The sequence below is a fragment of the Phocoena sinus genome, chromosome 18 (genome assembly GCF_008692025.1).
Source record: "Phocoena sinus isolate mPhoSin1 chromosome 18, mPhoSin1.pri, whole genome shotgun sequence".
Taxonomy (NCBI): Eukaryota; Metazoa; Chordata; class Mammalia; order Artiodactyla; family Phocoenidae; genus Phocoena; species Phocoena sinus.
This window is the reverse complement of record NC_045780.1, coordinates 18476140-18764497: the sequence shown is the minus strand read 5'-3', so window position 1 is coordinate 18764497 and position 288358 is coordinate 18476140. Positions and strand designations below refer to the sequence as shown.

At 38.5% G+C, this 288358-nt stretch overlaps 1 protein-coding gene and 1 pseudogene across 5 annotated transcripts; both read left to right on the top strand.

Moving 5' to 3' along the window:
- Positions 1-9717: 9717 nt before the first annotated feature.
- LOC116742930 lies at positions 9718-10660 on the top strand (annotated as a pseudogene).
- Positions 10661-105024: 94364 nt separating this feature from the next.
- On the top strand, positions 105025-272012 carry FNDC3A (fibronectin type III domain containing 3A). 5 transcript variants are annotated; one of them, XM_032610872.1, is made up of 26 exons: positions 105025-105110; positions 128980-129117; positions 167119-167194; positions 204559-204635; positions 215956-216193; positions 221965-222234; positions 223379-223437; positions 228202-228359; positions 230303-230362; positions 231483-231621; positions 233603-233656; positions 235700-235824; positions 236192-236366; positions 238146-238232; positions 245950-246088; positions 246549-246617; positions 247427-247545; positions 249374-249479; positions 249567-249742; positions 251196-251309; positions 252032-252181; positions 252281-252564; positions 252671-252883; positions 255273-255439; positions 256830-256957; positions 269503-272012. In XM_032610872.1, the coding sequence occupies exons 2-26, from the start codon at positions 129019-129021 to the stop codon at positions 269815-269817; spliced, it is 3597 nt and encodes a 1198-aa protein (XP_032466763.1). In that variant the 5' UTR covers positions 105025-105110; positions 128980-129018; the 3' UTR covers positions 269818-272012. The 5 variants fall into 5 exon arrangements, with proteins under 5 accessions (XP_032466763.1, XP_032466759.1, XP_032466761.1 ...); XM_032610868.1 differs by lacking the exon at positions 105025-105110 and adding an exon at positions 105684-105953; XM_032610870.1 differs by lacking the exon at positions 105025-105110 and adding an exon at positions 105696-105983.
- Positions 272013-288358: the final 16346 nt, after the last annotated feature.

Here is a 288358-nt window from a genome sequence, read left to right as displayed (position 1 = left end):
AGGAAGTAAGGAGGAAATGTAGGAACAACAGCTAAAGTAAAATGAGTTTGGTCTTTTATTTATTTTTTTAAATCAATTTATTTATTTTTAGCTGCGTTGGGTCTTTGTTGCTGCGCGCAGGCTTTCTCTAGTTGCGGCGAGCGGGGGCTACTCTTCATTGCGGTGTGCAGGCTTCTCACTGCGGTGGCTTCTCTTGTTGCGGAGCACGGGCTCTAGGCGCACAGGCTTCAGCAGTTGTAGCTCGCAGGCTCCAGAGTGCAGGCTCAATAGTTGCGGCGCACGGGCTTAGCTGCTCCGCAGCATGTGGGATCTTCCCGGACCAGTGCTCGAACCCGTGTCCCCTGCATTGGCAGGCAGATTCTTAACCACCAGGGAAGCCCCAAGTTTGGTCTTTTAAAAGGTAAATTCCAGTTAGATCCATCTCTTAGGGAGGGCAATGGATCCAGCTGTCCTCAGCCCCATGGTGGTGCTGCACCTCACTCTTCTATTTTGGAACATTGTTAAAACTCAATTTACATTTTTCTGTCTTGAATAAAGATAACCCAAGGGGCCTATGAAAGATGCTGGCAGAGTGCCTCCTTTCCAGTGCGATTGATTATCTTAGGAACTTAACACTGACGGGGTTGCCCAAGGCCCTTCACCCTTGGGGAAGGTCCTGACCTTATTTGCAAAACCCATCTCATTCTCTGAAAATGCCAAATAAATGAAATTTTCAGTAGATATGCCTATTAATTTTGTATTTGTGCAAATTCCCTGATCTCTAGGAATCCTGTTTGACCAACGCTTGATTCACCTACTATGTACCAAGTGCTGGCACCTAAGAGAGGTTTTGCTCCAGGGCAGCAATAAGCAAACACTAAATAAAACAAAACAAGAGACTTGAAAGCCACGTTCCCAGGCTAATCTAGGAAGCAGGCCACATTCATCATTAGCGCTAGTCCTTATGGATAGACCTTTATCCTGCCCCATGGCTGTCTCTTCAATCACTAAATTGTAGCCTTTCTAAACAGCGCCTAATGCTCCAGATCAGTGGTTCTCCAACTGTGGGCCCCAAACCAGCAGCATCAACGTCACCTGGAAACTGGCTGGAAATGAAAGTTCTTGGGCCTCATCCCAACCAGAAGTTCTGAGGGTGGGACCCAGTAACCTGTGCTTTACCAAGTCCTCCAGGTGATTCTGTTGCACACGCTAAAGTTTGAGAATCACTGTTCCATACCACCCACTCTCTCTTCTCTTCCTTGGAATGTACTCTCTTTCCTCCAATCCATCTGGACTCTTCTCTCTGCTTAGACAACTAACCCAATGCTTATGTTCACCAACGACAACAGTTAAAACATTGGGCCTCTCTCAGTTAATAGGTGTTTTGAAGGCCAGACTTTTAACACATAGGTGAGAATTTCTGGCTGGCCTGGTGTTGGAGATTCACTCTGAAGAGGGACTATCGAGACCATCATTCTCGTCTGTTGGCTCACTTCCAACCCCAGACAAGACCTGCGCTTTTACTCCAGCCCCCTTTGCATGGGAAGGTAGAACTGTAGCCTGATGCTTCCCCACAGTTGCAGAGGGAATCACCCGGACTTCAGGGGGGTAGCAGGTCTGTGTCCAAATGAGCCTGCTTCTCATCTGTCAAACAAGACACACTTTTTAATACAATAACCACTGTTACCTAATGATCAGAAATGTTCCACTTTGAACTAAGATGATGATATTAATGACAGTAAAAATATCTAAAATATCTAGTAAAAATATCTGAACATTTGTTGAGAGCTTTCTATGCACCAAACACTGTGCTAAATGCGCTAAGTTACTCACTTTAATCCTCCCAACAAGCTTATGAAAGATGTACTTTCATACTGTCCCATTTTACAAAAGAGAAACTGAGGATCTCACAGAACCATTACTTGGAATCCTCCCTCCCACTCTGATATATGAAGCTTCCTTTCTGGCATGGCATTCAGCGTGGGTAAGTCTGGCTGCCACAAGTAAATAGAGTAGTAGATGGGAAATAGTCACAGAGCGAAGCTTAGTGCAAACTTTTCAGACCCATGTTCTGGGGTACACCAGCCCAGGCTCTCTCCTAATTTTTGCAAGGCTTGAAGTTACATAACAGTATAAATAGAAGCCCACTTACCATATGTCTAAATATTTTAAAGTTATAAATTAGACTAGCAAACCGCTAAATAAAATAGCCTCTTACCTTTGCAAAAGTACATTCATAACAGCTTGGAAGGCCAGGTTCAGATTCTGGGCTCCTAGACTCCACAGCGTTTTGCATTGGAACTTGATCATGGGGAGTGAAGTTGTTCCCTGCCATTCCTTTCTCTTCTCGTGCTTGTCTCCAGAGCCCACCAAGAAAGGCCTCATGTGTTCACAGGTGGATACAGTAGTTGACATGAGACCGGCTGGGACCTGGGACCCTTTGCTGCAGTGCTGCAGTGCTTGCACCTGGACACACCTCTCCTCAAGCAACAAAATACAAAGATACTTTATGGGACTAAAAATAACTGCATGCATGCGCGGTTGGGGCATATTCTGGACCCAAAAGATACAAAGATACCAAAAAACCCAACTGCCACTTTTGAAGAGCTGGGAGCAAAAAGAGGGTGTGGGAGCAAAAGCAGGGCACTACGCATGCCCCTGCACACTACACCACCTCAGGGGTGGGCAGAACACCTAAGCCACCCCTCTGGCCCGACCCCGGGACACATCTCTACCCTCACCCCATATAAGGAGCAAGCTTGCCCCCCCTCAGGGAGCGAGCAAGCAGGGGGAACTTGTTTGTTCTCACTCCCGCTGCTGCAGCAGAGGCCCCAGTAAAGCCTTGCCTGAATTTCTTGTCTGGCCTCTAGTCAATTTCTATTGATTGGGGAAGGCCAAGAACTCTGGTCAGTAACATACACATCCAAACTTTGTCCCCAGACCCCTGCAAACAGCAGGGCCCCTTGGCCAAGGCTGGGCTGTGAGGGGAGTCCACCCTCAGAAGGACAAGCTGTACTATGGATAGAAAGGCATGCAGGCCCAGAGCATGGTGTAGAGGGGTGAACCGTGATTCTGGGTGGGGCTATCTCCATGGCCCTGGGGAAGGGGCACAGGCAGAGGAGGGCCAACTCAGGGCCTCTATATCACAGATCCCAGGGTAGCGGCCTTTCTTGCCTCATCTAAGGGCAATTCTGCCCACACTGTCCTCCAGAATCTCTGAGAAAGAGGATTACTATTCAAATAAGATTGAGAAACACTGGATATTGCACACTCTTCTTGGAAATTTATAGTACAGGCGTATCTCACTTTACTGTGCTTCACTTTTCTGCCCTTCACAGATACTGTGATTTTTTTATAGATTAAAGGTTTCCTTTGTCAAGCAAGTCTAATGGTGCCATTTTTCCAACTGCATTTGCTCACTTCATATCTCTGTATCACATTTTGGTAATTCTAGAAATATTTCAAACGTTTTCATTATTATATTTGTATGGTGACCTGGGATCAGTGATCTTTGACATTTTATTATAATTGTTTGGGGTGTCATGAACTGCACCCATATAAAATGGTGAACTTAAACAATAAGCGTTGTTCATGTTCTGACTGTTCCCCCATCTCTCGCTCTCCCCTCAGGCCTCCCTATTCCCGGAAACACAACAATACGGTAAGTCCCCTACATACGAACCTTCAAGTTGCGAACTTTCAACGATGCGAACATGTGTTCGCATGTCCAGTCACGTAAGTTAGTTCATGTGTCTGGCAGACATTGTCACGTGCGTGCATCCTCTACAAGTGGTTGTGCTTTGTGTACTTTACTGTACAGTACTGTATAGAGTACAGTAGTACAGTATCTTTATGTCAAGCCCAGGATGTCAGAAGCAAGCGTAAAAGCAGTAGGGATGTAGCTGGTACTCCTGTGTATTCCAAGGTACTGTCCTGTAAGATTAAAAATCTTTAATTTTGTGTTTGTTTTTTGTGTTTGTTTTTTATGTATTATTTGTGTGAAAAGTATTATAAACCTATTACAATACAGTACTATCAATATATAGCCGATTGTGTTAGTTGAGTTAGTTGGGTTAGTTTGATATATGTATACATATATCAAAATATCACATTGCACACCTAAAATATATGCAGTTTTTATTTGCCAATATTACCTCAACAAAGCTGGGGGAAAAAACAAAGTTATTTTCTATTTTCTAGATCCCAATCATAATTATGTTTAGAGCTGCATAAAATAACATAACTCCCAACATAATATATTTTTCAGTGACAATTTTACTTCATATGTATTTCCAAACACTAATCTACTGAAAAAATATTTCTTATTATTATATAATTCTGCAGTCACCACTCTCAGGCCACTTCACATACCTTTCTTATTTATCTTCCCTTTTTTTCCCAATAATAGGCTATTATGGAAAATTTTGAGTACATGTCTGAATTGTGTGATAAAGCTTTCCTGATTTTTTTTAAATTTATTTATTTTTGGCTGCGTTGGGTCTTCGTTGCTGCACGCGGGCTTTCTCTAGTTGCAGTGAGCAGGGGCTGCTCTTCATTGCGGTGCATGGGCTTCTTCTTGCAGTGGCTCCTCTTGTTGTGGAGCATGGGCTCTAGGCAGGTGGGCTTCAGTGTTGTGGCACACGGGCTCAGTAGTTGTGGCACACGGGCCCTAGAGCGCAGGCTCAGTAGTTGTGGCACACAGGCTTAGTTGCTCCACTGCATGTGGGATCTTTCCAGACCAGGGATTGAACCTGTGTCCCCTGCATTGGCAGGCAGATTCTTAACCACTGCACCACCGGAAAATCCCTTTCCTGATTTTTTTTCCCCAGTCTTTGGTTCCTGATGTGAATTTAAGCTTTATCAATTTGATTTTAGCATTGGTATGTCCATAGTGTGAAAAAAACTTTTTTAAAAGACTCTGGGGCTTCCCTGGTGGAGTAGTGGTTAAGAATCCACCTGCCAATGCAGGGGACACAGGTTCGAGCCCTGGTCCGGGAAGATCCCACATGCCGCGGAGCAACTAAACCTATGTGCCACAACTACTGAGTCTGTGCTCTAGAGCCAAAACTACTGAAGCCCGCGCACCTAGAGCCCGTGCTCCGCAACAAGAGAAGCCACTGCAATGAGAAGTCCACGCACCGCAACAAAGAGTAGCCTCTGCTCGCTGCAACTAGAGAAAGCCGCACGCAGCAACTAAGACCCAATGCAGCCAAAAATAAATAATAAATAAATAAATACATTAAAATAAAAAGACTCTGACTTCATAGAATAGATTCTAAACAACTCTTCAAGTTCACTATTCTACTCCCCTTAGCGTCTTATTTTGTCTTTCTTTCAAAATGGAAATAAGTGCAGCCTGGTAGGTAGATAACAAAGGAAAAATTCAGGAATGCAGAGTTGAAAATGAGATAAAACCTATGTTTTTCTGTAGCCTAAAACAAATTCTTCACTTTTCTCCCATCCTTTAAATTGGAGCCTATTATGAGGATTTACTTAGCATTTATAAAATCCAGAAAAAGAAAAGGAGTAGTAGTACTGAGTGAAAGTCAAGAGAAGTGTTTCATGTTGAAGAACAATCACAGTGTGTATTTATGTTTACTAGAAAAAACATAAAGGATTCCCAGGAGGCTAATCTTAAAAGTTAGTCACTGTTAATTCCAGGTGAAGCCATCCTCACAACTGCCCTTATTCCTCAGTTGAAAATTCCAGCCGCACCGTTGCTGTGGTGACTGCTGCAACCACTTGCTTGTTTCAGCTGAAAAACATATTCAGGTTGTCAGACTGTGCCACTGGATGATTTTGGCTCAGAACATTAAGGTCACTGACATTGCCTTCTCAAACCATGTTATCAATCCAATATGTGGCAGTAAAAGAAAGTTGAGACAGAGCTCTTGTCTAGGCTGGGAGCCAGTCAGGGTCTCAGGGGATGACAGTGTCCTTGGTCATCTCATTTAGAGTCTAGTCCTTAACTTTATGGCTGGAGGGTCACTTCTATCGGTGTACCTAGAGACAGACTCTAGGGTGCCAATTAACATTAATCAAATTCACAAAAAAATGATATATAAACTGGAACATCTATTATTTTCATTGAGAAATATAATCATTAAGAACACTGGGGGGCTTCCCTGGTGGCGCAGTGGTTGGGCGTCTGCCTGCCGATGCAGAGGACACGGGTTCGTGCCCCGGTCCGGGAAGATCCCACATGCCGCAGAGCGGCTGGGTCCATGAGCCATGGCCGATGAGCCTGTGCGTCCGGAGCCTGTGCTCCGCAACGGGAGAGTCCATAACAGTGAGAGGCCCGCGTACCGCAAAAAAAAAACAAACAAAAATCCACTGGAATCCCCATGCCCATTGGTCTCTGTGTGGTACCTACAAAGCCAAATTTAAGTGGGAAGATTGCTCTGTTATTTGGGAACCAAAGCCAGGGGAATAAGTGAGATGATTTTGGTGGCTGTTATTATCAAACTCAACAACTCCCTTTCAACCATTTTCTGAGTTCCTTTGCAATGCATTTCCTTGTGTAAACCATCTTCCTTTACGCAGTGCAAATACCAACTAACTTGCCAATATCTTTAAACAGGCTAATATGGGCATACTCTACTGAGGTTTTTTTTTTGTTTTTTGGGGTTGTTTTTTGGTACCGGGCCTCTCACTGCTGTGGCCCCGCCCGCTGCAGAGCACAGGCTCCGGACGCGCAGGCTCAGCGGCCTTGGCTCACGGGCCCAGCTGCCCCGCGGCACGCGGGATCTTCCCAGACCGGGGCACGAACCCGCGTTCGCCGCATCAGCAGGCAGACTCTCAACCACTGCGCCACCAGGGAAGCCCTCTGCTGAGTTTGAATGACTTAATTTAGCATTGGGTATTTCCCAAAGTTTTCATGTTCACATTTACAAATCATTGCTTAGCATGTGTTAGCTCTACAGATGGTTAATGTGAGGCTGACTTTTCAGAATCTAATCTTATGTACAGTTTTCTGGAAGCCTTTACCAAATACTGAAAACAGGTCAATGTTTCCAATTGTAGAAGGAGAAACAGGAAGACACTATAGAATAAAGACAAGGTACCAGATTAATATTTGATTCCTGGCATGAGACTTTTTTTTAAATTCCCATATCAGACAGTCACTGCTTGTGGTAGGATCTCAGAAATGTAAAGCCTTAAAAATCATGAGATACAAATGGCTCATACAACTCAACAACAAAAAAACAAACAACCCAATTGAAAAATGGACAGAAGACCTAAATAGACATTTCTTCAAAGAAGACATACAAACCCACGCACATATGGTTACCTCATTTTTGATAGAGGAAGCAAGTATATACAATGGAGAAAAGACAGGCTCTTCAATAAGTGTTGCTGGGAAAACTGGACAGCTACATGTAAAGGAATGAAATTAGAACACTCCCTAACACCATACACAAAAATAAACTCAAAATGGATTAAAGACCTAAATGTAAGGCCAGACACTATAAAACTCTTAGAGGAAAACATAGGCAGAACACACTATGACATAAATCACAGCAAGATCCTGTTTGACCCACCTCCTAGAGAAATGGAAATAAAAACAAAAATAAACAAATGGGACCTAATGAAACTTAAAAGCTTTTGTACAGCAAAGGAAACCATAAACAAGACGAAAAGACAACCCTCAGAATGGGAGAAAATATTTGCAAATGAATCAACTGACAAAGGATTAATCTCCAAAATTTACAAGCAGCTCATGCAGCTCAGTATCAAAAAAAACAAACAACCCAATCCAAAAATGGGTAGAAGACCTAAACAGACATTTCTCCAAGGAAGATATACAGATTGCCAACAAACACATGAAAAGATGTTCAACATCACTAATCATTAGAAAAATGCAAATCAAAACTACAAGATATCATCTCACACCAGTCAGAATGGCCATCATCAAAAAGTCTAGAAACAATAAATGCTGGAGAGGGTGTGGGGAAAAGGGAACCCTCTTGCACTGTTAGTGGGAATGTAAATTGATACAGCCACTATGGGGAACAGCATGGAGGTTCCTTAAAAAACTAAAAATAGAACTACCATACAACCCAGCAATCCCACTACTGGGCATATACCCTGAGAAAACCATAATTCAAAAAGAGTCAAAAAGAGTACCACAATATTCATTGCAGCCAGGACATGGAAGCAACCTAAGTGTCCATCGACAGATGAATGGATAAAGAAGATGTGGCACATATATACAATGGAATATTACTCAGCCATAAAAAGAAACAAATTTGAGTTATCTGTAGTGAGGTGGATGGACCTAGAGTCTGTCATACAGAGTGAAGTAAGTCAGAAAGAGAAAAACAAATACCGTGTGCTAACACATATATATGGAATCTAAAAAAAAAAAATGGTTCTGAAGAACCTAGGGGCAGGACAGGAGTAAAGACGCAGACATAGAGAGTGGACTTGAAGACACAGGGAGGGGGAAGGGTAAGCTGGGACGAAGTGAGAGAGTGGCATGGACATATATACACTACCAAATGTAAAATAGATAGCTGGTGGGAAGCAGCCACATAGTACAGGGAGATCAGCTTGGTGCTTTGTGACCACCTAGAGGGGTGGGATAGGAAGGGTGGGAGGGAGATGCGAGAGGGAGGAGATATGGGGATATATGTATATGTGTAGCTGATTCACTTTGTTATAAAGCAGAAACTAACACACCATTGTAAAGCAATTATACTCCAATAAAGATGTTAAAAACATTTTTAAAAGATATACAGACGGCCAATAGGCACATTAAAAGATGCTCAACATCACTGATTATTAGAGAAATGCAAATCAAAACCACAATAAGGTACCACTTCACACTGGTCAGAATGGCTGTCATTTAAAAGTCTGCAAATAACAAATGCTGGAGAGGGTGTGGAGAAAAGGGAACCCTCCTACACTGCTGGTGGGAATGTAAGTTGGTGCAGCCACTATGGAAAACAGTATGGAGGTTCCTCAAAAAACCAAAAATAGAATTACCATATGATCCAGCAATCCCACTCCTGGGCATATATCCAGACAAAACTATAATTGAAAAAGATACATGCACTATTGTGAATAGTGCTCCATGTTCACAGCAGCACTATTCACAATAGGCAAGACATGGAAACAACCTAAATGTCCATCGACAAATAAATGGATAAAGAAGATGTGGTACATAGATACAATGGAATAATACTCACCATAAAAAGGGATGAAATAATGCCATTTACAGCAACATGGATAGACCTAGAGATTATCATACTAGCTGAAGTAAGTCAGAAAGAGAAAGACAAATACCATATGATATCACTTATATGTGGAATCTAAAATATGGCACAAATAAACCTATCTATGAAACAGAAACAGACTCACAGACATAGAAGACAAATTTACTGTTACCAAAAGGGGAGGGGGGGGATGGCGGGAGGGGTGGATTGGGAGTTTGGGGTTAGCAGATGCAAACTATGATATATAGAATTGATAAACAAGGTCCTACTGTATAGCACAGGGAACTGTATTCAATATCCTGAGATAAACCATAATGGAAAAGAACATAAAAAAGAATGTATATATATGTATAACTGAATTACTGTGCCGTTCAGCAGAAATTAATACAACATTGTAAGTCTACTATATTTCAGTAAAAAAAATCATGAGAGATATTACAAGGGTGCTGAGACATCCCTCAAAGTAAGAAAGGCTTTCGCATCGTTTTAATTTAAAAAGTATAATGGGGCACCCGCCACCATGTCGGTGGCCTTCGCATTTGCCCGGCAAAGAGGCAAAGGAGAAGTCATGCAGCAAACCACGCAGAAGATGTTAGATGAGAACCACCACCTGATCCAGTTCATCCTGGACTACCAGAGCAAGGGCAAGACGGTGAGTGCACCCAGTACCAGCAGGCCCTGCACCGGAACGTGGCCTACGAGGCCACGATCTCGAACTCCAACCAGAATATGCAGTCCCTGCTGTACGGCCGCCCACGCTGAGCAGGACGCGGGGCCCTGCCCGCCGGAGGGCTGTTCCGGAGCCCAGGCCCGCACTTCCGGGGCAGCCTCATTGATGCGACAGCCGCCTGCCTGCCGCCGTCCTCCCTCACGCAGGCGCAGACCGACATCGGTCCGAACCACGTGTTCACGCGGCAGACGGCACAGAGCGCGCTGCCCAGTGCCTCCACAAGCGCGTCAGGCAGCAGCCAGGGCTCGGGGCCCGGCTACAGCCACTCGGGACCGGCCTCGCAGAGCGTACCGCTTGCAGGGCCAAGGCGCCATTAGCAACGACATGCCTTGGGCAAACATCAACATGCAGCCCAACCCAGGCGGCTTCGGCCCGCTACAGCTGGGTGCGGGGCGAGAGCCCGCACCACGCAGGCCAGTCCATGGCCATGATGGCCGGAGCGGGCAGGGGAGCAGCGCGGTGGGGCGGCGGCCCACAGGGCGCTACTGGTCCTCCCGGCAAGGCTCCTTCCAGAGTAGCTGTGCCGGGGGGAGAACAACTGTGGCGAGCTGTACGGCCACCGCCAGGCCACCTCGGAGCCCATGAGCCGGACAGAGCCCCCGGACCACACGGCGATTACAACGACCAGCTGGCCTCCTACGCCCAGCAGAGCTACTACCGGTCGTTTGAGGAGTCCACACAGCACTACCACAACGGCGGTAAGGCCGGCCGGGCTGCGTGCTGCAGGGCCTGATGTGTTCGGGCTTTATGGCAGTGGAGGCCGGGCCCTGTGTCCCCACTTGCCTGTGTGTTAATGAAGGAGGAGAAGGGTCTCTCGGGGTAGACCCACCATGTGGCCCAGCTGACCATCTTGGGGCCTGTGAGCTGCTCTCGGAGCCTCCTCAGTCAAGACTGTCCTTTGTTCCAAAGGCGGGAGGGCGAGCGGCGGGGACCTGGGCACCCCATCTCCCTCCTGAGCCAGGCGGGCGGCACACGTGGGGTGTGTTGGGCATGGTCTGGGCATTCCTTCCTGCTGGCAAATAAGGCGCACCTCTGGCAGAGGGACCTGTCAGACCGAGGGTGAGGCGGCGACGCGCTGGAAGCAGCTCCCCGGACAGAAAGCCCTGGTCTGTGGCGTTCGCCCATTTCCCTGGTGTGAACACTCCCACTCCCAATGACTTAAAACTGCCAAGGTGACATCACCAAAAACGGATTTGGGAAGAAGCAGGCACATTCTGTTCTCTAGCGGGTGCCAGCTGGCCCTGGGCCTGTCGGGTGAAGGGACTTCCCACCGACCCCTGGAAGCCTGGAGAGGAGAGGAAACGATAAGCCCCACAGGGTGACGTGGTCCAGGCTCTCTTGTTTGGATGTCAGGCAGTGGGGAAAATGTAAGGGCTGCCAGGCCCCAGAGAGGAAAAGACAAACGGTACATACGGAACGGGTGACTTGACGATGTGACTTTTGGGGTGACCGTTTCTTAAATTGTAAAAACACAACAAAATTTACCATTTTAACCATTTTAAGTGCACAGTTCAGTGGCATTAAGTACATTCAAGTTGTCGGGCTGCCACCACCATCACCACCATCTCCAGAACCTCTCAACATTCCGAACTGAAACTCTGTCCCCTATCTCCTAACTCCCTATCCCCCACCCCGGCCTTTGGCAGCCACTTTGTGTCTCTGATTTTGGCTACTCTGGGTACCTCATCTAAGTGGAATGATACAATAGTTGTCTTTTTGTGACTGGCTTATTTCACTCAGCATAATGTCCTCAAGGTTCATCCATGTTGTAGCAGGTGTCAGAATTGCCTTCCTATTTAGGGCTGAGTGATATTCCGTTGTATGTTTACACCACATTTTGCTTGTCCATTTATCTGTCAATGGACACTTGGGTTGCTTCCACCTTTTAGCTATTGTGAATAGTGCTTCTGTGAACATGGGTTTAAAAATATCTCTTCGAGACCCTGCTTTCAATTCTTTTAGGTATAGGCAGACAGACCTCTGAGATATTGTGGGTTCAGTTCCAGACCATAATAAAGTGAATGTTGCAATTAAAAATTATAATGGAACAAATTAGCCAATAACACTGAAAGACTTGGGATACCCCAGACAGTTGACATTTGCTCAAAGGACCCACTGTGTGATGCTGCAGCTGTCTCTCCACCTCCCTAATCTCAGCACCTGTGGCAGCTTTTTCCCTGCAGGAGCAACACGCACAATGGCAAGAGAAGGAGCATTTCAAATTTCCTACGGTAGGAAGAACCACTGCTTTGTAAGATGTGATCTATAAACAAAATCTTGGTGCAAGACCAGTGATGCCACTACACTGCTTATACACCACTACTGGTTGTGCCCTTGACCGCAGAAGAACAGGAGCAGCTTGTGTAGTCAGAATCCATTGTTCAATTGCTTCAGCCCCATCATCCAAGTGGGACATGAGCAGATTGGTAAAAAGCCCTTCTGGGGGCAGTGGAGAGGAGGAGCCACTGACTTTGACCCCAAAATCCATGCAAGATATGTTAAAACTCCACACTCTCATCTCAGGTAACAAGCAATGCCCGTGTGATTCCGTTGCTTCCATCTGAGCTGGGGCAGTCAAGCCCTGTTTAACAAGGCCTGTTTTAACAATACCCCGTACAACATCAGACTCCTCTCCCATAAGTCTCCCACAATTGTATTTCTTGAGAGTGATCCTACATGATCCCATAAAAATAAAAAATAAAAAACCCTCAGACCCAGATAATAAAATAATAGAACCTCTCTCTGAATCATCTCAAACATGCACACAGCATCCTCAACAGTAAACTTCATAAGGGCAGAAATTTTGGGTATGTCTGTTTCACCATTATCTCCCAGGATCTAGCTCAGTGACTGGCAAATAGCATGCCCTCAATGACTGCATCTCTTTACTGTCCCTAAAGGTCAGGATTCACTTGTGTGGTCCCAGGCGTCTGGCTGCCTCCGTCTCCCTGAAGACTTCCAGGACAAGAGGCTACATCACCTCCCTACGCGTCTGAGTCATCTTCCTATCAGGAAATTGTTTCTGCCTTGGCTAAATAGGTAAGCAATTTCTGTCTATTTTAGACAGAAAACCTAAGTTCAAAAAAGATTAAGTGAATAGCTCAAGGTTATACACCAACTCTGACCCAGTTGGAAATAGAACCCAAGTGGTTCCTAACATTCAATCCTATAGTTTCAATACTGCTTATTTTGCAGAGGAACCTATCTTTATAATTTGCAGATATTGTTCCCAAATTGCTTGCTAGAAATTCTGCCTAAATATTGGAGGTAGAACAGCTTCATGTATCCAATAGAGAGAGAATATATATAAAAAGAAATTTTTCCCACATGAGTAATGAATCACTGTAAAAAACATTTGTTAGGTTGTTTCATTATAAAATAAAAGCATTCCTCCCGGCTGCCACCCAATCCAAATGCTCCATTTTTGTTACTAAACAATCCTTTTAACAAAAATAAGTCACAATGTTAATGCAAACATCTTGCAAGCCAAATAAAAGGACTTGTGCCAAATTTATCAGAGTTAGAGGGAGATTGTGTCAGATCTGTCTGTCTCTGAGAAACTTTCTATTAGATCACCAGTCAATAGGGTACCAGCATCTGCTGATGCTCACTGAAAGACATGAGTAATAAGAGACAGCTTTAGAAAATACATTCTTCTTCCGTAGTTAGCAATGCATGACTCACTAGAAATCTCCATACACTATACTGCATGAATGACTCAAAATTCTACCAAGGATAGAGCACAATCACTTCTCTCTTCCTGCACCAGGATTTCTCATTTCAATTATCTCTGATCTGTTAGCTTACCTCAAGGGAGAAAATCTTGGTCCATTCTCCTTCCTCTTTTAAAAACAGTGGTACATGTTTTGATATAAAAGTAAATATTGAAGTGCTACAGGAAAACAGAGACTAAACATTATAGTGAATGCTGAGAACAATCTTCAGCCGGCCCAACTCCCACCATTTGGGAGGTCATGTTGGACAATGACCATGGTTAATTTCTTTCTGGAATATTGACCAATGAGTAGAAATTATTGCAATATGAGAAATAATTTATTGTTAAAGACCAATGACCTGCCCATTCAAATCTTCAATCGCCAATAATAGTAATCAAAGATACTTTGAGAAATAGTTTAGAAGTTACTCTCCATGACAGAGGTCTTGATTTCCCTCAAATAACTATTCTGTTCAATAAGCACAGTAGCCTCCCAGTCAAGGACCACACTTCCATGCTCTTTCCTTTCCATTCCATCTAGCATTCTGACTTCAGATTAATTTTACTGAAAGATTCTTGTGATTATGATGTTAGCTTAGCATGATAATGAAGAGCGCAGGTCTTGACGTTAGATTGCCTGATGTCAAATCTTGGATTGCCGATTAATTTTTAAATCTCTGTGAGCCTCAGCTTTTTCCTCTGTGACATGGAGTTTGTAAGATACTTGCATAACTTTTATTTTGTTTTTCATTTGTGTTAAAAATGAGTGTGTAAGAAAATAGAGCATTCATGGTTAAGAGCATAGTCTCTGGAGTCAGACCTGGGATAAAATCCTGGTTCTGCCATTGAACTGTCTACAAGACTACACCATCTACCTACGGCTGTGTAACAAATCATCCCCAAACTGTCTGGCTTACAACAGTAATAATCATTTTTTATCTTCTACAGTTTCTGTAGTTCAAAAATTTGGGAGCGGTTTGGCTAAGTGATTCTGGCACAAGGTCTCCCATGGGGTTGCAGTCAGCTGAAGACTTCTCTGGGGTTGGGAAATCTGCTTCTGAGGTAGCTCACTCATGTGGCAAGATGCTGCAGGCTATTGGCAGGGAGATCAGTTTTATTCCATATGGGCTCCACAGGCCGCTTGAGTGTTCTGATGACATGGCAACTGGCTCACCCCAGAGTGAGTGATCCAAGGGAACAAGGCAGAGGGCACAGTGCCTTTATGATCTTGCCTTGGAAATTACATACCATCATCACCTCTGCCACTTTCTACTGGTCACACTGGTCAGCCCTGATTCAGTGTAAGAGGGGACTTCACAAGGGTACTAGCACCAGGAGGTAGAAGCATTGGCAGCTATCTTGGAAAATGACTACCGTGAAGGCCTTGGACAAGGTTTTTATTTTTAGTTCTTTAAACCTTGTTCTCTTATTTGCCTAATACAGACAATAATAATATATCTATTTCATAGGATTGTTATAAGAATTAGATGAGATGATACATGTAAAGTACTTAGTATGTAGTAAGTATTCAGAAAATATTGCTTAGTATTATTATAATCCATAAATAGTCAAAATATCCCAGGGGCTATCATGAGGAAGAAGGTGTTATTCTGGGAAGCAGGCAGAGCTATAAACTCTCTTCTTCCTCCCCACCGTTCTTTTTTTTTTTTTAATTTTTATTTTTATTTCTTTGTGGTACGCGGGCCTCTCGCTGCTGTGGCCTCTCCCATAGCGGAGCACAGGCTCCGGACGCGCAGGCTCAGCGGCCATGGCTCACAGGCCCAGCCGGTCCGCGGCATGTGGGATCTTCCTGGACCAGGGCACAAACCCATGTCCCCTGCGTCGGCAGGCGGACTCTCAACCACTGCACCACCAGGGAAGCCCCTCCCCCCCAGTCTTTCTTCTTCCAGTGGACTTCATTGTATCTCATATATATTAGGCTTCCCTATAAGATTTTCACTTGAAGAAAGGATTTCTCAGCTTAAAAAAAGTAAACCACTGCTCTAAGTCATTATTTAAAATATTAGAAATTTTAGGGTAGACAAATAGGTATTGATATCTATATGTATATAGGATATATAAATATATAAATATATGATAGATATATGGATATAATTTGCATATAGATAGCATTACCTAGCTAAAAGATATATAATGTGACTAGAAAGCAAAGAATATCAGATTGAAAAGTCCATAAGAGACCACCTAGTCTGATGTTAAAAACCTTAAAATTGTTAATCCACTCATTTTCCACAGTAATTCCATGGAGGTGCTGACATTTATTGGCTGCTAGGTGAATGGACTGAGTAAACCCCACCACATCCCAAAGGTTCATCCATTCACCATGGTATTTATTCAAGCATCTATTTTGTGAATGCACTGTCCTCACTGCTGGGTATACAGCACTGAACAAGATGGATAGAGTCCCATCTTCCATAAAACCTACATTTTAGTGAATGAGAAAACATGGAATAAGCAAATAAATAAGCACTATAATTTCAGGCCATGATAAATGCTGTGGGGATAATGAAACAGCAATGTGGTGAAGTAACTGCGGAGTGGGAGGACTGATGTAACCAAGGTGTCAAGGGAATTTTCTACGAGGAGATGATATTTGAGCTGAGACACGAACAGTGAGAAGGAACGAGCCATATCAAGAACTGAGAGAGGAGTTCATAGACATGAACTAACATGGCACCTTGGGAAGACTGAGCCATCAGGCAGCCTCATTCCAAGGGAAGTCTCACTATTCATTAAAGTCTTTGAAGTGTGGTTTGAAAGATACCCAGGACAGACCTGTATGTCTTTGATTATTCATCTGTGAAAGGACATTTGGCCTAAATTGCTGACCAGAGCCAACCTTTCTGGCAAAAAAAAAAAAAAAATCGATGGAAATGCCAGTAGATGGTGTGGCTGAAACTAATGTCTCCAAGTTAAAAATTTGGTCTGAATCTGAGCCACTCTGAAAACATCCTAGACTACCTGGAAGATCAGATAAAGCCTATGCAAACAGAAGACAGTCGAACAAAGACCAAAGTGTAGAACGGGTAACATATATACTCTTGTCTACTTTCCCCCAAATCTTTCAACCTTTATTTTTTACCACTAATAAACCTAGGTGAGAAGGGGGAAAGAAGGAAAAATAAATAAATGGGATCCAAAAGTCTTAAGGAAGAAAGGAGTGGGTTACAAGTTAAAATTAAACCACGTTGGAGTTGGAATAGACCCTTGAGGTGATCTCGTCCAGTCCCCTCATGTTATATATAAGCAAACCAAAGCTCAAAGAAATTAAGCAACTTCCTGAAAGTACATTGTCAATGGCTGTAGGTAGCCCCCTCACACACCAATGGAGGTATGGGGAGGGGGAAACCTTACTTCCCATATATCCTCAGCTTCATAGGGTGAGCAAGGACGTCTCCATTCTGAATTCAGGGAATGCTTTACCCCCAGATCCCCTTCCAAGCAGGTGACATGCCTTAATATACAAGAATTGCCTTCTGAAACTTCTTTTCCCTGGAATAGCAATAGTGATAGATTCCTTTTACCAAGCAAGCTTTCTTATATCATTTTTAATCAGTTCTTCTCTTGGTTATTTCTTTCCTATCTTCGTTCCTTCCTTCTTTCCACACGTATGTATTGAGGGCTGAGGATATATTAGTAAACAAGATGCATACAATTCCTGTTTTAAGGAGCTAAGGGTTTAGGAAGAAAATAAACAGATGAGTCTCCAAAATACACTTTGATAAGTACTCTAGTAGGGGCGGTAACAGGTATTATGGAACTGCTGAGCAGGGACACCTAGCCTGGTCCAGAGGGTGAGAATGAGGGGAGACTCCCAAAAGAAATGGCATTTAAGCAGAAGACAGAAAAGGATGCGATATGACCAGGGCATTACAGGCAAAGAGAACCACCATTTCAAAGGCCAGGTGGAAAGTAAGTCCATGGCACATCTCAAGGACTAAAAGCAGCTCAGTGTGGTTGCAGTATAAGATACAGGAGGGCAAGTGCCAGGAGATGAGGGGTCCAGACAGGAAAAAAATCACTATTATGGTGAAAGTAGGGTTGGAGAAATAGTTAGAGGATAACATTGATAGGACATGGTGACGAACTGGAAATGGAGTAAGGCAGAAGATGAAGTCAAGGGTGCCGCCCAAGTTTCCAGCCTGTGGAACTGGTTGGAAATCTAGGAAACCTTCAGGAAGAGCAGTGTTTTGTTTTATTGGGGGTGGGGGTAGAGATGAGTTTGGTTTTGGACAAATGAATTTGAGTTGCCCATGAAACACCTACACAGTGTCCAAGAGGCAGTTGAACATAAGGGTAGGGAGCTTAGGAGAGAGATCTGGGCTGAAGTGTAGATTTGGGAGTCAGCACCATATTACTTCTTGCTTTTAAAAGATGATGAATCTGAGACACAGAAATGTGAAGTAACCTGCCCAGGGTCATACAGTAGGTACAGAGCAGAGACTTAAACCGCAGTCTTCCCAAATCCCACGTCTTTGCCCTGTCCTTGGAGGCTCACAGCTGTAATGATTTGCTTTTGATCAGGAGTGGCAGGAGGATGTTGCAGCAGGTCCCTTAATTTCCACTGCATATTTCCATTTCTAGACTATATAGAGAAATGTAAATATGTCTTATTGTGTGGCTGCATAGGTTCTGCAGCTTGTGCAGCCACCAAACTGCCTACTGACAAGCAACCAGCTACCCACCCGTGTCCTTTGGATGCATTTCCAATAAGAAATCTCTGGTAAACTGGGAGAAATCTTGTAACATGTGAAAGTTCCCTTCCTTGCTCTGTAATCTACCCCAAAGAGTGCAAGCTGTCAGATGTGCCCTCCTTTTACAGGTACCTTAGGCCCCCTGACTGTTTCCTGTGATACCCAAGGATCCTGTGTGGGAGGAAGCAGCAGACATCATTATGTCAATTACATCAAGACTGGGTCCCCCACCAGTCATTTGTGCAGCCAAAAAATGGAAGCTGCAACTTCTGAGGTCGCTGAGCAAGTTGATTAAATATAACTTTTAAAGTAACTTTACATTTAATATCAAACAATGACCAGAAAAGACCTAGGGGTGAATAATCATTCCGGCTGCATTATTTTATGTTCTTCAGAACACAATGGAATTTGCACAACTGTAAATTAAAACTCTAGAGGTACCACCAAGAGCTTTCCCTGGAACAGGGAGGTCAGCTCACTTTTCAGCCTTCTTTTATTTTTTAAAATTATTTATTTATTTATTTATTTATTGGCTGTGTTGGGTCTTTGTTGCTGCATGCGGGCTTTCTCTAGTTGTGGCAAACAGGGGCTACTCTTTGTTGCGGTGCACGGGCTTCTCATTACGGTGGCTTCTCTTGTTGCGGAGCACAGGCTCTAGGCGCATGGGCTTCAGTAGTTGTGGCACTCAGGCTCAGCAGTTGTGGCTTGCGGGCTCTAGAGCGCAGGCTCAGTAGCTGTGGCGCATGGGCTTATTTGCTCCACAGCATGTGGAATCTTCCCGGACCAGGGCTCGAACCCGTGTCCCCCGCATTGGCAGGCAGATTCCTAACCACTGCACCACCAGAGAAGTCCCATTCAACCTTCTTTTGTTCAACAAGCATTTCCTGAGCCAGCCTGTCCTTCCCTACAGTTTTTTTTGGTCCTGTCTTTTCTGTTTCTCTGCCTCAAGCCTAATGAGCTTTCCCCCAGATCTCTCAATAGTAACTTATGGCTTGAAGCGTAAGCAGTTTAACACTATTAACCCTGTCCCTCCTGCAAAGCTGATCACCTGCTGTCCCTGATGTCACACTCCTCCCACTCATTTCCTGCCTCTCTGTTGGCTTCTTCTCTGCCCCTGTCATGGACAACCCTTCTTCTTTATGGAACTTCAAGTAATACATTTCCTAAGGTTCTCACTTTGGGTCTATCTTCTGAAATCCTTACTCTTAAGTCCTTGGTGATCTCATCAACTTTCCCCTTTCCCCATCCCAGCTTTAACTATTTGGAGGTGACTTCCAAATCCACATCTCCACTCCTGAACTTCAAGTCATGTATTTTCAAACGCCTGGTAAATACTTCTCCTTGGCAGTCCTCTCAGCCACTCTAACTCATGTGTTTTTGTTGGTTTCTCTCTTCTTGATAATAGGACACCAGCCTCCTACCCACCCAGGCTTGAAAACGTGGAGCCATGGCTCCATTCACTTTAATCTTCTTAATCTCCTGAGCCTACTGTCTAGAATATGGTGTTTCCTCCGGCATGCACCCACCTGTGAGAGACCAGTTGTCCTTGACGTCCAGATGCCTTCTCTCTCACTCTCCATGTTTAATCCACCACCAACCCCAGAAGGTCTACTCTCTCAATATCTCTTGAATCCACCCATTTTTCTTTAACTCCACTACAAAACCTTTGTCCAAGTCAGCACCATTTTTCACTTGGGCTACCAATGTGGTCTTCTAGCTGACCTCCTAGACCCTCTGTTGCCTGTCTCCAGCTTGTGCCTCATGGTACATGCAGGATGGTTTTTCTGGATACAAATGCAGTCAGACTCCCTCCCCTCCTTCAGTGCCTTCCCATGGTGCCCAAGCCTGCAGGCCCTTGGGCTCTGGATTTTGCCTGTGTCTACAGCTGCTCTGGCTCTTTTCAGTCTATACCATGCCCTCTCGTGTTCTGGGGCCCTTCCACCTTCTATTCCCTCTGCCTAAAATTCTCTTCCTTTTTGACCCTGCTCCCTCACAAATATAACTCACCTCACACGTTCCTTCTTCAAAATCCAAGGAACAGGGGATATATGTATACGTGGCCGATTCACTTTGCTGTACAGCAGAAACTAACACAACATTGTAAAGTAACTATACTCCAATTAAAAAAAAAAGTTCCTCCTGCAGAAAAGCCTTCCCTGCCTGCCTTCCCCTGGTTATCAATGGTACTGTGTGTGGACTTTACCTTCATGGTGTTTCCCAGTTCATAATTTTACCATGTATTTTTGTTATTTAGTTCGTGCCTCCCTCCTTCACTAGATGCTCACCATTTTATCTGTTTTTCTTCCAAATTTCCAACAATACCTGCATATAGTAGGAGGTGCTTGATAGAAGTTTGTTCACTGAATGAGCGAATTGTTACTCTCTGCTCTCAGATTTCCTAATTAAAAGGGAATCCTTACTTTATACCTATTCCTCTCAGTTAATATTAACTATGGTTTTCTGAAAATGAAGGTGAGAAATTTTAATCCGCTTGGTTTAACAGGCCCTGTGTGTGTAATAACGGCCATAATTCCGTGTTCCAGCTTCTGTTTTTCAATGATTAATGGGTGCAAAAACTGGCAACGAGAGGGAAAATACAGGTGGGTCTGATTGAGGTTAAGGGAGGTGCCTGTTTTGGCTACACAGTAGACAAAAGTAATTGATATGTCTCTTCTTCAGCCCACACACCACCAGCTTTCAGAAACTGGAACCGAAGTAGGCCCTAATAAATGTAATGTTCACAGGTCATAGTGAGCATTTTTGAAAGTGCTTTTCCCCCCTAGTCAACTAATTTATTTTAAAGCTTTTATTGCAAGTGACTTACACTGGTTTTAAAACTAAAAACTTTCCAACTCTTTTTATCTCTGATGTTTCTGTGTAAGCCCAAGATGAGAGTGACAGTGACATTGACTCAGGAAAAATATTCAAAGCAAATACAAATGCATTATCTGTCCTCACATCTGGCTTTAATGAGACACGTACTCAAAAATCTGCTTGTAAACATTCCTGCTGAGCTGTCTTGAATTCCACTGATAAGGACTGAGAGGACAAGGCGTGGTGAAGAGGTACAGAGAAATGGAAAGAACATTAGACTAGGCGACAGAAAACCGGGATTCTAGTTTTCACCTCCACAGCTTACTAGTCATTTGACAAAGCATGTAATTCCTATGTGCCCAAGTTTCGAGAACTAGAAAATGGCAGTGACCAAGCTCTGGTTCGGGAGGGCAGGCGACACACATGAGCTGACCTCACTCTCCTCCCAGCCATTCCTTAGATCAACAATAAAGATGTATGAGAGGGGACACATCCATAACAGTACTGAGAACTGAAGCCTTTGAAATGATTCATGTTGAGAGAGGAAGTCACAGCCCAGGACCCGTGCAGGAGACTGCAGCAGAGACAGCGGTTGAAGTTGTTTCTGCCTATAAGACCAGGAGAGGCTCTAAGCCCAGAGTTAGCAGGTATGAGAGCAAAAGTGAGCTGCGGATGACAATAAGCATGATTCACTAAACATGCACTGTTGAAACAGACTAAATAGCCCCCGGTCGCTGCAACTAGAGAAAGCCCGCACACAGCAATGAAGACCCAATGCTGCCAAAAATAAATACATAAGTTTATTTAAAAGAAAAGAAACAGACTAATTTTGTCCCTCTCCATGAACCCCACACACCCAGAGGAAAGTCATACTAGATCTTCACGATAATAATCTAGTACTTTATTCATAAATATAGATGGAAAGCCAAGCATTCCTCATAACTGAAAAAAAAAAAAAACAGCCCCAAAATGAGGAACCAAGATGAAGGTAAAATTGTAGAAACCTCCCAGACAGTAGAGCATAATTTTAAAAATGGGGGGGAGGGGGACTAAGAGAAATACAGACAATAAATCCACAAATAAAGCCATCGTGCATCTAAGAGGAATTCCAGAAAGAGAGTAGAAAAAACAAAGGAGCTTTAACAATTAAAAAAATAACTCAGGGAAATTTCCTAGAGCTGAAGAAAGACTGGAGTTGTCAGATTGTAAAAACCCATTGAGTGTCCAAATAGATGAAATTTCAGAAAACCCAAAGGAAAAACATATGCTAAAAACTTCAGGGACAAATAATAGATTTCCTACCCACCGCCCACATACCCCCCACCCCCCAAAGAATCAGACTGACATTGGCTTTTTCATCAGCAACCTTAGAAACTAGAATACAATGCAGAATTGCCTTTAAAAGGATGAAGGGAAATTATTTTGAAACCGGAATTATATGTTCTGCCAAATTGTCAATCATAAAGTTAGTGAAAACAGATTTTCAGACTTGTTGTGACTCACAAAATTAACCCCCTGTCCAACTTTTGTGACAATTGCTTTAAATTTTATTGCATGTTTTTAACACAAAAGAGAAACCAAGAAAGAGAAAGATATATGATACAAATATTAGGGGATCTAACCCAGAAGTGAGGTAATCAAAGAAATTTCAATATTTTAGATGCATAGTATACTTAGAGAGCAACTGATCCAAACTTTATCAGGAAGTCAGAGGATTCTAAGAAAAATATATTCAAGAAGAAAGACGGTTCTATAAAAAAAAAAATAGTAAGGTAAAAAACTGTATAATCCGTAGTGATTTGGTGAAGACTTATGATCTTCTATCAACAATTGTTTTAGGTTGGGTTTCCTAGCTGTCTTCATCAGCTCGGGCTGCTATCACAGAATATCATAGACCGGGTGACTTTAGCAACAGACATTTATTCCTCAGAGTCCTGGAGGCTGGGAAGTTTAAGATTGAGGTGCCGGTAGATTTGGTGTCTGGTGAGAGCCCTCTTCCTGGCTTGCAGACAGAAGACTTCTTGCTGTGTGCTCCTGTGGCCTTTTCTTGGTGTGTTTGCATGGAGAGAGAGGAAGGGCTCTGGTCTCTTTTCCTCTTCTTAAAAGGACACTAATCCCATTATGAGGGCTCCAACCTGATGACCTCATCTGAACTTAATTACCTCCCAAAGGCCCCACTGCCTAATACCATCACAATGGGGATTAGGACTTCAAAATATAAAATTTGGGGAGGAAAAACATTTAGCTGGTACTGCTAGCAAAGCCTAAGTTGAGGATTCTTTTACAAGTGATTTATTGAGGACATGCTGTTTGGAAAAGGGGAATGAGGGAAATAATAAAGGGCAAGAGAAAAGCTAAGCAAGAACGTGGCTCTGCTGAATATGAGCTGTACAGTGACTCCACAGGGAAATAGGGATCACAAACTGCACCAGAGAATGGGTCCCATCTTGAAGCAAGCTGGTCTGTTGCCCCTGTGTCAGTCATTCAGGCAGTAAGCCAGCTGCAGGCTTGTATGAGAAGGGGTAACTTCCCTGAAAAGGCAGTTTCCATTAGGCCCAGGGCAATTCTCTGGAAAAGTGGGCAGCTATGAGCTATTAGAAGCCAACACCAATTGCAACTGAGGCATGGCTGTAAAGTGAACCAACAGCATAGGGGAAAAGTTAAGTAATTTAAAATTCCAGGAAAAACAAAAGCTGAATTAAAAAGCCATAGATCCAAATGTGATGCAAGTTGCAGCATTGTAGTCTAATTTTGGACAATCAATATTACCTAAGTCTCATTTGATTCTGACGCTTGAAACATTCTCCTTTGAATTCCATAGGTTTAGTTACAAGACTACATTTTCTCTCTTGTGGAACTAATCACTAATTAGACCTGTAGTGTACAGTATTTTCATAATCATATTAACATAAGTATCATGTTTTAATTTTTTTAAACAAGCTGTAAACAAAGCATGTAAGACTGAATCATAGTTATAGGACACAAGGTTAAAATTTAAAACCTTAACAGTATAAAAGTAGTGGTAATGCTAATAGAAGTTAGGAATAAAAGGGAGAGAGATGAGGTGAAGGGAAGTATAGAGTAAAAATTCTTCATCTGCCATAAATGGAGTTAATATATATTTTTTCTAAAGTTGAGATATGAAGAAATCCAGATTTAAGCACTATATTATTTAATATTATAAAGATACGTAATGAAAGAACTAAAAATAAATATATAACTAGCAAAAATTTGAATGGAAGAGGAAGGTAATATGAATAAGCTAAATTTCTCACTTTCACGAAAGGAATCAATTTAGATTCTTAGATTCTACCTAAGGCCGATAAACCAAGAAATGACCAGGTACTATAATTTGGAGTTATGGAGAGAAATGTGAGAAGAAGTGAAAAGAGAAACAGTTGAAAATGGTTACATGTGAGGAGTGATCTGAAAAGAGATAAAGAAGCAGTAATTTTCTTTTTAATTTTGTAACTGTCTGTATTGTTGGGGGGTTTTCTGTCCTCTACATGTATTGTTTTTGTAGCACTAATAAAAATGGCAGTAAGAATACTTTCCAGCCTATCCCATCAAGTAATTAAGAGGGTTAAATTAAGATAATGTATAGGAAAGCACTTTGAAAACTCTTAAGTGCTAAGATAAATGTGAAGTATTATTAAGAGGGCAGTCCTTGGCAGTTCAAGATTGGGGAAGGAACTGCAGTTCTTTCCTTGATCAAGCCCTATTTTTAAGGTGCCAAGATCCAAATTAAAAAGGAAGCTGTCTCTAAAATGCTTACCGTAAAATATCTGAAAGAGTAAATGTGCTGAGAGAAAGTATTTGGAAGAACAACAAAAAGAAAATTTAAATAGTAAGTGTTGCAATAGAACAATTGGGTTTCCATTAAGTACCTTTTATAAGCCAAAAACACTGTGAGGAACTAAACATCAACAGTGGTACTACTGTATCATCTTAGAAAACGACATCACACAAAAAATTTGTTGTTAAAATAGAGACTTATCTCCTTACATCTGAAACCATTTTCAGGTACTTTTGTAAATAGTCTCATAATTAGCATCACAAATGTTTTAGAAAACTGTGGTTTCATAACTTCTTAATTAGGCAGATAGTCCTTCTCAATAATCCTGTTAAGGGCTTTGAAATAAAATTGTTGGTTCATGTGTCTATCTCCTTTGCATGAAAAGGAATTTCTCAAAACAAGGAACTATGTCTTAGAACACATTTTTCTGTCTCTGTCTCCTGTCTTGGGGCCTCCTAGCACATAGTAGGTGCTCAGTGAGAGTTTGCTAAATAAATAAATAGATGAAAGAATGTAGAAAACAATGCTTTTTTTTTTAATTATCCAAAGCATACCCTTGGTTTTTCTGTGATGAAAGGACATACTATTCAGGTACTCTGTTTGGTGCCTGGTCTCTCAGAGACTCATCTGAAAAGTGAAAATAATACTGTCTACCTCAGAGGAGTTGTCATAATGATTTGCTGAAAATAATGCATGAAAAGTTCTGGGCACATAGTGAATTTTCATTAGATGGTTATTATTATTATTAGCAGCTGCTAATAATTGCTGAGAGACCACTATTTGAAGTCACTGCCCACAGAGCTAGACCAATAAAGATAAGCAAGACTAGGCTCTCATAGTCCAGTAGGGAAAATGAATAAGGCCACCCTAACTGTGCCTCTCTCTTCATGTGCTCCACGGATAAGATTCTCAAAGAGAGTATCCCCATTGCGCCAGTAAGAGAGCACACATAGGGACTTCCCTGGTGGTCCAGTGGTAAAGAATCCACCTTCCAGTGCGGGGGACATGGGTTCGATCCCTGGTCAGGGAACTAAGATCCCACATGCCGTGGGACAGCTAAGCCCGTGCGCCACAACTAGAGACAGAAAACCCGCATGCCGCAACTAGAGATAAGCCCACGCACTGCAACAAAGACCCAACGCAGGCAGAAAAATAAAGAAAATAAATAAATACTAAAAAAAAAAGAGAGAAAGAGAGCATACATAGTCTAAGAGGCTTAGTACTTGTACTGAATTCTCTGTGATCACCCTTCTCCTCCCCCAACCCCAAATCTACTGAGGGGCAAAAAAAAGCCTTATTCGTCTTTGCTTCCCACTAGGTCCTAGTATGTGTGTCCCATAGCATGCTAAATGAACATTGGCTGCGTGGCCCTAAGTTAGTCAAGGCAAGAGACTGGGCAATGGGAACAATCCAGAAAGTGGTGGTTGGTAAAGGAGGCTCTGGTGTCAGTAATTCACAATGAAAACAGCAGGAAATCCCATGAACCTGAAGGAGTCATAGTCTGACCATGGGCACAGAGGCTCTGACTCTACCAGCCCCCAAACTAGCCCTAAATAAAGAGGCCAGAAGAAGGTCCTTATTTAAACCATCAGGCTTGTGGCCTTTCCATCCTGACTCCGATGTACTGAGCTTGGAAACTGGTGACCAAGCCCTCGGTTAGGGCCTCCACTAAAGGCACCACTGTCAGGATCTCCAGGAAAAGATGAAAAAAGGACCCATTTCCACCCCACAGCTCTTGAATTCCCTTCTTTCTGGTGCCTTAGTCTTACAGTCTTTGGCAAGTATGACACAGCAAGAACAACGACGTCTTTCTACTGGTGTCTCCTCAGTTCTTCGCCTTTTCTGATTGCCTGGTGAATGTTTTCTCTCTGCTCTCTCATTGTTTTCTTGAAGTCGGACTTTATTTTTTAAAGTAAGGAGGATAGCGCACCAAAAAGAAAAAGTTGGTAACAGATTGACATTTCAGTTTCTTATTGTCACACGTTTCACCTTTAGAATGTTCTTTTTATTTGAGGAAGAACGATTTAAAAGACTGAGAAATTGAACATGCAAAAATTTTGTGATTCTGTGAATCACAGAGAGTGCATCAGAACACCCTTTCCTTTGGGTTCATTTTAGAGCCAGGCTTGAGAGTGAATGGGATCACATCCTCCACGTCTCTGGTTGGCATACTTCATTCAGACCCTTATCTCACGGTGCAGTATCAACGTCTCCTGATTTTCCAGCGCCCCCGCTGATTAAACAGCAAGGATCATTTTTCTCGGCCCTGTGATGTTTGCGGTAAAGGGCAGAATTGATTTCAGAGCTATGACTCAGGGCCTGGTAAAATATTGGCCAAGGAGTGGGTGTAGGCAGCCGCTGGCACTCTGGAGACTTTTGTACCTTGAACAGAAATATAAAAATACTCATGTAATCAATTTGCTAATTTAGAGAAAACATCCAGGTTATTTGACTACTGAGAGCTTTCTTCTTAGGAATCTTTAAAGGATTAAGTAGTTTGCTGTATTAATACTCTTTATTCAGCCATTTTGTGGGGAATAAAGTGGGCTGGTACACTTAATGAGGCCTTTTCCTTGCAAGCCTACTGCATCTGTCATTGAATAGGGGTAAACAAAAGAAGCATAAGAAGTGACTCGTGCCTTCCAGAAATTTTTAGTTCAGGGGGCTGAAAACAGTTCATTCATGAAGCAAAAGACCCTAACGGAGGGGTCAAGGAGGCCAGTGTCACTGGGCCTCCTTGAATGAAGGAGAATGAAGAATGAAGGTGACTGTGTTACGGGAGGAGACATCATCGTGGAGCAGGGGCTTCATACCAGCTGAGCATAAGGCCATGCTGGCTCACCCAGACCACTGGAGCTTCAGCCACGGGCTCCTGTCACTGTGACCTCGAGCGGAGGAAGGGAGGCTTGAGAGAGCTTCTTGCTCAGAGCCTGTAGCTCCCAGCTCCTCCTTTCTCCAATTATGTGGAAGGAGCAGATGCTTTTCCACCTTGGGCTGCAACACTGGATAAAGATCAGGAGCAACAGACTTCCTCCCCCACACCTCACTGCCCACACGCAAAGCCCTAAACACAGCAGTGAAGAGCCTCAGGGCCTGGCCCCAGCCTACTTGTCCACTGTTCTTGCCAACAACATCCCTCTCCATCCTTATGCACTTCAAAACCGGCTTCTTGAAGCCTGCCCTGTACTTTCTTAACCCCATGCTTTCATATGCACTGTCCCCTCTGTCACCCAGAGAAGGCTTCCTTGTCATCTTTCCCTGTTTAAATCATAAAATCAAGCTTCAATATTCATCCTTCACAAAATCTTCCCTGACTCAACCCCTAAGCCACTGACTGCCTGGCTGAAAATAATCTCACTCCACCAATGCTTGCAATAGCATTTTGTTTGTAGCTTTTATCATACCCTTTACATTATACCTTGACCTAAATTCTCTGTGAACATTCTCTTCTCCCCACCAAACTCTTGGAGGAGCAAGAAAAATGCCTCTTTCATCTCTGCGCTGACCCCAATTTCCTTGCCCGTTTCTCCCGTAGAGTACTAAATAAATATGGGTTGCATGGCCCTAAGTAAGTCAAGGCAAAAGACTGAGCAATGAAGAACAGTCCAGAAAGAGGTGGTAAAGGAGGCTCTGGTCTTTGGCAGCATGTTCAGAAGTGGCCATGCCAAAGCTTCAGTGATTCGTTCTAATTTAAGATGCTGCTTACCAGTGATTCTTTTTTATAAACAAATGGTAGTTAAGTGTAAACAGGGCTTTGAAAATGCCTTAACTTTTCATTTGAGATTAAATGTAGAACTATCTGGTTTAATGTGATCCTTCCCCTAGAACGTTACCCCGCTCCTAGGCAGCATGCTCCAGCTCATCTCCGTGCTCACCACAGCCCCAAGCTTGGAGATGGCTCCGGCGGAGCCATGCAGAAACCAACAACAAGGCTGAGGTGCTTGTATCTTTCCCTGACCCTGCCAGCTAACTGCAGCTAACTCTTAGCATTCTAGCCGTTACTTCTTACTACTCCTAGTAAGCCTGCTGGAAATAGCCCTTTAAATCTCAAACCTTTCCCTACTTCCATCCCGTGTGACTGCCTCTGATTTGCTCTGTTAGAGCGATGTTCATAATATCCAGAAAGAGGCTCTGACTGAGTGGTTCTTCCATAAGCAGAGACACTTTGCTAGGAAACTCTTGGCCACTCAGAGACCTTTGTTCACTTAATACTTGGTGTTCAGCTGTGTTCTCAAGTGATAGGAATTCTAGGTAACTGGGTTCTGGATAGGAAAAGCTTACTTTGACATCGTTAGTCAGGGTAACATATCTCAGAATAGATAAGGAAGGAAATATTTTCTTCTCATTAATTCTTGATGATATTCATTTAGTGCTGGGAAATCTCTTTTTAAGGAAAAAAAAAAAGTTTATATGCTGTTCCCTCTGCCTGAAAGGGTCTTCCCTTCTTCTCTACCTGGCAAAATCTTAATTATCTTTTAAGACCCAAGCTCAAGTGTCCCCTTCTTTACGAGGGAGAATCAGGGAAGATTCTGCCTGGTAAAACTATCTCTTCTGCCCTTCATACTCCCAAAGAGTGGAAGTATCTGACCAAATAGACAATGAGCTATCTGAGGTCAGGGAGTGCATCTTGTTCATATTTGGATTCCAGGACCTAATACAGGCGCTGACATTTAGAGCTTAAAATTATTTGTGAATAAATGCATGTATTTTAGATTATTCCATTCCATTTTGTGGCCACCTTAAGGTGTGAGAAAGAGGTATAAAGAGTTGAGGATGGTACCAGAATAAACAGGTGTGAAAGAGGAACAGGCAAGAACGTCAGGGAATGGAGGAGGAGAGAGAGAAAGAGGATTTGTGAATGATGGAGAGGGATATGTTGAGAAGGAGGAGGACAAGATTTGATAGGTTCTTGAGTGTTGGATTACCCACTCTTACCAGTTTTCTATTTGTTTAAGCCATACGTTTCAGATTCTGGTTCCTTTCTTAACTGTCCTCTGAGATGTGAATTAGCTTTCAAAACATTGTTTATAGTCTTTCATTTTTCCTAACCTTAACTCTTAAAGCTTCAAGGCTATTCATCCATCACCCCTACTCTTCTGACTCAGAATTTCATGTCTCTTAACTGCTTCCTCTGTTTTAATATCAGAGTAACAGGATGAGAATGCAGAAACCATTTCTGTCATCAGAATATTTCAGATGGGGTGAGAGGAAGAAATTGCTTAAGGACTCATGAGTGATCCTTGATCAGAAGAAATGTATTGTGAACATCACTCAAGGAAATAAGTCTCACTTGATTCTCTGGACTATATTCAGTATTTAATAAGCTACCCCTTTTCCTGAGGAGAGGATAGAAAGGAAGAGGGTGGAGATGAGGATGCAAAGAGCTTATCTCATACAATCTATAAAATCAAAAGACAAACAGCAGGGAGTCACAGAGAGAAATCTGGGAGTTAAAAAAAGAAAATATCGAACTTCTGAATTCCATGGTTTCAAAACTAATTTATTCACCATGAACCAATCTTGCAATTCATTAGCTTCACCCCAGAGACAAGACTGAATGTCAACTATTTTCCTGACCTATAAATAGTAGGTGCCACTTGCTTCGAAATGAAACTGAGTTAGAGCGTAATACCAAAGTGAATCAATATGACTGTTACAAAGCTAAAAAGTAACAGGCTAAGTCCTGAATCTTTGGGGAGAGAAAATTTTTATTTTTATTTTTTATTGAAAAAAAGAATATGACAGGAAAATTGATAAATTATCTTTTAGTAGCACTAAATTTGAACCAAAAAATAATCTAAGAATCAAAAGTCATACTGTTCAATCATTTGTTGAACCTGAATGGATAGCTGGGAACAATGATATTACCTCATAGGCTAATGACAATGGCGTGCAGTTGGATGTGGCAAGACTGAGTTCTTGACAGTGGAAAGTGAGTAGAATGGGTGCCTGGCCCTAAGAAACCTGCCATGCACATTTCTCTGTGCTCTTTCTTCATCCCTGCTGGTGGGAATGAAGATGGCTATTGTGACTTGGAAGCCATTTGTTCAACATGGCGGAGCCTCTGTCAGCCTGAGCCCCTGAATGACTGCAAGGAGTAGAGCCACCGCAGCCAACTTGGAACCTGCACTCTGCTCCATTACATGAGCAAGAACTGAACCTCTAGTTCTCTAAGCCACCACATTTTGGAGTTTTATTTGTTAGAGCACCTATATTTCACATATATTACATATATATATATAATATATATTCCACCTTTATTCCTTTAAAATTTTTAAATAAAAAATAATACAATCTTATTGAAGAAAAAATACTGTAATACAGATAAGTCAAAAAAGAAGAAATAAAAATCTGCAATTACTCAACATAATGAGACCTACTATTATAAAACAGGGGTCACACTTTACCTACCATTTTGGAAGGCACTTTTTTCACTTAAAAAATATCATGAACATTTTCCCTTTTGTGTCATTAAATAGTATTCTGCCTCATAATTTTCAATGGATGCATGATAAAAGATACACAGGTCATCGGGAAATCAGTCAAATGAATAGCAATATTTCTGTTCACAAACTAATGAATCTAGACTGTCACGAGGCAGCAGTTCTCAGAATGTTTAGATCCTGAATTCATAGGTGACTACTTGGAATATTATATTTGGTTCTGGTACATGACTATTGAACCATTTGATGTTATGTAGAAGTTGAGTTCCTATAAGAAAACAAGACAAAACAAATCTTTGTCAGGACTTCCCTAATGGCTCAGTGGTTAAGAATCCACCGCCGGGCTTCCCTAGTGGTGCAGTGGCTGAGAGTCCGCCTGCCGATGCAGGGGACACGGGTTCGTGCCCCGGTCCGGGAAGATCCCACAGGCCGCAGAGCAGCTGGGCCCGTGAGCCATGGCCGCTGAGCCTGTGCGTCCGGAGCCTGTGGTCCGTGACGGGAGAGGCCACAGCAGGGAACACGGGTTCGATCCCTGGTCCGGGAAGATCCCACATGCTGCGACTAAGCCCAGGCACCACAACTACTGAGCCCGTGAGCCACAACTACCGAGCCCATGTGCCACAACTACCGAAGCCTGCGCACCTAGAGCCTGTACTCCGCAACAAGAGAAGCCCGCACACAGCAACAAAGACCCAACGCAGCCAAAAAAAAAAAGTCTCTGTCAGAATGCAGGAAACATTTGTCATTCGAATACTTCAGATGGGGTGCGAGAGAGTAGCCGTTTAAAGGCTGTGACTTATCCTCAATCAGAAGAAATTTGGTATCACAGTCCAGCAGGTCCAGGCCGGCTTGGCAGCTCTGCTTTCCCCCACAGGAAAAAGAGAAGTCCAGGTTAAGCAGTTTTTTCATAGAAATTGCAGACTTTCCTCTGCTTACATTCCATTGGTTAGAGCCTAGGTGCATGGCCAAATCTAGCTTCAAGGACATCTGGTCAACAGAGTCCATGCAACGTGGCCTTGTGTTCACCCAAAACTCCACGGTATGGAAGAAGGGGAGAACAGATTGGAGGGTGGAGAAGAGCAACCTGCCACATCCTCCAAAGTTAGCACAGAGCAGTGTTTAAGAATAGGAGCCCCACCTCAGTAGCTCTCTAATACCTTCGCTAATTAATTGCTAGGGACCGAAGACTTTTACTTAACCTCAGTTTGCAAAGTGAAGACATTGAAATTCACACACCAGTTATGGGAATTAAATGATGTAATTTTTATAAAGTGCTTATAAAATGTTGTCTGTACTTACTATATATCCAGAACCAACAGAAAATTGATAGCATATGGCCAGAAGAGAGGAGTGAACATAATATACCAAGGAAGCAAAACCCTAAACTACACCAAATATGGTGTAGTGGTTAAAAGCATAACTCTAGAGCCAGACTGCCCAGATTTGCCCACTTGGCAAGGTAAGTTATTGCTGTGCCTCGGTTTCCTCATCTGTAAAATGGAGCTTAGCATCAGTATCCTGTAGGGTTGTTGTGATGATTACATGAGTTAACGCGGGAAGTGTGTGGTACAGAGCCTAGCAGATAGCAAGCACTATATAAAGGTTAGCTTCTACTCATTGTTAGTGTTGCCAAAGAAAATTAACTGGTATTTTTACAAAATCCACAAATTCACCGGAGTCTTTGCAGGTGACTTACACCTCCACACACACTGACTACCACACGAACACTCACACCATTTCCGTTCCTATTCCCCAGTACTAAGGCCTCTGTGCTTGACAAAATCAATTGATTGGTATTCTACAGCATAGAGGTGGGAATACATTCATCACCCAAATCAGACAGGAATCACATCTGCACCCAATTTCATTTCCTTCTGGAGAGTCACGCATGATCTCATACATCTTCTTTGGTTCTTGTAATACAGGCTTCTGAATGAACAAAAGTGTTCTTTCAGGTAATGAATCTGCCCAAAGAATGTCCCTGTTGATTCTGAGATTTTCAGATGAAAAATTATTCTCAGAAGCCAGAACTGAATTAGGCCTTGTCTTTCTTTTCTATTATTTTTAATCAATGCATTCTTGAATAATGATACATGCCACAGAGCCCTTCAGTATGATGGCCACATTTTAGCTGCAATTTAATTTATCCATTGAAATCAATAATGATTTGTAATCAGGAAAAAAAAAAGAAATCAAGATGGTAAGAATACCTCCCTGAAAGTCAGATTCTATCAATCTACTTAGTCTCTGAAAAATGTGATTAGTTTGCGGACCATTCCCAGTTTTGCAGAGGATTGCTTTTCTGGAAATGGTGCCATAAGTCAAAATTATGTAAGTTGAAAATTATTTTTCCACAGACTTAAAGTCATATTAGGGCATTAAATTCCTAATTAAATGTTCAATATCCAACTTTTTATTAAAAAGAAACTAAACACTGTGTTCAGTTAATTATGAATTATATACCTGATGTATGCTACAAAATATTTAATGTCATATACCAAATTTTTATCTTCTGCATAATTTCTGCCTTACTTCATTGCATAAATCTAAAGGTGAAGGAATACCTTCATAGAATTCAGAAAGGCTCTTTCTTTTCTAACTTTTTATTTTAAAATGATTTTAGATTTACAAGAAAATTGCAAAAATAGTACATGGAGTTCCATATCCCGTTCACTCAATTTTCCTTAATTTTATCATTTTACATAACCATAGTAAGATTGTTAAAACCAGAACATTAACACTAATACAATAAAACTAACTAATCTATGGATCTTATCTGAATTTCACCAGTTGTTCTACTATGTCCTTTTTCTGGTCCAGGAGCCAATCCAGGGTCCCATGTTACAGTTAGTTGTCATGTCTCCTGGTCTCCTCGATTTGGAACAGTTACTCAGACTTTTATCAAGAGTGTAGGTCAGTTACTTTGTAGAATGTCTCTCAGTTTGAATTTGTCTCATCTTTTCTCATGATTAGTTGCGTTTATGCATTTCTGGCAAGAATACAGAAGTTCAACCGTCTTAGTGCATCAGGCCAGGAGGTACATATCTGTATGTCTTATCATGGTGATGTTAACTTTGATCACTTGGTTAAAGGGATGTCTGCCAGGTTTCTACTTTTAAAAGTTACTATTTTCCCTTTACATTAAGAATATCTTGAGAGAGATATATGTTGAAATTGTACAAATACCTGTTTCTCATGATGTCTTCACCCAGTGATTTTGCCATCCATTGATGGTTCCTAAAACAACTATTACAGTGGTGTTTGCAAAAGAGTGGTTTTTCTATTTCAGTCATTCCTTCTACATTCCTTAATTGGTAGTCTGTAAGGAAGAACAGTTCTTTCTCATTATTTATTCAGTTATTTATTTACATCAATATGGACCCTTGGATATCTGTTTTATTTTGTGGATTACAGTCAGTTACTATCATTACTTATTTTGTTCCTCATATTGTCCCCAATTTGGCCATGAGAAGCTCCAGAAAGGCTTAAGGGTTTCAGTTACCTCTGAGGAGACCTACAGGGGAGATCTAAGTCTACTTGAGCGCTTTTGAGAAAACTGATCAAGAGATGTGTTTGTCATTCTCTTATTCATTGAAAAAAATTCTGTAGCAAGCATAGGTATTAGAGATGAAGTTTTTGGACTCTGTTCAAAGTTGTCTGGGGAGCAGACATTCATTTATGTTCACTGCCATAAATCCAGGAAGTATTAACATGTGTTAATATCCTTTGGAGTTTCTCTGTTCAAACATACAAAATCACTTTCATCCCTTTTGGGAAGTCAAATTCTCCTATAGATAAAGGAATGTCCAATAACATTTCTTATTCCTTTCTCCAGCTTATTACAGGCTCCTCCCCAAAGGGAAGGAGGATTGCCAATCTGATTAGAGACTAAATGCTAATTGGGCTGTGTTTTACTACTGGGCCAGCTTACTGTGAGTTATAAAAGACATATAGTCATGCCCTGCTTTTTCCCTTGCTGAACCTGTGAGGTAAGCTAGCCTGTAAGGTTTGCCCAGCCGAGGCCTCTCTCAGCCCCATTCTTTTCTATTCCAAAGGAACAGAGACACTGTCTTTCTATTTTCAAGCAGAAATGAATCAAAACCCTTGTTGGAGCCTCCCAGCTTAAGCCACATTTGAAAATACAGCTTTCGACTGGAGAACCCTGCTTTGCAGCGTATTGGGTGTTTACCCTCTGTTAATAAGCAGTACTCCGTCTTTCTTTGATCAATTGCCTGGGAAATGCACACTCCTGGAGAAGAAGTGTGATGAGTGAGAAAAATCAAGCTCCAAATCCCAACATCCTAGAATAGACCGGTGGTCACCCCTGTGCCGCCCCATTTCTCTTCCCTCCACAGTCACTTGCTCATCATAGATGATCCCCCTGACAAGCCTTACCTGCGGTTCAGATGCATCAGCCAATCCTAGCAGAGAAGGAAACCTCGTTATGTGATCTGTGGTTCAGCCACATCGGAATCATCTGGTGAAAGTGCAGATTTCTGGGCCTCACCTCAAATGGACTTACCAGGACGGTAAGGTTCCCAAAATCTACATTTTTTAAAGCAGATTATGCATATTAACATTGAGAATCGAGTTCTGTTGGTAGGGCTTAAATTTAAATCATCTTCTCAAGAAGGGGTGGTCCAGTTGGGGCTGCAGAGCACCTCAGGTCTCTACAGTCTGTCTTTCTTCTTGATAACTAGTCTGGAATATTCCATGTTCATTATGTGGCTTCTCATCTTGTAGTATTCCCTACCACCAGTATAAGTTTATCTAAAAAAACTAGACTTCCCAACCAAACTCCTCCCCTCCAAAGCACGCCTTCTTGCCCTGCATCCTGCTCCACCCCATTCCAGGAAGGGGGCATGACATGGAACCCCAAGGCTTTTGAGGACCAGATCCTACTCCCTGCCTGGCATGTTAGAGCCTAGAAACAAGTCTTCCGGAATCATAGCACAGTCTTCCTGGCTTCAAGCATTTCATGAATCTCTCCTGTGCTGACACATACTCACCACTCGATATTCCAGGACACTGCCTGTAGCCCTGGGACCAAATCCCCCAAACCTTCCTCAATGTACCTGGACAACCCAGGTGCTCCCCTCATCAAGGAAACCTCCTGTCACTTCACTTGCCCCATCCTTTCCTGTCCTTGCTTCAGCCTGCTTCCCACCAGCTTCATTTGGCTGAGATCTCAATTCACTGTTGGCCCTCCCCCAACACATATTCTTCACAGCAAAGAAAAGACCAAACTCTGACATGTGGGGATTACCCTGACCTCTTACTTTCCACCAAGCTTTTTCAAGGCAGGGACCAAGTCATACTACTCTTTAATAACTCCATAAATACTTAGCATCTTGCCTAAAAATTAACAATACTAAACTGTATTGAGAGGTTCCAGTTTCAGGTAAGATGGAGTAAGCATACTCCACCTGTCTCTCCCGCTGAATACAGCTACAGAATGCATGGGGCAGCTATTTGAGGAGTCTGTAAAGTATATATTAGTAGGCAGATTAGGGAAGAAAATAGATTTCAAAGTACCATCAAACCCACAGTGAGTTTATCGTATTTTCCTCCTACTGTTTCCCCTGGCCTAGACTCAAGGCAGCCCAAAACCTGGAAGTGGGCATTGGTGTGGACAGAGAGAGCTCCAGGAGAAGCCCTGTAGTTCAGGCTCAAGGAGAAGCCGGGGGTCTCCTGGCAGTGACAGCAGGGGTAGTTGGGGCCACAATGCCTGCTGTAGAGTTGGTGCTGAACTGACCAATAATAATGATGGCAATAATAAATTACATAATGATGATATTAAAAACAACAGCTAGTGTTTATTAAGGACTGTGTGTCAAGAACTCTTCTTGTGTTCTTTGCTAGCTTTATCTCATAAAAATGCCATGACGTAGATAATGTTACTGTTCTATTTCAGGGGTCTGCAAACTTCTTCTATAACGGGTGAGATAGTAAATATTTTAGGCGCTGTGAACCATATGGTCTCTGTCATAACTACTCAACTCTACTGTTATGGTGTGAAAGCAGCCGTAGACAGTATGTAAACAAATTGCATGGCTGTGTTCCAGTTAAACTGTATTTGTAAAAACAGACAGGAGGATGGGTTTCGCCCAAAGGCCATAATTTTCTGATCCCTTTCCTATTTTGAAGATGGGAAAATTGAAACCCAGGTGGTTAAGTAACTTGCCCAATATCACAGAGCTGATAAATGGCAGCATAAAGGTTCAAACCTGGTTCTTGAGTCTGATTCTTAATCAACTATGCTGATATTTTTGAGTTAATGAATGAAATGATGACATAGAGATGGACCCAGGCAATATCTTTGGTGTGAAAAATTTCAGAGCCCGTGAGTAAATGCAAAATGTCAGAAAGTGCCGGAGAAGATAAAATCGTAAGCCTGAATAAGGCTGTGTTAGTTTCCCATTGCTGTTATGACACATCACCACAAAAGTAGTGGCTCAAAACAGCAGATTTATTATCTTAAAGTTCTGGAGGTCAGAGGTCAAGAAGCACCCTCACTAAGGTGAAATCAAGGTATTGACAGGGCTGCATTCCTTCTGGAGGCTCTAGAGGAGAAGTCACCTTCTCACCTTTTTCCCGCTTCTAGAGGCCACCTGCATCCCTTGGTTGTGGACCCTTCCTCCATCTTCAAAACCAGCAGCATAACACCTTCAACTCTCTCTCTGATTGGCCCTTCTGTCTCTCTCTAATACAACCCTGGTGATTTCATTGGCCCACCTGGATAGTCCAGGATAATCTCATCTCAGGTTCCCTGATTTAATCACATCTGCAAAGTTCCTTTTACCGTGTAGGTAACATTCACAGGTGTCAGGGATTAGGACGTGGGCATCTTTGAGGGTCTGTTTCTTCTGCCTACCGCAGAGAACTTCAGGACACATAGCACTGACCCGGCTGTCTTTCTCCTCTGATGTTTCTGCTCATAACGCCTTTGGCAGTTTGAGTGAAAGCAGAACTCACAGACGCTGCGCTGTGCCCTCATGTCTTCATGCATAAGTGTGCACAGCACAGACCACCGTCAGAGGAAAAATTAAACACTTTAGGACCTGAGGTAAACCAAAAATAAAAAGTGGGACACCTTATCCAGGTATTTTTGGTCTAACCACCAAAATAAATGAAACCATAAGCCTTTCTTTTAACAAAATGGTGAGATTAAAGTTTTGGTTTTCCCAGCAAAAATGTCAGCCCTGACATTTTGCTGGTCTCTGAAGATGTCAGTTTGGGTTTTCTGGGAAGCAGAGGTTGAGATGGAATTAGGGTTGCAAATATTTATTGGAGGAGATGCTTATAAAGAATTAAGGGACAAGAGAGCAGGAGGAGGCTAGGAGATATCTGTGAAAGGAGAGGAGAAAGAAGACACTGTCAAGATGAAGAAGGGAGAGACAGCCTTGCTCCTCCTTCCACCTGCTCTTCTATCTCCCACCACTGCCTCCCATTGGCCAAATCCATCCAGACACCAACTGACAAGAAAGCCTGGGAGACGCAGCCTTCAGGGGTCAGCCCCTGCGATACAGAGCAGGACAGAGAAAGGGCAGGGCAACCTAGTCTAGGACACACTCAAGCTGTGTGACCTGGCCAGCTCCCAAGAACCTCCTAACTAGCTTATAAGGAAAGAGATTGTCCTGTAGACAGACAAGGACATGCAGGTTAGAGGCTTCTTTCCCATGTGATGTAGCTGCATTTTCAATAAACTGGCTTCAGATGGAGTTATGTAGCCTATAAGAAGAACTTTTACAGTTTATCTTCTCCAAATGAACAGATTGTCTTTACAGTGCCTCTTTGAAAGTCGGTTGCTCATGACTTCATGATCATTCTCCCAAAGAAACAACATTATGCAATGGTTAGTTTGCCAAATAAACATCTTCAAGTATCCTTTTAAACTATAATTGTAGTAACCACTGAGTTACTACACCAGGTCTTTCAAAGGAATTTCATGCCTCTTCAGGATTTAAAATCATCTGGGATATTCAAAATATTAGAATTCTCAAGGATAATGGGACAAAATATTTGAGTTATACAGTTCTTGAAATTTTTAAAGTTAAGATCCTTCCACTAATATTACATTTGCTTCCAACTTCTAAGCAGAACATGTGTCTATAGGAAAGTGCATTGCAGTCCGGCTCAAACTACCAAAACACATTTCTATCCCCTATGAAATTTGAAGTGGGATTGTTTTATCAGGTGTATGGATTCCTTTTGGAACAGAGGATCCAGGCAGATAAGGGAACATTTACCTTAAACAAATACTATCTTCATCTATGTACCAGAAAATGGGTTAACAGTAACCCAGTCATGTGAATAACCCTGCCTTTGTAGGGTAATGCATAGTCCTTAGGAGGCTACTGAAAAACAAGGCGAGAGGACTAGCAACACCTGTCTTTAAGTCAAGTTGTAGCTTGGGGCACTGTTGGGAGAATCCACTTTTGTGTCAGCAACTGCAGGTCGCCATTCTTGGATTTCTTTATCTGAATTTCACTCTCCTCCTTTTCCCTTGGGCCTGGGTTCAACTCTGAACCTCCAGACTCCCGGTCGCCATGGGAAGTTTTGAACTTCTTTTTGGCTCTCCTTCACAGATTCCTTTTTTAATTTGCTCCCCCTGGTTTGTCCCCTGATCATGGCTTAGTACTCTTTTTTTTTTTAATTGAAGTATATTGATTTACAATATTGTTTTAGTTTCAGGTGTACAGCAAAGTGATTCAGTTATATATATATTTTTCAGATTATTTTCCATTATAGGTTACTACAAGATATTGAATATAGTTCCCTGTGTTATACAGTAAATCCTTGTTTATCTCTTTTGTGTGTAGTAGCTTGTACCTGTTACTCTCATACTCCTAATTAATCCTCTCCCCCACTTCTCCTTTGGTAACCCTAAGTTTGTTTTCTATCACCCCCACTTCTCCTTTGGTAACCCTAAGTTTATTTTCTATGTCTGTGATTCTGTTTCTGTTTTATAAATAGATTCATTTATATTATTTTTTAAATTCCACATAAAAGTGATATCATATAATATTTGTCTTTCTCTGTCTGACTTACTTCACTTAGTATTCTCTAGGTCTATCCATGTTGCTGCAAATGGCATTATTTCATTTTTTATGGCTGAGTAGTATTCCATTATTTACATACATATATATGTATATTTACATATATATATATGTAAATATATATATATATATATATATACCACATCTTCTTAAACCAGTCATCTTTTGATGGGCATTTGTGTTGTTTCCATGTCTTGGCTGTTGTAAATAGCACTGCTATGAACATTGGGATACATGTATCTTTTTGAATTAGAGCTTTCATCTTTTCTGAATATATGCCCAGGAGTGGGATTGCTGGAGCACATGGTAGCTCTGTTTTTAGTTTTTTAAGGATGTGGCTTCATACTCTTGATTCATAGTACTGAGTCCATCTCCTCCCTCTTGTTCCAACAGACCTTCTTGCCCCTGAGTGAGCTCCTAGCCCCAGCCCCTCCTGGCTTGGCCCATCCTATCCCACTGTCCCCACAATAGGATACCTTATATTTATACAACTTTGTAAATATAACTTTGTAAATAATTTTGATAACTTTCCAAGCCAAGGATGGCCAGGCCAACCACTTAGTAGTGACTACTTAAAATTCACTTTTGCAAAGTATTCTGAAGCTAAGCTGCAGTGCACACTATGATTGATTAGCAAGATCTGCCATGGGCAACGTACTTTTAGTATTAACTGTGATGCCAGTGACAGATTCTAAAGTTTGAATGCTTGCTGTGCATCAGGCCCTGGGCTTAATGAAGCACTGGCATGCATTCTTATTTAATCCCCATATTGAAGAAAATAAGGCTCCAGTAGTTAGCAACTTCCCAGGATCACACAGTTAGTAAGGGGCAAACCTGAGACTTGAACTCAGGTTCGTCTCATCAGGAACTGTGGCTCTTAGGTCAAACACTTCTTAATATCCTGAAAAGACACTCAAGGGAACAGGTGCCTGTTCCTGTGGATTGTACACTCAGGAGGTATACAATCATTGTTAAGCCATGAGCTTGTCCATTGAGATCTACAGGGAAACTGGAAAAAAGCACAAGCTATATAAGACTGAACCAATGTGATGGGGCATCACATGGAGGAGATTTTTTTTTTTTTTTTTTTTACATGGAGAAGTTTAATGGGAAGATTCGGCAGCAAAGATCAAGAGGAGATAGTAGCTGACATCCTACTTTAAACACAGTGTTGAGAACAACATCTTCCTCCCTCACTGTACCATGTATTGGACACACTAAGCCTCTGAAACATGAAGTCTCCCCACTTCAGTTTTCTCTCAGAGAGAAATGCAGCAAAAGTGCTTCAACTTGCAGCTATCTGCTCCCCGTTCAAGGATTTCTCTAGTTCCACTCAAACTTTTCCAGCACTGAAATCAAGCAGGACCCTGGTGGCGGGGAGCTCCCACTAAAAAAGCTTTTCTGTGTCCCCCATTTCCTGTCTGTAGGAAAAAGGCTTCAGCCTCCTAGACTTTCCCTGAGTTCCAAAGGGCAGATTCAAACAGTTACTAATAGGGAAATGAGGGGATGCAGAAACAAAGGAAAAGCAGTCAAACAATAGTGCAGCAATAAAGCAGAGTCCTAGTTCCTCCTCAAAGGATACACATAAAAATATAACTTCGAGTTTTTCTACAGGAACTAAGGGCCCCACCCAGTTGGAGGATGGTAACTTCAGGCTGAGCACAAGACTCCTGGAACACCATCCCATTATCTCACCACCAACCAATCAGAAGAAAGTCACACACCCTGTAGCCCTCACCCCAAATTTTGCCTTGAAAAACTCTTCCCCAAAAACCATCGTGGAGTTCAGATCTTTTGAGCCTGAGCTGCCCATACTCCTTTTTTGGCCCTGCAGTAAACACTGTACTTTCCTTCGCCACAACCCAGTGTCAGTAAATTGGCTTTGCCACTCGAGCAAGCAGACTCAAGTTCAGTTTAGTAACAGCACCGTGTGACTGCACCCAGCCAAGGGGATCTCAAGGGAGGCCAGAAAGGGTAGAAGGGTTGCAAAATACAGGTCTGACTCCACTCAGCAAGCTGTGTGTGCTCGAGGCACAGCTCTGTCAGCCTTGGAGGAAGAGCACCCAGTTTCTAATTCTCACCCGGAGGGCACACATTTTTTGAATTCAGGTGATAGCGACTGCCGTGCTTATAAGTTTTTTCTTGGCCTCACCAGACCAGATTTTGTCTATTCTGTAGTTCCCTAGTGGAACTACTGCTCATACAGTGGAATGAGCTAGAGATGTGATTTGTTTATGTTGTTACTTTATTTATCAACATCCTCAGGAAAGAACTTGATAGACTCTCTGGAAACCTTATTGATATCCCTGAAAAATACATTAAATGGTTATCAGTAGATCAAAAAGATATGTTGGTAGCTCTCTAAAAGAATTACAGGGAAACAGAAGAAAACTTTGAGTAATGGTTTACTTGCTCAAGATTATAAAATTCCAGAGAGACAACCATTCTCCACTGCCGAGATTTGCTTCAGTGTCTGGGGGACTGGAAAACAATTTCGCAAATAATTCTACTGTATTCAAGACTCTGTGCATGAGGAATGCAGAAAGTCAGCAGACAGTCTCACAGAGGTCTCCACGGTGGAAACCCGACAATTGCATGAATCAATGACCCAGGTCCTATTTCTGTCTCTTTTTTTTTTGCAGTACGCGGGCCTCTCACTGTTGTGGCCTCTACCGTTGCGGAGCACAGGCTCCGGACGCGCAGGCTCAGCGGCCATGGCTCACGGGCCCAGCCGCCCTGCGGCACGTGGGATCTTCCCAGACCGGGGCAGTAACCTGCATCCCCTGTATCGGCAGGCGGACTCTCAACCACTGTGCCACCAGGGAAGCCCCTATTTCTGTCTTTTAAAACACTTCCCATGTTGCCTTGTTCAAGATGATGTTTATTGATTTTGATTGATTCAATTCCTACTCCCATAATATCCAGTTGAAAGCTAATTGCTCAATAAATATTAATTGCCTTAAACTGTCAAATTCCAGTAGCATTTCATCATTTTAAAAGGCACCCAGATACAGTGCTGAAATGTGTAAAACAGAGACAGAGGGATCAGCATATTTATTTGATAAGAAGGAACTGCAAGGGACTTCCCTGGTGGTCCAGTTGCTAAGACTCCACGCTCCCAATGCAGGGGGCCCGGGTTCAATCCCTGATCAGGCAACTAGATCCCACATGCCACAGCTGAAGATTCCGCATGCCACAACTAGGATCCCACATGCTGCAACTAAGACCCAGCACAGCCAAATAAATGAATAAATAAATATTTTTAAAAATACACAAGGAACTACCTTTTTTCACTCTCCTTGCTGGTTCCTTTATCTCATCACTATAGGAACATGGAAGAGCCTATATTTGGGACCAACTCAACTCCATCCCACCATGCCCATGTCCCAAGTCCTACACAAAATGGTACTGGCAATCAAACGTCCCTAGGTCACAGCAGGAGCAACACTGGTTCTGCAGGGAGGAATCTCAGAAGTCACACTCAACACACACAGGAAACAAGCTGGCATGAGCTCATCAGATTTCCACTGGGTTAGTTTAGTTTTAGCTATTTTACTAACACTTGGCCAGCCCACCTCTTTGGGGGCTCATGCTCTTAGTTCATTTTGCTGGATTCCAAATCCTTGGCCATGGCTGGAAAACTTTGCACCATGGATGTTGCCCTGGATACTGCATCTGGAAGGACTTCAAGGGTCTTTGCGGGACTTCCCTGGTGGCACAGTAGTTAAGAATCCGCCTGCCAATGCAGGGGACACAGGTTCAAGCCCTGGTCTGGGAAGATCCCACATGCCACAGAGAAACTAAGCCCGTGGGCCACAACTACTGAGCCCGCATGCCACAACAACTGAAGTCTGCATGCCTTGAGCCCGTGCTTCACAACAAGAGAAGCCACCACAGTGCGAAGCCCGCGCACTACAACGAAGAGTAGCCCCTGCTCGCTGCAACTAGAGAAAGGCCGCGTGCAGCAACGAAGACCCAACGCAGCCAAAAGTTAATTAAGTTTTAAAAAATAAAAGGGGGGAGGGTGCTTTGCAATGTTGTTTTCCTCTCTGAAGGGAATCATTTGTTCATTCAACAAATACTTTTAAAGCATCCAATATGTACCTCAAACTATTCTAGGCTTTGGAGATATAGCAGTGAACAAGAAAGACAAAGTCACAGTAGAAGGGGGAGTCAGATAACGTACAAATATAATGTGGTGATGTTACGAACAAGAATGGAGCAATGAAAGAGAGTGAAGGGAGGAGGTGCTATTTTAGAAAGGGTTAAGAAGCAAAACTTCTTTGACAATGTGACATTTGAGCAGAGAGCTGAAGGAGTGAGAGAGTAAGCTGTAAGGCTATTGGAGGGCAGAAAGCATTCCTGGCAGAGAACAGCAGATGCAAAGGCCCTGAGACAAAAGTGGGTTTGGTATGGTCAAAGAACAATCAGGAGACCAGTATGATCAGAGGGACCAGAGATAATTTGTAGGAGGTAGGATCAAAGAGGCAATGGGAGCCAGGAGGCAGAGTCTTTTATTCGGGAGTTGATGGGAAGCCAGTGGAGGATGTTGAAAAGAGAAAAGACATTTTTTCAAAGAATTTAGAAGAATCTTCAGGTCTTAAAGGTTGCTGTGTTGAGAATAGACTGAGACAAGGGGCTGGGAGGAGGTGGCAAGACTAGTATCAGGAAGATCAGTTAGGGGACACTTGCAGTAACCCAGGAAAGAGATCGTGGTGGCTGGAATCAGGGCGACCTCAGCTGAGGTGATGAAGTGGTCAAATTCTGAATTTGTTTGGAAGATGGTACCAATTGGATTTGGCTAGTGGCTTTGATGTGAGATATGAGGTGAAGAAAGACTCAAAGATGACTTTATGTTGGGGACCTGAGCAACTGAAAGGATGGAGAAAGATCGAGTTTGAAAGTGAAAATCAGAAGTTAAGTATCGTACACATCAAGTTTGAAACACCCATTAGTCATTCAAGGGGAGGTGTTGAATAGAGGAACCAAGAAAGTGGTCTGTTGGAAGGCATTGTTTCAAGGAGGACAGAGTATTGTTTTCAAATGTTGCTGAGAGAGTAAGTAAAATAAGGACTGAGAATTGACCTTCATATTTGCCAATTTGTGGGTCACTAGTGGCATTTACAAGAACTGTTCCAGTGGAGTAATGGGGCAAAAGCCTGACTGAGATGGATTCAAAAGAGAATGGGAAGAGAGGAAAGTAGAAACAGTGAGTGGAGACAATTCTGCCAAACAGCTTTGCTGAAAATGAGAACAAAGAAATGTAGTGGTAGTTGGAGGGGGATGGGGAAGTTATGGGGGGATTACTTTGACGAAAGACACTACAATTTCTCTGCATGTTGATGAGAATGATCCAGTGGTGAGGAGAAAGTTGATGATACATGAGAGAAGCAGGGAGATTTCTGAAGAAATATCCCTGAGTAGGATGGAGAGGATGAGACCTGTGTGCAGGTAGTAGGTTGGCCTAGATAGGATTTCCAGCTGGGCTTTTATCTTCCCACTCTAAAGATAGACATCTCTTACTGAAATTCTTTTCCTTCACCCACCCACACCCAAGTGGTTTTTTTCCTATCTGCCCACAGCAACTCAGACATGTAACCTACTTTCCCCCTATTTTCTACCTAACTGACATTGCTGATTTTCCTTGATTTCAATATGTTTTTCTGTATCACATTTCCCTTGCTTCACTAATTTATTCACTCAACAAACAGAGTGTGTCAGGCATTGAGCTGGTTCCTAAGGATACAGGGACCACCTTCAAGATTCCCACTACCTAGTTAAGGAAGGAAAGCAGTAAAACAAGAATTATGATAGAGTGGGGTGTGTATTAACATAGATCTTAGAGCACAGTATGATGGGAGGAGCATGGAACAGACCAGAGGAAGCAGTGATGAATTCCATCTTCACAGAGGACTCAAGCAAGACCTGACAGAGGAGATGACATTTGGTGTTTAGGGGTGGGGAGTGGGTGGGGCTGATTATTGGACCTCAGGGACAAGGAGACTAATTGATTCAGTTTATTCCCTTCAGTTTATGACTCCTCCCCTGTTTTGCTCTTTCCCCTTTATCCCCATTCATTACTCCCATATTCCTCTCTCGTGCAAGCTTTCACTTCGTGGTGTTCGATATTTGTCCTCCAATATATATGCATCCTTGTTAAATCTGCAGTGTTACTTTGTGTTTATACATTTTCTAACTTATACAAATGGTATTATGCTGTCAATCTATTTCTGTTTTGTTCTCTTTTTCTCTCAACTCTGTTTTTAAGACCCATCAGTAATTCTGTACACGACATCTAGTTCATTGCTTCTAATTGTTGCATAGTATTCAGTCATTTACCTGTCATTTCCCTATAGGACACTGAGCTTGCTTCCAGATCCTCACGACCTCAAACAACAACAGTGCCGTAAATAGCCCCAAATCTGTCTTTCATCCACTCCTGCACAGATCCTCTGGACTTTATACCAAGAAGTGAACTGCAGTGTCATAAGATAAATGCACACTTAATTTCACTAAAAGCTGTCAAGCTACTCTGCAGAACAGCTGCAGCAGTTCACCTCACCAATAATGCTTAATGGTTCCCCTTTCTCCACTTCTCTCTCAACACTTGCTATTATCCGTGTTTTTAATTTTTGCCAAAATATTAAGTGAGAAGTGGTATTTCATGGTTGTTTTCACTTGCCTTTTTGTGGTTATGAATGAGATTAAGCCCATCTTCGTGTGCTTGTCATTTATTTACATTTCCACTTTTGTTCATATCTTTTGTCCGTTTTTCAGTTGTCTTTCTTACTGATTAGCAAATAATAATACAATGATGATTTTTGACATTGCAGTTGGCTTCTCTTGGTTTGGTGTCTGTGTGTTAAATCTATCAAAGTGTCCTGTGTTAAATAGAAATCTTTACTTTTTACATTGTCATATCTATCAGAATTTTGCCTCATAGTTTAGGTGTGTTTGAGTCACAAAAGTATTCCCTCACCTTCCTGCTTCAATCACAATCTCCTATTAAGTTTATCTTTCACATCTTTAATCCATCTGGAGGGCACCTTTTTCTGTTAAGTAAACTAGGGGTTCAAGAAGGTGACAAATGAGCTTGGAGAATATTTACTCATTCACATTTCGGAGCTCTCCAGTTCTCACCATCCTTAAGTCACTGAAAAATAACTACTGTCCTAGAATTCTACATCCAGTGAAATTATCTATCAATAATGAAGTCAAAGTGAAGACATCATACAAACAAAAACAGAGAGAGTCTGCCACCAGCCAGACCTCATGGAAGGAAATTCTAAAGGATGTACTTCGGGCCAAAAGAAAGTGATTGCAAATGGAAGAAATGAAGTGCATTGAAAATGGTATATATGTGCATAATAAATGTAAATTAAGATCATATAAAACAATAGCAATATTGTCACATAATGTTTAAACAAAGCAAGAGTGAAAATATTTAACATTTATATCGTATTGGTGAGGAGCGTGAACAAATGCAGTTTAAGAATCTAAAGTCTTTGTATTATTTGGAAAGAAGGTAAAGCTATTAAATTTAGAATTATGTAATTTAGGGTTCATGGTGTGATTTCTGGAGTAAAAAAAAACTGTCTAAAAAAAAAGGAAGGTGTGACTGTCAAGCTATTGTGTTACTTCAAGCTCACTGAGAAGCAGATGCCACAACAGGATTAGAAATGCAAGAGTTTGTTGGGGAAAACGTCTGTGAAAGAGAAAAGGGCAGAAGTCAGAGGAAGCATCAGTAGAAAGATCCTCAGACTCAGAGGCAGATCTGACATCCGCGAAGGACAGCGGGAAAGAAGAAGGATTGGGTAGGATCCAAGCTACTATTGGGGGAGAATGTTCTATGAAGAGGGGGAACAAATACAAAGCCAGAAAGGAGAGAGAGTTCGTGAAGCATTCTGTGACCTGCAAAAGGTTCAGTATAACAGGAATATTATGCAGGGAACTCCAAACAGCAAGGCAGGATGAGACTGAACAGCCCAGGAAGGGCACAGTCCCAAAGGGCCTTACATGCCATCCCAGGAAGAAGTTTGGATTTTAACCTGAAAGCAATAGGAAGTCACTGGATGACATTTTCTACGAAAAATGGCTTCTATTCAACAGGTATCGGAGCACCTACTACACACCAGGCACTCTGGCCATCTCGGAACAAGGCAGACTCAGATCTCACCTTTCTGCTTCAATCAGGATTGGCAAGAGAGGTCATAGGCTTTTAGGGAGGGCCAATCAGTAGATAGCAATGGGAGAATTGGGGTTACGAAAATGAATCAGTGGAAGTAAATGAAGTGTAAGACTCCGATGAAGTATAAGACCAGGCCAGTGGCAGAGTTCCATGGTGTATCTGCAGGGCCTGGACTAGGGTGAGGCAAGCAAGGTACCCAGGGCAAATTTAATGAGGCATTTACTCTTAGGCTCATGCAAGTGTGGGGTTCACACCTGAAAGGAATGCCCCCTTATATTTTTCTTTTAAATAATAGCTTATGAAGATATAATTCACTACCATGAAGTTCATCCCCTTAAACTGTGAACTTTAATTCTTACTATATTCACAGAGTTGTGGCTCTACTACCATTAACTCCGGAACATTTTCATTACCCCCAAAAGGAACCTCATACCCATTAGCAGTCACTCTTCTTTCACCCACCCACCCCCCAAATCCCTGGCAACCACTGGTCTATTTTCTGTCTCCATGGATTTGCCAATCTGGACGTTTCATATAAATGGAATCAGACAATGTGTCTGGCTTCTTTCACTTTGCATACTGTTTTCAGGGTTCATCCATGTTGTAGCATATATCAGCGCTTCTTCCCTCTTTATTGCTGAATAATGTTCCATTGTATGCCTCTACATTTTCTTTATCCATTCATCCATTAATAAACATTTCAGTTGTCTCTACTTTGGGGCTCTTCTAAATACTACTGCTGTAAACATTCATGCACAGGTTTTTGTGTGTACATTTATTTTCAGTTCTCTTGGGTACGTACCTAGGATCATATAGTAACTCTATGTTTAACCTTTTAAGAAGCTGCTAAAGTGATTTCCAAAGCAGCTGTATCACTTTACATTCCCACCAGCAATATATGAGAGTTCCAAGAAGCCATATTGACAGAGGATGCTGCTGTGGCACAGGACTGAAATATGACTGAAAGATATCAAGAAACACCATCTGTGTTATGATTTATGACAATGCTAAAAAAAAAAAGGCTGTTAGACTGCTTTGGAAATACTAAACACATTAAGGGCTAAATGCCGCATTTGGTACTGCATTTTATGATTTGAATGCATTTTAAGTATATCTGCCTTTGAAATGCATTGCAGTTTCAGAGGAAAAAATATTTTTCTTAACTCTGATTTGTTTTGAATACAGACAATCATGGGAAAGTTAGACATCAGCTTATTAAAACTTTAGCCAACATTCAGAACAGTTTAATTACAGAGAATCCTTGCAATTAGGCCCAGTAGGAAACTTATCCCTGACTAAAATATTTTCTTATTTTTAAGGCCAGCTTCATCAACCATGAGTCTATTATGAATCACTGAATCGGAACAAATGTATCTTAAGTTAAAAAGAATGAGAGCCTCTTTTTATTAGTGTGGTATCAAATTTTAATTTTGCCTTTTAAAAGAGTTTTCTCACAATAAGGGTCAAGATTTTATAAGGAATCAGTAGAATGTCAAATGTCTGCGAAGTACAGAATAAGGACACAAATCTGTGTTTAAATTCCAAGTTGCATTTTTCTTTACTATTTTCTCTTCTAAATAAACCATTCAATCCTACCTTTTTCCAGCTTTCAGTACTTCTGTCATTGGGATATAAATTCCAATTCTTATAAGCAATAGGCAGTCCTTTCTCTTTTTTTATTGGAATATAATTGCTTTACAATGTTGTGTTAGCTTCTGCTCTGCAACAAAGTGAATCAGCAATATGTATACATATATCCCTTCCCTCTTGGACTTCCCTCCCACCTCACCCCCATCCTACCCATCTAGGTCATCACAGAGCCAAGCTGAGCTCCCTGTGCTGTACAGGAGGTTCCCACTAGCTATTTTACACATGGTAATGTATGTATGTCAATCCCAATCTCCCAGTTCATCCCACCCTCCCCTCCCACTCCGTGTCCACACATCTGTTCTCTGCCTCTGCGTCTCCATACTTTAAAGGCTTTTGTTTTTTTAATATTGGATTTCTGAGCAAATAGCTACCTTTACCAAAGTAATAATTATTTCTAATGGTTTGTAAATAAATGTTTCTTTAATTCTCTCATTGCTTTGCTTTCTCATACACTCAGAATAATAAGAAAATTGGAAGAAAGAGAGTCAAACAGGGGTCTGTACAGTTGTCCCATAACTCCAAAACCCCCTTCCAGTCTCTGCTTTGTGGTGTCCACACCAGGAGCCTGCAAACCACATTTCTACTTTGCCAGCTTGCTTCCTGTCAGACTTTGCCATAGGGCTGCACTAGAGGGAGACTGCAAGGCGAGAGGATAAAGAAAGGACTTGCACTTCCTGTTTGCTTCCTCTTTGCTTCTTGTCTGCTTCTGGTTCCTGTGAGTATCACCCTTTACCTTGGCAACTACAGTCCCTTCCTGTATCAGTAGTTGGATGAATTTGCAATTCTTCCAACACTTGCAGGATGAACCTCATTGCACTCCCTCAGAGACACTAGCACCAACTGGCTAGTGTCCCCACCTCAAGGGTCTGGGCCCCACCTCCACAGTGCTTCTCCTTCAAGTTCAGAGATGTCAGAGACGGTCAAGCTGTGCCCCTTCCCAGAGGTCTGAGTTCCAGCTCAGGGTGAGGGGGTGGGGGGAGGAGTCTCCTCCAAATTTTTAAGTTTTAATAATGCCAACTTCTTCCCTTTGACTGCCCAGCCTTAAAGATGGTAGCTGTTCCCATAGTTGCTATCTTCATGATGTATTAGTGTTCTCTTTCTGCCTCTTCCTTACCTAATTATCAATTTAATACCTAGTTAATAATTCTTTATATTGAATTATCTATGTTAAAATAACTTGTATAATTTGTCTCCTGAGACACCAACTACACGTGAATTAATACCAGAAATTTCTAAGCGAAATGTTGAAAAATATCATCTAGAGTATTGATTTGGTTGTGTCCTTGGGCTTGAATGTAGTGCCTCGATAATGGAATATGGGATACTGGTGATTCATGTGTTGGTATTAACAATTAATCAAATTATACCTGTGGTTGGTTATGATGAAGTTCTTAATGGATTAAGTACTTTGGAGAAACAAGTGATTGTTTCACTTGATTGTTAATGAAATAATGTTGACTACAAGGAATGTGACACTGAATGAATTCTTCTAGTGCAATGGAGCATTTACAGAAAGAAAATTACGAGCCCAGGTCTTTACACACTGAACTTAAGTCACAGATTATCAGAGAATTTCTATCCTATCCCTAAAAGAATCTCTTATTTCTGGTAGCCACAGGGCAAATATTGTTGAAAACTAAACACAAAATTTAACAATACAGGTTGCAGAATTACAATGTAAATTGAATTCGTAGCCTCCCTAAGTCACTCATGTAAAAGTGAAGGCACTGACCTTCAAGATGGCAGAGGAGTAAGACGTGGAGATCACCTTCCTCCCCACAAATACATCAAAACTACAACTACATGTGGAACGACTCCTACAGAACACCTACTGAACGGTGGCAGAAGACCTCAGACTTCCCGAAAGTCAAGAAAATACCCACGTACCTGGGTAGGGCAAAAAAAAAAAAAAAAGGAAAAGCAGAGACAAAAGAATAGGGACAGGACCTTCCCCTCTGGGAGGGAGCTGTGAAGGAGGAAAAGTTTCCAGACACTAGGAAGCCCCTTCACTGGCAGAGACAGGGATGGATGGCGGGGGAAGCTTCGGAGCCACGGAGCAGGGCGCAGCAACAGGGGTGCGGAGGGCAAAGCAGAGAGATTCCCGCACAGAGGATCGGTGCTGACCAGCGCTCACCAGCCTGAGAGCCTTGTCTGCTCACCCGCTGGGGCGGGCAGGGGCTGGGAGCTGAGGCTCAGGCTTCGGTCGGATCGCAGGGAGAGGACTGGGGTTGGCGGCGAACACAGCCTGAAGAGGGCTGGTGCGCCACAGCTAGCCGGGAGGGAGTCCGGGGAAAAGTCTGGACCTGCCTAAGAAACAAGAGACTATTGTTTCGGGGTGCACGAGGAGAGGAGATTCAGAGCACCGCCTAAATGAGCTCCAGAGACGGGCGTGAGCTGCGGCTAACAGCTCAGACCCCAGAGACGGGCATGAAACGCTAACGCTGCTGCTGCAGCCACCAAGAATCCTGTGTGCAAGCACAGGCCACCATCCACACCTCCCCACCAGAGAGCCTGAGCAGCCCGCCACTGCCAGGGTCCCGTGATCCAGGAACAGCTTCCCCAGGAGAACATATGGCACACCCCAGGCTGTTACAACGACACACTGGCCTCTGCCACCGCAGGCTCACCCCGCATTACAATTATAACTACCGTACCCCTCCCTCCCCGCGGGCTGAATGAGCAAGAGGCCCCTAATCAGCTGCTGCTTAACCCCCTCCTGTCTGGGTGAGGAACAGATGCCTGAGGGCAACCTACACACAGAGGCGGGGCCAAAACCAAAGCTGAACCTCGGGAGCTGTGCGAACAAAGAAGAGAAAGGGAAATTCCTCTGTGTAGCCTCAGTAGCAGTGGATTAAATCCCCACAATCAACTTGAGGTACCCTGCATCTGTGGAATACCTGAATAGACAACTAATCGTCCAAAAATTGAGGCTGTGGACTTTGGGAGCAACTGTAGACTTGGGGTTTGCTGTCTGCAAGATTTGTTTCTGATTTTTATGTTTATCTTAGTTTAGTGTTTAGCACTTGTTATCATTGGTTGATTTGTTTATTGGTTTGGTTGCTCTCTTTTATTTTTTTTTAATAATCTTTTTAGTTTTTTTATTATTAAAAAATTTTTTTTTCCTTTCTTTTTTTCTCCCCTTTCTTCTGAGCCATGCAGCTCACAGGGTCATGATGCTCTGGCCTGGTGTCTGGCCTGAGCCTGTGAGGTGGGAGAGCCGAGATCAGGACATTGGCCCACCAGAGACCTCCCAGCCCCATGTAATATCACTTGGTGAGAGCTCTCCCAGAGATCTCCGTCTCAACCCTAAGACCCAGCTCCACCCAATGGCCAGCAAACTCCAGTGCTGGACACCCTATGCCAAACAACTAGCAAAACAGGAACATCACCCCACCCATTAGCAGAGAGGCGGCCTAAAATCATACTAAGTTCACAGACACCCCAAAACACACCACCGGACATGGCCCTGCCCACCAGAAAGACAAGATCCAGCCCCACCCCCAAGAGCACAGGCACCAGACCCCTCCACCAGAAAGCCTACAAAAGCCACTGAACCAACCTTACCCACTGGGGGCAGACACCAAAAACAACGGGAACTACGAACCCGCAGCCTGCGAGAAAGAGACCCCAAACACAGTAAGTTAAGCAAAATGAGAAGACAGAGAAACACACAGCAGATGAAGGAGCAAGGTAAAAACCAGACCAACAATCTTGGAAATAAAATGGAGAAAACACAAGAAACGTTTAACAAAGACCTAGGAGAACTAAAGAGCAAACAAAGAATGATGAACAACACAATAAATTAAATTTAAAAATTTCTAGAAGGAATCAGTAGCAGAATAACTGAGGCAGAAGAACGGATAAGTGACCTAGAAGGTACAATAGTGGAAATAACTACCACAGAGCAGAATAAAGAAAAAAGGATAAAAAGAATTGAGGACAGTCTGAGACCTCTGGGACACCATTAAACACACCAACATTCGAATTATAGGGGTCCCAGAAGACGAAGAGAAAAAGAAAGGGTCTGAGAAAATATTTGAAGAGATTATAGTTGAAAACTTCCCTAACATGGTAAAGGAAATAGTCAAGTCTAGGAAGCACAGAGAGTCCAATATAGGAAAAATCCAAAGAGAAACAGGCCAAGATGCATATTAATCAAGCTATCAACAATTAAATGCAAAGAAAAAATATTAAAAGCAGCAAGGGAAAAACAACAAATAACATATGGAATCCCCATATGGTTAACAGGTGATCTTTCAGCAGAAACTCTGCAAGCCAGAAGGGAGTGACAGGGCATATTTAAAGTGATGAAAGGGAAAAACCTACAACCAAGATTACTCTACCCAGCAAGGATCTCATTCAGATTCGTTGGAGAAATTAAAACCTTTACAAACAAGAAAAAGTTAAGAGAATTCAGCACCACCAAACCAGCTTTACAACAAATGCTAAAGGAACTTCTCTAGGCAAGAAACACAAGAGAAGGAAAAGACCTACAATAAGGAACCCAAAACAATTAAGAAAATGGTAATAGGAACATACATATCGAACACTACCTTAAATGTAAATGGATTAAATGTTCCAACCAAAAGACATAGAATGGCTGAATGGATACAAAAACAAGACCCGTATATATGCTGTCTACAAGAGACCCACTTCAGACCTAGGGACACATACAGACTGAAAGTGAGGGAATGGAAAAAGATATTCCATGCAAATGGAAATCAAAAGAAAGCTGGAGTAGCAATTCTCATATCAGAGAAAATAGACTTTAAAATAAAGACTATTACAAGAGACAAAGAAGGACACTACATATGATCAAGGGATCAATACAAGAAGAAAATATAACAATTGTAAATATTTATGCACCCAACATAGGTGCACTTCAATACATAAGGCAAATGCTAACAGCCATAAAAGGGGAAATCGACAGTAACACAATCATAGTAGGGGACTTTAACACCCCACTTTCACCAATGGACAGATCATCCAAAATGAAAATAAATAAGGAAACACAAGCTTTAAATGACACATTAAACAAGATGGACTTAATTGATATTTATAGGGCATTTCATCCCAAAACAAGAGAATACACATTCTTCTCAAGTGCTCATGGAATATTCTCCAGGATAGATCATATCTTGGGGTCACAAATCAAGCTTTGGTAAATTTAAGAAAACTGAAATTGTATCAAGTGTCTTTTCCTACCATGACACTATGAGACTAGATATCAATTACAGGGAAAAAAACTGTTAAAAAATGCAAACACATGGAGGCTAAGCAATACGCTACTAAATAACCAAGAGATCACTGAAGAAATCAAAGAGGAATTCAAAGGATATCTAGAAGCAAATGACAATGAAAACATGACGACCCAAAACCTATGGGATGCAGCAAAACCTGTTCTAAGTGGGAAGTTTATAGCAATACAATCCTACCTCAAGAAACAAGAAACATCTCAAATAAACAACCTAACCTTACATCTAAAGCAATTAGAGAAAGAAGAATAAAAAACCCCCCAAAATTAGCAGAAGGAAAGAAATGATAAAGATTATATCAGAAATAAATGAAAAAGAAATGAAGGAAACAATAGCAAAGATCAATAAAACTAAAAGCTGGTTCCTTGAGAAGATAAACAAAATTGATAAACCATTAGCCAGACTCTTTAAGAAAAAAAGGGAGAAGACTCAAATCAAAAGAATTGGAAATGAAAAAGGAGAAGTAACAACTGACACTACAGAAATACAAAGGATCATGAGAGATTACTACAAGTAACCATACGCCAATAAAATGGACAACCTGGAAGAAAGGGACAATTTCTTAGAAAAGCACAACCTTCCGAGACTGAACCAGGAAGAAGTAGAAAATATAAACAGACCAATAACAAACACTGAAATTGAAACTGTGATTAAAAATCTTCCAACAAACAAAAGCCGAGGACCAGATGGCTTCACAGGCGGATTCTATCAAACATTTAAAGGGGAGCTAACACCTATCCTTCTCAAACTCTTCCAAAATATAGCAGAGGGAGGAACACTCCCGAACTCATTTTACAAGGCTACCATCACCCTGATACCAAAACCAAAGATGCCACAAAAAAAGAAAATTGCAGGCCGATATCACTGCTGAACATAGATGCAAAAATCCTCAACAATATACTAGCAAACAGAATCCAACAGCACATTAAAAGGATCATACACCATGATCAAGTGGGGTTTATCCCAGGAATGCAAGGATTCTTCAATATACACACATCAATCAATGTGATACACCATATTAACAAATTGAAGGATAAAAACCATATGATCATCTCAATAGATGCAGAAAAAGCTTTTGACAAAATTCAACACCCATTTATGATAAAGACTCTCCAGAAAGGGGGCATAGAGGGAACCTACCTCAACATAATTAAGGCCATATATGACAGATCCACAGCCAACATCGTTCTCAATGGTGGAAAACTGAAACCATTTCCTCTAAGATCAGGAACAAGACAAGGATGTCCACTCTCACCACTATTATTCAACATAGTTTTGGAAGTTTTAGCCACAGCAACCAGAGAAGAAAAAGAAAGAAAAGGAATCCAAATCGGAAAAGAAGTAAAACTGTCACTGTTTGCAGATGACATGATACTATACATAGAGTATCCTAAAGATGCTACCAGAAAGCTACTAGAGCTAATCAGTGAATTTTGTAGAGTAGCAGGATACAAAATTAATGCACAGAGATCTCTTGCATTCCTATACACTGATGATGAAAAATCTGAAAGAGAAATTAAGGAAACACTCCCATTTACCACTGCAACAAAAAGAATAAAATACCTAGGAATAAACCTACCTAAGGAGACAAAAGACCTGTATGCAGAAAATTATAAGACACTGATGAAAGAAATTAAAGATGATACAAACAGATGGAAAGATATATCATGTTCTTGGATTGGAAGAATCAACATTGTGAAAATGACTATACTACCCAAAGCAGTCTACAGATTCAATGCAATCCCTATCAAATTACCAATGGCACTTTTTACAGAACTTGAACAAAAAATCTTAAAATTTGTATGGAGACACAAAAGCCCCTGAATACCCAAAACAGTCTTGAGGGAAAAAAACGGAGCTGGAGGAATCAGGCTCCCAGACTTCAGACTATACTACAAAGCTACAGTAATTAAGACAGTATGGTACTGGCAAAAACAGAAATATAGATCAATGGAACAGGATAGAAAGCCCAGAGATAAACCCATGCACGTTGGTCACCTATACTTTGATAAAGGAGGCAAGAATGTACAATGGAGGAAAGACAGCCTTTTCAATAAGTGGTGCGGGGAAAACTGGATAGCTACATGTAAAAGAATGAAATTAGAACACTCCCTCACACCATACACAAAAATAAATTCAAAATGGATTAAAGACCTAAGTGTAAGGCCAGACACTATAAAACTCTTAAGAGGAAAACATAGGCAGAACACTCTATGACATAAATCACAGCAAGATCCTTTTTGACCCACCTCCTAGAGAAAAGGAAATAAAAACAAAAATAAACAAATGGGACCTAATGAAACTTAAAAGCACAGCAAATGAAACCATAAATAAGACGAAAAGACAACCCTCAGAATGGGAGAAAATATTTGCAAATGAAACAACTGACAAAGGATTAATCTCTAAATATATACAAGCAGCTCATGCAGCTCGATATTAAAAAAACAAACAACCCCATCCAAAAATGGGCAGAAGACCTAAATAGACATTTCTCCAAAGAAGATATACAGATTGCCAACAAACACATGTGAGGATGGTCAACATCATTAATCATTAGAGAAATGCAAATCAAAACTACTATGAGGTATCACCTCACACCAATCAGAATGGCCATCATCAAAAGATCTACAAACAATAAATGCTGGAGAGGGTGTGGAGAAAAGGAAACCCGCTTGCACTGTTGGTGGGAATGTAAATTGATACAGCCACTATGGAGAACAGTACGAAGGTTCCTTAAAAAACTAAAAATAGAACTACCATGTGACCCAGCAATCCCACTAGTGGGCATATACCCTGAGAAAACCATAATTCAAAAAGAGTCATGTACCACAATGTTCATTGCAGCACTATTTACAATAGCCAGGACATGGAAGCAACCTAAGTATCCATTGACAGATGAATGGATAAAGAAGATGTGGCACGTACATACAATGGAATGTTACTCAGCCATAAAGAAAAATGAAATTGAGTTATTTATAGTGAGGTGGATGGACCTAGAGTCTGTCATACAGAGTGAAGTAAGTCAGAAAGAGAAAAACAAATACCATATTCTAACACATATATATGGTATCTAAAATCAAATGCTTCTGATGGACTTGGGGGCAGGACAGGAACAAAGACTCAGACATAGAGAATGGACTTGAAGACACATGGAGGGGGAAGGGTAAGCTGGGACAAAGTGAGAGAGTGACATTGACATATATACACTACCAAATGTAAAATAGATAGCTAGTGGGAAGCAGCCGCATAGCACAGGGAGATCAGTTCAGTGCTTTGTGACCACCTAGAGGGGTGGGATAGGGAGGGTGGGAGGCAGACACAAGAGGGAGGGGATATGGGGATGTATGTATACATATAGCTGATTCACTTTGTTATAGAGCAGAAACTAATACAACATTGTAAAGCAATTATACTCCAATAAAGATGTTGGGGCTTCCCTGGTGGCGCAGTGGTTGAGAGTCCGCCTGCCGATGCAGGGGGTGCGGGTTCGTACCCCAGTCTGGGAGGATCCCACATGCCGCGGAGCGGCTGGGCCTGTGAGCCATGGCCGCTGAGCCTGTGCGTCCGGAGCCTGTGCTCTGCATCAGGAGAGACCACAGCAGTGAGAGGCCTGCATACTGCAAAAAAAAAAAAAGATGTTAAGAAAAACCCCACTACAATTAGATACCTCACACTCATTAGGAAGGCACCTACCAAAAAAAAAAAAAAAAAAAAAAAAAACCCAGAATATAACAAGTGTTGGCCAGGATGTGTAGAAATTGGAATCCTTATGCACAACTGGTGGTAATGTAAAATGGTACAGATGCTCTGGAAAACGGTGTAGCAGTTCCACAAACACTTAAAAATGAAATTACCATATGATGAAGCTATTCTGCTTCTGGGTGTATACTCAGAAGCAGGATCTCAAAGAGATATTTGTAGATCCATGTTTGTAGAAGCATTATTCACTAAAGTGTTGAATGGATAAGTAACATGTGGTGTATCCATACAAAGAAATATTATTCATTCTTAGAAAGGGAGGAAGTTCTGACATAGGCTGCAACATAGATGAAGCTTGAGGACATTATGCTAAGTGAAAGAAGCCAGTCACAAAAAGACAAATACTGTATCATTCCACTATATGGGATACTTAGGGTAGTCAACATCATAAATACAGAAAGTAGAAGGTGGTTGGCCTGGGTTAGGGAAGCGGGAAATTGGAGTTTTTGTTTAATGGGTGAGAGTTTCAGTTTTACAAGATGAAAAGAGTTATGGACGTAGATGGTAGCAATGGTTGTGAATGTATTTAATGCCACTAATCTGTACACTTAAAATGATTAATATGGTAAGTTTTATGTTATGTGTATTTCACCACAATAAAAAAGTGAAGAAAAAAGGAAAAAAAAAGCGAAGGCATTGATTGGGTAAGAGTGAGACTTAAGAATTGGAATGGAGGGGCTTCCCTGGTGGCGCAGTGGTTGAGAATCTGCCTGCCAATGCAGGGGACACAGGTTCGAGCTCTGGTCTGGGAGGATCCCACATGCCGTGGAGCCACCGGACCCGTGAGCCACAACTACTGAGCCTGCGCATCTGGAGCCTGTGCTCCGCAACAAGAGAGGCCGCGACAGTGCGAGGCCCGCGCACCGCTATGAAGAGTGGCCCCCGCTCGCCGCAACTAGAGAAAGTCCTCGCACAGAAACGAAGACCCAACACAGCCAAAAATAATAAATAAATAAAATTAAATAAATAAATAAATAAATACAGGCTGTTGTTAACTGACAAGAGACTTGTGCTTATTTAAAAAAAAAAAAAAAGAATAAAAGAATCAGAGTGGAGACATCTGCTTGGGTTCAGAAGACACTGAGAATCTTAACCAGCAGCCCACCCCTATCGCCACCACTGAGTCACTCAGAGATTCTCTTGCCAGTAGAAGGAGCCTGCCCTGCATGTGTAAGGAGACTATCTATTCCTTGCTTGAATACCCCGTAATAACCTCATCTGAAGCAGTTGCCTTACAAGGTGGCACTCATTCTCCTGAAGAATTAGCCTGAATGTTCCTTGTTGTCACCAGGTTCATACAAGATCATATCTCGTCATGTTCAAAGGGGGAAAGTACATAGTCTGCTTTGGGAGACAGCGGCTTAAAGAAGTGCAAGGGTTGCTAATTGTGCTGACGTAGGCCTGGAGAAAATGTGTGAGAATGCAAACCAGAAGGTAAGAGGTAAACTCCATGAAAATTCAGGAACCCATCGCCTCCGTAAAGTGCCCGGATTCCTGTGGTCCAGAACAAGCTGAGATATCCGTCCCCTCTGAGGAGAAAAACAAGTTGCTGCGTCTTCCACCACCGACTGCTAAAAAGAAGTGGCACAACACTTGTGGGGCCTTATTTTGGATTTTGGAGGCAGTTTATAACACTTTTGAGTGTGCTACTTCAATTCATTTACAAAATACATGTAAGACTGTCAGTTTTGAATGCAGAACCTAAATCAAACCCGGGCCGACCTTCCAGTTGGGCTTTATGACCCAGCCTGTAGAATAGTTTTCAAATACGTGGACAAGACAAATACAAGAAAGTGCAATTACAGGTCAATTTCATTCAAGAGCATAGATGCAGAAATTATAAACAAAGTTTAGCCAAGTCAATCCAGCTGTGTATAAAACACTAGTATGTAAGTTCCATGAAGGTAGCAATTTCTAGTTCTTTTTTCCCCATTACTGTATCCCAACACCTTAACACCACATGGAACATAAATGGGCATCAATATTATTTTTGAATGACTGAATCACCAAAATAGGTGTATCCCAGGAACACAAGGGTTGTTTAACAACGATAAATACGTAAATGTATTTCACCACATTAACTGATCAGAAAACACACATATGATGACTTTAATAGATGCAGTAAAAGCATGTGATAAAATCCATTACCCAATCAGTAAAAAACAACAACAACAAAAAACTTCTCAGCAAATCAGAAAACATAATTTAGAAATAGAAGCAAGCTAGAAACTTAGGAATAAATATAACACAATAACTCTAGGAGTAGGTAATATTATGCTCTTCATTTTATAGAGGCAGAAATGAAAATATAGAGGGTTAGTTAACCCCAAATTCACACAGCCAGTATATTGGTTTCTCAGGGCTTTCATAACAAATTATCACAAACTTTGTGGCTCAAGACAACACAAATTTATTCTTTTACAGTTCTGGAGGCTAGAAGTCCAAAAATCAAGATGTTGGCAGAAAATAAAAAGATGTTGGCAGAGGCAGTTCCCTCTGGAGGCTCTGAGGGGGAATCCCTTCCATGCCTCTATCCTAGCTTCTCTGAAGCCCTTGATGTTCTTTGCCTTTTGGGGATGCAGAACTCCAGTCTCTGCCTCCATCTTCATGTAGCCTTCTTATGTAGCTCTGTGTCTTCTCCTTTTCTGTCTCTTATAAGGACACTCCTCATTAGATTTAGGGCCCACCCTAATCCAGGATGATCTCACCTTAAGAGACTCACTTTACTTACATCTGTAAAGATTTATTCCAAATAAGGTCACTTTCTGAAGTTTTTGGTTGACATCTGTTTTGGGACAATGATTCAACCCACTACAAGTAGTAAACAGTAGAACCAGTGACTTATACACAGTTCTGTTTGATTTTAAGATCTCCGTCTCTTATCCATTATTTTATACTTCTATTTTTACCAAGTCTTGCATATAGTAGATGCTCAATAAAAGCTTAATGGCTGAACAAGAATTAAAGAATAGATAAGATACTTAGAGTTTGTTGTACTGGAACTTATCCTCTAGTCACTTCTCTGAAGACTGATTCTGAATAATCACACTGTGTATAGTTACTATTCCTTCTACAAAGATGTCACTAACTTGCCATTTCCTCCTTGTCATTATCCAGTTCCTCTTTGATCCTTCACAATCTGTTCTTTTAAAAGCAGAAACCAAAGGCAAATTACAAATTCACTCAGGACAGAATTAAAGAGAGAGGTGTGGTCAGTGAGCCCCACTAATGAGGTAAAATGGTCAGTACCAAGCTTTATTCCCACTGATCAAAAGGCAAAGTGAGCCTCTCTCAGCATCTCTGTTTTCAACTCTCAAGTAAACCTTGGACTGTAACACTAATCCACTTCTCATATTTTCCAAGAACTAGAAAGCAGAATTCCTGGAACAAAAAGGTAGCAGCGTCATGGGATTTTCGTGGTCATTTACTGTGATTTGAGCCCCAGGATGCCTCTGAGGTGCTTAATCTTTCATGTCTACGTCCCAAAAGTATACGGGCATGGAAGAGGAAGAGAAAGGAAAAGCAAGAATTCCATCCAAAGTATCTTTTTAATTGAAAAATGTGGTCATGTGAATGATGAATAAAATGTTTGAGATGAGATTTCCAGTGAATGCTATCAGCTCTTTCTTTTCGAAATGATTTCTAAAATTTATGAAAAGAAAGACATATTCAGAACCATTAATCATGTGAGGTTATGTCAGTCTTTGTACATTGAGGATGAATGGTGTATTTCCATGGTCAAAAAAGCAAAAACATTTAAAAGTAAATTCAGTGGATATATGTTATCGTAATCTGTCTTTCTAATTATGATATGTCAAGTGCAATCATGTTCTTAGATGGTGACAACAGAAAAGGATTTTTTAGATGTATTTCATGGAATAAAATTCTTCTCAGATTGTCTGACTGCCCTCCTTACCCCCACAAAAGCAGGGCTGGGGAAGGAAATTGAGGGGCGCAATTAGGGGTTCAGGGGTTGCTTGCTTGCTTGCTTTTATCCATGATGTCAAGCTTTCCAGAAACTTTCTACTTCCAGTTTCCCCACCAGGAAGTAGACAGTGTTATCTTACTGAGAAGTGAGGTCTTACAGTGATAACCTAAAAGTCTATGTCTATGTTTTCTCAGGACATGTATCCACATTTTGGGATTAAAAAGTAAAGCCATATAGTTCACAATTCCACCACTCCAAAGCTCAGATTTGCTATCCAGAACTGATATTTCGTGCATCCTGAACAAGCTCTGGATCTTAGATACCCTGAGAAGTTCACTTATTTCTCCTTCTAACCCCGATCTTCCTTGAATGGTCTGGGTCCCAGGGTTGGACTTCAGCCTGCGTTATCCCAGTTCCGGATTTCTGTTCACTTTTGTCACAAAGTGCTGTGGTCTCAGGATGGCCTATGCCTAAGTTCACCCACATTCAACACATCCTACTTCATCTCTCTGTAAGCATTTGTTAGTGATGCAGGTACGCTATTATTAATACTTTGACTTGTAAGAGACACCTGTATCCTAATTTTCTCCCTGCCTCTTTGACTACTCTTCCTCATTCTCCTTCACTGAATTCCTTTCCCAAGCCAAGTACTTTAACACTGATGTTCCTCTGGATTCTTTCCAGAGCCTCTGGCCTTAGCCTACTGTCATAGGCAGTCTCTTCCAATGCTATGGTTTAAATAAGGCATTAGGAAACTATAGCTCCCAGGCCAAATCTGACCCACTGCCTGTTCTTCGAACGTATCATTGAAACATAGCCACATTCATTTATTTATGCATTGTCTATGTCTGTTTTTGAGGAAGGGGATATAAGTGGAGGAACAATTTTAACAGGAATGAAAGGTAGCAAGAGAACATGTTTGACTTTGCAATCTTTTCAGTTGCGTACCAGTGAGACAGCCAGTTTATGTCCAGAAAAAGAGTCAGATATTCAAGACTGAAACTTAAGGGAGAAGTGTGAGGATACAGATTTGGGAGTCATCATGTTTACATGAGACTTGAGTCCTGAACAAGAATGGGATCGACTGGCAGACACGTGGAAAGTGTATTTTAGCAACTGCAGGTAAAGGAGGCCAAGGGAAATGAATATCTTCTTCGGTGTAACCCTAACTCACTAATTTGGTAAATGCTGATACTGCTTAAGAAAAGAGATAAGTTAATCCACAGAAGAAGACAACAGAACCGTGCCCTAAGTGCTCAGTGCTGGGGATCAAATGCTAAAAATCTTTGTTGCTGCAGTAGCTGCTGTTGCTTTAGCCAGCCAACCTTGTAACTTTAGATAGTTTGATAGAAAGATAAGCAAGTCCCTGGTAAATTTAACCCATGCAAACCACCAGTTTAGATCAATCTCAATATTCATTCTCAGTGACAAATTCTTTTATCTGAATTTCCTAGCTAATCATTCCTATACTCACTAGATTTTCTCATTAAATAATTTTTGTGTTTTGGCGCATATAGTTATATTTCAATTAAAATGTATTATTTATGTTTACATGTAATGGATTTATTTTTCAAGTAAACTTTTTATTTTGGAGTGATTTTACGTTTACAGCAAAGTTACAAAGGTGGTATATGGTTCCTATATAACCCTCACTCAGTTTTGCCCTGCTGTTAACATGTGACATTACAGCAGTACATGTGCCAAAACTAAGAAGCCAACACTGGTACATTACTACATTCCGGACTTTATTTGGATGTCACCAGTTTCCCCACTCATGTCCTTTACCTGTTCCAGAATCCCAAGCAGGATACCATGTTGCATTCAGTTGTTATGTCTCCTTAGTTTTTTCTGCTCTGGGACAGTTTTCCAGTCTTTCCTTATCTTTCATAACCTTGACAGTTTTGTAGAGTATTGATCAGGCATTTTGCAGAATGTTCCTCCGTTTGCATTTATATGATGTTTTCTCATGATTAAATTTAGAGTTATGGATCTTGGAGAAGAACACCTCATGGGTGAAGTGCCCTTCTCATCACATCATATCACCAGGCACACGATCTCAACAGGACTTATTGCTGGCGATGTTAACCTGGATCATTTGGTTAAGGTAGGGTTGCCAGATTTCTCTATAAAGTTACTATTTTTTTCCTTTCCATACTTTATTCTTTGGCAGTGAGTTACTAAGTCCAGTCCACACTCAAGCTTCACCTCCTGGAGTAGGGAATATCTACTTATATTATTTGGAATTCTTCACTGAGGAAAACTTGTCTCTTCTATTTATTTGTTTATTCAATCATTTATTTTATATCAGTGTGGGCTAATACATATTTATTTTATATTTGGATTGTGATCTAATACCATACTCTTTCCCTTGCTGTTCACATTGTTCCAGGTTTTGTTGTTGGTAGCTCCTTTAGGTTGGCTCCTGGGTCCCTTTGATATGTCCTCATCTTTTATATTTTTAGCACGTCCTTGCTTTCTCGCAGTACAGATGGTCCAAGCTCATCTTGTATTTTCCCTGCTAGAATCACCCACTTCTTAGCTATTTAGAATAAAGAAAACAGTTTGGCAGTAGCTTAAAGCATTAAACGTACAGCTATCATACGACCCAGAAATTTCCTTCATAAGAGAATGGAAACATATGTCTACGTAAAAACTTGTACACAAACGTTCATAGCAGTAGGACTTCTCTGGTGGCACAGTGGTTAAGAATCCGCCTGCCAGTGCAGGGGACATGGGTTCGAGCCCTGGTCCAGGAAGATCCCATATGCTGTGGAGCAACTAAGCCCCTGGGTCACAACTGCTGAGCCCACATGCCACAACTACTGAAGCCTGCACGCCTAGAGCCCATGCTCTGCAACCAGAAGCCACTGCAATGAGAATCCCACACACCACAACGCAGAGTAGCCCCTGCTTTCCACAACTAGAGAAAGCCCGCGTGCAGCAACGAAGACCCAGCACAGCCAAAAATAAAATAAATAAAATAAATAAATTTATAAAAATGTTCACAGCAGCATTGTTCACAATAGCCCCAAAGCAGGAACAATTCAAATGTCCATCAGCTGATGAATGGTTAGACCAAATGTAGTATACCTATGCAATGGAATAGTATTCAGGCATAAAAAGGAATGAAATACTGATACATGCAATAACATGTATAAACCTTGAAAAAATTATGCTAAGTGAAAGAAATTAATCACAAAAGGCCACATATTGTGTGATTCTATTTATATGAAATGTCCAGAATAGGCCAATCCACAGACACAGAAAGTAGGTTAGCTGCCAAGAGCTAAGGGGAGGGAGAACAAGGAGTGACTGCTAGGAGTTACGGGGTTTCTTCGGGGCTGATACAAATTTCTAAAATTAGATAGTGGTGAGCGTGGCATAATTCTGTGTATATGCTAAGAACTACTGAATTGTATACTTTAAAAGGATCAATTTTATGAAACACAAATTACATCTCAATAAAGCTATTGTTAAAAAAAAAGAATAAAGTACTTTATATGATTGTCCTTTGGACACCTAAAGGCCTTCATCAGTATATGTGTTCTAATATTTTCAAGTAAATCTTTAAGATACTGAAAGAGCGTGGCAATAAAAATGGCTGCTTTTAACTGAGTGCCCACTGTATACCAAGCTGTACCACATAAAACTGCTGCTTCTGACTGCCTGTGAGGTACACAATGGCCATTTCATATGGTCCCATCTAAGTCAAGACTAGCCCCTTGAATGCATATCATCTCCAACACCAGAAATGCTCCCACCAGCTAGGAAATAGGCCCAGCATGATTGATTAATTGAGTTGCCTAAGGTCAATGAGTACCTGGAAAAGCCAGAATTCAAACCCACATCTGCCTACCGCAAATGCTGAGCTCATTCTGCTGGTCCACATGGGCTCCCAGAGTAAATGGGGCTCTTGAATTTTACATGTAATGATTCTAACCATTATTTTCCTGAAAATTAGTCATCTCACATTGCTAATAGTCCTGACATCTCTAGGTAAGCAGGACTTCCTGTTTTTAATGCTTCGACTGTTTTCTAGGACAAGAGAGTAAAAGAGGGAACTCAGGAACTTTATGCAAAACAGAAACAGTCAGTACACAGGTTGGATAAGACTGTTAACTCTGACCTAAACTGCTTTTAATCTTACTTGATTTGTTTCTAACTTTATCTCAGGATTTCTCTATCCTATAATCTGGTCTTGCCCCAGATTCTCAGAGTTTGATAACATGAGTGCAAGTTTTTAATGACTAGAACTTTATCTCTTCTTTTTCAAGCCAGTTTCCTCTTTTATTTGATGCTTTATTTTTCTATGTCTATTTCCTCCAGTTTTCTCCATTTAAGAGTTTACATCAAGCCTCTTATTTGTGTTAGTTGTATTAAATGTCATATGAATGCTATGAAAAAATTAAGTTCAGACTCTATCGCTAAATATATATTTATGAGTTGAGTTTTTTGGGGAGAGAGGGGTGGAGGGAGTTGGCATTTTTCAGGGGGAAGAATACATGGTCTTACAGAGTACAGAATAAGAGTTACGTGTGTGGCTGGAAGAAAATAGAAAGGAAATAATAACTTCCCCACCCAACCCCATGTTCCCAACCCTTCCCCTGTTTTATTTGTCTCAGCAGCAATTTTCCTCAGGTGTTGTCTTTATAGACCTCAACACCATCTGACATAATATTTGTTTGTTTATTTTCTCTCTCCCCAAATTCAGATGAAAACCCCAGGAGGGCAGGGTGGTTTGTTCCCTGCTATATCCCCAGTGCCTAAAATGGAGCTTAGGCTAGTGAAGCCTCTCAATAATTACTTGTCATATAAACAAATGAATTAATGACAAACACAAAGGAAACAATTATGCTAAGGAGAATTACAGGCCTTTTTTTCCTCTAAAATTTTCTTTACAGTTAAGATATCATATTTAACAACCAATTAAAAAATGAAAGAAAAAAATGCTTCTTATTCAACCTGAAAAATGCTAAGTTCAAATGCTGACAGGCTTTGTGAGACTAGCTGACTGGTCTGAAACATGAGAGGAGGGTGGAGATTAAATGATTTATCTCAGTGAGAGGAGTAAGCATGGGGGCCCCTAAGCAGGATGACTGGTAAAGGAGAGAGAAGGAAAGAGAAGCTCATCTGACAAGAGCATGGAATACATTTTTCCTTCTTTTTTTCCCTCTTTCTCTTCCTTTGATGCATAGCTGATTTCTTTGTCTTAAAATTAATTGCAGTAGTTAGAAAAGACCCTAATTAAGAGCAAATTCTGTTTAAGCAGTATGAGTAGATTACAACCCTGTTTGAAGGCACATGTGGCCTTTGGCTGGAGGAAGAAGTGATTCTGAATGGCTGAGGAAGTCAGGCCACATACTCAGAGCCAATTAAATTTGCCAAATGTCCAAAATATAGCGATCGCTAGTTAAAAATGAGCTTTTTTTCACTAAACAGCCTTACTGCCATTTAAAGACAAACTCCGTATTATTATGAGGGTTTTTTTTTTTTTTTAGTAACTATAACCTGTCATTCACCAAAATGACACCTTAAAAAGTCAATTTCAAGAATCACCTTGGCTATCATTCAATCTCATAAATCTTTCCAAATCCCTTTAGAGCCAGCCTGACAGCACAGCCTCACGCAATTTAGGATATAAGTCAGCTATACCTGTTGCCTATAAAATGTGGTTTATTACAACAAATACAGCTGTAAACCTATATGCCCCAATGCTGCTTTTATGGCGAAAAGCAAGCACTCTCGACTCTTGCATTGTTTTTTTTTGTGGTACACGGGCCTCTCACTGTTGTGGCCTCTCCCTTTGTGGAGCACAGGCTCTGGACGCGCAGGCTCAGCGGCCATGGCTCACGGGCTCAGCCGCTCCGCGGCATGTGGGATCTTCCCGGACAGGTGCACGAACCCCTGTCCCCTGCATCGGCAGGCGGACTCTCAACCACTGCGCCACCAGGGAAGCCCTTGACTCTTGCATTTGATCCTTAATGGTTGTCTTGAACAACACACAACATTTAATAACTCTCAACATGGCCGTTCTTGATTCTCATGGATCATAAACTGGACTTTTATGAATCGTGGCTTCCCTAAGATAAACCATATTGCCTATGAAATGATTAAAAAGTAAACAAGTCTGTCACATGATGTCTTAAAAAGCCTTGCATTTTTCTCAAATAAGAATACAGTATCTCTCTGACATAAGTTTCCTGACCAGATTACAAATCTAGTAATTATATCCTGACTCTCTGAATCTACCCCCTTTCATTTCAGATGAATGAATTATATTCATCTCATCTTAAATGCTATGGAGATTTGCTCTGCACAGTTAAATTGCTGGCATCATTCTCCCTAGATAGTAATAATAATTTACATTTGTATACCTCATCACAATTTGCAAATTCCTTGCACATAATTTTTTTTCCTTTAATTCATGATTGAATACCTCTGGGCCCAGGTATTATTAGTTCGAATTTTACAGACTAGGGAATTGAAGCTGAGAAGAGGTAAGTAAGTTGCAAAAAGTCAGACAATGATCATTCTCATCCATTTTAGACTCAGGCAGTGCTATCTTTTACCAGTAACCTCAGCCCTGTCTGGTTTCCGACAAAGGTAGAGAGTATATATGCATTAGGAACCCCAGGCACTACCTAGCAGGGCCTTGGAGTTGGTCTTGCTGCAGACCAGAGTCAGCTATTCCTGGGCATTCTGATACCCTGGGATCTGCCGCTCTTCCCTGCCTCTGCCTCAGCTCCGTCCCAATAACTGGTTCACATCTCAGTTCTCCCACTGGCACTGGAGCTACAGTGAGAGCCCACTCCCGCTTACCTTGGCTTAAGACCTGACAATATGCCAAACCTGTGCCAGCTTCATCTCTTTGGGAATTGGACCCAGTACCCTTAGCTGCTGCTGGAAACTTGCTCTAAACCATAGAATTCCCCTAAAACTATAATACGATAAGGCTAACACTGACCTGCAAAGAACAAACCACTCCAAATTTGGAGAATCCCACCAAAGAGCTCCAGATACCAGATAAGACCTGGTCCCCATGAAGCCTATGGAAAGAGACCAATCACAAACATATCTCCTAGAAAGAAAACTCCTACTGTACAAAATTGAACACATTTATCTTATTTAAGAATTGATTATCAAAACCCAAACTTCCTCTCCATTGTTTCTTGGCAAATAATAGAACACCATGCTCTCGAGAGATCACCACCTCTTCTTGGGATCCTTCAGACATATACGTATAGAGCAGGAAAATCCTCTGAGTCAGTTAGGATTAAGTTCAGCTGTAGTATTAGAAAACTCAAATTAATAGTAGCCAAAACATAAAATATTTTATTCTATTAAAAGTTCTGAATTTATAGTACAGAGTTGGTATGAAATCCATAAAGTTCTAAGGAACCTAAGTTCCTTCCAGCTTTCTGCTCTACCGTCCATAACATATGGCCTTTATCCACCTGGATCAAAATGGCTACTTGAGCTCCAGCCAACGCTTCCATATTCCAGCCACTAGCTAGAAGGAAAGGGTCATGAAGAGAACACCTCAACCCTCTGAAGATTTCCCAGGAGTCACATATGACAATTCCGCTTAAATGCCATTGGCTAAATTTTAGCTACGTGACCACATCTAACTGTAAGAGAGGCCAAGATTTAGTCTTTATTCCAGGTAACTATATGCCTCTCTATTAGGATTCTGTTACTAAATAATAAAAGATAAATGAATACTGAGAATCAAATGGAGGGTTGTTTTTTTTTTTTGCCATAGTTCCTTACTCAAAGAACTGTTGGAACTCTTCCCAAAGCAGGGGGATTCCTTACTCTTCCTTTCTCCAGGGCTCCATGTCCTACCCTAATATCTCTCTCTGCCCAATTCATGCACCTAGGAATCCAGACAGTGGTTCACAAATGTGACCCAGTGCCCAGCTGCCTTCAAAAGAATCTCCTCAGGAATTTATTTAAAGTACAGATTCTTGGGCCTCAATATTTGAAATTCTGATTCAGTGGGTCTGGAAAAAGTTCCTGAAATCTACACCTTAAAAACAAAATCGGGACTTCCCTTGTGGTCCAGTGGATAAGACTCCGTGCTCCCAGTGCAGGGGGCCTGGGTTCAATCCCTGGTTGGGGAACTAGATACCACATGCATGCCGCAACTAAGAGTTTGCAGGCCACGCAACTAAGAGTTCGCATGCTACAGCTAAAAGATCCCGCGTGCCACAACTAAGGCCTGTTGAAGCCAAAATTAATTAAGGAATTAATTTAAAAAGAACAAAACCCCAAAAATTCTCCAAATGATGCTGGGTAATGAGTGTGTTCAGTTTGTGAAAATTCATCATTTATACTTACAATATATGCATTTAAAATGTATATTATGCTTCAATAAAAAGTGTTTCTCTTCATGTTTAGAAATATTTCCAGATGATTCTGTTACATGTCAAGCTGTGGAAGCACAGAAAAGAGGCTTAACCAGAGCTTGACTATAACCAGTTCCTAGAGTCAGAACCTTTGTCTATTTCTCCTGGCTAGACTGCCATTATTTTTCATACCAGTTTTACTGAAGGAAGCAAGCACTCATTTATTCACCTGTTGACAACTGAATTTAGGTTTGAGACAGATGATAGGAGAATGTGAGTTGGAATATTCTCCTGTAATTTTTTTGGAAAATCTGAATTCAGGCTACCACTTTTCAGCCTCTCAGAAGCACTCTAGGGTATGTTTGTTTATATTTTTATTGATTTCCATTCATTTTCTCCTTTCTCTACTGGCTTCTCCTCTCTGTCTGTGTGGTCTACTTCTCACTAGGAGAAAGACTGGCAGTTGTCACAAAAAGTAGTAGAAGTAAAGGAGAGGTCAGATGGACAGAAAAGTGAGTTGTAGAAAAGGAGACCCCATCTACCTAAGCCAGTCTGGCTCTCGGCTCTGCACATGTGAGAGGTCAACGCAGGCCTTCTTGCCCCGTGAAATGACAGGAAAATCACCAGGGCGGGGCCTGCCATCAGGAATTCTGGTCCCCATTCCTACTTGAAGTGTCAAGGCACTGTACAAAGACTCAATCCAACACAGGCCTGTCTTGAAGTAAAAAATATTAGAAAATCCCCTATAACAGCCAGTATACTGGCTGTTAAAATTATCTCACATTCCACCAAGCATTGCTTTTCCCACTAAAAATTATGGGTGGAGATGTTTTGAAATACTTGCCTATCTTATCAACCCCAAATAAAACATTCACTGTAGTCATAACAATTTTTACCTTAGATCCATTATGAAATGTTTGCTGATGGTGCAAACATTCCTCTTGGAAATGTGCTTGCTTTTAAGACAATGCCAAATGAAACAATTTTCTGTGCATATAGAACATTTTATTTTGAAAATCCTTGCTGATGTATGCAGGGTCTGTGCAATGTCAAGAAACATATTTAATCAAACATCCCTGGGAGAACAGCGTAGCACCATTAGCCTCATTATACAGATAAGAACACTGAGATCTAAATAGGTTAACTAGGGGTTGCAGAATGCTTCATAACAGCAGAGTGCTCTAAAAATACTGTGTGTACAGAAAGAAAAATGTGATCTCTTGTAGGAAAGAGACCAGGGAAAACAGCTCAGAGGCGAGGATAATTTATATTTTTGTTTTGAAAGCTTTCAGGGCTAATGTCAAAGAATACATTGTTCTCCTGAGCCATGTACAATTTTCTTATCCAATATTTTGGGGTATTATGCTACTTCATCTCCAGAATTCAAGCAAATTAGATGCATATCCATGGCTTTCCTCTGTGGAGCACAAAGTATAGTAATAGGGCTTCCCTGGTGGCGCAGTGGTTGGGAGTCCACCTGCCGATGCAAGGGACGCGGGTTCGTGCCCCGGTCTGGGAAGATCCCACATGCCGCGGAGCGGCTGGGCCCGTGAGCCATGGCCGCTGAGCCTGTGCATCCGGAGCCTGTGCTCCGCAACGGGAGGGGCCGCGGCGGTGAGAGGCCCGCGTACCGCAAGAAAACAAACAAACAAACAAACAAAGTATAGTAATAAAATGCTGGTTATGTTATTGCTATCAATATCATGCATGATCAGCACATTGCTGATGGTCCCATATACCATACAAACCTAATAAATAAATGGCAGGAACGTATCGACTCTTGTTTCTTCATTCATCAAACATATATTGAGTGGCACCTCTAGATCAGTCAATGTGCTAAGTAAGCCTGGAGATACAGCAATAAATAAGGTAGCCCCTACTCTTTAGTAGCTTAGTACGTAGAAGAGAAAAACAAAACATAATCAAATAATTGGAAGGCAGAATGATTAGTTAAATTAGAAATACATACAAAGTAACCTGCAAGCACAGAGAAAAGTACAACCTGCTCTGCTTAGAGAAAACAGCAAAAGAACTAGAGGATGTCATATTGGAAGAGCATCTTAAAACAGGGCAAACAAGGTGAAAGGCGTGGCAGACAGATAGAAGGGTACCTGGAAGGGCAGAGAAGTACAAAGGGCATAGTATGGGAAGAGGTGGGAAATGAAGATAGAAGATCAAATGAAGGGCTACATCATCAGTGAGGAGCCAACGAACGTTCTAAAAGAGGGAAGGGACACAATCATATTTGCGTCTTGAAAAGACAAATCTGAGTAGAGGACAGATGAACTGAAGAGGGATGCATTGGAGGTAAATGGGGCCAGTTAGGAAATCTTGAGTCTGTGCAGTGGTCCAGGACAGAGAGGATGAAGGCTCGAACCTTCTCAATGGCAGTGAGGGTAGAAAACAGCGAATGGATTCAAAAGATGCTTTGATGGTAGAATCAACACAACTCGGGGACCAATACTAGAGGCGATGACTTGGGTACTATGGGATGCTGCTGCCATTATCTGAGTTAGGATTATGGGAAAAAGAGCAGGTTTGGGAGAAGATAAAGCTTGGGACTTTAGGTATGTGTGATTTTCTTCCTGAGTAAACAGAATACAGGAAATGTAATTGAATCCTTTATTGATGGTTTTGCAGTACCGTACACACATTGTCTTGAAATGAAGAGCTCTCCGGTTCCATCAGAAATTTGTAAGTATATGAGTTCAGTGGCTCTTGTTTTGAAGTTTCCTTTTGCTTGCCTTGAGAGAGATGCTTCCCTCTTTGTCCTCAAACATAAGCCTTGCAGACCTATTTCTTCATTTATAATGCCTGTTGGAAGTCAAGATAGCAAAGGTGCATGCAAAATGGGAATTGAAAGAGACAATTGAAGCTCCCAGCTTCCAGTACAGGTTACAGCTCATGGACCATGATAATGAGGTTTGAATCTCATTATCGTCTGCTAAGATCTGTAATAAGTCAGTGTGGGAGGTCCTGGTTCTGGCCATTAGAAGCAATTAATGACACAGATTTGGAGATATTGTTATTCAGGGGATGGCTTCAAAAAGAAAGATTCGTAACACACCGACCCTGTGAGTGACACTGGCCATGGAAGAGTTTAAGCATAAACGTCCTTGGGTAACCACCATTGTGTTTAATAATCTGACCCAGAAGTCATTGTGGCACCCTTGTTTCTGCCTAATGGAAAAACTGGTTTCAGTTCAGACCTCAATTATTCTTTCCATCCCCACGACGCAACAGATCACAGCAGCTGGCCAGCACAATTAGATTAAAGAAAGAAGAGGTAGAGAGCCACACAGAGAAGAAAATTATTCCCAGGTAATGACTCATAAGTAGTGGAAGGCATTTTATATATCATAATGAAGGGAAGTAACTTCATCTACTTGTCATTAAAATAACATACACTCTGAGCAATCACATAAGTAAGAACTGAGATTTTTTTGGCAAATAATGAGTTTGATTTTAGAATAGAGCCATTTAATTGCTTATTTGATTAAAATTTTAAAATTACATGGTACACATAGCTAAAGACTTTTGTCTCTCAGAACCATTCAAAGCCTGCTCTAATTAATGAACTGTAGTACTTACTTACCTGTTTACCTCAGTTACCTTCACAGGTATGATCCATATAGAAGGATGCAAATGTGGTCTTTCTGTTCTTCAAAGGGGAAATTCTCTATTCTCCCCCAGATTCAAATGGATCAGTTTGTTGAACATTCTGTCAAAAACTTAGACCAGCTTCCCTTCTCAAACTACAGATCTGGGTTTCTCAGTTCAATATTTTGTTCTTGTTCAAGGAGCAAAAGAATTCAGGTACAATTAGACATTTACTGATTATTGTCATATTACTTACCTTGTGGAGAAATCTGTCAAGAATCACATAAATCTATAAACCTTTTGTTACCTTCACTTTGTGTTGGTTTGAGAAATAATGCTGGTTACGGACAATGTAACATGAACACAATTTCAGTTATTGAGCCTCATATACGGCCTGAATTTTAGTATTTCTGGTCAAATGGAAAATGCCCTTGCAGTTTAGACAAAATAATTCAACTTATAGTACAATTATTTGAATGCATTGTCTCCACTCTCCTCCAGTAACGCTAATGATATTTTCATTTTGTTTTACTTCATTCTACTTGTTTACTTGTTTATTTTACTTAAACGTTTCTGGTGCCTGATTATCTTCAGAAAAAAAAAAAAAAAAGACTTCGTATAAGTCCTTGAAACTAAAACTGTCTTTAAAATTTGTCCTCCAAAGGGTAATTGACTCATATTTCCTAATTCCAGGCAAAACATTAATCCGTGGAGTGACTTGAATTACATGGTGAGTTCATCAGAAAGCTATTTTGTTTTAAAAAAGAAATATTTCATGGGAGGCTTATTGAGATTTTTCTTGGCCAAAATTATTTGTCATGCTCAATGGGTTAAAACTTTGGGGAATTCAATCATATATTTTTCATGGGCCAAAGAGGGCTCACTCTTTCCTGAAGAAAAACATTTTCTCTGGAAGTTGCTTTTGATATTAAGTCACTATCGTCACCAGCGTTTTCTGTAAGTTGTCTGTCTTACCCAACTACAGAGTGTAACAAATGCATTTCGGGTTAACTGATGTTTCTAGATAATTAAGCTCTTACTGTTATAAATGATTCATAATTTTTCAACATAGATTCCATGTATTGAATGTGATTTTAAATATGCCTTTTAAAAATAGCTTGTCCCATTTCAAATGAATAATGTCCTTGCAGACCACCTGAAGGGTTGTGACTACAAACTCAAGGAGTCACTTCAAACATAAATGCTTTAACCTTTTAAAGAGACCATTATTTGGTTCACTTTTACACTCATTCACATTTCTATCTGTTTTAAATAATTCTATGCTACAGGGTTTAGCCCACAGGTTTTTACTTTATGAATACATGAAACTGATTTTAATATTTTTATTTCGATATTTGATCTGGAGGGAGAAGTAACTGTGGAGTGTTCTTAATAAGCATCAATTACAGAAATTATCTTTCCTGGAAAAGTGGAGTGTGGTAAAAGGAAGTGGTTATTATCCTCATTTCAAACTATTCCTAGAAATGTTTTCACCTGAATATTATGGTCAGTGGGATTAAGGGGAAGAAAGGAATGTATCAAGACTTTGTCCAAGAGAAATAGGAGCCTAGTCATGTTGTCTAGAGATGGAGTCATTTTACAGCCAGGTCAGACTCCAGACACAGAAGTGCTCTGCAGTCCACACCTTTGTTCTCTTATAAGGCAGAACCTTGTGTTCATTGGGAGGAGGGGGCGTCTGGAGCTACCTGAACAAAAGGAAGTCATTTACGGCTCAGAGTTTACATAAAGCATGTAACCTTTCAGTAGATCTCTTTGCTCTCACTGAGCTGTGGCATGTACTGAAATTGCAGGAATCTATTATCTCCTATGACAAGATATTTATATTATTAGCAATTTGCGATTAAAATTGCCAACTCAAAAATATTGTTTGGATTCAGTCAGCATAAAACTATGTCTATCCATTGCTTCCTATCGAAAATCATTGTGTTAAATCCCACATTTTAAAAGTTTCTGAAACCATAGATTTAGGACCTTTGGATCACAAGTCTTTGTTTGTTTCTAACTTGATAATCTTTCTGTCTTACATTTATCTAGTCATTCATTTATTCAACAGGTACTTATTAAACCCCTATTATGTGCCTAGTTCTGTGTTGGTACCATAAGGTGTTCAAAACAAGTTTGAGGAGGACTTCCCAGGTGGTCCAGTGGTTAAGACTCCCAGTTTCCAATGCAGAAGGCACGGGTTTCCAGAGGGGAAATTTCACATGCCGTGTGGCACGGCCGAAAAAAAAAAGAAAAAAAGTATGAGGAAATGCACACTCCCATTAAATATTTAAGTGACATAAGATAAAAGATTTAGCACTAAAATGAGTGGGAAAAGGAGGTGTGGGCAGTAGTGGTCTAGAGTAGCTTCATTTTAGAGTCATCTTAAAGCCAAAATTATGAAGTTGCTCCCTTCCACTGCTTTCCTTTCAGTGCCTCTGACTCCAGGTATCCACTGTCCTCCTGTGATGTTCCTCAGTCCTCCCTCAGGCACAAATACAGCACCAGTTGACACAGGGAACCCCACTATGAACTTCTTCTCCCAAGCAGACTGCATAAGATCTTTTCTACCTCTCCTTTTCCTGTAGCTCATCCAATCTTACCTATACATTAGACTGTCTTCCACTTAGGGTCTTGTTTTCTTCTATGAAACTTTCCTACACATCGTATGCTTTCAGGACTAATTCACAGAAATGGTTTGACCATGGTAGTATTGAACCCCAGACTGAACAGCTTGGTCGTAGTAATATTTTTGTCCAGAAGGTCAATCTAAGTAGCCACATGTTCTGCCAACACAACTGGTCAGCCCATGTTGACGATCTGTGTGTTAAATTGGCTTCCCTGAAAAGAGGGATAGATGAGGTGTTGATTGCAAAAACTTCACTTGGAGAGCGCTCTCAGGAGATATACCTATAAGGGAGTGAAGACCGAAGTTGAAAGCAGAGGAGTTGACCTGCAACGTTGTTGCAGTTGAGGCCTCAGTCAATCCTTTAAGGGGCTTTGGGGCCACGTGTTGTCCCATATTGAGGCATGGGAGCTGGTCCTTTTATCCCCATATCATCCAGTCACTGGCCACAAGCTGCCGCTTAGCGGGAGTAGTTCCTTGGTAAAGGCAGTTCGCTGTGGCAGTTCCAGTGAGAAACAGTGTGGGCTGACAGCACCCAATATGCCCAGCAACTGGGGGATGGGAAGGTTATTCCTGAAGAGAGAATTGGAGGGAGGACCAAAGTATGAGGGCAAGACTGAGGGAGCATATATTAGGTCACCCTTAACTCCCAAGTTATTTTTAAAGCTAGGCTTCCCACACTAACAGAGTGGATGCTGATACTATTTCCTTATACATTTATAGTCTGTGATCAAAAAACTAAGTTTCATGACTCATGATGACTGTCTCCATCACCTTAATAGAGCTCCCTGGTGACAGTAACATGGTGCAAGGGACCCCCTAGATAACCTAAATGATGCCATCAGGTTCTTGATGATCCTTCTTGAGGGATGCAGTGAACTCTTCATTTGAGGCTGCTGTTACAGCTGCCAGACTACTAGCATACAATGAGTTTAGGCTTTTAAATTCGTACATTCAGAGAGAAATTATATTTTTTAACTGAAACTATTTACCCTTGTAATGGGGCAAGGAGTTTGGTCTTTATGGAGTCGATACATTTACCGGAAGCAAAACAGCCCTCTGAGGAACCATGATTTTGCAAACCTTGATTTCTCAAGTAATTAAAGATGGGATTTCATACTTTCCGTTTGGTACACAGTCTAAATTTTAATTTATCACACTGTACTTCTAAAAGAGAATCTCATGAAGAGAACAAAGGTCCTCATTTTAGAACAGGTAATTTAACATGGTGCCCTTTCATTTGAAATATTCAGACTCAACCTTCTACCAAAAATAACTGGTGTTGAATTCAAAACACATCCCAGTGGGCTAAAAATTATATCCTCTAATTATCTGGTCTAAATTTATGATGTTCTCTATTGAGTCTCTAATCTGTTTAGACATACCCCTTTTTGAATCATTGTACTTGTGACAGATATGCAAGTTGTTATTTGGGATTCCTTAACATCATTTTGAAATTCAATTTGGACCCCTCAAAATATCATTTATATCAAATCCTGAGCTCTTTGGCCAGTTTAAAGCTGGGTGACTTTGGAGTTATAACTCAGGAGGTTGAAAGCTATGAGGGATGGCTGGGTAAGCATCAAGCATACAAGTCAAAAAAATTGACTTCGTGCAAAGGGTCTGATCATTCAATTAATTTAACTAGCAATTGTATTAAGACTATTGTTAATTCCCTGCAAAAGGGTAAAAACTTCCCAGTAACTAATCTCTAGAAGTATATTTGATGGCTCTTTAGGAATGATTATTATACCCAGACAAATTTACACCTCCATATCACTGTTAAAGGACTTGGCAGAATGCTTTATGAGAGCCCAAACTAAACAGCCACATGTTCCTGTATTACCCACTCGACTGGGGCGGGGGAAGGGGGGAGCAAGTAGTACTGCTCATGAGAGTATTGTTAAACCTCGTTAGCAGAAGCAAACGGACTCCTCTAAGACTGTGCGTACAAACAAACATGCAGGGAAACCCTATAATAAATGTGTTTATTAGAGCTAAGAGTAAAATTAAAGGTTGGATTCATGTCTCTCCCCATCTGTAGATTTGACTGAAATGTAGAGGCGGAGGTGGTGGGGACATGTAGGAAAGATTAGATGGTTTGGAAATAATTTATCCTTCCCAGTTTAATTGGAAATACTAATAAGGACAGGTCCTTTTGTCTTTCCCTTTGAGCTTTTAAAAGGCAGGATGTTCATAATAATGCTTAATACTCAAATAATACCTTTCTTCTTCAAAGAGTTTTAAATACAGGAACTACCTGCTGGAATCTGTTCCAAGCAGGCCAAGAGAGCCTCTTACCTCCAACCTAGCTAAACTGCTGAATGACACATGTTAAAGTGCTGTGAGAGTGGAAAATACGAAGAAAATAATTGATCTACAATCACCCCATACCATAAAATCATAGTGACTGGTTAAAATCCTGAACCCTTTTATATCCTTTCAAACCTACTATATTTTTCAATGAAGTTTAGTATTCTTTTTTCCTTATTACAAAAGGAACCTATGCTTATTGCAAAAAACACTTAGAAAATGCGAGCAAGGAAAAAAAACAGCTCAGTGAATTGCTAATTCACTTTATATGTTGTGATGGGTGGCCTCAGGACCTTTGTCATTTCTTTGTTTTTAAAGCATGCAGTGAGTCACAATGAAATATTGGAAGTTTAAGCCTGAAAATGGTTCTAGCATAACTAGAGAATACAATGAATCTATAATGAGAAAGAGCAATGTACATTTAAATCTAGCAACTTGATATTTTTGTGTGTAATTCTGAGTCATCTATTCTTTTTTTTTTTTTTTTTTTTTGAGGTACGCGGGCCTCTCACTGTTGTGGCCTCTCCCGCTGCGGAGCAAAGGCTCCAGACACGCAGGCCCAGCGGCCATGGCTCACGGGCGCAGCCGCTCCGCGGCATGTGGGATCGTCCCGGACCGGGGCACAAACCCATGTCCCCTGCACCGGCAGGCGGACTCTCAACCACTGCGCCACCAGGGAAGCCCCTGAGTCATCTATTCTTAAACAAGATGGTTTGGTTTCAATTTCAGCAGCCAAAATATTTACTAGAATGTGATAACCAGGTTTTGCTAATTTTTTCCCCTCTGAATCTTCCTTATTCATGTAGTTATTCATTCAGCAATTAAGTACTGAGAATATGATGTACTCATGTAAACAGCTTTGGGCTAGGAGCTGAAGAAGGTATTTAAGCCAAGAAAAGCCTGAGAAGCTGGCTTCTTGTTCCCTGAGTTGGACTCATCTAATTTTTAACATTTTAAGTATAATAAATAATACTAATATATGAAAGAAGGATTTGAATAAGTACTTAGAAAATAAGAACCTTTAAAGATCTCAGATTTCTCTTTTTTTGTTTATAAATATGATATTTTACAACAGATTCTAGATCAAGTGAATTTAAGGATTTATTTTTCATACTATATACTTAAGCCTTATCTAAACTATATAGACCGGCTTTCTCCATTGAGAAGCTAACTACAGTACTTCATGTATAATACTTCATATAATGTGAATTTCACTGCTAAGAGAAACACAATATAAATTATGGTGTAGGAAAAAAATTTTAAGGGTAAAAAATTTTTACTTAAGTTTTATTAAGTAAAGAATTTCTAGTTCAATGAACTCCTTTGGAACAGGGAAGGCATTTTTTCCCCCTATAGTGTGCCTGTAAGACTTCCTGCCTACCTTCACGGGCCAACAGGATAACACCCTTTCCAGGCGCTTTCTAGGTCATGCTGGCCTACAGTGCTGGTCTCCCATCTCTGAAATCCTATGGCACTTATTATACATATGTTGTATGTAAGACATGCATATAAGACAGAAATCTTATTGGTTACCTTACTGTCTGAATATATTTGCCCTCTTCAGCTAGGTTATAAATGCTTTGAGGGAAGGTTGTTGTGATGCCTAATGTTACAAAAATAAAAAATGGTTTCTGGGTGTGTCTGTGAAGGTGTTTCTGGAAGAGATTATCATTTGATTCAGCAGACCGAGTAAGGAAGATCACTCTCTCCCATGTGGGTAGGCATCATCCAGTCCATGGAGGGCCTGAAAAGAACAAAAATGGAGAGGAAGGGCAAATTTTTTCTCTCTTTGCGAGAGCTGGCACACCTATTTTCTCCTGCCATCACACATCTGGTGCTCCTTGTTCAGAAGCCTTCTGCTTCAGAGAAAGACTTGCGCCCTCAGTTCCCCGGGTTCTCAGGCCTTCAGACTAGACCTGAATTACACGCAGGCTTTCCTGGTTCTCCAGCTTGCAGACACAGATCATGGGACTTCTGGACCTGCTTAACCATGGGAGCCAATTCCTATAATAAATCTCCTCCTGTATCTACACATCCACATATATCCTGTCGGTTCTGTTTCTCTGGAGAACCCTGCCTAATACGGCTGTATCCCTTACGTTTCATTATATTTTCCCAGAGTGCCTCCCAAACCACTGCTGCTGTGTAACTGCAGGGGGTTCTGTTAACATAAAATCCTAAGAAGCTGCAATGCAGTAGCCCTGGTGATTTTCATGGTGTTGACTGTATATTTTAGCACATGTTCTCTTTAGAACTACTCTAAATCCTGTCTACTTTAGTCAATGTCCCCATTCTTCTTCTCAAACACACTGATCATTTTGTAGCTTCCTGTGTTTAACAATAGAAAGATTTTAAGATGGCTGCTTGTAAAATAGGTGGGACAGGACAAAGAGTAACCCTGGCACAATCCCCTCAGTCCCAAGGAGGCCCCAGACACCATGTAGGAGAGCCACCCTTAGACAGTAAGGCTCTAGCCTTAGAAGTGGATACCATGGGACTTCCCTGGTGGCACAGCGGTTAAGAATCCGTCCGCCAATACAGCGGACGTGGGTTCAATCCCTGGTCCGGGAAGATCCCACATGCTGCCGAGCAACTAAGCCTGTGCACCACAACTACTGAGCCTGTGCTCTGGAGCCCACAAGCCACAACTACTGAGTCTATGTGCCACAACTACTGAAGCCCACATGCCTAGAGCCCATGCCCTGCAACAACGAGAAAGCCTGCACACCGCAACAAAGAGTACCCCCCGCTCACTGCAACGAGAGAAAGCCAGTGAGCAGCAACGAAGACCCAGCACAGCCAAAAATAAAAATTAATTAATTAATTAAATTTTTTTTTAAAAAGTGGATACCAGGGTAGGTAGGACCACTATCCAAAGAAAAGAGAAAGAGATTCAAGATCTTTTTTGTCTAACAAAAATCATTTTATTATATATCATGATGTTGTAGGCCAGAGATAAGCTGGGTGATTCTTCTGTTCCATGTGGAGTTGACAGGGTCCAAGATGGCTGCAATTACTGCCTGGTGCCTTCGTGGCAATGGCTGGAAGGCTGGGCTCAAGTAGGACATGCACCTGAAGTGGCCTTTCCATCATAGTGGTCCAGTCAGACTTTTTTAAGTGGCAGCTCAGGGCTCCCAGAGAGTACAAGAGCCCAAATCCTTTCTGTTGACTTAAAAGCTTGTCCTTTGCTTCACCACCCCCCCAAAATTGTTGTTTAAATAATATTCTTAGGAAAAATGTTTTCTTTTTAATAATAAGAATGTTGTTACTATTATACTTCACTTTTTTTTTGAAGTTGTGTTATTGTTTTTGGTATTATAAAGATCACACATTCACAGTCATGTAAGATTTTAAATATAAAATTATAAGAGGGCTTCCTGGTGGTGCAGTGGTTGAGAGTCCGCCTGCCGATGCAGGGGACATGGGTTCATGCCCCGGTCCGGGAAGATCCCACATGCCGCGGAGAGGCTGGGCCCGTGAGCCATGGCCGCTGAGCCTGCGCATCCAGAGCCTATGCTCTGCAATGGGAGAAGCCACAACAGTGAGAGGCCCACATACCGCAAAAAAAAAAAAATATATATATATATATATATATATATATATATATATATATAAGAAATGAAGTAAAAATAATCTAAAATTCCACCATTATCAATTATTGGGGGCCATGGTAAACATGTTTATAAGTAGCTGTGTGTATGTATCAGTATATATATTTTTTATATATACACAGACATATATGACTTTTATAAACACAACATTGATTTTATAAATGCCACTTTATAACTTAGTCATGGAGAGGGCAGATAGAATATATGTTTGATCTCTATAGTGGTCAAATAAACAACCAAGCAATAACAAGTTTTTTTAGTTAGTTTTCTGCTGCACTACCATAGGTTAATAGGAATGTAACCTTACTCATTGATGAGGCTAGGTAATCATCAGTCAAATATTTGCATTCTACTGCAGAAACCCAAAAAAGAGAGGGTGGGGAAAGTAAAGAAGGAAGGAAGGGAGGGAGGGGGGGAGGGAAGAAGGAAAGAAGGAAGGGAGAGAAGAAGGGAGGAAGGAAGGAAGAAAGGAGGGAGGGAAGGAAGGAAGGGAGGGAGGAAAAAAAGTGAGAAAGGGAAGAGTAGCTTGAATAAATTAGGCGTTTCTCTACCTGCAAGAAATCTAGAAGTAGAAAATTGAGGGCTGGTCCGCAGCTCCATGATGCAATCGGTATCCAAAGCTCCTATATCCTTCCATTCAGCCATCCTACTCTGCTCATCACTTTGGGTTCCAAGATAGCCACTTAACTTCCCAACTGTGTGTCCATGTTCCTGCTGGAAGAAAGTGAAGATTGAAGGGAAAAGGGCAAAAATGTTCAAAACAGCTAAATCTGTCCTCCTTTTAAGGGTTTTCCTGGAGGTCCTACTCAATAATTTCTATTCCCATCTCAGAATTGAAAAGATGATTGCCCTTTTCTGCAAGGAAGACTGAGAAATATGAGTTTTTGTTTTGTTTTGATGGCTTACGTGTAAGAAGAGGAATTCTCATGTTAGGAAGGCAACTATCCCTGCCACAATAACTAATACGTGATATTTTTAACGTACGTAGGTGAATGTATATGTACATATTCCCAGGAAACTTGATCTAAGAGAGAAAAAGATAAAATGAATAAAACTTTTATATAGATAGAGAAGTCCAAATATATGAGATTGATTTTAGAATAAACTTCTATGAGAATTCTCAATGAAAAGAGAATTTCTTCATTTTTCAATTCAAGTTAACAAATATCTAAGATGCCAGAGGGAAAAAACCCATGATGGACAGAAATATTTTCCTGCCCTCAAGGATTTTAGCCCAGTGACATGGATGTTCAAATAAATAATTTGATATAAAAAATCCCTATTGCCCTGAGAAATACATAAAGGCATATAGGAGCTGTGGGAGAGCTTTGGAAAGGAATAAATGTAGAGTCTACCTGCACTCTACGCTTAACAGATAAGTAAAAGTATACCAGGGGGATGAAAAAGGGGAAGGACTTTTCAGGGCAATGGAGTGGTGAAATGCAATGTAAATCAGATGCCGACTAGCCCCCTTTAAAATATTGTACAAGAGCCCGGTCGCTCAGAGTTTGGTCTATGAATCACATGCATCACAAGTATGATACTCCAACCCCAGTAATTCTGATTCAACTAAATCAGGAGGGCAGGAGGGCCGGGGTGCTGGATGGCCAGCAGTGTGCTGAGAAAGTCCCATATAACAAAACGCTGTGTTGTCCTTAATGACTCTTTAATGTCCTACCATATAGACATGTAGGTGGAAATCCTCTCTATAATCGTCTGAACCTAAAATTTATCTCCATTTTACATAGGAACACAAAAATAGTGCATGCCATATTGTCCAGGAAAACAACTATGATGCAGATTGAGAGAGAGACAATTGTACTTTGTTTTGTTTAAAACTTTACTAAGGATTTTTCACCATTTTGGAAAATTATGTCATCAATAGCAAGGCCATTGAAGGAATCTGAGTCTCAATAACAATACATCTATACCTTGTAGCTATTATAATCATACGATTCTATGCATGGATGTGCATGTGTGGGTGTGTATATATATTTAGCCTCTTTATTTAAAGTCAAACATAAAATAAGCAGTAAATAAGATAAATGATAAAATCTAAAATTAAAATACTGATAACATTGAGTTAAATATTGCTTTCCTTCTCTTAAATCCAAACTTAAACACTATAAGTATATGTAAGCATGTGACTACTCCATAGTGTTTTCTTTTTCTTTTTTTTTTTTTTTTTGAGCAAGGGTGTTTCTCAGGTGTCTCTCAAGGACATTATCTTTGCATGGAGGGTAGGAAAAGGAGAGTCAGAGGATGAGTAACAGTTGGTGTGTCTCCAGCAGTGTCCAGACAAGGGGGCTGCTCTGGCCCTAGAAGTTTTTTTTTTAATTTAAATTTTGAATTTTATTTTATTAATTTTTTTATACAGCAGGTTCTAATTAGGCATCAATTTTATACACATCAGTGTATACATGTCAATTCCAATCGCCCAATTCAACACACCACAATCCCCACCCACACGTGGCTTTCTCCCCTTGGTGTCCATACGTTTGTTCTCTACATCTGTGTCTCAACTTCTGCCCTGCAAACTGGTTCATCTGTACCATTTTTCTAGGTTCCACATACATGCTTTAATATATGATATTTGTTTTTCTCTTTCTGACTTACTTCACTCTGTATGACAGTCTCTAGATCCATCCATGTCTCAACAAATGACTCAATTTCGTTCCTTTTTATGGCGGAGTTATATTCCATTGAATATATGTACCACAACTTCTTTATCCATTTATCTGTCGATGGGCATATAGGTTGCTTCCATGACATGGCTATTGTAAATAGTGCTGCAATGAACATTGGGGTGCATGTGTCTTTTTGAATTATGGTTTTCTCTGGGTATATGCCCAGTAGTGGGATTGCTGAGTCATATGGTAATTCTATTTTTAGTTTTTTAAGGAACCTCCATACTGTTCTCCATAGTGGCTGTATCAATTTACATTCCCACCAGCAATGCAAGAGGGTTCCCTTTTCTCCACACCCTCTCCAGAATTTGTTGTTTGTAGATTTTCTGATGATGCCCATTCTAACTGGTGTTGTACTTTTGATTTGCACTTCTCTAATAATTGGTGATGTTGCACAGCTTTTCATGTGCTCCTTGGCAGCTTTTCATGTGCTTCTTCTTTGGAAAAATGTCTATTTAGGTCTTCTGCCCATTTTTGGATTGGGTTTTTTGTTTCTTTAATATTGAGCTGCATGAGCTGTTTATATATTTTGGAGATTAATCCTTTGTCCATTGATTCGTTTGCAAATATTTTCTCCCATTCTGAGGGTTGTCTTTTAGTCTTGTTTATGGTTTCCTTTGCTGTGCAAAAGCTTTGAAGTTTCATTAGGTCCCACTTGTTTATTTTTGTTTTTATTTCCATTACTCTAGGAGGTGAATTAAAAAAGATCTTGCTGTGATTTATGTCAAAGAGTGTTCTTCCTATGTTTTCCTCTAAGAGTTTTATAGTGTCTGGTCTTACATTTAGGTCTCGAATCCATTTTCAGTTAATTTTTGTGTATGGTGTTAGGGAGTGTTCTAATTTCATTCTTTTACATGTAGCTGTCCAGTTTTCCCAGCACAACTTATTGAAGAGACTTTTTTTCTCCATTGTATATCCTGGGCTCCTTTGTCATAGACTAGTTCACCATAGGTGCGTGGGTTTATCTCTGGGCTTTCTATCTTGTTGCATTGATCTATGTTTCTGTTTTTGTACCAGTACCATATTGTCTTGATTACTGTAGTTTTGTACTATAGTCTGAAGTCAGGGAGTCTGATTCCTGCAGCTCCGTTTTTTTCCCTCAAGACTGCTTTGGCTATTCAGGGTCTTTTGTGTCTCCATACAAATTTTAAGATTTTTTGTTCAAGTTCAGTAAAAACTGCCATTGGTAATTTGATAGGGATTGCATTGAATCTGTAGATTGCTTTGGGTAGTATAGTCATTTTCACAATATTGATTCTTCCAATCCAAGCACATGGTATATCTCTACATCTGGTATCATCTTTAATTTCTTTCATCAGTGTCTTATAGTTTTCTGCATACAGGTCTTTTGTCTCCCTAGATAGGTTTATTCCTTGGTATTTTATTCTTTTTGTTGCAGTGGTAAATGGGAGTGTTTCCTTAATTTATCTTTCAGATTTTTCATCATTAGTGTATAGGAATGCAAGAGATTTCTGTGCATTAATTTTGTATCCTGCAACTTTACCAAATTCATTGATTAGCTCTAATAGTTTTCTGGTGGCATTTTTAGGATTCTCTATGTATAATATCATGTCATTTGCAAACAGTGACAGTTTTACTTCTTCTCTGATTGCTGAGGCTAGGACCTCCAAAACTATGTTGCAAAATAGTGGTGAGAGTGGATATCCTTGTCTTGTTCCTGATCTTAGAGGAAATGCTTTCAGTTTTTCACCATTGAGAATGATGTTTGCTGTGGGTTTGTCATATATGGCCTTTATTATGTTGAGGTAGGTTCCCTCTATGCTCACTTTCTGGAGAGTTTTTATCATAAATGTGTGTTGTATTTTGTTAAAACCTTTTTCTGCATCTATTGAGATGATCATATGGTTTTTATTCTTCAGTTTGTTAATATGGTGTATCACATTGATTGATTTGCATATATTAAAGTATCCTTGCATCCCTGGGATAAATGCCACTTGATCATGTTGTATGATCCTTTTAATATGTTGTTGGATTCTATTTGCTAGCATTTTGTTGAGGAGTTTTGCATCTATATTCATCAGTGATATTGCTCTGTAATTTTCTTTTTTTGTAGTATCTTTGTCTGGTTTTGGTATCAGGGTAATGGTGGCCTCATAGAATGAGTTTGGGAGTGTTCCTCGCTCTGCAATTTTTTGGAAGAGTTTGAGAAGGGTGGGTGTTATCTCTTCTCTAACTGTTTGATACAATTCACCTGTGAAGCCATCTGGTCCTGGACTTTTGTTTGATGGAAGATTTTTTTTTTTTTTTTTTTTTGCGGTACGTGGGCCTCTCACCGCTGTGGCCTCTCCCGTTGCGGAGCACAGGCTCCAGACATGCAGGCTCAGTGGGTATGGCTCACGGACCCAGCCTCTCCGCAGCATGTGGGATCTTCCCGGACTGGGGTACGAACCCATGTTGGCTGGAACTCTCAACCACTGTGCCACCAGGGAAGCCCCATGTTGGAAGATTTTTAATCACAGTTTCAATTTCATTACTTGTGATTGGTCTGTTCATATTTTCTGTTTCTTCCTGGTTCAGTCTTTGAAGGTTATACCTTTCTAACGATTTGTCCATTTGTTCCAGGTTGTCAATTTTACTGGCATAAAGTTGCTTGTAGTAGTCTCTTAGGATGCTTTGTATTTCTGCAGTGTCTTTTGTAACTTCTCTTTTTCCATTTCTAATTTTATTGATTTGAGTTCTCTCCCTCTTTTTCTTGATGAGTCTGGCTAATGGTTTATCAATTTTGTTTATCTTCTCAAAGAACCAGCTTTTAGTTTTATTGATCTTTGCTATTGTTTTGTTTCTATTTCATTTATTTTCTGCTCTGATGATTTCCTTCCTTCTGCTAACTTTGGGTTTTGTTTGTTCTTCTTTCTCTAGTTGCTTTAGGTGTAAGGTTAGATTGTTTATTTGAGATTTTTCTTGTTTCTTGAGGTAGGCTTGTATAGCTATAAACGTCCCTCTTAGAACGGCTTTTGCTGCATCCCATAGGTTTTGGATCGTCGTGTTTCCATTGTCATTTGTCTCTAGGTGTTTTGTTTGTTTGTTTGTTTGTTTGTTTTGCGGTACGCAGGCCTCTCACTGTTGTGGCCTCTCCCATTGCGGAGCACAGGCTGCGGACCCAGCCACTCTACGGCATGTGGGATCCTCCAGGACCAGGGCACGAACCCGTGTCCCCTGTATCGGCAGGCGGATTCTCAACCACTGTGCCACCAGGGAAGCCCTCTAGGTGTTTTTTGATTTCCTCTTTGATTTCTTCAGTGATCTCTTGGTTATTTAGTAACGTATTGTTTAGCCTCCATGTGTTTGTGTTTTTTATGTTGTTTTCCCTGTAATTCATTTCTAATATCATAGCATTGTGGTTCAGAAAAGATGCTTGATATGCTTTCAATTTTCTTAAATTTACTGAGGCTTGATTTGTGACAGAAGATGTGATCTATCTTGGAGAATGTTCCATGCACATTTGAGAAGAAAGTGTAACCTGCAGTTTCTGGTTGGAATGTCCTATAAATATCAATTAAACCTATCTGGTCTATTGTGTCATTAAAAGCTTCTGTTTCCCTATTTATTTTTATTTTGGATGATCTGTCCATTGGTGTAAGTGAGGTGTTAAAGTCCCCCACTATTATTGTGTTACTGTCGATTTCCTCTTTTATAGCTGTTAGTAGTTGCCTTATGTATTGAGGTGCTCCTATGTTGGCTGCATATATATTTTTAATTGTTATATTTTCTTCTTGGATTGATCCCTTGATCATTATGTAGTGTCCTTCCTTGTCTCTTGTAACATTCTTTATTTTAAGGTCGATTTTGTCTGATATGAGAATTGCTACTCCAGCTTTCTTTTGATTTCCATTTGCATGGAATATCTTTTTCCATCCCCTTTCAGTCAGTATGTGTCCCTAGGTCTGAAGTGGGTCTCTTGTAGACAGCATATAGATGGGTCTTGTTTTTGTATCCATTCAGCAAGCCTGTGTTTTTCGGTTGGAGCATTTAATCCATTCACGTTTAAGGTAATTATCGATATGTATGTTCCTATGACCATTTTCTTAATTGTTTTGGGTTTGTTTTTGTAGGTCCTTTTCTCCTCTTGTGTTTCCCACTTAGAGAAGTTCCTTTACCATTTGTTGTAGAGGTAGTTTGGTGGTGCTGAATTCTCTTAGTGTTTGCTTGTCTGTAAAGCTTTTGATTTCTCCATCAAATCTGAATGAGATCCTTGCTGGGTAGAGTAATCTTGGTTGTAGGTTCTTGCCTTTCCTCACTTTAGGTATATCATGCCACTCCCTTCTGGCTTGTAGAGTTTTTGCTGAGAAATCAGCTGTTAACCTTATGGGAGTTCCCTTGTATGTTATTTGTCATTTTTCCCTTGCTGCTTTCAATAATTTTTCTTTGTCTTTAATTTTTGCCAGTTTGATTACTATGTGTCTCAGTGTGTTTCTCCTTGGGTTTATCCTGTATGGGACTTGCTGTGCTTCCTGGACTTGGGTGTCTATTTCCTTTCCCATGTTAGGGAAGTTTTCAACCTTAATCTCTTCAAATATTTTCTCTGGTCCTTTCTCTCTCTCTTCTCCTTCTGGGACCCATATAATGCGAATGTTATTGCATTTAATGTTGTCCCAGAGGTCTCTTCGGCTGTCTTCATTTCTTTCCATTCTTTTTTCTTTATTCTGTTGCACAGCACTGAATTCCACCATTCTTCCAGGTCACTTATCAGTTCTTCTGCCTTAGTTATTCTGCTATTGATTCCTTCTAGTGTAGTTTTCCTTTCAGTTTTTGTATTGTTCATCTCTGTTTGTTTGTTCTTTAATTCTTCTAAGTCTTTTTTAAGCATTTCTTGCATCTTCTCGATATTTGCCTCCATTCTTTTTCCGAGGTCCTGGATCATCTTCACTATCATTATTCTGAATTCTTTTTCTGGAAGGTTGCCTATCTTCACTTCATTTAGTTGTTTTTCTGAGGTTTTATTTTGTTCCTTCATCTGGTACATAGCCCTCTGCCTTTTCATCTTGTCTATCTTTCTGTGAATGTGGTTTTTGTTCTACAGGCTGCAGGATTGTAGTTCTTCTTGCTTCTGCTGTCTGCCCTTTCTATCATGTTTTCTAGTGTGGTCATATTCAAACATTTATTTACGTGTGAAAAAGTACTTTATTTTTGATAACTTACTTTCCTTTTACTAATGCATTATATAGCAGTTATGATGTACTGATTGCTTAAAAATTGTATGTATTGTTGTTATATTATCTATGTATTTTATTTCATGAAGTAAAGAAGGCATTACAAAATATTAATTACAAAAAGATGTATCTGGTTCAGATATGGTTAGGAACCACTTGATCCAGTACAAAATTTTCACAGACCTTCACTAAAAGAGCTATTAAAGTACATGCTTCATTCCACACAAAGAAAAGTGAACCTAGAGGGAAAGTGTAGGATACGAGAAACAACAAGGAGAATAGAAATAGCTAAAAATATGTTAGTAAATATGAATAACTGAATATAAATTAATATATAAATTTATTTTTATGTTCAATTAAGAAATATATTAAAACTTTAGAAGTAACGAAAACAGTAACAAAATGAGAGCATTGAGAAAGCAGGGGAGTTGTATATACTAAAGAGTAAAGTATGCCAAAATTGGAATTGTGCTCAGCGAGAGGATAGAAATAGAAATAAGTAAATAAGCCCATTGAAAGAACAGAAAAATAATCTGTAATTTCCAAGCCAGCAGAGCAAATTATGGGGCACATGGAAAACTTTGTTTAACCCATTAGAGAGCAGAAAGGAGGGAGAAAGCAAAGAAAAATATGATAAAAAGAAAATACAACTAAGAGTGTAGAAATATGTGTAAATAGATAAGTAATCACAATAAATATAAATAGATTATACTCACCTATAAAATGGTAGAGATAATCAGAATGTATAGAAAATACAGCCTCTGGATTCTTATACGAGACACATGTGAAATATAACTTCACAGAAAGACAAAAGATAAAGGGACAGAAAAATGATATATGCTAAATCAGAGAAATAGAAAAACATTTGATAGCAAAAATAAAATGAGCCAAAATAGAATTTAAGGGAAAAGGTATTAATAATATAAAGAGAGATATTGAATAATAAGAAGAAAGAATGATCCACCAAGAAAATATAGCAATCTTCAACATATGTGTCCGTAAAAGCATAGCCCCAAAATATATAAAGCAATTTCTTACTAAATTACTAGGAGACGTGGACAAACTGACAATCTCCATGGGAGATTTTTAACTGAGAGCTGAAACTCAAAATGACTAATAAGAATATTCAAGAGTTGAACAACGAAACTAACAAGTTTGAGCCAGTTGATATGAATAGACTTTTGCATCAAATAGAAAATATACATTCTTTTCAAGTGCACTTTTTTTTTTTTTAATGACCACATATTACATCACCAAAGAGAGTTCAACAACTTCAAAGAACAGCTAATGTATAAAACATGTTCTCTGCCCAGGGTAAAAAAGATTAGAATTCCAGAATAAAATGTTTGGAAAGAACTAAAAAGTACTCCTGAATAACTCTGTGGATCATAGAGAAAATCATAATAGAAATTAAAACACTTGTAGAACTGAATGGCTATGAATGCACTACACAAAAGGTCCTCAGGAAGTACTTGTTGAAAGAGTAAACTAGCATCCAAAGTTTTTGACTCCCAGGCTGCTGGCTTTCAGGTGTCATTATGAAAAATACAAAATGAAGTATTTGAAAAACAATAGGTAAAAATAAAGGACCAGGTAAACTCTAAATAAAGATAACAATTTTCAAACTGTCAGGCTAAGACTTCAAAACATACTAGGGTATCTTATAGAAAAAAATGTTTCTAGGATCTCACTATAAATGGTATGATCCCTACCACCTATGTAATAAATAGACCAGGAAGAAGTCTGGTTTATAAAAGAAGCAAACAAACAAAAATTCCAAGGGTAAAATAACAAGTGAGCCATCATTAAGAATGCCAGCATCCACTAGCTTACCTAACTGATGGAAAACCAGAACTTTGTGTCATATATAGAGTCCCAAACCTATCAGCTATGAATTTAATAAGCTTAAACAAGTCTTCAATAAAGCACAAGTTGATAGAAGAGAGAAATATTTCTTATTTTGCTGTATCTATTTCAATTATTCTCTTTCTAAAGAGGAAAAAAGAAATTACTTGAAAGAGCAAAATTAACTGGAAATCCAATCAAATGTTTTATATATGAACAACAAATATTTCATCCTCTTGAAAAGAAACAATTTTTAACACCAAGTTTCATTTATAGGTCTTTGTCTACGTCTTTTTGCATACTGTTCGATGGAAAATTACTGCAATAATCCTTACAAATCTAGTCTAGAAAATTTTCACCTACAGCATACAAAGGTCATAATTAAGAATAGTTTAAGCAGGCATTTAAAGGTTAATGGAAGCAGTTCTTTTCTTTGAGTTACCTTTGCATTGTAGAGACAAAGTGTATGAAAAAAGATAACAAATACTGTCTTCCATTATATAAATACTCAGGTTTTTTAAAAAAATTCTTTACTCTTCTTATAGACAAAATGTTTGCTTCCATATAATCAGGCCATTAATGGAAAAAAGTCATTGGATTTGCCTTTCTTCACACCAGGTGGGTTGCTTTTTTAAATCCCCTTTTCCCAAATAAGGTACTGGATTTTGAAAGAAAGATACAAATTTGAAATCCTCTGATATTCCATAGACTTAAAGCCCGGTTATAATAGACAATCTACATTCAAAGCACAGGCAGTCCCTAAGTTGCAAGTGGGTTATATTCCAAAAGTTAATTTGAAAGTCTGCTGTTTAGAACTTGCAAAGGCATTTTGCCATGGAAACCAAGTTATAAATGACAGTTGAATTTTCAGGCTAGCCCACAAAACTCTATCTAACCTATAATGTGTCTGAATCCAATTGCTTCAAGAAGAGGTTTGTAACAGAACATAATAGTCCACTGACAGGCTGATAGGTGGCCCACTTTATTGGTATCTCTCAATTTAGGGTTGTTGACCTGTCATTTTAATATTTTTTCATTTTATCCTCTAAAAATGTATTAGTCAAATAATAATACCTTTCTATAAAAAGTACTTAACATTTCTCATAGCCATGTAGATTAATTTAGGACTTTGATTTATCTTACAGCAAAGGATAAATAAGTATCAATACTCTTTTATTTTCCCTCTGATAAAAACCGCGGTTTCTTTCTCTAAAAGCTTTTTTTTTTTTTTGCTTGATGTTTGTTTTCTGCTAACCCTGAAATTTATGCAAAGTTAAAACTCCTTTTCTCAAAACTACAATGAGATATCATCTCACACCAGTCAGAATGGCCATCATCAAAAAATCTAGAAACAATAAATGCTGGAGAGGGTGTGGAGAAAAGGGGACACTCTTGCACTGCTGGTGGGAATGTGAATTGGTTCAGCCACTGTGGAGAACAGTATGGAGGTTCCTTAAAAAACTACAAATAGAACTACCATATGACCCAGCAATCCCACTACTGGGCATATACCCTGAGAAAACCAAAATTCAAAAAGAGTCATGTACCAAAATGTTCATTGCAGCTCTATTTACAATAGCCAGGACATGGAAACAACCTAAGCGCCCATCATCGGATGAATGGATAAAGAAGATGTGGCACATATACACAATGGAATATTACTCAGCCTTAAAAAGAAATGAAATTGAGCTATTTGTAATGAGATGGATAGACCTAGAGTCTGTCATACAGAGTGAAGTAAGTCAGAAAGAAAAAGACAAATACCGTATGCTAACACATATATATGGAATTTAAGGGAAAAAAATGTCATGAAGAACCTAGGGGTAAGATAGGAATAAAGACGCAGACCTACTGGAGAACGGACTTGGGGGTATGGGGAGGGGGAGGGGTGAGTTTTGATAGGGCGAGAGAGAGTCATGGACATATACACACTAACAAACGTAGTAAGGTAGATAGCTGGGGGGAAGCAGCCGCAAGGCACAGGGATATTAGCTCGGTGCTTTGTGACAGCCTGGAAGGGTGGGATGGGGAGAGTGGGAGGGAGGGAGACGCAAGAGGGAAGACATATGGGAACATATGTATATGTATAGCTGATTCACTTTGTTATAAAGCAGAAACTAACACACCATTGTAAAGCAATTATACCCCAATAAAGATGTTTAAAAAAAAAAAAAAAAAAAAAAACTCCTTTTCTAATCACTTGTTTTGATGGTTAATCCATAAAGGTTTTTCTCTTGTTTTGTTTTTATTTGTTGGTTATTTTAAAAGCCTTTGATAATAACAGTGGCTTGACAGATATCAGTGATGAAGTCCATTAATCAACAATACCACATAGCTTTTCACTTTTGCCATTTCACTTCTCTGACCCCTGATTAAAAATATGTGGTTTCTAAATTCCTCATGTGCCACCCAAGGTCCTTCTTAATCTGGCCCCAACCCACTTTCACTGCTCAGTGTGATAGCTTCCATCACAAACTTTTACACAGGTTTATTTTTTACCCCCAGGCACACTTGGATTTTTCCAATCTCATGCTTTTGTTAGCTATAAGTCCCATTAAAGTCCCCTCTTCTGACCATTCTATTTGAAGCGTATTCTTCAAGATTCACTTCAAATTTCACCCCTTCTGAGCTAACATGGAATAATGGAAAGGATGCATTAGAGTTACACAGACCTACGTATGAATTCCAGCTCTGTTACCTTCTTAGCTGTATGTGTGTGAACATATGTTTAGCTTCTCGGAACCAATGTTTCTCATCTATAGAATGAGAACTAATAGTACTTTGATCACGATGTTGAAGATTAAATCCAAAAATTTAATTTAAAAACACGATGCCTGTGTTTGATCAACCGATAGTAAGTGATTGGTTGCCTTTTTGAACCCCAGGAGCAAATTTTATCAGAGCTGTTCATTTCAAATGTTATATTTCTGAATTTTTTCTGCACGAGTAAGTACTATCTCCTTAACCAGATATTTTAAATCTACCTGGTTGAAATCTACCAGTCAAAGTCCAGGCAGGAAATCAGAAACCATGCTAGGTATTTCAGACAGAGGGATTGAATTCAAGGAATTAGTCACCTGGATATTGAAAAACTGAAAAGGCAACAGGGATGCTGAAGGAAATAGCTAACACCTGCTGGGCTGGGCTGGGGCAGGGCAGAGAACTAAATGATAAAACTTCATTGCTTAGAGGAAGAGTCCTCATATAATTAATGCCTAGATCTCTGAGGGAGGTGTTGTATGGCTGGTTTTTTTGCTAATAAGGGAGTACCCATTGACTAGTCCTGGTAGCATTGGAGGGATGTGGCACAGCTGGTGCTAAATATGCCAAAAGACATTGAAGCTATTTTGGAGTTGTTATCTTTTGACAGGAATTGCAAATAGAAAGCAAGTCCAGTCTCTCCTTCACCAGCCTTCCAATTTCTCTTTAATTACCACAGCCTCCATTGGCCGATCCTAAGAGGAAGGCATCTAGTAAATGAGTCTGGGAAATGTAGTTTCCAGACCTAGCCCCAGCATCCCAGAGCAGGACATAAAAGGGTGGGCTTGGAGATGAGAGCAAAATATAATCAGTACAAAAAGTAAATTTGTTAAGGTCAAGGCATTTGTTCTTTGTACAGAGCCTTCAATATAAAAGGTATTCTTTTTTTTTCCGAATATTTATTTATTTATCTATTTGGTTGTACCAGGTCTTAGTTGCTAAAAGATATTCTTCTTGATTGGTTCTCTCCTTTGTGATGGACCTCTGTCTGAAGCATATTTGGATTATCAATTTAAATTAGATTCTTACAAGAAAGGAGTTGCTCTTATTCAATGTTGAGTAAGATGCCTAGTGTAATATCAATGTTCAATAGAGACGGTTTTTAAGAAAACTAATATAGTAAATCATTTCATTAACATCAAAGTCTCTCATCAGAAGTACTTAATTGTTTTTGCAGCTGAGGTCACAGCTTGAGTTAAACTGTTTTTTGGTCTAGGATTTGAGCATGTTTGGGCACATTTACAGAGCAGTAGAGCAGTCTATTTACGGAAGAAGGGGAAAAAAACCTCATCCTAACTGAAGAGAAGTACGAAAAGTTCGCTTCAAGGTCAATTGCCCAGTGTTAAGGAAAAGGCTTAGTAGAACATGTTGTCTATTCCATGCACTCATGCCTGAGTCCTAGAGCTACAAATAAATTATATAATTATATGCTTTGCTATGATGTACATGGGGGTTTTGGAGCTGAAGATGAGAGCAGCAGGAGATGGTGCCCATGGAAAACTGTATCTTGGTATGGACATGAGTGCCCTTCAAGTGAGGCGTTGGTAGTTTTGGCACAGAGAGAAGTGCAGAGGGAGAGTTTTGTTGGCTTTGGAAACAACAGGAGAAAATACCTCAGTACACCAGGGGAGGGGAGGAGGAAGATGGTAAATGTCATCGAGTTTCTCAGAGGACTAATTCTTGGAGTGTACCTGTGCAAACCCCTGGGGATTCTTAGAATCATCTGAAAGAATTTGAGTGTGGATGGGGGAAGAGTGTGAGACTACTCTGTGAGTTCTACCACAACCCTATTTTTACTCTTAGTCTGATGTAACTTGGGAAAATGGGCTACATTTGAATTCCAATGTTTTAAGTCAGTAGTTTCTCTAATTTTAAGTTGAGTATTTATTTGGTAAAGTCATCTTCCATTATTTTTAAAATGAGTCTCTATTTTAGTAATGGTAATTACTACTAATAATTAATTTTAGCTTTTGTCTTTTCAATAGGATGGTACTGGGTTTCTATCTTATAAGTACAGTGTAAAGGGAAAATAAGATCAAAGTTCAGTTGTGCCTTGATTTTTAAAAATTTTATACATAAATATTGGAAATTAGAAATAAAATTAGTATTTTATTTACCTCATTAAAAGTATTCAATTTAGGGCTTCCCTGGTGGCACAGTGGTTGAGAGTCCGCCTGCTGATGCAGGGGACATGGGTTCATGCCCCGGTCCGGGAAGATCCCACAAGCCGCGGAGCGGCTGGGCCTGTGAGCCATGGCCGCTGAGCCTGCGCGTCCGGAGCCTGTGCTCCGCAACGGGAGAGGCCACAACAGTGAGAGGCCCACATACCGCCAAAAAAAAAAAAAGTATTCAATTTATAAACAATTTCCCTAGTTTTTCTCATTACTATACCTCATTGTCCTTATTTAAAAGATGCCTGTTTCTTTGGATGTGTAAAAATTAAAGGCAACTTATTGTATGAAGATATTTGCTCTACTTGCCATGAATAGTCGATTTGCCTGGTAGTTTTAAAATGCAGTTTGGTTTAAATATTCTGAAATTTGTGGAAGAACTTTAAGTTTGGTGACAATTGCATTTAGATTATCTGAATTTTCATTTCCTAACTCATTTAAATTTTGTTTTTATTTTTTTCTAGATTAAAATCCCATTGTTATCTTGATAAAGTATTGCTCTGGTTTTGAAGTTTGATTTTTTGGAAAAAAAAAAAAGGCAGGTAGTTTGGAGATAGTTTTTTCAAATCCCAAGTCATCTTTGGCCTCATTGTCATTATAGATGCCTATCTCCTTCTTCTATCTTTAAAATGGACTCATATGTCATCTGGTTATGCTGGATAATGATCGTGGTGTGTTCAACCCCAGGGCTGCTATCAGTGCCTCCTAAAGCTGTGCAAAACATCAAAGAGCTGTTGACAGTCTAAAAGACAGATATAGAAACCTTATTTTTTCAACCTAGAGAAAATCCTTGTAATCTATTATTGTATAGCCCCTTCAGGTCAGGACCTATTTAATAAGTCCTGGCCAGTAACCAGATAAGACTTTCCCCTCTTTGGAAGTAAGACTGTCTCCAGTAGCACTGCTTTGAAACCGTATCATTAACACTGACAAATTTGGGCTATTAGGATATCATTTTGTGATTAAGGAATTCCTTAGTCTTTCCTAATTGGTTTCTCTATAAAGAAGAAACAACATAAAAGACTTGAACCATGGATGAGCAGTTTTCTTGAACAATTGAGTCAATCCTAGTTTAACTCCATGTCACAGAGAGAAAAACTATCTTATTTGTGAAAGTTGACCACTGTTTGAGCTGTTCTAAGATGTTCAAAGTATGGCCTATGGACTACCTTCATCAGAAACTCTTGGAGTGCTTATAAAATGCAGATTCCTGAATCCAAACCTTGGTGCAGAGGACACATGGTAGAACCACTATATCTTAAACAAGCACTCCAGGTGTTAAGATTTTTATTCATGCTGAAGTTTAAGAACTACTTTTCTAGGACAGAATTAACTCTTTATCAAAAATCACTGAATCACTGAATGGATCTTCTTGATTTTTGAAAAGGAAGTAAGGCTTCCAAGGCTATTCTGGATAAAAATGAGGACAGAAAATAAAAAGCAAAATTGCTCTGAGTAATAAATTAACAAGAATTTGGGAATTGTCCCAAGACAGATTTTGGGGGGGTGTCCCAGAAATTTAGAAAAATGTGGGGAAGGTTCTTAGTAGAGTGAGGGTCCAAAGCAACATAGTGGCAGGGTGGGGTCTGAGGAGAATGATGGCCAGTGACAAATTTCCTGTGGTGGGAATGGCCAACGTTCAATGTCAAGTTGCTTTTTTTTTTTTTTTTGCGGTACGCAGGCCTCTCACCGTTGTGGCCTCTCCCGTTGCGGAGCACAGGCTCCGGACGCACAGGCTCAGCGGCCATGGCTCACGGGCCCAGCCGCTCCGCGGCATGTGGGATCCTCCCGGACTGGGGCACGAACCCACGTCCCCTGCACCGGCAGGCAGACTCTCAACCACTGCGCCACCAGGGAAGCCCCAAGTTGCTTTTTATTTTATTCCTTGTTTGCTTTTAGGGAAGCAGCTGTTTCATCCATGGAGCAAAGCGTGGCTGGGAAAGCATGATGAGGGATGGAGATTGCAACAGGATAAAGAATTTGGAGCAAAAGTTAACTCTGGCCAAGTCCCCGACTGAGTATCTTTGGAAATATTGAGGAAGGTTCTGAACTTTCCCAACCTCACCGGGTCACATTATCCAGGACATCCTAATTATATAGTTATTATTTATTTACTGAGCATCAGGCATGTACCAGGCATTTTCAAGCATTATGCCATTTAATCCTGCAAAGTAGGTATTTTATCTTTAGGAATTGAGGCTCAGGAGGATAACATGCCCAAGATCAATCAGTCAGTCAGTAGTAGAGCTGAGATTGGAGCCCAGACTTACCTGACTCCAAAGCCTTTCTCTCCTCCCCCACATTATACCACACCCCTCAGAGACAAACAAAAAGCTTCTGGCTGCTTTAACCGGTGTACCTCCAGATCAACTGCTTTCCCCTCCTGTCCTCTTCCAGACTTGCACCAGTTCCCCATCCAAAGAGACGAGCAATGGCAGTTAGTGTTCTCTCTGGTTCTGAGTTACGACCCCCCAGGGTTGCTCAGAGGATTCGGCCAGCACAGCCCTCCCACCTCAATCTTCTGTCCCAGCTCTCTTCCTCACCAGACTTTTCCCCCAAACTTCCTAAAAGACAAGTCTCCATTGCCCTTTGACTTTTTCATCTCTTTCTTTCTCTTCAACCTATCGTATCTTGTTAAGAGACGTGAAGGGTCTGAGATTTTATGCTCCTTGCAAGCTAATAACTTAGCCTGCTACAGTTTCTTGGATGCTAGCAGAAGACCTGAGTCTGAACTTCCGTGGTGGTGCAATGGTTAAGAATCCGCCTCCCAATGCGGGGGACACGGGCTCTAGTCCTGGTCCAGGAAGATCCCACATACCACGGAGCAACTAAGCCCGTGCACCACAACTACTGAGCCCGTGTGCCACAATTACTGAAGGTCGCGTGCCTGGAGTCCATGCTCTGCAACAAGAGAAGCCACCACAATGAGAAGCCCGTGCACCGCAACGAAGAGCAGACCCCGCTCACGGCAACTAGAGAAAGTGCAGCAACGAAGACCCAACGCAGCCAAAAATAAATAAATTTATTTTTTTAAAAAAAAGAGGAACTTTCCTCCAAAAAAAAAAAAAAGGAGACCTGAGTTTTCTGGGTCAAAGGACTGTATTACACATGGCACAGCAAGCAGCACCAGCTTCCTGCTCACAGCAGTTCCTTTGCCTCGCGATCTCACCCAGGGCAACATGTAGTAACCCAGGTGATGCTGTGGGTTTGCATCAGAGCTGAGGAACCCCAAGCTTAGGAAACCTCCAATCTTTCACAATGGGCTATAAGCAAACCTGCTTAACCTTCGCTACAGAAGGAGACGTTATCATAATGCATGGTAAACAAGTGTGCCTTCTACTCCAATAGGAAACACTATCTCTGTAATCTGTCTGCTATACAAACATTTGGAAAAGAGTCTAGAGCAAAAGCTGCTGGTGCCTCTGCTTACTATATGTACTGAAATATGTCGGCTCCGTGAAGAATTGTCTCCCAATGTATTCCTGTATTTCTTCCCACTAACCATACAAAAGATTCCTCTCTCAAAAGTGATCAGTAATCTCCTAATTGTATGATTCAACAACTTTCTAGAATGCTGAAAGGGACCTCAAAGAACAACAGTCAATCATTTAAGAAATATTTATTGGGCAGCTACTAAATGCCAGGCACTGTGTAAGCAAAAATAGGCTCAGTCCTTCTCCTCATGAAGGGAGCAATAGACACATACCTAGTATTTACACATACCAAATGTTACAAGCTGTGATAAGTCATAGAGGGAAAGGTCCATGGTGGTAGGAGGGCTGACATCAACAAATGGTCTTGAACTTGTCTGGGAAGTCAGAAATGTTTTTTCCTTACTCAAGTTAAAAGGGAAAAGAAGGTCACGTGCAGAGAGCCTATGGCTGTTGGGATTACAGCACGTTTGAGAAAATAAAAGGCAGCCAGGAAGCCTTCCACACAGGAAGCCCGGGGAGAGTGGTGTCAGATCAGACCAGAAAAGGCAAGACCTCACATGTTCTGGTAAGCCACCTTAAGAATGCTAGTCTTATCTTAGAGCAATGAGACCCTGTTTAAGGGTTTTATATGAAAAGTGGCATAATCTTATTTGCTTTTAGAAAAACTGTTTTGGCTGCAAAGTGGAGAATAAAGGCTCAGATTGTATGCAGTGAGACCAGATTAGATTGGTGGCAATCGGAAAGAAGTAGGCCAATTTTAAGATTTTGGAGGTGAAATTGCTAGGACTTGGTGCTGCAACAAATACGGTGAATGAGAGGGTGGGAGATATCAGGGGAGACTACTGCTTGTTTGATTTGAACAACTGGATAGATGAGGGGAAAGGAAAACAAGAAGAGTTTGTGAACTAAGTCGGACTAAACTTTGTAACTTTGAGACTTTAAGTGAACATGTCAGGGAAGCAGTTGGTATCAGATTTGGAATTTAGGGTAAGGGACTGGGACACTAGAGACACATACGTGGAAATCATCAGCATATAGATGATAACTAAAGCCATTGGGGTGGATGATGACGTTTAGGCCAAGAGATTATAATGAAAACAGAAAAGAACCTAGACTGAATTGTGAGGTACTTTTATATTTAATAGCTAGGGAGAGGAGAAGGAATCTGCAAGGGAATTAGAGAAGTGGTACCCAGAAATGTAGGGAAAAAGCCAAGAGAGTATAGTGCCAGAGGAAGAACTATTCAAGGAAATAAGTGGTCAAAGTGTTGGGTATTATTCAGAGCTTGAAAAAGATGAGGATTTTAAATAACCCTTATTTTATTGATAAGAAAAATGAAGCACTGAGAAGTGACTTGTTCAAAGTCAATGTAAACGCTTGTCCCTCTCTGGATTCCCAGAGAATTCATACTGGTGCCCATGCTAGGATTATTTATGTGTGTGATTCATTCTCTCCACAGAACATAAATTCCCCAGTCCTCGCTTGACTCAACCTTACAGCGTTGTACACTGTTGACTAATCTATGTCTGCTTCAGTGACATTCTTGAATTGTCTTAGTCTCCTTCAAAATAACTGTTCTTTCTTGTTGTGCCTATACAGGTAGGGATGCCCAAAATATAATTTTTTTAAAATTCCATTTCTCCCACCTCCACACCCAACCCCAAAGGAATCAAAATCTTGAGGGATGGATTACAAGATTCTGTCTTTTTAAAAAGTTTCGAAGTAGGGGGCTTCCCTGGTGGCACAATGGTTGAGAATCTGCCTGCTAATGCAGAGAACACAGGTTCGAACCCTGGTCTGGGAGGATCCCACATGCCGCGGAGCAATTAGGCCCGTGAGCCACAACTACTGAGCCTGCGCACGTCTTGGAGCCTGTGCTCCGCAACAAGAGAGGCTGTGATAGTGAGAGGCCCGTGTACCGCGATGAAGAGTGGCCCCCGCTTGCCACAACTAGAGAAAGCCCTCGCACAGAAACAAAGACCCAACACAGCAAAAATTAATTAATTAATAAACTCCTACCCTCAACATCTTCTTTAAAAAAAAAAAAGTTTCCAAGTAGGAAGCTTTGGAAATTACTAGCGTAGAGTCAGGTTTGGAAACCACTCCCTTAGTCTCAGACCAAACAGAGCTAGGGCAGCAATACAGAAAAGCCACCCAACTCACCCACGCTCTAATAAACCCTCTTTTTTTTTTTTTTTTTTTGCGGTACGCAGGCCTCTCACTGTTTTGGCCTCTCCCATTGCGGAGCACAGGCTTCGGACGCGCAGGCTCAGTGGCCATGGCTCACGGGCCCAGCCGCTCCGTGGCATGTGGGATCTTCCCGGACCGGGGCACGAACCCGCATCCCCTGCATCGGCAGGCGGACTCTCTCAACCACTATGCCACCAAGGAAGCTCCAAATTCTCATATTTAAAAACGAAATACAGTTGTGCCTCAGTTATCCAGAGACCAGCTTTCCAGTAATTTTGTCTGAAAGAGGGCCAAATCTGCAAGTTAAGAAAAGGAAACCCCTCTGGCAGAAGAAGAAGTTTTTGAGAGTGAACAACAATGAAAATATCTCAGGATACCACTTGACATACAGTCACTGTCCTATTTACTGATGGGAAGAAGAGGAAGAAAAGAAATCTCTCATTGGCTGACTGTGGATATAAACATCTGATCAATCATCACCTGGAGCCACAGAGAAAAGCAGTCAAGAAAGGAGAAAAGAGTAAAAAATAAACAGTAAAGTAGAAAGGATGAGAGGAAGGATCTGAGTGGATCAAGAGGCAGATGAGGAGATGAGAAGCAGTGACAGATATTAGAAAAGGTGATGAGAACATTCCAAAGAGGAAAACAGATATCACCTGAGTAGAGATCCTATATACCTCAGCAATCCCCTGGGACTAGCATATGGCCAAGTATGGCGTTTGATGGCTAGTCATCAACAAAGGATTTCATTAACCATTGTATTCCTTAAGAATGTAGGGAATAAGTATATTTTAAAAGGATTTCTGTAAAAAGGTGGGGAAAAAAGCACTGCTATTTTTTAAAGGCAGCCCAATTCATAAGCTGAAATAAAGCCAGAACAAGGAGGCTGGGTACGTCGTCATTGTTTCTGAGGGCACAGTTCCTGGGGTTAGACTCCCCATCCCAAGGACAACCCCCATCCCAAGTCCTCCCGTGGAAACCGCAAAAGGAAGCAGCCCTGACCGGCCCTCAGGCATTATTGCAGCGCCCCCAGTTGCTGGAGGTTCAAGGAAATCTCGGCCGCGTTCCCTTGTTAAGTCTTCGGGCTGTTGCACAAATTAAGGTAATGGGTTTCCACGCGTTTTGACTGGGGAAGAGACCAAGAAACTAACCCTCACGTTTCCAACTAAAGTAAATATTTTTGTTTGCTTAAGAGCTCCTGGGGTGTAAGCGTTTGGGGTTGAAACCATCCAAGCCCACTTCGGTTGGCTCCCTATTCCTTGGGGGAGTGTCTTTAAAAGCACCTGCCGGCATTAAGTTTTGTGCTTCCTGAAAAAGGCCGACCCGGTGCGCCTCAGAGGGAGCCTTTTACAATCTGGACTGAGAAGTGTGTGAGCGGCCCCAGGAAAGTCAGCTGGCTCCTCATTTCCCTAGGTCGGCGGCGGCTGCGACGACCCAGGCGTAGCCGGGCCTCAGGAGAGAGCCCGGAGCCCCGGGAGGGCGGTGGGCGCCCCGGGAGCGGCGACGGGGACTCTGACGCCCCGCACCGGCGGCTCCGCGGGCGCCTCGCGCTCCCGGTAAAGACCAGCGGGGCAGCCGCCCAAGGCGCGGGGCGGGGACGCGGGGTCCGGGCCGGCCGGGGGCGCCGTCGGCTGGGCTCGCGCAGCCGCACTCGGCGCGCCGACTCCCGGCTCCTCCTCCCGGCTCCGTAGTAAGCATGGCGGCGGCGGCGTTCGTGGTCCCTCGGGTGAAACAGAAAGCGGGAGCTACGCGGAGAGGGAGCGAAGAGCGGGGCTGAGGCGGCACCGTCACTGCCGGGAAACCACCCCAACAGTCAGTGCGCCGGCGGCCGCTGCGGCCCCGAGAGCTGGCTCTGCCGCTGAAGTGGAGCGAGAACGATCAGGAACCCGAAGAAGAGGCGCCGGGGTAGCCGCCTTCCTCCGCCTCAGAGCGGCGTGACTCGGAGGTGAGAGCGCGGGCGCTCCCTTCGGGAAAGGTGGGGAAGACCGAGGCGTCCGGGTCCCGTTCCACCCCCCCAGGCCCCGCCCCGGGGCAGGCGCCGCGGAAACCGTTAGGCTAGGTGTGAGGGGCCGGGGCGCTAAGCGGGGCTCGGGCCCGTCGAGGGGCCTGGCCCACCCGGTCTTGTGAGCGCGCGCTGGGCGGAGGGGAGTGGGCCGCGGGCGGGACCCGTCCACTCACGGGGCACCTGCTGGGCCCTAGTCTCGCCGGGAGGCGCTCGGCGGGGCGCGGCCGCGACCCCGCCACCAGCCCGCGGAGGCGGCGCGGCGGCGCGGGCGGCCCTCCCTCCGCCCCCCTGGCCCGCGGCCCGCGGTGAGCCGCGCCGCTGACGGCGGCACTGGGGGGTGGGTTGCGGAGCCCTCCGGAGCGGATCGTCGAGCGGCCGCGGCGCCTTCTGTGTTGGCCGCCGGGCAGCCGCCAAACTTGAATGCTCCTCTGAAGAGAGTTTCCCCCGCTCCTGTTGGGGTTAAAACCTCGAAAACCCGCCCTTGTGTATTTGATCCTGTTTGGCTGGTGCCAGTACCTGGCCGTTCCTCCAGCCGGCGGAGTTAACCACCTGTTCAGTCGCGGGGTGGACTCCGGGCTGCAGTCCTCGCCCTGTTTAACAGCCTGGATCTTTGAACTTCTGACACGGCTGTGAAAGAACGTCATGCGTTAGGTAAAGAAAATGAACACGTAATTTAGCCATAAAATCGGGGACAGGACGGCGGCGGCTTTAATGAATGTAGTCGTTCTTTTATTAAACTGTTAACGTTAAAAGCCTTGGGATAGTTTTCTCTCAGGGGAAGGGGGGTAATGGATAGTGAGGTGCTAGGAATCATAAATACGGGATTTTCTTTTGTGAAATTTCATGTAAGTTCCTTTGGACACCTTCGTGTCTGACCATCTATTAACAAAGAATACCAGGCTGACAAGATTTTTTTTTTTTAACTGTATAATCCTCATGTATGTGTAGACTGTAGGCTCTTAAAACTGAGCGGCATAATTATTTTGCTTTTTCCCGTGGTCTGTGTTTTTAGCTCTTGGAAGCAAAATTGGTGTGTGTTTTTCTGTATTACAAGAATGAAATAACAAAAGTTGAACTGTTACTATAATGTTTTATCACAATGATAGTACCAGCACCAGTGCTAAACATATGCCACCCGGGAGTTGGAGCCATATGTTAGGTAGAAACTAATTGAGTTTTGTGGCCATGATCTTGTATTTGGGTAAATATTTAGTTTTTGTGTATTTGCTAAATCTGTAGTTCTTGCCATCGTGTAAGTTTTTAAATCACCTATAAATAGTCCAGAGAAATGAGTCCCCTGCCTGTTTGATATTTTCTTGGTTGGTTTGACTTTTCTCAAGTAATGAGATAAAGTGCCCACTGAGACAGATGGTGGACTTAAAACAGTGATAAAAAGGATTTTACACATCTTTGATAACATAGAACCTAAAATTTTGCTTTCAGCTTCTTAGCCCGCTGATAATTGTTGCTATCACCACTTATACCAGTTATTGGGAAGAAGGGATGATGACTTGACAGGAAAAAGATTTTGTTAAGATTTTTATAAATAGTTTTATGTTTAAGAATTTTAGCACTATCACAAATTTTATGAAATTTTCTTCTTTCCCTTCATAGAACACCTCTCAGTTTTCTTGTGTAGGTTAACTGAAAATTTTTTATCTCAAGCTGGCTGCTTTTAACCACCTGTATGCTTCTGAATGAACTCCCCCTCTTTCCGTTTTGTCTGAACCCTCAAAACTCATTGTTCAGGAAAAATAAACTTCTGGTTAACATTGGCTTCAATCAAACATAATTATAAGGGTAATTTGCTTCTCCCAAATTAATCATATGATTCAAAAAAACAGATTTGGTGTCATCTATGTCATCACTTTCCCCCTTTGTATGAGTAACTGAAAGCTGATTTATCATGCATTTAGTGATTACGTTTTAATTTTTAAAGTTCTACAGTATAATTTTGAGCATGTTTTATTACTAATTATGAAAAAATTTCTCCCTCTTCTCTGACCAGCCAGGCAGAGGTCAGGATTGAGAGGTTATAAAACCCAGAAAAAAAGAGAAGCGATGCATGATTAATAATTTTCATCTTTTGTAGCTTTACTTAGGTAAAGAGCATTTAATTTATAATTTGTTTTAGACTTATGGGTAATAATTATGCCTGTTGAAAAATATTTGTATTTTTTTAATGTGCATACATCCAAGGCTTGTGCATCTTCTATTTTGCCTGTATTTTTAAGATACAATTTGATGAAGTAACCTAAAGGTTTTGTTTTCTTTTTCTTGTTCTTGGTACATTTTTCTATGAAAATGAGTCTAGGTGATATCTCTGAGCATGATGTAGAGATATGCATGTGATTTCTAATTTTATTAGCCAGGTAATCAAAAGATAAATAATTGATTTTTTCCCCTAGCAGTCTCTAGGAGACTTCAAATAAATTCACAGTATTGTAAATCCAAAGGTTTAGAATACTGTGCATGCACTTCCTTTGAGTCTTTTAGTGCTTCTTTTTATCACATTGCAAAAAGAAAAAGAAAAATGGCCCATATGGATATCAGTGTCGAGCTGCTTGCTAAAAAGAAATTAATGACCAGTAGTGTTGAAAGGCAACATTTTTTTTTACCTGTATTGGGGGCTTTTATAATTTTCTTAATATTTTGGTCTCATTTTATTTCAGAGTGTTATGCTGTGGTCTCTTTAACCCTTGATCTTTATCTCTATCCTCCCACTATTGTAGTTTTGCTTATCTTTCACATATACTTTCTAAGTTTGTGTTGTTGCCTATGGTCTTCCATCAAGTTCCTTTGTAGGTGTCTTCCTTTGATATTGCCAATCACTTATCACCCATTACCATTCCTCAGGCTGTTTTTTCTCCAAGGTAAAGAGATGTGCTTGGGAGATGACATGTGCTCAGAGGACGATGAGCTACTATTAGAGCGGGGATACAAAAGCAATAGGATGTGTTTCTTTCCTTCAAGTAGTTTACAGACTAGTTGGGGATACTAGACTAACACACAAGAAATCGTTAGCAAAAATATGAGATGGCATTATTAAATTGTGTGGCAAGGACTGTAATTTGAAGGAAAGTGAGGCCATTGAGGGCTAGAATGATCCTGGAAGGCATTTAAAGGAAGTCAGACTTGAAGCTTAGGAAGGATTTAGATATCTAGCAAAAGCAAAGACTTTCCAAAAAAGATTGACAGCCAGAGCTGGAAGTAATAGCAAGGAGACCAGTCTGAGAGTGTATAAGGATAAGTAATCAGGAGGAAGAAGGAAAGAAGGTTAAAGTCAAGATTTTGGCTAAGCCCTACAGCATGGTCAAGAGAGTAATAGGCAGGGCTGGACAAGTTTGGCTGTATCATAATGAACCCATCACTGAAAGAATGCTACATTTACTAAGTTATTTATATTAATAACTTAAGCTTTATGTATGAGGAATAGCTTATATGTTTTATATGTGTGTGTTTATTACAGTTTAGATCAGGGATCAGCAGACTTTTTCTTTAGAGTGCCAGATAATATTTTAGGCCTTGTGGGCCACTTACTGTCTCTGTTGAATATCCTTTTTTGTTTGTTTTTTTACAATCGCAGGATTTGGCCAGCGAGCCTGGTTTGCTGACTCTTGGCTAATAATTGGCTAGGTAATTGTCCATATAGCACATAATGTGAGCTGCCGTACATCATTTGTTTACATGGTTGTTTTGTGTTTTGTTATGACTATCATTTATGTTTTTTTCCCTATATTATAGTAAGAATTAAGAGAACATGCAGAAATTAGTATTGTAATTGTTCTTTTGTGGCCAGACTTCTAGCAACTGCCTAGACTGAGTCTCAGAACTCGGACATAAAAGAAGAAAAGCCTTTGAGCTAGGCCTTAGAGCAGTGAAAATAGCTACACCATGGAATTTATAATCTTGTATAAGGTTAAGTATATCAATTGCCTATTCAGGTTGTACGTATTTTAAACTTCAACTGGCATTTTAGAAGCCTTGGCTAGGATGCTGGTGGCCTATAAGTGACAACTGGGGAGCAGGCAGTAGGAAACCTTGTTTTTAAAAGTAGTCTAGGTTGAGTTAGTGAAGAGACAAACAGTTGGACATCCCTCAATAACTCCAAGAGTCACTGTGTTATAGAATAGTCTAATACTTGATATTTACATTGATGAGTTTGAGTCATCAAGAAAAGATTGGATCATGTTTAGATTAAGGCAGAGAAAAAAGACCTAGAAATCTCTTTGAAAATATCTTCATTATGATTATTTAAAGATAAGTTACAGTGATTTAAAGGATAAGTATCAGTTATTTTGAAAATTCATTTACATGAAATATCTCTTTGAAGTTGCTAAATTTATAGGTGTGTATTTCTAAAGCAATTCTATTTCCTTCACATTGTGTTTCATGTACCATTACCAGGTAAATAGTGGTGCCTTAGGTTATGGTTGCATGAATAAATTCGCTAGGGTTACTCTATATTTCGTATTATCAAGAAAGTAAGAATATAGCATAAGAGCATTCTTTGATTCAACAGGCATTAGTAAATACATTCTGTATATCAGAGATAGTATTAGGTGCTGGGAAAAGTAAAGATGTATATGATGGAGAACTGTCTGGATAAAATCAGTGGTGTTTCTTTTTTTCCTCTTAAAAACATTAAAAGCAAACAAACCAACAAAACCCCAAAACTTGTTAACTTTTGTCCTTTTGCCTATATTAGCATTTTCCATACTTTTTAAATGTATGTACTGTCTTAAGTTTTAAGGCAGTACAGACCTTTTGAACTAAATTTCAGCCTTCATGGATTGCTACCCAATAAAAGTTTGGCTTTTTAAATTTTGCTTTAAGAAGAAATTAACAATTCACTCTCCCACCCCCCCTTTTGTCAGTACTTGAAACAGCTTCATTATTCCAGCTGTTTCCGTTTCCTAGATAGGAGATAAAGTACCTTGGATCTTAGTTCCAACTTCACCCTTGTTAGCCGTATGATCTCAGATTCGTTTCTTTCAATCTTAGGTTCCCAATTCTTAAAATGGAGAATAATGTCTATCCTGATTTCCCCACAGAAATATTGTGAGCAACCAAAGAGATGTTGGAAACCATGACAATATTAAAGTACCATATGTGTTTACATTAATGCTACTACATTGGAAGCAGTGCAGCCGTTTTTTAGTAAGACCAGAAATCATGAGTTCAAGTTTTACCCTCCAAACTTCTGTAAATATAGTATTCCAATAAACATTTAGTTTACTCAAAAGTTTTAACTGCCTTCTTGGCAAAGAGAATGCACATTTTAAAAGCTTTCTTTCCATTCTTATTAATCTTTCAGTGTGGTCGGTATCCAGTGCCTCTGTTCTTCTTTGCAAGAGAATACTGATCTTCATTCCAAGGAAATTCAGCTAGTCTTTCCACAGTGGGATAAAAATATGCAGAAGTGAATTCCTTATAGTTTTCTTTTTTTCAAGTAGAAGACTGTTTATCTATAGTAATAAGATCCACTTGAACTCTCATTGGAAACTTGATTGTTTTTTTTTAAATCCCATATAGACTTGCCAGATATGTGGTGGTACTCTCATTTTACAGATGAAACTATTACTTCTGATTGACTTCCATCTCTCTTCCTCCCTCACTTCTTGAGATTGCTTATGTGCTAATTGTTAGAAAGACAGAGTAAGTATGATGTGTACTTTGACATAAACCTTAGTGTAAAGGTTATCTAAATTTGATAAATTAGGTTGTGTTAATCAGCCTCTATCAGAAGTGTCTGAAAGTTACTGTTTTCTGTTTTCCTTCTTCAGAATCCACATTTTAATATATTTTTGAACAATAATTTAAACAATTTAAGTGATTTCTTAGTGAAATCCAGTTCCCCAGTAAGGAGAAAAAAAATCTTCCTACTTCTCTGGGGGTTCTAAACAGATGTTTAAGTACATTTTAAAGCACAGTTAAGACTTTTCTTTAAAAAGTAATTATATGCTTTCTTTTGCAGAAATAGATGTCATATACAACAACTATGTACTTATGTTGAGATCTAGCTTGAAGGAGTAGTCATTTCATTTACTTCAAAATCAGTTTCTCTTAAGATTGGCTTAAATAAAAATAAAAGTGAAAACATAATTTATAATTTCTGATTTCATTATGTTTACATTTTCTAGATTTTTTTGGTTTGCTTGTAACAGCCATTCTTTTTTGTTTTCCAAAGACGTTTTATTTTTTTTAACTTTTATTTTATATTGGAGTATAGTTGATTAACAATGTTGTATTAATTTCAGGTGTACAGCAGAGTGATTCAGTTATACATATACATGTATCTACTCTTTTTCAAATTCTTTTCCCATTTGGGTTATTACAGAGTATTGAGCAGAGTTCCCTGTGCTATACATTGGTCCTTGTTGGTTATCTATTTTAAATATAGCAGTGTGTACATGTCAATCCCAAACTCCCAGTCTATCCCTCCCCCCCACCCTTCCCCTCGTGGTAACCCTAAGTTCATTCTCTAAGACTGTGAGTCTTTTTCCTGACAGCCATTCTCAGCTACAGTTTCATTCTTAAGACTTGATTTTTTTCTATGTAGTATTTTCATTTGCAGTATATACTTTTTCCTTACATTTTAGTTAATGAAATATACTTTTGTTTCTTCCATGTTAGGACTAGCTATTTCCAATACTTCAGATTAGTAGATAAATCATTATTCCTCAAATGCCATAGTATGCTAGCAATTTTATTTTTTTGTCGATTGCTTGAACCTGACCAAAACTGATGTAATGTGTGTGATAGAGGAGACTTTGGATAAAATGTACAGGCAACTGTTCCTCTAGTTCATCTTCAGGCTGCTTCCAGACTAATATTTTAAAAATATGAATTTATTCAAATCATCGCTCAGTTTTAGAAGTTAAAACCACACTACAGTTCCTGCTGCATCAATTATAATATCTTCTATCTCTATTTTAGAGTTTATACTCTGTTGGTATCCTGTGACTGTATCTATTTCCCACCACTTCCCAACTTTGTCGTATAAAGAGCATGTTTTACATGAGGCAGATAAAGGTTTGTTTGTTGGCTTCTTCCCTTACTGGCTGTATATAAACTTGAGCACATTGCTTTTACCTCAAGGAGCCTTACTTTCTTCACTTTAAAGAGGGGTAATATAGGATCTATCTCCTAGAATTAGCTGCTATAGGGATTAAAAGAAAGAGCCCATTTAACATGGCAAGTAAAATACTTGCCATAGGATATTTATATGTAGAATTTTAAAAGACATTTCTAATCATTGTTACCCAGGTATCTAAATTCTTCCTTTCACCATTCATTTATTTATTCATCTGTCATTTGTTAAAAACCTTAAATGTCGTAGATACTTAGAATATGAATGTCACAAAAATGAATGTCATATTCCTTTTCCTCTAGCAATTCACACAGTACGATGAGAGATAAAGACATGTAAACAAATACATATTTTAAAATAATTAAAAGTAAATAAAATACCTCTTGTCTTTCATCCCTTGTGTGAATCCTTCCTATAGTTTAGTACTGAACTGCCATAGGTTTCCATAATATGCTCATAATATGACTGTGTATATAACATACTGTAGCATATATATGTTTTTACTTGCCTGTCTCATCTATTAGACTATGAACTCCTCGATTTTGAGCAATACTTCTCGGGTCAGCAGGGGGTTTTTTTTGTTTTTTTTCTGTTTGTTTTTTTTTTTTCTGTAAAGGAGCAGATAGCAAATATTTTAAGCTTTGTGGCCATATGGACTCTGTTGCAACTACTTAACTGTGGTGTAGGAGCATAAAAATAACCATAGATAATTATAAACATTGGGTATAACTGTGTTCCCATAAAACTTTATTTATAAAAGCAGGCAGGAGGCCAGATTCAGTGCACGGGTCTTAGTTTGCTGACTCCTGCAATGCCGCATACCTTACGGCTGGCAGATATGAGGCACTCAGTAAATGATAATAATTAACATATATTAAATGCTTTCTATGTTCTGTGTACTATTCTAAACAACTTTTCACGTATGAGTTTACTTAATCCTTAAAACAACTCTCTGAGGTAGCTATTATTGTCATCATTTTAAAGATTAGGAAACTGGAGCACAGAGAAGTTAAATAACACACCTAAAATCATACAACTAGTTAGTGAAAGATTTGGGATTTGAACCCAGGCTTTCTGACTCCAGAGCCTGGCTTTGAATTATTAAATCATACCAGTTCTGATACGTTGAATTCCAGGAGTATAATATTGATTCAGCATTAGGAAGCATATTAATGTAATTCACTATACTAATAGGTTAAAGGGGGAAAACTGTATGTTTATATCTCTTTGGTGCTAAAAACAAAAATAATTTTCTAAAATTCAGTTATCCCTGACAACTCTTCATCAACAAGAAATAATCTTATAAAGGGTCTCTACCAGAAACCTGTATTAAATGTCATAATGAAATGTTAGAAGTACTTTCATTAAAAGATAGGAACGTTGGTCAAAGTCTTAGCCAGTGTGTTAAGAAACAAGAAAAATAATTAATCTCGAAATAATGGGGATTGGGAATGAGGTGGAATATATCACTGTTACTAGTTGCAGTTGATATGATTATCTACTTAGACAAGACAGGCAACAGAAAATGATTTGAGTCAAAAAGAGATTTCAGTAAACCCACTGGCTATGAGATAAATTTAGAAGATTCATTAGCTTTCTTACACACTAGCAATAACCAACTATGAAAAACAGTAAGAAAAGTAGAAGCCTAAATTATAAAATACTTGAGAAATTTTAAAAATATGCAGCACCATCTGAAGAAAACTACAAGAAATCTGAATGAATGGAGGAATAGTATATTCCTGAATGTGAGAACTTAATACTATAAAATTGGCAGTTCTCACCAAATTAATACAGTCAGTGTAATCCTAATTAGAAATCCAACAGGATTTTTAAAATGAAATTTGACAAACTGATGTTTCAAGTTTTGAGAAGGAAAAATGCACAAGAATGGCCAGATAAATTTCAGAAAGAAGCATAACAAAGGGGAACTTACCCATCAAAGATTAAAACATACTGTACAGTTATAATTATTAAACTAATAAGAATTTGGAGTAGGAATGAGCATGTTGATCAAAGGAACAGAATAAGGAATTCAGGAGGAGCTCCATGGTTACAGAAGAATTTATTGTATGATTAACAAGTGAGTAATGGAAGAGCTAGTCTATAAGTGATGGGGGACAATTGGCTGTCCAGTTGAGGTAAGGATAATTAGGTACTCACTTTGTGGCACTCTCAAAACTAAGTTCCAGTTGGACTAAATATAAGTAAAAAAATAAAATGGCAAAAATTTTGGAAGAAGTGAATGTAAAAAAAGTGTCAGTGTAGTGATAGCCTTTTCAAATAAGGCGTCAAACTTAGATGCCATTTTTAAAAAGGCAAGCAATAGATTGGGATAAAATATTTGACATATAGTAGACAAAGTTAATATTCAGAGTATATAAGGTGTGCCTACAAATTAACCAAGTCAACCTGGTAGAAAATGAGAAAGAATGTACAGAAATTCATAGAAGTAGAAATATAGCCTATAAAGTTTTGAAGAGATGCTCAAACACACCAGTAGTAAGAGATTGAAAACATCGAGATATGATTTTTTTTTAATCTTTGCTAATAAAATTGGCAAAAATTGGAAAACCTTAGTAGGTGTCAAATTGGAAAGTAGGCACTCATAAACTATTGAACAGAGTATAAACAGCTTCATATTTTTAGGGTAAAAGTTTAGCTGTATCTGTCAAAAATTTTTTTAATTAATTAATTTATTTTTGGCTGTGTTGGGTCTTTGCGGCTGCGCGCGGGCTTTCTCTAGTTGCTGAGAGCGGGGGCTACTCTTGGTTGCAGTGCGTGGGCTTCTCATTCCAGTGGCTTCTCTTGTTGCAGAGCACCTCTAGGCGCGTGGGCTTCAGTAGCTGTGGCTCGCGGGCTCTAGAGCACAGGCTCAGTAGTTGTGGCACATGGCCTTAGTTGCTCCGCGGCATGTAGGATCTTCCTGGACCAGGGATCGAACCCATGTCCCCTGCATTGGCAGGCGGATTCTTAACCACTGTGCCACCAGGGAAGTCCCTGTTTCTGTCAATTTTGAAAATGCATACTTCTAAGCCAGAAGTTTCATTTCTGTGTATCTGTAATACAGAAATACTATCATAGGGTCGTAGAGAATATTACATGATTGTTCCTTGTGGAGGGAGAAATATATGAAGAAAAATGAAAGCATTTTGTGTTCATCATTAGAATAAATTATAGTATGCCCTCATAGAATATTAGACAGCCATGAAAAAGAATGAAGTAACTACAGATGTACTTCTTTAGGAAACTCTTAAGATATTTTACATGAGAAAACAAGACACTGACCAGTACATGCAATTTTATTTAAACCACTCCCCTAAACCTCAAACATACATAAGTGCAGAGCAAACATCTGAAAGGGTACATTCTACAGTGGTTGCTCTGGAAATGGGAGTTGGAATGGGGCAGGAGTTAAAGATAATGTCTGTACATATGTTTTTAAGTGTAAAACATGCAACTTTCGTGATGTAACAAACAATAAAAGAAAAGATGGTTTGGATTTGGTGATTGTGACTAGTCCTTGTTAGAACCATACCTTCTAGTTGGCCGGCCTTGATTTATGTCTGTTTCCCTGTGTGATTTTTAACAGCACATCCTTTCACTCAAAACCTTCCCAATTAGTGTCTGAAATCATTGGTGCTTTTAAAGAGAGCAATTTCAGTTTAGTGTTGGGTCTGAAGCTGTGTTACAGCATGTTAAAGAAGTGAGAATTGTAGACTAGTGATTCTCAACCTTTATATAACCATATCTGCCAACCAGGACAATTTTAGTATACTTTATTTTATGAATTTCTATTATAAAAGCAATTTTCTTTTCCAAATATAAAATTGTAATTTTGATTATAGTTGTTTTCAAGTCTCATATGCCTGGATATTTTGATCTCCCCTTTTAATATTAGAACCTAATATTTTAGGAAAATTGGTAGTAAATTTCAGGAGGGATGTTAGCTTAAACTGAAGACAAAGAAAAGGAAGATTTTTTTAAAGATAAGATGAGGAAAGATTAGCATATTTAGGCAATAATTTTTAGCTCAGCCATAGTTGTAGATTTATAAACAAAGAATATGGTTATCTCAGAAAGGACAACATTAAAATACTGGGTTCTACAGACAGATCTTACTTCTCATGGAAAATACAGAAATATTTCTTGATTTTCTTATTATATCTTATGATAAAATTCTCTATTGGGGAGAAACTAATGAAGGAAACATGTTAAATATGGTGAAGTTAGTAATACAGCTTTTACAGAGGAATTCAAACCTTTTGGTTGTAAACCTAGATGCTAAGGTGTTACTTTGTTCAGAAAATATTCAGAGGCTGCTGTTTTTTGGTCTTAAACCCAAAGTGATTCTGATAGACATAACCAAGAATCTGAAACTCTGAAAAAGCAAAGTGAATAATCTAAATATATAAGCTAGTATTTTACAAAAGGGCAACAAAATATTTGTAGATGAAAATAGAATTGTCCCAGATGTAATTACGTTGTGCTCTAAAGGTAACCCAAGTGCTCTGAAAATAGCACTAGACAGCTAGGAGCTGTAAGATGGGATTTAAGAAGTACAGTTGTCACTGAACATCTGCAGAGGATTGGTTCCAGGACCCCCGCAGATGCTCAGGTCTCTTATATTAAATGATGTAATACAATAGAGTCGAATATCCACACGATCTGCACCTACAGATATGGAGGGCTGACTGTACTTAAAAAAAAAAAAAATGTATTGGTCTTATTTATGTGCACATTATCTGTCTTTTAACAGATTGGGGTTGATTTCTTGGAAGAATTCCTGCTCTCTTTTCCCATAGTTTCCTGAGTGGAAATATCTTTGTGATGTCTTTTTCATCAAGATTGTGTTTGAAGTCTTATTTTAATCAGGTTTCCATGTTAGTATTAAGGTGTGATTTCTTAGTGGGGGGGCTGGAGCTGTATCTCCTGACTGCTTATTAAATTAAGGTATATTTAGTATATCTGACTAAGGAGAATAATGGCAATGGCCCTCAAACTCCCAACCCTTATTTTACACCTCTGTTCAATTAAGAGGGTTAAAAGACTGAGGCCCACCCATCCTACCCACTTTCACCTTTCCTTTTCAGTGAACAAGGAATTGGAGAAGAGCAAGATAAATAAGTTATAGTGAATACGTTGCTGACAATCTATATAAATTGCCATTTACAGTTTAAGAAAATGAGTATATATATTTGATTTTATTAGATTAAACCATATGAAATTGTTATTTTAATGTTTCTGACCTTAAGTGGCAATTTCATGTGGTTCAACCTATTATATTACAGAACCATGCCCTATAATCCTGCTCTCTATATAAAAATATGTTGTTGCACTTAGAAAATATGTTGTGGCTTCCCTGGTGGCGCAGTGGTTGAGAGTCCGCCTGCCGATGCAGGGGACACAGGTTCATGCCCCAGTCCGGGAAGATCCCACATGCCGCGGAGCGGCTGGGCCCGTGAGCCATGGCCGCTGAGCCTGCACGTCCGGAGCCTGTGCTCCGCAAAGGGAGAGGCCACAACAGTGAGAGGGCCGCGTACAGCAAAAAAAAAAAAAAAAAAAGAGAGAGAAAATATGTTGTAAGTTATTTAATATAAATTCATAAGCAGCACATTGCTTATGAAATGTCACCATATAAGCCAAATAGGCAAGTTTATGAATATACCTACTTTAGCAACAAGGATAGAGTGATAAGCCAAAAATATTGTTAACATATGCACCATTGGACTATAGGGTTAATCAATCAGCCATCTCCGAAAACTAAATTAAATATGAGAATGATAAGATAAACATGTAGTAATTGCTAAATAAAAGCTATTAGATTTAAAACCATGACCAGTTGAAGACACTGCAAAAGCCAGAACTAATTGAAGAGAGCACTGATAATAGATAAACGGATAACAAAGTATCCTTCCCCTAAATTGTAATTCTGTCTGTTGCATGGCAGCCAAATGTCTTAGTAGAATCCTGAATCAGAGGCCCAACTAATCTCCAGAAACATATTAATTTTAGTTTATAGATAACACATTTTTTTAGTAAATAAGAACTCACTCTGTAAGTTGCTGGTAAGTAATACTTAGTCTTATGCAGAAATCTAAGAAAGTGCGTGTCATTTTCTCAAAATATTTGTAAAGAGAATATTGATTTTTTTTTTTTTTTTTGATTTTTCTTTCAGTTAAGGGTATATCAAGAGCACGTTGGCTTCCATTGGTGAACCCAGACCATACTTTTTTAAAAAATCTTGCTTTTAAAGCATTGCCATTTGTGTTCTACTTGTGATAAATTCATTTACCTTTCTACTGCCTATTGCATACATTAAAAATTAAGAGTAGTGAATTCAGTTCCCTGTCAAGATGGAGTAAAAGGGACTAAACTTACTCTTCTATCTGAAACAACTAAAAAAAAAAACCTAGAAAAAAAAACACATGAAACAGTAGCACTCAAGATGTTAGATATCATGCAGCGGAAGAGGGAAAACATGAGCCCTAAGATTGGCTCTGCTTATTGCCTGGAGAAAGTTCCCAGGGCACAGGGAGGTGTGTCCCAAGTAGGTCCCATCTCCCTGAGTTGAGATGAAGCTGGCAGTCCAAAGAGAATAATAGAGTGTACAGATCCAAGTACCAGAGAAGAGAGCACTAAACATAAAAAGGACCTCAATGATCTGAAGAAGGTCCCCCTTGAGTATTTAGCACAGTACTGATAAGTGCATACCTGTGAGGAAACTACCCAGGGCTAGAGAGTCACCTAAAAGGATTATATATTAAATAAAACAGTGTCCAAGCTTATACAAGGCCAGAAATAGTGCCTGTTCCCACCAGCCAGAGTAGAAAGCCTCATAATTCTCAGGGCATTTGGTAGAGTACTCTGGAGGGTCTTGGCTCAGTGGTGGGGAAAAATTAACCCTAGACTAAATGTAGCTGTGTTCCTGCCTAACGCCAGAATATAACTTTGTTCTTGCCTAAAGCAAGACCCCAAAGGATCAAACTGTTTCCAAGTCACTTAGCCACATCTCATAGCAAAGCTCAAGAATAGTTATAGGAATACAGAAATATCCAGCAGCCAAGAAGGGAAAATTTACAGTGACTGACATTCAGTCAAAACTAGTAAGCTTGCAAAGAAGCAGAATAATACAAACCACAGTGAGGAGAAAAATCAGCCACTTGAAACTGGCCGCAAAGTGACATTGATGATGAATTAATAGGAACATTAAAACAGTTACGTTTGTATTCAGTATGTTGGAGAAGCTAGAGGAAAGATTGAACATGTTATGTAGAAGTATCCTCTAGATTATAATTACAGTGTCAGAGACAAGATACATTGGATGGGCTTAATGGCATGTTAGACATTGCCAAAGAAAAGATTATTGGATGTGAAGACATAGCAATAGAAACTGTCGAAAATGATACATACAGAGAAAAGAGAATTGTTTAAAAAGGTGAACTGAAAAAATATTTGAAGAAATAGTGGCCAAAATTTTTCTGAATTTGATAAAGACTATAAACTAAGAAGCATGATAAGCACAAGAAAGATAAATGTCTCCAAGGAACATCATAATTAAATCACTTAAAACAATGATAAAGAGGAAAAAATCTAAAGCAGCTAACATTAATACAGGACAAAGGTAAAAGTAATAGATTGCTCGTCAGGAGCAATGTAAATTAGAAGGTAATGTAGCAATATCTTTAAAACACTAAAAGAAAAACGTGTCAACGTAGGATTCTTTACCCAACAAAAATATCTTTCAGAAGCAAAGTAATGACTTTTCAGACATGCAACAGCTGAAATAGTTTTACCTTCAGTCCTGTACTAAATGACATGTTAAATGGAGTCCTTCAAGCAGAGGAAAATTAAACCATATGGATACCTGGGCCTGAGGAAATGATAACTACATGGGTAAATGTATAAGATTTTAAAACTATTATTATTTAGGTAATTTCAAAGGACAGTTGACTGTTTAACATGATAATGACTGTGGAGTTTGTAACATATGTAAAAGTAAAATATATGATAATAATAGCACAAGGAAGGGGAGAAAGGGCAGATATATTGTTGTTAAGGTTCTGATACTTATACCTGAAATAGTAAGTTAAACTGTGATAAGTTAGACTGTGAAACATTAGACTGTGATAAGTTAAAGTGCATATTATAAACCCTAAAGCAACCACTAAAGTAATAAAGGATTATAGTCTATAAAGCCAATGGGGATATAAAACGATATAATAAGAAATAATCGAAGACAAAGCAGATAAAGAGGAAAAGAGGAATGAAGAACACATGGGACAAATAGAAAACAAATAGCAAGATGGTAGATTTAAACCCAACTATATCAATACTCACTCATAAACGATCTAAACACTATAATTAAAAGACAGAGATCATTGGATTCAATTTTTTAAAAGTCAATACCCAAGTATATGACACCCACAAGAAACCCACTTTAAATATAAAGACACACGTAAGTTAAAAATAAAAGGTTTGAACATATACCATGCTAACACTATCCAAAAGAAAGCTGGAATAACTGTATTAGATCAGAAGTTAGATTTCAGAGCAAAGATTACCAGGGACAGAAGGGTCATTTTGTAATAATAAAGGGATTAATTCATGAAGAAGACGCAATCCTAAATTTTTATACATGATAAAACTGCAAAGAGAAATATACAAATAAGAAATTTAGCAGAGGTTCTAATACCCCTCTCTCAACAATTGATAGAGCAGATAGAATGTAAAACCTAAAGCTTTAAAATTTCTTGAAGAAAACTTAAGAGAAAATCTTTGTGACCTTTGATTCGACAAGGATCTCATAGATAGAACTCCAAAAGCACCATCCATAAAATAACAAATTAATCTCTTGGATTTGTCATAATTAAAACTTCTCCTCAAAAGACATTGGTAGGAGAATGCAGAGACAAGCCATAGACTGGGAGAAAATATTTGCCAATCACTTAACTTGATAAAGGACTAGTAACCCAAGTATATTAAAGCGCTATCAAAACTGAGTAATAAGAAAAAACAATCCAGTCACAAAATGAGCAAAAGTATTGACCAGATGCTTAGCCAGAAAGCTATACAGAGGGCAGATAAGCACATGAAAACGTGTTGAACATCATTAGTCATTATGGAAATGCAAAGCCTGGGATTTTAAATAGATAGTAGGAAAATTTGGGAGGTGATGGGTAGGTTAATTATCTTGATCATAGTAGTGGTTTCATCAGTGTATTCATGTGTCAGAATTCATTAAGTTGTATGCTTTAAATGTGTTATCTAATATGTGTCAGTTGGGCTTCCCTGGTGGCGCAGTGGTTGAGAGTCCGCCTGCCAATGTAGGGGACACGGGTTCGTGCCCTGGTCTGGGAAGATCCCACATGCTGCGGAGCGGCTAGGCTCGTGAGCCATGGCCGCTGAGCCTGCGTGTCCGGAGCCTGTGCTCTGCAACGGGAGAGGCCACAACAGTGAGAGGCCCGCATACAGAAAAAAAAAAAAGTGTCGGTTATACCAAAATAAAGCTATTTTTTAAATCTATAGTAGTTAGCGCATTATATGTGCTTGATGCCATTTCCTAGGAACATTTGAACGTGTGTGTGTGTGTGTGTGTGTGTGTGTGTGTGTGTGTGTTTTAACCTGTAGGAAATAGCAGTTTCAGTCTAAGAGAAAAATTGATTTGGCTCATAGGCTATTGATTTGGCTGAAATATCCAAAGGCAACTTCAAAGGCCTCATTAAACTTGATTACTTACAAATACTTTCTTCTCCTTAAGGAAACTATTTTTATCTATTTCTAGTTGAAGAACAAGAATGTATTCACATCTGGGCTGGGCCCTTCAAGGATGAAGTATTCTTTACATTGTTATCACCCTGACTCCTTCATTGTCAGTTAATACTTAGTGAAAATTAGTTTTACATCTGTAATCTCTATGGTCATGGGACTAGCAGCATCAGCTTAACCTGGGAACTTATTAGAAACGTGAATTGTTGGGCCCTATCCCACACCTATTGAAACAGACTAGGTGTAGAGCCCAACAGTCTGTTTTAATAAACCCTGCAGGTGATTCTGATACATGCCAAAGTTTGAAAGCTATGGTCTTAGAGCAGCAGTGGGACTTCAGATACTTAGGTACTCACAGTAGTAGAATTCATTTCAAGAAATCTCACAGGATGGCATACTTTAGATTTGTGTATTTCATCATATGTAAATTTTGCCTTCAAAAAAGAGTTAAATACTGAATAGTAGTTACTGAAACATGCCTGAGGTGTTTAGGGGTAAAGTATACTGATGTCTGCAACTTTGAAATGCATTTTTATTTTTTTATTTTTATTTTTTTAAATTAATTTATTTATTTTTGACTGCATTGGGTCTTTGTTGCTGTGCGTGGGCTTTCTCTAGTTGTGAGTGGGGGCTACTCTTCGTTGTGCACGGGCTTCTCGTGGTGGCTTCTCTTGTTGTGGAGCACGGGCTCTAAGCGTGAGGGCTTCAGTAGTTGTGGCACATGGGCTCAGTAGTTGTGGCTCACAGGCTCTAGAGCACAGGCTCAGTAGTTGCGGCATGCAGGCTTAGTTGCTCTGTGGCATGTGGGATCTTCCTGGATCAGGTCTCGAACCTGTGACCCCTGCGTTGGCAGACAGATTCTTAACCACTGCGCCACCAGGGAAGTCCTATTTCATTTTATTTTTAATATTTATTTTATTCTTTTAATATTTTTTTGGCTGTGTGGGGTCTTCATTGCAGCACTCGGGGTCTTTGTTGTGGTGCCGGGCTTCTCCCTAGTTGTGGCTCGCGGGGTCCAGAGCACATGGGCTCTGTAGTTTGCGGCACTCGGGGTCTCTCGTTGAGGCGCGAGAGCTCAGTAGTTGTGGCACGCAGGCTTAATTGCCCCGCGGCATGTGGGATCTTAGTTACCCGACCAGGGATCGAACCCGTGTCCCCTGCATTGGAAGGCAGATTCTTTACCACTGGACCACCAGGGAAGTCCCAGATTGTATATGAATTTTAGAATGAATTTTTCTATTTCTAAAAAAAATGCTATTGAGATTTTGATAGGGATTGTATTCAATCTGTAGATTGCTTTGGGTATCATAGAATCATAACAATATTAAGTCTTCCAACTATGAACACAGGATGTCTTTCCATTTATTTGTGTCCTCTTTAATTTCTTTTAGCAATATTTCATGGATTTCAGTATACAAATCTTTGTTTTCTTTGGTTAGATTTATTCCTAAGTATTTTATTCTTTTTAATGCTATTGTAAATGGAACAGATTTCAGATCATTTCAGTTGGTGTATAGAAATGCAACTGATTTTTGTGCATTGATTTTGTATCATGCATTTTTAGTGAATTTGTTTATTAGTTCTAATAGTTTTTTAAAAACCTTTAGGGTTTTCTACATGTAAGATCCTGTCATCTGTGAACAAAGATAGTTTTACTTATTTATTCCCAGTTTGTATGCCTTTTATTTCTTTTTCATGCTTAATTGCTCTGCCTATGTCTAATGTCTAATACTGTGTCTATTACTATGTCTAATACTGTGAATAGATGTGGTGAGAGTGGGCATTCTAGCCTTGTTCCCGATTAGAGGAAAAGCTTTCAGTCTTTCACCACTGAGTATGGTGTTAGCTGTGGGCTTTTCATATGTGGCATTTATTATGTTGAAGTAGTTTCCTTCTATTTCTAGTTTGTTAAGTGTTTTTATCATGAAAGGATGTTGAATCTTGTCAGATGCTTTTTCTGCATCAGTTGGGATGATCGTATGTTCATTTTACCTTTAAAAAATTTTATTGAAGTATATGCAGAGAAGTACATACTTAGTGTACAGTTCAGTTTATAATACACTAGTAGTTACCATACAACAGCCTCCCAGGTCAAGATGTAGAACAGTGCCAGCACCCAAAAAATTACCTTCACGCCCCTCCCAGTCCCCATCCTTTCTTCCTTTCCAAAGGCAATCACTACATGATTTTTAATACCACAGACAAATTTTATTGGTTTTTAAACTTTCTATAAATAAAATGGTGCAGTTTGTACTCTTCTGTGTGTTTTTCACTCACATTGTATTTGTGAAATTTATTTGTATTGTTCTCTATATTACTACTTCATTAATTTTCATTGCTGTATAGTAGTCCATTGGGTGAATCAGATACAGTTTACCATTTACTGTTGAGGGACATTTAGCTTATTTACAATTTGGGGCTATTAAAGAATAATGCTGCTATACATCCCTTCTTGTACTTATCTTTTGGTGTGCATGTGCATGCATTTCTTTTTGGTATATACCAGGAGTCTAATAGCTGGATCATGACGGGGTCATAGAATATTTATATGTTCAATTTTGGTAGGTAGTATCAAACTGGTTTCCAAAGTGATTTTATGAGTTTTCACATTCCATATGAGTGTGCTAGTTGCTCTGTAGCCTCACTAATACTTGATATTGTCAGTCTTTTCCATTTTTACTATCCTAGTATATGGTGGTATTTCATTATGATTTTAATTAGCTTTTTCCTAATAAATAATGAACTTGAGAATCTTCTCATATGTTTATTGGTCTCTTGAATTTCTGCTTTTGTGAAGAGCACATTCAAGTCTCATCTCATTTTTCTATTTTTTAAAAACTCAATTTGTAGGAGGCCTGTATATATACGAAATATGTCCTCTTTTCCAGTTATATGTGTTGTAAATATTTTTCAGTCTGTGGCTTGCATTTTCATTCTCTTAAAGATTTTTTAAATGAATCATAGTTCTTAATTTTCATGAAGTTCAATATGTCATTCTTTTCCTTTATGATTTAAGAAACATAATTTATACCCTGTGTAAAAAATCTTTCTCTGTGTCACAGTTATGAAGATATTCTTTTGTGTTATCTCTAGAAGCTTTTTTGTCTTACTTTTTGCATTCAGATATGCATACAGTCTACTTGGCATCAATTTTTTAAACATTGTTTAATTTGACATTAGTTAGAATTCTGACTAATAGAAAATTTGCAAGAATAGTACAAAGATATCCAGCTATTCTTCACACGGACTCCCCAAATGTTAATATTTTATTGTATTATTACCACATAGATGGTCAAATATTGATATATAGATATAGATATAAACAGATATGCTGGAGCCATCTTGTACTTGTATACAAAAGTTGATTGCTAAAAACTCAGGCATTTTCAGATCGATTTTTAAACCATGATGGCTTGAAATGGGGCATGGAGGAATATGTATTCCATGGAAATTAGCAAATGGAACAAATCACTTCTCCCCTTTTTTGCACATATCAAATATTATATTATTAAAAAAACAAGCAAAAATAGATGCATAAAAACAAGTGGGTATTTGTGGTCACAAGATAAGATGAGAACATAGGAACTTAGTAGTAACAAAATTAGAAGAAATTGATTGAAAGAAGAAGCTGACAGTGTTCTCTATGCAGGAATGAAAGGAATTTTTAGGTTTCTAAATGCAACATTTTAGTTGCATGACTGAAGTTTCCAATTTGCAAGCTGAAATAAAACCAGCTACTTTGCATGTAGTGTGATGAATATGGCCATAAAAGAAGGCAGTTCATAAATGAAACGATGTTATAGCTTTGAAGAGAGTAAAATCAGAGATAACACCTTAAATGGAATGATAATATTAAAACACAGCATATGGCTTCAGATTCGTTGTATAATACCACTGGAATTAATGGGAGATTCAGAAGAAATTTCTATTTTTATTTGTAAAGCTTCCAGTCCACCTCTTGAAACCAAATTATGGTTGTATCTTCAGCATTACATTCTAAAATTTTTGTAATAATGGTGGCTTGCAGTTTTAACTAAGCATATTAAATAAAATATTAGGATACAATGACAAAAGAAAAATTCTCAGTGGTTATTTTTTTAATTTATTAATTTTAAAAGGTAAATTACTTATAAACTTTCTCTGGTTAATCCTGAGTTAGCTTCCTAAAATGTTTCTTCTTGAACTAAATCTTATGACATGCAAGAGGGAAAATACATTGACTCTTTCCCATCTTATATATAATCCTTTGTGTGTTCCACAGAGTCAAATTATTTGACATGATTTAAGGTACTCAATGATTTTGTTGGACTTTAAGAAATATAGCAATACAGATTAAGCCAGAATTTAGATTTGCTCCTTCATTTATATATGTCTATAAAAATGTTTATATACTATATATATAGAACATACATGTGTTTATATCATATGTATTTATTATATAAATATTTATATATATGTTATGTTTAAATGGCATGCATTTTTATGAGATAGCTAAATAATATAAAATGTTCCATACTATAGTTTTAAGTATAAAATCTTGAAGTAGATACCTGTATTGAATATTTTTTTTAATCTTAAAATAGCGTTGGGCTTCCCTGGTGGCACAGTGGTTGAGAGTCCACCTGCTGATGCAGGGGACACGGGTTCGTGCCCCAGTCCGGGAAGATCCCACATGCCGCGGAGCGGCTGGGCCCGTGAGCCATGGCCGCTGAGCCTGCAGGTCTGGAGCCTGTGCTCCGCAACAGAAGAGGCCACAACAGTGAGAGGCCCGCATATCGCAAAACAAAACAAAACAAAACAAAACAGTGTTTATATATCTAAATAGAAAACTGTTTTTAGGTTAAATCAACTTATATGAAAGTTTTCTGCAAAGATTCAGGATTTTTAAATAAATAGCATGAATTTAATGTCTTATAAAAGTTAAACATTTTGACACTGCTGAATTGTAGAATGCGGCAAGCATCCAAAAATGATTGTTATTTTGTCTTTCAGTATAGATTTGATAAAATTTATGATTGAGCTCAGTTGTACTCATTTTGACTTGTAATTTACTGATGTTTTAATGGTTGATGTTATATATGGTAGACTAATATTGCTTATATCAAATCTTTTACTTTTTATATAAGTGATAATGTATATACAGTTAAAGAGTTCTAAGTGTATGTGCTTGTATCACTGAAATGATTTGGCTTATTGTAAAGTATTTAGAAAAAAATAATAAAACCAGAATGACAGAAGACCAAAGCCAGAGCTTAACGCTTAAAACTTGAAGATTCTTTTTCTTATCCTGAGCAAATTTTTCAAATTTTGCTGTTTGAGGAATCAGTGAAAAATTATAATTCTTGTGAGTTCCTAGAGACTGGTAGGGTGATGAGGGGAAACTGGGCCTTCACAAACACCTTCTCAGCTCAGATTAAAACATCAGTGATAGAGTTGCCTCATTCAATCATTGCATTTTAGTTCCTATCCCACTGTTTAGCTAAAGTAGTGGTGGTTAAATTAAATAAATATTATACAGAGGTGGAAGGGATAGAGAGACAGACAGACATGGAATTTATTCATTTTTATTTTTGGCTGTGTTGGGTCTTCATGGCTGCGTACAGGCTTTCTCTAGTTGTGGCGAGCGGGGGCTACTCTTCGTTGTGGTGGGCGGGCTTCTCATTGCGGTGACTTCTCTTGTTGCGGAGCACAGACTCTAGGTATGCGGGCTTCAGTAGTTGTGGCTCGAGCTCTAGAGCGCAGGCTCAGTAGTTGTGGCGCACGAGCTCAGTTGCTCTGCAGCACGTGGGATCTTCCTGGACCACAGCTTGAACCTGTGTCCCCTGCATTGGCAGGCGGATTCTTAACCACTTGCCACCAGGTAAGTCCCCAGACATGGAATTTAAATAGAAGCTCCTGATGTGTATCTTGGTTTGCTGTCTGCATTGACAGACAGCTGGTAAATAAGAAATATATTTCCTTAAATGATCCATTGACAGAAAAAAGCTGTCAACAGAGTATTGTAAAATTTCCTTTGACAAGAATATATCTTTATCTTGAATGTATTATATTTTAATGTATTTTTAACAATGTACACACAAATGGCTATGTATTTTTGTTTTTCAGAGTTGGAGGGTTATCCGGTATATTAATGTCTTATTGATAATGGCAGAACATCCACCACTACTGGATACCACTCAGATTTTAAGTAGTGATATTTCTCTCCTATCTGCCCCTATTGTAAGTGCAGATGGAACACAACAGGTAAGGAAACTGAAATGTTTATTTTCTTATGTCTAGTACACATGTATTTCTTTCAGAAGAATGCAAAATTTAGAACAGAATGAGGCATCACAACAGTAGGTTCCTGTTAATTCATATTTTAAACTCCAGTTCAAAATGTTGTTTTGGTTTTATAGGACGATGAAATAATGAGACTGTTTGTGAAGTTGCTTCTAAAATGTCTCACTAATTAATGATTAAATTTCTTGTGTTTATATTTAGTTCCCACTGAAATTTTTTGTTTTACTTTAGACAATGTACTAGTCCCTGAGTGTTTTTTAACTAAGTTTAACCTTGTACCTTAATGATTATTATAAATCATTATTTCAAATCATTATGAAATCATGACTTCGTTATGTGATTAAATGACGGCCTGCATTATATTATAATAAAATGTTATCTCTTTTTCTTGTTTTCTCCTCACCGGAATGCCCCCTCCCAAAAGCAAACACACAATTCGTGGTGTGTTTTTCTCCCAACCCAGGGCTTTATAAATAAAGTTATCTTATTTTGTTGAATTTTGCCTCATTCCCCCAATAATCCTAAAGGGATGGGAATGAGGGACTTTCATAAGTACCTGTTATGTGCCAAGCAATGTACTTAATTCTCACAACTACCCTGTATGGTAGTGATTTTAATGTTGTAAGTGAAGACACAAAGATTAAGGACATAATAAATAATAAGAAGATAGAACAATTTGAGTTCTCACTATATAAAAAACATGTGCTAAGAACTTTATGATCTTATTTAATTCTTTCAGCAATCCTGTCCCTATTGCAGATGAAACAAAATGAGTTTCAGAAAGGCTCAAGATCACACAAAGCTTTTTTGCTCCATTACTCATACTGCTTCCTTGGGACACTAAAATAATGCAGTCTTATTTTGTTACTTTACAAACTTCGTGTCTATAGTGGACAATTATTATTTGCTTACAAGATAAGGGGCTACTTTGTTAACTTGGCTATTGAAAAATCAAGTGATTAGCTTGTGTTCTAAAGTATATATTGGTTTTGATTTTCACATGTGCTCTGATAGCTTTTAGCAGCAACCTCTTTTCACTAAAGTTGCTTTTTATAGTCAAATTTAAGTCCGTTAAGATTTTTTTCTCCCTTAAAAATAATAGATGTGGCAGATATTCATTTACTTCGAGGCTCTGGGAGTGCTTTCAGTTATCATTGTTGCTTCAGGCAGATCACTGGCTTCAAGTTGTTTATAGTGTAATACAAGAAAGAATCTATTAAGCAGCCAATTACAGTACACTGATATAGTTGCTACAGTGTATAGTCTGTTAAAGGGAAGACAGTAGGCTGAAACAAGACCACAGTGCCCTCTCAAGACTTATTTCTCTCTTTTCCCCCAAAAGGAGATTCTATTGGCAGAATTTTTCTTGAAATCTTGAGGGCACCATGGCTAGCATATAGTAGTAGTTGTGTAGATGGATATGGAGAAAGGAGCTGGGAATAGAAGAGCACACTAGAGCAAGATTTGAAGGATCAGGGAGAGTCATTAGGTCTAGAGGACCTAATTTTTTTTAGTTAGGGTTTGAAAAATCAGGTGTCAAGAGGTGGAATAAAGCCTTAAATTCTAACTAGCAAAGACAGTGCCTTGTAGTTTGATAGGGAGAGAGAAAAATGAGTGGAAAGAGCATAGGATTTGGTTGATAGACTTAGATTTGATTTGGGTGACTTAAGACAAAGTATTTAACTTCTCTGTGTATGTTTGCTTCTCTATAAGATAGAGGTAGTAATAGCTGCTTAGAGTAGCTGTAGCTATGAGGGTGAAATGAGCTTGAAGGAGCTCAGTAAATCTTTGCTAAATTTGAATTGAAGCACTTAATAAATGTTTAAAAGACTGAAGAAACTATATAGGTATGTCAGTCAGGACTTAAGTCAACAGAGATAGTTATAGTAAGATAATAGATAATTATGATGGATCCAGACTAAAGTATAAGTGTAAGAGAGTGGACCAATAGCTATGGTAGAATGTAAGGAACTGAAGAAAAGTAGATAACAGTAAGTAGATAACAACTGACAACATGCATCTCTTTGTCTTAACTCAGGAACTTACTGGTATGCCAAGCATGGCCAAGTTAGAGCTTGCCTCTGGTGATATGACACTACCTGGTTGGTGCCCAGAGTAAAGAAGCAAGCTAAAGACAGTTCCTGACAGGAGGAACTCTCGGGTTCATGCATGTTGTTAAAAATTTAGGAAAACAGATAGGTTGTCCCTTGTCTTTACTCTCTTGGAAATATTATTCTATTTCTTGGGAATATGAGATTTCTGTTCCATCCCTTGATATCAAATTAATTTTCTTATGGCTGGCCATCCAGATTATCTATCTCCTCCTTAATATTTTCTGATTTTTTATAGCAAACATTTTATACAATGTCACATTATACATAGTGGATCTTTTGGCTTATGAATTATACTAGAGGGAATCTCTCCTGATATCATTACTGCTAGTGTTGCTTTTAGCGAAGCTATAATAGACATTTATCATTCATTTTGATTGGCAGCACCTGAACTATTTTTTGTGTTTGAAGAATTTCATTTCCCTTTTTCCTATTAATAAACTTTATTTTTAAAGAGTTTTAGGTTTACAGAAAAATTGAGCAGAGTGGTTTTCTCATATGCCTCTTCCACAGTTTCCCCTATTATTAACATCTTAATAGGTACATTTGTTACAATTAATAAACCATTATTGATACATTATTATTATGTTCCATGGTTTACATCAGGGTTCATTCTTGGTATTGTACAGTTCTATGGGTTTTGACAAATGTGTAATGCTGTATATCACTATTGCAGTATTATACAGAACTGTTTAACTGCCTTAAAACTCCACTGTGCTCTATTATCCCTCCCTCACTCCCCACCCCTGAAACTTTGGCAACCACTGATATTTTTACTGTCCCTATAATTTTTGTCTTTTTCCAGAATATCTTATAATCTGATTCATACAGTATGTACCTTTTTTAGACCAACTTCTTTCACTTAGCAATATGGTCTGGAAAATTTCTTCTTGTGGCTATTTCAATAGCTCCTTTTTGCTATTGTATAATACTTCATTGTTTGAATGTCCTGGTTTATTCATTCACCTGTTAAAGGACAGCTTGATTGTTTCTAGTTTTTGGTGATTATAAATAAAGCTGCTCTAAACATTTATGTGTAGGTTTTTGGATAGACGTAAGTTTTCAACTCAATTGGAGAAATATTTAGGAACATCAGTGCTAGATTGTTTGGTAAGACTCCGTTTAGCTTTATAAGAAACTAACAAACTGTTTTCCAGAGTGGCTATACCATTTCGCATTCTCAAGCATGTCCTCGATTTGAGATTGTATCCTTTCCTGATAGAGCAGGTAAAGCGTTTATGAGTGCTTGTGCTGCCCTGTTAGAACCCACAGATATGCTTTAGGGAATTTGAACTTTAAGCACAAGTGGAATGCTCCCAGCTGTATTCACTATTGCTACCATCAAAAGAAAAGTTCAGGTATTTTGGTTTCTTGTGTGGTTCAGTACTTTCCTAATTTAACTTTACCTTCTCTAATTTTTACTCATTTACCTTCCAAAAATATTGAATGCATTTAAACTTTTGGCTAAGATCTTTCAAAATTCAGTGCCTATCTAGCTTCTTTATCAGAATCTTCTCCATTTCATTAATTTTTTAATTATTATTTTGTAACTCTATAATTATTTTCTCACTTGTACCTGCTTGATTTTGATTTATGGAGGTGACTGAGTAATGACATAGACTAATGCCATTGAAGGCAAAAGTAATGACATAGAGAGACTAATGCCATTGAAGGCAAATTACTTACATTTCCTGAAAGAAGGGAGCACACCATGCCATGCTGGGCCACAAGGGAAACATCAGGTTTTGGTCAGGAGGCAGAAGCAGGAACAAGAGGAAAGCCTAGGCCAAAGCCATTAAATTGGTGTTTTCTCAGGAAAGGCACAACAGTGTAGAGTAAGTAGCTTAGGATTGGCTATTTAATAATTGTGGCAGGCAAGAAATAACAAGTATTGACTAGGATATGGAGAACAGGGAACCCTTGTATACTGTTGGTAGGAAGGTATGGAGAAAAGGGAACTCTTGTATACTGTTGGAAGGTATGGATAAATTGGTGCAGGCACTATGGAAAACAGTATGGAGATTCCTCAAAAAATTAAAAATAGAACTACTATACGATCCTGCAATTTTATTTCTTGGTATTTATCTGAAGGAAGTGAAATCACTGTCTGGAAAAAATGTATCTACATTTTTGTGTTGCAGCATTATTGTGTTGTGTATGTTGCAGCATTATTTACAGTAGTGAAGACATGGAAACAACCTATGTATCCATCAGTGGATGAAAAGATAATGGTGTGTGTGTATATGTATATGTATGTGTATATGTATGTGTATATGTGTATGCATACACATGATGGAATATTATTCAGTCATGAAAAAGAAGAAAATCTTACCATTTGCCACAACGTGGATGTACCTTGAGGGCATTATGCTGAGTGAAATGTCAGACAGAGAAAGACAATTACTGTGTGGTCTCACTTATGTATGGAATATTTTTTAAAATGAACTTATAGATACAGAGAACAAATTGGTAGTTGCCAGAGGTGGGTGGTTATGGGAGGGTGGGCAAAATGGGTGAAGATGGCCAAAAGGTACAAACATCCAGTTATAAGATAAATAAGTCTTAGGAATGTAATACACAGCAAGGTGACTATAGTTAACAACACTGTATTGTATTTGAAAGTTGCTGAGAGAGTGGATCTTAAAAGTTGTCATCACAAGAAAAAACTTGTAACTATGTGTGGTGGTAGGTGTTGACTAAACTTACTGTGGTAATTATTTTGTGATATATTCATATATCAAATCATTACGTTGTACACTTAAAACTAATATAATGTTCTATCAGTTATATCTCAATTTTAATAGTAATCTTTTTATTTATTTATTTATTTTTATATTTATTTTTGGCTTCATTTCTGTGCGAGGGCTTTCTCTAGTTGCGGCAAGCGGGGGCCACTCTTCATCGTGGTGCACGGGCCTCTTCACTATCGCGGCCTCTTGTTGCAGAGCACAGGCTCAGTAGTTGTGGCTCACGGGCCTAGCTGCTCCGCGGCATGTGGGATCTTCCCAGACCAGGGCTTGAACCCATGTTCCCTGCATTAGCAGGCAGATTCTCAACCACTGCGCCACCAGGGAAGCCCAATTATATCTCAATTTTAAGAAAATAAAAAAAAATAATTCTGGCAGATTTGGGGCTATACAGGTGGTCTTTAGTTTCCTGTTACTTGGCCGTGGGATGGTTTAGGGCAGTGGAAATATTGGCTTGGTGTGTAAGAGTTCAGTAAGGGGGTCAGTTGGAGCTGTAGACTTGAAATTGGTTGGTTTGCATATGAGAGGTGTGCTCCTGGCTGAGCTCTTTACTACCTCTAAGAATTGGTTAGCCCTGGGACAGGCAGTCTCTCCCCAGCCAGCTCAGCCATCAATGCCAAAGCATCATGAACACAGAAAATATGGTTAAAATAATTGGCCCTGTGTTGAAAAGATGCCAAATAGACAAATACAGAATTTAAGAAAACATGAAACATCTCCTCAGCTTACTGTTTTCAAAACCTGTTTAAATTGTAAGCTATAACCTGTATATATAGAAAAGTACATAAAACAAATATATAATATAGCACATGATTAAAGAGCATAAATCTTATAACTGCCAGCCAGACTAAGAGGTAGAATACTGCCAACACCCTAGAAATCCCCTGTGTGTTCCTTCTACATCACAATACCCTCTCTAGTTGGAGGTTACCACTATCCTTACTTCTATGGGAATTACTTCCAGACTTTTCTTTATAGTTTTATCTATGCATACATCACTAAGCAATAATTGTTTAGATTTGCCTATTCTTGATCTTTAACTAAAGTAATCTTTACTGTAACTGTTCTTTTGTGTCTTGCTGGGTTTGTACAACATTGTTTTTAAGATTCATTCTTATTGGATGTTGCTGAAATTTGTTCTTTTCATTGTTGTATAGGATTCCATGTATGGATATACAACAGTATATTCATTTATCTATTCTTGGTGGACATTTGGACAGTTTCTAGTTTGATACTGTTTTTTCTTTTTGATTTGTCAAAACTCTTGATATATATTCTGGATATAAACCTTTTGTTAGTCACCAGTGTGTGAATGCTTTCTCTTATCCTTGTAACCACACTCTTTAGTGTCTTTTGATGAACAATTCTTAATTGTAATGTGGTCAAATTTATCAGTTCTTTTTATCTAGAGTTAGTGTATTGTTTTTTGTTCAATTCTTTCCTACACTGAGGCAATGAAAATATTTTCCTATATTATCTTCTAAAAAGTATAGTTTTGCTTTGAACATTTTATTGAGAAATCCACTGGATTTCTGTGACTTGTGTCAAGCATGGGTTCAATTTGATTATTTTTCCACACATATATTGAATTATCTCACACCATTTATTGAAGTGACTATCATTTTCCTATCACTTTACAGTGATCTTTATGCCATAAGTTAAGTGACCATATATTTGTGGAATTGTTTCTGGATTATTAATTCTATTCCATTGATCTGTTTGATTATTCCTGTGCCAGGAATACACCAATACTTTAAGTGGAGTCTTGGTATCTAGTAGGGCAAACCATCTCACTTTGTTGTTCTTTGAGAGTGTCTTGATATTCTTGGCCTTTGCATTTACATATAAATTTTAGAATTAGCTTATCAATATACACATACACAGCCTGCTGAGATTTGGGTTTGGAGTACTTTGCATCTATAGATCAAGTTAGGAGAGAATTGACATCTTTATAATATTGAGTCTTTCAGTCCTTGAAGTTGAAGTTGGTATATCTAAGCTATTAGAAATTGTGTGCGTGTGTGTGAAATTTCATATCCTGTTGTTGGTAAATAGAAACACAGTTTATATTTCTTTAATATCTAGCAACCTTGCAGGATAATAATCTCTTATATTTCTATTACTAGAGAGTGGTACCCCCTCCCATTTCCACCCCTTGATTCTTCAACCTGGACTCGCGAGTCCTGGCTATGAGAGAAACAGCACCATATACTGGATACCAATTTAGGGCATATGCCACCTCCTGGAAAACCTTTCTGCAGCCTCGCAAGGTATTGCCACCTAGCTGTTTCTATAACTTAAAACATTAAATATTTTACAGTATTATGATGAAATACATATAAGTGTATATATATACATACACACTTAAACCTGTTGTGAAAGACAGAATCACCAAACTCTAAAGGGAACAACATCTTAAGGAAATGAAACATAATGGTCATGAAATTTTGATGGATCCTGGTCTAAAAATAATTGATTTTCTATTAAATTAACTTCTAGATATTCTACAGTTAGAATAATTCCTAATTCTCTAGTTAAGTGACTTTGTAGTTTGTCAAATCCTGTGCCCCAGAATCCTGTAGAAATTGTTGACTTATAAGAAATGTAATTTGGGCTGAAGTGAGGAGGAAATAAAGAATAACTTCTAAGCAGCACTGAATAAATAAGGAAATGCATTCAACTGAAAATTATCCATGGAATACTGAAAATTCTTTAAAGTGAATCTGATTATAAACTTCTGAACAGGAGTTACTAAATGAAAAGGAGGCTTCTTACAAAAATGATTTTTCCTGTGATCTTTTCTATGTTCTTACATTAGCTTAATACAAAGCAAGATTTTTTTTTGTCAAAAATTATGCAGATGTTTATAGAAATAGAAGTTGAATTCTGCTTTTTCAACTCTCGTAACATTTCCCTTTCAGTAATAAACCATGGTCATTATATATTCAAAGTACTGTTATATATCTTCTTACCACCAGATAGAATGCCCAGGATTCAAAGTCCTGAAATGCATTTGTGTGATTTTTTCAGAAAAGAACATTTTGAAAATCAGACAAATATGCACATACATGTAAACACATGACAGAAAGTTATACAAGAAATTACAAGCAGGGACTGACCCCAGAAAAAGTTTACATTTTACTATACAACCTTTTGTACCGTATGAAGATTTTTTAATCTTGTGGATTTATTACTTTTTCAATTTAAAAACTAACAGTTGAAAAAAGAAAAAAAACCACGCAGTTCCAAGTATACATATACACATATATCACAGGAAGAAAAGCTCTGGACACATACATACGCATTTATTAACAGTGGTTCTTCTTTTCAGGAAAGAGAGATCTGTTGACAAGAGGTGGAAATTTTGCTTTATCCAAACTGTTTTAAGATTTTAGAATGTCTTTATTTAAACGAACATATGTCAGAAAAGTGCGTAAATCATTTCTGTGCAGCCCAATTAAAAAAATAAAGTGAACATAGCCCCTGTAACCACCCTCAGGTCAAGAAATAGAACTTTACCAGCACCTCCAAGGCACTTCTTGGGAAGGATTACCCTTGCAACCCTTCCCAAGAAGTAACCCCTCTCTCCCAGAGAGTATCCCTTTTTTCCTCCCCAAACCAAGGATAAGTTTTGCCTGATTTGAATTTTACATAAATCGAATTATACTGTATATATTATTTTGCTCAATATTATATGCATAAGATTTATCTATGTTACCACCTGTAACATAGTATTTGCTGCATAATATTCCATTCTATGAATATACATTAATCGCTTCAATTTACTTTTTTTTTTTTTTAACATCTTTATTGGGGTATAATTGCTTTACAGTGGTGTGTTAGTTTCTGCTTTATAACAAAGTGAATCAGTTATACATATACATATGTTCCCATATCTCTTCCTTCTTGCGTCTCCCTCCCTCGCACCCTCCCTATCCCACCCCACCAGGCGGTCACAAAGCACTGAGCTGATCTCCCTGTGCTATGCGGCTGCTTCCCACTAGCTATCTACCTTACGTTTGGTAGTGTATATATGTCCATGCCTCTCTCTCGCTTTGTCACAGCTCACCCTTCCCCCTCCCCATATCCTCAAGTCCGTTCTCTAGTAGGTCTGTGTCTTTATTCCTGTCTTACCCCTAGGTTCTTCATGACATTTTTTTTCTTAAATTCCATATATATGTGTTAGCATACAGTATTTGTCTTTCTCTTTCTGACTTACTTCACTATGTATGACAGACTCTAGGTCTATCCACCTCATTACAAATAGCTCAATTTCGTTTCTTTTTATGGCTGAGTAATATTCCATTGTATGTATGTGCCACATCTTCTTTATCCATTCATCCGATGATAGGCACTTAGGTTGTTTCCATCTCCAGGCTATTGTAAATAGAGCTGCAATGAACATTTTGGTACATGACTCTTTTTGAATTATGGTTTTCTCAGGGTATATGCCCAGTAGTGGGATTGCTGGGTCATAGGGTAGTTCTATTTGTAGGTTTTTAAGGAACCTCCATACTGTCCTCCATAGTGGCTGTACCAATTCACATTCCCACCAGCAGTGCAAGAGTGTTCCCTTTTCTCCGGCATTTGTTGTTTCTAGATTTTTTGATGATGGCCATTCTGACTGGTGTGAGATGATATCTCATTGTAGTTTTGATTTGCATTTCTCTAATGATTAATGATGTTGAGCATTCTTTCATGTGTTTGTTGGCAGTCTATATCTTCTTTGGAGAAAAGTCTATTTAGGTCTTCTGCCCATTTTTGGATTGGGTTGTTTGTTTTCTTGTTATTGAGCTGCATGAGCTGCTTGTAAAGTTTGGAAATTAATCCTTTGTCAGTTGCTTCATTTGCAAATATTTTCTCCCATTCTGAGGGTTGTCATTTGGTCTTCTTTATGGTTTCCTTTGCTGTGCAAAAGCTTTGAAGTTTCATTAGGTCCCATTGGTTTATTTTTGTTTTTATTTCCATTTCTCTAGGAGGTGGGTCAAAAAGGATCTTGCTGTGATTTATGTCCTAGAGTGTTCTGCCTATGTCTTCCTCTAAGAGTTTGATAGTTTTTGGCCTTACATTTAGGTCTTTAATCCATTTTGAGTTTATTTTTGTGTATGGTGTTAGGGAGTGATCTAATCTCATACTTTTACATGTACCTGTCCAGTTTTCCCAGCACCACTTATTGAAGAGGCTGTCCTTTCTCCACTGTACATTCCTGCCTCCTTTATCAAAGATAATGTGACCATATGTGTGTGGGTTTATCTCTGGGCTTTCTATCCTGTTCCATTGATCTTTCTGTTTTTGTGCCAGTACCATACTGTCTTGATTACTGTAGCTTTGTAGTATAGTCTGAAGTCAGGGAGCCTGATTCCTCCAGCTCCGTTTTTCGTTCTCAAGATTGCTTTGGCTATTCGGGGTCTTTTGTGTTTCCATACAAATTGTGAAATTTTTTGTTCTAGTTCTGTGAAAAATGCCATTGGTAGTTTGATAGGGATTGCACTGAATCTGTAGATTACTTTGGGTAGTATAGTCATTTTCACAATGTTGATTCTTCCAATCCAAGAACATGGTATATCTCTCCATCTATTTGTATCATCTTTAATTTCTTTCATCAGTGTCTTATAGTTTTCTGCATACAGGTCTTTTGTCTCCTTAGGTAGGTTCAATTTACTATTGATGGAAACTTGGGTTGTTTCCAGTTTTTGATTATCACAAGTAGTTCTTCAAAACATTCTTGTACACTACTTTTATACATGTGCATGCTTTTCTTTTGGGTATATACCTAATAGTGGAGTGCATGGATCATAGGGAATATATATGTTCAAATAGTAACTATTACTTTTTGTTGTTGTTTATCTCTACTTATACATCTCAGAATACCTCAAGTACAATTGAACTCTCCTCATATTCCCTCAAACACCAAACTTTTACTACTACTTCTGTCTTTCCTTATTGTGGAGGGCTATTATTTTCCCCAAATAGCTGCTGCCTCCCTCTAGGGTAAGATTATTTTTTCCCGCCCCACTGATGGCAAAGAAAAAGGTTTCCAAAGAGGCTGTACCAGTTTACACTTCCACAGGCAGTGTATTGTTGGCAGTTGCTCTACAGTCAAATCGTTTGGAATTGTCTGTTTCATTTTATCTAATATCATGATAGGTATGTATACTAGTTGAATTTTAGAGGAAATATCCACATACCTCCTGTGTGAACAAAAATAAATATACTTTCCTCTTGGGGAATATCTGAATAAAATGCCTATTATTTAATTAGTAAACATCAATTCCAGTGTCTTATATGTGTCTATAAACATAATTGACCACCTAATGGTCTGTATACCTATGTAATATAGAAATTGGCATTTTAAAACGAAAACAGTTGGTAAACTTAACTGGCACATTAGTAAGTGCTTTTTTTTAAACATCTTTATTGTAGTATAGTTGCTTTACAGTGGTGTGTTAGTTTCTGCTTTATAACAAAATGAGTCAGCTATACCTATACATATATCCCCATATCTCCTCCCTCTTGCATCTCCCTCCCACCCTCCCTATCCCACCCCTCTAGGTGGTCACAAAGCACCGAGCTGATCTCCTTGTGCTATGCGGCTGCTTCCCATTAGCTATTTTACATTTGGTAGTATATATAAGTCCATGCCACTCTCTCACTTTAGCATTTGTTGTAAAGCTGGTTTGGTGGTGCTGAATTCTCTTAACTTTTGCTTGTGTATAAAGGTTTTAATTTCTCCGTCAAATCTGAATGAGATCCTTGCTGTGTAAAGTAATCTTGGTTTTAGGTTTTGCCCTTTCATCACTTTAAATATGTCCTGCCACTCCCTTCTGGCTTGCAAAGTTTCTGCTGAAAGATCAGCTGTTAACCTTATGGGGATTCCTTTGTATGTTATTTGTTGTTTTTCTCTTGCTGCTTTTAATATTTTTTCTTTGTATTTAATTGTTGATAGTTTTATTAATATGTGTCTTGGTGTGTTTCTCCTTGGATTTATCCTGTATGGGACTCTCTGTACCTGCTGGACTTGATTAACTATTTCCTTTCCCATATTAGAGAACTTTTCAACTATAATCTCTTCAAATATTTTCTCAGTCCCTTTCTTTTTCTCTTCTTCTGGGACCTCCTGTAATTCGAATGTTGGTGTGTTTTATGTTGTCCCAGAGGTCTCTGAGACTGTCCTCAATTCTTTTCATTCTTCTTTCTTTATTCTGCTCTGTGGTAGTTATTTCCACTATTGTATCCTCCAGGTCTCTTATCCATTCTTCTGCCTCAGTTATTGTGCGGTTGAATCCTTCCAGAGAATTTTTAATTTCATTTATTGTGGTGTTCATCATTGCTTGTTTGCGCTTTAGTTCTTCTAGGTCCTTGTGAAACGTTTCTTGTATTTCTCCATTCTGTTTCCAAGATTTTGGATCATCTTTACTTTGGATCAAAATTTACTTTGGTGATGGTTGTACAAATCTGTGTGTATACTAGAAACCACTGGACTGTACTGTTTAAAGGGTAAATTTTATAGTGTATGGATTATATCTCGTTAAAAAATATCTTAAAACCCATCTCCATATTTTAGATGTGTTTATATAAATGTGATTGCTGGTAATCTAGAAATAAATTATTGTTATAAGACTTGTCAGTCTTTGATAAATTGGCTAAATTTATAGAATCAATTTCAGAATTAAAACATTTCTAAATATATGATGATAAATTGTTTGCATAGTGACACTGTCTACTTCCTTGCATATTTATCTGCATATAGTATTTATAAGCTATACATATACTGACATACTCGAAGATGAGAGAGCTAAAATAAATAAAATTACTAAAACTGTGGCTTTAAAATGAAATGTATTTGGAAGCAGCATACTATTAAAATTCCAACTTATTGACTGACATTGTATCATCCGGAAGCAGTTGCTACCATAGCTCTTTGTTGATTTAGTTGTTACAGTGACCTGATAAATTCCTTTCAACAGGAAGCTTATTATTATACATTGGCTAATTTGATTGGAAACAAGGTTTGAGGTAGGTATTGATGAATATACTGATAATCGATAGTACCTTTAACATCCCACCTCTATCTGTGTTTTCACCCAAGATAGCTATAAAATGCTCTATGATTCTACTTTGAATGGAGTTTTAAAGGTTGACTTATTAAGCGAAGGACAGTCTGAGGGCCAATTTGACAATAAAGATTCCCTCAGTATTTGGTGAATGCAACACATTGGAATACTTGGAGAAGAAACTGTTGACTCTTACAGCAGCCTTTGGTAGCTGTAGTAGCAGTAATTGAATGAGGAAATTAAAGAGGTTTCGAGAAAGAATAAGTGCTAAGATTTTGGAAGTGGCTTTACTGATAAGCATGTTTATGACTGAACATATCACTTATATGTGGAATCTAAAATACAACACAAACGAACATATCTACAAAACAGAAAAAGACAGATACAGAGAACAGACTTGTGCTTGCCAAGGGGGAAGAAGGGTGGGGGAGGGAAGGATTGGGATTAGCTGATGCAAACTAGTATGTATAGGATGGAAAAACAACAAGGTCCTATAGTATAGCACAGGGAACTATATTTAATATCTTATGATAAACCATAATGGAAAAGAATATGAAAAAATATATATGTATAACTGAGTCATTTTGCTATACAGCAGAAATTAACACAACATTGTAAATCAACTATACTTCAATAAAATTTAAAAAACAAAAATACTATTAGAACATCAATATTTTAAGTGGGTAAATTATATATAAATGAAGCTATTTTAGCTTATTGCTTACATTTATTGCTAAGATGTGTATTTTAACATTTTACCAGAAAGTTAAAATTTATGGAGTTATTTTTTTATTTTTATTTATTTATTTTGCTATTTTATTTTTATTTATTTATTTATTTATTTTATTTTTTTTTTTTTTTATGCGTTTCGCGGGCCTCTCACTGCTGTGGCCCCTCCCGTTGCGGAGGACAGGCTCCGGACGCGCAGGCCCAGCGGCCATGGCTCACGGGCCCAGCCGCTCCGCGGCATGTGGGATCCTCCCAGACCGGGGCACGAACCCGTGTCCCCTGCATCGGCAGGCAGACTCTCAACCACTGCGCCACCAGGGAAGCCCTATTTATTTATTTTTGTAACATCTTTATTGGAGTATAATTGCTTTACAATGGTGTGTTAGTTTCTGCTTTATAACAAAGTGAAACAGCTATAGATATATATATATATATATCCCCATATCTCTTCCCTCTTGCATCTCCCTCCCTCCCACCCTCCCTATCCCACCCCTCTAGGTAGTCACAAACCACTGAGCTGATCTCCCTGTGCTATGTGGCTGCTTCCCACTAGCTTTCGATTTTACATTTGGTAGTGTATATATGTCCATGCCACTCTCTCACTTTGTCCCGGTTTAGCCTTCCCCCAACCGTGTCCTCAAGTCCATTCTCTAGTAGGTCTGCGTCTTTATTCCTGTCCTGCCCCTAAGTTCTTCATGACCTTCTTTTTTTTTTAGATTCCATATATATGTGTTAGCATACGGTATTTGTTTTTCTCTTTCTGACTTATTTCACTCTGTATGACAGACACTAGCTCCATCCACCTCACTAAAAATAACTCAATTTTGTTTCTTTTTATGGCTGAGTAATATTCCATTGTATACATGTGCCACATCTTCTTTATCCATTCATCTGTTGATGGACACTTAGGTTGTTTCCATGTCCTGGCTATTGTAAATAGAGCTGCAGTGAACATTGCGGTACATGACTCATTTTGAATTATGGTTTTCTCAGGGTATATGCCCAGTAGTGGGATTGCTGGGTCATATGGTAGTTCTGTTTTTAGTTTTTTAAGGAACCTCCATACTGTTCTCCATAGTGGCTGTATCAATTTATGTTCCCACCAACAGTGCAAGAAGGTTCCCTTTTCTCCACACCCTCTCCAGCATTTATTGTTTCTAGATTTTTTGATGATGGCCATTCTGACTGGTGTGAGATGATACCTCATTGTAGTTTTGATTTGCATTTCTCTCATAATTAATGATGTTGAGCATTTTTTCACGTGTTTGTTGGCAATCTGTATATCTTCTTTGGAGAAATGTCTGTTTAGGTCTTCTGCCCATTCTTGAATTGGGTTGTTTGTTTTTTGATGTTGAGCTGCATGAGCTGCTTGTGTATTTTGGAGATTAACCGTTTGACAGTGGCTTCGTTTGCAAATATTTTCTCCCATTCTGAGGGTTGTCTTTTCATCTTGTTTATGGTTTCCTTTGCTGTGCAAAAGCTTTGAAGTTTCATTAGGTCCCATTGGTTTATTTTTGTTTTTATTTCCATTTCTCTAGGACGTGAGTCAAAAAGGTTCTTGCTGTGATTTATGTCATAGAGTGTTCTGCCTATGTTTTCCTCTAAGAGTTTTACAGTGTCTGGCCTTATGTTTAGGTCTTTAATCCATTTTAAGTTTATTTTTATGTATGGTTTTAGGGAGTGTTCTAATTTCATTCTTTTACATGTAGCTGTCCAGTTTTCCCAGCACCACTTATTGAAGAGGCTGTCTTTTCTACATTGTGTATTCTTGCCTCCTTTATCAAAAATAAGGTAACTATATGTGTGTGGGTTTATCTCTGGGCTTTCTATCCTGTTCTATTGATCTATCTTTCTGTTTTTGTGCCAGTACCATACTGTCTTCATTACTATAGCATTGTAATATAGTCTGAAGTCAGGGAGCCTGATTCCTCCATCTCTGTTTTTCTTTCTCAAGATTGCTTTGGCTATTCGGGGTCTTCTGTGTTTCCATACATATTGTGAAATTTTTTGTTCTAGTTCTGTGAAAAATGCCATTGGTAGTTTGATAGGGATTGCATTGAATCTGTAGATTGCTTTGGGTAGTATAGTCATTTTCACAATGTTGATTCTTCCAGTCCCAGCACATGGTATATCTCTCCATCTGTTTGTATCATCTTTAATTTCTTTCATCAGTGTCTTATAGTTTTCTGCATACAGGTCTTTTGTCTCCTTAAGTAGGTTTATTCTTAGGTATTTTATTGTTTTTGTTGCAATGGAAAATGGAAGTGTTTCCGTAATTTCCTTTAAGGTTTTTCATCATTAGTGTATAGGAATGCAAGAGATTTCTGTGCACTAATTTTGTATCCTGCTACTTTACCGAATTCATTGATTAGGTCTAGTAGTTTTCTGGTAGCATCTTTAGGATTCTCTATGTATAGTATCATGTCATCTGCAAACAGTGACAGCTTTATTTCTTCTTTTCCGATTTGGATTCCTTTTATTTCTCTTTCTTCTCTGATTGCTGTGGCTAAAACGTCTAAAACTATGTTGAATAATAGTGGTGAGAGTGGGCAACCTTGTCTTGTTCCTGATCTTAGTGGAAATGCTTTCAGTTTTTCACCATTGAGGACAATGTTGGCTGTGGGTTTGTGATACGTGGCCATTATTATGTTGAGGTAAGTTCCCTGTATGCCTACTTTCTGCAGGGTTTTTATCATAAATGGGTGTTGAATTTTGTCAAAAGCTTTTTCTGTATCTGTTGAGATGATCATATGGTTTTTCTCCTTCAGTTTGTTAATATGGTGTATCACACTGATTGATGTGCGTATTTTGAAGAATCCTTGCGTTCCTGGGATAAACCCCACTTGGTCACGGTGTATGATTCTTTTAATGTGCTGTTGGATTCTGTTTGCTAGTATTTTGTTGAGGATTTTTGCATCTATGTTCATCAGTGATTTTGGCCTGTAGTTTTCTTTGTGACATCTTTGTCTGGTCTTGGTATCGGGTGATGGTGGCCTCGTAGAATGAGTTTGGAGTGTTCCTCCCTCTGCTATATTTTGGAAGAGTTTGAGAAGGATAGGCGTTAGCTCCTCTCTAAATGTTTGATAAAATTCGCCTGTGTAGCCATCTGGTCCTGGGCTTTTGTTTGTTGGAAGATTTTTAATCACAGTCTCAATTTCAGTGCTTGTGATTGGCCTGTTTATATTTTCCATTTCTTCCTGGTTCAGTCTAGGAAAGTTGTGCTTTTCTAAGAATTTGTCCATTTCTTCCAGGTTATCCGTTTTATTGGCATAGTAGTTGCTTGTAGTAATCTCTCATGATCCTTTGTATTTCTGCAGTGTCCGTTGTTACTTCTCCTTTTTCATTTCTAATTTTGTTGATTTGCGTCTCCTCCCTTTTTTTCTTGATGAGTCTGGCTAATTATGGAGATTGTATAACTTCTTTTTTTTACTAGTCTAAAGTCTTTATAATTTGACTGTAGAATTTCAGAGATTATTTAAGAATGATCAGTCCTTTCTACCATTGTCAATAAATATAAATGTGGAAATTTTAGAAGGTACATTAGGAAAAAGGAAAGCTATGACAGGCTATTGTAAAACACTGGAAAGAAAATAAGTCTTTTCAGGCACTAATTAACCTTCTTTTCTTTTTTTAAAAAAAATTATTATTTATTTTTGGCTGCATTGGGTCTTTGTTGCTGCACTTGGGCTTTCTCTAGTTGTGGCGGAGGTGGGGTGCTACTCTTCATTGCGGTGTGCGGGTTTCTCACTGCGGTGGCTTCTCTAGTTGCAGAGCATGGGCTCTAGGCGCACGGGCTTCAGTAGTTGGGGCACGTGGGCTCAGTTGCTCTGCAGCTTGTGGGACCTTCCCAGAACAGGGCTTGAACCTGTGTCCCCTGCGTTGGCAGGAGGATTCTTTTTTTTTTTTTTTTTTTTTTTGGCGGTACGTGGGCCTCTCACCGCTGTGGCCCCTCCCGTTGCGGAGCGCAGGCTCAGCGGCCATGGCTCACGGGCCCAGCCACTCCGCGGCACGTGGGATCCTCCCGGACCGGGGCACGAACCTGCGTCCCCTGCATCGGCAGGCAGACTCCCAGCCACTGCGCCACCAGGGAAGCCCGGCAGGAGGATTCTTAACGACTGCACACAAGGGAAGCCCCTAGCATTCATTTTTAAACAGTGTTCTCAGTATACATTTTAGTTAATTTGTTAATATGTTTGAAATGATACTATTTCATACATAAACACTTATTATTAGAATAATTTATTGCAAAGTTTAAAGTAACCTAATAGTATTTGTCATCCATATAACTTTTTCGTCATAATACTTTTGAAACTTAGAATTATTTAAGCAACTCTTTTTTACTTGATCCTATCAGGTTGTAAGACATCTAGTCTGAGTATTTCTCATGACTTTAATTCTAAATCTCAATATAAAAACTTGTGTGTTTGAGTTTTAATGAGCATAATGAATTGATTTCAAAATACTGATGCAGTTTATGTAAGAAAACTTACTCTTCTGTGAGGAGACTGTCAGCATATAAACTTTTTGTTTTGCTTTTTAAAAAAGCAGTGGGGCTTCCCTGGTGGCGCAGTGGTTGAGAGTCCTCCTGCCTATGTAGGGGACGCGGGTTTGTGCACTGGTCCGGAGGATCCCACATGCCGCGGAGCGGCTAGGCCCGTGAGCCATGGCCACTGAGCCTGCGGGTCCGGAGCCTCTGCTCCACAACGGGAGAGGCCACAACAGTGAGAGGCCCGCGTACCGCAAAAAACAACAACAAAAAACATAAAGCAGTAATTTTTATTAAAAAGATAAATTAGTTCATTTTCATACTGGGAGTGTTCATGTTCAGGTGGTATATGATGTCATTTGAGTATAATCTATATGAACAGTGAATTCACATTTTTAACTCAATCCTAAGATCAACAAAATAAATAAGTGTGCAAATGCTTTGTTAACAGTAAAGTAAAAAAACACAGCTTTTAGCTGGTGATGTTGTAATCATCCCCTTGACACCCTGAATTTATTTTGAATGTCAGTTTTTAAAGAACAATAGAATGATTAAAAATATATGGACATGCAAACCCAAAAGAATAGAAATTTGAAGTGACAGTGATATGTTAATTATTGCGAAGTCTATATAATTTTCTTTAAACATAATTTCATTTTATTTAAAATAGAAAAATGTAAATATGACCTTTTAGCAGAACTGGCTTTAGAAACTAAAGATTTAATTGTTGCCAACCCTCACATAAATCTTCAATGGAATACAGGGTGCACTTGTGCAGGTATAACCCTTTTTAGTAGGATTAGTAAGAGAATGAAGGACAGATCTTTTCATAAGCCAGTAGGTGAAGATGCAAATCCTTAGTCACATATATACACACAAAGGCATGGCGTGATGTGCACACAAACAACTGAATGTCACATGTGTACGTACATTGTCTATATATATTTTTGGTGGGGGGGGATATTACATCACTTTTCTACCATTGTCAGTAAATGAAGTATTCCACAGTCTACATTATTAATTAGGATTCCCTTTGTACTGGATTTAAAGGAAATATTATTTTTGAGGGTCTACTGTATGTCAGGCACTGTGCTGGCATTTTACATATAGTGTTTCCCTTAATCCTTCAAAAACACTGTATTTTAGAAAAGACACTAAAGCTCATGGAGGTAAATTTGTCTAAAAATCACACATTTATTAAGCAATAGAGTTTCAATATAGAATTGCCTGATTACAAATTCATATTTTTTCTGTTACAGTACTTTTATTTCTAAAAAGAAATTGTGAAGGCAAATGAGCCTAAAAGAAAAAAAATTTTTTTAAGTATTTTCTAGTTATCACAAATTATACCTTGTATTCTAACTTAGCATTGTAATTGGCTGTAACTATCTCCCTTACTGATTCATCCTTACATCCTCAACTCTGCAAAAAGTGCCTAATATATAGTATTTGCTTATTAATTATTTGTCAAATAAATAAATGAGTAGATGGTTGACAGATCTCAATTGTTTGTATGCTGGTATCAAGCATGTATTCTTAGCTGAGTTTGAAAGTGATTTTCTTTCATAGGACTAAAAACTAAACTCAAATTCATTAGTTTGATAGTTGTCCTTTTATTTACAATTATTAATCTCTATTTAGACTTCAGCTGAAATATATTACATCAGCCAGTTCATCTACAGATTAACAGGATCTAGTGAAGTATGAAGCATGATTGAAAATTCTTATAGTGAAGTCAGTTTAATATCACGTTGATGTTTAAATAATTCAGACTTGTTTATGAAATGAATTTCCCAGCTTAATTTCTTAGGAAAATCAGATAATGAGTTCAAATTTATACATAATAAGGTTGGGTGCCTGAAGTTTATCAAGGTAAATAAATTCAGAAATTAGTTGGAAATATAATTATGGAGCTTGGGGAATCTAGAGATATACCCTAATATGGTAGCCATTAACTACATGTGGCTATTTAAACTAATTAAAATTAAATAAGATCAAAGAAGATTAGTTCTTCATTCTTACTAGTCACATTCCAAATGCTCAGTAGCACTTGTGTACATATACAGACCATATATAGCCAAATATAGCTAGAGGCTCTTACCAGCACCAAGATAGAACACTTCCATCATCACAGAAAGTTCTGTCGGCTAGCCCTGTTCTCAGAGCCAGAGGAAAAGATTTAGGAGCTATTCAGAGACTGGACAGTAGTTAATTCAGCAAACATTTGTTTAACTTCTGTAGTCTCTGTAACTGCATATTAAAATAAATAGACTGAAGTCAAGAAGGGCTCATGTAGTGGAGCTGACAACATGCAAACAAGTGAATACAATCATGTGCTAAATGTTATTATAGAACGATGTACAAAGTGCTGTGGGCTCTAATACAGGAATAATCTAACTCTGCTTTAGGGTGTCAGCATCTTGAAGGATGGGTAGTATTTCTTGAAGAAGGAAATTGTTCCTCATAGGAAAATGTCAGCAAAGTCAAGTGTGAATCAAATATCGTGCTAGAGAATAGTAAATAAATCACAGACCAGGAAATGAAGATGAAAGTATTGACTATGCAACACTAGATTGAAAGGAATAAAGCAGATGGATAGCTGGAAAGCTATAGGGTGGGCAGTACAGGAAAATATGGGAAGTAAGAGGCAGGCAGGTGTCCAGCACCAGTTCAGGAGAAATTTCATAAATATTGTGTCCTGTGTGTGTTCTCTCTGTTTTGTGTAAATTAGTCCATTTCTCCTAAGCTAGAGGGCAAATTCTTACAGCAGCAGATCTGCACTGATAAAAATAGTAATACTAAGAGCTACACATACAGTGCTTACAGTAACAACAGCTAATATACATAAATAGTGCTCAGAACATGCCAGTTGCTGTCCTAAGCACTTGACATATGTTAACTCATTTAGTCATCACAGCAACCCCATGAGTATTGAGTTAATTTGAAGGCTTTCAACCACAGATTGAGAAACTACATTGCTAAAGGTATGTTAACTATTATTTAAGGGTACAAGGCCCATAGGATTTTCCCTTTTATTATTACTCTAAACCTCTTTAAGTTGGTGCCCTAGACCAAGCATGAAGAAGCAGTTGGATAAGGAAGAGGGAAAAGGATTAGGCATTCCAGACAGTTTTGTTCAGGTGTTCTTATAATAAGAGGATTTTAGGACACAGACACACATAGAGGGAAGGGCCATGTGAAAACAGGAAAAATACAGCCATTTACACGCTTAGGAGAGGGGCCTCAGAAGGAAGCAATTTTGAACTTTTAACCTCCAGAACTATGAGAAAACAAATTTTTGTTCAAGTTCCCCAGACTTGGTACTGTGTTATGGCAACCCTAGCAAACTAATACGATAGCCAAGATAATACATCTGTAAATACTGGAAAGCATGTATATATGTTTTTGATTTCTGGGTTGATTTCTTGTTCTGTCTGCTAAACCCTCTACTGAGTTTCATAAATAGAGCTGTGAGGTACTTGCTTTGTTCTCCTCAGACCTAACTTAGTGTCAGTCTTAATGTACAGTGAGGAATGCAAGTTGTGTGTCCTTTGACGTACAGAGGAAAAAATTAAATTATATACACAAATTGATGCTGTCCGTAAACATTTTCCTCTTTATTGTTTTCAATGATTATATTTGGTTTTGTAGGTTATTTTTATAAAAATGTAGGTGAACATTTTTAGAAATTAATATATCCTTAATGTTTCATAGGTATATATCCCTCAGAATAAACAATTCAAACTGTTAGAGTTTAACAGTAGAAACAAACTTTAAAATGATTTCCTAAATTCAAAAGTTAAATTTTTGTTACCTCCACAGAACAAATTACTTATAATAATTCGGCTTTTTTTTTCTGTTGTTTCCTTTAGAGATTATATATAGAATATTAACACTAACCTTTTATCTTTTACTAAATCCTTTAGGATTTAAAGTAGTGGTACTTTCTGGAACAATAAATAATAGCACGGTTTTTCTGATGGCCATCTTAGGAATTTATGAGTAATTACATTAGAAAACTGATTATTTCCATGGGATTCAGGTTGGGGGAAAATACCAAACTCCTTACCCCCTGGAAATAGACCTAAATATGTACATATTGTTTTGAAAATTTCAGAGTGATTCTAAGAAGTATTCCTTTTCATCTAGTGCACATTTTCTCATCTAATACACTTTATTGGTGCCATGGGTCATGTGAAAGATTGCTCTTTTTCCTATTCTCGTTTTACATATAAAGAACTTTAACAACAATTCAGTAAAATTGAAGTACATGGCCAAGGAATTTTGTATTTCTGAAATGCAAAAGAATATTTTCAAAGTTATATTTAGCAATGATTAGTAGCGATTGAAAATTAAATGACAAGGTACAATTTATACCTAGGTGTTTATGTTTTTTAAAAATTGTTCACTCATTGTGTTTCCTTTATAATATATGCAAATATTATTAATAAACGATTATGCCCTGACATTTGAATAAAGTCAATTTTTTGTATAATGAAGTATAAATAAATTAATTTTGGCACTTTTATGTAGTACAGATTCCAAGGTGGTACCTAAGTCCTATATTTTTTATTGTAAATGCTCATTTGAATTTGCCTCATTTAAGTGGTTAGCTGATATAAATTAAGTTTTAAGTCCACTACACTGGGAGTTTTCCATAAGAGAACAGTTGTTTGAATGGTTTTGTAAAATGAAGTAACTTTTTCAGTAACACCAATAATCTCTTATTTTACTTTTTAAAACACAAATCTACATTGGACTAAATGATAGCTGAGGTTTCCTTAGCTCTAACTTTTCCCAGGCTGTATGCCCTGTTTGTTTAGAGGTGTTTATGTCAGGCTTGCTGATTTCTGATATCTGTCTGTGCACCTTGGTCCTTCTCTTTCTTTCCTCACTCCAGAGACGTCTTTTTCTGCTATCTTGCTTTTTTTGAAAATTCTTTCTTTCTCTAAGGAAATAATTTTATATTTGAGCCTCTTAAATGTTGTCTGTCTTCTTCCATAACTTCTCCAAGCCACTGTATATTTTTAATTATTTATTAGGGAATACAGGGAGTATTAAATTTTAATTACATTTTTCTAGATTTTTCTAGTCTTCATTAATGTATATACTAGGCATGGTTATAGCTTTAATCAGTGACATTTTCATTATAGTACTTTTCTGTGTTACTGTTTAATGTAACATTTTGTGTAAATATTTCCACGTATCATCATAGCCTACTTGTAAGAATAATTTAAAAATCTACATGGTATGGCATTATTTAGAGTCATTGTCAACTTTAATCTGCCGTTTGGTGGTAGCCATCTTATCCAGGGCTTCCCTGGTGGCGCAGTGGTAGCCATCTTATCCAAAACATATGTTTCAAGCATATGTTTCTCTGTTATTCAAGAAGTAATGTAAATATTAGTAGTACTGAATATTTAAGTTCAGAATACATTTAAAATGTTCAGTAGCTCTACATATCTCTGTTCAGAATGCTAGAAGTTGAACAATTGGCACATATTCAGGCAATTGCTTTTATCAATTGTCTACGCACCCCCTGGTGACACTGTTAACTGAAGCCAGGCATTAAAAGCATTTTCACTAAAGAATGACAAAAGAAAACTGCCTGGCTAATCTATCCTGCGAGCTGAGTGAGGTCTTGAGCATGGCACTGTGGATATGGGGATGTAAGAAATGAAAGAAACTGAGTGGAGAAGAGAACATAGTTAGTGATTTTATGGAGTGTAATGAAACTGTCAGGTCTGAACTCTGAATTTTTAAAGAGGTTAGGAAATGGAAGATCAGCAGTGCATTTGAGATACATACAAGTATGATCATTTGTTTTTGTGAAATTTGAAGATGTTGAAGAATCTCATTTTCAAAAGTCCAATCAAGTACTTCATAATCATTTTATGATACTGTATTTGTGGAATGTGCTGTGTAGTATTTCCCTATGCTAATAGAGACATCAATGATAAGAAACACAAAATGATGGATAATTTGCCAGGGTTCCTCACCTGTCACAATTCTGAGAGTTACTTTGTTTACAAGATTTCTGTGTTCACCAAATTAGATTATATATGTCAAGAAGCTGCACTAATTCATTTATGGCAGTGCTGGAAACAGTTTGGGGGCATATTTTATCTCAGGTAAAATAACTATCATATGTAGTTGTTGTCTTTCTCCTTATCGCATTGTACTATTGTTTATGATGAGACTATGGAAAATTCTACTGCATTTGTGCAGATGAATGTAAAATGGCATAGGAATCCAGATAATTTGAAGATATGTGAATTCTGCATTTTGAAGCTAGACAAAAATCTCTGTTGATTATTTGCCAGAAACCTATGAGTAGGCTTAGAATTCAGTCAGGCATCTTTATTACAAAGTAGCCCCAGTTTGATCTGTGATGTTGGCAACAATTGAATGATTCTTAACCACACTTACATACATACACACATACATACATACATACATACATACACACATACATACATATGTATGTTAATTTCTTCTAATCAGTCTACATTTTCTTTAGACCTTTAAAAATAATTTATCTCAGTTGGTATTACTCAGTGGCATAACTTGAATCCTATAACTTTCTTTTTCTGCCGTAACATGAAAGCAGATATTTTTTTTCTGTTTTGTTTACTACTCTAGCTCCATTACCTAGAACAGAGCCTTACATTGTAATAAGACCTCAAGAAATGTTTGTTGAATGAATTTCACATACTTCCCAGTCCTCACTGTTCAGCTGTTTATTCATTGAATAAAAGTTTCTTGAAAACCTATTATGAGCCAGGCTTTAGCATATGTTTATAAGAAAAGTCAAGGTATTTTCTTTCAGGGAGCTTTTGTTCTAGTGGAGTGGAAATGGCTCAGTAAACAACTAACCAAATAACTGCACAAAATAATTTCAGATAGTGATAAGTGCTAGCACTTAAAAAATAAAACAGATTGATTTGTTAGAAAATGTGTGAGGGTATATATACCCTAGAATTTGGTGGGCAAGGAAGATCTCTGAGAAGATGACATTTGAGGTACCTGAGTAATAATGAGCCAGCCTTGGAAAGATCTTGGGAGAAGAGCCATAATTTTACTATTCCCCTAAATAAAACCTGTGTAGAGAGGTAAGTTCCTAGAATTTATAAAATGCATTTTATAGTCATCTACTTGCATAAAATCTCCCAAGGTTTGAGAATCTCCTTGGGGGAAGAAAACATCCCCAAGGTGGAAAAGGTGACTATTTTTTCCTCTTGTAATTTTTGTCTTGGTTCACTCTGATTCCTGTTAGAGCTGTTTTCTCATCCTCCAGCATTTCTTTGTTTTCATTGTTTCTGCTCTTTCCTTCCTTTTATTTTCTTTGAATTAGCTCTACCTTTTCTCACTCAGTAGGACAGTTAATATATTAATTTTCAATCTTTTATAAGTTTTTACAGTTTTTTCTAAGTTTTCTAAGTTTTTCTAATTTTCAATCTTTTATAAGTTTTTCTTTGATTTTTTTGAGATATTAATTTTTATTTAAACGTCTGGTTAGTGAAAATTACTCTGGTGAAGGTTAAAGACTACCAATGCAGAATTTAAAATACCCATTTCTATCAGTATACATTAATTTGAATTTATAACTGCTTTCCTCCACACCTTCCAGAAACCCATATGATAATTTTAATGAAAGTCCCTAATGAAAGTGATGCCATTATATTTTACCTTGAAATTTATACCAAACAAATATTTCAGATTATATTTAAGTAGAAACATAATACTTTATGATACATTTCCTATAAAAAGAAAAAATAAGTACTGGTTCTACTGAGGTCAGAAAGTAAATTTTTTAAAATTAATTTATGTATTTATTTTTGGCTGCATTGGGTCTTCGTTGCTGCACACAGGCTTTTTCTAGTTGCGGTGAGCAGGAACTACTCTTTGTTGTGCGCAGTCTTCTCATTGTGGTGACTTCTCTTGTTGCAGAGCATGGGCTCTAGGTGCGCGGCCTTCAGTAGTTGTGGCTCACAGGCTCCCAAGCGCAGGCACGGGCTTTGTGGTGCACGGGCTTAGTGGCTCCACCGCATGTTGGATCTTCCTGGAGCAGGGATGGAACCCGTGTCCCCTGCATTGGCAGGCAGATTCTTAACCACTGCGCCACCACGGAAGTCCCAGAAAGTAAACTTTAATTCAAGGATTTTTCTTAACAATGAATGGAATTCTTTTTCCTTTTTTTTTTAATATTTATTTATTTTGTCCACTATGGGTCTTAGTTACAGCATGCGGGATCTTCATTGCCGCCTGTAGGATCTGTGTGTGTGTGTGTGTGTGTGTGTGTGTGTGTGTATTTGTGTATGTATAACACAACTTCTTTATCCATTCTCATTCGTCAGTGGACACTTAGGCTGTTTCCATGTCTTGGCTATTGTACATAATGCTGCAGTGAAAATGGTATGCAGATTTCTCTTTGACATAGTGTTTTCATTTCCTTCGGATATATACCCCCAAGTGGAATTACTGGATTATATGGTAGTTCTATTTAATTTTTTGAGGAATTTCCATACTGTTTCCCATAGTGGCTGCACTAATTTTTATTTCCATCTATAGTGCACAAGGGTTCTCTACATCCTTCCCTGCATTTGTTGTCTCTTGTCTTTTCAATGATGGCCATGCTGAGAGGTGTGAGATAATATCATTATGGTTTTGATTTGCATTTCCCTAATGATAAATGATGTTGAGCACCTTTTCATGTACCTGTTGACCATTTGTATATCTTTGGGAAAACGTCTGTTCTGGTCCTTGGCCCATTTTTAATTGCATTATTTGTTTTTTGTCTTTTTTTATAAATTTATTTACTTTTGGCTGCATTGGGTCTTCATTGCTACACATGGGCTTTCTTTAGTTGCAGTGAGTGGGGACTACCCTTCGTTGCGGTGCACAGCCTTCTCATTGCTGTGGCTTCTCTTGTTGCAGAGCTCGGGCTCTAGGCGCACGGGCTTCGATAGTTGTGGCACACGGGCTCAGTAGTTGTAGCTCGCAGGCTCTATAGCACAGGCTCAGTAGTTGTAGTGCACGGGCATAGTTGCTCTGTGGCATGTGGGATCTTCCCGGACCAGGGCTCGAACCCGTGTTCCCTGCATTGGCAGGCACTCGAGTTCTTAACCACTGCGCCACCAGGGAAGTCCCATTATTTGGTTTTTTGCTATTGAGCTGTAGGAGTTATTTATATATTTTGGATATTAACCCCTTATCAGATATATGATTTGCAAATATTTTTTTTCATTCTATCGGGTGTCTTAATTTTGTGGATCATTTCTGTTGCCATGTAGAAGCTTTGTAGTTTGATGTACTCCCACTTGTTGTTTTTTTGGTTTTTTGGTTTTTTTTGGGTTTTTTGCGGTATGCGGGCCTCTCACTGTTGTGGCCTCTCCCGCTGCGGAGCGCAGGCTCAGCGGCCATGGCTCACGGGCCCAACCACTCCGCGGCATGTGGGATCTTCCCGGACCGGAGCACGAACCCGTGTCCCCTGCATTGGCAGGTGGATTCTCAACCACCGCGCCACCAGGGAAGCCCCACTTGTTTATTTTTGATTTTGTTGTTTGTGCTTTAGATGTCATATCCAAAAACTCATTGCTAAGACCCATGTCAAGGAGCTTTTTTCCTATGTATTCATCTAGGATTTTGATGGTTTCAGGTGTTACATTTAAGTCCTTAATCCATTTCGAGTTAATATTTGTGAGTGGTGTAAGATAGAGGTCTTAGTTTCATTCTTTTACATGTGACTATCCAATTTTCCTAGCACCACTCATTGAAGAGACTGTGGGTTCTACATTGGGTATATGTGGCTCCCTTGTCAAATGTTAGTTGTCCATATATGCATGGGTTTGTTTCTGGGCTCTTGATTCTGTTCCATTGGTCTGTGTTTCTGTTTTTATGCCAGTACCATACTGTTTGTTACTATATCTTTACACTACAGCTTGAAATCAGGAAGTGTGATGGATCCCACTTTATTCCTCTTTCTCAGAATTGCTTTGGCTATTTGGGGTCTTTTGTGGTTCCATATAAATCTTAGGATTATTTTTTTCTACTATAAAAAATGCTATCAGAATCTTCATGGGGATTACAGTGAATCTATTGATAGCCTTGGGTAGTGTGTGCATTTTAACAATATTAATTCTTCTAATCCATGAACACAGGTTACCTTTACATTTATTTGTGTCTTCTTTGATTTCTTTCATAAATGTTTTGTAGTTTTCAGCGTAGAGATCCTTCACCTCCCTGGTTAAGTTTATTCCTAAGTATTTTATCGTTTTTGATGCTATCGTAAATGGGATAGTTTTTTAAATTTTTTCAGATAGTTCACTGTTACTGTATAGAAATGATACTGTTTTTGCATGAGAATTTTGTATCCTGCAACTTCAGTGAGTTTGTTGATTAGACCTAACAGTTTTTTTGGTGGAGTCTTTTAAGATTTTCTGTGTATAAAATTATGTCATCTGTCAAAAGAGAAAGTTTTACTTCTTCCTTTCCAATTTTGATGCCTTTTATTTCCTTTTCTTTCCTGATTGCTCTGGCTTGGACTTCTAGTACTGTGTTGAAAAGGAGTGGTAAACGTGGGCACCCTTGTTTTGTTCCTTATTTTAGAGAAAAAGCTTTCAACTTTTCACCATTGATTGCATGGGCTTATCATATATGGCTTTTATTATGTTGAGATACTTTCCTTCTATACCTAATTTGTTCAGAGCTTTTATGATGAACAGATGTTGAATTTTGTCAAATGCTTTTTCCTCATCTATTGAGATGATCTTTTTAATTTCATTCTATCAAGGCGATGTATCATGTGTATTGATTTGTGTATGGTGAACCATCCTTGTGCCCAGCGATAAATCTCACTTGATCATGATGAATAGTCCTTTTAATGTGCTGCTGACTTTGATTTGTGGTTACCCTGTTTTTCAAGTATGTTAACCCCTTCCTCCATCTGCTTGCTTTAGACTGATAATCATATAGTCTCAAACGCATTCTAAAAAAGAAGAATCTACATTTTCTTACTCTCCTCCTCTATATTTTATGATTTTGATGTCCTCTTTTACATCTTCACGTTTATCCTTTTGCTGTTCCTTGTGTTTATCATTACTTTCACAAATAGATTTTTTTTTTCTTTTTGATTTGTGTACTGGCTTATTTAAGTGATTTACTTTCCAATTGTGATTTCCTCTTTTCTGTATCTTCTTGCTTCTTTTATACTTAGAGAAGACCTTTCAATATTTATTTTAGGGTAGGTTTAGTATTACTGTATTCTTTTAGTTTTTGCTTGTCTGAGAAATTCTTTCTCTCTCCTTCTATTCTAAATGATAATTCTGCTGGGTCGAGTATTCTAGGTTGCAGATTTTTCCCTTTCAAGACTTTGAATATATTTCACCACTCCCTTCTGGCCTGCAGCATTTCTGTAGAGGAATCACCTGATAGCCTTATGGGGGGTTCCCTTTTAATTAACTCTTTGTTTTTCTCTTGTTGCCTTTAGATTCCTCTTTTTTTTAACTTTTGCCATTTTTATTATATGTCTTGGTATAGGTCTGTTTGGGTTCATCTTGTTTGGGACCCTCTGTGCTTCCTGTGTCTGAATATTTGTTTCTTTAAGTTTGGGAAGTTTTCAGCCATAATTTCTTCAAATATATTTTCAATATCCTTTTCTCTGTCTTCTCCTTCTGGAATTCCTATTAATGCATAGATTGGCATGCTTTATATTATCCCATAGGTCTCTTATATTGCTTTTATTTTTTTTCTAATTTGGCTTTCTGTCTGCTGTTCTGATTGGATGATTTCCATTATTCTATCTTCCAGATCACTTATTCGTTTTTCTGCAATTATTCATTGCCTTTAGCTCAGCTTTCGTCTCGCAAATGAATTTTCCAATGTGCTGCTGAATTTGGTTTGCTAGTATCTTGTGGAGAATTTTTACATCTATATTCATCAGGAATAATGGCCTGTAGTGTCCTTTTCTTGTAGTATCCTTTTCTGGCTTTGGTATCAGGGTAAAGCTGGTCTCATAAAATGAGTTTAGGAGTATTCCCTCCTCTTCAATGTTTTGGAAGAGGTTGAAAAGGATTATCATTAGTTCTTCTTAAAATGTTTGGTAAAATTCACCAGTGAAGCCATCTGCTCCTGGGCTTTTCTTCATTGAGATATTTTTGATTAGTGATTTAATCTCCTTACTGGTAACTGGTCTGCTCAGATTTTCTGTTTCTTCCTGACTCAGTCTTGGTAAGGTGTATGTTTCTAGGAATTTTTCTGTTTCTTCTTAGTTGTCCAGTTTGTTGGCATATAGTTGTTCATAGCCTCTTATGATCCTTTGTAATTCTGTGGTATCAGTTGAGTTGTAATGTTTCTTCTTTCATTTATAATTTTGATTTGGGTCCTATTCTTTCCTTGGTTAGTCTAACGAAAGGTCTGTCTGTTTGCAGATGGCATGATCCTTTATGTAGAAAATCCCAGGGGACTTCCCTGGTGGTCCAGCGGTTGAAACTTCACCTTCCAATGCAGGGGGTGCAGTTTCGATCCCTGGTCAGGGAGCTAAGATCCCACATGCCTTGCTGCCAAAAAAAACAAAACAGAAGCAATATTGTAACAAATTCAATAAGGACTTTAAAAATGGTCCACTTCAAAAAAGAAAATTTTTTTTTTTGAAAAGAAAATCCCAAAGAATCCTTACAAAAATGACTAGAGCTAATAAACACATTCAGCAAAGTTGCAGGGTATAGGATCAACAAAAAAAATGCAGCTATGTTTCTGCACATCAGCGGTGAAGAATCTGAAAACGAAGTTAAGAAAATAATTCCATTTACAGTAGCATCCAAGAGAATAAAATACATAGAAATAAATATTCCCAAGTTGGTGAAAGACTTGTATGTGGAAAGCTACAGAAATGTGCCGAAAGAAATTAAAGATGACTTAACTAATTAAAAAGACATCCCATGTTCATGGACTGGAAAACTTAATATTGTAAAGGTGGTAACACTGACCAAAGGAAGGTACGGAGTCAATACAATCTTTATTAAAATTCCAGCGGCCTTTTTTGCAGAAATGAAGAAACTGATCCTTAAACTCATATGGAATTGCAAGGGGCCCCAATAGCCAAAACAGTCTTGAAAAAGAATAACAAAGTTGTTGTTCAACAACTAACATTTCTTGATTTTAAACCTACTATAAAGCTACAGTAGTCAAAATAGTATGGTACTGGCATAAGAATAGATATATATAGGCCAATGGAATAGAATTGAGAGTCCACAAATAAACCCATATCTCTATGGCCAGTTTGTTTCAGACAAGGGTGCCAAAACTGTTCAGTGGGGAACGAATAGTCTCTTCACAAAACGGTGCTGAGACAACTGGATATCTACATGCAAAAGAATGAAATTACACCACTACTTCACACCATATAGAAAAGGGAACTGAAGTGAAGCAACAACCTAAATAAGCTAAAACTATAAAACTCTTAGAAGAAAGGAAGAGTTCATCTTCATGACCTTGGACTCTAAGTGGAGTCTTAGATATGACACCAAACTTACAAGCAACAACAATAGCAAAATAAAATTAGATAAATTGTACTTCATCAAAATTAAAAATGTTTGTACATAAAAGAACATTATGGGGCTTCCCTGGTGGCTCAGTGGTTGAGAATCCGCCTGCTGATGCAGGGGACACAGGTTCGTGCCCTGGTACGGGAAGATCCCACATGCGCTGGGCCCGTGAGCCATGGCCGCTGAGCCTGCACATCCGGAGCCTGTGCTCCGCAACGGAAGAGGGCACAATGGTGAGAGGTCCGCGTACCACCCCAAAAAAAGAAAAGAACATTATGAAGGAAGTGAAAAGACAACTTCCAGAATGGGATAAAATATTTTCAAATCTTGTATCTGATAAGTGTCTAGTATCCACAGTATATGAAGAGCTTTTACAACTCAACAAAAACAGACAACACAATTTAAACTGGGCAAATGACTTGAATACACATTTCTCCCAAGAAGATATACAGATAGCCAAGAAATACATGACACAGTGCTCGACATCATTTGTCAGGGATGTTAGGGAAATGCAAATCAGAACCACAATGAGATATTACTTTATATCCACTGGATATCTATAATCAAAATAACAAGCATTGGCAAGAGTCTAGAGAAATTGGAATCCTTGTATATTGTTACTGGGCATGTGAAATGATGCAGCTGCATAAGGAGCATGTGGTGGTTCCTCAAACAGTTAAATGTAGCGTTACTATATTACCCAGCAGTTCTACTCCTGGGTACATACCCCCAAAATTGAAAAGAGGAACTCAAATATTTGTACATAAATGTTTACCATAGCACGATTCTCAATAACCAGAAGGTTGAAAACAGTCCAGTTGTTTATCAGTGTCTGAATGGAGACATAAATTGTAGTATATCCATACAGTAGAATGTTATTTAACCATAAAATGAAGTACTGATACATGCTACAGCCTGGATGAACCTTAAAAACGTTATGCTAAGTGAAAGAAACCAGTCATAAAAGATCACATACTGTATGATTCTATTTATATGATACATAGAAATGGGTAAATCCATAGAGACAGAAGGCAAATTGGCGGTTATCAGGGTCTTAAAGAGGGAAAAAGTAGAGTGATTCCTTAATGGAAGTGGTTTAGTAAAATGTTTTGGAACTAGAAGAGGTGGTGGTTGCACAACATTTTGAATGTACTAAATGCCTAGAATTGTACACTTTAATATTGATTTATAATTAATATGTGAATTTCACCTCACTGAAAATATTAATAGTGACATTAATGGATTATAATAACATCGATTTTTAAAAGAATCCATGAGCCCATACTCATACTAAGAAACATGTAAAGTTGGGGTGTAGGATAAGGGAAAGAATTCAGAAAAGAAGTCTCTTTTTTTGTTTGTTTGTTTGTTTTTTTGCGGTACGCGGGCCTCTCACTGTTGTGGCCTCTCCCGTTGCGGAGCACAGGCTTCGGACGCGCAGGCTCAGTGGCCATGGCTCACGGGCCCAGCCGCTCCGCGGCATGTGGGATCTTCCCAGACCGCGGCACGAACCCGCGTCCCCTGCATCGGCAGGCGGACTCTCAACCACTGCGCCACCAGGGAAGCCCAAGAAGTCTCTTCTTAGTAGAAGAATGCTAACTAGTAACTACAGAAAGAATGGGTTTTTTTTAATTGCCATTTTACAGCTACCACAATAATGTTTGGTAGTAATTGTTGAAACCATTGGGTGAAAGGCTGTTAGGGAATAGAATATTCAGAGAGTCTCAAAGTATCACCATATTGATTGTTTATTACTTTCAAAGGGAAATGGTATCTTTATAATAGAGACATCTAAGAGATAATCACCTAAAACCAAGTGATCAAACTTAACACCACTCAGGTATTCTAAAATGGTATATCAAAAAAAGAGTGAGTGTAAGAGTGAGCAAATATGGCAACCCATTAACAATTGGTGAATCTAGGTGAGGGGTATATGGGCATTCATTGAATCAGTCCTGCAGTTTTTCTGTACATTTGTAATATTACAGAATAAAAGTTGGGGTAAAGATGAAATTTGAATATGACCCTTCCCTGTTTAATAGCCTTGCCTAAAGGTTTAACTCCTTAGCTTTATATTTAAGGATCTTCATGATCTAGCCCCTGCTTATCCTCCCAATTTTATCTCTTTCCATTGCATTTCTCAAACTAGTTTAGACTTTAGCTATGCCATACTTCTTCCCATTTTCAAATTGTCCGTGATCAATTTACAGACCTTCTAGAGAATGGACTTGAGGATACGGGGAGGGGGAAGGGTAAGCTGGGACAAAGTGAGAGAGTGGCATGGACATATATACAACTACCAAACGTAAAATAGATAGCTAGTGGGAAGCAGCCGCATAGCACAGGGAGATCAGCTTGGTGCTGTGTGACCACCTAGAGGGGTGGGATAGGGAGGGTGGGAGGGAGGGAGACGCAAGAGGGAAGAGATATGGGGACATATGTATATGTATAACTGATTCACTTTGTTATAAAGCAGAAACTAACACACCATTGTGAAGCAATTATACTCCAATAAAGATGTTTAAAAAAATATATATATCCATGATCTCTTTCACCTCCATGACTTCATACATGCTGTGTGTGCTCTCTTCTGGAATGTTCTCTCCCCATCTTTAGCTTGTTAATTCTTGGTTGTCCCTCTGAACATTATGTAGCTATCATCTCCCCCAGGAATCTTCCCTCATCATTGTGGGCTGAGTGGAACCTATAGTACATTGTTCATATCTCTGTTACACCTCTTATTACACTGTACAGTTAATTGACTGAGTACTTGCCTGTTTCCCTCACAAGACTGTGTATTCCTTGAGTCCTTGGACTGTGATTTATTTTTCTTCTTGATATCCATAGTGCATATAAGAGTAGGTGCCACACAGTGGGTGTTTAATAAATGATTTTTAGATAAATGAATAAATTTAACCTCCTACCATTTTCCTGAACGTCTTATTATAATTTAAAAGAGTTTATCCTTTTTTACTTAATATCAGGATATATCGGTTGTATGTGTACCATGTTTGGTTTTCTTAGTTTTATTTCTTTTTCCCAACTTTGTAGTGAATGAATTCATCACAGGAATTATTAGTATTTTATAGAATTCCATAGTACAACCAGTACTGACAGAGGATCATAATTGAAAGAGGTAACACACATGTAAAGCAGACAGCATAGTGTGACACAGTAAGCACTACTTTGGGTCTTGAACCGCATTAAGAATTTAGTGAAATCTAATGAAAATAGTGAACCCTTCCGTAGAAAATTGTAATATCTACAGAGAATTTCATATATAATTCTGTGTGGTTCACAAACCCTTTGAATAGATATCTATGGCCCCCAGGTTAAGAACTCCTGTGCTTTAACCCAGTGCTGGCCTCAGGTATCATCCTTTAGTAATTCACTACCTCTACTAAGTTCTAACACTAATAAGGAAAGGAGTGAAAGAAACATAATGGGTTAAAAAAAATTTTAAAGAACGATGGATTTGTTTGAGATTGATAAAAAAAATGTATTGGAAATAAAAACAAACTGAAAATCCTCCAGCCCACTTTCAAAATTGTAAGTTTTCTTTAAAACAACTGTTGGATCACAGAGGGAATGAAGAAGTAAATGGCAGAAAATCTAAAAAACAATAGTGAAAATATTCTCTATGGTTAAACTGAGTAAAGTTCATGGTTTTAAGTGCATATATTACTAAAGAAAGAATAAAATAGAGTATTCAAATGAAAAAGTTAGAAAAACAACATGGTAAGCCTAAGGAAAACAGAAGAAAGGAAATAATAAAAGTTGAAAATAGAAATTAATGCATTAAAAGAAGCCTACTTAGATGACTGTTGTAACCTCCTGATGAAGAGTTCTTCCTATATCTGGTTGCTACACTGCAGCCACGGCGATCCACCATAGCATTACCTGCTTACGTAACTCTTCCTTGCCCTTAGAATGGCTCACAAGACCCTTCTTAACCCAACTCCTGTCTACCTTTCCCCATATTTCTAACCTTTTTCCTCCATCATTTCCCCAACCCTTATCTCCGCCTGCCCCATTCTCCAACCGTATAGAACTACAGAACTTCTTTTGGTTCATTGAATTTGATAAACTATTGATGACGTTTCCTTTCCTGGAGCTTTGCATTTGCTCTTCTCTATACCTTAAAGGCCTTCCCACTCTTCTTGCCTAGCTAGTTCCTTCTCAGTCTTCAGGACTCAGCTTAACTTTTACATTCTCTAGAAAGCCATTAAATACACAAACACACACACACGTGCATATACATGTATACACACACATGCTCAGGTAACAGACTAAGTACTTGGTCCTGTGTGCTCTGATAGTGCTTAACTTCTCCTATCGTAGCACTTATCACCAGTCAATGTCAAAGAAATGTTTGAAGAAGAGTAGTAATCGAGGTACACCATCAGAAAACATATTTCTAAGGTTACAGTGTTTAAAATGATTAAAATAAAAACATTTCCTAAGCTACTTTTGCCAAAGTAGACAGTGTTATGGATGAGACAGGCCAGAGGAGTATATTGTGTGCTAAAGGAGCTATCTTAAATTTAGCAGATTGTATTGGTTAGCTCTCTAAGGAAAAAAAATATTTTTGGATCTTCTCCAGATAAATTTGAGGTGCATTAAAGAACTAAATATAAGCAATTAAATTATATAAAACTAGAAGAAAAGAACAACTAGCATTTTTAATCAAACCTATAGGTCAGCGTTGTCCAATGGAAATATAATGCCAATCACATAAGTAATTTAAAAAATTTTAGTAGCCACATTAAAAAGTAAAAAAGGAAAAATTAATTGTAATAATTTTGATTAACCCAATATGTCCAGAATATTATTTCAATATATAATCAATATAAAAATTAACAACAAGATATTTTACATGGTTGGGTTCTTTTGTACTAAATCTTTGAAATCCAGTGTGTATTTTACACCTATGGCACATCTCCATATAGACAAAGACAAGCCACATTTCAAGTGCTTGATAGCCAGCCACAAGTTAAATTTAGAAGCAATAGAAGGTGTCACAAAGGAAAAAATAGGTAACATTGGCTACAGGAAAATAAACAATTAAAAAATTTGAGAAGACAAAATGGGAAAATATTTGCAGCATAATATAGTATATTATTATTATTACTACCATTATTATTCAGAGAATTCATCTGAATTGCTAAGAACATTTAAGACCCCCAAAAATAAAGAAAGATGACAGCAGCCAGTTTACAAAAGAGCCAGTAGCAAATGTAAAGACAGAATTTAACGTCGTTAATAATCCAAAAAATGCAAATTAAACGATAGTAATATACTGTTTTCATCTATCAAGGTAGCAAAAATTTTAAAACTATAATTTTTAGGGGTGCAGAGAATGTGGTTAAATGGTGTTCTCATAGACTGAGGAGGAATGTGAATTTGTAAAACCCTTTTAAAAACTAGTTTAGCAACAGATAAGGGAATTCTATTTCTGGGAATATATCATAAGGAAACAATACTAATTATAGAGATGGGAAAACTACATACCAAAATGCTCACTACCTAAATTCTTTAATTAAGAGAATGGTTAAGTAGTTTATGGTATAAACATTCGATGACATACTTTGAATAATAACATTGGAAAAGTCTTTTTTTAATATTAAACCAAAAAAAGACACAGAATTGGAGGTCTTATTTTCCCCCCTTATATTTAAGGGGGGAAATTAAGCCTATGCATAGAGAACAAGACTAAAAAATTTATGAGAATGCTAACAATGTTTATTAGGATGGAGGGACTTCAGTTTCTTTCCAGTTTTTTTGTTTTTCTGTTTTTCAGATGTCATAAGATTAGTGTGTATTACCTATAAAATAAAAAGAAAACTACTCAAAATTATGGGATTAATTTAACATATTTTTAAATATATTGCTAATTTGAGATGTCATACTAATTCAGGGGTGCCATCTTATTCTCTATCAATTTATACTTTATTTTTAGAAAAACACAATACTTTACAATTGGTGAAGTAGGCATAGATGATCCAAATATTCAGTAGTTTAACTCCATCTTTGTTTCAGAGTGAAATTTATTGACTTTCCAATAAAATTATGCCACTGTCTTTTTTTATTCCCTTACTTTTGGCTTGAGTCTGACCTCCAGAAAAATGAAGTAATTAATACTTTTCAACAAATGTGTAATCCCCATTTTCCTTCCCAGTTCCATATGATTAAATAGCTCACATCTGCTCTCTTACTAGCAACATTTAATATCTTGATATACTGATTTACTCTGTCGCCCCTTTGATTAATACTTCTTCCCCTCATTTTAAGGTTATCCTGGTACAAGTTAACCCAGGGGAAGCATTTACAATAAGAAGAGAAGATGGACAGTTTCAATGCATTACAGGTAAGAATGGTTATTGTCATTTGAGACAAGACTAAAATTTATGATACATAGAAGTGTATGTGCTTATAGTTTCTTCCTTTCTTTCTCACTACCACCACAAGGCACAAACTCTGAATACTTTATGGCTTAACTATTACAGTAGCATCTTAATTAGTCTCTTTGCCCTGGTTTCTTGATTAATCCTACTATAATGTCACTCCCCTGCTCAGAAATCTTCAGTGAATCTAGTTCAGGTTCCTTAGTCTTTTTGAAAGATCATTTCATCTTTTGCTTGCTTCCCACTTTCCTTTCAATACTGTTTCCCTTCAATTTTGCTAAGTTGGTTTATTCACTGTCTCTGAACCTTTCTTGTACTTACTGTATTCTTCTTCTTATCTAGAATTTACCCATATCACCATTACCCCCAGCCTATCCAAATGTTTCCAGACTGAGCTCAGATCTTATCTTTAAAAGGTTTTTTATAAAGTCTTTAGTAAGCATCCCTTCCACACTACTTACTAGCCAACACCCCCCCCCCCCCCCCACACACACACACACACACACACATTTGTGCCAAACAAAAATGTCTCCAGATATCACCGAATGTTCCCTGGGAGGCAAAATCACCCCTAGCTGAGAACCACCACTCTGTGTGAAGATGAGAGCAATAAAAAGGTCACTAGCTCTGGAATTAGAGTACCTGGTTTTAAACCCCAACTCTGCCACTTAACTGGCTGTATGAACTTTTGCATGTTATTTAACCTCTATCAGGTACGTTTCTCAGTAAAATTCCTATCCCTGTGCATAATAACACACCTCATAGGATAATTGTGAGGGTTGACTAATATGTTTATAAAGCACTCTAAACCAGACCTGGCACATAGAAGGCACTGAGTAAGTGGTGATGGGTACTGTAGCGGTGTTTAATAGAAAGTGACCCCATCTCCTGTGAAAGCCCAAAACACCAATTATTGTGCCATTCATTTAGCAAGAGTGTACTTTTTTGTAACATTTCTTCCAGTTAGTATTTTGAAAAGCCATTTAAATTTTGTGTGTTTAACTTGGAATGTTTATTCAGTCTCTCCGGCTAAGTTTTAATAAGGACTTTATGGGCAGATACCATTTCTTACATTCCTTTGTATTCCCTTCAGTTCTTGGCCTTCCACATATTGGGTACCTATCTAATAGTTATTACTTTGATTTGAAAAGAGCACGTTAGAAGTGGGGGGACCGTATGCTTTATCATCCAAACCAGGATACTTTAAGAGTGAAAGTGGACCCTAGCAATTACTCCACAACAATCAGTGTCAGCCAGGACTGTCCCTGGCAAACCAGGACTTATGGTACCTCCCCCCCATTTAACCTGGGCTGTCAAGTCAATGCAAGCAAAGAAGAAGTAGATCTAACTCTTTCTAGAGAAGCAGTTAGCTCAATAATTACAATTAAAACTTTTAACCTGCCATTTAAACCTTACATGTCTTAGAGTTAGCACTTTCTCTAAGTTAATTTAAATCTTTTGAGCAGCAGTTATTTGGTAACTTCACAAATAGGAATGGTCCACATATTATGAGCTTAAAAGAAACCAGGTAGTAGAATTCATAAACAGTATAATAAACTTTGCCTATCTTTACTTGTCAATTAGGTTTTCATAAAAATAACTTCATTTTTATACTGGGTACCTCTTAGAATGTAAGTTTTTAGTAGAGCACACACCTTAGGTTTATTTGTACATCTCTTTTTAAATTGTTTTCAATAAATATTGTTTATGATGGAAGCATTTTAACTAATATAACATTGGTCTTTTCAAACACATCTGCAAATGAGGATACTCATTACTGTTTTAGTGTGACTTAAAATGCAAAAACTGATCATTGCAATTGGATAACCAGACTTTGAATTTTAAATAACTTATATTTTAAAGTCAATTTGTAAGTGTAATTTGTAAACCCCTTCCCTCATAAAATCAATTTAATTGATTTTTTATGTGGCACTTATCCCTTCAATCAGAACCAAAAAAGCGTATCTAGTTTATAATGTGCCTGTAGTGCTAACAGTATCCTAATAATAAGAATTGACTATCATGTGAAGGATTTTTAGGCAGGGACACATTTCTTTGCTTCAGGAGAAAACGGAGACTCTTCTCTCTATACATCAGATTATAAGAGTGGAGACTTTGTTTTAAAATTACTACTGGGCAGAGTTTTAAAAACACAGGAAACTTTAGCGGGAACCATACAGAAAGTAAAAGGCTCTCCTCTCTTTATGTTTTTGTTTGTCCAAAATTAAAAGATGGGATATAGATGAAAGGTAGTAGTGAACAAGAGACTGGGTTGAAGTCTTTGTGAAGACCAGCATGCCCTCAGTCCAAGCAAGAGAAGACAGGACGAGAAAAGGCTAAGGACTGCTGGGGCTCATCCTCTCCTCCCTTTTTTTGCTCTTTGCCATCACTATTTCTATCACATGGCAGTCATCTTCTTGACCTAGTTCTTGAGCTAGGTAAAAAGTAAGAGTATAGGTAGAGGTGAAAAAGAAAAAGTGAAAAAGAGAAAGTGTTAAGGGAGGAAAATCATGTGCCAATGAAACTGACAGAAAAATAGGGTGCCTAAGGCCATCAAGTTAGGAAAGCTTTTCACAGCCACTATACTAAGAAAACCTCTGTAGTAAAACCTAAAGAATTGAGATAAATCCAGTGTAAATTAATAAGCATTTGAATTAAAGACTGTGCTTTTTAAAGTAGTTTTATTACCTATCAAGAATTTATAGAAACCAAAACTGAGTTAAAGAATCACAGGGAATATTAGAGATCTAAATAATTCCCTATTTTATTGGAGGTCCAGAATTTGTGAGATACAGCTAGTTATGGGCAGAGCTCAATATACTACCTTTTTCCTACTGTATAGCATACTGCTTAGATAGATGAAACTGCTAATATTTTTTTCATGAATTTACAAAGTCTCTGCTGAGGTATACTGTACCAGCTGCAAGGGATTCAGAGAAGACTATGACACAGTTCCTGCCATTCAGGAACACAGTGTAGTAGGGGAAAGGGGGGAAAATTAACAATTGTACAATATAAAAAGAATCATTATAAATATGCATAGGGTATTGTGGGAGCATAGGAGGACTAATCACAGAGTGATTATGTCAGGGAAAAAACCCTTCAAAGAAAAAGTGACACGTCCTTGTCTTTCAGGAAAATACCAGTTGGCCAAATGGACAAAAGGGTCTCAAGAAAGTGTTTTAGGCAGAGAGAATAGCATACAAAAGCAACAGAAGGAAAGAGCAACTTGATTTATTTGAATAACTGCAAAGAGATTGGAGTAGCTAAAAACAAAACAAAACAAAAAGTTGTATAAAGGGGATATGGACAGAGATGAGTCTGAAAATATAGTCACCTCTTGAAATGGCTTGACTACCATACTAAGAACTTTATTATAAAGGTGAGGAAGAGCCATTGAAGGAGATTATACAATAGAGTTAATATCCAGTTTACAGTTTGGAAGGATCAGTGAAGTCTTCCTTTTCTGTTACCATGTGCTCCCCTGTTAATCTGAAAATCTCCCTACTTCAAACACCTAGAAATGTTCAATAAAATGTAACAAATATTCTTTTAAATGCATTGCATAGCTTCTCTCTCTTGCCTTCACCCCTGAAAAAAGAAGAAAGAAAAAAAAAGAAAAGAAATTGTTATGGGCCAGAAACAAGGACTTCTCAATATTTGTTTTTTAAAATATGTTTCATATTTATAATGAAAATAATATACTTTGTTTATTTAATGTGATCATTTTTTATTGTTCCATACCATTCTTTCTGAGTCTAATACAGGATCTGATGTCTGTCTTAACTTACCTTTTGCCTTATTTCATGTCCCTTTAGACAATACACAACTCTTAAATATATAAAAGTGTAGCTCCCTGCCTTTTACTACCTTTCAGTTTGCCATTCTGCTCATTGGTTAGATTTATTTATACTACCTGATTCTAACCTATACCTCATTTTTGCCATCTTAAGTCACTGTTAATGGGTTTTAGCACAAATACCTCATTACTTTTGAAATTGAAGTACTACCTTGAATCTCTTTTTTTTCCTATTAAAAGTTATTTTGAAACATCTAACAACTTGATGTTTTTTGGATTTTTTTAGTGATTGGATTGATGGTATGTCAACAAATTGTTTTTTGTATAATGATAGATATTATGGAAATTCATTTTTGCTTGGTAATTGTGCATAGGAATGTAAAAATTTATTATGTGAATAAATCTTAAGGTTTAGCATTAATAGATCTTTGTAACAAGTGCTAAAGACTGCCCTTCTTAGTTTTGTTTTGTGGGGAGGTACACAGAATAGAGAATTAACCGAAGTTTCTGAATTTGGCTTACTGGTGATGTCCTAGAAGCACATTTTGTAGAGAGTATGTGGTGAACTCTTAAGATCCCTGTTGTAGAGCTGGCTTTCCTGGCAGTAAATTGGTACCCATCCTTCAGACATTATCTGTTCTGTGAAGTGTTTGCAGACAAGATCTTTCTTCAGTTTCTCGCCTCTTCTACCCCTGGATACACATACAGAAATCATTGAGGGCAGAAATTGTTTGACGTGTTTGTAAATCTCGTGTCTTGCATAGCGCCCAGCACATAGAGAATGCTCAGTAAATGTTTAATTAAGTTGAATGAGAAAGAGAAAAAACTAACCTTTCTTGAGCATTTCCATGTGCCAAGCAAATGGAGTCTATATACACAAAAAATTTTATCTAAAAATCCTGCTTATTGAGAGGCAGGTATGGCTTTCTTTTTTTTCCCTTCTTCCATGACATCTCAAAATGAATAAATAGGACTAAATAATAAGAATTTATTAATTAAATATCTAGTGGTTTTGCATTGTTATGGGACTTCTACTGTGGTATGATTCCATGCTGTCCGTGCAAGATACAAAGCTATCTTTAAAAAAAAAAAAAGAATATATAAACCAGCTATGATTGAATAGTTTTTATACGCCCTGGTCCCTTCGAATGATATACTTTAGGAGAGAAAGATATTGATGAATGTTCAATTTTGTTAATCTAATAAGGCAGTAGTTAAGCAAATGCTACCTGGGTTGAGTTTCAGCTCTGCTGCTTACTATTACATCAATCAGATTACATTAAGCAATTTAGTGATTATTTTTACATCCTGTCTTATACTTGTTTGTGTAAAGAGAGAGAGAGTGTGTGTGTGAAAGAGTCTATCCATCAGAGGATTTGGAATATAATTAGTCATAGAGATTATTATTACCCCATACCTTTTTGACATATTGTTTATATCTGTGGAATCATAAAACCCAAAAAGCTACATTAGATATATAAACCCTAATTATGCTGATCATGGATTAACCAGATCTACATTTTGATGATTTGTTTTGCAACATTGCTTCCACAGTTGCATTTCAGCATGAATGAGGACCTCATATTCTTCATCCATTCATTCAGTATTCAGTAAGAGACAAAAGTTGAATAAGCAAACACTCTTTATTTCCTCAAGGTTATTTGACAGATTTTCTCATATATCTTTATGGGAAGATAAAACAGAATTTCATCCCTGGCCCACTGCCAGTCTAAAGCTTTGTCTTATGTTATATTATCCAGGACTTTGTTCTTTTTTTTTTTTTTTTAAATAGATCTTTATTGGAGTATAATTGCTTCACAATACTATTAGTTTCTGTTGTACACTAAAGTGAATCAGCCATATGCGTACATATGTCCCCATATCCCCTCCCCTCCCATCCTCCCTATCCCACCGCTCTAGGTCATTGCAAAGCACTGAGCTGATCTCCCTGTGCTGTGCGGCTGCGTCCCACTAGCTATCTGTTTTACATTTGGTAGTGTATATATGTCCATGCCACTCTCTCACTTCACCCCAGCTTACCCTTTCCCCTCCCCATGTTCTCAAGTCCATTCTCTGTGTCTACATCTTTATTCCTGCCCTGCAACTAGGTTCATCAGTACCATTTTTTTTTTTTAGATTCCATATCACTAATCAGTAGAGAAATGCAAATCAAAACTACAATGAGGTATCACCTCACACCAGTCAGAATGGCCATCATCAAAAAATCTAGAAACAATAAATGCTGGAGAGGGTGTGGTGAAAATGGAACCCTCCTGCACTGTTGGTGGGAATGTGAATTGATACAGCCACTAGAGAAAACAGTATGGAGGTTCCTTAAAAAACTAAAAATAGAACTACCATACGACCCAGCAGTCCCACTACTGGGCATATACCCTAAGAAAACCATAATTCAAAAGGAGTCCTGTACCACAATGTTCATTGCAGCATTATTTACAATAGCCAGGACATGGGACCAACCTAAATGTCCATCATCGGATGAATGGATAAAGAAGATGTGACACATACATACAATGGAATATTACTCAGCCATAAAAAGAAATGAAATTGAGTTATTTGTAGTGAGGTGAATGGACCTAGAGTCTGTCATACACAGTGAAGTAAGTCAGAAAGAGGACTTTGTTCTTTAGGGCTCTCTTTCTGTGCACTTTTAATCAACAGCTTTGACAAAAATAAATGACACATTTATAAAGTTACCAGGTATCAGACAGTTACCAAGGACAACTAATAACATTAAGCTCAAGAAGATCACAATATATTGAAATGATAGGTCAAAACCAATAGGATAAAATTTAACAGGAATAATACAAAGTTATACATTTTGATTTAAAAAATTAATTGCACTGGTACCATATAGATGATGTGTATCAGAGTTCCTTTTTGAAACTGACTCTTGTCAATTAAGCACAAAAGGAGTTTATTACTGTGATACTGAGATCCTCTCCTTTCTTCCCTTTCCTTCCTAGCACTTAAGTCCTAAAGTCATTAGATGGGGCAGAACTATGTAGACACTTGTCTTAGTCCATTAGGGCTGCCATAACAGAATACCATAGACTGGGTGGCTTATAAACAACAGAAATACATTTCTCACAGTTCTGGAGGCTGGCAGTCCAAGATCAGGGTGCCAGCATGGTCAGGTTCTGGTGAGAGCCCTCTTCCCAGTTGCAGACTGCTGACTTTGACTGTAATCTTACATGATGGAAGGGACAAAGGAGCTCTCTGGGTTCTCTTTTATAAGAGCACTAGTCCCATTCATGAGGTCTCCACCCTCATGTCCTCATCACCTCCCAAAAACCCCACCTCTTAATACCATCACATTGGGGTTAGGGTTTCAATAAAGGAATTTTGTGGGAGACACAGACATTCAATCTATGGCAGCACTGCACTGGTGGGAGTTGGGGAGGTGAGCTGCAGTGCCCCAGAGTAGGATGTCAGAGCGGGAGGAGTTCATCACATAGGACAACAGCCTAGTGTAGAGAGTCAGAGCCCAAACAGAGTAAGGAGGAAATTCACACAGCAAGGTGGCCTGCTGTATGGACTCAGAGCCTAAACCGACTGAGAAGGGTGTCCTCAAGAAGGGGTGGCCTGGTGTGGATCGGAGCCCAAGCAGAGTAAGGAGGTAGTCCACATGGTGGGGTGAGGGGTAGAATGGCCTGGTGTGGGAAGTCAGAGCCCAGATGTGGTGAGAAGAGAATATACACAAAACTGGAGTGGGTAGCCCAGCACAGGGCATTAGAGCTTGTGCGTGACCACACGGAGCCAAGGAAAGAACATTCACGTGGGAGTGGGGGTTAGGGGGCAGGAAACTCAACATGGGAAGTCAGAGCCTGAGTGACTTTCTGGGATGACAATATTGAATATCCCTTCTTTCTGGGATAACATCTTGAACTTTCCTTGCCCCAGACCTAGAATCAAAATGTATGATTTTTCTGGTTCAATTGCCACAGGATTTATTCTAGTTTCCTCCCTTTCCACATCTGTAACTCCTTTTCTGCTGTATAAGTCTTATCCCAGAAAGAAAGAAGTGCTGAGAAACGGATGGAGACATGTCAAAAGGATGTAGTAGACAGCTTGAAGGAACTTCCATTAGCAAAATCAGGCACAATTTGAGCATCAAAATAATGATAGATATGGATTAAAGCCCACTGAATAAAGTAGGAAACAGTGAGTTCACACAAATATAAATAAATAAATGAATAAATTGCAAGTTGATGAAAAATGGACTGTTTACATAGTTTCAAACTATGTCCCCACAAAATACTTATTGATTAAAGGCAAAAAAAAAAAAGTATACAGTGGAGAAACCTGGCAGACACCGTCTTGATCGGGTGATCAAATTGTATGTCATCAGTAATGTCAGAAGTCAAAATTGTGTGCTACTTGATATGATGTATTAAGAGGAATATGGTGTCACTTCTGTGATATTTCTGCCAAAAATGCATGATCTGAATCTAAACTCAAGGAAATAGTAGACAAACTCAAATCTAGAGACATTCTACAAAATAACTAGCCTTTAATCTTCAAAAGTCAAGGAAAGACCAAGGAACTGTTCAGAATGATAGACTAAAGAGACATCCTAACTAGTTGCAATATGTGATTCTCAACTAGACCCTTTGTCTGGAAAGCACATTATTAGGACAATTGGTGAACCTTGGGTGGGGTTTGAAATTAGGTGGTTTATTAGTTCCTTAGGGCTTCCATAACAAAGCACCACAAACTGGGTGGCTTAAAACAACAAATTTAATCTCTCACAGTTCTGGAGGCTGGAAGTCCAAGATCAACATGTCAGTAGGATTGGTTCCTTCTGAGGGAGACTTTACGTCTTTTTCCTAGCTGCTAGTGATGGCCATCAATCCTTAGGGTTTCTTGGTTTGTAGATGCATCACTCCAGTCTCTGCCTCCGTCTTCACATGGTATTCTCCCTGTGTCTCTGTGCCTTCACATGGCTCTCTTCTTAAAAGAATTCCATATTGGATTAGTACCACACTCTACTCCAGCATGACCTCATCTTAACTAATTATATCTGCAGTGACCCTATTCCCAAATAAAGTCACACTCTGAAGTACTGGTACTTAAACATATCTTTTGTGGAGGGGGACACAATTTTACCCATAACAGGTAGTAACAAGGTATCAATGTTAATTTCCTGGTTTTGATGGTTGTGTGGTTATATCGGAGAATACATACTAAATGCACACTAAAGTATTCCATGGGTGATGAGTCATCATGTCAGCATCTTACTTTCAAATGGTTTAGGGAAGAAAGTTCTTGGTGCCAGCTGGACATGCAGCTTTTTTTGTAAATTTGTGATGATTTCAAATTTTTAAAAAAATATTACTTTAAGAAAATGATATTGGATATCTTATAGAATCTTTGGGAGTATTAGAGAACCATACCCAAGGCTAAGCTTAAGGAACAATGCCCTAAAACCATGCTACAGTACTAGTTTGATTGGGAAACCATCATGAATGCCATGATTGTACCCATGCCCTTTCTCCACTAAGAATTCAAGGTCACTTGCTTCCAGCACAGATACCACTTCTGGAACAGGAATCTTGTAGCACCCACTACTGCTTCCTACGTTATCAGCACCTATAGGAGAAATGTTCTTCACCTCACACCAAGGTGACTCCTCCAACACACAAAAGGACTTTAGATCATATGCATCAAAACGAATGACAGTGTCCACTATAGTGCAGGAGAGGAGAACTTAACTTTATGACTAGAACTTGCTTATTTTAGTAGAACTAGAGCTAAATGTGAGTCACTTATTGAATCTCACTTACAAAAGTAAAAACAAAATCTTGAACTGCAAAAATAGAAATGTATGTTCAAAACAGATGGTGTAGTACTGTGGTTAGATGGTATCCTTTTAACATGTTTGAAACAGGTGAGAGAGTTACAGGGAAACAAATTTTGACTCACAGGGAAAAACTGTCCAACAGTTATGGCTGTATAAAAATGGAGTCATTGTTTGATTATAACAGACTCTCATCATTATGTATGCTTATGTACTGGTTAGATGATATTATAAAAAGTAATTCTTGCATAGTAAAAGAATTTTGGTTGTGCAAGTTCCAGCATTCATTCTATCTAAAGATTCTTTGATTCCAAAATAATCTTTTAATTAAACTGAGATCTCCTTATTTTTAGAAGTGAGTACTCTGAATGAGAGTCTTAAATTTAACAAGTATATCTGTGCACTGGCACACTTCATAGAGTAATCGAGCTAGTGAATAGTTACTGCTCCTAATAGACCTATAAATAGCATGCCAACTAGCTAATTTACTAGTCCGAATTCCTAATGAAATAAACACTTGTGAGAGAAGCTTCCACTAAACTTCAAATCTTATAGGGACAGAAACAGTGATGCTGTCTTTAGCTTGGTACATAAAACCTTACTTGACGAAAATGGTCAAGGAATATTAGCTTCCTTCTATTTTGTTTCCTTAACAACAAAAATTGTCCTTTTTTTCTTTGATTCTCTGTGCTAAAATAATGCCTTTTGCTTAGTAGGTGTGCTGTCGATATTTATTAAAATTAACTGCTAAAATATCTTTAAATATATTGGTGTTCTTGTTCGCCTTGGTAACTACTATATACTGAAAATATACTTTTATACTTAGGGGTATTTTAGTGCCTGAGTCTTCAATATGAGCACCAATTAAGATTGGAGGGTAATATGGAAATTTTAATTTAAAAATGTAAAAATATAAATGTAGTGAGCCATAGATAATGCCCAGATATTAATCATTTAGCCAAATCCTGGATTTCTGCCTATTTTCTTACGATTTGACTCTCACATGTAGAAAAATTGTCAAAGTGAATTCAGGTTTGTTGAAAGCTATTAACCTTTGTTTTCTCATAGCTCACCTTACTTAGGGAAGTCAGGAACCTAACTGACAATTCCAGAGTGTGTTGATTCTGAGGCCCTTCACCCACTAGAGTTAGTATGCCATCAATACTACCTCTAAATCTTCCTGCCTGCCTTTTTGCTTCCAGATGGCTCTGACCAGCTTCTGAGTAGTTACTCATGCTTACTTCACCACTGTTGGTGTCACTTTCAGTCTGCCAGTGGGAGGTTATTGGGCCATTGTTGCTTCTACTGTCACCTCATGCAAAGCGTGACCAGCACTGTTGCTCCTGGGGCAGTTATTGTCAGCACCTCTGTTCCTATTTTTCTTCTCTTTGCTGCTGCTGCTCTTTATTACTGCTTTTCCGCTCTCACCTTATCTCCTCATATACCTGATCCAGACTCTTCGTGCCATTATAGGGGTTTTTGAAGTTAAGGGAAGGTTTGTCCCCACTAGTAAGTACCACTGTGTCCTTCTCTGTGTGTTTTGGGATCATGGTGCGTATAAACACACGTCTAGCCTCCCTCCCGCAATCGGTCTGCTCTTTCATATTTGCCATCTCCTTTGCAGAGCATTTTATTAGCAAGTCTCCTCCTAAACTGAGCCAGATGACCTTTGAGGTCCTTAATAAAACAATATTTTGTTAAATACTTACAAGCTCTGTATCCCATTTATCCCAACTCTGTTACCTCAGAGTGAATTCTCTGCACTCCAAAAGTTGGAGCTCCTGGCCTTGCCCATCTCTGTGTTCTAGTCTGAATCCTTATGCTCATCAGATATAATCAGATCCCTTTTGTCTTTATAGTTTTACCTTTGCTAGTAATATCTCATAAATTAAATCATACAACATGTAGAATTTTATTTCTGGCTTCTTTCACTTAGTACAACAAGTTTGAGATCTGTCCATGTTGTGCATGTATCAATAGTTTGCTCATTTTTATTGCTGAGTTATATTACATTGCATGGATACCCCTATCTTGTTTATTTGCTCACTTGTTGAGGGGCATTGGAGGTGTTTCCAGATTTTGGTTAACATAAATAAAATGGTTGCAAATGTTTGTGTAAAAAAAATAAAAAAGCCTTTTCTCCCAGGTTGTCTTTGTTGGGGATGGGAAAGGAAGATGGAGTTTTCATGCAAGTAGGACTCCTAGTGACCTTCTCTGATATCCTGGAATACCTGAGACATGTATACAAACTATGCCTCAGGCCCCATGAATCTTGTTAGATATGTCAGACCTTTGATATTAAAAATACCTCTGAAATTTATTAGAGGTTAAATGTGTATTTTATATATCATGGTCACTACACTTTTTGCTATAGTTACTATAACTAGCAGTATGAAATATAACTTTTCTTCCTAAATTCACAACAATAAAACTTTAAAGAAATAACAAAATATGTGAATTAATTAATGGTGCATTTTTAAAGGTACAGTCTGGGAGTAGGTCAGCCTGGGTTTTAGGATCAGTGGGTGGGAGTTAAAGGAAAACAGATTTAGCTCAGTATGAGGAACAACTTTGTAATAAACAGAGCTGTCAAAGAGACTCAGGAGCAATCAGTTTCCCATCCACCTTTGTAGGTGTTAATGCGTATACTGACTCTTCACTTGATGGTGCCATTAGGAGGTTTAATTTCAAAATAGGTCATGGATGGTTGGAGTTGATGCCTTTTAATAAGGTTCTTCACGAGTCTAAAATGTTATGATTCTATATCCTTGGGTATATTACTTAAATTCTGGCCATTATTTTGCACATAAATGAGGATGGGCTAGTGTGAATTAGATTCAACAATTTTCTACGAGCTCTCAAGTTTTTAGGTATTCATAACTATGCTAATATCTTATGCCATATCTTAAATTTATTTTAATAATAAGTATATCAGTATTCCAAGAATTTTTTATAAGACCATTGATTATCTTTGGATTAATGACTTCTTTACTACAGACCTGACTGAACTTAATGAAGTTCTTTTCAGTCTACGGAAATTATTAAGTAACTCAAGTCCAAATCATATGTAGTAGATTCTCATTCCCATATGATTAGCTATTATTTACTTTTTTCATAATTTAACAAACTAAACCATGGAGAAGTTATATCCTTTATACATTACTTAGAAAATCTTAACTACCCTTAGAAAATGCTCTAAAAGCATAGGTAACAATTTTTCATACTGGTGGAAATCACATTATTATATTAAAAAGTTTGCCCTTTACATTTTCTCCTTCTAAGATGAAAACATCAGTTCCAGTAGAGAGACTCAAAATACTTGTTTTGAAACATTAATGAGTCTTGTTTGTGAAAATGAACCATAATATAATCATCCATTCATAAATTCAGCCCATTTTAGGTTAAGTGAATGACTATGACTCATGCTGAGTACATTGTGTAATAGTCCCAGCTTGTCCCTAAATGCTATTAAATGTTACTTTTCAAAAGAAACTATTTTATATATGACCTAGTTAAGAGAAAATTGCAATGTTTATGCTAAAAAGGAAAATACAGGCAAATTATCTTCAATCCTTTATGTTCCTAATGAATAAAATATCACTGTTAAAGTTCTCTTGGAAATAGGAAATCTAAACCAGTTTAGTGAGTTCTGTTAAAATAAGTGATAAAAATCTCAATTTAAAAAAATTTTAGTGAGTGGTGATGGCAAAAGGAAAGTGAGACCCAGAAATATAATTGTGTAAAATAGCCAGCAAGGAAATGAGGATCTTAGTCCTACAGCCACAAGAAGCTGATTCCGCCAAAACCACATGAGGTTGGATGGAAGAGGACTCCAGCCTCCAAATGAGAACACATCCTAGCCAATACTTTGATTTTCACTTTGTGAGACTGAGTAGAGAACGCAGTCCATACTATGACTGGACTTATGAACTGCAGAACTGTGAGCTAATAAACGGGTGTTTTTTTTAAAACCACTAAGTTTGTGCTAATGTTACACAGCAGTAGAAAACTAAGACAATTATAATATGAACTTTTTTTCTCTCATGTATTATGTTTAAAGGTCAATTAGTACTTGTATGGAGTTCTTTGCCCCATAGGCAGTAAAGAGACCCAGGTTACTTCTGTCTTGATCTCCCATCCCTAGGATCTGCACATCATACTCATGGGCATGATCCAGGATGGCTCACCACCATGTCTGTGTCCCAGACAGAATGGAAAAGAGGAAGAGACAAAGAGATATAAGACATGCCTTGTTTCTTTTAGGACAAACTCTGGAGATTGTAAAGATCACTTCTCACATTCTCATTGACCATAGCTTAGTTGACCACTTCTAGCTAGATAAGAGAACTAAAAATTGCCTTTGGTTGGGCTGACCATGGATTCCAGCTAACATTCAGGGGATTATTACTGTGGAAAACGGGAAGAACAAATACTAGAAGCTAACTAATAGATGCTACAGACTATTTTTAAAAAACAATAATAATAACTGAAATTCTTGAAAGACCCTCCAAAAGTAATTATAGTGTTTACTTATGGGGGTGGTGGTGCATCACATGGGGAACAGGGATGGAGTGAAAGTTTTTCCTCTCTACCTTTTTATATTTTTTTCATTTTTGAATCTTGTAAATGTACTTCCTATTAAAAATAACGTTTTAGGGAATTCCCTGCTGGTCCAGTGGTTAGGACTCCGTGCTCCACTGCAGGGGGCACGGGTTTGAACCCTGGTCTGGAAACTAAGATCCCACTGGTGGAACATTAACTTCCACCAGTATGAAAAATTGTTACCTATGCAGTCAAAAAAAAAAAAAAAAACCATTTTAAATAAATAAGGGCTGTATATAAGAAACTTCCACCTCCCCCCTTTCTTTTTACCCAAAAGATACTTGTCTGCCTTCCCTCAGACACATTCACCTGTTCCTTTGGGATTAGTATTTCTCCATTCCTCCTCTTTGTCCCTCTTGAGATTTTTGTCATTTGGAGTTTAGTCAGTGAGCTCAGCCCAAAAGAGGCCATGTCAAATATGTATACATATATCCATACACACATATATATATATATATAATGGATTAAGTATATTAGGTATCCTTAAGTGTTTGATACATTCTGATATTTCACAATAATTAATAGAAAAAGGTCCTTCCACTTTTGTTGTCATTGCATATGCACAATATTTTAACTACTTTTTAGACCAGGGGTCCCCAACCCCCGGGCTGCAGACTGGTACCAGTCCGCAGCCTGTTAGGAGCTGGGCTGCACAGCAGGAGGTGAGCAGCGGGCGAGCGAGTGAAGCTTCATCTGCCGCTCCGCATCGCTCCCATTACCGCCTGCACCATCCCCCCCACCCCCCATCTGTGGAAGAACTGTCTTTCACGAAACCGGTCCCTGGTGCTGAAAAGGTTGGGGACCGCTGTTTTAGACCATGTCAGTATTTATTTTGTGAGTTTTTATTTATAGCAGAGCCTTACTATCATTTATAAAGTTGAGAGAGTCAGGTAATACATTCTGGGTTCTGAATATCCATCTTGCCAATTCACTTTCTAGTAGATTGAGAACTGTCTATATGAAGCAACTTCTTAAGTGAGGAAACCAAGGCTAACGATACTGTAATTTATCAAATCACTCTAACTAGCTATATAAATTGGGGAGGTTTCCACATTAGAGAGCTATACTTTCTAACTAGATTTGATTAAAACTTGTCACAGAGGTCCGTGTGAGCATGTATTACACCTAATTGAGTAGTTTTATGGCCTTTTAAGCACATTAGTCCCACATTGATTACGATTCAAATTTCTTTACAGAAGTCTGTCACTTTCCCATATTTATTTCTGTAACTACAAGATTGGCCTTCCTAAAACATGACTTTTTAGGAAGTCATGCTAAAAACTAACCGAAAAGCCTTGCCTTCTTTCATTTCATATAGCATATAACTTAGCCTAATTTTCTAGGCACTCCATCACCTCATTCCAATCTTTCTTTCTAGTTTTAACTTCAGGAAACTTCCGCTCCAAATATTCCAGGATTAGTAGATACTCTAGTCTCTAAATATTTCTTACAGAGACCCCTCTCATATCTTTGTTCACATTGCTCCTTCACTGAAAAATCACACAAGAGTGTGCACACACATGTGCATGACATGTGCACACACACGAGAGAGCTTTCTAAATTTTTGCAGTTCTTCAAAACCCAGTACTAATTAGTTCCACCTCTTGAGATTCTCTTTCTGACCACCCCAGGGTTAAAAAGTGTTCCTCAATTTCCTTTTGCACTCGTCTGGCCTATATCTCTAACTTGGCATATGTTGTTTTTTGGTTTTTGTCTTTTTTTTCTGTTTTAGAGTCCACCACTAATAATGTAATTGAGTGTTCATTATCTGCCAGGATCATGCTGTGTGCAGTTAATCTTATTTAAACCTTAAGAGTGAGAAAGCTAAGGTTCATAAAAGTCTCAAAGCTAGCTATTGGAAGATCTGGGACTCAAATGAAGGTCTTTCTGACTGTAAAGATAATTTTTATCACTACACCAAGGGATTTCAGAATCAGCTGGGAAGTTGAAACATGCAGGTGTCTGGACCCACATCAACCTTTCTCAAGTGATGATGGTACAAAACCATATTATATTCTTCTGTGCTAGATCTCCTTTCCCTCCCTATAGCACCTGGACCTTCCCCTTGCATTTATGGAAACTCTAAATGTTTATTGACTTATTTTAGGAATAAGCAATCGAATTGTCTTTATTTCAGCACTTATCATTTCTAATTGCAATACCAATGCGTTATAGAGCCTCAGGTAATGGGAAAAGGGGTAGAAAGTGACTCTACTTTAATTAGCATGTATGATACTGTCTAATGGTTATTGAATAATTACTGCACCAGTTAACTTTTGTAAACATTCTACATGTAATTAATCTATTTGATTCTCCCATCAATGCTGTGAGATAGCTATTACTATCTTCATTTTATGGACAAGGAAACTGAGACATAGGTTAATAACTTGCCTGGAGTTACCAGTTACTGAGTGGCTGAGCTGGGATCTGAGCTCTGGTAGTCTGGTTGCAGAGTCCACACTTCATAGCTACTTCTCAAACATAAAGTACCTAAGATGGCACGCTACTCATAGCTTAACAATAGTTCGTTCCTCTCAACCACATACTTTTTTCTGAAATATTTCCATATACTTACTGCAAGTCATTCAAAATTGTATTCTAGAAATGGGAGTGTCTTATTTCTAAAGATCTGAAACCAAATTACTGTAGACCAAGAACTTTACTCATAAATTCATCTCTGAACCCTAAGACCAACGCTATCAAAAAGTACCACTTAATAGGAACATATGTATATGTATAACTGATTCACTTTGTTATAAAGCAGAAACTAACACACCATTGTAAAACAATTATACACCAATTAAAAATAAATAAATAAAAAAGAAACATACGAAATAAAAAGTACCACTTAGCCGTATATACGTTGTACTACATGATGCTAGGGCAAAAAAAAAAAAAAAAAAAATCTCTTTTGCTTTTAATCGCAAAACGTCATTTTTCCTCAGAGCACATCTCAAAGCATGTTTAATTTACTAATCCTCTTCTTTGAAGAGAGAGTCCACCATAAGAATTTTAAGGAGTAAACAATACCAGATTTTATATTAAAAACACTAAGTATTAGAATTTGAAAAGGTTCTTTCCCCGTTTATACTTGAGAAAGATCTTAATTTTTATTACCCTAAAAAGATGGGGGAGGGTCAAAGGGAGGGTTATTATCTTTTGATTCTGCCTTCTCATCTTTTGGGGAAGAAACCTTCATCACTTGGCTTTAAGATATTTTTGCCAAAGATGATATTATTAGAGTTAATAACTATGGCATAAGGAGTATGCTTTAAACATTGACCTGGGGCAGTGTGTTTTTGTTAAAATACCTTTCTGATTAACTGAAAACCAGAAAAGCTTTTTCCAAATCATATTACTGAAAATGTTTACAAAATAAACACTTATATTTAGCCTTAGTAAACAGAATGTACTGAAAATAATTCAGAATCTGCCAGTGCCCTAAATCATTATAAGCATTAATACTGATTGTATGGTACTATAGTGTAGATTATTTAGAAGATTGAGTTGAATAAATTGCTGAGTCTAGATTAGAATATTAGGTTTCTTTTAAAACCCATTCTTTTATTTAGCAAATTATTATGAACTTGATATGTACAGTCACTATTCCAAAACTCTGGAGATTTAGTGATCAGTAAGGTAGACCCTATCCCTGCCCTCCACGAAGTTTACAATCTCATAGGGAAGACAGTCAAAAGTATTTAGTAAAGTGAGAAAAGGGCTGTGATTGAAGAGAACAGGAAGGGTGCTGTAGAAGCTCTAGCAGGAACATCCAAACCAGTCCAGGGGCTTGGAGATACTTCCTAGAGGATACTCAAAGGATAAGCTCTATTTTTTACTTTTTACCTCCCCAAAATGGAAGATTAAAAAGATTATTAATTAGTAGTTTTATTTTATCAGGACTTGAATCTTGAAGGCTGTTTATGTGATTATACATTACTAAGGATATCAACAGAATTAGTTCTTTTGTAATAAGGAAAAATATTATTAATGAATATATATGCATCAAAAATAATTTGAGCACATTTCCTTCAAGTGCCTGCCCCTATTTGGTAGGATTACAGTAGTATTTTTTCTTCTTTATATTTTCTGTATAATTTGATAATTTTGACAAATATTAATTGCTTAAATAACCATATAAATGTTTTAATTCCTTCTAAATTTAGTCCCAATTTCATTTTATAAAATTTATAGTTTTGTTTCTTAAAAGCTGAGACCCTGAGCTTATTAAGGAAAATGATGGACCATACGATGTATTTTGGTGCAGATAAGTGGAATTTTTAACTAGTAAAAACTTAAAAAAAAAAAAAAGGGACATACCAAGCTTATAATAGTCTGACAATTTTTTAAATCAAGGGGGTGGAAAAAAAGAAATTTGTAAATTTGATACCATAATTTAGAAATGGCTTAAAGAATTCTGACATTCAAGAGGACAGGTAGAACCCAGGGCAGTAAACCTTAGATGTTGAGGATTTTGTCGACCCCAAAAAAGTACCAGTATAAGCTAGGCTGTATTTTTGAAAGAAGATGTGTTTGTTTGGATCCTCTCTATTTAACCAAATCATTCTGTGAAGGGATGCTAGGAAAGGAACCAGTATTTACTACAAACCTGTTTTGTACTTTGCATTCATTTTCTTAACCGTATGTAAGAGTATATAGAAACATCACTTTCCTTATTAAAAATAAAAACCACACTCTCTAAAGTTAGCTTCACTAGAAGGATCTCCTGGTGAGAAGAGCATCTGAATTACTGATACAGAGATTTACCTTATTTTAGCCTTGTAGTAACTGCAGCCACAATTTTAGACTCAGGGAAGTGCTAATTAAGCAGTCTAACCTAGGCATAAACCTTTCTGGTTTTTTCACAGAAGCATAGCTGGGATAAGGCAAGGCTAGGCTCTTCAGTGAGCATTTATATAAAGTCATAAAGAGACTACCATGAATTACATAATCTGATTTACATACGCTTGTACCTATCTGCAGAGATTGTCCCAGGAAAAGAAAAGATCTTTTCTGGTTCCTTTCTTTATGTGGCAACATGTTAAATGTGATTTTTAGTACCTACCTAGATATAAAGGGATGGAAAAATCATTCTTTCACAATTCTCATTTTCCTGTGTCACAGCAACTAACACTAGGCATAATTTCATATCTAATAAAGACCCTCTTTATATTTATAAAAGTATGACTTTGCCCCTGACTGTGGTTATGGTATTATATTAAGGCACATCCAAACATGCCGCCATTAACCTTAAGAGTCAGGCAACAACATAATAAGGGTGGTGGTAGAAGATTTCCTTGCAAGTATGTACTAATTTCTCTAAGGCTCCAAAAGTTAAGTTACTATCTGCCAGAGTCAATTTTAACATAGGATTCTGATCTCAAAATCTGTGCAATAATATTATTTGAGGATGTTGATTCACTTTTAGAGGGTAAACTTTAATCGAATCCTGTTTCCATTTTGTATGGATCAGCAAAGTTCTCTTGTCTTTGATATACTCTTCTGCTTCATTTTATTATATAATCCCTCAACGTTTTTGGAAAATCCCTTTATCATTACAATGAAAGATCATATTTCAATATTTTAACATTATTTTTAGCCTTAGTATGTTGGAATTTCTCACCTTCTTGTACTCAATCTCCCATGCTCAGGGGCTTGCCAGAGCACAGAAAACACAGTAACTAAGTGCATGCATGCTCTTTTCCTGGAAAGAGAATTTGCCCAAATCTCTTCTATTCTGAAGGACAGCTCATTCTTGACAGCCATTTGAAAGACTTAGACCCTGCCTCACAGCGCAGTCAGGTAGACAGGCAAGTAAACCACAGTTAAAACAGAAGAGGGTAATAGGTGCTATGATGGAATTAGGTATGCCCAGATATATGTGGGAGGCCAGAGGAGACATACTTTACCCAGCTTGGAATAGTTGTTGAACTGTGCAGGAAAAGATGATGCTTAAAGAAATAGAAGTTAACTAAGAGGAAAAATAATTGAGAAAATATCTTAGAAGCAGAAGGAATAGCATGTACACAGAGAAGTTAGAGGAGACTGAAAAGGTATGATTAAAGAAATAGATTGGAGAACAGAATACATTGAGGAGTATCAGAAAATGAGGCTAAAAATGGAAACATAGGCTGTGTTACAAATACCTTTATATTGCATGCTAAAGAGTTCAGGTGTTATCCTGAAAGGAACAGGGAGCCACTGAAGTATTGATTTTAAACAGGAAAATAAACCCCCCAGAAAAGTAGTAAGGATAAGACCTGGGGGCTCAATTCAGAGGGTAAGAAGAGACTAAGAATGCTTTACAGATTTCACAAGTCAGTTGAACATAAAGATAAATGACAGTTTCTTTCTCTTTTCCTCAAAATATAGAAGAAGAAAAAAAGAATTGGTTTGGGTAGAAGGATGGAAATGATTAATTTATTTCTGAGCACGTTAGGTTCAAAATGCTTTTTGGTTTTATAGCTCTTTCTCATAAGAAAGGCTTGGAATGTGTATTAGGGTTCTCCAGGAAGTCCCACAATTTGTTGACTACAAGCTGGAGAACTCAGAAAGTTGGTGTAATTGAGTTAGAATCCAAAGGCCAGTGGCTCTGAGCCCGAGTGCCACAACTGCTGAAGCCCGTGTGCCTAGAGCCCGTGCTCCACAACAAGAGAAGCCACCGCAATGACAAGCCCACGCACTGCAACGAAGAGTAGCCCCTGCTCGCCGCAACTAGAGAAAGCCTGCGCACAGCAACAAAGACCCAATGCAGCCAAAAATAAAAATAAATAAATTTTAAAAAATAAGATTCTTCTTCCCAGTCTGGTAATGTTTGAACCTTTGAAGAGAATGAGAGGGAGACAAGGTCTCTGTTCCTGTCTTTCGTGGAGTTTTTTCCTAACTCTTTGAAGTCTTTAGCATGCCATCAGCACAGTGAGTTTTTAATCTTCTCTTTTCCATTTAAGACTGTGTTAGCTGATAGAGACTTGCCCTGAGAAGGCTGAAATGAAATGATTAGAGTAAAATAGAAGCTAATAGCAGATGATCAAAATATATAAATCATGATAGAGAAAAATAAGACCTTACAGTTCAGTCTTCTCATGAAGACAGTTGATGTGCAGTGGGAAGTACAGAAATATTTTCAACTGTGAAATAGCATTTGGTTTCTACTATGGAAAATCTAGATTTAAAGATTACCCCTCAAAAAGAACTATGAAGACAACTGTCTCAGTAATTTTTACGTTTTCAAAATATTTCTTTCAGATGATTAACAGTTAAAAAAAACTAACCAACCTTAGGATGAGGGAGAACCCTTACCTTGCCTTCTTTTTTTTTTCAAGCTCTCATAAGAAACACCACTAGTTGAGGAAACAACATGAAAGCAGGTGCCTGAGAGCATGGGAAAGGCATGTTTTCATGTTAGTCTGATTATGTCAGAACATCAGTGATAGAATGAAACACCTCCAGTTCTCATCGCCTTTCAGCTTTCCATTTCTTCTGGGAAGTGATAGTCGTTGAGGAGAACATAAGAAACTAGAAGGAAGGGTGATGCTTTAAGTGTAGAGACCCAGTTTCTTTTCAGAAGAAACTGCAACAGGATGTGAATGTTCTGTGGCAGCCTCCTGTTACGGGAAAGGAAATCTCTAATTCCAGTGGGTAATGTAATTCGAGGAGAAGATATTTTGAAACTTTATACATGGTTACTCATAATAAGCCATCTTTTCCAATATATCTGTAACGATAAAAATTTAATATTTTGATGCCAGTAAAACTGAAAACTGAAAGCTCAAAGAAGGTGACAGTGGGAAGAAGACTTTGAGGTAGCAGTGAATTGTGAGGCCACAGTGTAGTGCTCCATATCTAAATCTGAATGTTATTTGTCAAGCACAACATGTTATATAAAATGCTTCAAAAGATTTTGAAGGCATGTTCTTCAAAAGATTTGTCTATAAGAACCTGGCTACAGGGAATTCCCTGGTGGCGCAGTGGTTAAAAATCTGCCTGCCAGTGCAGGGGACACGGGTTTGTGCCCTGGTCCAGGAAGTTCCCACATGCTGTAGAGCAACTAATCCCATGCGCCACAACTACTGAGCCTGCGCTCTAGAGCCCACGAGCCACAACTGCTGAGCCCGCGTGCCACAACTACTGAAGCCCACATGCCTAGAGCCCATGCTCCACAGCAAGAGAAGCCACCGCAATGAGAAGCCCGCGCACTGCAACGAAGAGTAGCTCCCGCTCGCCGCCACTAGAGAAAGCCGGCTTGCAGCAATGAAGGCCCAATGCAGCCTAAATAGATAGATAGATAGATCGATAGATACATAGGTAGGTAGACAGGTAGGTAGGTAGATAGATAGGTAGGTAGGTAGGTAGATAGATAGATTAGATTAGATTAGATTAGATTAGATTAGATTAGATTAGATAGATTAGATAGATAGATAGCCTGGCTACAGAGGCTATTTTCCAAGAGAACTTATGTGGCTGGTGGAGCCTTAAGACATGTTTTAAAAGGTCCAGGCCTTAAACCACAGAAGCTGTGAGGAAGCTTAAAGATAGAGTCTGTATGTGGGAAATCTATAATTAAATAAAAAAGTTTAGCTATTATATAAAAAGGACCTAACACAACCCTTTTCAACATCAGCACTACTGATTTAATGCAGTCTGTACATGTTGGATGACTGGACTGCCCTGTCATGCAGGCAGTTTTTTTTTCAACTGCTGTGGCCTGAATGTTTGATCCTGACAGGATTTGCGTCATTGATCCATATCACTGCCTGTGTAATGTCAGTGTGTGGGTGTACAGTTACTGAGACATAGTTAATGTGCTGCAGTAAATCCCAAGCACTGTTTCCTACTAGAATAACAAAGAATGATTCATCATTGTTCACATTAGACTGATACTAAAAATAGTAATGTTCACAACCTGCTGCATCTATGCACATTAATATCATAGCCTTTGTAGCTTTCTAAACAAGTACACTAAAAATAACTTGTTTAGAAGCAGGTGCTTGGTAAACACATCTCCTACTTTAAGTTTTCTATCAATATACAGTTTGATTTAGTGCTAGAGGTAGATTCCAACCATAATGTGATAGTCATTCTTCACCCTTTTTCTACTTAGTGTGCTTATCACTGATATATCTAAATGCTTACAAATCTAATTATAAAAATTTTCAATTACCTGTACACAGATAAATGAACTTACCCATAATTCTGAATCATACTTAGGCCCCTGATTTAAAGTCTACTTTATCCAGCCTTAAAAATGAATAATAAGTTTTCAAGGAAAAGATAGGCCCCTAAAGCAGTGAATAATAATTACCTTGATCTTTTCTCTTTCTTCTGTAACTTCCTGCCTCATTCTATTCCCAAATTATGATCACCAGCTCGTTAAATACCTAGACTCAAGGCCTGTGCTAATTGCCAGCCTCATGTGAATAAATGTTGCCAGGTGTTTTGTAGCCTTAACAAATAAGCATCCCCTATTAATAGGGTGACCTATGTCCCATTTTGTCTAGGACAGTCCCAGTTTATGCCTGTCATTTTGGTATCTAACTGGTTTAACATTTGTTTCAGACGTTTCATTTTTTAACAGTATAATTAGTAGTTCCATTAAAATAAGCTCTAATGTATATGATCAGCCATCATTTTGTATTTCCAGCTTCTGCCATGATCTCATCTAAACAAGCAGTTTGTCCATCTCTTGTTTTTATTTTAACCTGTGATTAAACTTAAAGGCAACTGGAATAAACCATTTCTCTTTCCCTGACCCCTGGCAGAAGCAAGTCAAGGATAACAGTTAAGGTACTTAGCAGTAGAGCAAAGTACTTGTAGATAAAGGAGGGCTAGGGACAGCTAACTCCTTGCAGTCTCGGTGGTGGCGGCTGCAGAAGTATGTAATGCTAATGCCCCTGATGGCCACTTGGTGTCACCAGGCCACCACTTGGAGGGATCAGTGGGATGCATATAGGTTAGATGAATGACAAATAATATGTAGGAAATAAAATCTAAATATCCCTGCCTCAGAATATATAAAAAATAGTCTGAATAGTTTTGTCATTTATTATATAAACATGTAACTATTTATTATTGGCAGTGCTTTTTTATTTTGCAATAAACCCTTTCAGCAAAAATAAGCTAAAAAAAAACCCCTAAATTTGGTGAAACATTCAAAAGAATCATAAATAAAGAGAACTCAGTGAATTTTGTTTGTAAAAATATTTGAAGGTATTGTAGTACCAGTGAAAATATTTGGACTGAAATATTTACACAGTTCAATAAGAAAAAAACAGAACTGAGAATAACCTCCATTTAGCAGAATTTGTTCCCAGCTTACCAAACATCACCCTCAGAATCATAGTATTTTCTTAATATAAACATTACAGTCTTAAATATTATAGAAAAGAGTCAATTGAAGGTATCAATAGCTTCAACTTTATTAACCATAAAATACAACAGTTGCAGGCTGTATGAAAAAATTAAAAATAAGACTACATTGAAAAAAGGAAAATTTTCAGTTAAATATCAGTGATATGGAATTAGAGACAGAGATAGCTAACTAATTGATTAAAATACTTAGATATGTACTAAGAATAATTGTTCTTATACTACTCTTTAATATTCAGATGTTCAATTTAAAGAAACCTGTAGGGCTTCCCTGGTGGCGCAGTGGTTGAGAGTCCACCTGCCAATGCAGGGGACGCGGGTTCGTGCCCCGGTCCGGGAAGATCCCACATGCCGCGGAGCGGCTAGGACCGTGAGCCATGGCCGCTGAGCCTGCGCGTCCGGAGCCTGTGCTCCGCAACGGGAGAGGCCACAACAGTGAGAGGCCCGTGTACCAAAAAAAAAATAAAAAATAAAAAAAAATAAAGAAACCTGTAAAATGCTCTTTAGTGTACTTGCATATGTTTTAATAAAGCATTTTATTTTTTAATATTTTTAATAGAACTCTTTTTCATGTTCCTCAATATAATAAAAGCAATTTGTCAATCAATAAAGAATAATTCCAAATTATATAATTTTAATGATTTTTTAAGCTACCTCTTTCACTTTCAGAAGTGTCCTAGATTGGATGATGATAATATGATTACCCTACCTCTGCTCTGTTTCCTCCCTCTTCCATCACCAGAGCTAGTCAGCCTTGAGGACAAATTCTTACCTTTCTTACTACTGAGAGTTATTCCCATATTCTTGTTCATAGGTTTGGGGAAGCTTCATCAGTCTAGGAAGTGCAGAAATAAGGATAATGTAGTAGTCATTAAGCTAAATTTATTTAACTTAAAGACTTTTTTAAATTCTGAAGTTAAATCCCTTCTACTGTTTTGAGCATCTTAATGAAATTATGTGATAATATAGGATAGACTTCCTTCCTCCTGTCCTTCCTTTCCACCTTTTTTCCTTTTAATGTCATTACCTGGTCTCATAAAAAGTTGGTTACCTTAATGAGTCCCCAGAATTTGTTTTGAAATTTTATTGGCATATAAATACAAATACTTGGGAAATACTACATTAGAACACAGACGTCTGAATTGACCATACCCTGGCTAGTATCTACGTTTCTAACCTCCGGCCACCTTCACACCCCAGTCATTTCAAACCATATCTGGTCTTAGGATGATCCTCACATCTGCTTCCTATTGGCATGCATAATATAGAATAAAACTTTTGTCAAGTTGATTGATACTTTAGTTTAATACAAGTAAAGAGGGAAATTTTAGAGAAAGAAAATGCTGTTGTGTGGCTCAATCTGCAAGGTGACTAAGGCTCCTGAAAGGCGAAAGAGGAAAAACATGGGCAAGCAAATAGACTTAATATAAACAAGGTTTGATCTGTGTCCAAGATAAAGTTATAGATTCCAATCCTTTGCTCCCCTTATCTTCCTGAGGTTATTTGCCTATACCGCTGTTAGCCACTCCCCTGTAATATACTCCCTCCCATAGAGCATTTGATTAGTTGCAGACTTCATTAACCTTTTCTTGGTCCCTTGACACTATGGACATGCATCAGTTATGGTCTAAGCTGCATAAGCTTAACACATGTTCTTTAGATGCTTTTTCAGAACCTGTACCTTAATACTGCCACAAGAATCAGCGCCACTGTCATCGTCAGAGTCAGTCTTTTGGAGGATTAGATATGTATTTGTAGAGGAGTAGAAGAGGGACATACTTCACATCCCCACTCTTTTTTTTTTTAAATAAATTTATTTTTCGCTGCGTTGGGTCTTTGTTGCTGTGCACAGGTTCTCTCTAGTCGCGGTGAGCAGGGCCTACTCTTCTTTGCGGTGTGCAGGCTTCTTATTGTGGTGGCTTCTCTTGTTGTGGAGCACCAGCTCTAGGTATGCGGGCTCAGTAGTTGTGGCTCACAGACTCTAGAACGCAGGCTCAGTAGTTGCGGCACATGGGCTTAGTTGCTCCGTGGCATGTGGGATCTTCCTGGGCCAGGGCTCGAACCCGTGTCCCCTGCATTGGCAGGCGGATTCTTAACCACTGTGCCACCAGGGAAGTCCCCCCACTCTTTTAAATTTACATTTTATATGATTTGAAACTACTTTTTGCTAAGGTGAATGAGTCTGCCTCTTAAATTTTCTGACATGCAAATGACCCAGACTTACTATTACAGTCTAAGAGCAGCCTTAATAAACAACTAATTTTACTTATTGCCAGAAGGAATTTTATAAAATCATAGTCAACTCTTCCAGCTTCTCATTTGCTTCATAGATAATAATCCCTTTCTACAAGTCAGCTGATATAGCTGGCTTGCTATTTAGCTATTCATTTTGCAACTAGTAGTTATTTTTGAGGATACATTGCTTAAAAGTTTTACATTTATTGATGCTTTACTAAATTTCATTTATGACCTAAGTCAGCATTACTTTATACCTGCTCTAGTTTTTTTCAAGCCAAATCACTGGGGCCATGCAGTTTGAGATGTACTTGATCTGCAGAAAATGAGGACTAGCTTGACAGTGTGGTCCTTGATATCTCAGTCACATTTCAGGTCATACAAACCAGAAAGGTTTTATGGCCCAACTCTAGAAAGGGCATACATAATACCAGCCTCACTTCTTATTTATATTATTTTTTCTATCTTAATTTTCCCTATGTTAATTTTCCCTTTTCTTCAGTTTGTCATCTGTTTTGTTCTTGAGGTCTTTTTGTTTGTTTGTTTGGTCGGTTGGTTTTTTAGGGGGTTTTTTAGCTTTTGTTTTTGATACTGTGTTTGTCTCTTAAATTCCCTTAAATTATCTTTTGGAACAGGTTTCGTTATTAAGTAATTCACTGACTATTTTCCATATGATATCCCTCACTTGGTAGAAATATTTAGGATCTTTCTTCTCAATTTCTTCTCAATTTCAGTGAGATACATTTAGGTACATTTTGCTTTGTTACCATTATATGTAACTAACAGATATTTGGGGTGTATTGTGTGGGATCTTCCATCCAAATGTTCATCGCTTTTCTGTTTGTGGTTTATCTTCAAGTGAATTTTGGTATTATTATGCTGCAATTTTTCTCATTTATTTTATAATTTTTAATATTTGTTATATCCTAAACAACCGAAGCAGAGTAATGTCGTGTTGAAAAGCATGGGTTACAGAGCTAGACCACCTAATTCTATTGCTGGCTTACTAGCTGTGAGACTTTGCAAGTTACTTAACCTCTTTGTATCTTAGTTTCCTCACCTATAATATGGAAATAATAGTCATACTACTTCACAGGGATATTATGCAGATTAGATGAGTTAATGTCTGTAAAGCACTTAGACCAGTGCCTGGTACCCAAGAAGTGCTTATAAACAGCGTCACCCAAGTATAGTGCTACACTGACAAGCCTACCTGAAAATCATTATTTCAGGAATGGTAATAGTTAATGCATTAAAATGTTATCAAGAAGTCCATACAGTTGCTGACATGTCATGCTCCTAATTTAAGAGAGCCTTCTGCAAAATATTTGAGACAGTGTTGAGGAAATAAAAAGCAGGAGCATTTTAAGTTTGTTAAAATTGTCATATAATCAGGTAGAAAGGGAAAATGAATACTCATCACTGCATAATGTTTTCCTGTAATTGTGATATTCTCAGTGCATCCTCTCACTTTATTTCTATGGGAAAAGTGTTTGATGCACATTCTTGAATTAACAAGGTCTTTAGGAAATATAAAATACATTTAACTTATATTTTTGTTATATAACTGAAAGGTCCTTGAAAGTATGGACCCTGTTGCTAATCCTGGGCAATAGAACTCTGTGGCAACTATGGGGATAGTTGAGGATAGTAAGGGTATAGAGCTAAGTCTTGTTAAGAGGGTACTGATGACAGACCAATAAAGTAAAGACCCCAGTAAGAAATGGAGATCAGATCAAGAGTAGAAGTGGAGAGAGAGCTTTGACCTAATGTGAAGGGACAGTGATTCTTCTGAAAATAGAAGAGGTGAGAAAAGTTTGTAAATAACATTGAAAGAGTTCAGTTTCATGCTGAGATATATAGTTGAGGTCGGGTTGGGGAAGGTCCTTAGAAAGTGGTGAAGATCTCTGATAATCACTGTAGAAAACAGGATATAGGTTCTTAACCAGAGATAACTTCCTGAAAGGATTCCTGAGCAATGCTGATGGCTGAGTTAAGGTTGGATATAACTAAATTTATAAACATGCCAGTCTGAGTACCATTTGATTTCTACAGTTCAGGTCTATGAGAAGATACTTATTTGATTGATTAAAATTGGGGAATTTTAATGCAGGGGAAGTAAAAGGAAGATATGAATGGGAAAAAAGATCAGGCCGTGAAGACAGTGGTGGATCAGGAGAAACGGGAAATCATTATGAGGAAGACCAGATGTTGTAGAAGAAAGAGAACTGGAGAGATGAAAGATAGATATAGTGGCCAGAGACGGAAACATGAAAGTTTAAGATTTCAAAGATGAAATAGTGGAATTCTAAGTGATAAGTTCCAAGATATGTCTTTGAACATGGGTTACTAAAAACAGAATGGAAGAGGAGAGTTCAGGAAAAGTTGAATTTAGGTTTTCTTGGACATGGAAATCATTGTGCTGATGGGCAAGAGCTGGGAAAAACATTGTGAACATGATGCCAAAGTTCTCAAGAAATGAGGACTGAGCATGACAGCAGTGAGAAGGGGTAGAGGGTGGTATGTTCCTATGGCATGATCTCAAGAAAGAAGAAACAGGAAGGACAGTGGTAATGGAAGCAGCCTTGTGGGGTCTGGAGACTGCCGCAGGGGAGAATGGGAAGCCTCTGCTCCCAGTGGCTGCTGCAAAAACTGTCCTGGGGAAGACCAGGTTTCATTTAAAGAAAGCACATGGACAGGTGTACTGTGAAAAGGTTGAGGATATAGGGGAATTTATACTAGAGAAAAGGTTCTAGTGAGCACAGTGGAAAGAATTGAGACGGAGATCATCAGTTAAAGAAAGAGTCAAGAAATGGAAACACAGTTGTGTGAGAACATGAGCCAAAACGAGGAAGTGGGCTGCCGGGGCTTGGTTTTTGTTTAGGGCCTGAAGATCAGAGGCATGATTGGATTTACTGGGAGCCTGAATCCAACATTTATGAGGAGATACTGTTGAGACCAGGAGACTCTTCACTATTAAGTCATGCTCTTCAGGGTAGCCTTGCCTTTTAGTAGGAACTTAGAAGGTAACAATTTCCCTTCCCCACTGGTGAGAATGATCCTTCAGTGCAGGGGACCCCAGCCCCAGCCCCACCCCCGCTGGGCTGCACAGCAGGAGGCGAGTGGCTGGCAAGAGCAAAGCTTCATCTGCCGCTCCCCATCACTCCCTATTGCTCACATTACCACCTGAACCATCCCCTCCCCACCCTCCGCCCTGTCCTAGGAAGAATTGTCTTCCACGAAACCAGTCCCTGGTGCCAAAATGGTTGGGGACCGCTGCCTTAGTGTCTTATCTCCTCTGGAGTGTCTGGCATGTATTGGGTTGGCCAAAAGTTCGTTCAGTTTTTTCCATTAAGATGGCTGTAGTAGCACTTAGTTGTCTTTAATTTCATTCAAAACAATTTTGTTAGATTGTATGTGACAGCTGTTATATATCAGCATGCATTTTTAAAAAGGCTTATCAAGGGACTTCCCTGGTGGAGCAGTGGTTAAGAATTCACCTGCCAATGCAGGAGACACGGGTTCGAGCCCTGGTCCGGGAAGATCCCACATGTCTTGAAGCAACTAAGCCCGTGTGCCACAACTGCTGAGCCTGTGCTCTAGAGCCCACGAGCCACAACTACTGAGCCCACGTGCCACAACTACTGACACCCACGTGCCTACAGCCTATGCTCCGCAACAAGAGAAGCCACTGCAATGAGAAGGCTGCGCACCACAACGAAGAGTAGCCGCCACTCGCCACAACTAGAGAAAGCCAGCATGCAGCAACGAAGACCCAACGCAGCCACCAAAAAAAAAAAAAGCCTGTCAAAACTGGTGAATTTTTATGTACCCATTTCAATATTGAAGATGGAAGGAAAAAAGCAACATTTTTGGTATATTATGCTTTATTATTTCAAGAGAGGTAAAAACGCAACTGCAACACAAGAAAAAGATTTGTGCAGTGTATGGAGAAGGTGCTGTAACTGATCGAACGTGTCAAAAGTAGTCTGAGAAGTTTCGTGCTGGAGATTTCTCGCTGGACGATGCTCCATGGTCAGGTAGACCAGTTGAAGTTGATAGCAATCAAATCGAGACATTCATTGAGAACAGTCAGCATTATACCACACAGGAGATAGCAGTCATATTCAAAATATCCAAATCAAGCGTTGAAAATAATTTGCACAAACCTGGTTATGTTAATCGCCTTGATGTTTAGGTTCCATGTAAGTTAAGTGGAAAAAAACCTTCTTGATGATATTTCTGCATGCAATTCTCTATTTAAACATAATGAAAACGTTCTGTTTTTAAAACAAATTGTAACGGGTGATGAAAAGTGGATACTGTACAATAATGTGGAATGGAAGAGATTGTGGGACAAGTGAAATGAACTACCTCCAGCCACACCAGAGGCTGGTCTTCATCCAAAGAAGGTGATGTGTACGTGGTGGTATTGGAAGGGAGTCCTCTGAGTTTCTTCCAGAAAATCAAACGATTAATTCCAAGAAGTACTGGTCCCAGTTAGACCTACTGAAAGCGACACTTGACAAAAAGCCTCCAGAATTAGTCAACAGAAAACACATCTTCCATCAGGATAACCAAGGCTGCATGTTTCTTTGACGACCAGGCAAAAACTGTTACAGCTTGGCTGGGAAGTTCTGGTTCATCCACCGTATTCACCAGACATTGCACCTTCGGATTTCCATTTATTTCGGTCTTTACAAAATTCTCTTAATGGAAAAAATTTCAATTCCTTGGAAGACTGTAAAAGGCACCTGGAACAGTTCTTTGCTCAAAAAGATAAAAAGTTTTGGGAAGATGGAATTATGAAGTTGCCTGAAAGTGGCAGAAGGTAGTGGAACAAAAGGGTGAATATGTTGTTCAATAAAGTTCGTGGTGAAAATGAAAAATGTATCTTTTATTTTTACTTAAAAACCGAAGGCACATTTTGGCCAACCCAGTATTTATTGAAATCTATTGCTCCAGGTTATCCCTTGCCAGTTCTTTTCTACCTTTTTGGAAGACTGAGTCAACATCGTTTACATATTTTTAAAATATTGCCTTATTGTTAGAGTATCCTGGCTTTGCCTCATTGTGTGCCCTCATCAAGTTACTCAGTTGCATTCTACTTCAATTTCCTTAACCTATAAATGATGCCTACTTCAATTATTGTGAGGATTAAGTGAGTTAACACTTGTAAAACACTGGATAGTGCCCTGTATATACTCTGCACTATATCATTATTATTTTTTAAAACATATAGTGATCATACTTATAATAATAACTATATTTATTGAGTGCTGCCAATCGTATTTGGTACTTTAAATTTATCTAATTTGATTCTCTCAACAGTGCTATGAGGTTGATTATTTTAACCTTTTTACAGAAGGAAACAGACTCACAGAAGAGCAGTAAATTGCCTTGCTAATAAATATTGAAGCTGTTATTAAAACTTACATCTTTTGATACCAAAATCCATTTTCTTTCCACTGTGCAGCTTGTTACAAATCACAATCATTATCATTACCTGTATATGCGTATTAGCTGTTAATGAATTTCCTTAACTGCATAGCACCATAAAGTAATGAAAAGACCCCCAAAAGTTCTCACAGTCTTATTCCCCTCTTGTGTAACTGACCATCTGTAGTCTCTTTCCTGGTCTCCACACATGCTTGAATACAGTGCTCTAAGCCCCAATCATGACCTGTCTTTTCAGATTTCATGGATATGAGTGAGAATGCCATCCACCAAGTATCTGTATTAATGTCTGGGTTAAATCTTTAATAACAACAACAAAAAATCAGGAAAAAGGAAGTAAAACCAGCAATAAAAGTGGTAGCCTTTATTAGCTTGAGAGGTTAAATGCCAGCCTGAAATAAAAACCCCATGTTTGAGGAACACGCTGATCAAGCCTGTGTTTTACAGACAATTCTTTTGTATACCGTGGGCATTCCTTATGGGTTGAGTATGGAGAGTGCGTCAATTTACACAAGGACATTTCAGAGCAAATCTTGTAAATTAGTAAGTGTTATATGTATTCTAAAATTTATAAATGAAAAGCAGCCGCCTGGGTAATAAAACGAATTAGTAGATAGTGCTCATTATGTTATCAGAGGAAGGTAAGAACAAAGAGACTTGTTTTACATCAGATATCTATTTCTCCATGTATATTTTGATGAGCTTTTTGAGTTGGTTCATAAGGGAGTCCTAAAATGGTCAAATCGAAGGCAGAATCAGTAGAAATCATTTAATCATTTACTGTATCCCAAACACTGCCGGCAGGAACGCTTGGTTGTTTTTTTCCCCCTTTCCGCGGGTCACTGCGGGGTCACGTGATATGCATCACGTGACTCGGTCAAAGGATCTTTTCCTCTCACAGCTTCGCAAAAAAAAAAAAAAAAAAAAAAAAACAGAAAGAAGCCGCCGCCGTTCTCCAATTAAAGCTGTTAACGTGTACTACGCTGTTTCCTTGTTGGATTTTCTTCTCTGATGCTACTGTAAAAACAAAATGAGTGGTAAGATTTGCTGACTGATTTTAAACATTCTGCTTTTATTTTAAAATTTAGAAAGTATTGTATTAATCTGAAGTCATGCCATGTGTTTTTTCAATAGATGCCAGATCTACCGCTGTAAAAATATTTTAAATTGTGGCCATGTAGTTATAAAAAGATTAGACTTTACTTAGAGTTGAGCTGATTTTATATTCCACAGAATATATTTTATATTCCAGAGCCTTTTCTTTACTAGGCTTTTCTTTTTACAACTAAAATCTGTAAATTGGCATCAGATTATTTGGAAGCCATTGTGAAAGCTTGCTTAAAAAGGGAATGTGTGGCACGTCAGCAGCCCGTTGCATTTTAAGAATTTAAACCCAGACAAATTTCTAGTTTCGTTTTTTTTAATGTTAATGTATACTAATAAAAAATAAAAGAGTTTAAATTATACTAGATGAAATACCGTCCTTATTAAATCATTGATGCCACTTTTTAAGAAACTGAGGCTTCTCAAATTTCTTAAGATAATTGGTGAATAGAGTTGTTTACTCTTATGCACGATTTTGGAAAAGGAAATATGCCCTTAAAAATCAATAGCTGTGTGATTTGGGGTAGATTTTGCTCAAATTATATAGATTATTAAGGAGTTACTAGGTGTATCTACAGTTGTACAGATATAGCCACTCTCCTGCCAGATGTGCATTTAATGGTACAATCAGTAACAGATGTAGCTTCTTCATTGGGACAAAATCTCCCTCACTGACCTTAATCGGGGTTTAATAGTTACTAAATTAAAAAGTATTGTTGGAACCAAGGAGGTAATCAAACTTTTGCATCATTAAGTATGCAAGATTTTAGAGTTTTGCTACTATATACAGGAAGAGCAACAGAAGTGGTGCTGTAAATATTGTAGTTCTAAACATGAATACTTATATTTATTATGTTTATACAATGGGAGTTTTATGTGTTCAGTGTTGCATGTTACTTCACACCAGTATTTTAGATATTAAATAATGATGTACCTGAATTGTCTTTTTTTTTTAATCTAACCTTGTACCATTTCTGTCTCAGGGTAAGAAAATTCACTTGCTAAAGTGAAATGATTACTTCATAGGGATATGAGTTAATCATTATTCCTGGACTGCAACTAGTAATGGATTTACTGCTGGTCTATTTTAGATTGGGTTTGTTTTGTTCTGTTTTCAGTATCACACTTAAATATAATTAAAGAATAAAGTAGAATTTTATACTACTAAGTTATAAAGATTTTAGCAGCTTTCAAGTATAAAATGGTTTGAATTATAACTTAGTATTTATGTATTCATATTTTTAGTAAAAGAAGAGCAACCCAAAGCAGTTCTGTAGTTTTACAACTTTAAATGTAATCAGTAATAACTTATTTTTTACCCTGAAGGCTAAAAATCAAACAAAAACTTGTTCTGGTGACTTGAAGTAGGGATTAAATTTGACCACATATGCAAGGAACCACAGTCTCTGGCATATATAGTAGAAGCTCAACAGAATAATTTCCTTTATTAAGATTATAGATGTGATTTTCAGTGAATTCTCTTTCTGGTTCTCAGCTAAATTTCACATGTTCTGAATAATATCTAAGCCAGCTCTCAGGATTCAGAAAGCTAGTTTTATATAAATTAGCTAATAGAAATAAACCAGCATCACTTTAAAACTGCTGTCATTTTCTCTTGAGTCCAGTGTATAGAAATTAAAAGGTCAGTTTTGGATGAAGCCTTTCTTGCCTAGAGATATAGAGCACCTCACAAGTTTTATTTAGTGAATTTATAGGTAATGTTGCTTATATGTAGAAAAATTTTGTTCTTCCTTCTGTGTTGTTTTTCAAGGATATGATGATAAAGAAGGCCTTAATTTTCCTTAGAAGCATCAGAGCATAGTTCTTAAGGCTCAAATTATATCAGTTGCCAAATTGCATATTTTAGTGTTTACTAAATACATAGTAGAGATATATCCTCAGAAATGAAACTCCTTGGTTTTGAATCCTAGTTCTACCACTTGGGCTGTATTAACCTTTCTGCTTCAATTTCTACATCTGGAAAATGGGAGTAATAATATTTACCTAATAGAATGATTATGAGGAGAAAAAAAGTACATAAAAGTCCTGGCACATAGTAAGTTAGTATTAGGTATTTTAAGATAATATTCTGAACAACTTCATGTATTTGGTGGGCTTGTTTTAGATAGGAAAAGTATTGTTGAAAAGTTATTTTATAGTCATATATAGTATAATTTGGTAGTCTGCTCACATACACATCACTCCTTACTTCCTCTTAACCACTTGAGTCTTTTCCCTACTTTCTTCCTTCTACTACCTGCCTCTTCTTTCTTTCCTTTCCTCCTCCCACATTCTTCCACCCCCTTTCCTTCCCCTCCCCTTCACTCCCTCCCTTCCAGCCCTTTTCACTTTCCTCCTGTCTTCTCTCTTATCTTCCTATTACCTCTCCTCCTTTGCCTCGTCCTCCCTCCCCTCCTGCCTTTATCCTCTCCCCCTCCTCCCTCCCTTCTCCCTCTTCTCTCTTCACCCTTTCCTTACCACTATTTAGTACTTACCCACCTGCATCCTCCTTTTTCCTACATTCTCTTTTCTTTCCTTCCCCACCTCTCACCTTCCTTCCCCTGCCTTCACCAGCCTTCACCACTACTTTGTTGTTTGGTCCTCACCCCTCCTCCTTCCGTAGAAAGAGGAGAGTGGCTGTAATCTGATTTGCTGTAACCTCCATGCTCTTCATTCTGTTTTTCTGAAATATGTATAATGCTACCAGTGAAATTTGTTTCTTTTCTGTCCTGTGGTTTAGCTTTTCCTCCTTGGTTTCTTTTATGACTGGGATCCATTATATGTACTCTGCAGGTTGAAATCTACATATAAAAGGAACTCTTCCTTCATTACATTCTTCATCACTCTTGGGTACCTTTATTTCCCTAGAAATGAGTAAAGCTCTCTGAGAAGGTTTCATTTCAACTTATTAAAAACTAGTGGGTGAGGGGACAGTGCAGTCTAAAGTTACAGGGGGAAAAAAGGATCTGAGGGTAAGATATTCTTTTTTAAAGTCATGTAAAGCAAGTAAGATTTTAGTTCCTAGAAAGAATAAAACACACCTTCCAAGAGTGCCTGGTTAGAGAAGGGAAATGAGATAATATTTTTGAAAGTTGTTTGGAAAGGATATCACTATAAAAACGAAAGGAAATGAAGAATAAGACAAGCTGAGTTTTTTTTAAAGAACTTTTCAGTGTAAGAAACAAAAAAATTTTCTTTGGGTAAATATGCATGTATAGCATTTCTCTAACTTTGTTCTCAAGCCCCCACAGACATGACTTAAACGTCACAAGAGGTTTTTAACCCTAACAAAGCAAATCCCAAATTTCTAACTATTCTTCCTCTTACTGCTTTTCCCTCTTGACTTTTGAGTTTTGCCTTTTGTATTTTTCATTGATTTTATATGCAAAGTTTAGTTTGATTTTCCTCTAGGTCAGTGTTTCTTAACTTGCACAATTATAAGAATCACCTTGGATATTTTTTGTAAAGTAAATATGCTGATTCAAGACCCCCATTTACTGTAAGCATACTAAACAGCGATCTCTAGGAGAACCTGGAAATCTGTGTGGTTTTTTTTGTTTTTTGTTTTTTCGGGGTTTTTTGGCCATGCTGCACACAAGTGGGAACCTAGCTCCCTGATCAGGGATCAGACCCACGCCCCTGCAGTGGAAGCATGAGTCCTAACCACTGGACTTGCCAGGGAAGTCCCTGTGTGTTTTAAAAAGCTCCCCAGGTGACTGTTAACGATCACTAGGCAAGTTTGAGAAACAACTATAGGTAAAGAGCAATCAGTGCACTTTATAAGTTAAACTTTTCTATTTTTTAACATCTAAATTTCTTTTCATAGTAATACAGTCACTATTAGTTTGAGTGTTTAGATGAAGAATTCAAAATGTAATTCAGATTGTTTTCAATTTTAGCTTGCTAAGTAATCCTGGATTAATACATCATTTCTGTGACCCATTCAGGTCCTGCTCAGGTTCCAATGATGTCCCCAAATGGTTCTGTGCCTCCTATTTATGTGCCTCCTGGATATGCCCCACAGGTATGTTTTATGTAATTTTCCTTTTTATACCTATATAATAGTGATCGTAATGTTACTGTTTAATTCAGACAAAAAGTACCATTTAAGTGCTGAAGCTTACCCAGTACAGTATATCTTTGGTAAATCTATTTCAAATATTTTAGTACATTTAGTATACTTGTAAAGGAGGAAAAATTAAGTCAGCAGCACTCATCATTTGGCCTTGTCTTTGGGTGTTGAATTATAATACAGAATTAATTTTAGAGTTTTATCTCCTTGGGTATGTGAGCAATATAAGTAATATCTTAAGATTTAAAGGTACCTAAACTAACTTTTTAAAATTAATCATTTGCTTAAAAGTAATCCAAGACGGTACTTCCAATTTTATTCTTATGGTCATTCACAGACACCCATAATAATTGTATGGTACATTGTGGTTAACAGGAGAGAATTTAGACCTATAGACCTGCAACCATAAGGGCTAAGGGGATCAGTATCACCACACACCTGTAGCCCTTTCCTACATACCAGTTGGAAAGCTCTGACTTAAAGAAAAAAATGATAGCTAACTTATTTGCACAGGCAAACTTAATTAAACTATAGTATCTGTAGGTGTTCAATATCTGCTACTGAGATTCTATGTAGTCGGCACTCATTGCTTCAAAACCTTTTTGGAAATAGCCAGTTTCTTACCTGGCACTGAATTTATACTTGAAATTTTCTTCAGACCCTCTCTTACTTCCTCTCTGATTATGCCAGAATATTGGTGGGATATTGTGGTGGACTCACTGCTCTCTCTGTGAAGCCTACCGCTATATGAATGAGAGCAAAAGAGGACCATGATGCTGGGGAGAATGGAAGCAGTATGAGAATTAGAGTCAAAAAGCTGGATCCATGTCATTTTTAAAACCCTCACTAGCTGCGTGGCCTGGGACAAATCAATTTACTTGAGCCTCAGTGTCCTCACTGTAAGATGAGATGATAACATATTAGAAAGTGCTTCGTAAGCTTTTCAGAAGAGTAATCTGCTCACTTTCTACTTTTGTTTAGCACACTGACTCCTTAGCCTGCATTCTGCCTTTATTACCCTACTAAATCTACTCCCTGGTATATACCAAACCTTTTTCCAGCCTGATCCTCTTTGACCTCCAAACATTTGACCCTATTCATATGATTTACCCCAGATTATCCCCGATTTCCCTGAAGTAATGCTATCCTGATTCTTCCTACTTCTCTCGTTGTTCCTTCTCAGACCTTTCTCCACCTAAAGAGGATACCCGGTCTTTTCTCTCTAGCACAGTTCAGTTTAACAAATGTGTTGAATGGTACCACGTGTCAAGCTCTGCATTGGGTGCCAGTGACATAAAGACCAGTGACATAAAGATGATTAAGACATTCTTTGAAGGCAATTATAGCACATCCTCTTCTCTCAGCTAACAGTACCTTTTATTTTTACGGCAAATTTCTACCCCTCTCCTTTCACTCAATCATGACCTTCTAGAATTAGCTTTCCTTGAACCTTTTCAGGTGCCTCTCCTTTGGGGTTCTCATGGCACATTATGTATATCCTTCTTTTAATGAATTTTTCACACTGTTTAGTTAATAAATTCTCTTTCCTGAGAAGATTATGAATTTGTACAGTTCCTGTATTCAACAGTGTTCAACAGATATGTATTGAGTGCTCATATATGTCAGGTGCTCTTTTAGGTGCTTGAATAAAAAGAGGCAAGGACCTCCGTACTTCTGTAGTTTACATTCTTGTGGGGAAAAGGAAACAATAGCATAATAAATGGATAAATTATATATTAGGTGGTGAGTAATAGAAAGAAAATAGAGCTAGTTACATTTTAAAATAGGGTGATCAGACTAGGTATCATTGGAAAGGTGACTTTGAACCAGGTCTTGAAGGACAGTTGGGAGTTAGCAATGCATCTGTTGGTGGAAAGAGGATTCTGGGAACAGAAACAGCCAATGCAAATGGCCTAAGATGAGAACATGCCTGAACAACAAGGAGGCCATCGTGGCTGGACTGAGTCCCTTAAGGCAGAATAATAGTAAGCAGTGAGGTCAGAGAGATAATGGGACTAGATCATATAGGATTCATATTCATTGTTATTTCCTCGATGCTGAGTACAATGCCTGTCCTATATTAAGGGCTCAATAAATATTAGTAAATCAATCAAATAATCATCCAAGTTGAGGTTCTATATCTTTTTTTTTTTTAAAGATTTTTTTTTTGATATGGACCATTTTCAAAGTCTTTATTGAATTTGTTACAATATTGCTTCTATTTTATGCTTTGGCTTTTTGGCCCCGAGGCATGTGGGAACTTAGCTCTCTAACCAGGGATCGAACCTGCACCCCCTGCATTAAAAGGTGAAGTCTTAACCACTGGACCGCCAGGGAGGTCCCGAGGTTCTATATCTTTAGGCCAAGAGCTACTGAAATAATCTTCCTATATTACTTATTTGATTTTTTTCACTTCTGTGCTTATTATTTGGTTTGTCCACTCAACGAAGTCTGGATTTCTTGATATATAAGGCCTTAACACAGTTCTCTTCTAGTTTGTCTTCGTACCCTTCTCTTGATACATCTAATCACATAATCTGTTTTTGCAGCCAAACATGACTACTCACATGCTCACTTGATGTTTTTCTTTCTCCATGCTTTTGTTAATGCTGTTATTTGGGGAATGTTATTCATTCCCTCATTTCTGCCTTTTGAAATTCTACCCATCCTTGAGAACCTAGATCGAGTTATTTGTACCATTCTTTGGTTATATGTTATATACCACCTGGTATTATAGTTGTGTATATATATATTCTTCTTACATGGGATTTTAAGTTTCTTGAGCATAGGGAGGTACCTTTTAATTATTATTTTTGTTCTGTGGTAACTCAAATATAGTAGGTGTTTCATAAATATTTGTCAAATAAGTGAATGAACTTTAACAATAACCTTACTGGAAGGATTATGTGAGGCTAATTATTAATTAACAATTAATCAACCTTAGTTTAAGATTATCTCTAGGAAATGTATCATTTTAAGCACACAGTGGTAATCCAAGGACAAAAGTCTAGTTTCATCATTATTGAAATAATTTAAGTACCCACTATGGATTCTAACATTTTAACATCACTGTTGAAGTACATCCCCCATTGCCTGACATACGCAATTTCTGATGTTAGAAAATACTTATAAAGAGCCAAGTTTTAGGCACAACTAAGAGCTTGATAATTGTCCAAAACTTGGCACATAAGCAAACATAATTATATTAGCAAATACAGAAGCTGGGAGTTGAACCAAATGTTAAGACACAGAGATGGCTGTTGTTAAGTACAAGCTATATTTGGCTCAGCAGGAGCCAAGTAGCACACACACTAAATCCATGAATAGCTATCATCTATAGTCTCCTTTTAGACTTTCGTACACTATTCTCTCCTCAGGGCAGCAGGTTTAATCACCTCCTTCCCGGCCTTACGTGTATCTCTTATTGAAGGCCAGTGATCCAAGCAGGGTCAAGTAATGTTTTTGCTATATCATCATGTAATTCAATACATACTAATAGGATTCAGCAAATGTATGTATCCTAAAACGTTTGGTCAGGCAAGCAAGGACTGCAAAAATTAAAATCCAGTGTTGGGATCGTTTAGCTCTACCACTGAGGAAGTAATGATGCTACATATCTAGGAGCATGTTGAGGCTGAATAATGAAAGGTTCAAAAGATAGATCTTAATTTAAGATGAAGATTGAGATTTAACAAAAATACTTATTAGTAGAAACAAGAAGAAATCATGATTTAGCCAGGATAAATCAACCTTCAAATTTTTGATGTTTTACCAGTGGCATGTCCCCATTAAGTTTAGAAGCACTTCAGGTGTGAACTCATCATTAACTCATATATTTTAACTTAATTTTTGAGAATAACAGACAGGGTATTATACACTGGGTAATTTGGGGATTAATTGATTCTGTTTTTCTCATTTGTAATTTGCAAAACCCAAACTCGCCATTAAAATTGCCAGTTGTGTTATAGTTCCTTTGCATATCTATTCAAGAGCTCCACAATATTGTTTATTTTATAATATTTGTACCTTATTGCTCTGATACTTTAGCATTCTACTCAGCAGTAATGGGAATAGTCAGACTTAATTTTTCAGTTACATAACTTTTACTGTTGGATCAGAAAAATGGATCTTTTTTAAAAAAAATTTTTATTAACCATGACACTGTGTAAGATACCATCCAATATGATAGGGAAACCTAAAGTTAATTAAAATGATATGCATAAAGGAAAATGTAATTCACCGGAAGCTTAAATATAGTTCAAAATGTAGTTCACCGGAAGCTTAAGTATAAAGGAATATTAATTTTGCAAACAAGCCAATGGGAAATATATTTAGTGATAAAGAACAAATATAGTTGTATATTTTAAAAGTTGTATATTTTTCTGATCATTATTACGTAGAAAACTTAGAAAACATGTAAAAGGGTAGGGAAAAAAATTGCATCGAGTGGTATTATAACCTGGAGACATAACCTTCCCGAACTCTATTATTATAGTTTAACAAGTAAGAAAGGGAGGTTTACGAGAGACTTGACATACTGCATAGAGGCAGAAATATGTGCCAACTGAACTGAGACATCAAATGGAGAAACAAACAGCAACAGTAAAACTCAAAAAACAAAGCAAATGATGACACGGAAAGCAGAAGGTGACAAGTGTAGAAGGAACTTAATTTCCTGGCAAATAATAATAACTTATAGTCGCTAAGGGCATTGCAGCTCAGAACACTTGGTATTTTAAGGATGAAGTTAATGAATTATCAAGAAAATATTATAGATTTACCTGAATGGAACTCCTGAAAGGTAATAGCAAAAGTTCTCTCCTTCTGCCTTTCTTGTAATGAATGGCTCCCCTGTTTTTTATAGAATGTGGGTTGTTATGGTGATGAGAGGGCGCCTAACAGGGAGGGGATTGTAGATCTCATAATGTGGGGAAAGGGCCTATCAGCTTCATGAAAAGTTTCAGATTACTCCTTTGAGCTGGACTTGGTATTTCACTGTGCCTTTATGTCAGCACGCAATGAGGTCAGTAAATTTTTCAAAGATTCTACAAACCAGTCTGATCTCAGTCTTCCCTGTCTCTCGTGGAGAGAACAGCCAAAAAAAGATGGGCAGCAGTGTAAGAGACTGGAAGGGGACTTAGAGGATTAGATGGAGGATTAGATGAGGACGAAGAGTCACAGTAAGAGCTGAAGAGAAAGGCTGTAGTCGCTTAGTGACTTTGATTAGATATATAAAATAAATATCTGTTGGATGAATGGCCAGAAATATCTTTATTATTGTTTAATAGCTTAAAGTTGGAGTAGTTCAGGGTGAGGCAATAGAAGTAGGTTGCTAAAAGTATTGAGGAAGCAGAGACTGTAGGCATTGAAGAAGTCACAAAACCCTAGTAGTTTGGTGTTAAGGGGGGAGCAGGGGAGCATTCGAGTAGAACTAATAGAATTTATTTCTGGTCATATCATTCATTAAACAAAAAAATTTTTGAGCATCTGTCATATGCTAGGTATATTATACCAGATATTGGGAAGAAAACAGTATACAGAACAGATCTGTCATGGAATGTATATTATGGTGCACAATATAAAATGTCAGATAGTAAACACAACCTCCTTCCTCTGCAGTCCCTCTCAATTACGTCTGTGTTCAATAAAGAAAAGAAAGCAGGGCTTTGTCTAATTAGAAATTGCATGGCATATGTGGTTAGGTGGTCAGACTATGCTGATAGTTCCATTTAATTTTATCTCATTGCCTTTAATTTTTTTTAACATAGACTAATTTGGATATTTTACTTTTTTTTTCCTTTTCATGACTTGATTTTATTTTAATCACCACCGTCAGTGTACCCTGTTGATACAAAATTCAATGTCCTGGCTATTTCTTGGCAGCTGGAGACTTAGCAGATAGTTTTGAGGTCTCTGGCCTTACTCTGAAGTTACTGGCTGCTCAGGTGGTTATTGGAAGTGGTGGAGTTCTCCACACACTCTTGGTCCTGCTCTGGCTCTTTTTTTTTTTAATCTCTGCATCTTAGCTTTTTTTTTTTTTTTTTTTATTGTGGTAAAATACACACTAAAAATTTACCATCATAACTATTTTAAATGTACAGTTCAGTGGTATTAAGTACATTCACACTGTTGTACTACCATACATCCACAAGAACGCTTCACCTTGCAAAGCTGAACTCTGTACCTTATCAATCTTAAAAATAAAACACATAGTTATTATAGCAGCGAAATGAGGTTATTCAGGAATAGCAGAGGAATTGCAGTTCAGGGCATGCAAACTATAGCAAACCACAAGCAAGTCCCCAAAACAAAGAAGAGGCCTATTCTTTTATAAAGAAAAGAGGGGGGTTGGGAAGGGGTGGTTTTTTGAGCAAAATCCATTGGAGGAAAGAGAGTTCAGGGTTATGGGTTGCTTCTCATTAGGCTAGTTGTGGTGGCTTCTCATTGGCTGGGCTGTTGCTGGGCGAGGAGAAAAATCTCCCTTCCTCTAGCTGGGGTATGTAAAGTAAGCTTCTTCTGGTTGGGGAATGCAAGGTATGCTTCTTGCTAGTGTCTCCGAGGGGCAGCAAGCAGTAGTAAGTGAGAAGCCTTCAGGGCTTCCCAACTCTTTTTTAAAATGAGGTTTCTTTTATTCATTTTCACAACCTGTTAATAACTCCCCAATCTCTCTTCCCTCAGTTTATCTTTATATTTGAGATGTTCTTTTTCAGAAGAAAATAAAAACATTACTTTTGAAATGTTTCTTTTCAAAAGAAAAGTTTTAATTTCAAAAGTAATTTAGCCATTTCTTTTTTAACCGATGAGATCTCACTTGTGTTTGTGAAATTTTTAAAGGCAGTAAAAGGCAGGTGTTTGTGGATTCTATGCCCACAAAATGAATAAGAACATATAATTGAAGCCAGATTACCTGAGTTCAGTTACTAGCTCCTCCACTTACTACCTGTGTGACCTTGCAAGTTATTTGACATCTCTGTGCCTCAGTTTCCCCATCTAAAAAATGGAGATAATAATACTACCTATTTGTAGCATTGTGTTGAGGATTAAATAGTTAATACATGTCCCTTGAGAAACTTACAGTTAAATTATAGAGTAAGACATATGGATTTGGAAAATTAACAAATACTACAGTGTTGTGGATACCAAACAAGTGATAGAGAATAAATGCAATGGAATTGTTAGGAAGCAGAGATCACTGAGATTGTGGTGTCTAGGAAAGGGTCACAGAGAATAATCAAAAGAAACTATCTACTGGCTCCTAACCCCACATTCTTACCAATATCTGGAGTTATATGCTCTACCTTCTCATCTCATCAGTCCATACTTCTTTTTCATCTAGAACAAAGACGAACTTTTCTGCTCCTGTTTAGATCCTGTGCCCCAGCTGGAGCCCTGAATCTCATGTCCTTTTGCCTGCTCAAGGACATTACTCTAGCATTCTCTCTCCTACGTCATCAATTTCTTACTCTCTGATGGATTGTGCTGATTAGTATATCAGTATGTTGTAATTGCTCTCACTAAAAACAACAAATTTTTTAAGCTGCTTGACTCTACTACTGTCAGTCACCACCCTATTCCCATATTCCTCTCTGCAGGAAAACTTTCCAGAATTGTGCTGTTACCTCTCTAGTTCTCCTCCCCATTTTCTCTCTTAAATCCACTCCAATCAGGCTTTGCCCCTATGATCATACTAAAACTGCCCTCATCGAGGTCACTATGACTTACATATTGCTATATCCAATGGTCAGTCCTTAGTCTTCATCTTATTAAACCTGTCAGCAGCATTTGACAGAACTGATCCTTCCTCCCTGACACAATTAATGAAACTTCCAGACTCCACATTCTTAAGTTTTCTTCCTGCCTTACCTGGTTGTCCTTTCCCAATCTTTCTGCAGCTGCAGACTACTATTATCTGCCTACTCAACATTTACACTTAGATGTCTTACAGACTTACCAAACTTACATGCGCAAAACCTAAAACTCCAAATCTTCCCTGGCCCCCACTCCCCAAATGACTTGTTCTAACTGCAGCCTTCCCTTTCACTGTTGGTGAAATACCATCGTTCCAAAACTTCTTTTTCACACTTCTCCGTTGGAATTATCAGCTAATGTTGTTGTTCTACCTTTAAAGATACGCAGAATGTGGACCACTTCTTACCACCTCCACTGCTACCACCGTGGTCCAAGCCTCCACCATCTCTTGCCTAGATTTCTGCAGTAGCTTCCTGAATGATTTCACCTTTTTTGCCCTTGCCCTACAATCTGTTCTCAACTCAGCAGCCAGAGTAATCCTGTAAGAGTATGTCAGGAGCTTCTCATCCTCAGCACTGTAGACATATAGGCGTGGTGATTTTTTGTTGTGGGGTTGCCCTGTGTGTTGCAGGGCACTGAGGCAGCATCCCTGACCTCAGCTCGCTGGATGCGAAGTAGTGCTGCCAGCTCCAGGTGTGACAACCAGAAGTGACTCCACGTGTTACCACAGAATCACCCCGGATGAGAATCACTTGTTTGTATCCCTCTTCTGCCCAGAACTCTGTGATGCTTCCCTGTTTCACTGAGTAAATACAAGTCCTTAATAAGCCTATACAGCCCTACGTGACTTGGCCACCTCCCCTACCTTTTTTTTTTTTTTGGCCACGCACGGCATGTGGGATCTTAGTTCCCCCACCAGGGATGGAACCCACACCCCCTGCATTGGAAGCACAGAGTCTTAACCACTGGGATGCCAGGGAAGTCCATCCCCTACCATTTTGTATCTCTTTCTGTTGTTTTTTCGCGGTACGCGGGCCTCTCACTGCTGTGGCCTCTCCCGTTGCGGAGCACAGGCTCCGGACGCGCATGCTCAACGGCCTTGGCAGCCGCTCCGCAGCATGTGGGATCCTCCCGGACCGGGGCACGAACCCGTGTCCCCTGCATCGGCAGGCGGACTCTCAACCACTGCGCCACCAGGGAAGCCCATGTATCTCTTTGATCTCATCTGTTTCTGTCTTCCTCCTCCTTTACGCTGATCCAGTCACACTGGCTTCCTTCTAGCCACTTCTACCTTAGAGGCTCTGTTCTAACTGTTCCCTCTACCCAGAACACTCTTTCAGATTTTTGTGTGGCTAATTCCTTCAGTTCCTTCAAGTCTCTGCTCAAATTTCATTTTGCCAGTAAGGCGTATCCTGATCACTCTTTTATACTACAACCTGTTCCCCTCCCACAATCCTTCTAATCCCCCTTACCTGTTCTGTTTGGTTTTTGGTTTTTTTTTCCGTAGTATTTATCACCATGCAGCATGCTCAGTAATTTACTTTTGATGTCATGTTTGTCTGCCCCTGTTAGTGTATGTGCCCGCATAAACACATCACTCTGTATTTCTCTCCTAAATAACAATTTCTTTTTGTTCAAAAACAAATCTTTTGTTTTTTTAATGAATGGAGGAGGGTATTGCTAGATTTGGAAGGAGAGATGGGATTTGCATGGTTATGGATTAAGGGGAAGCAAAGTGAACAGGGTAGATGGCATAAACCAAAGTACAAGATAAAGAAATATGTAGGTTAGGTATGAAGATAGTTTTTTTTAGTATACCAGCCTGGCTGGAATTAAGGGTTCAGGATTTGGTGTGGAAGAAGATACAGCAATAACGATAGGTGGGAACCAGATGGGATGGTAGGTTTAAGAGTATGTACAGTACAATCCTATCAGAAATGGCGGGATCATTTAAGATTTGTGAGTCAGAGAGTTGAGAAAGATGAAAGTAGTATGTTAATGACAGACACCATGGTTTGGGTCACTCAGAATCCATTTCAGACTTCGTCTAATGTCCGTTCCTATAGGTTAGAGGCTGAAAAAACAACAGTTTCCAGATTATCTTCAGCTAGGCTTCCAGGTATGATTTAGTTTCCACCAGTCAGTCATATGCACTTGTCTGAGGCTTGAATCCAGAACTGAGTTAAATAGGGAGAGAGGTGGGATATGAAGCATCCATTGTGCTAGAAGCCAGGCATTGTAGTTCTAGAGCTAGTGTATAAAAACTGATTCATTTGCTCTTCTGGTCCCATATTACAGACAAGTCATCTCACACTCCAACAGGTAAGGTTAGTTTAATAGGCTATTTAGTAGCAACTATATTCTTTCTAAAGCAGTAATTTATTTGTAATCTAGGCTTACCTTTACCCAAATAAGTGTGTTTTCTAATATTCCTCCCAAGCACGTATGTTTATAAACAAAATTTGCAATTTGTTTAAGCATAGTAAAACGTGTACTTCCTGAAAATATCAGGATTTGCCTTTAAGTTAGCACTTTACATTTTAATCATTTTCTGTTGTTAGCCATTTGTTGTACTACAGTAGTAATCATTGAAGTCTAAAAGATTAAGGACCCTGTTTTAGTAGAAGGATTTCTAATTTTGAGGTTAAATCTTGTATCTTTTTAGGCCTTCCTGTATGTCCTTGTTGTCCAGTGAGGTTCAAAAGGAATAAATCTGGCGTTTTAAAAAATCCTTTGCCACAGTGTGACCCCTATTTAAAAACATGTAATTTCTACGACTCAGAGCCACAGATATTTTTCTTAACTGGGAGTTAATATATGAGGTGTTTGCCTCCCTTGAAATGATCTTCAGTTATTAAAAGTGTTCTGGTCATGGTCCTAAGAGTTTTATACCTAAATTCAATATATGGTTGATCTTAGGAGTCTGGATCCAGCTTTTTTCCCATATTTTGTTCAAACCAAAAGTTCCCTTGAGGGCTTCCCTGGTGGCGCAGTGGTTGAGAGTCCGCCTGCCGATGCAGGGGACACGGGTTCGTGCCCCGGTCCAGGAAGATCCCACATGCCGCGGGGCGGCTGGGCCCGTGAGCCATGGCCACTGAGCCTGCGCGTCCGGAGCCTGTGCTCTGCAATGGAAGAGGTCACAACAGTGAGAGGCCCGCATACCGCCAAAAAAAAAAACAAAAAACAAAAAGTTCCCTTGAGACTCCCTTCATTTTTACTGTATCACTAAATGCATGTATCACGTAAGATAAATACCAGATGTCATAACTCATTGTTTAAATTATTATTTAGCTTGTCTTCTCAGTGTTTTAAGATTTATACTGCATTGTATAACAAAAACTACTTCATGTTGTTCAGTGCTAATTCATATGTATGTAATGTACTTAATAAAATCTTTTCATGTTGGTTCTGTAAAATTTCTTAATTAACTCCTAATGGTGTAAAAATTCTTACTCTAACATATTTGAAAAAGATTGCTTAACATCCTATGAAAGAAACTTTTAATCTGTTGTTCATTTTGTAGGTTATTGAAGACAATGGTGTTCGAAGAGTTGTTGTGGTTCCTCAGGCACCAGAGTTTCATCCTGGTGGTCACACAGTCATCCATCGTTCTCCACATCCTCCTCTGCCTGGTTTCATTCCTGTACCAACCATGATGCCCCCTCCACCACGCCACATGTACTCACCAGTAACTGGAGCTGGAGACATGGCAACACAGTATATGACACAGTATCAGTCTTCACAAGTATATGGAGATGTAGGTAAGTATCTAAAAATATTCCTGTTTTATGGAGTTGGCTATTTTTTGCTTGGATATAATAGGTACTATTACTATATAAAAGAAACAAAAAATGGTAACAATATCACAATCATTTTCTGTTATTCAAACACTATGTTAAGGGAACCCTATTCAATACTCTGTAATGACCTATATGGGAAAAGAATCTAAAAAAGAGTGGATACATGTATATGTATAACTGATTCACTTTGCTGTACACCTGAAACTAACACAACGTTGTAAATCAGCTCTACTCCAATAAAAATTAATTTAAAAACAAAACAAAAAAACACTATGTTAAATGTTTCATCTTCATGATCACCTTTCAAGGCAGATGAGTAAACAGAAAATCAAAGAGGGGAAGTAACTTCTGTCATGCAGCAGTATTTATTTGGGGCCACATTCAAACAAGAGGTTTTCTTTGTCCTGCTGCTCTCTAGGCTCTGAGGAAATTTTTTTAGCCAGGAATAATCATGCTGCTGTTAAAACCTGAAGCCTCTGATGCCACTAACCAAAGTTGCTAGGTTCTGTAAGATACTGAAAAAAAACAGTAAGACATAACATCTGCCCTCAGGGAGTTTAAATTTGGGGAAGAACAGACAACTACACACACACAAAATAATAATCTTATTCTTTCCTATGGCTTTAAATACCGTCTATATACTGACAGTTCTTAAATTTGTATCTTCAGTCAAAACCTCTCCTCTGAGTCACAGACTTTTATTTCTAACTGCCTTTTTTTTTTTTTTTGACCATGCCATGCGGCTTACGAGATCTCAGTTCCCCAACCAGGGATTGAACCCTGGGCCACAGCAGTGAAAGCCCGGAAGCCTAACCACTAGGCCACCAGGGAACTCCCGTAAATGCCTTCTTGATAACTCCACTTAAATTGTCTCATACATCTCAGTTATAGCATTTTAAAACATAAATCTCAATGATGGAACCTGCTTTTCTCTGCCATCTTCATCCCGATAGATGGTACCACTGTCCACTCAGTTTGCTCAAGGGAAAACCAGATGTGGCCACATTTGATTCCTCCTCTTTCAACCCCCACTTCAACTGGTATCTACTTTCAGAAGTTTCCCAAATGAATCTACTTTTTCTCCACTGCTCCTCAGTTCTAGTCCACCATCAGCTCTTGTCAGGACAGCTGCAACAACAGTCTTCCAGTTGGTTTTCTGCTGTCATTCTTGCCGCCCCCAACCATCCGGGCTCAGCCAGAGTAATCATTTTAAAATATAAATCAGACCATTCTTCTGTTTAATGGATTTCAGTGACTTTCCATTGCACTTAGAATAAAATCCTAAACCCTTCTCCTGAACCAGGATTTCTCAACCTTGGCACTCTAGATCTTTGAGGAAGGATGTCTTTATTGTGGAGGACAGAGCTGTGCATTATAGGATATTTAGAAGAATCCCTGCCCTCTACCCACTAGATGCCAGTAGCACACAACTCCAGCCCTCACCCTGACTCGATTGTGACAACTAAAAATATCTCCAGACATTCCAGATGACTCCTGGGGGCCAGGATTGATGCTGGTTGCAAACGGCTGACCTGGACAAGATCCTGCCTTGTCCCACTTTTTCCCATGCATGTGCCCCACCTCCGGTTTTTCAGAACCAAGCTCTTTCTTGCCTCAATGCTTCTGCAAATGGTGTTCTCTCTACCAGAAGTGCTCTTCCCCCTTTTCCATGCAAGGCTTCTTTTTTTTTTTTTTTTTTTTTTTTTTTTTTTTTTTTTTTTTTTTTTTTTCTTTAGATTTCAGCTTTCAGAGAGATCTTCCCTAACCTATCCTTCTCAGTCTCTAGCACTGAAACCTTTTGTTTCTTTCACAGAACTTAACACAATTTGGTTTTTTTTGTTCTTTTCTTGGATGTCTTTCTCCCTTATTTAACTGTAAACCACCTAAGAACTGAATCTGTTTTATTCATCACTGTTTTCCTTGCATTTAATCAGTACCTGTCATTTACGCTTAGTAAATCTGTAGAAGAAATAACTCTAAATACAAAATTTAAATTGTGTAGCACAACCTGTAAGTAGTAGATGTATTATATATATTATGTAATATATTACATTTTTTTCAAACTTATTTCTGTTGCCCAAGTAATGCATATTAATTCCATAGGTATGAGTGTGGTTTGGTTTTCTGCATTTCTAACAAATTTCCAGGTGAGGCTCATGCAGTGGTCCAATGAACTTTATTTTATTTATTTATTTATTTTTTTGCGGTACGCGGGCCTCTCACTTTTGTGGCCTCTCCCGTTGCGGAGCACAGTCTCCGGATGCACAGGCTCAGCGGCCATGGCTCACGGGCCTAGCCGCTCCACGGCATGTGGGATCCTCCCAGACCGGGTCACGAACCCGCGTCCCCTGCATCGGCAGGCAGATTCTCAACCACTGCGCCACCAGGGAAGCCCCATGAACTTAATTTTGAGTAGCCAGAGTAAATACTATAAATCCGTCTCTTCCATTTTTTACTCCTAATTATGACTTAGTTTTTTAAAATGTGTTTGAGAGGGACTTCCCTGGTGGCGAAGTGGTTAAGAATCCACCTGCCAACGCAGGAGACACAGGTTCGATCCCTGGTCCGGGAAGATCCCACATGCCACAGAGCAACTAAGCCCGTGTGCCACAACTACTGAGCCCACGTGCTGCAACTGCTGAAGCCTGCACACCTAGAGCCCATGCTCCGCAACAAGAGAAGCCACAGCAATAAGAAGTCCATGCACCGCAACGAAGAGTAGCCCCCTCTGGCCACAACTAGAGAAAGTCTGCGCAGCAGCGAAGACCCAATGCGTCAATCAATCAATAAATAAATATTTTTTTAAAATGTGTCTGAGAAAATTATAAGAAAAGGCTAAATATTACAATTTACTACTGTTTTACATTGTTAAAACCCACTGTTATTCAGAGGAGATATGCATTAGAATGTATGAATATGATTCACAGCGATGAGAAAGAAAGTGAAGCATACAGATCTACAAAGAGCACTAATCTGAAAACCAGCTACCCAGTGATGGAAGATAAGAGTTATATTGTATTTGAGGTTATAAGCCAAGGAATTTACCACTAGATCCTAGTAACTTACAGTAGTTTTATAATTAGTAGCTGCCTCCATGACCCCTTTTCCATGCATATTTTGTTTGGATTCCCAAAGTGGGACCTAATCCAACATTTCACTGTCAACAACTATGGTTATTGAGGCTGAACTTTGCTAGACACTATGCTCATACATGTATTATCTCACTTAAGCCTCAATAAAGTCCTCCAAAATACAGATAATTAAACTGAAGCTCAGAAATGTTAAGTAATTTCTGCAAGGTCACAACTAGTTCATTGTTGAGGATTTTAACCCTCTCAGATCTGTTTGATAATAAATTTCCTGTTATTACAACATATTTTTTATTTTCCCCTCATGGTCCATTTATCATTCTATTTGTGTAGTAAATGAAATATAAAAACATTTGGATAAACTACATTTTTAAAGTATGCACTAATTAATTACAGTCCCTGTGTTTTTTTTCTTTTTTTATTGAGATAATTCACATAATAAAATTCACCATTTTAAAGTGTACAGTTCAGTGATTTTTAGTATATTCACTAGATACTACATTCACTACTGCTATCTAATTTCAACACATTTCTATCATCCCAAAAAGAAACTCTGTGTCTATTAAGAGTAAGTCCCAATTCCCCCACCTCGTAATCTACTTTCTGTCTCTATGGATTTGTCTACTCTAGAGATTTCATGTAAATGTTCATACAATATATAGCCTTTTGTATCTAGCATTTTTCACTTAGCATACTGTTTTCAAGGTATATTTCAAGCTTGTACCATGGTAAGTACTCCTTTCCTTTTTATGGCTGAAAAATATTCCATTATGTGGATATAATTTTGTTTTTCCATTCATTAGTTGATCGACATTTGGGTTGTTTCCACTTTTTGTCAGTTATGAATAATGATGCTGTGACATTTGTGTACAAGTTTTTGTGTAGACATATGGTTTCATTTCTCCTGGGTATATAACTAAGAGTGGAATTACTGGCTTATATGGTAATTGTATGTTTAACTTTTTGAAGAACTGCAAAATTGTTTTCCATAGTGACTGTACTATTTTACATTCCTACCAGCAATGTATGAGAGTTCTAATTTCTTCCTATCGTTGCCAAAATTTGTCTTTAGCTTCTAGCCATCCCAGTGAGTATGAAGTATTATCTCAGTATGGTTTTGATTTGCTTGTCCCTAGTAACTACTGATGTTGAGCATCTTTTCATTTGCTTATTGGCAATTTTTATATCATCTTTGGAAAGATGTCTATTTAAATCCTTCACCTCTTTTTTTTTTTTTTTCGGTACGCGGGCCTCTCACTGTTGTGGCCTCTCCCGTTGTGGAGCACAGGCTCTGGACGCGCAGGCTCAGCGGCCATGGCTCACGGGCCCAGCCGCTCTGCGGCACGTGTGATCTTCCCGGACCGGGGCACGAACCCGTGTCCCCTGCATTGGCAGGCGGACTTTCAACCACTGCGCCACCAGGGAAGCCCCTTCACCTCTTTTTAATTGGGTTATTTATCTTTCTGTTGAGTTGTAAATGTTTTTATGTATTTTGGATACAAGTCTCTTATCAGATATATGATTTGCAGATACTTTATCCCATGTTGTCTCTTTACTTTTTTGATGGTATCCTTTGATGCAGAAAAGTTTTTAATGAAGTCCACCTTATTTTTTCTTTGATTGCTTTGTATTTTTGGTGTCATATCTAAGAAATTATTATCAAATCCAAAGTTGTGCAGATATGTGCTTGTTTCCTTCTATAAGTTTTATAGTTTTAGCTCCTACATTTAGGTCTTTGATTCATTTTGAGTTAATTTTTGTGTATAATATGAAGTAAGGCTCTAAACTTACTCTTTTACTTGTATATATCCAAATTCCTGGGGTTTTATTTTAATATTATTGTGCATATCCTTACAGTATTCAAGAATATTATACTAATTTTCTTAAATCACTGATAAATTAAAACTTTTTTTACTGAGATTTTTGAGACTTTTCCTTTGAAAAATATTTTCCTCACTACAGATTTTAAATTTACAATGAAAATGAACTCTGAGGACAACTGATTTAACAATATTCATGAGGGTATTGATTTATATTACATTGCTCTATGACTTATTAGAATGAATACATTCTAAGTCTCAGCCCTGAGTTTACAATATCTGAAAATGTAACACTCTGTACCTAGATTCTGTTATTAATTAACAGTCCCACTCACTTCTTTTTGCTGACTCTTAAAACCTCATTTTTTTAGTGATGATTTGCTTTTTTTGAGTCATAAGGGAATTTAGGTAGGTGGAGATTTTCTGTTTACTAGTTGATATGTGTGAAGTTGAAAGAGATGCTAAAAGTAATGGCTACAAAAGAGTAAAAGAAGAACTGTACACAGCTCAGTTCAGCTCTTATTCCCCACCTGTAATAGTCATAGCATATCAGCAAGCTGTTTCTATGGAGATTAATAGTTGAGAAAAGAGGAAGGAAAGAAGTGTCTATAAGATTACAGTTATAATCAAGTCACAAAGCTTGGTTCTCTCAGTTGGTGGAGACACAGAAATAGCTTTGTTATGCAAGATTATTCTTTGAAATATTTTATAATACATAAGTTTTATATAATATAGATAGATTTATTTCCTGTTCTTTTCTCATGCCATAAATGGGTTTGGAGAGAGTGACCTTTTTAAATGTCTTATTTTTATTTCTTCTCAGATGCCCACTCTACACATGGAAGGTCCAACTTTAGAGATGAAAGATCTAGTAAGACATATGAACGTTTGCAGAAAAAATTAAAGGATCGCCAAGGAACACAGAAGGATAAAATGAACAGTCCACCATCATCACCCCAGAAATGCCCTTCTCCCATAAATGAACATAATGGGCTTATGAAAGGGCAGAATGCTAGTGGTGTAAACATAGGATCAGCAAAGAACAAGTCAGGAAGGGGAAAAGGTGGTGTGCAAATTGATACAGAAATAGAAGGTAACTATTTAAAATACAATATATTCTAATTGTACTTTTTATCATCATTTAACCTACTAAAAGTATATTCTAACCTTTCAGTCATTTCGTCATGCTTCACATAAACTGTCGATTAATAGCCTAACACTTCTTAAATGTGACAGGAAAGTTTTAGAACCTAAATTGTTACTAGGGTATTTCTTTTTATATTTTGGGAAAGCTCAATTAATAATTTCACCTATATCTAAACTTTACTAACCAAGAGAAATTTGTCTTTGATAGGAAAACTCAAAGTTCATCCAGATTCCTTTCCTTCTTCTTTCTGGACCTAGATAAGGCTATGCTGATTTTTATCAAAACTCTTTAATCCTCCCAGCTTCTTTATACGCAAGTCCTTGAAAGCAACTAGTTCTGTCATTCACCAATCTATTTATATACTCTGTAGTTAGGATAGAGTATTGTCCATTTCTTTCTTCAAAAGTTCTTTTGTTTCAAAATCCCCATGTTTCCCTTGGATCCTTCCTTTTAACCTGTGACTTTCACCATATGAACTGAGCATCACTTCCTTTTCTTTAAAAGTTCCATTCCCCATCAACAAATTTAATGCTTTAACAGCCTCTTGGCTTGCCTATTAACATTTATCAAAATGTTCTCCCATATATTTGAGACCTTCTGATCATTCTTTTCAGCACTGATGTTTCAGAAGAGTTAAGCTAAAGTTTCAGATACATCAGTGGTGGCTATAAGTTATGGTCAAGTCAATTATATTCCTATTTTGGGAACCACAGTTAAGGCATGTCATGAAACAAATACTTAGTTAACTTGTCATTAAGAGGTATGAGATTGGCAAATAAGGACTTTCCAGAGAGAGAGTATTCTTTATTTTTTTTTTTTAAAGTATAAAAATATACTTTCCGTAAAACTTATTGACTAGTTCAGATGTGTATAGTGGTATTATAATTAGTAATCATGGTTAAAACAGACATAGAAACTGAGGCAGAAGAACTCTAAAGAGCCACAAGCTGCTGAATATGAACTAAGAGGTAAAAACCAGAAAATAAAACTCTCAAATACCAACCACTTGGTATATGTTTTAGAAGACATATTGGGAAGGGAGTGGGATGATTGCATTTAGGTTCATTTTTTGTTTTGTTTTGTTTTTAAGAAAAAGATGAAGAAACTAAAGCTTTTGAAGCACTTCTTTCCAACATTGTCAAACCAGTGGTAAGTATCTTATGTATTTTCTTGACATTATATTTAGTATATTCATATAGGATTTTGGTATATTCAGGCCTATTCAGGCCTTGTTTAAAACTTAACTATATGTAAGGAATGTGAGGTCAGTAGTGGATCAGTACAGATCTGACATAAGGTGAGATAGTTTAGTTTAATCAGTGAAGCAGAATACTCAACCAAGAATTTTTAAACAAGGTTTTAATATATGCTCAATGACATTGGAAATGACTGGACCAAGCAAAGATCTAATAAGGAGTGTAGGTACAACTGATTATCATTTTTTTAAAAACCCATTTATATTATTTCCAAATTAAATATATCCAATTAACTCCATATACAAAAAGAGTTAAAATCAAACCATAGAAGAAAGTTAATATTCCCCAGTCCTTTTTTTGTGTAGATGTAATAGAAGAAATCAGAAAAAGGTATGACAGCAAAACTGGCTACATCTGCATATTTTTAGAATAGCCTAAATAAAGGCTATCATTCTAATAGAAAAAATATTTCCATCAGATAAGAAGAAAGATTAAAGTGCTTGTACAAACTGAATTTTTTTAAAATAAATTTATTTATTTATTTTTGGTGGCGTTGGGTCTTCGTTGCTGCACGCGGGCTTTCCTCTAGGTGCAGCGAGTGGGGGCTACTCTTTGTTGTGGCACGCGGGCTTCTCGTTGCAGTGGCTTCTCTTGTTGCAGAGCACAGGCTCTAGGTGCGCGGGCTTCAGTAGTTGTGGCTCGTGGGCTCAGTAGTCATGGCGCACGAGCTCTAGAGTGCAGGCTCAGTAGTTGTGGCGCACAGGCTTAGTTGCTCCACAGCATGTGGGATCTTCCCAGACCAGGGCTCGAACAGCTTTTCTTCAAGAATGGTTTTGATCACTACCCAACAAAGACCACAAGCTTCCTCAAAAGTTAAAATATACTGTACATAATTCAACCACTTCTATTTTCATGTTTGCCTACTACCATTTAGTCTTTGTCAGTACTTACACGTATTTTTACATGGTCATGTCTATTTTCAGCTACTGTCTAGAAGTGGATTCAGAATGGAAGGATTGTGGGGACTTCCCTGGTAGTCCAGTGGTTAAGACTCCACACTTGCACTGCAGGGAATGTGCGTTTGATCCCTGGTTGGGGAACTAAAATCCTGCATGCTGTGTGGCATGGCCAAAAGATAAAACAATTTTTTTTAATTTTTTAAAATAAAAAATGGAAGCATTGTGTAGCAAAAAAAGAACTGAATTATTCAGGCCCTGGTCACTAGTTGAGTAACCTCAGACAAGTCACTTAACCTTTCTGAATGTGTTTCATCTATGAAATGAAGATAGTTATGTCTGTTTTGCCTGCTTTAGAGCATAATTATAAGAATCAAGTGAGGTGGATATAAAAGGAAATTTTACTTCTAAAGTAGCATACAAATAGAAGACATATTTCAGATGATTTCTGTATCTGTATTTTTAACCCTCATTATTCACCTCTTTCTCTAGAACCACATTTCCTGAAGCATCCTAAAGAATACCCCAAGTTTGTATGTTTTGCCAACTAGAACTTCATCTAGAAAACCAAATTCTTCATCATTTTTCCTAAACTATTTTCTCTTCTCCATTGTTCCTCTAAAATAAAAAAGGAATTGGATTAGATCCCTTTAGTTTTCTAATTTCAGTATTTCCATCAATGAACACTTATCCAGATTTCTCTGGCTCACAGTATCAGTATTATCTTAGATTTCTTCTTTACCTTTAATTCTCCCCATGCCAAACTGAATTGCAAGCTTTATCCTTTTTTTCGCTATAAATTTCTAGGATCTACTTTTTCCTGGACACACACGCACACACTCATCTTTACACAGGAATTTCACAGTACCTTAATGGCAGTCCACTTCTCTTTCTTCTTTACAACTGGTTACATCCTTCTGAAACCAGCACCAGGAAACAGCATTTTTAGGCATTTTTCAGACTACATTCATTCTCCTTGATCTCCCTCCAGTGTTTGACATGGTTGATCATTTCCTCGTTCCCTTATCAATCATCCTTTTAATGGTCCACTATCTCTCTCTCTCCCTTAATCTATGGTTTTCATGAACATGAAATTACTAAAATACACACTCACACATGTTCCAGCAGCTTACCCATTTCTTTTCTACCAAAATTATATCCCATCCCAAATCCTTTAAAATTCTGTTCAAAATTCACTTCTCATGAAGTTTTCCACAGCAACCCTAGTGTAATCTTTTGTGCCTTAACATTTATATGCAAGTAATAAAATATCTTTTTTAAAGAATGAGTTGGGACCAAGAGTTATTCTGTAAAAATGGATTGTCTAGAAAAGCTGAAATTAGCAGTGTGTCTAATTTTTTTTTTAAGCTATACTTGGTAAATTCAACATAGTATCCTGGAAAAGTCTATTTAGTTTAGTTAAAATTTTAATTGATAGTATTCTACCAGTGTTAATTTCTTAGTTTTGACAGAAATACATCATTATATAAAATGTTAACATTAGAGGAAGCTGGGTAGAAAGTATACAGAACTCTGTATGTATACTATCTTCCCAACTTTTCTGTAAATCTAGATTTATTCCCCAAAAAAAGCCATTTTAAATATACTGTATTTGATTAATTAAGGTAAATAGATCATTTCACTCATTTTTATAGATGGCACCTGGAACCTAAAAGGTTGAGAGTTTAGTATCACCAAGCAAATTAGTGACAAGTCTTCTGTCTCCCTGCTTAGTCTTTTCTCTATTGCCTATGCTTTTTTTTTTTTTTTTTTTTTTTGCGGTACACGGGCCTCTCACTGTTGTGGCCTCTCCCGTTGCGGAGCACAGGCTCTGGACGCGCAGGCCCAGCGGCCATGGATCACGGGCCCAGCCGCTCCGCGGCATGTGGGATCTTCCCGGACCGGGGCACGAACCCGCGTCCCCTGCATCGGCAGGCGGACTCTCAACCACTGCGCCACCAGGGAAGCCCCTTGCCTATGCTTTTGATGATGTAATCAGTACCCACAAAGCCTAATAAGCTTTATAATGTAGATGCCAGTTAATGCTATTAACTTACCTACCTTCAGAATACTGTTCACTTCCCTGTTCTCACAGTTTTAACACAGTTATGATCATCCCATAAAATCAAGAAACTCTAAAGGGTACAGATATATGTATGTTAACAGTATGTTTGTTTAAAAAGGAAAGAAAACCTTACACAGTTACAGATTAATAGCCAGATGGACACTGGTTAAAACAAGGAATCACTTTTAAGTCCATTGTAAATGCAACATAGTACTGAACTAAGACTTTTTAAAGACAGCATGACAGTAAATATTACATTTCCTGTGACTCAGCAGAAGCAAAATAAATACAGTAACAGTCTTCTAAACTTATTCAAGCTTTGAAAGCTTTGAGAAGGAGAGAAAGTTATGCTTGTGTATAGATTGTTTATTCTGCCTAATTCAAGATAGGGGCTTCATCCTAGTGGTTAGTGGTTTTGTTTTGTTTCTGTTTGTTTTACTGTCTTTGACTAAGATAGTCATTAAATGTAGATAATTTTAAAGCAAGCTTTTACATTAATGTCTGGGTATTGATATAATCTGATACCTTTCTTACCAATCTTTAGTTTAAATCAAATCCCTAGACGTTTTTTCCTCTTTATTAGACTTTTTTAATAAAAGTAATCCAAAATGTAAAAATGCTATTAAGACCTCCTGTTTTTCTCTCATATCTCTCTTCATCCCACCACACATACTCACAAAATTCCCCAAAGGTAAGGATTAGTACATTTTTATAGTACATTTTCAGATATTTGTATGCGTTATTTGTATGCGTTTTTTAATTTCTTTAACACAGCTGAAATCATAGCATATATATTGCTTTGCAGCTTCCGTTTTTCCTCTATTACATAGCACCAGTATATTGAGGATGTCTTTAAATGTCAGCACGTACATGTCTACCTCATTTTTTGAACACCTGCATACCAATTTCCAGTTTCTTGCCACTATTAAGAGTGCTGCGACGAGTATTCTTAAGGGTGTATATTTATGTACTTATGTAAGTTTACGGAATATTATCATGAAAAAAAATTCCTGGAAGTAGAATTCCTGAATCAAAAAGTAAACACATTTTAAATTTTTATAATGGTTCCCAAGTAGCTCTACATAGGGATTGTACCAATCTATACTCCTATCCTCATTTAAGAGACCACCCATTTCTCCAGACCCTCACCACACTAGATATTAATCCAGTATTTCATCCATTAATTAATTTTAATCTTCCCTAACCCAGTGGATGAAAAGTAGTATCTTGTTTTAATTTACATTTATTTAATTATGAATGTAGTTAGATATATTTTATATCTTTTTATTTTAAATATTATTCAGTTATATTTCTTCGGACAGTCCATGTCCTTTGCTCATTTTTCTGTTGAGGCTTTGGTCTTTTTCTTATTGTTAGACACTTTCTAAAGTGAGGAAATGGAACCCTTTCAAGCATGTTACAAGTGGGTTTTTTCTGCCCTTCTTTTGACTGTATATGATGTTTACACTAATAGTTTTAGACAGCCCCAAACGGTCTTTAAACCTTTGTTGAACCTATCTGCCCTTGCACAGCAAATTGTATCTCATCTACAAAAGGACAGATTTCTATTTGTGAGCCATTTTATGTAAGTAGTTAGATATATTTTATTTAATCTTGAAACCCCATTAGATTTTTTTTACTGTTTGTTGTACACATTAGTTGTTTCAAAGAGCTTTCAAATATTATGTTTTTGCAGGCCTCAGACATCCAGGCAAGGACAGTAGTACTTACCTGGTCACCTCCTTCCAGCCTCATTAATGGCGAAACAGATGAGACTACTGTACCAGAGCTCTATGGTTATGAAATTCTGGTCTCAAGTACTGGAAAAGATGGGAAATATAAAAGTGTATATACGTAGGTATTTGTTATGTTTTACTCCCTGCCATTATATAAGTTAATGGTTTATCAAAAACAGCTTAAAACTAATTCTGTGCTATTTTCCCTCTTCATGCTTTTATTTTGACTCTATAAGTTGACCAGTGATAGTAATTTCAATGTAAATAGTCCAAATGCTGGCTGGTTCACATTTCTGTCTACACTCCCTTGGAATAATCACTTTCATTGCCCACATTCAGCTTTTTTATTTTTCAGTAGGCTCCCTAATAGATATTTCACTATTCACGTATTCCTGAGACATAAATATAAATTGTAGTATGTAGAAGCCAGGACCTGAAATGGAGAACTCTTATATTGTGAACTCATGCAATGTGATATTGCTCCTCTAGGGAGTTGGATTTAATTCTTATATGTACAAGCTCATATCCCATTGTAAAATGAATTTAGTACCATTGTTCCTCATTTGTGTGTTGGTATGTTAATAATCATAGTTTGAAAAAATCATAGTTCTCTTTTCTTGGTTCTAAAGCGTATTATATACCAAGAAGCCTTAGAAAGTATCAGTGGCTAAAACTGTGATGTTTATGATTGATGGTTGTAAAATAAATTATTTTTCTCTTCTTATTCATATAGAAATTGCTTATTCTGATGAAAAAGAGTAAAGTCGATTACTAGTTAAAATTTCACCACCAGGAAGATTGTAAAGGAGGTGGTTAGCCATTTGAATGATCATTATTAACACACAACACTGGATACATCAGCCTTCTTGGTATCTTTTTTCAAAAAAATAGCTAGTGTGGGGAAGAAAGGAAAAAGAAACTGCTCCAGTGACTGTCATCTAGCAACATAAGGTTATAAGAATGTCCTATCTCCTTCTCTCTTTTGAGACTTCCTTGTGTTTATTCTATTTCTTCTTAAAAGAGACAAAACCTACCTAAGAGGTAAACAGAGGGTAAAGGAGCATCAACGTAAAGGTTTCTTTTTGTGTTAATGGCTGTTCTAGTTTGATATGGCTGTTTTCTCAGAGGAAGGATTTATCTCCATTTGCAGCCTGACCAGAGAGCACAAGAGGGACATTAGTCAACCTTAGTCACCTTTTTTACCCTGCACCAATTAAGGTCTCTTTCTGAGGCTGCTACTACAACTGCCTGATTCATTAAGGTGTACTTCTATCAGTGAGACATGTTTCCTTTCTCATACGATTCACTGGCTTTGATTTGAGAAACAGGATAGCTGTGGAAGGAAAGTGGGAGGGAGGTGGGAGGTTGGAGGAAGAAATCCATAAAGTGGAAAGGAGAGAAACTTAAGGAAATGAAACAGAGAACAGTGATTTAAAAGAAAAGGAAGAGAAAACAGGCTAGTTTGTTGGCTACATACCCAAATAATAGTTGTATCAAATGATTATTTAAGAAAATATGTGCCATTATATTTGAAAATTTAATAGTGGCCATAAAAAATGCTTTACCTTAAATTATGATTCAGTTTTTTTTATCTACTCATTAAACTAACATTTTAAATAAAGTTCCGTGTTATATTTTAAATAAAATCCAGTTGTGGCAGACTCCTTGTAGAAATTTGGTAGGTTTGATTTCAGTAGTACATGTGTTATTTAGCGTTTTAATTATATACCAGTGGATTTTCAAATAATTGAAAATGGTTCTGTTTCTTCAGTAAGCTAAGTATATTCCCTAACTCCACGGGGGGGCGGAAAAAAGAGTCTGGCTTACACAATTGATTTGCTTAGCATACCTTTTTGTTTTAAAGTGGTATTCAGGTACATGCTTAAGTTCGGCATATATCTTAATTACACAAATTGCATATTAGTGCAATCTGAATGTGGTTACAGTTGGAAAAGTAAGAAGCAGTATAATTTCATAAAGTACCACAAACTGTAGTGTACATAATACATATCCTCTGGAATGCTTTATCAGACAACGAAATGTTGCCTTTTTTTTCCCCAGAGGAGAAGAAACCAGTGTCACTTTAAATGATCTCAAACCAGCTACAGATTACCATGCAAAGTAAGGAATTCCTATATGTTGCTTTTATATGATATAGCATAGGGTTTGTTTTTAATGATTTCCTTAAAAGTCTAGAATATAATTTAAATATTAATTTTGGATTAAAAACATGGGTTTTGTGGACTTTGATTTTTCTTGTGGTATAATTATCAACACTTTCCAAAAAAAAACAAAAACATTTAACTCAAATGTTATATTGATGTGGTAAATCACCCTGTTTGTAGGACCTAGGGATTAGAATGAATATACAGATATGTATAATATAGCTGTAATATCTAATTCAGCACTGGAAAACTGTCCCAGCTTTTGAAACTTTTACAAAACAGAATCATAAATAATATTTGCTACTTACGTATTTTTACTCCATCCTATTTTGTACAAGTTTGGGATATTAAAACTGAGAATTTCATAACATTTAATTAGGATAACTTAGATACTACTGTTTTGTTCTGCACAGTTCTTCTTTTATAATTTACCGAAATTATTTTATAGACTCTAGGGTCTCCCCAGCTGGGACTCAGTATAACGATTTAGTCAGTCACCTCTTTTTAAAAAGAACACTTGTAGTTGGGATTATTCCTATTAAACTATTAAATTAAGTCTTCAATTATATATCCTATTAAACTATTAAATTAAGTCTTCAATTATACATCCTATGGATAAACCCAAAGTATCATCCAACCTAATATTTTTCAAACTGTGGATTGCAACCATTATTGAATCATGAAATTAATTTTGTGGGTTATATTCAGAATTTTTAAATTTAAATATCAAATGGAATAGAAAGTATCAGTATATTACCCTAGTTAAGGATATTGTTTCAGGGTACTTGTGCATGTGTGTGTGTGTGTATGTGTGTGTGTGTATAAATGCATATCTCAGAGACACAGTCACAGTTTAAAATGTATTCTTTCGGCAGTCAGAAAAATATGAAAGCCCCTGGCCTATTCTATTTTTCTTTTTTTTAAGGGTCACCCTTTATTTCTGATATGCATATTTTCTCAATAGAACATTTTAGAGGGCATCTTACTGACTTGCCTGTACTTAAAGGTGATGCTATAGAATGGTAGGATACAGTGATTCTATCTGCAGGTTAAAACAATTTATTCTATCACCTTAGAGTCCAGGCAGAATACAATTCTATAAAGGGAACTCCTTCCGAAGCTGAAACCTTTACCACCTTGAGCTGTGAACCTGACACACCTAATCCACCAAGGATAGCCAATCGGACCAAAAATTCACTCACTTTGCAATGGAAGGTAAGAATATTCTCTAGAGTATTTCCAACTGGACATTTGTTTTCCTTTTTTTTCTTCTGTAGTATTAAACTTCATTTGTTTTTGGAGACAAAAAGGTTTAAGCTAAATTGCTCTTGCTCTTCACATTATTAAATAGGCATTTGTTCCTTATAAAATAACACTCTTATTTTTTTTTTTTTTTTTTGCTGTACGCGGGCCTCTCACTGTTGTGGCCTCTCCCGTTGCGGAGCACAGGCTCCGGACGTGCAGGCTCAGTGACCACGGCTCACGGGCCCAGCCACTCCACGGCATGTGGGATCCTCCCGGACCGGGGCACGAACCCGTGTCCCCTGCATCGGCAGGCGGACTCTCAACCACTGCGCCACCAGGGAAGCCCAACACTCTTATTTGTGTTATTAACACTCATCAGTTTTTCTTACTATAATGTTAAGTATAGCAGAAAAGATTGATTTATAATTAGCAGCCCTTATACTGAATTTGTGATGACACTGCAATGTGTAATTCTCAGGCTCATTACTACTTTCTATAATACTCTGTAATGACACCTTTATATCCTGAATTTTATCCTAAAATGAGATTCATAATAACTAGACTCATAGTTTTTAAAATATTAATGTCTTGAGGAATAAAATTATTTTTAATAGAATAATATATTTTTTGATATATAAATATTTGTGCCCAGCTACACAAGAAGATGTAATGGAAAGACACTAGATAGAATTGGTAATTCACACACCACAGACATCATTGTCATTGGTGACATGATTTTCTGAAATGATACCTAGGTCTTGGTAAATTTTTGAATAAAATTAAGTACAAGCTTTCCCAACTTGCATAGTAGTTGCATTTGGGGGAATACAGTAACTGTTAAAACTATACCGCAAATACCTTGTAAAATGGAATTAGGGTCTAGGCAGTAATAATTATAAACAGATATTTCACCTGTATGGATGTCCAGGAGCACATTCAGAAGTCCTAGAGGAAAAGAACAATTCTTCATTGTACTGAAATGAAGGTGAAATTCTTTAGTTTTAGAGTGATTAAATACTGGGGAAAAAATGACCAAAAAAGCTGAAATTTTCACCACTGAAAATTAACAGATTGGTGAATTAGCAGTCTTAGGCGGTTGACACGTGGAGTCTAGAAGCAGAGATCCAGACAGTATGCCCTCTTGGAGGCGGTTGACACGTGGAGTCTAGAAGCAGAGATCCAGACAGTATGCCCTCTTGGAGTTCCTTTCAGAACACTAGTTCTTTCACTTTTTAGTGTATTACACAATATCACTTTCAGATTGTAAGTTGAGTTTTAATGAAAATGACAGGATCTATCCCAGGAGCTTAAAGCTGATAAAACCTTCTGATAAAAGGCAGTTTATTTATTTTTTTAAAGGATTATAGGGCTTCCCTGCTGACTCAGTGGTTAAGAATCCGCCTGCCAATGCAGGGGACATGGGTTCGAGCCCTGGTCTGGGAAGATCCCACATGCCACGGAGCAACTAAGCCCATGCGCCGCAAGTACTGAGCCTGTGCTCTAGAGCTCACAAGCCGCAACTACTGAAACCTGCACGCCTAGAGCCTGTGCTCTGCAACAAGAGAAGCCACCGCAGTGAGAAGCCCGTGCACGACAACAAAGAGTAGACCCCGCTCGCCGCAGCTAGAGAAAGCCCACACAGCAACAAAGACCCAGCCCAGCCAAAAATAATAAATTTTTTTTAAAAAATTATAAAAGTTAAGAGATCTTGATAAAAGAGATTGTTCAGTGTTCATAAAAATTTGAGTAGCCTCTTGTTTTATTTTCTTGAAGTTAAAAGGATTATAGGATACGCATGTATTTCTGTATTCTCTGTGCACATTTTTCCAGGGCTAAATCCCAGAGAACATCTGCAACACACAATAGATGCCTTAGATTGGATCGTCACAATATCTTTTATAAAAGTACTAATTTGTACTCATTTTTGTTTGTTTTTTGGTGTTTGTTTTAGGCACCTAGTGACAATGGTTCTAAAATCCAAAGTTTTATTTTAGAATGGGATGAGGTAAGTACATTTAAACTTTTTAAATTAGGCTAAAATGTATGCATATCCTCAGGCAGAAATACCTTTTTGTTTATGAGTCAGCTGATGGTGTTCTTAGAAACCATTACTGACCAGACTTCCCAGTGTTCTAATTGTTTTCAACTAAACCACCATCAAAGCTATCACTTGGTTAATTAACTTGATGGAATATTTTCTTTCACATCAGCCTTAAAGGCAAGCATGTTCATTTACTGTGACTGCTTTAACAAATTACCACAAACTGAGTGGCTTAAAACAACACTTTTACTCTCTTATAATTCTCGAAACCAGAAATCCAAAATAGCTTTCACTGGGCCAAAATCAAGGTGTCACCACAGCCGTGCTTACTCCAGGGACTCTAGAGCAGAATGCATTTCCTTGCCTTTTCCAGCTCTGGAGGCTGTGCTCATTACTTGGTTCATGGCCACATCAGATTGCCTTTTCTCCCCCTGCTGCCATTATCACATGGCCTTCCTCTTCTGTCTTCAAGTCCTTCTCTGCTTCCCTCTTAAAAAGGACACTTGTAATTCCATTTAGGACCCACCCAGATAATCCAGGATAATCTCTCCACATCTCAAGAGCCTTACCTTAACCACATTTGTACAGTTCCTGCTACCATGTGAGGTAACATTCACAGGTTCCAGGGATTAGGATCTGGATAACTTCGGGGGCTGTTATTCAGCCTACCACAGCAAACATACTGGGCTTTATTGTTTAGTACTTTGTTTTACTGTCATTTATATATATCATGTTCTCTTTTGCCCGGCTGCTTCACTGCAGCTAAGAGGAGGGGCCAGAGGGAGTAGAAGAAATTCCACTGATAATTTGGGAATTCAGATTGAGGCACAACCCAAGTAAGTTTTATTCCAGAAGGTCTAAGAGAATTCAGAATTAGGAAGTCTATTGCTGTATCATAGTAACTGAGAAGAAGAACTGTATCATCTTAATAAATTATGACAGATATTTGATAAAATTTATCACCCATCTCATTTAAAACTCAAAACAAATTAGGAATAGAAAGGTAATTCCTTATTTGATAGTTTTGTATTAAGTGCAGTACTATCACTAAACAATAAAAGCACTTCTAGTCAAAGCAAATACAAGTCAAAGTTGCCAGTTTTCCCCAGCTTTATTTGACATTATTCAGGAAGTTATAGCTAATACAGTATGATTTGGAATCAAAACAAGAGGTAGAGCTATGGTGGCTGGGCTGGGGGAGCAAGATTATCATTTTTTAGAGATGACATGATTTTCTATTTAGATAACTTGATAGAATCAACTATAAACACTATTAAAACTAACATTAGAGTTCAATAAAGCAACCAGATTCAGACTAAAGGTTTTCTTTGAAGCAGAGGTCACCCTAACCGCCCTTTACCTCTACCACACAATAACGAGAAATGGGTAGAAAATAAAAAATGTGTTGATTTTATGTAGCATCTTAAATTTCTAAAACTCTTCAGTTGTCCTGAACTGCAGACTTTTCTCTCTCCCATCTTAATGTCTGTAATGGGATTTTTCTCTCTGTTTATACTCTTTCAGTATTAAATCTAAGCAGTAGTAGTGCCAAAATCTTTAAGGAAGTTTAGCAGCTATCTAGGTGGTTTGGGGATGGGTAGGGACCTTTTCTTGAAACTGTTTGCATAGAACTTTTCATAGGTTAAGGAAAGCTGCCAGTTATGCATATCAAAGATCAACCTATTTCCACCGCTACCAGTCCCCCCATAGAGATTGTGGGATCCATACCTGGAAAGAGTTTCTTTTACTAAAAGCCAGAGGTTAAGCATCAGCTATGAAACAGGGTGCTTAGTTCAAGAAGCTATACAGAGATGCCTGCTCTTCAGTTTTTGAATTCTGCGTTAATGAACAGTGAGTATCATATAAAAGATGTGTTATCTTAGACTTCTCTTGAGATTCATGACATGCATGTAACAAAGATGATTTTTAATGTACACTAGCTAATATGTTACTATCAATTAGGAATTACAGTAATGTACAATGATATATAATAACTGTTTCTCTTAGGGAAAAGGAAATGGAGAATTTTGTCAGTGTTACACGGGCTTACAGAAGCAATTTAAAATTACTAAACTGTCACCAGCAATGGGTTGTAAATTTAGACTATCAGCCAAAAATGACTATGGTCCAAGGTAAGATACATTTTAATGTAGATACTTTAGACTATTCATTTGTATAAATTATTCACAGTCCAAATTATCCACTAAAAATTCTGCCTTAGTTATCACTTCGTTGATATAGTTAAGATGTGTTACTAACCTAGCAAAGCTATGAGAGAATTTGTTAATTACATAAACTGCAGTTTTAAAACAATACTAATTCACTTTTAGGTATCTGACCTGGTTACCATAAAGATATTACCAAATCCAAGATATTATTGGATTATAATTAGTTATCAAAATTATCATTTGCCCCAAAAATGTCACTTATCAAAATGAGTTCTTTGGCTATAAAAAATAACTATTTTCCTTCCTTCTTAAAAACCATTTGCTTCAACAGTGGTTTTAGTGAAGAAGTCTTATATTACACCTCAGGCTGTGCCCCTTCTATGCCAGCAAGTCCTATATTAATTAAAGCTGGGGTTACTTGGTTATCCTTACAATGGAGTAAACCCTCAGGAACACCATCAGATGAAGGAATTTCTTATATTTTAGAGATGGAGGAAGAAACTTCAGTAAGTATGTATTTTAAATATGGTACTTAAAGCATTTCAGTGTGACATTAATCCTGATACAGTAAATATTGCCACAATAGTTAGATCGTTTCCCAGATGCTTTGAAACCTTGGTTGGTTACTGTTTGGGAGGGACTGGAAGTGAGGGACAACTCAGCCTTTTGTTTTCTTGATGTGTTGGAGGGGGTTTTGGTTTTTATGTGTGTTTGGATACATTTTATGCCTGGGAACAACACAGACTACACTTTAAGTATATATGTTTAGGGGAAAATAAAGAGAGGGAAGGATCACCACAGCCTTAGACTAAGCAACTCTAAAAGATAAGAAAAGAGAATGTCTCCCTTCTCCAACTGTGTTCATGCATTGCTTCTCCAAGTGCCACAGAAACTTTGAAGAGCCTCACATGAGACTATACAGTGCAGCCTGAATCTAGTTACCAGTGTCTCATCTCCTGTAAGCTAGACCTGAGCTAAACAAGAGTTAGGCTGTCTTCTCCTAGTTATATATAGTTTCATAGCTTTTCAGAGTTACTTTGAAGCAATCAATATGAGTCAAAACTGGCTTGGTCCATAGACAACTAATGAGAACATACTGTATAGCACAGGGAACTCTATTTAATGCACTGTGGTAACCTAAATGGGAAGGAAATCCAAAAGAGGGGATATATGTATATGTATAGATGATTCATTTTGCCGTACAGTAGAAACTAACACAACGTTGTATAGCAACTATACTCCAATAAAAATTAATTTTAAAAAAATAGCTTGGTCCATTCTAGGTGTATACCCAGAAGAATTGAAAATACATGTTTGTACAAAACTTTGCACACCAATGTTCACAGCAGCATTAATCATAATAGCCAAAAAGTGGGAATAACCGAAATGTCCATCAACTGATGAATAGATAAACAAAGTGTAATATATCCGTGCAGTAGAATACCATTCAGCCACATAAGGGAATGGAGTACTGACATATGCCACAACATGAATGAGCCTTGAAAACATTATGCTAAATAAAGAACCGAGTCACAGAAAACTGCATATTGTGTGATTCCATTTCTATGGGTATAGGCAAATCCATAGAGATAGAAAGTATATTGGTGTATAAGAAAAGAGAGAAAGTGATTGCTGACCAGAAAGTAAAGTACAGGCTTTATTCTGGAACTAGGAATTAAACAATGGTTTCACAAGCTTGTGACTATACTATAAACCATTGAACTTTATACTTTAAAAATGGGAATTTTATGGTTTGGGAATTATATCTCAGTCTTTTTAATTTTTAAAAATAACATTGGGAAAGTATAAGCATTGTCCCTGGGGCTATAAATAATGCCAAACTAAATAATGCCAAACATAAGTGACATCACAACCTCCCAGCACAACCAACTATTCATCTATTCACCTAAACACAGTTATGTGTTCAGGGAAAGTTAAATATGTTAAATAGTTATGGTTTTGTTTAGCTCTTGCAACATCTGTCTGGGAAATTCCTGTTAGTTCTAGGCATAAGCTTACTGATGGTGATGTTACCATTGTCTCTCATTTTCCCTCAACACAAAGATCTTCTCTTGGCTACTGTATTTACTGAGAATAAGTGGTCTTCCCCATCCTCCTACAAATGTTCAGTAGCATTTCTGGATCTGTCTACTCAAGATGAAGATTACCCTCAACCAAGCATTAAATCACATTGCACGTAACAGAAGATGAAGAGGACCTGAGTCTTTTCACATATTCCTTATTCCCCATATTTCTGCTAATGAAGACTTATTTTCCCTTTCCAGGGATATGGTTTTAAGCCTAAATATGATGGAGAAGACCTTGCTTACACAGTGAAAAATCTCAGACGTAGTACAAAGTATAAATTTAAGGTAAGCTTTGAAAGCCCTTGAAAGATTTGCTTGTTGTTCTTATTGTTCCTGTTATAAAGGCAGGTACATGCCTCACTCCTGTGGGGTTTTTTGGGGGTTTTTTGCGGTACGTGGGCCTCTCACTGTCGTGGCCTCTCCCGTTGCGGAGCACAGGCTCCGGACCTGCAGGCTCAGCGGCCATGGCTCACGGGCCCAGCCGCTCCACGGCATGTGGGATCTTCCCGGACCGGGGCACGAACCCGTGTACCCTGCACTGGCAGGCGGACTCTCAACCACTGCGCCACCAGGGAAGCCCATTCCTGTGGTTTTATTTATTTATTTATTTTTTGCGGTACACGGGCCTCTCACCGTTGTGGCCTCTCCCGCCATGGAGCACAGGCTCCGGATGCGCAGGCTCAGCGGCCATGGCTCACAGGCCCAGCTGCTCCGCGGCATTTGGGATCCTCCCGGACCGGGGCACGAACCCACGTCCCTTGCATCGGCAGGCGGACTCCCAACCACTGTGCCACCAGGGAAGCCCCCTGTGGTTTTAAATCTTAAATATTTTAGCCTTTTCAAATGAGCTTTAATAAGTTTTACTTTACTATATAATAATGCTTCTCAAACTTTATGTATTTAAATTCAAAACAGTCTCAGTGTTTTACAGGAGTCTTATTTGCAAAACGTGAACAAAACATCTTTTAAAATGTGGATGTCAAAAAAAAAATGTGGATGTCATTGAACATAGTCAGAATGTGCTTTTTTGGCAGGTATATCAGAAAAAAGTAATGATATTTTAATGCTCTATCTAGTGGTGCACAGTTTCAATTGTCCAGTCACTAGTAGTTACTTGATGAAGGTGATATCTACCATGTTTCTTCACTGTAAAGTTGTTCTTTTTCTCTTTGTAATAAGTATTTTGTGAATATACTCTGTAGACATCTTGTTCCTCATCTAAGTTTCACCCACTAGTTTTAACACCCATTGGTAATTCTTGCCTGAATCAGTTATTCAGTAATCATGATTAATGGTTGCCAAGTGGTGATTTTTTTAATTTTATCATTCCTTCTACATTTATTAATTTGCATTATACTATAAGGAAAAGCTTTCTTTTCTCATTTATTTATATCAATATGAACTCATGGATTCCTGTTTACTGAGTGGGTTATATTTTGTTGCTATGGCTATCAGTTATGAGGTTCAAATTGTCTTAGATTTGGGAGCCCTTGTCAGGCTGACTTCTGAATTTTGACATGTCCCCACCCCATCATTCTTTGAGCCCACCCTTTCTGGAACACGTTATTTCATTCTCATCTTGTACTTTCTCTTCGTCAACATTGATATTGGCCATTTCTCAAAGCACCTGGGTCCTTTAAGTGGACAATAGTATTTAGAAGTCAAGATCTGGGTAGTAAGTATACTTAATGCTGTAAGGGTATTGCTCCTCCTGGGCATCCTCTCAGTGGACAAGGCTAAGAACTAGATGTGTGTGTGTTTGTCTTGTGTGTGTGTATACACACACATACACAATTTACATGCACAAACACATTTATATTCTTATCTCTAGAATATCTATTTTTAAAAATCATGAGTTCGCACCAAAAACCTCCATTTAATCTAGTGCCATGGGTTAATTCTAATTTTCTCCCTTTCCTTATTTCTAATTCCCATCATCATCAGTGAGAAACATTGCCCCACATATGTTCACAATATTTACTTATTGGATGAAACTCCTCCTCTTTCCTTTATATCCTTCCCTAGAGTCCTATTCTGGGTGCTCAAGTTTCTACTAGGCAGATGCTGCTGCTTCCACCCAACCTACCTCATGTCATTCTTGCTTGCTTGAGGCCTGGAGACTCTACGTCTTGCTCACTTGAAGCAGTAGCAAGCTTTGAAAGTTCTTCTATGGAGACTCCTGAAAATTCTGTATCTTTCCTAGTAATTCATCCATTCTAGGATATATTTTAGCTCTGACTTGGTTGGTGATATGCATTGCTATTTCTTGGCAGACAGTGCTTGAATTAGCTAATATACCAGTTAATATAAGCCAGCCTACATTTTTATGCAGAGGTTTTCCCCAGACTGTAACAGGATGCTTATTAGTTGATAAATTCAACATTTGAGTTTTCCTACCATTGCTTTCAAATAAATGATAAAAGCCATCGTAAATTGTTTTCACTATTAAAAAGCAAAAGATAACTTTTATTACTCCTTGAGAACCTATGAAAGAAAATTTTAATGATAATGGGAAATTTGCAGTGCATATGATTATATTTGTCATGCTTTAGTTTGTATATTAGCTTCATTTTTAAAACTTCTGATAACACTGGGTCATTTTAATTTTCAAATACAGTTTTTATTATTGACAAGATTTATAAAATACCTAAGAAGTATTATGTACATTTATTCTAGTTTTCCTCTTATGGTGTTGGATTGCATTTTTGCTTTAGGTAATGATTATCATACCAGCAGATCTTCAAAAGAGAAGTTGTTAATGTCTTTATAATCTGCTAAATTTATTTAAAAATTCTGGGGGTAAGGCCTAGCAATCTGTATTTTAGTAGGCTCTTCAAGTGATTCTGATGCTTGTGAAAATTTGAGAACCACTGATCTAGAGGAGGGAAAAAAATAGAAAATGGTGACTGTATGAAGTTTTCTAGAAGCTCAAACATTTATTTTGAATCTGCCATGTACTGGGTGCCAGCTGAGGTGGGGTTGAATCATTAAATCCTACTTCTATTGTTTGAGTCTTCCTTTCTAGCTTGACATTTGCAGTCTCCTCTTTCAAGCAAACATATCAAAGTAAAATCTTAACACTCTAAAAGAAATCATAGAATACTAAGCAAAAGCAATAAAAATATTATAATGCAGGAAGCAGTGACTAAATAATATATTATTGTTTGTAAAGAAACAATAAGGATACGATTAACATAAAATTCTAATTTGAGCAAGTTTACCAAATGCCAGAGTTCTAGGTTGTACAGTAAGGACAATCCTAGGACACTCAAAATACTAAAACAAAATTAGAACAACAAAAAAATTTAAAGGACAAAAGAAAAATGAAAATAAAACTTTAAAGCATAAGAGAGCAATGAGAATTCTTAAAATCATTTCAAATTCAGAGTGATAAACAACTGAACAATGCTAATTCCATCCAGTGGTTCACTTGGAAGCTGGGCTAGGACCTAGTGGCCAGTCCCTATGACTCTGGGCCACTAGAAAACTAATGCCTTATTTCCTGAAGTTCCTGAAAAATATGTTTTCAAGTAGCAAGGCTTCTAAGTCAGGGTCTGAGTACCTTGAGCTGAGAACCCTTAGATACCTTTACTTCAGCTTGTTACTTGTTTTTGAGGCCTTCTCACAGGTGAAGAGAAATCAAAACAGTATCTGGGTCCATCAATTTCACTTACCTTCCATCCTTGAAATTTGCTCATACATCAGCATCTATGACAGTACAGAGTCACGTTCCCTCTTCTTTCTCATCTTGTCTGTTGTCATTTTATGACGTCTCCCTTTCTCCTCTTCCCTATCTAAGTGTGGCCCAAGTTTAGTCCTTAATTCTACCTGGAATATCCCTTTCTGCCTTGGATATATCATCTCTTTGCCTTATGCGAGCTGTCACTTCTGTCCTAAAGGGTACTAAATCTCCAAACCTGTTCTGTATCACTTTCAAGCTAATTGCTCACCTTCTAATCCAAGTTATATTTTATACCTAATCTGTCTGAAACACAGCTTTGCCTCCAAAATATAATTTCCTTAATTTGCTATAAGGTTCTTTATATTCCAACCCATTCAGTTCTTTAACTGCACTGCCTTTCACTTCTTACTTGAACTGGCTCCCTCACCACACTGAATACTCATCCTTCCCCGAGCAGAGCTCACTATTTATTTATTCCCTTCTGTTCATCTTTCTATTCTCTCTTATCCAGTCTTCCCCTTTTCACTGCTGTTGTCTGTGAAAACCCAGTTATCACTTTCATTTGCTTTTTCAGAGCCCTTCTGGACCATTTTAGGCCATAGTAATCTTTCTTCTGTTGCCTAATTCTTTTGATATGCATTCTCTATGTCTGCATAGAATCTGCACAAAGATTCTAAACTCTGAAGGTAAAAAGTGCACCACACCTAGAGTTATTAGCACAGTGCTCCCCCTGTGGTGGACACTAAATGAATGCTTTGATTATTCGTAAAATTTGAATTTGGGGGAAAATACGGTTTTATACCTTCCTGGTTAACTGAAGTAAAAGGCAGTGCTGACATATATAGCTTTAAAAACATAATTAGTGGACCTTATGGTTTTTATGGAGTCTGCTTTTACTTTAAAAGCTTCCTCAGACTTCCCTGGCCGTCCAGTGGTTAAGATTCTGCCTTCCAGTGTGGGGGGCGTGGGTTTGATCCCTGGTTGGGGAACTAAGAGCCCGCATGCGGCATGGTGCAGCCAAAGATTTTAATAAATATATAATTTAAAAATAAGAGCTTCCTCTGGAGGCGGCACTGTAGGGGTAGGGGACTAAGAGGTACAAACTACTAGGTATAAAAAAATAAGTATAAAGACATACTGTACAACGCTGCCATATTTAAAATGGATAACCAACAAGGACCTACTGTATAGCACAGGGAACTCTGCTCAATGTTATGTGGCAGACTGGATAGGAGGGGAGTTTGGGGGAGAATGGATACATGTGTGTATATATATATATATATGGCTGAGATGCTTTGCTGTGCACCTGAAACTATCACATTGTTAATTGGCTAAACTCCAATATAAAATTAAAAGTTTAAAAAAAAGAAAGACATTGGGACTTCCCTGGTGGTGCAGCGGTTAAGAATCCACCTGCCAATGCAGAGGACACGGATTCGAGCCCTGGTCCAGGAAGATCCCACATGCCGCAGAGCAACTAAGCCCATGCGCCGTAACTACTGAGCCTGTGCTCTATAGCCCGTGAGCCACAACTGCTGAACCCATGTGCCACAACTACTGAAGCCTACACGCCTAGAGCCTGTGCTCCGCAACAAAGAAAAGCCACCACAATGAGAAGCCCGTGCACTGCAAGACAAAGAGTAGCCCCCATTCGCCGCAACTAGAGAAAGCCCGTGTGCAGCAACGAGGACCCAACACAGCCATAAATAAATAAGTTTCTTTTTTAAAAAAGACATTGTACAATACAGGGAATATAGAAAATATTTTATAATAACTATAAATGGAGTATAACCTTAAAAAATTGTGAATCACTATACTGTACACCCTGTAACTTATACATCAACTATACTTCAGTTTTTAAAAAAAATCTTCCTCTAGTTGTGAGGTTTAAGTAAACACTGTGTACTATGTTGAAAGTGTTTTGACCCCCTTTGAAGTCTAATTTGTAAAGCAGCAGAGTGAGAAAACATCCTGAAATTCTATCTGAATATGTGGGAGGACTGATGAGGAAGCCTGAGCAAAACTGAACAACTGCACTAAATTTTACTGAGTTCTCATGGGTTGCATGAGTTATTTGGGGTAATAGATTTTATTTAGATCCTCGTCTGTAGTGTCACGTCATAGTGGTCGCCACCTATGGCTCATCCATTCTGCCAGTAATTACTGAGCATCTGCTCTATGATAAGCGCTCTTCTAAACAATAAGAATTCAACAGTGATCAAAACAGCTAATACCCTAGTGGAAGGAATAGACGACAAACAAGCAAACAAACATTAGATAGTGATAAGTGCTATGCAAGTTAACTAAAATAGGGTGAGTTGACAGAATGACTGGGTAGTCGAGGAAGTCTTTTTGGAAATGACATTTAAACAGATCTGAATAACAAGAAGGAGGAGGCATGTCAAGATTAAAAAGAACATTCCAGGCAAAGGAAATAACTGCTAACGTAAAAGACTCGAACCTTTCGAGTGGAGGTAGTCAGGGGTGGAATCACATAGGGCTTTGTAGATAAGAATTTAGATTTTTATTCTGGTAAAATGAGAAGCCATGAAGCTGAGAAGTGATAAAGTCCCTCTGGCTGCCATGTAGAGAATAGATGAGGTTAAGGAAAGGAATGGAAGCTGAGAAACTAGTTAGTAGTATGTTACAGTCATTCAGCAAACATCAAATAAAGGAGGCTTTAACTAAGGTTGTGGTAGGTATAGAAAACAGAGAAGTGGAGGCAGAGTACAGGATTTACTAATAGATTTGACAAATAGGTTTAGAGAAAGGATCAAAGATCCTTCTAGATTTTTGGCTTGAGTAACTAGGTAAATGGTAGTAGTGCTTATTACTGATGGGGAAGAACAGAGATGGAGCAGGTTTGGAGAAAAAATCATATCAAGTTTGATATTGGACTTGAGGAACTTTAAGTTCAGTAGAAGAGATAGGTAAAAATATAAACATAGGGCTTAATTTCTCCTTTAAAAATATTGTGGTGGGCTTTCCTGGTGGCTCAGTGGTTAAGAATCCACCTGCCAATGCAGGGGACACAGGTTCGAGCCCTGCTCTGGGAAGATCCCACATGCCGCAGAGAAGCTAAGTCCGTGTGCCACAACTACTGAGCCCATGTGCCACAGCTGCTAAGCCCGTGTGCTCTGAGCCCGTGCTCTTCAACAAGAGAAGCCACCGCAATGAGAAGCCTGCACACCTCAACGAAGTGTAGCCCCCCGCTCGCCGCAACTAGAGAAAGCCCATGCGCAGCAACCAAGACCCAATGCGATCAAAAATAAGTAAAATAAATAAAAATTTTAAAATATATATGTAATTATATTTCTGAAGTGAAAAATATAATTATATTGAATAAGTATAAATTATTATAAATATGAATTATATTCATTGTTGCACAACTTAGCTTGAAAAAATGAACATTTTTTTATAAATGAAATGAACATTTATTTATCTCACAGTTTCTGTGGGTCAGGAATTCAGGACAAGCCTGGCTGGATGGTTCTGATGCAGGATTTTATGAGGTTGCAGTCAAGATGTCATCTGGGGCTACAGTCCTCAGAAGGCTTGACTGTGGCTGGAGGATGTGCTTTCAAGTTCACTCAAGTGAACTTTTTGCCAGGAGTCCTCAGCTCCTTGCTGTCTCTTGGTCAGAGGTTTTAGTTCCTCACCACATGGGCTTCCCATAGGGAAGCTACACATACCATCATTTCTTCTACATTGTTTGTCAGAAGCAAGTCATTAAGTACAGTTCAAAGGGAAGAGGAATTAACCTTTATCTTTTAAAGAGAGGAAATTCAAAGAATTTGTGGGCATTTTTTTAAACCCCTGAAGAATAATAAAAGAATAAGTTAAAGCAAGCCTAAAGCCCATCAAGTATCACCAGATTATAGCTTGTTCCAGTGATGACTCTTGTTTAGTATCAAAATGTTAGACTTATACTTGTATTTTCAAGACTGATTCTAAAAGGGGATTCTTTTATACCTGAATTTTCTTCATATATGCTAAGTCCCTTTTTTTTGTTTTTATTTATTTTTTAAATTGGGGTATAGTTGTTTTACAATATTGTGTTAGTTTCTACTGTACAGCAAATTGGTGTTCCCTGTGCTATACAGCAGGTTCTCATTAGTTATCTATTTTATACATATTAGTGTATATAGAGACGTAGATGGATCCCTTTTTGTTTTCAATGCTGAGTCCCTTTTGAAGACAAGCAATTCTCACATAAATCATTTGACTGAGCCTAGTTGTCTCTCATCACTTTTGTTCGTTAAGCCAATATCATTAGGTATCAAACATTAATTATTTTATGTCTTTGTGTTCTCATCATAGGTTATTGCTTATAACTCAGAAGGTAAAAGTAATCCAAGTGAAGTAGTTGACTTTACTACATGCCCTGATAAACCGGGAGTACCTGTAAAGCCCTCAGTTAAAGGAAAGATACATTCACATAGTTTTAAAATAACTTGGGGTAAGATATTATGCATACCTGTATATATCATTACTTTTATATTTGATTTAAATGATTTGAACATTTAGATCATTTTTAAGATACTTGAATAAATTTGTTAGCTCAAGTAAGTTCAGTAAGAAATGTGAGACTCATTTACTGTTTGAGGATGGCTTTGTAGTCACACATACTAAGTTCATATTTGATGGAGGAAGAACTCGGGGTCCACTGTAGAACTTTGAGCAGGGGCAGCAATGTGTAAAATGAAAGATTACTGAACTTGTAGCTACAGTTTCTTGTCATCCTGGTTTTCACGAGAAATTAAAATCACTTATTCATTTAAAACAAAAATTAAATCATTGCAGGTGATTCTTCTTTCTTTTAGAGTAATCCTGAGTTTGGTATTCTGTCTATTATGAGTTTATGTGATTTTTTTAATTGTATATACTCTGCCTAATAACACTTTTGCTTCTTTGGATAGACCCACCAAAAGACAATGGAGGGGCAGCCATCAATAAATATGTAGTAGAGATGGCAGAAGGTTCTAATGGTAAGAATATCTATTAAAAATTGATATTTATACCAGTCTACCTTTACTCTTCATGATTTTAAATTTTGTATAATCTCTCTTTTTTCCTCTTGATTTTTTCCTTTGTTTGTAGCATTTAAGATTTTGTCTATTATGACCCACTTTAAGATGTAATCTCCAGAAATACAGTGACTCAAATGCAAGACTGCTGTATAGCTATATTATTTTCTTATTTTTTTCCCTCCTTTGTTTGCACTACTCAGTTCCAGTATACTTAAAGTCTTCTGAAGGTTAGCTTACTAGATTTATACCCAGATGTATCAGAAAAACCATCTTCTAAAATTTAACTTACATTATACTAGTTTTAGTAATAAATTCTTTGCCTAGTAAAATTTATTCTTGAATCACACATTTAACAATCTTTATTTCTATCAAATGGCCTATTTCCTTGCAAAAAATAAGGATGTCTTTTAATGAAGACTAAACTTCCTATGGTATTGGTTCTTTCTATTCTTTGTGTGTTATAATGTTATTACCGGCCCAGTAAACACATTTAAAATGTTTAATTAAAAGTAAATTATCAGTCTAAGCCAAAGTCTGTACAGAGTTACAGAGATATTTCACTTCAACAAAGCCATGCAAATTTGTCTAGGAAGCTGCACACATAAAGAAAATTAGATCATTTCCAGGAAACTCAAAACAGGCTTAAATTGTTTCTGACAGATTACATAAACACTTACCTAGTGAAGCTAGGATACCTGCTGTGTCTGTGATACCAAAATGTTAAACATTACCTGGTAGCTGATTGAACATAATTCTTCACCTTACAGGAAACAAGTGGGATATGATATACAGTGGAGCTACTAGGGAACATCTTTGCGATCGACTGAATCCAGGCTGTTTCTATCGTTTTCGAGTTTACTGCATCAGTGATGGAGGACAGAGTGCGGTAATACTTACATGCAGATTTTTTTTTTCCAAGTTTGGTCAAATGAGATGAGATCATCAGGTGCCACCTCAATTATTGAAATAAATCATAAATGTATAACGCAGGTGGTTAAATTTATAGTGACCAGACTATTCTAATACATATAGTACTTAGCTTATGGTCAAAATTCAGTGAATATCTATTGTCTGGTTGCTGTTTGGCTTTGGGAGAATAAATATATGAAAACATTGCAGACAATTTTATAAAGATAAATTTTAGGATGATGCTCAATAATAACCCTACCTAACAAAAATAGAAACAAAATAATCGTAGGCTTATTTAGTGTACTGTAAATTATGTGTATCAGGACAAACCATAAAATACCATTTACTGTTTAAATACAAATTCTAAATATCCACGTATTTCAGGAAAGTTTCGCAATTATTTCACTTATTAGAGACCCCAAAACCAAAATGGACTTATATGTGCCATTGATTATATATGAGACATTTGTAATGTTCTGGAGAAGTATGTTTTTTAATAGAAGTGATTTTTTTGTTTTTTAATGAATTCAACCAAGAATGTTTCTTGGAGCATTCATAATTATTATTATTTTTCAAATGGGATTTAATGCAATGAAAGTAGGGTTTTTTAATGAATTATAAGCATTTTGTTGAAAATGAGAGAGTACTGTGAAACTGAGTTGCAAGTCCTGCCCAACAGGCTTTGGATCCAATTGCTTCATTTTCTTTAATAAGAAAATCTAGATTTAAATAAATGTGAACCCCCACTCCCCTCCCCCCCACCAAAAAAAACACCTATCTTTCTAATATAGCATCTATAGTATTCTTATATGAATGCCTTTCTGAATAAGGTGATGACCAAATATTTTATTTATGTTTGGAATAAGTTTAAGTGTAAACCTTAATACAGTGCAGATAATGAATATGGCACTGAGTTTGTGTCAGTGTTTTTTTTTTTTTTTTTTTTTTTTTTAATGCGTTACGCGGGCCTCTCACTGTTGTGGCCTCTCCCGTTGCGGAGGACAGGCTCCGGACGCGCAGGCTCAGCGGCCATGGCTCACGGGCCCAGCCGCTCCGCGGCATGTGGGATCCTCCCAGACCGGGGCACGAACCCGTGTCCCCTGCATCGGCAGGCGGACTCTCAACCACTGCGCCACCAGGGAAGCCCTGTGTCAGTGTTTTTAAGAGAAAGTTTTTTAAAATAAAACTAAAAGATTTTTTTAATAGCATAGAAATTAAAAGTAATACCAATTACCTGGAAAGATGCCAAATACCTGGGAAAACTTACCTGATTTTTAAATTATTTTTAGGGTGAAAGAAAGAAGGAAAGATTTTTTTTAATAATAAATAAATTAATGTTTAGGTTAAAAATACAGTCAGGTGGACAAAGTAGTCTAAACCTCCTGAAAACACAGCAGATAGCATTTACAGAATGTTAAAACATCCTTTTTTAGAAGAGGTTTGTAGAGCCATTTGGACATGATCAAAAATAATGTCCATTAGGTTATATGGAGGGAGGGTTTTGTTTTTTTAATTATGGAAAGAAGAAAAGAGAGGTTTTTTTCGGGGCGGGGGGGTTCTGGTAACTTTCTTTGTATCTAGTAGTCACATAATACATGTCTATTTTATTTGCCTGTATAAAATTTGAATTTTAATGATTTAATTGGGTTTGATTTTATTCAGAACTTTATTCCTTTTCTGTTGAGTCTAGTACAGTTTCAAATTATTGGTGCAATCTTTGTGTTTGTCTTATTTTCCTCTAACAAAAGCAGTCTAATTATTTGGCTTGGGGCATTTTCGTTTTGTTTTTGCTTTTGTTTTGGCAGGTATCTGAATCTTTACTTGTGCAGACTCCAGCTGTGCCTCCTGGCCCATGCCTCCCTCCCAGATTACAGGGTAGACCCAAAGCAAAAGAAATACAGTTACGATGGGGTAATTTTCACTTTGGTAATAAATTATAATTAAGTTAGTATTAAATATATTCCTCTTGCTAAATTGCATGAATCTTTCCACCTTTAGGACCCCCTTTGGTCAATGGTGGATCACCCATTTCTTGCTATGGTGTGGAAATGTCTCCTGTAGAAAGAGATGAACCCAGAGAAGTTTACCAAGGTTCTGAAGTGGAATGTACAGTGAGCAGCCTTCTTCCTGGAAAGACTTACAGCTTCAGACTGCGTGCAGCTAACAAAATGGGGGTACGAAGACAGAGCTGACTGAATTATAATCACAGTGGTATTTCATATAACATACGTCATTGTACCCATTATTTGACCATTTTGCTTTCAACATGCAACTCCAAATTTTACAATTTTTAATAAGCCTCTGTTGATAAATAAGAGAGAAGTCAGTGTATACCATAACTTAATTGTTATAGAATCTCAGTATTTTCAAACCCCACTTACACTATGTGACACTTTGGACTTTAGCTAAGCTAAAGCTTGCCTTTCAGGCAGTGCTAATAGGGTTTACTTTGTGAAAAGAGTAGAAACATGATCATAAGATGAAATACTTAGAGTTATTAAGTGTTTTGAGGCTGGTTAAATGCAGCATTTACTTTCAGTTTGCAACTAGTTGTGATTCATTTTTTGCCTAAAGGAGAAAACTTACATTCTAAGCATTCTGGTTTTGTGTGGGTTTATTTAAAAATATGTATGTACAACTCCATAAAATGGACAAAACAGGTGATGTCTCCATTTTACTGCTGAGGAAGCTGGGGCTCAGAAAAGCTAATAGCTGCCCCAGCAGTCACACAGACGAAGAAGTGGTGGAGGCCAGCCACTTCCTCAGACCCCAGAGCCAGAGCCCTTTTCACCCAACTGTGACACCTACCGTCCCTCTGAATTAAAACTTCTCTAAGGACAAAGCAGTGATTTCTTACTTTAACTGAGTTAGCACTGTGTTTCTTTAAACTACAGTATAAAATTTCATAAACTGACAAGTCTCTCCCCATTATTTCAGATTTTAGTAAACTGTGCTGTTTTATGTCTCACTCTCCAACTGAGTTCATTATATCTGTAAACTTACTTTTACTTTTAAATTTCTTACATGTCAGTTTTATATACTTGGTTGGTATTCCTTGCGTACGTCATTCCTTCCTTTCTGAAGTCATGATCTTGTCAGCCCCTCAAGGCTGCAGTACACTGGGATTAACATCTTTAGTGCTAGTGTCTTTAACCTATATTTTCAGGTTTGTGATAACCTGTCAAAATCATCTTAATATTTGTTCTCTGTATTTCCAGAGAATTTAATTTTTACACCCTACTAAAGCTATTCTAAATTTTAAGATATAATTTATGCCCATCACCTCTCATGCCTTTAATTGGTATCCATTTCTTCACCCTTCACAGAATTTTTTCTTATTTATTTGACCAACCCAATTGCTGAATGCCCCGCCCTTTTTACAAAAACCAATTCATGAAGTAATGGGGCAAGTGAAGAAACTACAGTAAATGAAACTTTAAAACACCCCACATATTACTTCCATGATCATTAATTAAATCTTTACTTTCTGTGATTTCTTTTAGAATTTTATGTCCAGTTAGTCTTAAAGGAAAGGGATGATGAATTTGATTTTTTGTGAATATTTATGGAGAGCTGTGCAGTTGGTAGGTGAAAAATGAAAACACTAGTTAATATTTGTTTTTCTAGTTTGGACCATTTTCAGAAAAATGTGATATTACTACAGCCCCTGGACCACCAGATCAGTGCAAGCCCCCTCAAGTTACATGGAGATCTGCAACTTGTGCACAAGTGAATTGGGAGGTATTGTAATTTCCTTGACTTTATTTAAGTGATTAAAACAGTTTATATAAAAGAATAAAGACACTGTGTATTCATCTCCATAAATTATACAAAGAGTAAGTCCTAGTTAAATTCACTTGGTAAAAAGTGAATTCTTTTTTCTCTTTGAAGCATTTAAATAAGGTATATTTACATTACTAGTATTTAGATTCTTGTTCGTGATGTGCTTTGTATTTTATCAAAGGCTTTGTCTCGGTACTGAGATATTTAGCCACGGTGAGCTTAATGTTCAGAGCAAACATTCATAGGAATTACTATAATACTATTTCTCTTATGTTTATTATCTCTAGTATATGTATTGCATATAGTAATAATCAATAATGATAATTACGTTTTCATTTTCCTTTGAAATTTAACAAAGAAAATGTCCTTGTACAATTTAACATTTATATTACTTAATAGAATTGTTTTGAAGTATATTTACATTAAAGTACTCTTTCTAAAGTGATTCAGTGATATTTCTACTTCTAATTGAAAACAAAGTTATACTTTTTGACAAATCTTAAATTCAGGTGGCCTTAATGAATAAAAATGTAATATTGAACAGTTTAAATTCTGTTAAACATTTTTTAAAAATCCAAAAACAATTCAGTTTTTTATATGCTCAGGTAAAGAACATTTTTGCCCAAAAGCTATTTAATCATGTCAGGACTTAAGACCTTTATCCTCTTCTTAATTTAAAGGTCCCTTTGAGTAATGGAACTGATGTCACTGAATATCGATTGGAGTGGGGAGGAGTTGAAGGAAGTATGCAGATATGTTACTGTGGGCCCGGTCTCAGTTATGAATTAAAAGGACTTTCACCAGCAACTACCTATTATTGCAGAGTCCAGGTAAAGGTGGTCAGGGCCTTGTCACTCTATCCAGAGTTTTGCGTCTTGTGAGCATTTTCATGATCGCGTCTTTACCTTTTGGGCTCTGTTAATTTGTAGGCTCTGAGTATTGTGGGTGCAGGCCCTTTCAGTGAAGTAGTAGCCTGTGTGACTCCACCATCAGTTCCTGGTATTGTGACTTGTCTTCAAGAAGTAAGTGATGATGATATAGAAAATCCCAATTATTCACCGTCTACATGCCTTGCAGTAAGCTGGGAAAAGCCTTGTGATCATGGTTCAGAAATCCTTGCCTACAGCATAGACTTTGGAGATAAACAGCCCTTGACTGTGGGAAAGGTTACAAGCTACATTCTAGACAATTTGCAACCAGATACAACATACAGGTACACAGTAAAAACTATGTTAATTTTTGCCTAGACCAGAGGGACACTTTAAATAGAATAATCATAAACTAAACTTTTTCTTTTTTTTTTTTAATACGGCACTTAGAATACGAATTCAAGCCTTGAATAGCCTTGGAGCTGGTCCTTTCAGCCACATGATAAAATTAAAAACTAAACCCCTCCCTCCTGATCCACCTCGTCTGGAATGTGTTGCCTTCAGCCACCAGAACCTTAAACTGAAGTGGGGAGAAGGAACCCCAAAGACATTGTCGACAGATTCTGTTCAGTACCACCTTCAGATGGAGGATAAGAATGGAAGGTAGGTGTTTCTAATTGCTTCTTTATATAGTTTCTCAGGTCTTAAGTACATAAATTTTTTTAACAATAGAAATAAAGTTTTAAAAAACAGAGTTAGAAGTCTCATAAATAATTTTCAAGTATGCCATTTTTGAAACATCAGAAGACATAATGAAGATTTTCTGTTTATAATTGGGATGCAAGAGAGAAAAAATTAGGGGTGATGCAAGAGAGAAAAAATTAGGGGAACTATTATTTGGCTCTCATCTCTAACCCATTTCCTCTCTTCAAGCTAGTAAAAGAAACGTAATCTGTGCTGGAAAATAATCTCTTCAGTGCTTATTTCCAGCAAGAGACAGTTTTTACAGTAAATCATTGATTGGCTTAAGCCTTTGAGATCCTTGAAGGCAGGGATTATATCTCACCCTCCTCCACACCATCACAGGGCCTGCATACTAAGTGAATGCAGGAGTTTACTTCCTCACCATCAGATCTTAGACTCTCTGAATAAATAGTCCAGTCCCCTGGCTACTCAGGTTCTTCTCTGTGCTACCATCCTTTACAGTCTCGTTACATCCATGCCATATTTTACCCCACTAAATCATGCATTTGAATTATAGTGTTATTCAAAATAATTGTGGTGTAAATTATTCAAATTCCAGTCTGGGGTAATTTATTGATATTATATCCAAAATAAACAATGCCCATATATCTTTCACAGCCGTTACTCTAATCTTTTAAGAATTTGGTGGGTTTTTCTGTTGGTTTTTCTTTTTTATTTGTTTGCTTTTTCACTCAATTTATTAGAAATAATTTGTATGTCTGATAGATTCAGAGTACCAGGGACAGTATTTCCCAAGATTACTTTGTTTTTTGTGTTGGGTTTGTATCTTAGCCAAGTATTCAATAATGGAATATTCAAGGTACTTGTATATAAGTACTCTCTATCAGAAGTACTTACACATTTAAAATAGCATACAGAATTAAACATACTGTATCAACAGTAAAAGCATTACACAGAGCAAATAGTATTGATCATTTCGTGAAATCTGTGCGTCTATGAATGTTCACCTTTATTCTTGGCAGAATTTTATGTACTGTTTGTAGCCTTATCTCTGGAAGGAAATTCTTTGCCTTGCCACAGATTTTTGGTATAGCCATTTATCTTTAATATATATTGTTACTGTTAGGTTAATTAATTCTTTATTTTTATCCCCTTTCTAGCATTTACATTTGGGGTAGTGCAAGAAGATTTACTGGAAACAGGTTTAATTGGTGTTTGGTTGAAAGATAATAGAACAAAGATTCTATTAAGTATAGATTATATTAGTTTATATTCTTATTTTAGAATTTTAGCCATAATTAATATTTAGCTAGCATCTAGAGAATTGTTGTAGGGTATGGTCTTTGGCTGTGGAAAATAAATAAATTAAAACGTTTTATGATACGGTAAATTTACCATATAAACTTAATGCACTAAATCAATTTAATATCTTTAGTTACTTTCTTTTGACTTTTCATAACTCTTTACACTTGCTGTGGGATCATGTCAGAATGCTACCTCAGCTGTTCCCTGACCACAGGTTTTATCATCGTTCAGCTTTTTTCGACAGTGTTTTTGCCACTGGTTGTTTTCCTATCATTAAAAAAAAAAAAAAAAATTGCAGATTCAAAAGGCAAGGCTTATCTAATTACTGCTTCTTGGAAATACTCTTACTAAAGATTATTAAATATTTTTTCATTTTTAATCTAACTACAGTTTTCAGACTGTTAGAACTATATGAGTATTCATTATTCATTCCTCAGTTTCCAAAAATTTTTTAAATAGCCAATCAAAAATTTGGGGAACATTCAGCATATGGATAACATATATGATGTTAAACTTTCCATTGAACAGTTCAAGTGGATAATTTATGGGAAATTATATATTATCTCATACTGTTATGTAAATCTTAAGAAAACCTCACCAAATCAATTAAAATTATGCCTGGGAAAGGGAATTCTCTTTTTTATGTGACAAATTGTATGCCTATGACTCTAGTTAGAAATAATTTATATTGAAAATTGTGATGTACTGAGTATCCTTTAAAATGTAAACATTAAAAAACAGCAGTCAGAAACAAAGCTTATACCAGAAGCCTGAAGAGAAAAATTTAGCAATAAGTTTTCAGGAAACCATGTCAAATTGGGAAATTTACTAATTCGGTGATTTTCATCATCTGCCGAAAAAACACAGATTTATTGTGTGACAAACCATTCCTGGCATTAAATTCTAGAAGTAACTTATTACTCCTAGGAGTAACTTATTACTCCTAGATAATGTCCAAACTGTATTTTCTCTTTAGTGGTTTTTAAACGTTTTTCATAAGGTAGTCAAGGTTTATTTTTCATAGGAGTCATTTCCATTTTAGGTTTATATCCCTGTACAGAGGTCCATGCCATACATACAAAGTACAAAGACTTAATGAGTCGACATCTTATAAATTCTGTATTCAAGCTTGTAATGAAGCGGGGGAAGGTCCTCTTTCCCAAGAATATATTTTCACTACTCCAAAATCTGTCCCAGCTGCCCTGAAAGGTAAGTTATACATCCTCAAGTTATTTTCTTTAATAATAAATTAAATGCATTTTTCATAAAGTACTTTTGTACTATTAAAATTTATCATCCAGGGGGCTTCCATGGTGGCGCAGTGGTTGAGAGTCCACCTGCTGATGCAGGGGACACGGGTTCGTGCCCCGGTCTGGGAAGGTCCCACATGCTGCGGAGCGGTTGGGCCTGTGAGCCATGGCCGCTGAGCCTGCGTGTCTGGAGCCTGTGCTCCGCAACAGGAGAGGCCACAACAGTGAGAGGCCCGTGTACCGCAAAAAAAAAAAAAATTATCATCCAGGATGTGTCCAATATTTAAATTATAAGAAGGAAATTAGACAAGCCTACCTACTGGGACTTTCACTTAATAATAAAAGCTATTTTATCTGGCATATTGATCATCAGACAAGTGCTGGTTTTTGTCACTGATTTTTTTAAGACACATAAAAGTACTAAACTGAATAGGTAGGCTCGTTTTCTAATAGGGTTGTTTGCTGTTTCCACTATTGTTACTTAAAGAAAAAAATCACAATTCTGGTTGTTTTGAGTCATTGCTGTTTTCATTCAGATTTCAGGGAGAGAGCCAGGTCATCTGTTTAGCAAAACATAAATAAATAGTTAACTTGAATTTTTAAATCAAATTTACATACACACACACATTTGTGTATATATTATATATTTAAAATTAATTTCGGCAGGGTTCTTACTTTAAAATGACCCTGGAAAGTAAAAAATACTAAAATTCCTCACCCTCTGAGGACAAATTACAAAGATTTCTAGTACAGTGTCCTGGATCATATACTTGAATGTATCATTTGTTAAGCAGATCCATAGTTAGCAAGACTGTTCTTTGATAGTCTTTCTAATAATGCTGATGGATTTCACTGAGTTATTTTTCTGTTCCCTCATCTGGTTTAGTGTCTCTTTACCTTAAGAAGATTGCTGATTTTAACACCTTTGTACCCCACTATTGAGTGAGGCAGTCATATATGTGGTCAGGCAGCTAGGTGTATTTTTCAACTCATTCTCTTAAAAGATTTCTTAAATTATAAAATTTCATGTTCTAGTTATGCTCTTTGAAGTACCATAAAAGATGCTGTAGAACTGCCATTGGCTTTTTTTAGCTCAGGGAAAATAGTACTTATCTTTACAGATCTTTTAATCAGTCTGGCCATTGGAGTGCTTGTAGATTGTATGGCCTGGAGATGATAAGAGTTAGCCATTGACCGTTTCTCTGAAAATTTCAAAAATTCACTAATATTTATTTCAAGTTTGTAACTATGTTTTAAAGTCTGTTGATTTTGATTGAAACAAGTGTCTGTTTGATGTGCCATGTTAAAAATCAAGTAGAGCAGATTTTATTTATATTTGTTCTCTACAGCCCCCAAAATAGAGAAAGTAAATGATCACGTTTGTGAAATTACATGGGAGTGTTTACAGCCAATGAAAGGTGATCCAGTTATTTACAGTCTTCAAGTTATGGTGGGAAAAGATTCAGAATTCAAACAGGTATGTGCCAAAATATAATTCTATAGATACACACTTTCACCTTTTTCATTTTTATGTATTTTCACTGCAGGATTTGACTACCTTTATCTTCCTAATTCAAAAACATTTGTTCAGTGCTTACTATGTTCCAAAACATAGTAACTACACAGTATATCAGGATTCAAAATCTTTTGGGTGTGAACTGCATTTAAACGGAGTATTCGTTCATTTGACAGGTATTTATTGAACTCTGTGCCCGGCACTCGGGATACAAGTGAACAAAAAGTCCTTGCCTCCGTGCAGCTTACATTCTAGTAGAAAAAGAGATTCTAAAAGCAGATAAACACATCAGTATATCATATGTTAGACAGTGATAAGCACAATGGAGAAAAAATAAAACTGGATAAAAGGATTAGGGAGTACTAGGGCAAGGGACAGCTAGTGCTATTTTATATAGGGCCGTCAGGTGACATTTGAACAGAGACCCAAAGGAAGTGAATATGGGGAGAAGAGTGTTTCAAGAAGCAGAAACAGTAGGTGCAAAGGCCCTGAGGCAGGAGCATGCTTGTTAAATTTACTGTACAAGACGAAGGCCACTATGGCTGGGGCAGTGTGAGCAAAGGGAGGATAATAAATGAAGTCAGGGCTTTAAATGGTAGGGCGTCTATGAGCGGGCATGGAGATCGTGTAGGGCATTATAGGTCATACTCTGACTTTTACTCCATGTAAAATGAGAAGCCAGTGGAGGATTTTGACCAGAGTAGGCACATGATCAGACACAAGATTATTGTGACCAGAGTAGGATGAGGACAGATGCAGAGACAACATTGAAGAGGCTTTTACAATGTTAGTAATAGTCATAGTTATAATGCAGTGTTGTAAATATGACAATTGACACAGTTATTATGGAAGCCTAGAGGAAGTATCACCTTCCTGGTAAAATTTCAAAGACAGGTTCCTGGTAAACAGTGAATAGCCGATGAAGTGGGCAGCTGTCAGTGTCATTATGACTTTTATAAAGAAGTTTTTATGCAACTCAAAAGCCTTATTTCTGTAAGCATTTCATCTGCTTCTTCATTTTTGCTGTTACTCTTCTTGATTTTGAGAGCTTTTAAGCTGGGTTGTTTTCATTTTAGTTTCTTATTTTGTATTTTCTCACTATTAAAAAATCATTCAGGGCTTCCCTGGTGGCGCAGTGGTTGAGAGTCCGCCTGCCGATGCAGGGGACACGGGTTCGTGCCCCAGTCCGGGAAGATCCCACATGCCGCGGAGTGGCTGGCCCGTGAGCCATGGCTGCTGAGCCTGCGCGTCCGGAGCCTGTGCTCCGCAACGGGAGAGGCCACAGCAGTGAGAGGCCCGCATAGCGCAAAAAAAAAAAAAAAAAAAAAAAAAAAAATCATTCATCTGTTTTATTTCACTCTTCTGCTATTATAACTATTAATAATAGACTACCTTTCAATAAGGTATAATTTTTTCCTTTCAATTTTGCTAAATATGGAAGCATAATTTCTTAACCAAAATTACAAAAGGCCCCAAAGAGCTGGATTAAATTTGGCATGTGATTGTTTTTCTTTATCAAGCCATCTGCAAATTGACATGATAATTAGACTTGAATATGATTTACAGATAAGTAGGTTTCCTTCCAAGGAGGAAACAAAATTAATATTAAAGAAAATGTAATTTCATTACATGTTTAAAGGAAATAGGGACCCCACATTTGAGTAGTATATGAATTTTAATAAACATATATCACTACATGAAACAGCAGTGCTAATTCTAATTTAACTTAAAAGCTAAATTAACCTTATCACCAATTTTACTTTAGATTGTAAGCATACTGTAAAACTTAAAATACTGATTTCCTTAGAACTTCATCATATATATGCTCATCTAAATCTCTTAAATGTTTATAAAATTTTATGATTTATTGTCAAGTTGTATTCCAGAAGTTTAAAGGTCATTTTTTTAAGAGTTCAATCTCATTCGTGGGATTTTAATATTTTACTTAAAATTGACTTGCTATTCAACACACATGCATATGAAGAATTTGAGGGGGCTACATTATTAATAAGCTACTGTTCTGATTTCAAGAAAGTTGTTTATTAGACGTTAGCAAGCAAGCAGAAATTTCATAATCATGACATTCTATGTAAGCAAACAAATAAAAGATCATGATAAAGATAAAACATACATTATTAAAAGGAATGATTTTTTTTCCAGCTGGACTTTGGAATGTTTTCCAAAAGGATTATCATTAAAGGGAGTCTTTTTGGGGAGCTGATGAGCTTAGGGCTCAAGAATGGAGTGTGTACAGTGGGGAAGAGCAGGGGGTATGCTTGTGGGATGAACTGGGAGATTGGGACTGACATATATACACTAATATATATAAAATAGATTACTAATAAAAAATAAAGCTAAAAAAAAAGATTGGAGTGTGTAGTGGAGGAGGCCAAGTCTTAGTGGGTCTTCATTCTACAGCAGTAGGAACTGTTGATGTTTTTAAGAAGAGGATTATTATTTATAAGTTGGTGGTTGAGTTTCTAGGCTAACTAGGCTAGCCTATTAAAAACTGTTTAACCTGTAGTGTTGCTGGGTTTGGGGACCTAGAAGCAAATTAGCCTAGCAGCAGCCAGTACTTACGACCCTGGGCCAAACTTAGAAACATATTGATTTCTTTACATTCTTCCCTTGCTTCATCCCTCTTTGATCAGTCAGTGGCTTTCACCAAACTCTTCCTGCCTTCTTGCTGCTCTGTGCCCTGCTCTGCAGCACCTCCCCGAGGCTTGGCCCCGTTCTCTAAAATTACACTCTTCCTCTTACTCTTGCCTCCCTCTCTCACATACATCATAATTCTCATATACACAGTATAACTGACCTTATTGCCATTAGGAAAAAGACTCTTTCCTTGGGAAAATTCATGTCAAAAGTCGAGTGTCTGCTGGCTCTTTAATCTTCCCAGAAGTGTATACATTTTTTAAAGCAGGTGCTTTTAAACCAAAAGCAGCATTTCAAGTGGTATAACAGGGTGAAGTGAAAATATTGGGGGACAGTAGAACCACCGTCAAAGCAGATAAGCACCATCTCGGAGTCTGTACCTAAGAGAGCTCTTGTGTCCAAGCTCATTAATGTTACAAGTGCCAGAAAAATTAATACAAATTGGCTTATAGGGGCTTCCTTGGTGGCACACTAGTTAAGAATCCGCCTGCCAATGCATGGGACACAGGTTCGAGCCCTGGTCCGGGAAGATCCCACATGCCGCAGAGCAACCAAGCCTGTGTGCCACAACTACTGAGCCCACATGCCTAGAGCCCATGCTCCGCAACAAGAGAAGCCACCACAATGAGAGGCCTGCGCACTGCAAGGAAGAGTAGCCCCCACTCGCCACAACTAGAAAAAAGAAAGCCTGCATGCAGCAACAAAGACCAAACGCAGCCAAAAATAACTTTAAAAATTAATTAATTAATTTAAAAAAATTTCAAATTGGCTTATAAAGTATAAATCCTCTTAGGGAGAAGCCTGTAGGTAGGTAGGTTGATCGAGGAGCTTAATGAAGTCATCAGGGACATAGTTTCTCTCAGTGTTCAGTGCCTGCCATGGGGAACTTACACTTCCTTATTCACATTCAGGGAACTTACACTTCCTTATTCACATTCAGGGAGAAGATAGCACTTGGGTTACAAAGTCATCCCTAAAGCAGTGACTGTGCCAGGGCTTAAGCCAGCCAGGGCCCACCTCTGGACTTAAACCTCGCCAGCTTCTCCGAGTACAGGGGCTGTACTTTGGATACCCCATCCAAAATTAGGGTATTGTTTGGCAATGTAGGAGAACGGTTGCTGGGACAGTGGCCTGTTGGATTCTATACAATTTCTTCCGTTCTTAAACTTCTGAATTCTGAACTTGAGATTCTCAAAAACAGTTGTTCCTCAGAGTGGCCTGCAGACCAAATAAATCTGAATGTCTAGGAGTGGAACCCACAATTCTGTTTTTCTTTCGCTGGTTTTGTTTCTTTGTTCTTAAGTTCCAAGTGGTGCTTAAGCACCGTAAATTTCAGAATTGCTCTAGAGATAGCCTCATCCACCAGAGGACAGACAGCAGAAACAAGAAGAACTACAGTACTGCAGAGCCTATGGAACAAAAACCACATTCACAGAAAGACGAGATGAAAAGGCAGAGGGCGACGTACCACATGAAGGAACATGATAAAACCCCAGTAAAACAACTAAATGAAGTGGAGATAGGCAACCTTCCAGAAAAAGGATTCAGAATAATGATAGTGAAGATGATCCAGGACCTCGCAAAAAGAATGGAGGCAAAGATCGAGAAGATGCAAGAAATGTTTAACACAGATCTAGAAGAATTAAAGAATAAACAAAGAGGTAGGTGAACAACACATTAACTGAAATGAAAACTACACTAGAAGGAATCAATAGCAGAATAACGGAGGCAGAAGAACGGATAAGTGACCTGGAAGACAGAATGGTGGATTCACTGCCATGGAACAGAATAAAGAAAAAAGAATGAAAAGAAATGAAAACAGCCTAAGAGACCTCTGGGACAACGTATTAAATGCAACAACATTCGCATTATAGGGGTCCCAGAAGAAGAAGAGAGAGATAAAGGACCAGAGAAAATATCTGAAGACATTATAGTTGAAAACTTCCCTAACATGGGAAAGGAAATAGCCACCCAAGTCCAGGAAGCACAGCAAGTCCCATACAGGATAAACCCAAGGAGAAACATGCCGAGACACATAGTAATCAAATTGGCAAAAATTAAAGACAAAAATCACTGAAAGCAGCAAGTGAAAAATGACAAATCACATACGAGGCAACTCCCATAAGGTTAACAGCTGATTTCTCAGCAGAAATTCTACAAGCCAGAAGGGAGTGGCATGATATACTTAAAGTGATGAAAGGGAAGAACCTACAACCAAGATTACTCTACCGGGCAAGGATCTCATTCAGATTCGAGGGAGAAATCGAAAGCTTTACAGACAAGCAAAAGCTAAGAGAATTCAGCACCACCAAACCAGCTCTACAACGAATGCTAAAGGAACTTCTCTAAGTGGGAAACACAAAAGAAGAAAAGGACCTACAAAAACAAACCCAAAACATTTTAGAAAATGGTAATAGGAACATACATATCGATAATCACCTTAAACGTGAATGGATTAAATGCTCCAACCAGAGGACACAGGCTTGCTGAATGGATATAAAAACAAGACCCATACACATGCTGTCTACAAGAGACCCACTTCAGATGTAGGGACATATTCACACTGAAAGTGAGGGGATGGAAAAAGATATTCCATGCAAATGGAAATCAAAAGAAAGCTGGAGTAGCAAAACTCATATCAGATAAAATAGATTTTAAAATAAAGAATGACACTACACAATGATCAAGGGATCAATCCAAGGAGAAGATATAACAATTATAAATATATATGCGCCCAACATAGGATCACCTGAATACATAAGGCAACTGCTAACAGCTGTAAAAGAGGAAATCAACAGTAACACAATAATAGTGGGGGACTTTAACACCTCACTTACACCAATGGACAGATCATCCAAAATGAAAATAAATAAGGAAACACAAGCTTTAAATGATACATTAAACAAGATAGACTTAATTGATATTTATAGGACATTCCATCCAAAAACAGATTACACTTTCTTCTCAAGTGTGCACGGAACATTCTCCAGGATAGGCCACATCTTGGGTCACAGATCAAGCCTCAGTAAATTTAAGAAAATTGAAATCATGTCAAGCATCTTTTCTGACCACAACACTATGAGATTAGAAATCAATTACAGGGGAAAAAAACGTAACACACACACACACACGGAGGCTAAACAGTACGTTACTAAATGACCAAGAGATCACTGAAGAAATCACAGAGAAAATCAAAAAAATACCTAGAGACAAATGACAAAACACGACGATCCAAAACCTATGGGATGCAGCAAAAGAAGTTCTAAGAGGGAAATTTATAGCTATACAAGCCTACCTCAAGAAACAAGAAACATCTCAAATAAACAACCTAACCTTACATCTAAAGGAACTAGAGAAAGAAGAACAAACAAAACCCAAAGTTAGCAGAAGGAAGGAAATCATCAGAGCAGAAAATAAATGAAATAGAAACAAAACAATAGCAAAGATCAATAAAATTAAAAGCTGTTTCTTTGAGAAGATAAACAGAATTGATAAACCATTAGCCAGACTCATCAAGAAAAAGAGGGAGAGGACTCAAATCAATAAAATTAGAAATCGAAAAGGAGAAGTTACAACAAACACCGCAGAAATACAAAGCATCCTGAGAGACTACTACAAACAACTCTGTGCCAACAAAGTGGACAACCTGGAAGAAATGGACAAATTCTTAGAAAGGTATAACCTTCCAAGACTGAACCAGGAAGAAATAGAAAATGAACAGACCAGTCACAAGTAATGAATTGAAACTGTGATTAAAAATCTTCCAACAAACAAAAGTCCAGGCCCAGATGGCTTCACAGGTGAATTCTATCAAACATTCAGAGAAGAGCTAACACCCATCCTTCTCAAATTCTTCCAAAAAATTGCAGAGGAGGGAACACTCCCAGATGCATTCTGTGAGGCCACTGTCACCCTGATACCAAAACCAGACAAAAATACTACAAAAAAAGAAAATTACAGACCAATATCACTCATGAATATACATGCAAAAATCCTCAACAAACTGCTAGCAAACAGAATCCAACAACACATTAAAAGGATCATACAGCATGATCAAGTGGGATTTATCCCAGGGATGCCAGTATTCTTCAATATACGCAAATCAATCACTGTGATACACCATATTAATAAGTTGAAGAATAAAAACCATATGATCATCTCAATAGATGCAGAAAAAGCTTCTGACAGAATTCAATACCCATTCATGATAAAAACTCTCCAGAAGGTGGGCATAGAGGGAACCTATCTCAACATAATGAAGGCCATATATGACAAACCCACAGCAAACATCATTCTCAATGGTGAAAAACTGAAAGCATTTCCTCTAAGATCAGGAACAAGACAAGGATGTCCACTTTCACCACTGTCATTCAACATAGTTTTGGAAGTCCTAGCCATGGCAATCAGAGAAGAAAAAGAAATAACAGGAATACAAATTGGAAAAGAAGAAGTAAAACTGTCACTGTTTGCAGATGACATGATACTATATATAGAGAATCCTAAAGATGCCACCAGAAAACTACTAGAGCTAATCAATGAATTTGGTAAAGTTGCAGGATACAAAATTAGTGCAGAAAAATCTCTTGCATTCCTATACACTAATGATGAAAAATCTGAAAGAGAAATTAAGGAAGCACTCCCATTTACCATTGCAACAAAAAGAATAAAATACCTAGGAATAAACCTACCTAGGGAGACAAAAGACCTGTATTCAGAAAACTATAAGATACTGTTGAAAGAAATTAAAGATGTTACCAACAGAGGGAGAGATATACCATGTTCTTGGATGGGAAGAATCAATATTGTGAAAATGACTATATTACCCAAAGCAATGTACAGATTCAATGCAATCCCTATCAAATTACCAATGGCACTTTTTACAGAACCAGAACAAAAAATTTTAAAATTTGTATGGAGACACAAAAGACCCCGAATAGCCAAAGCAGTCTTGAGGGGAAAAAATGGAGCTGGAGGAATCAGACTTCCTGACTTCAGACTATACTATGAAGCTACAGTAATCAAGACAATATTGGTACTGGCACAAAAACAGAAATATAGATCAATGGAACAAGATAGCAAGCCCAGAGATAAACCCACGCACCTATGGTCAACTAATCTATGACTAAGGAGGCAAGGAGATACAATGGAGAAAAGACAGTCTCTTCAATAAGTGGTGCTGGGCAAACTGGACAGCTACATGTAAAAGAACGAAATTAGAGCACTCCCTCACACCATACACAGACGTAAACTCAAAATGGATTCGAGACCTGAATGTAAGAATGGACACTATAAAACTCTTAGAGGAAAACATAGGAAGAACACTCTTTCATAGCAAGATATTTTTTGATACACCTCCTAGAGTAATGGAAATAAAAAAAATAAACAAATGGGACCTAATGAAACTTCAAAGCTTTTGCACAGCAAAGGAAACCATAAACAAGGCAAAAAGACAACCCTCAGAATGGGAGAAAATGTTTGCAAACGAATCACTGGACCAAGGATTAATCTCCAAAGTATATGAACAGCTCATGCAGCTCAATATTAAAAAAACCACCCAATCCTAATATGGGCAGAAGACGTAAATGGACGTCTCTCCAAAGAAGGCATACAGATGGCCAAGAAGCACATGAAAAGATGCTCAACATCACTAATTATTAGAGAAATGCAAATCAAAACTACAATAAGGTATCACCTCACACTGATTAGAATGGGCATCATCAGAAAACCTACAAAGCAAGAAATGCTGGAGAAGGTGTGGAGAAAAGGGAACCCTCTTGCACTCTTGGTGGGAATGTAAATTGATACAGCCACTATGGAGAACAGTATGGAGGTTCCTTAAAAAACTAAAAACAGAACTACCATATGACCTAGCAATCCCACTACTGGGCGTATACCCAGAGAAAACCATAGTTCAAAAAGACACATGCACCCCAATGTTCACTGCAGCACTATTTACAATAGCCAGGTCATGGGAGCAACCTAAATGCCCATCGACAGACGAATGGATAAAGATTTGGTACATATATGCAATGGAATATTACTCAGCCATAAAAAGGAACGAAACTGGGTCATTTGTAGAGATGTGGATGAATCTAGAGACTGTCATACAGAATGAAGTCAGAAAGAGAAAAACAAATATCGTATATTAACGCATATATGTGGAACCTAGAAAAATGGTACAGGTGAACCGGTTTGCAGGGCAGAAGTTGAGACACAGATGTAGAGAACAAACGTATGGACACCAAGGGGAGGAAGCCACGTGTGGGTGGGGATTGTGGTGTGTTGAATTGGGCGATTGGGATTGACATGTATACACTGATGTGTATAAAATTGATGACTAATAAGAACCTGCTGTATAAAAAATAATTAAATTAAAAAAAAAGATTGCTCTAAAAGCTCCAAGTTCACTTACAACTCCCTGGACAATAATGGAGGGGAAGAATGGTAGAGACGAATTACGTGGTTATTTGTCCATATTCAGTTGTTTTTGAGGGTTTTTACTGTTCCCTTCATTTATTGATCACTAGGAAATAATTATTTGCAATAATACATTCATAAGTTACAGAAGGATCACATTATGTGACCATATGTGCCAAATTATATGACAACATATGCCTTATTATTCGTCTTAATGAATACAGTTGACCCTTGAACACCACAAGGGTTAGCAGCACTGGTTTTTCCCCAGTGCAGTGGAAAAACCACATAGAACTTTACGGTCGGCCCTCCGTGTTCACTGTTCCACATTCATGGATTTGGCCAGCCTCTGGTTGTGTAGTACTGTAGATTGTACTTATTGAAAAAAAATCTGTGTATAAGTGGACCCTTACAGTTCAAACCCGTGTTGTCCAAGGGTCAACTGTAATTACTTTTAAATGCAGTCAAATCTATAATAAATCTTAGGAAAGTTTTGAGTAAGTCTGCATTCAGTCTAATAGTAATGTATTGCTGAAATCATTGTCTTACACTAATTTCTATAAATAATACAGACTGTATTATTACTCATTATAAGATCAGATTGTGGATATGTAATGTACACAGAAAGTAGAAATAGTTAAACAGAATTTGTTCCTCTATAATGACGCTTCAAAAGTGGTTGTCTTTGGTAGTAAACACGTATACTTGTCCTTAAAAGGTAACAACAAGGACTGTCTTGAATTTTAGTATGGGTACTTGGTAAATTTATCTCACCAACCAAACAGATTTTTAGAATGTAGATATAGAGGTAGATATAAATAGGTAAAATAGTGATTTCAGTCTTATTGGCCCCAATTCCACAGTTGTTATTTTCTCCATGCTGTAAATATATTCACAAAGCTAAAGTAAGGATAAATACCAATTTATGAAACTCGATAAGCTTTCTATAAAGGTTTCCTGTAAATTCTGTTGCAGGTGGTGTACTGTTTCAAAGTTCTTGGCCAGCTAGATATGCACAAACTTTCCAAGCTTAAGTTTTAGTCTGCATTTCTCAGTTAAAATGCAAAGAAAGTGAAAACATTAATGTCTTACCTGCCCTCCTCTTAACTACAAATCTGCATTAATTTATATTTGCCACATTCTGCCTTGGTAAATGCATAGTTATTGATAGCAAATATAAAGGGGATATTTTAGTTTTTCTTCTGATTTAATTGTATGTAATACTATCTGTGAGCAATAGCTATGGACCAAAACATTATGAATTTATTAGAGTTTTTACTTGCCCTCTTGTTTATTAGGGTCACAGAATTTATCTTGTCAATATGAAAGGGGGTGGTGGAAATGGTGTTAGTCATTTTAATTCTTATTTCTCATTCTAAGGCCTAACCCAGCTATCTTGAGCTTGAGACTCTTTTTGAATAGCTTCACTTAGATCTATAAAACTTTTAAAATCAGCTCTAGCAGATGTATCTGTTTTCTTCAGTCCTGAGTCTACAGTTAGCTATAGGATGTCTCCCTGTTTAGGTATCTTCCCAACATCTAAAACAAAATTGAAAATTTGATCTCATCGTCTTCCTTCCCAGTCTCTCCTCTCCAACCTCTTCCTCATTCGTCAGAATCATAAACACTAACATCATTTTGGTCCCCAAGCTTTAAACTCTAGGAAGAATTTTTTTTTTTTTTTTTTGCCTGCCAACTTTTATTAAAATAAACAGTCACTTTTTAAGTGATCCATGAAAATTATACCAGGGCCTCATAACTCAGCAAGAGCCCTTGTCCTGCCCAACTCCCTCAATCCCTCTCAGCCTTATGATCAGGATTCCTTAAACAGTTTAAATATCACACACTACAGTGGCCCCTGTAGAATTAAACTTAAATTTCCAACTAGTGTATTAACATATTCCTCCTTTCAATGTCAAATCTCTTCACCTATCACCCTCATGCCATTTGTTGAGTTTTTTTTCCTGATCACGTTACCACGCTCATTTGGAGACAAATAGAAAGTAAAGAAAATTTTAAAGACAAAAATAAATATCACCCATTATACCCATAAGACAAATACTATTTTTTATTTTTACTAAATTGACTTCATTGTATGTATACTGTTTCACACTGCTTTCTAATACAGTCTTCTGATATACTTAAGTTCATCCTTTTACTGTCGCTGAGACATAAATCATTTCTACATTCTCACTTCCTGAAATGCTCATATGCATCTTCAGAACTCATATTCCGCATTTTTTTAAGATTTGTCTTAAAGCTTACTTTTTCAGTAAAGGTTCATTTATATATCTTCTCAGTATCTTCTGATATACATTTTGATGTATACACAGTACTAATTTAGTGGCCTTTCATTAAGTACCTATTATATGCTATATTCTGGAGACACAAAAATGAGGGAAAGATCTTACCTTTCTCCTTTGGAAGCAAACCAGTATGTAAAAATGTAGATTTACAACACAGATACAACTGAAGCTACTAAAATTGCTTGAGGGAATGCTAGCCCACAGGTTTTGGTTGATCTCTTAATATAACCCACCAACTAGCTGGGGAAACTCAAGTGGGAAATCACTGAGTCTTGGTCTTTTCATTTAAAGAATGAGTGAAGGGGTGCAGTAGTGGAAGTGATAGCTTCCATATATTGAGCACTCGCTATATGCTGGGCACTGTGCTAAGAAGTGCTTTAACAAGTATTAGTCTATTTCATTCTCGTAATTACCGTACAAGATAACTACTATTATGCCCTGGAGGAGTGTGCAGTGGTAGAGCAGAGCTTGGACCCCAGTTCCAGTACATATCCTCTCAATCACTAGCACACTGTCTTGAAAAATCTATGGAATTCCATTCTTGTTATTTCCCTTCTAAGGGATGAGCCAGAGGAGTTGGGTTTTAAAATCCCATTCTTTGATTCTAAGTGATCTCTCCTTTTAAAGTTTATAAAATGATTTGCCATAGGCACCTATGGAGAGCTCTCCTTTTTCAGTTATTGTTTCATTTAGCAGATCTGTTTGAAACTTTACAGAAACCAGTTATACAAAGATATCATGGGAGAGCAAGGTTAGACACTGTTCCTCCTTTCATAGAATCATTTCACAGAAGTCTGACTTCTTACATTTGGTGAAACCAGAGAAATGCCCGTGGGCTGATTTTGCTTGTTCTCTAGCTGTTCTGGGGACACATCTTTACTCTTCAGCTGGTCTGTAAGCTCTGTGAGGGTAGATATCACATCCTTACTTTTCAGATTTCTCCAGCCATTATACAGCAAACAGTTGAGTTCTTTAATGGATAGGTATTTTTAAAATGTCATTTAAAAGATACAAGCAGTGGCACTCACTAGCTTCCATGTCAAAAATAATTCTAAAACTAGCCAGTTTTAACATAGATTTTCTACCCAGCCTTCCCATATAATTCTTTTTCTAATATCTTACTATCAGATTTACAAAGGGCCTGACTCTTCATTCCGGTATTCAAGCCTTCAGCTGAACTGTGAATATCGTTTCCGTGTGTGTGCCATTCGCCAGTGCCAAGACCCTGTGGGGCATCAGGACCTCGTAGGCCCCTACAGCACAACAGTGCTCTTCATCTCTCAGAGGACTGAACCACCAGCCAGCACCAACAGAGACACTGTGGAAAGCACGAGGACCCGGCGGGCACTCAGTGACGAGCAGTGTGCAGCCGTCATCCTTGTGCTGTTTGCTTTCTTTTCCATTTTGATTGCCTTTATCATTCAGTACTTTGTAATCAAGTGAAAATATAACTTTATTTTTAATATTGTATTACATTTTATTTTGTCATGTACTAAAATTATTTCTGTATTGCTTTTACAAAATCAGTGACATTTAGCACTGGTATTGAGACTATAGTACATCATTTTTGCCATTTTTAATGCTTATATTGTTAGGTAGAGGCTGGCACCTTATAAGAATGCAAGCCACAGAAATAGCACGTTTCAGTTTTTTGTTCGGTTGGGGCTCTTTTTCTTTTTCTTTTCTTTTTCTTTTTCTTTTTTTCTTGTTTTGACATGCCTTCTTGTGAAACAAACTTTTTGAGAGGCAACAATATATAATTGATACTTTGACCAGTCAGCATGAGTGTAACAGTGACAACCTGATCTGTTTGTTTTAATTATTACCTAGTGAAAAATTCAGAATGATTAAAATTTACACTAACATGCTATATAAAAATGTTAAAGTATGATGCTGTGAAAGCAATCTAGTGCTATATTTCTACCTCCTCGTTTGTCTTAATTTGGTAAGTGGGATTATGATGAATAACTGGAGGGGCTTAGCAGACAAAAACTGGATGAAAGAATATGCATGGGAAAAAGAAGCTTCTTGTTTGATAAATGTGGAGTTCTTCATTATAAGTATATATTCATGAATTCACAGGTAAGTCACTTGAAAGCACATACCGTTTACTTGGCCTAAAAGTATTTTAATGTTTACTCAAAAACCCATCTTCAGGTCTTGAGAACATGGAAAAGAACAGAGGGCTTTTACATACTTTTTAAAAGTAATCATAATTCTGAACTTCAAACCTATTTAATTTGGTTTTGTGAGCCTTTGAACTATATGTGTGTGTATAAGGACATGCACGTACATATGGCTTTATATATACCAGGTGTAGAAATATACACACACACACACACACACACACACACTCACTCTCACTCCATCTATCTGGTACAGGCTAATTTTGAAGAACTCCCATAAGTTTTGCTGCTTCTCCCATAACTACTGCCATCACCATCAGAATTCATAATCAAACCTAACCTTTTGTTTGGGGCACCAAATCCGAAGACAAAATTAATTTGCACCAGTAAACTTCAAGCTGCTTTCTTTCTTGAAAAACTAATGTTTAATGTAATGTCTGTTTGGATACTGTTCCAGTTGTTGATTGCATGTGGTTAATGTTGCATTAGAGCACTTTGCAATTACATAATTCGTTAATGTTTTGTGAGCTTGCATTTGTGAGTTATTGGGTGATCAGATTGAATTTTGTCAAGTATCACATTGTACATCTTGCATAGATGTCCATGACTGCCAGTAATAATAGTTTGTAATGAAACTATCTAAAATTCTTGTTTTATCACATCTGTTATCTGTGAAACACTTGTAACTAGACTTTTTAATTTATTATTTGAATTTTAGGATAGTGAGTCACTAATTTTAAGTTGCTGAGGTTAGCAGTTTAGTGATTACTAAGCACTTCTGTCAGTCTTTGAAAAAAAGGACGTATGTTTTGTGCTTTGAAGATCTCTGAAGAATTTCTTATATTAGAATGAGCATGTATTGTAATTGTTTTATGACAAATGATCTGTGCTGTAGAAAAAACATTAACCTTTGTTCAAAAAAGAAATGGATAAACTTGGCCTTCCCAAGTGGTAAGAATGATCTGTCACTATAAAATACTGTATGTTTACATTTTATTTAAATTTAATCTCTTATGTGTAGGCTAACTTCCCCCAAAACAGTGATTGAGATTGTTTTCTAGAAACTTCTTAAAAGTGCCACATTTGGCAGTACAAATGAGTTTGAGTGTAATAGCCCAGAGATTTCTATATAGTTGAATGTCTAAAATTGTAAAATGTGCCACTGTGGCAGTTGCAGTGGCTTATGTTTTTCATAGTAACTCAAATGAACTCCTATTTTTGATAGTAAATGTCATTTAATAGTGTACTTGCCATTTGAGCCTCACTGCAAAATTAGTGCAGAGGAGAAACAATTTTTAATGTAATCTTGATTTTACCTCATATACTGTACATTCCAAAAACTCTAAAAACTTTTTAAAGATTATAGATACACTACCAAACGTATCACCTTGAAATTGTATAAGGTTGAACTTCATACAAATGAAAAAATATAATCTCTTAAAAATACATAAACTATGTAGCAAAAGTATCTTTAAATCCATGGAAAATAAAAGTTGTATCATTCTTTTTTGAGATGTGTTTATTGTATTCATAAACATTATTTGCTGCCTCTTTTGGAAAATGAAATGTTAAGGCCTCCCCTCTTGCAGTTGGCTTACAACAGTTTTCTCAAAGTATTTAAATCATCAACGTGAGAGGATCCATATTCAAGAAGGTCAAGTTTTATCCTAGTGACCTGATTCTGTTGCACATTATATGTATTCTTTTATATATGTGTGTATATATGTATGTGTGTGTGTATATATATATATATATATATATAAAGGAAACAATATATCTAATGAATAAGGATGGGTCTGAGGTAAACTTCCCATTGGAAAGAAAATCGGACCATGCCTCACCTGTCCTGCATTCTTTACCTACTTCTTAGTACCTTCTCTTTCCCACCTACAGGGGCCCAGAACCTTCCTATTACTGGCACTGCAATCTGCCCCCAGGTCTGCTCTCCACCAGAAAGTTCAACGTTCCCATCTACTTAATACCACACCAGAAAGTTCTCACATGCACCAAGACATTCAACATTCCTCCTCAATCTCTTTAAAACTTCCATCCCACAGACCTCATCCAGGGATACACTGCTTTTTAAAATCCAAGTGGGGCTTTCCTGGTGGCACAGTGGTTAAGAATCTGCCTGCCAATGCAGGGGACACAGGTTCGAGCCCTGGTCCGGGAAGATCCCACATGCCACGGAGCGACTGAGCCCGTGCACCACAACTACTGAGCCTGCGCTCTAGAGCCCATGAGCCGCAACTACTGAGCCTGTGCTCTAGAGCCCATGCTCCGCAACAAGAGAAGCCCACGCACCACAACGAAGAGGCGCCCCCACTCGCCGCAACTAGAGAAAGCCCACGCGCAGTAACGAAGACCCAAAGCAGCCAAAAATGAAAATAAAATTAATTAAACAAAAAAAATCCAAGTGGATCTCTAATTGCCACAACTGCAGGCACCACAGTAAAGTTTACAGTGTTAGGCTGGGGAAGAGGAGATAAACTTTGGATGTAGGAGCGTCACTCCATGGAAGCAACTGAGTTGGAATCCAGCCTTGAGAACAATATGATACTGACTTACCTATCACCTCTTTTTTTTCTGTAGATTGGAAATAGGAGTATTACACGTTGTGCTTGAGCATTTTGTGGGTTGGTTTCCAACGTAAGTACCTTACCATCATCATCATGAACAGATTCTCTGCAGGAGGATCCCTGGTGTATGGTGGCTCAATTAGGCAAACAGACTGCAAGAGGAAATGGGTCCCCAAAATCTAACACCAGTCTTCCTACAATCTAGGAAGGTGCTGATAGTGCCTTGTATTTTTTAAACGCTTTTTAAATATACAGTTTTAGGATAATCTATATGCCCTCAAGAGTATCCCTTTATTCATTTGTTATTTTCTCCCTTACACTCTTAAAAGGGAAGTTGAGAGAACAACTAAGATTTTAATAGTTGGGGTCAGCAAACCTACAGTGTATGGAGTGGTGCCTTCAAATGTTTAGATGCTATAAGGACTATTTTTCATCTTATGTGACAGGATGCTATGGGAAATTTGCCAAGAGAAAAGTTTCAAAACTGGATAGATTTTAAAGCCGCATGACCATTTAAATCCTAATAGCATCTACTGACCACTCAGTGTGTGCTAGGTGTTGTGTTCAGGGCTTTACCTTAGTTATTTCATAATCCTCTTAATTGCTCCATTAAGTATAAACTGAAACACGGAGCAACAAGCATCTGCCGAAGATCACATGGCTAATAGGTGACAGAGCTGAGATTGAGGTTTGAACCCATGTGATTGGTCTAGTGCTCCCACACTTGACCACTACCCTCTACTGTCTCCCAGAATTCTAGGAAGGAAATCAAAATAATAGTTGACTTTAATATTGCGTTTATGATAGCATTTACTGAGAGCTTCCTGTATGCCAGGCATTGTGCTGAACACTTCCCCACATCCAAAACAACCCACAGCCCACTAAGTATTGAACAGAAAGAAAACAGACTAGGAGACTGGTACAAGCGTTATCAGACAGGTTAAACACGAAGCTCTAATTTCTTTTCTCTAGAATTTCATCCTTTGCTACACTGATTCCCATTTTGAGCCTCTACCCTGCCCTAGGAATAACCCATTCTCTTAAATACTCATTCATCCACAAATGAGAGAAGCTAACTTGTCCAAAAAGGGAATATAGCTACATATAGCTACATGCTAAGTGAACGAAACTAGACACAGCCAGTCACATATTGTGTGACTGCATTCATAGGCAATATCAAGACTAAGTAAATCCATAAAGATAGGTTAGTAGTTGCCAAGAGCTGGAAGGAGGGAGAAATGGGGAAAACCTGCGTAATGGGTATAGAGTTGTATTTGGGAAATGTTTTGGAACTTGACAGACGTAGGTGGGTGTTGCACAACGTTCTGAATGTACTAAAAGCCACTGAAACGCTCACTTTAAGATGGCTGGTTTTCTGTGAATTTTTCACCTCAGTTTCTAGAAGGGATTATAAGACATTCCTAAAGACTGATATACAGAAAGCACACCACTAGAGACTCCTGGACATTGAGTCAATAAAATAAATTCACTTAAGTCCATGTTTCTAAGGACACAGACCAACTTCTCACTTCCTTTTCAGACTTCCCAGACCTCCTTGGGCGTTCCTACTCCTTTGAGTCGGTGGGTTGTGCCTGGTACAACTGAATCTTTATGGATGTCATTGATAGCTATTAAATGAGTTGGCCTGCCCAAGCCTAAGTTATCAGCTCGCTCTCTCTTTTTTTTTTAATTTTATTTATTTATTTATTATCTTCCAGTGCGTTGGGTCTTTGTTGCTGCGCATGGGGTTTCTCTAGTTGTGGTGAGTGGGGGGCTACTCTTTGTTGCAGTGCGCGGGCTTCTCATTGTGGTGGCTTCTCTTGTTGCAGAGCACGGGCTCTAGGTACGAGGGCTTCATTAGTTGCGACACGCGGGCTCAGCAGTTGTGGCTCACAGGCTCTAGAGCACAGGCTCAGTAGTTGTGGCACACGGGCTTAGTTGCTCCATGGCATGTGGGATCTTCCTGGACCAGGGATCGAACCCGTGTCCCCTGCATTGGCAGGCGGATTCCTAACCACTGCGCCACCAGGGAAGCCCCTCTCTGACTCTTAATGTTTCTAGGATGACCCGGTGGTCTTGGAGAGGAAATTACGTTTTACAGTTTCAGTTTACCAATGACAGCAGCTGTGTAGTAAGAAATGTTCACATACAGTAATATAAGACCTTTTTCCTCACAGCCTATATTCTGAAAAGCAACCTAAAAAACATTTGAGGAAAATTCATGTATTAATGCTCAAGTACTAATACTAACAGAATTAATTTGTGATTCTCTAAATTTTGATTCAGACCATTAAAACCAGCATGAAGTCTAGTATCCAGTCATGCTATGAAAAACTTGGAATCTATTCACTGTAAATCTGGCTCAAAATGACCTCAGACGGGTGAGGAGTGTAAAACTACAAAGGGTCCAGAGAGTACACCATTATTCTAGAAAGAGCACACGCAGTTTATAACAATATCGTTAACTTTTTTTTTTTAACAGGACACCAAATTTTAAAAGATACTATAAATCCACTGTAAATAAATGAGTATAATACTGCCATTCACTGGGGAAAATAAAAATAGAAAGACCCTGAAAAAGAGCAATGAGAGGGGATTAGCTGCACTAAATTATAAAGATTTCATAACTGATAATACCAGTACAAAAAAATTAAAGGACAGAATAGAAAGCCCGTAGTCCCAAGTACACAGAAGAATTTAATACTTGATAAAGCTGACACCTCAAGTCAACGGAGTAAAAATGATCAAGTCAATAAATGATATTGGTACAACTAGGTAGCAACCTAAAAATTAAAGTTGGATCCGTATCTCACACCTTACACCAGGATGAATGCCAAATGAATTTAAATGTAAACAATGAAACCAAATAAATGAGAAGAAGTGGGAATACTCCTTTATAATCCTGGAGTGGTGGTGACCTTTTGTGCCTCAAGATACAAAAGTCACAAAAAGGCTGATCATTTAAATGCCATAAAAATAAAGACTTCTGCATATGAAAAAAGAAGTTAAAGCAAATAGCAAAGCAGGAAAAAATACTTGCGCACATATCCCAGAAAAGGGCTAATCTAGTCTCTCTAACATAGGAAAATGTAGTAAGTTCTGAAATATGGAGATGAAAGGATTAATAACCCAATATAGAAACAGGCAGTTCACATAAAAGGAAATACAAAGAACTCAATCTCACACACAAAAGGAACACAAACTAAAAACACAGAAAAACCATTTTCACTCTCATTGGCAAAAATGCAAAACTTGAATTACACACTATATTGGTAAGTATAGAAAAACAAGACATCGCCTGTGTAGCTTAAGCTGTACAGTCCCTATGAAGGGAAATTACATATTGTTTATACTCTGAGGAGGCGAATTCACTGACAAATATTCATCTACACCCACATGTGACACATTAGACACCACTATTCATTGCAGACGTGTTTGTAACAGCAAAAGACTCGAAATGACCTAAATGAGCAAAAATGGGAGACTGGTTAAATAAATTGTACACCCAATACAACGGAATACTATGCAGCTATAGCAAAAAGATTACAGCAGCCTTCTAGTTACCAATGTGGAAAGAAAGCCAGGATATATCATTAAATGACAAAGTGCAGAAGGCTGCAGCCTCCCGGGTCAGGTGCCCTAGTCCTCACATCTCCTGGGCCCAGGCCAGCGAGTGAATGAGCTTTCAGATGACGCCAGCCCCCAACTGTCTCCCAGCCTTTGGGGCTTTACAGCTGAGGCCCCAGTCATCATGGGGTAGAGACAAGCCATCCCTCAATTCCTGATCTGCAGAACTGGCACAATAAAATGGTTGTCTGAAGCCACAAAGGAGTCGGAAATTTTTTTATACAGCAATAGTTACTGGAACACATAATTCAAATTCTAAAACACATGGTTCTTGACCAAATATTGATTCTCCTTCAGGGCACTCCCCACACACCCGCCCCCATAACACTGAATTTGGGACTGGCCAGGTGACTTTCAGCCAGTGAAAGGTGAGCAGAAAAGACATTCACCCCTGTACTCGTTAGGGTTCAATCAGGAAAACAGATGCCACACTAGGTATTTAACACGGATCATTTAACATTGGGCATTTGGTTAACAAGTGTTAGAGGACTGAAAAAGCAAGCAGGTGGCACTGACGTAATAGCCGTATTTAAAATCTGCCACTTTGGGGGTTGGGAGCAAAGGAAAGATGTTAAGGGTTTCAAGCCTAACAGGTTGGAGGAGGAGCCCCGGGCACCAGGACTGAGACTCCTGAAAGTGGCTGCTGCCTGCTGCTGATGGTAGGGCTTCTGTTTGTGCCCAGAGAAGCTGCAGACTGGAGCCCATTTTGCCGGGAGGGCACGGGGCCGTCGTGGGATGAGCAGACAGGAAGGAGCCAGTGCCTTTTCCCCTCGCCTACCCGCTAGCAGCCCCACTGACAAGCCCAACGATGGGCAAAAGCGGTTCGCAGAATCCAAGAAGGGAGAGTTTAGAGCCCAGAGACAGTAGTTTAAAGCTTCTACTTTCCATTTTATCTCTTCCCCTGCCTCAGAGATTATGGGAGCATCTGCTCTTTACAGAGAGGCCGTGTGATCAAAGCAGCCTTTGAACTGGTGGAACAGTGAGCCATCAGAGAAGACTGCTCTGGACCGTCCCCCAGATGCGAGGCAGACTCTTGGGAAGCAAGAAACAGATGCGTGGCGTGTTAGGCTGTTGGCTCTGTTACAGAGTCCAAGCTTGTAGTGCTCACTGCACGACAGGCCAATAAATCAAGAGTTGTTGGGACAAGGAATAGCGACTTTGGCTGGAAAGCCAGCAGGCCACACAGATGGTGGACTTGGGCCCCAAAGAACCATCTTGCCTGTTTTAGGATTAAGGTTTATCTTATACTAAAAGGGGAGTAAAGTGAAACATTTCCTGGTTCCAGTCAGCCTCCGGAGAGGCTGTGTTCATTTCTTCCTTCCTGTAGTCTTCACAGGGGGGCCAGGTCTGGATGTTTCCTGTGAGCTAAACAAAGGCCTTTACATTTAATGCTCACTACCTGGGAGTCAGGGCTCCCAGAGACGGGCCATTATGAATAATTTAAGCTTACAGGCAACATCCCTTTAGTGATTAACTTGTAGTTGAATACAAAGTTTCTTCCTTATTACAATTCCCCACTATCAATGTCCATTCCAGAATCTTGTGGGAAAAGGGATATAAACGGCTCTGGCTACTTCTTGCTGAACAGGCAACTAATATTCCTTAGAATCTCTAGTCAATCCTTTTTTTATGTACAACTCTTTGAAGCTGATGAAACCCCGCTTCTTCACAAAATAGCTATAAAGTCATTCAAAAGCCACCGTGAAATAAATAGCAATTGATCGTTTCTAACCATTAAAAGGATGCCTTTTTACTTCAGCATCAACCAACAGGGATCACAATGCAGTTGAAAGGAAACTTGGTCACTGCTGTGATACACAACGATTTAAGGTAATTACTGAAACTTGGTCACTGCTGTGATACACAACGATTTAACGTAATTACTGAAATTATGACTGATTACCATTTACCAGGATATACCAGAATTTTAGGAATTTCATGTAATTTCTAAAATGTGTATATTAATAATGTTTACCCACATGATACAATCTAAGAAGTTTTATCACCACTTATTTGACCGTGCTTCCCATGTAGTTTAACATACTAAATAAGCCTAATTAGTTTGATATTCCTCTCTCTGAGATGGAAAAAATAATTTGAGGTGTTCCAGGGACCCTTTGGAAAACCTCAAAGTTAGCTAGAGGTCAAATGAACTTCATTTAGAATTTGATCTTTGGGAATTTTGTCAAAAATATCAAAAACTTTTAACCAGTGATAATAAAAGATCTCAATGGTAAGTACAGATCACTTAAAGAAACTCACAATTACCCAAAGTAGTCTGGTATTTTAAGAAACCTTTGTCCTCTTAGAGAGCCAAATTCAGGTTTAGTACCACTTTACCTCTAAAATTCATTTTCTTAATTAAGTTCAATCGTATCTTAGCCAGTCCTGACCATGCACAAAACTCTTTCGCTGTTCCTCCTCCACAATCCTTCCACAATTTTTCTGTACCCATATTAATCTGTCCCTCACTTTCTTTTCCATTCATAAACAACCAGCTCTAGGACAAAACCACCTTCTTCCTTTAATAAAATGCATTTTCATTCCTCATACCTTCTTTGCTGAAAACACACGTCCTACATCTTTGTATATTGAAATTTTACCTTATAATTCTTAACCTTAAAACCTTCACCTCTAGTTAAAAAAAAAAAAAAAAAGAAGCAAGTAATTGTAAACTGTGTGTTATAACAGCATTTCCTGACTGACAAACTTACACTCTAGTCTTCCTCTCCTAAGAAGGCAAAGGTAGGTAAACTTAGACCTGCCCACCAATTAATGCTCTAATATTTTATCCTATTTGAAATGACCCAGATATTCAATGAATTCTCTTCGTTTAACTTAGTTTAGTTTCAAGTTACAGAACTCTGGAGAGACTATTTTAGATAGACATTCCCCAAATACAATTATTCCTATAGAGTTTACCTAAAACTCTTACCTCATTTATCTCTATTTTATTTACTTAAAAGCTCTGTCATATGGTTATTTTTTTTGCTGACAAACTTTGTAATAGAAATAATGTCATTTGATTTCCAGTAAACCTAGGTACAATAAAAGTATTATACTTAATGTTGATGACTCTAAAAACATGTCTGTATTAATCAAACCAACAAGCTTAAGCTATCTTTAATACCAGATATTAATTCAATACTGAATATTTCCCAGGTCATGTGAATGCAAAATTCATTCTGGCCAGTTTTTTACATCTGAGTATTTATTTAAATGCTTCATCTCCTTTAAGCCAATTAAATAGAGCTCTTTTACAAATTCATTTTGACAATGCCATACATCTATAACATGTACAAACACAGGGACCTCAGAGTTCCCATTCCAAAATTTCAGCCATGAATCAGGTACGATAATCTGTTCGGGTAAAACCCCTCAGTTACAAAAGAGGTTCGATTCAAACTGGGTTTCTGGCAGATGGGACCAATCAAGCTCATCTGTCTAGATGGCTAAACCCTTGTTTACTAATATTTATGGAAAAGACACTTCTATTTCTATTCATAGCTTTTGGTGACTTCAGGAACCAAGTAGAATCTTTCTCTTCTTCCTGGGAATGTCCCCCTCTTGGACAAGAACAGACAGGTTTGGTTTTGTTTCTGTTCCTTTCCTCTATTTGACATTAGTAAAAAAGTTTTTAAAATCACAAAACTGATTTGACTGTAAATGGAGAAAGAGTATCAAACAAAATGAAACAAAAAACCCAAAGGACAAACAGAAAATCCTAAATAAACCCTCAAGTTTGGTCTTGGGGTTTTACATATACCAATGACACAGGAGACCCTAAATTACACAATTAACACAACAAGGATCGCAGTACATGGTGCACAAGGCCCCAAGATAACCCTGCCTAAACCCCTTGTGGAGATCCTAACAAGTTCTGTGGCTACACATTGTTTCAATAAAATATCATCTTCCTTTCACCCAGGGGCTCACAGCTGTAATCAGATCCCTTATCCAAAATGCACCTCAGAGTACTTTCTTTTGCGATAGTTGAAACATTTCCCATTTTTGAAGACAGAAATTCAAGACAAACAAAACAAACTGCACACACAAATGATGGCATCCAAAGAAACAAATGAACCGGTTCACAAATCAGGTAAAGGTCCAACAACTCTTTCCTCTCTCCAGCACGTTACTGTAAGGTCAGCAGGTCCGGGGAAGGGCCCAGGGAGCCAGACGGAACCCCCGCCAAAGTGGCTGATGCAACCGACACCTGACATTGTCACACCACTCAGCCCCGGTCTTCCCAATCCCCGAGGGGCGGAACCAACGGCTCTGAGGCTGATGCAACCGACACCTGACATTGCCACACCACTCGGCCCTGGTTTTCCCATTCCCCGAGGGGCCGAACCAACGGCTCTGAGGCTGATGCAACCGACACCTGACATTGACACAACACCCGAGAGATTACCAAAAAAGTGCTGCTTCACACAGCAAGCACCTCCCCTGCGTCCACCCCTATAAATTTTGTTCGCGCCCACACCCGGGCGCGACTTCTCTGACCCCTTTCTCTCAGGCCAGTGAACCTCGCCCGGGAGCGTTCCCAAATAAAGCTTGTTTAAGCTCTCCTCCATCTTTAGTGCCGTTCCTTACAGTTACCCCACTCAAATACAAAACAAATTGGCTTATTCTGGAGAAAATGCCCCAAACGGAGCGGAAATAAAGTTCCCGGCTGTACACACCGGAGCGACTTACCCTACTGTAGCCCGTCAGCTCCCAAACGTCGATTCCTTGCTCCAGCTGCCAAGCACGGGGGGCAGCCAGGGCCGTTTTGCGGAATTCCGGGGGGAAGACCCTCCAGACAAGTGGTCCCGGCAGCTGCCAGGGCCTTACCGGAAATTCCCCAAAGCGGACTGGGAGCCACGAGCAGCAAGGCTCCCGGCCGGCTGCACCACAATTCGTCACCAAGTCCAAGCTGGTACTGCTCGCCACACAAAAGGCCAATAGATTGAGCACCTTTATTCAGAAAGCCAGCAGACCAAGATGGTGAACCGTCTTGCCTGAGTTAGAATTCAAGCTTCGTTTTTACTAAAAGGGGAGGGAGTAAAGTCAAACACTTCCGGGTCCCGAGTCAGCTTCCTGCGGGGTCGTGTTCATTTCTTCCTCCCTGCAGTCATTCACAGGTGGGCCTGGTTAGGTTGTTTCCCGGGAGCTCAACAAAGGTGTTTTAGCTCAATGCTCATTACTTGGGAGGCAGGGCTCCCAGAGATGGGCCATTATGTATAATTTAAGCTTATAGGCAAGGTCTCTTTAGTGATTACCTTGTAATAGAATACAAAGGTTCTTCCCCATTACAGTTGGGCCGAAGAAGCTCTCCTCTCCTCCAGGCTGATCCTGCACTCCACCTGAGGACCAGGTGGTACTGTGGCCCGCCCCCAGGCACCTGTGCAGGTGCAAGAGGCTGCAGCCTAGGGGCAGCTCCCTAGGGAGGTGAAGGTGAGCGGCAAGGGTCTGCTCAGTGATGCCTCAACCCTACATGTCAGGGGTGTCAGGAGGTAACAAGGCCGCCAGGAGCATCAGGGAAGACACTTGCATCCAGATGAGGAGGTGGGGAAACTTCACCTGGAAAGGGTGACATTTTCGGTACCCTTAAAGGGCAATCGGGATGGGCTCTTGAGAGAGATGGAGCAAAGGCAGGAGTGAAGACATAGGGACCAGAAAGCACAAGATTTGGCCAGAGAAAGAACAAGATGGGGGCTAGTTTGGACCGAAGGACAGCCTCATTCTTTTGTTATTATTATGATTAATAAGAACTAATAGTTATAGAGAGCTCACTATGTGCCGGTCGCCGAGCTAAGGACTTTATGTTTTCTTGCTGGTACAATCCAATGAGGTGGGTCCTGGTATTAGCACCTCTATTTACAGATGAGGAGTAGAGACATTAAGTAACTTGCCCAAGTTCACATACTAAGCGGTAGACTGTGCCCCCTGGGAGCACTTCGGCATCCACACTCTTCATCTCTCCATTCAGGGTTCCCTGAGGAAAATCCCCACATTGACCCCTGCACGGAAGATTCAGGGATTCCCCAAGGACAAACTTCCTTCAATCTCCATTCCATTCCCCAGAAATGCAGTGAGAACACTCATATTCCTAGTTCCTTAGACAGAAAGTTACACCTATGGGGCCCCCTTAGTAGGTAAAAAAATAATCAACGATAAAAACTCTGTCCACCTAGGAGATGAATATTGGGGTGAGGGTTGCAGATAGTGTTTTTTTAAACTCGAAAGGAGGGAGGTGGGAGCAGATGACTCAGGGGGAGTACTTGGAGGTGTTTCCAGATGTGCACTTCAAGTCAGTTGCATCATAAACAATGGTTTGAGTGTTCCTTGTTTTTATTTTCATCTTTCTGAACATGTTGGGATCTCTGCTACTACAGAGCAGTGAGACTTGTGGCTTACATCTCCCCGTCTCCTTAATTTGGAGGGCGGCACCACACTTCTAGCAGTGGTGGCTCCACAGCTGTGAGACAGCTGTGTCCCGTGGCTGATGGCTGTGGAAGTCAGTGGAAGATGCCACTGACTCCATCACGGCAGAGAGGGCATGTGAGGGAAGCCTAAGCTGGGCCCAGGTGAGCTGCTGTATTGTGGGAGGAGGATGGTCATTCTTGACCACAGACTGGGTCTTTGCACGTCCTATACCCTCTTCCCATCCACCCCTCACAGGGACTTGCTCCCTCTCTCCCACCCACCTTGATCATCGTGGCCATGGTGAGCCTGTCTCCCTCTTAGGAGGAATGGAGACCAAGAGGAAACTGCTAAAGCAACAGCTGCAGAGCAATAGGCCCCCAAAGTCTTGCCTTGAATTTGCCCTGCTGTGTCCCTGCTATGCAGAGAAACCTGGGAAAGCCTGAGGCCCCAGCTCCATGCATCCGTCAGGTCCTGGAGGTGAGGTCTGACCACAGCTGGCCCCTGGTCTTCTCTGTCAGAGGCTCCCCCACCAAGGCCAGCTTTGCCATCTCAGCACTGGATTAAATAAGATGCCGCTTGCTAGCACCTGGAGTCTAGAGGTGTCAGCAGGTCATGCCAAGGAAGCAGGGGCTGGGTGTGAAGCCCACACCACCTCTGTGCAAGCGAGGAGGGCTGCAGGGGGCAGGCACAAGGTGGCCTGTCCATGGGGGCAGCTGCTACTTAGCCTGGATTCCATGGCCTGTGGGCAGTGTGGGACCAGAGCAGATCTTCCCCTTTCGCAAGACAAGCTGGAAATCTGGAACTCCACATGAAGTTTCCCGACTCTAGGAGGTTGGCTCAGAGTGTTATGAGATGTGGTTCAACCGCTGTACAAACTCACTTTTCAACCTCTGCCTCATATCCTGCTCTTCTATGGAGAAAAGAGTATAAAACCTATGGAGTTTTTGCAAGTTTCGACAGGTACACTGAAATTTATGGATGTAATGCAATTCCTAACGCCCCTTCAAACCTTCCATATCTTTTCAAATTATGGTTTTCTCTGGATATATACCCAGGAGTGGGATTGCAGGATCGTATGATAGCTGTATTTTTAGTTTTTTAAGGAACCTCCATACTGTTTTCCATAGTGGCTGCACAAATTTACATTCCCACTAACAGTGTAGGAGGGTTCCTTTTTTTCTCCACATTCCACTCCTGGGCATATATCTGAAGAAAACCATACTTCAAAAAGATACATGCACCCCAGTGTTCATGGCAGCACTATGTACAATAGCCAAGACATGGAAGCAACCTAAATGTCCATCGACAGAGGAAGGGATAAAGAAGAGGTGGTACATATATACAATGGAATACTACTCAGCCATAAAAAAAGAATGAAATGTTGCCATTTGCAGCAACATGGATGGACCTAGAGATTATCATACTAAATTAAGTAAGCCAGACAAAGACAAATGATATGCTTATATGTGGAATCTAAAAAATAATGATACAGATGAACTTATATACAAAACAGAAATAGACCCACAGAGATAGAAAACAAACTTATGGTTACCAGAGGGAAAGCAGGGGGACGGAAAAATTAGGAGTTTGGGATTAACATATACACACTACTATATGTAAAATAGATAACCAACAAGGACCTACTGTATAGCACGGGGAACTATACTGAATATTTTGTAATAACTTATAAGGGAAAAGAATCTGAAAAGAATATATATATATATATATATATATATATATATATATAAAACTGAATCATTTTGCTATACACCTGAAACTAACACAACATGGTAAATCAACTATACTTCAAATTTAAAAAAAGAAACCAAACTTCTGTTTCCTTCCACAAAATCTGGTTTCTGGAATCCGAGCTGAAAAACACTTTCCTAGCAGAAGCCGATCACACCAACCACTCCTAAGGTTAGTTGTGCTATGGTCTACATAGCAAGAGGTCCTGTGCCCATGGCCTCATGGAAGCAGACAGCACTCCCATTTATTGGCTGCATGACCTAAGGCAGCTTCTCTGTGCCTTGGTCTTCTCATCTATAAAATGGATGTACTAAAAGCACCCACACAAAAGGCTGTTGTTAAAGACTCAACGAGTTACCATATGCAGGTACTTGAAACAGCGCCTTGTGCACAGCATATGTTAGATTTATTTTTCTCCAGAACATTCCAACCTGTGAGGTCTCCAGCCAGGGGCCAAGTGCCTATTGAGGACACCAACCCTTTGCTTCCAGGTTAACAGGGGGACAGCAAGGCCAGACCTAGACTCAGTTTTGCCCTGCACGATCACCAAGTGTGGAGGTAGAGGAGAAAGGTATCCACACACCTTGGACACTACTGAGAACTTCCTCTTCCTCTCCTCAGACGAAGTATGAAGTCATGAGCTGGTGGATGACTTAGAAATACAAAGTACAAAACGCTTTAGTCATTCTTCAGATGTCTGATCCCGTATCTTCCTAAAACATGGAAGGCCAAGCCGTTATAATAGGGTTCAGATCTGCCCTAGGGGCCAAGTCATGCTTGAGCCAAAACATAACAAAAAGCCAGCCATGAATCTAATTCTCCATATCAGTATTCTATTTCCAACAAGATTATCAAGGAGCACTTGCTGAGCACCCACTATAATCAGCTGCTGTTTAGAATTGTAGACTGTTCTCAGCTGCTGGGAATTGTAAAGAAAATAATGGTACCTGGTTCTGCAGAAGCTTATTCATTCCTGGAGTTAACAAATATTTGTTAAATTCTCACTTTGTACCAGGCACTAGGGAAAGATTAAAGCCTGCCTCCTGGAACATGTGATGTCGGGAGATGGAGCGGGGCAGATAACAAACAAAGAGCTACGCAAATTCAATAGTAGGTCAGTTGGTAATAAGCTATACAGAGAAAATGCAGCAGAGTAGGGGAGTGTCTGAATGGAGGGTGTGTAGTACAGAACAGTCAGAGAGGGTAGAGTTGGCATTCATGAGCCTGATGGTGCAGACACTGTCTGAGCCCCAGTTAGCCTTTCTCAGAGCTGCTGTGGTGGTGGAGACAGGTGAGGGAGCCTTCAGCAGAGGTGGGCAGGCCACCAGGCCATGGAGCAGAATGGATAAAAGGAAAGAGACTCAGGGGGCTGCAGCCTGTGAGAGCCAATGGGAAGGTACCAGGTGCTCCCAGGAGCATCACTTGAGTCAAAGAAAGAGACCACAAATTCATTGGCCACAGACCTCTCCCTTTGGGTTAGCAAAGCACCTGGTGGCCAAGCGGGAAGGGCACACTGAACTAGAGTCTAGCAAATGCCAGCCTGGTCCCCCCAGGAACTGGTACAAAGCTAGGTACCCCTCTCCCTCCTAGTTTCCTAAGGGCCTTTAAGCCACCTGACCTTCCCTCCCCATCCACCTGGGCCCCCTTAGGGAAAGACAGGGCAGGGGGAGGAAGCCATTGGAGAGGAGAGGATGTTATTATCCAAGAGGACTGAACACTACCCAGAGGAGCTGTTTAATTCATCCAACTGGACAGTGCTATACTCAGGCTGGATAATTGTTTCTTGCTACCCAGTAGGTGAGAGTAGGCAAGTTGAGATCAACTAGAGATGGAGAAATTACATTTCCGCTGCTTAGGAGGAGGAGGGAAGGGGGGAGGGAGGAAAAGTGGAGAGAGTGAATGCAGAAACTCTTTTGAGTTTTGCTGAAAACATGGAAATGATCCAGAAGAGGGAGAAAACTTGATGATGCAAGAGAGAGAGAGACTTTCTAAAGTGATTTCTAGAATTTCGAGGAGGCGAATGAAGTGCTGAGGGGCAGAGTTCACTTCAGGCACAAGTACCATCCACTCATTCATCTGTCCAGGGGGTGGATGAGGGGGGTCGTGGTGATGGGAGCATGTAGTCCTCTTCCAGCTGTTTCTATTCTTTCCAAGAATTGGAATGCAAGATCATCACCTGAGAGCGAGGATGGGGACGAGGTCTTGGGGATTAAGGAGAGAGGAGGATGTACAAAAGAGTGGTTTGGAGGGCGAGAGAGCGAATTAAATAGGATGAGGATGGTGGGAGAAAACTAAGCATCCAGCTAGAGGTTGTGAATTTCAAGTGAAACAACTCTAGGTGCTTGGGAGCCTGCACAGAGTAAGCAGAGGGTTCCACTTAACCAGGGTTATGGTTGTGCTCTCATAAGGAGACAAGTATGACAACAGAGAAAAGAGCACGGGAATTGAGGGTGTTTTCCTTGGGGCGATTAGTACTGCTCTCGGAGTTTAAATCCATTAAAGTGGGGAAGCGTGGACTTGAGGCAGGTGAGGGACAAGGAAAAGGTAGGAGGAGAAGCCAAATGGAGGTCCCAGTGCGGTTGAAGGATTGCAGGAGTTGAGGTATTAGAGAAAGTGAGCTAGAAAGACAGAGGGTGAAGGTCAGAATCTGGGAGGGCTGAAATTGAGATGAAGGCGAGCTCCCAGGTCCTGGTACTGATAAGGTGTAAGGGATGTACACAGGAACCGCTGCCTGAGATGGGGGGGGAGGACAAGACCATTGATAGAAAGGAGAGGCAGGGGAATTGTGCAGGGGTGTGAATTTTAGGAGGAGTGCTTGAGAGAGTGAAGGTCAGGCACCCAAATTCTCAAGAATGAGGGTGAGCGGTGGGGGAGGGAGCTGCAGAGGGCAGAGTGTGAGGAAGTTAGATTCAAAGGTAGGTTTTAGGATGGCTGGGAAGAGCAATGATGAGGAAGGTGACAGGTATCCCTCCTCACAGCCCATGGCTCTGCTTGTGAAAGAGGACCACGGGGAACGGGGTGGGGATGCAAGGCACTAGAGCAAAGCCTGGTTTCAGTTCCAGAAAGAGGAAGGGAACCTTGGGAAAAGAAGTTGAGGATTTAAACCACAGTAGGATGGATGGAAAAACCACTAGAGGAGCGTCCATCCATGAAGAGATAAAAAACTCTGTTCTAAGGACTTGAAGATTAAATGGAAAGCACAGCACCAAATACATCCTGAGCTCTCAGTGTCAGCTATTGTCATTAGGATCACAATGAATTGACTCATAAACCAGTTTTTAGTCTTTTCCCCAGAATTTTACTTATTTCTGGTGTTGGCCAATACTCTGCTTTATTACATTTACAGCATATTTTGTACACAGGAACAAAACAGCACACGTTTAAGTACGCAGAGGTAAACGTAAATACTTAAGCCTTGTTCTTTAAAATGAATAGACGTGGTCATATCCATAGATTTCAAAGTCATAGACATCGTTGAAATTACTCGGTCAA

Bases quoted from the DNA above. Each gene is read 5' to 3' on its own strand.
- FNDC3A (XM_032610872.1), top strand. From the start codon at position 129,019: ATGGCAGAACATCCACCACTACTGGATACCACTCAGATTTTAAGTAGT. The intron at 252,182-252,280 runs GTAAAGGTGGTC...GTTAATTTGTAG, and splicing joins CCTATTATTGCAGAGTCCAG to GCTCTGAGTATTGTGGGTGC. The intron at 252,565-252,670 runs GTACACAGTAAA...TACGGCACTTAG, and splicing joins CAACCAGATACAACATACAG to AATACGAATTCAAGCCTTGA.